Below are 281978 nucleotides of genomic sequence, written 5' to 3' on the forward strand. Positions count from 1 at the left end.
CCCCTACCTCGTTTTTGTGAAATCATTTGGGATCTTGCTTCACTCATATTTGATGGCTGCTCTGGCTTCTTGCATAGCACAAAGTTCCTCCCTCCACATGATCCAATCTCGTCCCATGTGCCTAGGGCTGTAAATTTGATGTACACTTGTCGTTAACTATATCGAAACCTTACTTGACAAATATAGTCGTATCGTCATTTATAAAACCTTGTTAAATATATATTGACGATTAAAGTTATGCATTAACATATATAAAAAAAAAGTATGTACATATTGTAGTGACAATTGAAATTAGGAGATTTGATAAATTATTGTCTCGTGTCTGGTCTACATCATTGCCCTTAAGGTCTGAACATAACCATCTTAGACGTCATAAATACAAAAGCGTTAAGAGAAGGGGATGTAGAGCTTACCATCAGAACCGGCATGGGAACAATAGAGGAGAAATTTAGTAGAATCGGAACCCAATATAGGGAGACGACCTTCCTTAGCATACAACTTCAAAGCAGTGGCAATAACACCGTCAACAACATCCTCTTCATTTACTAGAAACCTCAAAGGCCCTGCACTTCCTAGCACATTGATAATCACCAACAAACGTTTGTTGTCGCGGTCATTGATACTGCCCTTGCTACACTCAAAGCAGTTGCCCTTCTTCTGTTTGTCGCCAGAGTACAGGCTAGTCATCATATTCTCCGATAAATTTTTCCTCATTTTTTGTTTCTAACGTTGTAACCCTTATATATATTGATCAATGGTATATACTATAGCACCTAACTTGTAAATTAACCCTTATAATAACAAGGCAAAAGGAAGGACAATAAAATTATGGACTTTTTTTATTCAAAAAAATTGTCTAAGGGTCAAGGCCGAGGCAGCGATAATACCAAGCTTGCTTACAAGAGCTGAAAGAAGAAGAGAGGAGCAATAATATGAAGGAAACGCGGTCGGCCTGCGTATGTTTCATAGGACGTGCAGAGGATGGGATGTTGAAATGAAGAGAAGGCATGAAAGAGGCTAAGTTGCTAACTGTGTGTACCATTCAAATTATTTTTGATTTTTTTTTTTTTTTTTTTTTTTGTTTGATGACTTTGATTTGATTGAAGGAGAAGAATTTTGATTGAAATGAATTTGAAGGAAGTGGTGTGAAAAATGGGATAATTAGGAAAGCTTATAAATAAGATATAATGGCAAAAGAAAAGGTTTATTTAGACAAAGGGAATAGGTGGTTTTTGTGCTGGTATATGCTCTTAGTTAAACATTTGTTCTATCATTTTTTTTAATGCTAAATGCTAATCATATTATGGCGTGGAAAGAATGACGCTAATTATTCATTATTCTTTTATTTTAATGTATGTTCAAATGAGCAATAATTGTGTTCTTATGGTCTTTATTTCTTAAAAATCAATGACTATATAATTATACCTCAGATAATTTCTTAATTTTCATCTTGTCTATTATATCTTCGAGTGTGCCTCATGCTAATGTACGTGTTTAAAATACATATGTGGCACGCAATAAGTATAAATGCACGAAATGCATATACTCTTTATTAGTGTATTACTAAGCTTGGGAAATTAAACCCCTTAATAGACTTCCATCTTTTTTTTTTTTTCTTTTGGTTAGGAAGACTTTCATCATTTATTCCTTAGTTACATACTAAAGCTAACAATGACAAATTTATCATTTGTTTAACAATCAAATAATCAATGTGGATGAAGAAAAAATAATTTACTAAAACTAATTAGATGTGTTGTATGTGCGTAAGGTCATTAATCAAGATTATAGCAATCCTAATGAAAACAACCTAATCTTTAATTAAACATGAGTCACTTTCTCTTACTGTAGGTATGCTGGCCGCCTAAATAGTCTCCATTTTATAAAGAGACAATATTCACATATAATCAAGTATTAATATACACGAAGTATATCATTTTTCTTCACTAAAGTGTCAAAACTCAATACTAAGATCATACATAACATAGAATGTGTTTTATGATGAAGATCTTTGATGAGATGTTGAGTTAGAGTCGTAAGGAGGGGAGATCACTTTCGTGACTGAGAGATAAAGCAAGTTACGGAGTTCTGTAAAAGAGAAAGTGTTTTTAACTTTGATCCATTCTATCTTTAACCATAGTAAATTAATCCATTCATCTCCAATATAACGACAATACTTATGATTTTTAAACTTTTTTTTTTTTCAACATACTAATGTTATGTTTTATGAATGATTAGTGGTTATGGATAGAGGTGTCAATTCGGATAACCGGATAAAGTTTGGGTTGGGTCTATTCGGGTCGAATATATTCAGTTCAAAATTACGCTTTTAACCCGCTCCGGATCATATCGGTTCACTTTCGGGTCGGATCAAATTCGGGTCAAGATCTGTCGAGTCCAAATCGGGTTTGGGTCGGGTCAATTTTAGATCGGTTCATATTCGGTTCGGATTCAATCGGATCGGGTTCAAAACGGATTTGACTGGGTTAATATCAGGTCGGATGACTTTGGATCGAGTTGGTTTCGATTCGGTTGATTTTGATTCTGTTAAGTTTGTTTTGATTCCTAAAGTTGATTCAGTATTCGGTCAATTTTAATTTGGTTTAGATATTTTCGTGTTTGGCTGAATTTTGCTGGTTGGGTTGACCAAATTAAATATTCAAATAAGTATATTTTTAAAATTAGAGTAATTATTGAGTTTTTATATCTTGTTAATGGATTATTCATGTGTCATTTTCCATATCGTGTCATTAATATATGTTTAAGTAAAAAAAATAAGGTAAACAATAAATTAGGTTTAAAATTATGGTTAGTTTGAAATCACGTCAAGTCAAAATTAGGTCTGCTTAAAATCGAGGTCGGGTTAATATCAGTTCGGATAAAAATGGATCGGAATGAATCAGGTGTTTGTCAGGTCAATTTCGGTTCAAATTGAGTTCTGGTCAAGTCAATTCAGATCGATTTGAGTTTAAATCGGGTCAAATCGGTTTCGGGTTGAGTTCAAGTCGGGTCAAATCGGTACCGAGTTTATTTCAAATTGTATCAAATTCGGGTTGAGTTCAGTTTGGTAACAGATCAGGTTTGGGTGTTGAGTTTCTCGGATCAAATTGGATCGATTACACTTCGAAACGGATGGTTTTTTCGGTTCGGTTCGATTTTGACACCTCTAGTTATTGTTATAATAAGCTCCAAAATTGAGGTTCAACATTGAAACTAAAATAAGTAGATTAAAGGTTATAATTTCCCACAAACACAATGATCATTTTACCCATGTTAAACTCAAATCTAAATTACTTGAATCAAACATCCTTTGTAAGTTGTCCAAAATTGTGAGAGGTTTATGTTTACTTGAAGTGTCATTTGGATAAATGTGTACATAAGATGATAAATTATTTTTGGATATCCAAAAGTAGGTGTTGGAGATAGGTTGCATCGAGTTATAATTGATTTTGAATTCTAGACAAGTTAGGTGCCAATTGAGGTTCAGATTGTTATCGGTTGAATTAAATTAATTGTTAGTTGACAATAGGTTGTATCTAGGTCCGGTTATAGAATATCAGGTCAAATCAATTGTCGAATAATTTCGGGTCAGTTTGGGTCGGATTACAAGTTACTAGTCAGTAGTCACTCTATTGTCCAAGAAGTTGTGTTTAGATCGTTGTTGTACATGTTTGTTTCTCGGGTCAGGTCACTTTATAAGAACTACTACCTCCGTTAATTGTTATCTGCAAATTTGGAATATATATATATATATATATATATATATATAATAAAAAAAAAATAAAAATTAATGAAGGTAGTATAATAAGCAACAACTTATCAATATAAAATAAAAAATAAATAAAATAAAAAATAAAAAATAAAATAAAAATTAATGAAGGTAGTATAATAAGCAACAACTTATCAACACGTCATAAATTGCTACACTTGGGAAACCCACAAATGGACCTATTTTTTTTTTTGTTGAAGACCTTCATCTTTCCATTCTTTAGCTGCGTATCTTAGCCAATAAATTTTATTGCAACAAGCTCACAACTTTTAAAAATCGAACAAAGGATGAAGAAAAATAAATTAATTTGACTAATAAATGAGCTGAGTGTAAGGCCGTTAATGAAGATTATACAATAGTCCTAATGATGAGAGCCTACTCTTAAATAAAACTCGAATCACTTTCGCCTATTGTTGGCACATTTGACTGTCTCCATTTTATAAAGAGAAGGCTAAGAAAATTCAAATATGCTCACGCAAGTAAGCTAATTAACTACTAGCATGTCAATTGTCTTTGACGACGAAATTCCGGAAAGTCATAACTCATAACTAACTAAGATCATACATATGAAAAATTATTATGTTCATTATGCTAAAAGAAATCAATGAATTATCTTATATCCTTAGGCAATAAGGTACAATAATTGTATAGAATGAATAATATTTACTTTTTTCTTGTATGCATTTCTTGGTTTCTTTTCGTATTCTTTGCAACAGCAACAAGGCCAACAACCAATTATACTCGCATCAGTAACATCACAACTACTCAGTTTCTTAGAGACCCAGAATCATTAGCTTCTAGTAATGCCAATTTTATGGTTGGTTTTTTTAGTCCAACTAATTCGACAAATCGATATGTTGGGATCTGGTATAGTAACAAGCAGGATTCAGAGTCTGGTATATCAGAAGTTGTATGGATAGCTAACAGAGATAATCCTCTGATTAACTCTTCTGATGGGGTGTTCAGAATTTCCGAGGATGGAAATCTTCAAGTATTGGATGGACAAAATAAGAGCATTTGGTCTACAAATATATCTCAAGATCATCAGCCAAATAATTCAGTAGCTCAGCTTTTAGATACAGGAAATCTTGTTCTGATTTCGAATGTTAGTGGTGAGACCATCTGGGAGAGCTTTGAAAATTTAACAGACTCGTTGTTGCCTCCAGTGACGGTCACCATTGATATGGAAACAAATGATAGCTCATTGCTTCGATCATGGAAGAGTGCTTCGGATCCATCAAGTGGACGCTTCAGTTTTGTAAGTCTTCCTCGAAACCTTCCTGAATTTTTCATTATGGATGGTGATAGACCTTATTGGAGATCCGGCCCTTGGAATGGTAATCTCTTTCTTGGAATCCCTTATATGCAGTCAGTAGTTTCCAATGGATTTCAAATTAATAATAAAATTCAAGGCAAACTTGAGGTGTCATATTCAGTGGCGAATCTATCATTGTTAGAACGATTGGTGTTAAATCATGATGGCCGGTTGTTTCAAGAGGATTGGAATGATAGTAGTGGGAAGTGGGAGGTTTATTGGAATTCTTTAGAGTCTGAGTGTGATGTTTACGGAAAGTGTGGTGTGTATGGAAGTTGTGACCCCAAGAAGTCACCAATTTGTAGTTGCTTGAAAGGTTTCGAGCCAAATAACAAGGATGAATGGAACAAAGGAAATTGGACTAGTGGGTGTTTTCGAAGGACACCACTGCAATGTGGCACAACAGATGGAAAATCAGACAAGTTTTTAAAGCTGAAGAACATGAAAGTGCCAGATTATGCTTACTGGTCTTCGGGTGGTCAAGATGGTTGTAAAAGGAAGTGCTTACAGAATTGTTCATGTTTCGCTTTTGCATATTATACAGGAATTGGATGCATGATGTGGAATACAAGCCTTGTTGATATACAACAATATTCTGCTGATGGTGCTGATCTTTTCATTCGCTTGTCTCATTCAGAATTAGGTAAACATCTAAGCTTAATAGAATTTCTTGTAAATTGTAATTACTTTTGCCTTAGACTGTTAGTCTGCTGAAGGTGCTTTTCTTCTCATTATATAGGTGAGCCTAAACAGAAATTCATAATTACTACAATTTTGGCAATTTTGGGTGCATTTATAATTATTGGCTTCATATACTACGGATGGAAATTGTTGAGGCGACGATATGGTGAGTGGTAACACCTTTTTCTTCTAAGCTCTCTGATATAACATGTGCATTTTTTATATTGAAAGTTGTATAATCAAAAGCTAGTTATTGATTGCTATCGCAGGGCCAAAAATTACAACCAGAGAATTTCCATTACATAACATGTTGGATGATAGAATGGATCAAGTTCATATTCAAGATTTACCACTCTTTAAATTTGATAAGTTAGTAGCTGCAACAAATTCTTTTTCTGTAAAGAACAAGATTGGAAGAGGTGGTTTTGGTATTGTGTACAAGGTAACAATTTTTTTTTATCTGAAACAGAATCAGTCAATAAATATACAAAAGCAACAGTATGAGTTGAATGATACGATAATATTATTCAGGGAACGTTGGAAGATGGGCAAGAAATAGCGATCAAAAGACTTTCAAGAGGATCTGGACAAGGCCTACGAGAATTTATGAATGAAGTAGGAGTGATTTCAAAACTTCAACACAAAAATCTTGTCAGACTGTTGGGCTGCTGTTTAGAAAAAGAAGAGAAACTATTAGTGTATGAATACATGCCGAATAAGAGCTTAGATGCAATTCTCTTTGGTACGTTTAATAATCTCTTATTATTTTAGATCTTATGCTGTAAATTAGTAAGGCTCTTTGACAATGCCACAATCTTCTTTATGATGGTAGATCCACATCTTCGGAAAGATTTGGACTGGAAGAAGCGCTTCATCATTGTTGAAGGGATATGTCGAGGCCTACTTTATTTGCATAGAGATTCTAGGTTGAAGATTATTCATCGAGACCTCAAGGCAAGCAACATTTTGCTCGATGAAGAGCTTAATCCAAAGATATCAGACTTTGGAATGGCTAGAATATTTGGGAGCAAACAAGATCAAGCCAATACTTTAAGGGTTGTTGGTACCTAGTAAGTTTCCTAACAGTTAAGCATAATACTTGTACCAAAAGGCAATGTAATAATGAATCTTTCGTTGATATGCAGTGGGTACATGTCTCCGGAGTATGCCATGGAAGGTCGATTTTCTGAAAAATCGGATGTATTTGGTCTAGGAGTGCTACTGTTAGAGATTGTCAGTGGCAGAAAGAACAATAGCTTTTCAAATTATGAATCCTTGAGCCTATTATCTTACGTATGTTATTTAATTTCCCTTGTCTTTTTGTTAAAGATTACATGAAAATTTAAGTAACTAACACATTTATTTTGATGTTTTCAGGCATGGAAATTATGGAATGAAAATGATATCGTTACATTAATTGATCCAGCATTAGACTTTGATCAAAGTTTTCGAGTTCAGATATTGAAATGCATACAACTGGGGCTATTATGTGTGCAAGAATATCCTGAAGATAGGCCAACCATTTCGGCTTTAATTTCCATGCTTGATGTTGAAGATGTTGCTGACCTTCCACGACCAAAGAAACCTGGTTTTACTCGAAAGAAAATTTATAGCACTGATGATGATGTAGTCCCTCAATATGGTGAAGAACACGTTTCTATAAACCTTGTTTCTGATCTGACTACATTAAGTGGCCGGTAGTTTTTGCATATACTGAGGAGATATCTATATCTTGTTTTGGTGAATAATATGGATTAGAGATCCATAATATATAGAAAAACTACAAATAAGAGTTTGTGATGAATAGAAGTTCGTAAGCCAAAATGTCATAACAAATTCTTAGTATTATATAGTTACAATTTTCGTACAAAATATACAAATTTTCCTAAGTACTATCTATAATTTTCTTACAAAATAGTTCAAACACTATCGACCAGTTAATACAGTCACAGAGACGTGGTTTATAGAGTCATATTGTTGGCCAATTTGGTTGGCCTCATCAGTAGAAAAATCTCTCCAATGTGTAAAGCCAGGTTGCTTTGGCTGTGGAAGTTCCATGATATCGTTAGCATCAAGCATGGAGACCAATGTCAAAATTGTTGGCCTATCTTCTGGAAATTCTTGCACACATATTAACCCCAATTGTATGCATTTCAGCATCTCACTTTGATAGCACGGATCAAAAACAGTTGGATCAATCAACGAAAGCATATCGTTCCTGTTCCACATCTTCCATGCCTAAGCAATAAAGTGAATTATTAGCTGCCTTGATTGAAATAATAGCAAGGGTATAGATCAGACTACTTTATTTGAACAGAAATTTAAAATCTTTGTATGACATACATATGTTAAAAGGCTTAAACACTCGAATTCAAGAAATTTGTTGTTTTTTCTACCACTGACAATCTCTAAGAGTATCACTCCAAGACTAAATATATCCGATTTTTCAGAAAAGCGGCCTTCCATAGCATACTCTGGAGACATGTAACCACTGCAAACAAGTGAAAAAACCGCTGATTTAATCAATTTAAGATAAATGATGGCCTGAATTTAGCTGAGTATATATGAGGCTAAGTAGCTTACTAAGTGCCGACAACCCTCAAGGTGTTGGCTTGATTTTGTTTTGTCCCGAAGATCCTTGCCATTCCAAAATCTGATATCTTTGGATTGAGCTCTTCATCAAGCAAAATGTTACTTGCTTTAAGATCTCTATGAATAATTCTTACTCTTGAATCTCTATGAAGATAAAGAAGGCCTCGACATATCCCATTGATGATGTTGAATCGCTTCTTCCAGTCTAATTGTTTCTGGTAATGTGGATCTATGTAGCAGTACATACCAATAATAGTTTATTAGATGTTGAATAGTATTGTAACCTAGGAGAATAGAAAAACTACATGAAACAAGGAGAATAACATGATCCAACAATTTTATTTTGCACAATCCAACAATTTTAATAGTAGCAGTACTAATAAAATTGTTGGATCATGCAATAAAATGAAACAAGAAGAACAGAAAAACTAACTTTTGAACGGACCAAAGAGAAGCGCGTCTAAACTCTTATTTGGCATGTATTCGTAGACTAGTAATTTCTCTTCTCGTTGTACACAACAACCCAACAGTCGGACCAGATTATTGTGTTGAAGTTTCGAAATCACAAGCACTTCGTTCATAAATTCCTGTAGGCCTTGTCCGGATGCTTTTGATAGTCTTTTCACTGCTATCTCTTGCCCATCTTCCAGGGGAAATTGGTGAGAAACAAATTTGTTTCTCATAATAGCATTTTCGTGAATAAATCAACAACTTTTTCATTATTGTGGGCTTCACAATTGAATAAAGTTGTTGGTTTATTTACGAAAATGCCATGTGAGAAACAAAATTTGTTTCTCACCATGAGAAACTGGGGCATCCTCATCTTCCAGTTTTCCCTAAAAATGAAACAATGCCACTTTCAGCTTTATACTCCTTTTGTGTTCTGGCAAACACAAAATAATACGAAGTACTATGTTGACGTTCTAATAAAAGCCGTTACCTTGTACACTGGACCAAAGCCACCTTGTCCTAGCTTGTTAGTAATTGAAAAATTACTGGTTGCAACAACCATGTTTTTAAATTTAAACAATACCAAATCTTTAAATTCGTCATGATTTATGAGTGATGATCTCTTCCCTGCAATAACCATATCTATTTGTCAAAATTTCAGGGTAAAACTTAACATATCGATAAAGCAACATGATCAATGGTTAGAGCGAAGAGAAGAAGTGTCACCATATCGATAAATCCACCTCCTTAGATAGTACACAAACGTCACACATGTGGCTGTTGCTGTTATTGCTATGAGTGTAGACATTAATGTCAAATTTCTAGTTTCTTCTGGTGATAAAGAAAAAAACCAATACATTGCATCAGCATCTCTTAGATCAGAGAAATTGAGGAAAATGATCAGATGAATTTATATGATGGGATAGATGTAAAGAATGATCAAATGAAGTTATAGATAAATTTTAATATGGGATGGAGGTAAAGAATGATCAAATGAATTTATATGCTTATATAAAAGAAAAGGATACAAGTTGAAGAAATGATCACCTAGTTCGGAATGAGCCAAACGAATGAAGAGATCAGCACCTTCAACAGAGAATTGCTGCAAATCGATCAAACTTGTATTCCATATCATGCACCCAATAAACTTAGAAAATGCACAAGCTAAACACAAACAATTTCCTAAACACTTCATCTTACAGTCATCTTGATCGTCTGCAAGTACCAAATCGGGAAAATCTGGCACTTTTATATTCTTTAGCTTCGAAAATCCATCTAATTTGTCCCCTGTATTACTACTACATTGCAATGGTGACCTTCGAACACACCCACTAGTCCAATTACCTTTGGTCCATTCGTCGTTGTTCTTTGGCTCAAACCCTCTTAAGCATTGACATATTGGTGTCTTGTTCGGGTTACAAATTCCAAATGAACCACACCTCCCATAAATATCACACTCTGACTGATGGGATTGCCATTGAAATGTCCATTTCCGGCTACCAGTATCCCAATATCTCAGGATTAAATTTCCATCATAATTTAGAACACAGTATACAAAATAAGAGTCATTTGCTACATCATATAATATGTCAAGTGTGCCTTCTTTGACATTATTTATGATAGATATTATAATACGAAAACCATTGGAAGCCTCCGTAAACAATTGAGGCACACCAAGGAAGTAGCTGCCACTCCATGGGCCACTTCGCCAATACCGTTTATCACCATCCCAAGTAATAAACTCAGGATAGTCAGGAAGTGAATTAGGAATCATTCCAAGCCTGAACCGTCCATTTGATGGATCTGAAGCGCTTTTCCAAGATCGTAAAACCATTGATGACCCCTCATTAACATCATCCTTGTCTATAGAGATCGTCGTCTGGGGCAAGACTGAATCCGTGAGATGCTCGAAACTCTGCCAAATGATCATCCCAGTAGCACTCGAGAGCAAAACAAGGTTCCCGGTGTCTAGAAGCTGAGCAACTAACGTACTGTTAGCCTGCTTAGATACATTGGTTGACCAAAATATCTCATTTTTTTCTGTTTGACAGTTGAAGATTGCCATCCTCTGATATCTTCATTACACCAGAAGAGTCATTAATTGGATTATTCCTGTTGGCTACCCACACAACTTTCGTCGAATCAGATTCATCAATATTATACCAGATTCCAGCATAACGTTTTGTTGAATTAATGGGGCTGAAAAACCCGAGCTTGAAGATGGCTTTATCAGACACTAAGACTTCAGGGTCTCTTATTAAGGTGGTAATATTGCTATTTCCTGACACAAATTTCAAGCAAAACCAACAAACAAATTGAAGAGTGGTGAAAGAAATTCCCATTCTTAGAATTTCTTTTTAATTATTAATTTATTTGAGCCAAATGCTGTTACATACTTTAATAATTACATGAACGAGGAATTATGTCCATAAATCTATGATCTACGAGTATTGAAGTAATACATGGTCCATGGTAGCATTCTTAGAACTTTTCTTGTTTTATTTGGGTCATTTACTCAAATTCCCCATGGGCCCGTTGCATGAACAATGAATTATGTCCATGAATCTATGATCTTTAATTCTTTATACATAGTACAAGTAATACTTTTCAATTGTAGCTTATAAGCACACTTCCTCCCTATCTTATTAGATAACACACTTTGTTTGATACACAAACAAACATACACACTTTTTTTTTTACACACGTACCAAGGAGAAGTGAAAAAGAAAAAAAAAATGACAAACATACCCTTGTTAGTGTCGTGTGAAGTGCACCTATGTGGGCTTGTTATGAATATGTGTGGCTATTATATATTGTTGTATGTCGGATCGAGAGGGAGGAAGTAAAGAGTCTGGCCACATGCAAGTTTTTAAGGAACTTGTAACCGTTCAACCATTCATGAACACAGGAAGGTTACACTCCGTTTAGAATTCATAAGATTGATAACTCCTTATTGATCACGAACCATGATTGGATATTCGAAGTTGAAGGTATATACCAGTAAGGAAGACAATAATTATAAAAAAATATTCGTGTTATTAAGATTTGATTAAATTTATTTTGACTTAATTTATATACTAATTTATAAGATAAAAATAATCAAATGAGATATCATTAAATTTGTATTAAATACTATGTATTTTCAAACTTTGAAATTTTCACATTATTTCAAATTACAAAAATGTAGTACATTTAATGAAAGTGATCTAATGTAATACAAAGGAATTAAAGAATCTTATCTAATTATTTCTAAAATAAATTGATATGAACGGAATATCAATTAGGCAAATATGTATTTTTTTTTTAATAATTATTTTATTTACTAAGGTTGTGTTTGGGGAAAAGCTGAAAGCTAAAAGTTGAAGTTGATTTGTGTTAGCTGGTTTTAAATAGACGACAGTATTAACTGATTTGACTAACTTATTTTATTAGCTTATTGTAGAAAAATGTTTAGTAAATAGCTGATTGTTTAAAGCTGATTGATTATGGCCCTGTTTGGTAGTAAGCTTATTGGGGGCATATCAGCTTATTTGACTAACTTTAGCTGATTGACTAGTCAAACAAGTTAATACAAGTGTTTGGTAGTAAGCTTATTGAAAGAGCTTATTGCACTAAATAAGCTCTTTTTTGAAAAAGCTCATTTTAGGAGCTTATTCATTAATTATTGTGAAATGACACTTATAACCTTCATTTAATTTAAAATCCTATCTAAACTACCTACCCTACAATTAGCTTATTGGTCATTTCACATACTCAATTACCTTTAAGCTATTAGCTATTTACCAAACACTTTTATATAATCAGTTAATACAATAAGTTAGTCAAATCAGTTAATAAAATCAGCTAGTCAAAATCAGCTAACTCATTCAGCTTCAGCTTTCAGCTTTCTCCCAAACAGGGCCTATATGAAATGACCAATAAGCTAATTGTGGAATAAATAGTTCATATATGATTTTTAATTAAATGGGGGTATAAGTGTCATTTCACCATTAAAATTGAATGGTTGTGTTTGGTAACTAGCTTATTTGACCAATATTAGCTTATTGACTATTAAATAAGCTAACATAAAGTGTTTGGTAGAATGCTTATATAAAGAGCTTATTCTGCTAAATAAGCTCTTGTTTTTCAAATAGCTTATTCAATTATTATGATGAAATGACACTTGTACCCTCATTTACTTTATAATTCTTTATGAACTACCTACCCACAATTAGCTTATTGTTCATTTTACATAATCAATCAGCTTTAAATTATTAGCTATTTACCAAAGACTTTTATATAATCAGCTAATAAAATAAGTTGGTCAAATCAGTTAATACAATCAGCTAGTCAAAATCAGCTAACACAATAAGTTTAAGCTTTTCACCAAATAGGGTCAATAAATTAATAGAAAAAGCTTCTAAAAAGAGCTTATTGAAATAGAGCTTATTTAGTAGAGTAAGTTCTTTAAATAAGTTTCCCACAAACACATTAAATTAGCTAATTTTGCTCAAATGCCAATTACCAAAGACAGCCTAAGTATTTGTGAATTCAAAGGAATTAAGGAAGTGATAATTCTAAATCTTCTACTTAAAAAAAAAAAAAATCTGATTCTTCTGAAACAAAGGAAGTAAATTTATTCTCCAAATTACACCAACCACTGTGAGTCTCTGATGGGCGGCGAAATCAGTGAGCATTGGCTCTTTGCCTCTTCCTCACCAACGGTGCAATTTCGAATTTCCGACCAAATTGAGTTCAAATTCCCAATTTTTCTTACTCTTTTGCCTATTCATGCATTTGGCCTTTTCTGATCGGATTCTTAAACAAGAAATTTCAGGTTTGTCCATTTTTTGAAATTATAATTCTAATTTCTCTTTTTCAATAACCCAATTGTTGTATTTAGTAGGTTTTGTCGCTGATTTGAAGCTATGTTTTTGGTTTAATTTGTAGTTGAATTTGGCTGGTTTGTGATTATTTCGGAACAAGTGCAAAGTTGAAATTGTATTATTTACGTAAACAAGAGGTAACTGGTATTATTAGGATCATTTTGAGAAGGTACCCCGTAGTTTAAATTTTCGTGATAGCCCATGTAGAGAGTATTTTGAAAAGATGTTCTTGATTTAGGTAAGTGGTTGGCTAGTAGCTCATGTAATACTCATACTATGTAAAATGTAAACCTGTGTTTTGCCCACACAACTGCACGAGTCAATATGGTCAATGCTTGTAAAGCTGTCATGAGAATCTATGAGATGGTTTGATAGATGTGTTAGATAAATTGCTACTTGCTAATGGAAAGAACATCAGTAGTAATTAATTAAACAGATGTCACTTCACTGTTGGTATGATTTCAGATCAAAAGATGGAACTGGATATTAATACTCTATTGTGTGCCAATTTGTATACCAAAGTGCTGGAATTGTGATCATTAATGTAATCAATAAAAGGAACCAATAGATAGGTAGAAACATGGTGCAAGTGGAAGGCACAATGTTTACTAGGAACAACTAGGCATAAAGAAAACTTTGATACAATTTTGTCAATTTATTTATTTATTTATTTATTTTTATTTATTTATTTTTTTTTAAGAAAAAAAATGCCAAATTCCACGGTAATAGAATTTCAATATAAATGGTGTTCTCACCTTAATTAGTAGTAACAATTTGTTATGGAAATTATGAAAAAAAGGAGAATTAGGATGGACAAAGATTGTATTATCATCTACCAAATGGGTCGTTAGTACAATGTTTAGTAGAATAGTGGAGTAAAATATGACTTAGTGGGTTTGCCCATTTGTTTTATAATGATTAGAAGAATTAGGGTGACTTGTGTATGTGGTAGGTTCATTGTTAATTGGGATATAAATTATCTTAGCAAGTGACATTTTTTTTGTTGGAAATGGGAAGATTAGGAAAAGGAAATTTTTGTCTTGGAGTTGGAAGACGTGAGGATATGGGCATATGGCAATATATTTGACCTTTGTCCTTAGACAGTTGCTGCAAAGTAAGATATAAAATGTGAGAGAGAACAAACTGCATATTGCCCCTTGCTATAGCCTAACTATCATTATACATGTTGGTATAATTGACGTTGGATTAAGTATTCTAGATCGTAGACATATATAATCTCTTAATAGCCTCAATTCTCATGTAGGTCTGCATTTTGGAAAACTGCCATAAGCAATGCAAAATACTGTAATGTCATTAGATATTGCTTCTTCTCTATTGTTAATGCAATTGTTGATTTGGTTTTTTTGCTTGAATTTTGTCACAGCAAATACTAATATTACCACCACTGAATTTCTAAGAGACCCAGAAACCTTAGTGTCTAGTAATGCCATTTTCAAGATTGGCTTTTTCAGCCCCACTAACTCAACAAATCGCTATGTTGGAATCTGGTACAATACCGAGGTTTCTGATACGTTGGAAGTCATATGGGTAGCCAACAGGAACAATCCTATTAATGACTCTTCCGGGGTGCTGAAAATATCTGATGATGGAAATCTTCAACTCTCAGATGGACAAAGCATGATCTTTTGGTCATCAAATGTATCTCTTCAGGCAAACAGCTCAGTTGCCCAGCTCCAAGACACCGGGAATCTTGTTTTGCTCTCAAGTTTAACCGAGAAGGCCATCTGGCAGAGTTTTGAGCATCTTACAAATTCGTTTGTGCCACAGACTGTGATATCAATTGACAAGGAAACTATGTATGAAAAGTCGCTACTGCAATCTTGGAAAAACGCATCAGATCCATCAAATGGACGGTTTAGGATTGGAATATTACCTCGAACCCTTCCTGAATTTGTCATTTGGGATGGTAATAAACCTTATTGGCGATCCGGCCCATGGAATGGTAACCTCTTTCTTGGAGTCCCTGAGTTGTCTTCAAGGGCTTCTATGGGATTTCGTATTACAAATAATAACCTTGAGGGAACAATTGAAATATTGTACTATGTAGAGAATGAATCATTGCTTAGATACTTTTTTTTTTAATTATGATGGAAATTTGATTGGAAAAAAATGGGATGATGGTAGCCGGAAATGGAGAATTATGTGGCAGTCCTCTGATTCTGACTGTGCTTCTTATGGAAAATGTGGTCCTTTTGGAATTTGTAACCCAAAGGACTCACCAATCTGCAGTTGCTCAAAGGGTTTCGTACCAAAGAATGTTGATGAATGGAGCAAAAAAAACTGGACCAGTGGATGTGTACGAAAAACATCGTTGCACTGCTTAATTAAAGGAGGCAAAGCAGATGGGTTTCTTAAGCTAGAGCATATGAAAGTGCCAGATTATGCTGATTTTTTGTTAGCATTTGATCAAGATGAATGCAGGAGGAATTGCTTGGGAAATTGTTCGTGTTTAGCTTATGCATATGCTAAGGGTATTGGGTGCATGTTGTGGAATGGAAGCCTAATGGACTTGCAAAAATTTTCTACTGATGGTGCTGATCTTTTCATCCGTTTGGCTCATTCAGAACTAGGTAAATTTTTAATGGGCTTTCCTCCTCTTCAGTTAACAATGCCATTTAAATGCTTTTCACTTTATTCATTTACTTAGGCATTCCAGCAATTCATTACATTTTACTAACAAAGTTATATCCAGCCGACTTTTTGTGAATTGACTCCTCTCACCTGCAATTCTGTCACTTTTTTATAAAATAATTTCAAAGAATTATTTATTATGAGTCTTTTCCTCAATCAATTCTGTAATTAACTGTGTCAGGTATAACTTTTTTCAACCATCATAACTAGAGTCTACATTGGCTACAATGTATTGTATGGTACTCCATAAGTGATTGAGCAAATTTTGTATTATTATGTGATTACTGGTAGAATATCACCTCAGATCTCAAGAGTCAAGATAGAACTTAAGTGAAAAAAAATAAAAAATATGAACTGCTAGGGAAGACATTCAATTTTTATTTTTATTATTATTATTTTTTCTAAAAGAGTGTATACATTGACTGTAATTGGTATTTGACAGTGGATGGATGTAATGATTTTGTCTTTACAGGTCAAATGAGTAATTTGAAATTAGTGATTGCAGTCATAGCAGTTATGGCTGTAGTCACATTTGCTGCGTTTGTGTACTATCTACGGAGGTGGATGTTTCGACGATATGGTGACCTTCCATTTCATTGCTCTTGCAGACCTTATGTCATATGTTTTGTCTAATAAATATTTATCTTGCAACCTTGATACATATTCATTGCTGTTACAGGTAAGAAATTATCAAACAAGGAAACACATTTTGCTGGTTCTGGAGTTGATCAAGCTGAATTCAAAGATCTATCTTTGTTTGAATTTAAACAATTGGATGTTGCAACCAGTAACTTTTCAGTTATCAACAAGCTTGGACAGGGTGGTTTTGGTCCAGTGTACAAGGTAATGCATGTTTTTTTTTTTTTTTTGTTGCTAGAATTGTCCTTTCTCATAGTCCATAGTTGTCTAATAGCTAGGCTTTGTGCCTTTGTAGCGCATACTAGTTAACCTAGTAGAAGGTGGGCTAAAAAGTGATTAAATGTGAATAATTTATTTAATTGGATAAAGAAAATTAATAAGGATCCAAAAATACGATGAGTGGGTATTTGATTATACTCCATCTGTCTCCTTTCAGTACATTTGCCTCCAATTTTGTCACTTATCAAGCTCACCCAAGCAAATTTTAAAGTAGCCAAATTTCAATGGGGCAAGTATTATATTGGGATTTTTCTTTTGTTATTATCAAGATTGGTAAGTTAAAGACAAATTTGGGACATTTCAAGTACTGTAATCACGTTGGAAAAAAAGAGGGGGAGGGGGGGGGGGGGGGGGTGGGGTTAGGGGAAGCAGAGGGTTTATATGTTTTTTTAGTTCACAGGGATATGTAGTTGAATGTGATTTCTTTTAAAGGGAAAGCTGGAAGATGGGCAAGAGATAGCAGTGAAAAGACTTTCAAGAGCATCCGGACAAGGCCTACAAGAATTTATGAACGAAGTGCTTGTAATTTCAAAACTTCAGCACAACAATCTTGTTAGACTGCTGGGTTGCTGTGTACAAGGAGAAGAGAAATTATTAGTTTATGAATACATGCCAAACAGGAGTTTAGATGCACTTCTCTTTGGTATGTTCTAAAATTCATGTATAGTATTTATTTTTATTGTATTATAATCTCCTATTGTATGGTATCCAATGTTTTCGTTGGGTATTGTCACCCCATGTAACTTTTAAGAAACTGATGGTGATATGTTCTCTTCTACATTCTGATATTCAGATCCAGATAGTCAGAAACAGTTAGACTGGGAGAAGCGCTTCAGTATTATCAATGGGATATGTCGAGGTGTCCTTTATCTTCATAGAGATTCTAGATTGAAGATCATTCATAGAGATCTCAAACCTAGCAACATTTTGCTTGATGAGGAACTCAATCCAAAGATATCAGACTTTGGAATGGCAAGGATATTTGAGACCAAACAGGATCAAGGCAACACAATGAGAGTTGTTGGCACCTAGTAAGCAACTGATCAAACAATATGCTTAATTTAGTTGCATTATTTATCTTAATCAAATTAATGGATTTTTTTCTTGCTTGCAGTGGCTACATGTCTCCAGAGTATGCTATGGAAGGCCGCTTTTCTGAAAAGTCTGATGTATTTAGTCTTGGTGTGATACTAATAGAGATTGTCATTGGAAGAAAAAACAGTATTATTCTGGATTATGGATCTTTAAGCCTCTTATCATATGTATGTTGGGTTAAGTGATTCAAAATTAATTGATTTATATGTTTGTTTGCTCTTGCTTTAATTTCTGCAACTGCATATATGAGTAGCTAATAAAGTTGCTACTATAATTCTTTCAGGCATGGAAGATGTGGAATGAGAATGGTATGCTTTCATTGATAGATCCAACTGTATTGAATCCACGCTATCAAGGAGAGATTTTGAAATGCATGCAGTTGGGGTTAATATGTGTGCAAGAATTTCCAGAAGATAGGCCTACCATTTCAGAATTGGTTTCCATGCTTGATGTTAATGATCTCATGGATCTCCCGCAGCCAAAGCAGCCCGGCTTCACTCAAAGGAGAGTTTATACAACTGACGAAGGCAGCCAAAGTGGCCAGGAGAATGGCTCTATAAACCACGTCTCCCTGACTGTATTAAGTGGTCGATAGTGTGTTGGTTTTTCTTAGCAAGGGATTTAACTCAATCACAATAACAAGTGTTTAACCTTGTAAATTCTCTGAATTATGTAAAGGATCTACTTCTATTCCTAACTTTTCACTACAACTCTTCAAAATTCCATGCTTATAATTCTACAGCCTCTAAAGTTAAAATTTGAAAGAAAAAAATAATGTAAAAGAGGAACTTCCATATATTGACATTCATATTTACACCAATATCTGTATATATATATAAAAAAAAATAAATAAATAAATAAAAAAAAAAAAAAAAAAAAAAAAAAAAAAAAAAAAAAAAACAAGTCCCAATGTCTGTCACTCATAGACTTCTCTTTAGATAAGCTTATTTAAAAAAAATGCTGTCATATTTTTGATACAATACAAAGTAAATTCTTTTTTATGCAAATTTGATTTGTTAGTTAAAATCAACTGTCAATATATAGTTAATAATCTTTATACGAGCAACTAATTTTGTTTGATATAAGGGGAACAGTTAGTTTGTTTTCTTATCATTGGCATTTGTATTAGGTTTGGAAGTTCATTGACAACCAAAATATAAAAGTATAAAAAGCCATCATTGAAACGAATCATACTCCATAATAAAATAGGTTTTGAGTTAAATGTTCAATTTTAACCCAACCTATAGGGCACTTGGGCACGTTCTTTAGAGCTGCTTCAATCTGTTCTGCTCTGCTCTGATTAAAAATAATACTACTACTAATAATAATAAAATCTGCTCGGTTGAGCTCTGCTCGGCTCGACTTAAATCTTCTCTGTTCTGCCCAGAATCTCAAAAGAACATGGCCTTGTTCAAAATCGGTTTTGTATTGAGTTAACTGGAATTGTCGCATTTCCAGATACATATTTAAAATTTTAACTCCCGCAGTAGATTAGCCCACTTGCCAAAGAGGTGGAGAAAAATAAAAAAAAAAGGTTGAGTTGTTGCTTGTTGGGCCGTGTTAGTTTTTGTCTCCTCTTTCCTCCGCGCAACCATTGTCACACCACCGAGCACTTGCAGTCTTTCATGGCCGACTAATCCGGTTGCTGACGCGTTACCGGTGGTCGGCCATTATCCACACTAAATCGAATATCCGACGGATTTTTGATGCATTTGGCTTTGTCTTCTCCACATCAATTTCCCTGATACTAGGAAATTTCAGGTTTGTACCGTATTTTTCTACTTTAGTGTAGTTTGTAATTGGTGTTTTTAGTCAATGCTTTAAAGCTTTCTAATTTATGTTTTAGTTTAATTTGGGTTGTTTGTCATAAATTTCAGAACAAATGCAAAGTTGAAATTGAATTAATTCGGAAATTGTATGCTTTATTTTTATGCCATATAATTAATCAATGTCAATTTTGATATCCCAAAGATGTTGGTGTTGGTGATGAATTTGAAATCTATTCTGCAATTGAATTTGATTCTGAATGGTAGTGATTGTGAATTTGAGAATTGAGATACTGTGCTTATTGCTGATAAATTAGAAAATCAGATATCTTTTCTTGTCAAAATGAGGGTTGGTGTTAGACACAAGTTTAGAAAGGAAGGAGAAGAGGGAGAGTGTGGAGAAGATTGGGGCCGGGCTGGCATCGTTGCTAACCGAGTCTCAGTGTCCGACCTTGTGGGTTGCAGACACCGGCCGCTCTGCTGTTTGGCAATCAGTGTGTGGGTAGGGTGTTTTAGGTTTAAGGGAAAAACTAATGAATCTTTTTTGCACCTGTATTCCCTGTCGCGCCTTGCTGCACATTATCCACTGGATTAGTTGGGTATAGTAAGATTTGTGACATTTAATTTTGAAGGACAGATAGTATATGTACTGGTAATTCATTCAGATCCAAGTAGTCAGATACAGTTAGACGAGAAGAAGCACTTCGATATTATCAATGGGATTTGTCGAGGGGTCCTATCTTCATAGAGATTCTAGATTGTAGATTATTCATTAGAGAGCTTATAGCAAGCAACTTTTTGCCGGATGATGAGTTCAATCCAAATGGCAAGGATATGTGAGACCAAACAAGATCAAGGCAACACTGTGAGAGTTGTTGCCTTGTTAGCACCTAGTAAAAAACTAACCATCTAACAATTAAGCCTGATAATATGCTGAATTTTGACTTGCTTGCAGTGGCTATATGTCTCCAAAGTATGCCATTGAAGGCCACTTTTCAGAAAAGTCTGGTGTAGTAGTCTTGGAGTTCTACTATAAGTCTATAAGAGGTTGTCAATGGAAGAAAAAACAATTTCTTTCTTGGTTATGGATCTTTGGACATATGTATGTTAGTTTAATTAACTTATACTCTGTTTAGCTTTAGCTCTATATATACATCAAAGACCACGCAGATGAATATGTGAGTAGCTAACAAATTTGCTTTAATGCTTTCAGGAATGGAAAATGTGGAATGAGAATGATATGCTTTCATTGTTTGATCCAACTGTTAATGATACATGCTATCAAGGAGAGTTTTTGAAATACATACAGTTGGGGTTACTATACGTGCAAGAATATCCAGAACATAGGCCAGCCATCTCAAAGTAATGTGGTCTGTGGCCTTGTGGATGTGCTCTTCTTTGCAAAGGATGGAGCACCCATTGAATGTACCGAAATCTTTCTTCAGGCAATCCTTCCCATCTTTATATTCAATTCAATTTTGTGATGTTAATTTCATGTGATGTTTGATGATAGACAGGTCAAGGTGATGAATTACATTTGATTAAAGTCAATTAAGCTTATGTTTGCAGTGATCTTTCTTGTTAAGTTACCTGACTTTATTGGAATTAATAATGAAAGTCAAGTCTGGTTTCCAATGATTGAGTATACATTTTTTTTACAAAGAGAAGTAAGAATGTTTCTTGAACGAGTTGATCTGAGCTGGGTTATAGTCTTCTACTCTATAAAATGGAACTTTTTGGCAAATTGGGAAGAGGGGAGGGGGCACTCTTGGTGGTTACCAGGGAGGCAGGAGAGGAGAGAGAAAAGAGAGAGTTTGGTTTGGACTATTTTGTGAGGATCGGTTTAAAAACTAGAAGAATAGTAGTAGTCCTTTCACTTGGAAGATGTAAACAAGCTATGCCTGCACCACCATTCACAATGATTGTTAGTTGCAGCCAAGAGAATTAATATAACTTACATTCACAGCTGATTAAATATAACTCACATTCACAGCTTTACTGTTGGTATACTTTAGATGAAAAAGGTTGGAGTCAAGAAAAATTCATACTTAAACCATTTATAGCCTTATAGGACACTTATGTTAAGAAGCATATTGTATATCTGTAATCTGTATGATGAATTACTGGAACTAAGACTATTGGCATTTTAAATTAAATTAACCAAGAAAAAAAGAAAGATTTACATGAAAGGCATAATATTAACTGGGAATAGTTATAACTTATATGTTACAATTTGTCTAAAGATTAATAGATAATAGTGACATGTTGAATATTTGATAAGAACTGAATCTTTATTTATTTTATTTTCTGAGAAATTCTAAGAGTTTAGTCAACAAAAATAAATGGACATGTTCAATGAAGATAGATTATGATAATTTTTAAGGTAACTGAATCTTTAATTAATATACAAGTCCTTTTCACAAATGAAAGTATAAGAGAGCTTTGGAAAATTCAGTCCAATTAGATGCTTACCTCAACAAGAATATTACTTTCTTAATATAAAATGATTACTATCTCAAGATCATGGACCTGAGCAAATGGTTCATGTTAGAAACATATTCCAATGTATATTGTGGTATCTCTTGTGTTCATCTCTTGCTGTAGCTTTCATTTTGGTTCAGCCACAACCAATTATATTACTCATACTAAATTTCTAAGAGACTCAGAAGCATTAGTCTTGAGTAATGGTGATTTCGAGATGGGTTTTTTCAACCCACCCACTTCAAAAAATCGTTACATTGGTATCTGGTATACTAATAGGAAGTTTGATTCTGATGCATCAGAGGTTATATGGATAGCTAACAGAGACAACCCTCTTACTGACCATTCGGGTGTGCTCGGAATATCTGATGATGGAAATCTTCAACTCTTAGATGGACAAAACATCATTATTTGGTCAACAATTGTATCTAATCTTCAGGTAAATGATACGGTAGCTCAGCTAGATGATACAGGCAACCTTGTTTTGGTTTCGAATGCTAGTAGAGGGGCAATCATCTGGCAGAGTTTTGATTTTCCTGTGGATTCCTTGGCACCATCATTAAGTTTAAATGTTAATTTTACCTACAAGAAGCCAATTCTAAGATCATGGAAGAGTGTATCGAATCCATCGAGGGGACGCTTCAGCCTTGATATAGTTCCTTACGGTGTTCCTGAAATATATACTTGGGATGGTGATAAGCCTCATTGGAGATCTGGCCCATGGAACGGTAATCTCTTCTTTGGAGTTCCCTATTTGTACTCAGATGTTGTCACTGGATTTAGTATCATCAATGACCATGAAAGTATAATTTCGATTTCATACACTATAGCAAATACATCATTATTGGAACATTTAGTATTGACACATGAAGGAAATTTGCTCCAAAAATTCTGGAATAGTAGTGGGAGGACATGGGAAATTTCATGGCAGTCCTTAGAGTCTGAGTGTGATGTTTATGGCAAATGTGGTCCGTTTGGAAGTTGTAACCCGAAAAAAGCTCCAATATGTAGTTGTTTGAAAGGGTTTAAGCCAAGTAACCCTGATGAATGGAGTAAAGAAAACTGGGATAGTGGATGTGTTCGGAAAAAACCCCTGCATTGTGGTACTACAGGAGGCAAAGCAGATGGGTTTCTTAAGCTAAAGCATATGAAATCGCCTGATGATCCTCGCTGGCTATTAGAGCGAAATGCAGATGATTGTAAGAGGAAATGCTTAGTAAACTGTTCATGTTTAGCTTATGCATATTATTCCGGTAAAGGGTGTATGCAATGGAGTAAAAGCTTGGTTGACATGCAACAATCCTCTTCTTTTGACATTGATCTGTTTGTTCGCTTGGCTGATTCAGAACTAGGTGAGCTATTTATCAAAATCTCATTTTTTTAGTCAATATATTTTCTGTGATTGACTTGTATATCTGTAAATGAATATATGGGAACTTTGGGCTTCAAAACACTGAATTTACATTCTTATACTAGGTGAAACGAGCAGATGGAAATTAATTACTGCAGTAATGGTGATCGCAGGTGCAGCTACTTTTGTCGCCTTATGTTCTATTGGATGGAGGTGGAAAAGTCGACGATATGGTAAAACCATTCTAGGGATTTTTTGTTTATGTTTCAATTCATCTTTGATATAGCCTGCAAACATTTCTATTGTAGCATCGAGAGATAGTTAATGCTGTTGTAGGGAAAATAATTACAGGCAAGAAAAAGCGGCTGAATAAGTGCAGCTTAGATGATGGAATGGATCTAGTTCAATTCCAAGATTTGCCATTGTTCAAATTTAAAAATTTGGAAGTTGCCACAAACAATTTTGCAATAGATAACAAGCTTGGGCGAGGTGGTTTTGGTTCAGTATACAAGGTTTGGCTTTTGTTGATCATTATAGGCTTATTTCACTTATACACAGAGGTGATCATAAGATAACAAGTATGGAATTTGCCTGATGAAAGCTTAAAGTTGTGATGTCCTTTCTAGGGAAAATTGGAAGATGGACAACATATAGCAGTTAAAAGACTTTCAAAAGATTCAGGACAAGGCATACGTGAATTTATGAATGAGGTGGTTGTAATTTCAAAACTACAGCACAAAAATCTGGTGAGGCTGTTGGGATGCTGTGTGGAAGGGGAAGACGAAAAGCTGTTGGTATATGAATACATGCCAAATAAGAGCTTGGATGCACTTCTTTTTGGTATGGATAAACAGTAACAAACTACAATCTTCAATCAGAATATTGTTCTAGAGTATGATACAGGAACATTGAAATGTTTTTTTTTTTCCTTCTAAATTGTTATGCAGACCCAATCCAACGTAAACTTTTGGATTGGAAAAAGCGCTTCAACATCATCCAGGGGATATGTCGTGGGCTTCTTTATCTTCACAGAGATTCTAGATTGAAGATTATTCATAGAGATCTTAAACCTAGCAACATTTTGCTTGATGAAGAACTACATCCAAAGATTTCAGACTTTGGGATGGCAAGGATATTTGGGATAAAACAAGATGAAGCAAACACTTCAAGAGTTGTTGGCACCTAGTGAGTACTGAAATATTTGTTCTTGTATACTTCTCTATTTCTCAATTCATTCTAATATTGATGTTTTGATTTGCACTGTTCATATATTATGTTTGACTACGTTTTTATTACAAATATGAAATATGAATATCACCAATTTAATTGTAGTTGGTTTAACCTCAATGTATATTAAAAATACAAGTATATTACTGGCCAAAAGAGTGTGTTAACATTCTAACAAATATGAAAGTTCAATGATAAAAGTGTTACTGTTGAATAGAGGTAGTAAATTAATACTCTCTTGTATGTTTTCCCATTCGTGCAGTGGGTACATGTCACCAGAATATGCAATGGAAGGCTGTTTTTCAGAAAAATCAGATGTGTTTAGCTTCGGAGTGCTCTTACTTGAGATTGTTAGTGGAAGAAGAAACAAAAGCTTTATGGAATATGAGTCTTTGAGCCTCTTAGCATATGTAAGAATACTACTATAGCTTCACACTTACCTTCAGTAACTTCTACTTATGCTTTTTAAAAATAAAACCACCTATTATAATGCTAAAATGTTGCCAGGCATGGAAATTGTGGAATCAGAATGATATGCTTTCGTTAATTGATCAAGCAATATTTGAGCCACAATTCGAAGTGGAGATCTCAAGGTGCATACAATTGGGGCTATTGTGTGTACAAGAACTTCCTGAAGACAGGCCAAGCATTCCAGTATTGCTAATGATGATTGATGCTAATGATGCTACTATGGACCTTCCGTATCCCAAGCAACCTGGGTTTACCCTAAGGAAAGTTGTTTCAACTGATGAAGTCCCTCAAAGTTGCCAGCTACTTGGATCGATAAACAACACCTCTATTACTATATTAAGTGGCCGATAATCTAGGGAGTATGTATATTACATAATCTTTCTAAGCTATGCCAAAATTGTAGTTTGGACTCATAAAGAGTGCTATATATGTGTCAATGTGCGTAATGATCTTTAAGAGTACATACTATATATGTGTGCATGATGATTTTGTGTTCCTTGCTTTTGGTTTGCTCAAATTCAGACCCAAAACACAAGTAATGATCACAGACTCACAGTTATAGACTTTTAGCAAGATAAGCTACCACACAACTCAGGAAGATTTTTATGAGAAAAACCTCTTCAAATTGCAGAGTAAAACCATGTGATGATGTGAGTCCACCCAATTGTTCTTAGTATGAGGATAGGAAGGTAATGGACTTATGGTTATGCACTTATGCAATTTATTTGGTAACAATCATAAAGAGCTACTCTAGGATGGATTTCCACCATATTATATAAAATTTCCCCTTAGATCTCCACCTTGTATATTTTTTAACTTTGTTGTTTGGTTCACCTGATTTTCATAGGTAATTAAATTCCCCATGAATTTTGTTTTAACCATGTTGTTTGGTAACTTGGTTGACATTATAAAGTAAAAATAGAGGAAATCACCATTTATGGGAACATTCCCTACAAATGTAGGAATTGATTACCCACCCCTAGCCCTTAGTCGTTCATAATTCTCATGATTTATGAATTCTCACATGACAACCGAATATATTTATCTAATTCCTTTTCATGTTTTCCATATATTAGAATTTCTCACGGGAATTTATTTTCTACTATGTCAATCAAACAAGACCAAAACATAGAAAGAGGTTTGAAACCCGTAACCTTATGGAATGTATACCCAACCCAATTCTCACAAATTATTTTAAGAATACTCCTGTGTAACAAGGGCATTAGTACTCGCAGTGAAAGTTCTGAAACAGAGTTTGTTCATTTCTAATGGCCGGCGAAACCAGTGGCAGTGGCTTTTCGCCTCTTCCTGATCAACGGTGCATGCTACCCAATATAGAATTTCCGACCAAATTGAGTTCAAATTCTCATACCACTAATTCCCAATTTTGCTTAATGTTTTGCCAATTGATGCATTTGCCCTTTTCTGATCGGCTTAACAGGAGATTTCAGGTTTTTCCATTACTTGAAATTCTAATTCCAATATCTCTTTTTTAATAATCCAATTGTTGAATTTACTATGTTTATTCGCTGATTTGAAGCTGTTTAATTTATGTTTTTTGGTTTAATTTGGAGTTGAATTTGGGTTGTTTGTGATGATTTTTCGGAACAAATGCAAAGTTGGATTTGTATGCTTTATTTTTATGAAGCTACTGAATTAATGTCAATTTTGATATACTAAAGGTGTTGGTGGTGGTGAATTGGTGATGAACTAGAAATTAATTCTGCAATTGAATTTTGGTTCTGAATGGTAGTGATTGTGATAGTGTACTTATTGCTGTCAAAATGAACTCAGATGTTAGATAGAAATGAAGATAGGATGGAGAAGAGGGAGAGTATGGATGACATCAGGGAGGGCCGGGTTGGTGTCGTAGCTGACTGAGTCTTAGTGTCTCACCTAATTACTACATTCAACATCTGAGTTAATATTGTCATGTTCTTGTGCTTGTTGATCCAGGTCTAGATCATCAAAAATCGTACGCCTGGATGTAGTGCTTCAAGATTATCGATGGGATATTTCGACTCTCGAGGCCTCCTTTATCTTCATAAGGACCTAGGTTGAGGATTATTCATAGAGATCTACAAGCAGGCAACATATTGCTTGTGAACAGCTCAATCCAAAGATTTCAGCTTTTGGAATTGCAAGGGTATTCAGGACCAAACAGATCAATTCACGGTAGTTGGCATCTTGTAAGCATTTGACTTATTGGCGTAATAATAACCTTCATATGTATCAATCATTGATCTTAAACACAGTGAAATTTTTTGATATTTGAATTATTTGCAGTGGCTAGTGGCTACCTGTCTCCTGAGTATGTTTGGAATACCTTTTTTTTTTTCCTCCCCTGGGAAATCTGATGTAAGTAGTTTTGGAGTGCTACTTTTTGAGATTATTAGTGGAAGAAATTCCAGTAGCTTTCTAGAAAATTAATATATGCGCCTCTTAACTCTATGTATGTTATTCAAAGTGAAATGTCCTTGTAGGAAGTAATGAGTGCCTTCATGACTAATACATCTGCTTTAATGGTTTTAGGCATGGAAATTATGGAACGAGAATAATATGCTTTTCATGATCGAGCCAAGTCATCAAACATCCCTCCTTTCAAGGTGAGATTCTAAATATAGGCAGTTGGGGTTGTTGTGTACTTGTGTGTGTAAGAATTTCCCTAAGATAGACCATCCATTTTGGCATTAAGTTTTATATTTAAGTTCATGCCATTACTAATCTTCCATACCCAAAGCAACCTATCTTCAATCAAGGGATTGTTAGTTTTACTGATGAGGGCCTCCCCCTTCCCCACAAATAGGCCGAGAACCATGGTGAACACATTTTTTTTTTCCTTACTGTTGTTGATATTATGTGCATCCTGAAGAGATTTTTTATATAGTTTGTGTGTATGAAAAAGTCGTATTTTGTGAAGCATGTAGGGCACCTTAATTCCCCTATTTGGGTTGGCTCTGTGTCTGAAAACTGATAAGGGTTAAAATCTTACTAAAAGGAAGAAGGATTGTGCATAGTTTTTTAGTACTAGTATATTTTCATTGTACCAATTCGTGTAAACTTTTGTATGCCTGCAGAAGACAACTTAAGCAATATTTAATCTGTAAGTTGTGGTCTAGAGAATCTTTGAATCTAAGTTGTGACTTTCTAGTGAAAGCAACACCAATATTTGATTCAACATGAGTTTCTTTCTTTTGCGGGTTTGACTCTGCTGAAAAGAATAATACTTGGACTGAGTTGGATGCTAATAATATTAAGAACAGTATAGTAGTGGAACTTTAAAAAAAGAATCCTAGATGTAATTAATTAAAGGAACAAAGAGATAAGTGGAATAGATAAAAGGTTTGTGTTAGGCATGTAAAATCCCAATGAGAATAGTTTAGGTGTAATATTAAACTATTTATTTTTGTGTATTGAAATGGTGGTCTGAAAAATATGGCTTGGTAATAGGTAAGTGATGTTGACTTGTTTATATTGTTTGAAAATGGTTTGTGAGCTATCATTTTAGAGCATAGTATGTACTTGATAATGTTTGTACACCTATCCAACTGTCCAGACTAATAACTCTTACTAAAGAGGTAAAAATGAGGTGTCAAAAGAATTTTTTCTGACATTTTATATGATAATTATAAAAAGAAAACTGGTTAAGACACTCATTTGATCATATCGACATATCAGCCAAAATTTGATGATCCTTCAATAACCACTTAGACCACAATTTAAAATCTGAAGTTTTAGCGATAAAAAGTTGCAATATTAATTCCCTTAAAAAAAAAAGAAAAAGAAAAAGGTTGCAATATTAGTGTATTATGCTTTATCTTATCCCATTATAGGTACATTATATCAACATTTACTTCTCCTGTTTTATTGTAACTGGTATGTTTTTATTTTTGGAAGGCTGCAATATGATACAACATTAAATTATTTGGCTAATAGTTGTATCTATTTCTGTTCTCATTATACGGATTTTTTTTCCCTTTCAATCTTTCTTACCCCCTTATAATTTGTGCATCTCTCATGTTGTAACATGCTTACCACCCTTGCACGGTGACATTTGTCACTTAAATAGCGTTAGAAATTTCTAGGGAAATTAGAGAAAAATTAAACGGAAAATTGCAGAGTGTTCTTCTAGACATAGCTGCTGCTCCTTTTCCTGCTACTTTTATATATTTTGTTCAGTTGTTTAACAAATATGGACATGGTATTATGGAAGACCTACAATACTACAACAAAAAGATGAAATATATCATGAGGAATGTTTGATTTATGTACTTCTACGGTTCTACCACTGTTTTTAAATACTTCTAACATTGTTTACTAGTTCAAAGTTGCAAGTTGCTTAATAATTTATATAGTTTGACAATGTGTATTTTATGCAAATAAGTATTTTGTCAGCTGTCCTTTTATATGTAAATTGAAATTCACTGACTATGTTATGTTGCCATGTGAGTGGGCATTTGGCAAATTGCCGATAACAAAAAAAACTCTAATGGCAAGTTCCTCAATAATTACTCTATTATTTATTTGTTTTCTATATCTGAGATTTTTTTCAACAGCTACCAATATTACCTCCACCAAATTCCTTAGAGACTCAGAAACCTTAGTATCTAATGATTCTGTTTTCAAGATTGGGTTTTTCAGTCCTGTTAACTCAACAAACCGATATGTGGGTATCTGGTATAATCTTGGGGTATTTGATGTGAATAATGTAGTATGGATAGCCAACAGGAATAACCCAATCAACGACTCTTCTGGGGTGCTGAAAATATCTGAAGATGGTAATCTTCAACTGTCAAATAGACAAAACATGACCTTTTGGTCGTCAAGTGTATCTCATCATGCAAACAGTACTTCTATTGCTCGGCTTCTAGACACCGGGAACCTTGTTTTATTTTCAAGTGCTAGTGGGAATATCATCTGGCAGAGTTTTGAGCATCTCACAGATTCGTTATTGCAACAGACAAACATCACAATTGACCCATCATTGGGTAGAGGTATGGATGGGAACCCAGTACTACAATCTTGGAAGAGTGCTTCAGATCCGTCAAATGGACCCTTTAGTATTTATTTGATCCCTCAAAAAAATGTTGAATTTTTCACTCTCAATGGTGACAATATCCATTGGCGTTCTGGTCCATGGAATGGTAGCCATTTTCTTGGTGTGCCTTATTCATCTACAGGTGTATTCCATATCTTTTATAATGACCATGTAGACACACTGAACGTATTATTCTCTGTTGCAGACGTATCATTTCTGTTTTATTATAAATTGAATCATGATGGAAATGTTATTGAAAAGCATTGGGATGATGTTACGCAGAAGTGGGAAAGTAATTGGGTGTCCATCATGACAGAGTGTGATTTATTCGGCAAGTGTGGTCCTTTTGGGCGCTGTAACCCAAATGATTCACCAATTTGTAATTGCTTGAATGGCTTTAAGCCAAAGAATACAGATGAATGGAGCAAAGGCAATTGGACTAGCGGGTGTGTCCGAATGACACCATTGCAATGTGGCATTACAGGAGGCATTGAGGATGGATTTTCAAGGCTTAAGCATATGAAGGTGCCACATAATCCCAGCTTTGAATTGCCACAAGATAAAAAAAAATGTAGAAGTAAGTGCTTGGAAAGTTGTTCATGTTTAGCTTATGCGTATGAAGACGGATTTGGTTGCATGCTATGGAAATATGGAAACATTGTAGACGTACAAGTATACTCCGCTGATGGTGTTGATCTGTACATTCGCTTGGCTAGTTCAGAACTGGATCCTTTTAATGCTCCTCGCAAAACTCAAGGTGATCCCTCTATATGAGTAAATGACTTTTCTCTAATAACATTATTTGTGTTGTTCATTATTGAAGATTTTCAGCAATTCAATTTTCATATTTGATATCTATATATTAATTGTTGAAGGTAATTATTTTTTGATGAATTGTTCATCGGGAGGGCCTAACTCTGAGGGTGAGGGATTCTAACTCACAGAAATACGTAGCCAAATTGCTGGTAAAAAGTTGCACCATATGGTTAAGAGGTGAGAGTTAACTATTGTTTGTTGGGACACTTGGGATGTAGGAGTATATATCCGTGAGCTCCCACTTGATTATCATATGTTAAGGGTAGTATAGTATTGCAAAGGAATAATATAGCTGGCATTTTTCAAATGTAAATGTAAAATGATGAAGTACTACCAAATGCATTAGTTAATTGAGATTGATAGTGGATGCTGATGTGATTTTTTTTGTTGTTGTAGGTGATACTAGCAATATAAAAAAAATTATTGTAATCACAGCAGTCGTTGGGACAACTACCTTTGCTGTCTTTGGGTACTGTCTGTGGAGATGGATGCATCGACGATATGGTGACCTTTTTTTCCCCTTCTTTTTTCATATGCCTTGTCTGCAAATTCTGTCTTGTAACTTTGAGGCCTTTGACAAGTAGCTATTCTTTTTGCCGTGCATAGCAGGTAAAAAGGCTACAAATGTGGAAACGCAAATTGTTGATTCCGAAGTGGATCAAGCTGAATTCAAAGATTTGTCATTGTTTACCTTTAAGGATTTGGAAGTTGCAACTAAATGCTTTTCAGAAATCAACAAGCTTGGGCAAGGTGGGTTTGGTCCGGTGTACAAGGTAAGTAAATTGATTATACTATGTATACAATGATTGGAGCAAATTAATATTCAGTATATAGAATAGGATATAAGCTAAGGCTGAATGTTGTGTGATTATTTTTCCTTAGGGAAAATTGGAAAATGGGCAAGATATAGCTGTTAAAAGACTTTCAAGGGCCTCAGGACAAGGTCTACTAGAATTTATGAATGAGGTTCTTGTTATATCAAAACTTCAACATAAAAATCTTGTCAAACTACTGGGTTGCTGTGTAGAACAAGAAGAGAAATTACTGGTTTATGAATACATGCCAAATAACAGCTTAGACGCACTTCTCTTTGGTATGCTTCTTGAATAATATGTATTTTATAAAATTTGAATTCCCTTGCAGCATCAGTTACTTTTGAGCATTTTTTGACTTTTTTGACATCTAACACATCTGTTGATCAGATACGCATCATAAAATACATTTAGACTGGAAGAAGCGTTTCAATATTATAAGTGGGATTTGTCGAGGCCTCGTCTATCTCCATAGAGATTCTAGATTGAAAATTATTCATAGAGATCTTAAAGCTAGCAACATTTTGCTTGATGAAGATTTCAATCCAAAGATATCTGACTTTGGAATGGCAAGGATATTTGAGAACAAACAAGATCAAGCCAATACCTTAAGGGTTGTTGGCACCTAGTAAGCATATCTACAACTTATCCTTATTATCAGTCTGTTATTTATGTTAATTGTATATAGTAAATGAAAATTTGACTCAACTCCTATGTTAATGACTGAAAATATGATGTATTGCATTGTTTTTCCTTTCCTAACACAGATTATGGCTTTTTTTTTTTTTAACAAATCCCTTTCACATAAAGATGCATTAAAGAAATTTTCTGTCATAGATTGATGAAATTGACTGAGTTTTGACTTGTTTTCAGCGGTTATATGTCTCCAGAATATGCTATGGAAGGCCGCTTTTCAGAGAAATCTGATCTTTTTAGCTTGGGGGTGCTACTACTTGAGATTGTCAGTGGCAGAAAAAATAGTAGCTTTCTGAATAATGAGTCTTTAAGCCTTTTAACTTATGTATGTTACATTACTAGGGATAACATTTTTCTCATTGAAACTTCTAACCCTTTTCTAATTTCTGTTTGCAAAGACCAGGTTAATATCTTAATTGCTAATACATTTGCTTTGATGACTTTAGGCATGGAGATTGTGGACTGAGAATGATATGCTTTCATTGATTGATCCGACCATTTTCGATCCTTCTTTTAATGGTGAGATTTTGAAGTGTATACAGTTGGGGCTATTGTGTGTGCAAGAATTTCCAGAAGATAGGCCTACCATTTCAGTGCTGATATCTATGCTTGATTTTTATGATATTATGGATCTACCGCATCCAACGCAACCTGGCTTTATTCACAGGAAAGTTTATTCTACTGATGAAATCCTTCAAAGTAGCCAAGAACAGGGATCTGTAAACTGTGTCTCTCTTACTGCATTCAGTGGTCGGTAGTATGTGCGCTCTTAAGTGGATATGCTTGCATACTTTCTGGTGCTCATCTCTGTGTGTGTGTTTGTGTGTTTTTTTTTGTTACAGATGTGAAAGTATGTTGTGATTGACGAACTGGTAGTCTGGTAATGCATTTGCATACGATTGATAAGACTCATGTTCCATGATAGTTAAACGTTTCTTATCATATACTTCATTTGTTCTTTTTTACTTGACCGGTTTCTTTTATCACGCTTACCAATGCACAAGTTTAACCATCAATAATTTTAATACTCTATGAGTAAAAATTATAAAAGTTATATATTGTGATAGTACTTATTTAGACGATTCTAACAAGATTCTACATGAATATGTTTTTCTTTACCTATAATTCACAAAACACGGTCAAGGTGGGTTGGTGAATAGTTTAAAAGTTAAAGTGGGTCAAGTAAAAAAGAACAGAGAAAGTATATTTTCTTCATAAATTATCTTTATTACTCAACACCACATCGAAAGTGGTAATGGACATTAATGCAGAATTAAGCATTTGAGCCCGTTCAAAAAAAAGTATTTGAGGATAGACTAGCCTTATGATGGATATTTCAGCAGAAATTACTGTAAAACTCTAACAAAGGGGTAGTATATGTATGTATCATCATAGTGATTAAATCTGCAGACTCACCAATGGAACTAGTTGGCTCCTGTCTGAAATTGCTGGATATGAAACTATGAACGCTTACGGAGAAGCTGGCTCCTCTTTCTACTATTTCAATAAGAGTTGCAATTCAAGTCACTCGTTTTTTTGGGGACAAAGAGCAAAGATAATTTATTAAGTTAAGCTTAAAATGTCAAGAACAACAACATCGCGAGCACCATCAGGCACCTCCTCCATCCAAATCCTTACTAGTCTTAGCTAAATTATGAGCCATGACATTACTCCTTCTACCCACATGAGTTTGTGAGAGTACTCTCAATAGAAGTGCACAAATTGGCCAAGTGGAGAATGTTCTTCACAATAAGACCGAATCTTGTATCTTCTTGCTTTTTACCCTTCAAATAGTATAATAATTTCAGATTGCAATGGATGCGTCTAAACAAGGAGTTCATATGTCATTGTTCCATTTACCTTAGTTCTGCTTATGTAAACAAATACAAGTTAAATTAAGAATTAACTAGTAGTAGTTTTGTTAGCTCTATAAGTAGAACATGAAGTGAATTGATTGCAGCTGTTGGTATTTAGATAATTGTATTAAGTCTTAAAGTAACTCAACTTAAGACTCCATACATACTACTTGGCAAGCAAAATAAACTCTAATTTGTATTAGTGATTTTTTTTTTGGTGTTTAGAGAGCCACAATCTCAAGATCTCCTGGAACTAAAAAGGAACCACTCGAACTATTCATCACGTATAAAAAAGTTGGTAACCTTTGTTTTACAAAAAATAAAAAAAAAAAAAAAAAAAAAAAAAAAACCTCCGTGCCTCCATTACATAAATGACCTATATTTTTTATTTTTATTTTATCCTTTTTATATAGTCTAAGAATTAAAATGTAAAACTGTGCATGTTCCAATTTACTAAGATTGGGGCTAAAGTGAAACAAATTGTGTATGAGAGAAGGAAATTAAGAATTGAAGTAAACTAATTGAAGCTGAACAAAACTGAAATTAAGCGGAATAGAACAGGCCCTACATGTAGCCTTTGACTCCATCCAAGACTTACAATTGTTACAAAGTAGTGATCAAACTCATTCTTCCCTCCTCTACACAACACCACTATGGTTTATTGCCTTATTGGTAGTCACACGACTCACCATTAACAAGTTACCAATTGCAAGTCTGATTACCGATGGCCATTGACGACTCGAATGAGACCCCCAAAATCAAAATTCTTAAGAACCCACTTTGATTTTAATACTAGTATTTTACCCTAATTTGTATCAATGTCTTGCCAAATTGGTGCATTTGGTTTTGTCTTCCCCAAATGTGCTTCTCAGATTATAAGTTTCAGGTTTGTTCATCAATTTATGCATTTGATTATTGAATTTTATGGTTCGTATAAATCGTACTTTCTTTAGTCCGTAATTTGTAATTGGTAAGTTTATTCACTTATTTGAGTTTAATTGATGATTGCATGTTTGCTATTGCAAGGGATTCGAAAAACTGTCAATTTTGATGTATTACAGTTAAGTGTAATTAAATTTTGATTTTGGATGTGAAAGAATAGAGATAGACGAGATAGTGTACTTTATGTAGTTCAATTACGAAAAACAGAATTGTATTCATTGACATGAACTATAATTCAACTATAACTATTGACACGAATTTGTCGATATAGTTAAATTAACATGAACTTGGTCACTAATGTTTGTATGAACGAAGTGCTTGTGAATTTGTGATAATTAAACATCTATTCATGTATGTTATAGAAATTGAAACAAATTTCCATTGAATGAGCGTCTTTGTGAGTAACACATTTGGTGTAATGTTTTTAGGCATAAAAATCATTGATTGAGAACAATATGCTTTCCTCGATCGATCCAGCAATTTTTGATTCATCCTTTCAAGGTGAAATTTTGATGTGCATACAGTTGGGTTTATTGTGTGTGCAAGAATTCCCAGAAAGATTGATCAGAGCATCCATTTTGACGAAGATGTCCATGCTTCATGTCAATAACATTACTGATCTTCCACATCCAATGCAACCTGGCTTCACTCAAAGTAAGGCAAGTTAATTCTCTGATGACTCCTCTCCAATAGCTGATGTAGAACTATGATTTATATCGAGTTTTCCCTAGGGAAGACAAAGATTAATTATGTACTTATCAAATACTTATAGTCAAATTTTTTTATGAATTCAATAATGTTGATTGCACCATTCTTGTAAACTTGTTTATGCCTTAAGAAGACAACTTGCTAATTTTATCATGAGAGTCTTTGTTGGTCTACTTTTAGTTGCTACTTGCTAATTGCTAATTATAGGAGTACTCATAGTTAAAAAAAAAAAAAAAAAAACATGTAGTATGTTGAAGAACTGGATCTAAGATCTTAGATGTGATTAATAAAAGGACTTGGAGATGAATAGAATAGTTGAAAGGTGCAGTATAATATCTAGTGGGAGTAGTTTAGGTATAATAAATAAAGTTATGTCACAATTTGTCAGAAGGGCCAAATTTACTTTGTCTTACTTTTGGAAAGGAAAGAAGGGTATGAAAAAATTAGGAAGTGATGATATGGTAATTTGTTCATCTTAATTAAGAATTAGATTTGTTCAATATGATATGATGTCATGGGTTGAATGGGGAGGTATCGTGTCTAGTTGTGATTAACATCGTATGTATATATATTCTAGTTTACTTTGTTTACGTCCAACAAAAATCCTGACATGTTACTTAACTTTCCAAAAAATTTCTAATTGACGATTTCCAACTCCTACCTCACTCGCCTATAAACACTCTAACACATTGGGTTAAGGGTTTTTCATCTCTAATTACATCAAAATACTTATTAATATATGAATCTCTTATGACTTAATTGGCTTATGGAGTTCAGTTAACAGAAACCGTTAGGGATATATATACACTATTATTAGTATTATGAGCATTTAAATGACTTTTTTGGGTGTTTTTGTGATTTCCTTTCACTAAGGGGTAGGTGTGATCATATGGCATTGTACTTGGAGGTAACTATAAGAAATTTCTTAAACAAGGATTGTTAATTACATGACATGGCAAGATGGCAGTAGCCATGTAGTGGATTTCTAATGATGACTCTAAGATAACAGTAGGTCTTGTATTGATTGGCTGTTTTGTAAATTGCTTTTTAGTTACATGGCAGCTTTTGTTACTTAAATAGTGCTATAAATAACTGGGGGAACTACATGAGAAAACTGCAATTCTGCAAATTTAATATCCTGATATAGCTGACAGTCATGCTACTATTTTCTAATTGTGTCTACTTGTTCAACAGAAATAGACACAGTAGACATTCCTAATATAGTATACTATACAATTCGTTTAGGATGACAAGGAGATCAAAAGTAATGATGAGGAATGTTCAAAATTCCGTACTTATGTTATACACTTATACCATTGTTTATTTGTCCAAGTTGCAACATGCCTCAGATTAAGTATAGCATATATGTACAACTGTCATATGGTTGACAAAGAGAATTTTATGCATAAAGTCGTGTTTTCTAGTGTTCAAAATTTATGCTTATTAAATGTCATTGACATATTTGAGTACTTAAGTAATCGTGCCGTTGTCAAACTGGCCATAACCAGGTAAAAAAAATAAAATTGTAATGGCAAATGTTTCAATGTTAACTCTGCTATTCATTTGTTGTCTTTGTTTGAAATTTATCTCAGCATCTGCCAATATTACCACCACTGAATTTCTTAGAGACTCAGAAACCTTATTGTCCAGTAATGCCACTTTCAGGCTTGGATTTTTCAGCACCGATGATTCAACAAATCGCTATGTTGGAATTTGGTATAATATCGTGAATGAGACAGTAGTTGTATGGGTGGCCAATAGGAACAACCCTATAACTGACACTTCTGGGGTGCTGAAAATATCTGAAGATGGAAATCTTCAACTCTTAGATGGACAAAACACGATCTTTTGGTCGTCAAATGTATCTCTTCCGGCAAACACTTCTTCAGTTGCTCAGCTTCTAGATACCGGAAACCTTGTTTTGCTTTCAACTGCTAGTGGGAAGATCTTGTGGCAGAGTTTTGAGCATCTCACAGATGTGTTGCTACCACAGACAAGCATCATAACTGATCTCTCAATTGGCAGTGGTACGGATGAGACACCAATATTGCAATCATGGAAGAGTTCTACAGATCCATCAGTTGGACAATTTAGGATTGGATTGACTCGACACCCAAATACTGAACTTATCACTCGTGATGGTGACAGAATATTTTGGCGGTCTGGCCCATGGAATGGTAGCCAGTTTCTTGGAATGCCTAATGGGTACCGGGAGACATTCCATATCGTGTATAACGATCAGGAACATACTCTTAACACATTATACACCGTCACTAGTGAACCATTGCTGGAACACTATTTGTTAGGTTTAAATGGAATTATTGCTCTGGATATCTGGGATGATGGTAGCCGAAGGTGGGAAATTGGGTGGCAATCCATTTTGTCAGATTGTGATTATTATGGCAAGTGTGGCCCCTTTGGAAGTTGTCACCCGGGTGATTCACCAATCTGTAGTTGCTTTGATGGGTTTAAGCCAAAGAACAACGATGAATGGAGCAAAGGCAATTGGACTAGTGGTTGTGTCCGGAAGACACCATTGCAATGTGGTCATACTGGAGGCAAAGAAGATGAGTTTTTGAGGCTAGAGCATATGAAACTGCCACATTATATTAATTTTGAAAAGTTAGCAGCTGATCAAGATAATTGTAGGAAGACATGTTTGGAAACCTGTTTATGTTTAGCTTATGTGTACCATGAAGGAATCGGGTGTATGACATGGACGGAAAACCTAATGGATTTACAAGTACTCCATGCTGATGGTGTTGATCTATTCGTTCGTTTGGCTCGTTCAGAAGCATCAGAAGATCCTAAACTAGGTGAAGGTGATCCTTTTAACAATTTCTCTCTATTGATAATTTTTGCCTTATTTAAACCATTTACAAATGACATTTTTCTAACAACATTATTTGTTAATTCATTCTATGGAAATTTTTAAGCAAAGTAACACGGAAAGGCCTATTATTATTAAGTAAATTAAAGTATTTGTGTTTGTGTGTGTGTGTACTATGCATGACCATGTCTTAATGTACTCATTGAGCACAACCCCGAGTTAGTGGTTATCATTGTTTAATCGCTACATGCAGTAGAGCTTTATCTTTCACACTTGCGTATAATGTGTGAGTAAGCAGGAGAATGAAAACAAAGATACTAATCATCTTTAACTGTTTAGTCTTTTTTCGCCCGTGAAATAAATCAATCAGCTATAAACTAGCCAACATAGAATGGTCAAGATGGTTAAAATTTTAATTACCTACTATCTTTAGACAAAAACCAACCCTTTGAAGCAAATCATTGTCGATTTTTGGATCAATGCCAACCATTCTTATAGTAAAAACACTGACTATTATGGTGTCATGAGAGGATCCCACTCCGCCAAAGGTGGTTGGGAGTGGTGAGCATCAAATCTACAACCTGATAGTCAGATAGTGATTTTGATTGTGTTCTGTTTTGTAGGCAAAACTAGCAATATGAAGATAATTATTGCAGTCATAGCACCTGTTGCCACAATTACAGTCATTGTCTTCATGTACTGTATGTGGAGTTGGGTTTATCGATCACGATATGGTAATTTTTTTATTAGTTACTCTATATCTTTTTCATTTGATTATTCTGCAAAATTTGACAAATAGCTACTGAATTTTTGCCACTGCAGGTAGGAAAAATACAAACACTGAAGCAGTTGATTCTGATGTGGATTATGCAGAATTTAAAGATTTAACATTGTTTAAATTTAAAGACTTGGAAGTTTCAACCAACAATTTTTCAGAAATGAACAAGCTTGGGCGAGGTGGTTTTGGTCCAGTGTACAAGGTAAGAGTGTACTTCGTTGTTACTGGACCAAAATAATTCTTATCATACAGAAAAGGATATGAAATTGAATGTTATGTGATTATATCTTTTTAGGGAAATTCAAATGGGCAAGAGATAGCTGTTAAAAGGCTTTCAAGGTCATCTGGACAAGGCTTACAAGAGTTTATGAATGAGGTTCTTGTGATCTCAAAACTTCAACATAAAAATCTTGTCAAACTATTGGGTTGCTGTGTAGAACGAGAAGAAAAACTGCTGGTATATGAATACATGCCAAATAAAAGTTTAGATGCACTTCTCTTTGGTAATTTTCTTGAACAATATACTGTGAATTATATGAATTTTCTTGCACCATATAAATATTGTACAGTATTCTTAGGTTTTTAGGAGCATTATAAGGAGTATGTATAGCATCTGACATATGCCATTTTCTCTTCTGTAAATTGTTGATCAGATTCTCATCATGGAATACAGTTGGACTGGAAGAAGCGCTTCAATATTATCAATGGAATTTGTAGAGGCCTCCTTTATCTTCATAGAGACTCTAGATTAAAGATTATCCATAGAGACCTTAAAGCAGGCAACATTTTGCTTGATGAAGATCTCAATCCCAAGATATCTGACTTTGGTTTGGCAAAGATATTTGAGAACAAACAAGATCAAGCCAACACCTTAAGGGTTGTTGGCACATAGTAAGTATCTCAATAATTTATCTTTATTATAATGTCTGCTATATTTGTATTGTTTGTTTTGAATGGTGCTATATTTGTGTCAATTATAATCATATGAAGTATTTCATAAAGGAAATTGTTTACTTTGGTGCTGTGAATGAGGTCCTTCCTCATAAGTCATAACATTGACAGAATTTTGACAGAAACTAAAATTTTAATGATGTGTAACAATCTTTCTATGTATAGGTTTATATACTATATACAATATAGTTTTAATTAACATAGAACATTATATTCAAAAAGCCTTTGTTAGGGAACTTTTTATTGGGCATTTTCTCAGCTTCGTTTGTGATTTATAAAATAGGTGAATGAATTACCTCTAATTGTACTGGCAAAATCTCAAATTACAGCTATGAAATGATTTCTATTATGAACTGAGGATGGAATTAATGAAGATATATTTCTTTTCAGTGGTTATATGTCTCCGGAATATGCCATGGAAGGCCGCTTCTCAGAGAAATCAGATGTTTTTAGTTTGGGAGTGCTACTGCTTGAGATTGTCAGTGGCCGGAAAAATAGTAGCTATATGAATATCGAGTCTATGAGCCTCTTAACCTATGTATGCTTCATAATATATACAGAATTAATTTCGCATTGGAATTTACTATTCCTTTTCTTGTCTCATTGTATGTTGTTCAAATAAAAAGCTTAGTTACTAATACATTCAATTTGCTTTACTTTGATTTAGGCATGGAAATTGTGGACCGAAAATGATATGCTTTCCTTGATTGATCCAACCATTCTTGATCCTTGCTTCAAAGGTGAGATTTTGAAGTGCATACAGTTGGGTTTATTGTGCGTGCAAGAATTTCCTGAAGATAGGCCAACCGTTTCAACATTGATTTCTATGCTCGACATTAATGATATTGAGGATCTCCCACATCCAACGCAACCTGGATTTACTCACAGGAAAGTTTATTCTATTGATGAAATCCTTCAAAGTAGCCAAGAACACGGTGGATCTGAAAACAATATCACTCTGACTGCAGTCAGTGGTCGATAGTAAGTATGTTCATTCATGCATACTTTGTGGTTATTTAATTTTAATTTTTTGGGGTGAATCGGGGGTTAAGCGCGTTGTGATGAACTGGTATTATGTTATCAGTATGCATTGTAATTGGTCATAAATTGAGGGTTTTTGTATACTTTATATATGAAAAGCTTTTGTTTATATTGTGGTAATGAATCCCCCAAACATTAGTTTTTTCTTCATAATATGAAGAAAACAAGATATTTTGGGGTATTACTAGCAATACCATATTGGCCATATGGGCATAAAATATTTTGTATAAATTTACATGTAAAATCATTATCATTGCCCTGTCTAGCGATTGCTTGGATGTTAACATGTCACTAAGGTTGAAGATGAATATTGCAGTAACCACTGGCCAGAAAGTGATCAAATCTGCAGTTTAATTGATTGTACGTACTAGAATTTGATATGGCGATATGAAATATTTTCTAATTAAATACGGAGTATGTATCTTCTCTTTTTGTACTAGAAAAACAATAACTTTATTTAGGCCCCCCTTGTTTTGGCATGCAAGTGTCAACCGTTTGTTGGGTGGAAAACAATTTTTCATTGGTTGAACATTACTTTTTGGAATATAAATTACTACATACTAAGTTAGATCCCGTGCCATGCACGATTTTTCAATTTTTGTCACAGAGGTGGTTTTTTTTTTTTTTTTTTTCTTGAAGGGGGGAGATTAAAGTTCATTAATAATAAGCCATACGGCACTTACATAAGAAATCGTAATCGAACAATACAAAGACAAAAGAACCAATTACAAGTTCGAAATAAAGGAAACTACAATTGCACGCGTAAAATGACTTTCTGAAATACCCTTGGCTCATATAACGCTGTCCTACGCAACCTCTTGCAAGGGGGTCTGGCAATATGTTGTAGTTTCTGACGAGAACCTTCATTGGCTCAGAATCCTGTACTCCTCGACCTGAAATCAAAACTGGTGTCGTACACTTCACCATTGACAAGACAATCTCCGATTTAAACACGGATATCGGCATGGAAGCATAACCCTTTAGCCCAAACCAACAGAAGATCAAACCAAAGCCCCATATCCAACAAACCTGGCTCAAATCCTGCACCAGAAATCTGCACACCCTATAGCACACCAACACACCACACAAAAAGAAAAATAACAAACCCAAATAACACACAAAGACGGAAACAGGAAACCCAAACACTACACACACCACTATTAGAAAAAACAGGAAGAAACTTAAAAACAAGAACTACGAACGGAACCCTAACAACCCACCCCGCCGCCACTCCGAGCACAACCACCAAAGCTCCGAGGTTCACCAACCCAACCCACATGCCGCCTGATAGTAAAACCCGGACCGCCAATACCCGCCCGAGAAACCCAAACCCCACACACCCCTGAACCGCGGCAACGACGGCAGGAGACACCAGACTAAGAACAGCCCTACGCGAGGGACTCAGAGGGAGATAACTCACCCACCCCGTTCTCGAACACAACGTCGCGATGACGGACAAAACGGAGGGGCCTAGACACGGTGGGGAAGCGGAGACGAAAACCGGCGGCAAGCCGGCAGCAAGGCCGGTGAGGAACTAACGCGGCCGAAGAGGGGAGGCGGTGCACGTTGCAAGGCCGAAAATACAAAAAAACCAAAACAAAAACAAAAACAAAAACGAGAAAGGAAAAAAATAACCTAAGGGAGCAGATCGGAGGCTCGCTGACGCCGTGGCATGGGCGGTGAGCCGCACGCCCGCCGGCGAGCCTCATGGCCGGAGCAATTTTTGGGAAAGCGGTAGGGTTTGGGAGAGAGAGAGAGCGGATAACCATGTTAACATCCAAGCAATCGCTAGACAGGGAAATGATAATGATTTATTTTTATCATCCAAGCAATCTCTAGACAGGGCAATGATAAAAATAAATAAATAAAACAGAGGTTTTTTTTTTTGTTTTATGTTTTTTTTTAAAAAAAAAAATCTCAAATCAAGCTACTTAATTTATTTATTTTTATCTTTTTTGAATACATATTATATTACTTCCTTCTATTTTGAACCTTGATGACAATTTATTTATATTTCAAATATGATAATTTTTCATTCACCAAGTTGAAAAATATATATTCATGATTTTTTTTACTATAAATAATCATTATACATTAAAAAGTAATTACTAATATAGGAATTTATTTATACAAAGATATTGTTAGATATTTATGTTTATAAATATATTATTCTATGATTTTTTTTGTCCTTAAATTTTGAAAGTAAATATTTTGAGTATATAATCTATCAATTTTTAAAAGTTTTACTTTTTAATTTTTAAATTTAAAAAATATACTACGAACACACCAGAAGATGACACGTGTCATTGCTGATCTGTCTTTTAGTATATTGTTATTGATGATTTTCTTTTTAAAAAAGGTATGTCACATTTTCCTCTTTATTCTTTATTTCTCTATTTTTCCCTCCACCTACATCCTTCCCTTCCCTTTTACTTTTAATAGGAAAAAAGGTATGAATAAATAAACTCTCTCAATATCTCATTGTTTTAAACCTTGGCTTTGGTTTAAAGTCTTGGAGTTGACATTGACTTTGTGATTTTAAGGTTACAATATGTATGCAGTCATCCTGATTGCACTTTAAAGATTTGGGGGGGGGGGGGGGGGGGTTCGTTTTCTTCTTTACTGCTGGCGCCTAAAACTCAAGGGTGCCAACGGAGAAGAAGAAGAAGTCGATAAGTCCTAATCCGATCTGGCTGACATGGCAGCGCAATTTTTTAACCTCTAATTTTAATAATCATTAAATTAATTCAACTAGATCGTTGTATTTATGTACATGATGACTTTGTTGATCTCATCGAATTGAATTTCTACAATTATATATTTTTCTTTTTAAATGTTCCTACAACATGCATTGTGCAAGTTGATCAGTCAACTTGGTTCATACAATACCATAGACATAACTACAAAAGTGACTTCATTATTATTAGGAATTAGGATTACACTATAACTGAAGTGTAACCAACATTTTCTGTATTGAAGTATAACCTTGTAGTTAATGTATGTACTAAAATATTCTAGCCTTCTCTCAAATAGATTGTGGTGGTCATAACACTTTCCTTTAGATTTTGAAAATACTTGCAGTCTTGCACTGTATATTGATTACTTTCTTTGTTCTTGTATTAACTTTGACAGTCCGACCCTGTCTTTATATAATTATACTAGGCAATGAAGCTCTTAGTTGCATTTTAAAAAGTACTCCAATGCTCAAAGTATGTACCACAAGTTGGAAAAAAAAAAAACCTTATGATACTAATCATAGACATCATGATAACCATGACTAGTTACTAAAATTGGCATCTCTCTTTTTTTATATACTATAGAACTTTCCCCTTACATGGCTTTGAACCTTATATGCCAAACCAAAAACCTTCTATTCTAGGTACCCAAAAAAAAAATCTAATCTGAATCAATGTATCGAAAAAACTTACTACGAGTTTTTTCTATCTTCTTCGTTGTCTTCCTAATTTCATTTGCTATCGCCGATGACCAATACGATAATTGTCCTCCTGTCAATTCAACATGAGATTTCCAGCTGAAATATCCTTTTTGGGACAGCAAACTTCCAGATTATTGCGGTCGTCCGACTTTCAAGCTCGACTGTTACGAAAATTCACTAACAATCAACATTGATGATCAGACGTACAAAATCCTCGACATCAACTATGTTGACAAGGTGTTCACCCTAGCAAAACCACAGCTCTTAACCGGCCCTTGTCTTGACAACAAAAATCTGTTGACCAACACTACCTTAAACTCAAAACTCTTTGACCTTACTCAAAATTCTCAGAATGCAACCCTCTTCTATGGTTGCCTTCCTCCTAAGGCTTACCCAGACCCACCATATGGCTTTAGTTGCTCAATGAATAGTCACTTTGTTTCAGAGTCAGTACTCGAAAGCGATATTGGTTATCTTGCAGTGAGCGACTCAAAATTGAAGAAAGAGCTCAGACTAAACTGTACTTTTGAGACATATCTTCCGATTCTAAGGACTGAAGCAGTAAAGATTGCAAATGGTGCGTCGAATATTGATCAGCTTTTGAGCAAAGGTTTCGAGGTGAAATGGTTGATCAATGATGTCCAGTGCGACAAGTGCAAGAAGTCAAAGGGAAGATGTGGATTCGATCAAAAGTTGAAAGAGCCAACTTGTTTCCACGAGGGTAGTGCTCATGCTCCCTTAGATGATCTAGCAGTAGATGCTCTAATAGGTAAGCATCCATAAAATTCACTATACAATTGATTATTAATGCTATTGTTATTGTTATTATAAGCAAAATTATATTAAGGACTTTTTGTGATCACCTTATATAAGTCGATTTTTGTGAAAAAGTACCTGTTTTATTTTAAGAAATGTGAAAAACTACTGTATTAAAAAAAAATACAACTACCTTTTAAATAATAAATATTGTAAAAAAGTACCTTATAAAATAATTAACATTGTAAAAAGCTACCTTTTGCTGAATTATTGCATTGAATAAGAGACGTTTAATGATCTATTTTCAATCAATTTTTCTCCTTTTTCCACCCAATTTCTCCCTAGCCCCCTTATGACCCCTAATTCTCCTTTTTCTTTCATTGCTAAATTAAGCACGTGGTAGCTACAACATTTTGTTTTTATAAGTTAGTTTCCTACAACAATTTTTTTATAGGTTAATTTTTTACAAAATTTGATGTATATAAGGTAGTTTTTCATAAAAAGTCCTTATGTTAAATATTTGATAATGATTAGGAAAGCATGAAACTAATATAAATATTCCACTTGTAAACTTTCAATTATTATGATAGATGAAGATTAGACGACAATGTGAGCTATGTTATAGATTAGAGAGTACAAATTATGCATCTATGATTTCAAATAAGGGGAGCCCCACTTTCTCAACCTAAACATGGGATATTTCTCAAAATTGTATTTTTGTAAAGTTGTAGATAACAAGAATTGTATGAATTTTGTAATATTTTTGTGTACTTTTTTTTTTTTTTAATCCTTTTCTTCTTCATGCTACACCTTCTTCATGTTTTCCTCCATCTCCATTGTAATAACTTGTGAACCACTTTTCACAGTCATATTTTCAACGGCTTTGCCACCAAATTATATTAAAATCTTAAAAGAAAAGGGATGAAAGAAGGATATATATGGTGTGTTAATTGTTTCTATTCACCTAATTTTCAGTTAATTATTAACTAAACTGATTGAACTTAATTTTGTTGTAAAATAGATTGAACTTATTTTAGGTGAATAAAATTGAACACATCATACTCATAATATGTAGGAAAATTTGTTCAAAAGCACCACTGAAGTGACCTCTTTTGTTTAAAAGGACCTACTAAGGAAAAAGTTGTTTAAAAGGACCACAAAAGACAGTTTGGGTTGTTGAGGAGGACCAAATCCGATTTTCAGGCAAGTCAACGCCGGACTCCGGCGTTGACCATCACATTCCAAACACGTGACTCATTAATTTCACCAAAATTTAATTTTTTTTTCCTTTTTCCATAATTTTCCTCTAATTTTCTAATTAACCCCAATTTAACCCTTTTCAATTTCATTCTCTCTCCTCCTTTCTTTCTCTATACTCATCTTGTTTGCCATTGTTAGTGAGGTCAAAGCATCAAGTTAAATGGTTAATGAAATTAACTTCACCACAAGCAGCAAATAAGCACAACATCAACCCACAACACACTAACCCTCCTCCCACTTCACCACCGGCAACAACCAGGCCACCACTCCAACACACCTCCGCACCTCCACTAAACAACCCAAACAAACACCTAACGAACCCACAACCACCTAAACCCACAATGCTTACCTTGTGCGAATTATCCTCAATTGTAGTGTGGATGAACGAACTCGTTTGGAAATAAATGCGAATTACAGATTGAAAAAATAATCAAAGGTTACGGAAATGAGGACAGAGAATGAAAGGAAAAAAGGGATAATTGGGGTTAAAGGGAAAAAAGGGGGGAAATTGTGGAAAAAGTAAAAAACAAATTTGGTTCATGTTTAGATTCATGGTTTATGCTTTAAGGAGTAAGAAAGAAGAAGAAGAAAGGGAAAACTTGGGGATAAAGGGGAAATTTTGGGGGAATTGGTGGAAAGAGGGAAAAAGGGAAAATAAAAATTTGGCCTCAAAATAATGAAGCACGTGCTTGGCATGTGATGGTCAACGCCGGATTCCGGCGTTAACTTGCCTGAAAATCGGCTTTGGTCCTCCTCAACAACTCAAACTGTCTTTTGTGGTCCTTTTAAACAACTTTTTCCTTAATAGGTCCTTTTGAACAAAATAGTCCACTTCAGTGGTCCTTTTCAACAAATTTTCCTAATATGTATGATACAAATATTCCCTAACTACCATATATTTTTACCGTTTCTTTATAGTTGTAACACTTCCCTAAAACGAAAATGTCATAATAGTTGCAACACACCATGAAAGGAAGGTTTTTATGATGAAAATTGTACTATTACCTTTATTAAAAGTACATGACCCACTTGGTTACACTCTTAACAACCTATTAACCCCTGGTCGTACCGTTCGGCCAGTCGCAATATAATTTTTTTTTTCTCTCTCTTCTCTCTTTCTTATTTTCTTTCATATTTTCTTCTTCCCCCCTAAACACACCCCTTTTCCAAACTCTCTTCTATCTCTCCCCTCTTTTTCTCTCCTCTTTCTCTCTCCTATTTTCATCTTTACTAGTTAGCCCACTCAAATTAAACAAGTTAAATGGAGCAGCGGTGGTAGGGGGTAAGGAAGCTCCTCATACTTTGTCGCCGAAAAATAAGCTAGAGGTTTTAAGGCCAAATTCAGCCACGAAAACTTTAGATCTAGAGTTTTTATGGCTGAATTTGGCCTTTTTAGCCATATTTCAAGTGAAATTTGAAGCAAATATGAAATTTGAGGTATTTGTTCGATTTAATTTTATTTTAACAATTTTAATGGTTGTTAGTGGTACGGGAGTTGGTGGTGGTGTGGTGGAGTTTAAGATTTTGAGGCTGCGGTTGAGAAAGGTCGGTGGTGGTTACGGTGGGTTTGGATGTGGGTTAATGGTTACTAGGAGGGGGCTACTAGGGGTTATTCGGTCGAGGTTACTAGGTCGGTCAGGGGTTACTAGGTAGGGGATTATTGAGGGTTACTAGGTCGGTTAGGGATTACTTGGAGTTACTAGGGGTTACTAGGTCTGTTAGGGGTTACTTGGGGTTACTAGGTTGGTCAGGGGTTACTAGGTCGGGGGTTACTAGGTCAGTTAAGAGTTATTTGATTAGGGGTTACTAAGTCAGTCAGGGGTTACTTTATCTGGGAGGTTATTATAGGGGTTACTTAAGTGGGGTTATTTGAGGGGTTACTGATATGGCACCTTGCCGCACTGTGCGGCCAGCTGTACGTACCAGAAACGCGCTGTTTTAATTGTGTTATATCATGTGAGGTCCACTTTTCTTAAATAGCGTGATAACGTGTGTGTTGCAACTTAAAAAAAATGGAGGAAGTACAAGTTATTTGTCAACCGAACGGCTTATGGTAATAAGCAAATTCAATGTAAGTGGACATATACTAAGATTTTATAGAAATTATAGCAAAAGTTCTGCAATCCTTAGCATTCTAATGTATGTTTGACAATTTCTTTTCTATAGATGAAGTGTGGTGCATGCATGATTATTTTATTTTATTTTTTATTTTTTTTATAAGCAGGTAAAACTCAAACCGGCCGGAAGATAGTTTTAGTTGTAGCGGGAGTTATTGGTACAGCTGCACTCATAGGCATCATGTACTTTCTATGGAGGTGCATTCGTCGTCCAAGATATGGTAATGCTTTTGAACTTTCTCTCCATTAACTTATACTGTAGGAGTAGTACCTACACACATATGATGAATTTCAATCAGCTTCTTGTATAAGTTGCAATGACGTCATTTGTGTTCGTCATTTGTCATTTGTTAAATAGGCAATAAAGTTACAAGCAAGGAGATCAAGACTGTTAGTTTAGATGAAATACTACGAGAGGGGGGTGAATGGTAGTAGGTTCCAATCGTGAAACTTATGCGGAAATTAAAAACAAAACATAAAAAGAACTTAAAGAACACAGCAAGTTTTACGAGGAAACCATCCAGTGCCTAGCTGGAAGTAAAACCTCGGTCCTATTGGGACTTATAAACAAATTCCACTATAATAGGAAACTCTCCTAGTACAACCTATTACACAGACCTTTGTTTCGCAAGTTCCTCCTCGGACACTTGCTAATTGATAAGAACCTATCCTATCAGACCCAAGACACACTCAGGCACCTTTTTCGACCCAAGACACACTCAGGTTCCTTTCTCGACCTAAGACACACTCAGGTTCCTTTTTCTCACTGTGCAACCCAAGACACACTCGGGGTGACTAACTACCACTCGAATTTTAGAGAATTCAAACTCGTACACTCAAACGTGAATTTAAGAGAATTCACAATCTCACCCCAAAACTTAAAACACTCAAAACCCTTTTTCCCATTACAAGATCTCATTGAATATCCCTAAATACATATCTATGAATAAAGAGATAAAACTAATATGTTGAACACTCAAGATCTGTCTGGAACTCACTCGACGTAATGTAACCAAAACCTGATAGGAACTTTGACCAGGAGAACTGACTTAGCTTCGTGGTGAAGGATAAAACCATTAAGCACGTCCACTACACTTCGTCAGCCTCAACTTTGAATGAATACATATGAGCATATTTATAGTACACTCGAATTATTCATTTCATCTTGAAAAAGATAAGTTTCTAAAAAGATAAGTTTAAAAGATATTTTCTAAAAACAAGTTTTCCGAAAATATACCTTTTTGTTAAGAATAAAAACTGTCAATAATAATAAGATAAACTTAGCATAAAATCATATTTTATTCAAAACTTATCTTTTTGTTTAAAATACTTTTTAAACAATCTTATCTTTTTCCAAAAGGGATTTATTAGAAGATAAATATCTTTATTCAGTAAAACCAAATCCCTAAAAGATATGCACGTATAAGGTAAATATATATCATTAAAATCGACTTTTAACGACGTGCATACTTAAGTTCCTATTAGGTACCTGAACTCTGACAGTCTCTGAGTTCCTGACAAGTCAGTCACTCTAATTTCATTGACTGTTTGGAGTTCACCTTGGTTCTATATAGACTTGTTCCAGACCGACTTTTATGTCCAACATACTTACATGAATCCAAGAGCAATATACTTCTATTTCTCTGTCTTCATGTTGCTTCTCTGAAACTCTTGTTTTGGAATCCTGTAGTCTTGATATATCCTGGATCTTAGGGTTTGCCCCAGCATTACACCGGGACCAGGTCGTTACAACCCGTTTCGAAGTTCCTGTTAAGAAACTTCTTGAAGTTCCATTTCTGGAATTCTTCTTCTAACTTTACTTGTATCCTCATGGATCTTCTAAAGTCCCTCTGTTTCAGTTCCTTCTTCAACTCTCATAGTTTACTAAACCTGCAAACATCAAAACACTAGAAAATCCTTATTAAATGAAAGTTCGCTCAATCATAACTATCATCATCAAAACCTCATAAGGGTGAACAAGTTGCCCTTTTTTTATGATGACAAACTGAGAAAACTTCTGAGAATAACAAAGTAAAGTAGAAGGTTAGTTTTTTCATTTATAAAAACAATAAAGAAAACTAAACTAAATTAAAAGACTCCTACACATACATGACCTATATATGCATAGGATACTTACCTTATGAAGCTAACATATGCAAACACATATTTACATAGTTACCTTCATGGTTCCTTATCCATCATCATGCTTATCAACCATAACACTTATCATTGTTCTTGTTCCTCTATTGCTTATTATATATTACTCAAGTTCCTTACATATTTACTTGTCATTACTCAGGTTCCTTGTACCCTGTTCCAAGCATAACTTGTTCTTTATATGCACAACTAAACAAACACGTTATATAGATAATCATCATTACACTAGTGGAAAAAGGCCATCCGTAACGAGCAAAAAGGGCCCATCCGTAACGGGCAGCGTCCGTTACGTATGCGGCCGTTACGGATGGCCATTGTTATTCGTAACGGGCAATGTCCGTTACGAATAATGGGTTATTCGTAACGGACATTTCAAATATCCGTTACGAATAACACATTAAAATGTCCGTTACGAATAACCCATTATTCGTAGCTGACATTTCAAATGTCCGTTACGAATAACCCCTTATTCGTAACTGACATTTCAAATTTTCGTTATGAATAATGGGTTATTCGTAACTGACATTTGAAATGTTAGTTACGAATAAGGGGTTATTCGTAACGGACTTTTGAAATGTCAGTTACGAATAAATCCTTTTTTGTATTATAATAAGTCCTTATTCGTAACGGGCACATAAAACGCCCGTTACGAATAAGTGATTATTTGTAACGGACATTTTAAATGTTCGTTACGAATAAAGTTTTATAATATATAATTTAACACTTATTTGTAACGGGCAACAAAAATGCTCGTTACGAATAAGTGGTTATTTGTAACTGATAACTCTACTGCCAGTTACAAATAATCATTAAATTGAATTTTTATTTATTAAATTTCGACAGGATGTATTTATATATAATTAATATATATTAATTAAATCCTGTTATAATAAACCTATTCCTGTAAATAAGCAATTATACCGAACAATCTTTCGAATTAATACGACGTAATATAAAAATTGAAGTAGTAACACATTACAAATAAAAACTTGTATAACTTTATCCAACATATACAACAACACTAAAAATATAACTTTGTTCTACCTAAGCTAATAGTTATGCATTCAATAAATATTTACTTCTAAAGTATTGCGCCCACTGTTCTCGAACCACATTCAACTTGTCAACATCATACGGGGCTGTCCTTGGACAAAAATCCTATTGGAAAAAAAAACATATGAAAGAGGTTACAAAATAAAAACAATCCATAATAAAACAATCATTAGAATAAATGTGATGGACCAAATTATAGAAATAAAAATCATAATATAGAAATAAAACACATAACATCCTTAATAAACTTATATTTTGATTTTTATGAGTTGAAATCAATGAAAAGTGAACATTTAAACTTTTGGGAGCGTATAGAGCCAAAAAGGCTTCAAAATTGCGCTAAGGGACTTCTATCTTTCCCATGTTTCAAGTATTGGTTCAAATTAACACAATATAACAACATAACATCCTTAATTACCTTATATTTTGGTTTCTATGAATTGAAATCAATGAAAAGTGACCAATTACTCACTTTTGGGAGCGTTTAGAGCCAAAAAGGCTTCAAGATTGTCTAAGGGACTTCTACCTTTCCCATCTTTCAAGTATTTGTTCAATTGACACAATATAACACATAACATCCTTAATTACCTTATATTTTGGTTTTTATGAATTGAAATCAATGATTATTAACCATTATCTCACTTTTGGGAGCGTATAGAGCCAAAAAGGCTTCAAAATTGCCTAAGGGACTTCTACCTTTCCCATCTTTCAAGTATTTGTTCAAATTAACACATAAAATCCTTAAGTACTTTATATTTTGGTTTTTATGAATTGAAATCAATGATTATTGACCAATATCTCACTTTTGGGAGCGTATATAGCTAAAAAGGCTTCAAAATTGCCTAAGGGACTTCTACCTTTCCCATTTTTCAAGTATTTATTCAAATTGACACAATATAACACATAACATCCTTAATTACCTTATATTTTGGTTTTTATGAATTGAAATCAATGATTATTAACCATTATCTCACTTTTGGGAGCGTGTAGAGCCAAAAAGGCTTCAAAATTGCCTAAGGGACTTCTACCTTTCCCATCTTTCATGTATTTGTTCAAATTAACACAATATAACACATAACATCCTTAATTACCTTATATTTTGGTTTTTATGAATTGAAGTCAATGAAAAGTGACTATTTACTCACTTTTGGGAGCATATAGAGCCAAAAGGCTTTAAAATTGCCTAGAGGACTTCTACCTTTCCCATCTTTCAAGTATTTGCTCAAATTAACACAATATAACACATAACATCCTTAATTACCTTATATTTTGGTTTTTATGAATTGAAATCAATGAAAATTTACCATTATCTACCTTTTGGGAGCGTATATAGCTAAAAAGGCTTCAAAATTGCCTAAGGGACTTCTACCTTTCCCATCTTTCACGTATTTGTTCAAATGAAAAGTGACTATTTACTCACTTTTGGGAGCGTATAGAGCCAAAAAGAATTCAAAATTGCCTAAGGGACTTCTATCTTTCCCACCTTTCATGTATTTGTTCAAATTAACACACTATAACACATAACATCCTTAATTAATTTATATTTTGGTTTTTATGAATTGAAATCAATGAATATTGACCATTGATCAGCATATAAAGCAATATGCATAGAACTAATCAGAACTGATCAACATATACAACATTGAACAATGATGGAAGTGAACATGATAACTGGCGAGGACTCGAGCAACAAACAGAAAAGACCTGAAATGAACTGATCAGAACTGATCGGAACTGAAATTTCAGAACTGATTGGAACTAAAATTTCAGAACTAATATGAACTGATCAGAACTGAAATTTCAGAACTGATCAGAACTGAAATTTCAGAACTAATCAGAACTGATCAGAACTGAAATTTCAGAAATGATCGGAATTGAAATTTCAGACCTGATCAGAACTGAAATTTCAGAACTGACCGAAAATGAAATTTAGAAATGATCGGAATTGATCAGAACTGATCGGAACTAATCAGAACTGAAATTTCAGAACTGATCGGAACTGATCAGAACTGATCGGAACAAATCGGAACTATACTTTCATTCTTCAATTTATCTAGATGGCTATAGTATTAATCAAAAACTCGAATTCAATGAGGCATTGATTGCTAAGCACATAAATTACACAAGCATATAAAGCATTTTATAAAAATCAAAACACAAGAACACCATATATTGACCATGATCACACACACACAAAAGAACTTCTTTCCGTATCAGAACATTCTTGTAAACAAGGCAATACAAACACCTTCACAGCTTCAGTCATACAGAAGTAACAAGACACATAATCAAATCAAAATTCAATTGAACACACCAACAATCAACTATAACATGACATTATACCGACCTTCAAGCTACCACAACAAGCACATGGTGCTTCCATGTTCGATGATTCATCTTCATCATGGCAAATCCTACACTCAGCTAATTTTCTAGGGAGTAACCCATCATTTGCATCCATCCTATTAAATGAAAAACTTGTCTCCATACCTTCAATTCTTGTCTTGTTAAGACTTTTTATTTTGATAGGAAATACGAGCTAGTTCATTAATGAACAGACAAAATGTCCATATATACATCCAGGGAAATCTCCAAGGAAAATGTTTTTCCCAAACTTGTTCAACACCAAGGTACTTTCACAACTTAATCTCAATCCACAATAATCACACCACCATTACCATTACACTATGATCTCCTCAATCAAGTTGGGTATTTTTGACACCCAAAATGTCTTCTCCATTTTGACCATGATCAGAACTGATCAGAACTGATCGGAACTGATTAGAACTGAAATTTCAGAACTGATCGGAACTATTCAGAACTGATTAGAACTGATCGGAACTGATCAGAACTGAAATTTCAGAACTGATCGGAACTGATCAAAACTGATCAGAATTGAAATTTCAGAACTGATCGGAACTGTTCGGAACTGATCAGAACTGAAATTTCAGAACTGATTGGAACTGATCAGAATTGAAATTTCAGAACTAATCGGAATTGTTCAGAACTGATCAGAACTGAAATTTTAGAACTGATCAGAACTGATCGGAACTGATCAGAACTGAAATTTCAGAAATGATCGGAACTGATCAGAACTGATCGGAACTGATCAGAACTGAAATTTCAGAACGGATCAGAACTGATCGGAACTGATCAGAACTGAAATTTTAGAACGGATCAGAACTGATCGAAACTGATCAGAACTGAAATTTCAGAACGGATCAGAACGGATCGGAACGGATCAGAACTGATCGTAACTGATCATAACTTATCGGAAAAGGCCTCAAATTTAGCAAAGCCCATTAAACAATGCAGGAAGCAGGAAATGAGCAATAAACAGAAAAGACCTGATCAGACTGATCAGAAAAGGCCTCCCATTGAACAACGCAGGAAATGAGCAATAAACAGAAAAGGCCTGATCAGAACTGATCAGCTCAAAAGTATAAACAAGTAACTGAAAAAAAAAATATACTTGGTTACTTAGAACAACACTTACAATAGCATTGGCTATTTGCTGGGTTTCGACATTCTTCGGGTCTATAGCCCACGATCCATCTGCATTACGAGTTTGACGGGCCGAAATCCAATAAAGAGACCGATTTTTAAGCTTTTCACTCAAGATTGCCTAAGCGACCACCTGAGCTTGCAAGGAGAAAGGGAGAACTTATTTCTTCTTGATTAAACATTTAATTGAAACTGAACTGATTTTCTTCGGATAAAGGTTTTAAAATGATCAGGAGACAATAATCTAATAATCTAACAGCTAATTCAACTACTCACTTGAAAAAACTAAACTAATTCAACCAGATATTAACTATATAATTTATTAGTCTAACAAACTAGATAATAAAAATTAAAAAATTGAAGAAATTAAAAAATGAATGAAACATTGAATACTTGAAAAGTAAAAAAAAAATCAATGTTTCAAAAGCAAATCCAGTAGTTCTCTCTAATCAATTAATCATACAAGCATGTAACTTAGTGTACCCCCTTTGATCCGCCATTGCGAATTCAAATGCAGTAGTTTTCTCTAACCAATTAATCATCCAAGCATATACTAAATGAAATAGGCTAGTTCATTTTTACATTCAAATTAATTTCCAGCAACATCACAATAATAATATAGATCAGAAAAATCCCTAAAATAATATTGGAAAACGCACAATAAGAAATTAGAAGGCAAATACATACCGTGATACACTAATTCGCCGCAAACACCACCGTTTCTAGTCTTTCTACACAAAATTGAATGATATTATTAGAAAATTTCAGCATATAATTGAACAATATAACCCAATTCTACAACTAACCTAGGAATAAACGAAAGTAGAAATGTGTTTGGAAATTGAGAACTCGACAAAGCATATGGTAATTTAGACTACTGTAATATTGTTGGTAAACAATTGAGCTAATTAGAAACCCTAACATAAAAACAACATCACAAATAGGCGAAAATGATCGAAAAGAAGAAATTGAGATGAAGTGCTGAATTCAAGCGATTGATAATTTATTTCACGAAATTTCTCCGTAAAATTGAAATAGTTAGAAGAAAGCTAACCTTGAAAATTTTCGGAAATCCCTAAAAAATTGCTGTGTATATTGCAAATTCTCAAGACATTGAGAACCCAATTGAGTGTTGATTATCAAACTAAAAACCCAATAATTTTTTCAACAAGTGGAAAATTCCCAGAAATGAAGCTCAAATTAAGAACATCAATTTAACAACTAAGAATTTGGGAATATTTATCGAGGAGAGAGAGAATGTTGGAGGGAATGACTATTTTGAAAAGGCTGGGCGTGAGGCCCGAAGACGAAGAAACAGAGGACCGGCGACGGAGAAGATGAGATTGTGCTTCAATGGGGAACAGATCGAGCTAGTATAGCAAGTACAGTATGAGTGAGGGAAAATGAAAAAAGGGGATTGAAAAATTTTTAGGGTTAATTTTGAACATTTAATCGTAACGGACGCTTTAAGTCAGTTACAAATAAGTTGGTCAATCTCGTGTTGACTTTACTTTTTGTAATGGACAGAAAATGTTCTTTACGAATAACTTAGTATTTGTAACTATCAGTAATTGCCCGTTACAAATAAAAATTTATTCGTAACAGACAGAAAGGTGTCCGTTACGAATAAGTATTTATTTGTAACGGACACCTTACCGCCCGTTACAAATACTCATTTTCTACGCGGATTGAATTTTTTTTGTAACGGACCTTAATATCGCCCGTTACGAATGATGTTATTGTAACGGGCAACAACATGCCCGTTACGATTAAACCGTTACAAATAGACTTTTTTTTCCACTAGTGTTAGTTTAATTACAATCATCAAAACCTAATTACTCAACAAAGACTTCTTGCATCACACTATTGAAGATAGTGGGAGTGAATCTGAATTCCAAGATTTACCATTGCTTAAATTTGATATGTTGGTACTTGCGACTAATAACTTTCAAGTGACGAACAAGCTTGGTCAAGGTGGTTTTAGTCCAGTTTACAAGGTATAATTTTTGCTTAAGCTATGCAATTTATAAATATAACGTGGGCATAATTATAACCATTAATTGTGCGATATATAATATGATAAATGTGCGATGCCTTTATTTAGGGAACATTAGAAAATGGGAAAGAAATAGTTGTGAAAAGGCTTGCAAGAGCATCTGGACAAGGCCAAAGAGAATTTATGAATGAAGTTATCGTAATATCAAAGCTTCAACACAAAAATCTTGTTAGGCTACTAGGTTGTTGTGTAGAAGGAGACGAAAAGTTGTTAGTCTATGAATTCATGCCAAACAAGAGCTTGGATGCATTTTTATTTGGTATGTTTAAGAGTGATTTAATGATATTAAGAGCGATTTAAATAGTACTATTAGTGGTTTGCTTGGTTTATAACTTATCTTTACATCGGTGTCCATTGTTCAGATCCTGTCCAGAACTTCTAGACTGGAAAACACGTAATAATATCATCAAAGGAATATGTAGAGGTGTGCTTTACCTTCATAGAGATTCCCGGTTGAAGATTATTCATCGCGATCTAAAAGCAAGTAACATTTTGTTGTATGAAGAACTCAATCCAAAGATTTCCGACTTTGGGATGGCAGGGATATTTGGAGGCAAACAAGATTAGGCCGACACTCTAAGGATTGTCGGTACATAGTAAGCATTCACCTCCTCAAATTATTTTGATAATAAGATGAATGGGAACATATATTTATAATTCAGGCTAAGACTTTGTTAGCCCTTTTGCTAATTAATTTCGCACATATTGTACAGTGGTTATATGTCTCCTGAATATGCAATGGATGGATGATTTTCAGAAAAATCGGATGTGTTTAGTCTTGGTGTGCTATTATTGAAGATCGTAAGTGGACGAAGGAATGGAAGCATTCGTGATGATTCCATGAGCCTCATAAGCTATGTAAGTTGCCAAAAATGGCTAAATCACACCTATAAATACTTTTTCCTAACAATTTTAAGTCTCTTCCTAAGTGCATAATTTATCTTCTTCCTGTAATGCTTTTTATTAGGCATGGAAACTTTGGAATGAGGATGAGATACATTCACTAATTGATCCTACAATTTCCGGTCCATGCTACGAAGTTGAGATTGTGAAGTCGATACATGTAGGGCTATTGTGCGTGCAGGAATCTCCTGAAAATAGACTGAGCATTTCAAGTGTAATTTCGATGTTGGATTGTGAGGTAATAGATCTTCCATGCCCATTACAACCTGGATTTACACAATGGAGAACTTGTCAAGCAACTGATGATGCGCAACAACAACATTGTTCTGATAATCTCGTGTCAATTTCTTCTGTACAAGGTCGATAAACATTTATGACAACATATAATGATCATATATGACAACATATAATGATCATATATGGTTCCCTAACTCAAGCCTACCACAAACATTTATGACAACATATAATGATCATATATGGTTCCAAACGTCAAAATATGATCTCGAGATAGATTCCCTAAAATCTCAAGGCTTTTTGACACCATGACTTGAAACCTCCAAAATTTCTCAAAAAACGTGGATATAAACCTTAAATTTTTGAATTTTTTTAACTTTTTTCGCGCACAAATAAAACTTGCTGAAATTTTTACCATGGTTCCTAATATCCTCCGGAAGTTCAATTGGGTGGGTTGAACTTTCCAATTTGCCTTTAAACGACCAATTTACCAGTTCACAACTTGCACCGATTACATTAAATCAAGCCTACCACGAACATTTATAACAACATATAATGATCATAAATGGTTCCAAATGGAATTATATGACCCCTAGATATATCCCCTAAACTTTTAAGATTTTTCAACATCGGGCCCCAAAACCTCTAAAATTTCTCAAAAGGTGTGGATATTAGCTTTCAATTTTAAAATTTTTTGAGATTTTTTCGTTCGAAAATTAAAATTGCCTAATTGTTTACCATGGTCTCTAATACCCTCTAAGAGTCCAATTGGGTGGATGGAACCATCCAATTTGCCTTTAAACGGCCAATTTACCGGTATACAACTTGCTCTGATTTCATTAACTCAAGCCTACCACGAACATTTATGACAACATATAATGACTAAATATGATTCTAAACGGCATTATATGACCCCGAGATGTATCCCTTAAATTTTCGAGACATTTTGACACCAGGCCTCGAAATCTCCAAAAATTTCTCAAAAAGCGTGGATATTAGCCTTAAATTTTTTATTTATTTTCACTTTTTCGCCCAAAATTAAAAATTGCCAAAATGTTTACCATGGTAAAAAATATCCTTCTTGATTCCAATTGGGTGGATGGAACCATCCAATTTTCCTTTAAACGGCCAATATTAATTTACCGATTTACAACTTGCACCGATTTCATTAACTCAAGCCTACCACGAACATTTATGAAAACATATAATGATCATACATGGTTCCACACAAAAAAAAATATGACCCCGAGATATATTCCTTAATATCTCAAGGATTTTCGGCACCATGACTTGAAACCTCCAAAATTTCTCAAAAAGTGTGGACATAAGCCTTCAATTTTTGAATTTTTTTTGACTTTTTTCCCCCGCAAATAAAAATTGTTGAAATTTTTACCATGGTTCCTAATACCCTCCGCAAGTCCAATTGGGTAGGCTGAACTATCCAATTTGCCTTTAAACGGCCAATTTAGTGGTTTACAACTTGCACCGATTTCATTAAATCAAGCCTACCACGAACATTTATAACAACATATAATGATCATAAATGGTTCCAAATGGAATTATATGACCCCGATATGTAAAACCTAAAATTTAAAGGCTTTTTGACACCGGGTCTAGAAACCTGCAAAATTCTCAAAAACGTGGATCTTAGCCTTCAATTTTGGAATTTTTTTTACTTTTTTCACCCGAAAATAAAAATTTCCGAAATGATTACCATGGTCCCTAATACCCTCCGAGAGTCCAATTGGATGGGTGGAAGTGTGGAACCATCCAATTTGCCTTTAAACGACCAATTTACCGGTTTACAACTCGTACCGATTTCATTAAATCAAGCCTACCACGAACATGTATGACAATATATAATGATCTATATAGTTCCAAACGGCATTATATGACCCCCATATGTATTCTCCAAAATCTCAAGACTTTTCAACACCGTGCCTCAAAACCTCCAAAAATTTTCAAAAAGCGTGGACAGTAGCCTTCAAATTTTGGAATTTTTTGACTTTTTTTCACTCGAAAATAAAAATTTCCGAAATTTTTACTATGGTCCCTAATACCCTCCGGTATTCCAATTGGGTGGGTGGAACTATCCAATTTGCCTTTAAACGAGCAATTTACCTGTTTACAACTTGCACCGATTTCATTAAATCAACCCTACCATGAACATTTATGACAACATATAATGATCATAAATGGCTCCAAACGGCATTATATAACCCCGAGATGTATCCAAAATTTTCGATACCGAGCCCCGAAAACTCAAAAATTCATGACAACATTCATTCAAAATTTTCGATACCGCGCCCCAAAAACTCCAAAATTTATGACAACATTCAAGACTTTTCGATACCAGGCCCTGAAAACTCCAAAATTTCTCAAAAAACGTGGATATTAGCCTTCAATTTTGTAATTTTTGACTTTTATCGTCCGGAAATAATATTGCCAAAATGTTTACCATGATCCCTAATACCATCCGGGAGTCCCATTGGGTGGGTGAAACCATCCAATTTGCCTTTAAACAACTAATTTACCGGTTTACAACTTGCACCGATTTCATAAACTCGAGCCTACCACGAACATTTATGACAACAAATAATGATCATATATGGTTCTAAACGGAATTATATGACCCCGAGATGTATCGCCTAAAATTTCAAGACTGTTCAACACCGGGCCCCGATATGTATCTCCCTAAAACCAAACCCGGTGATGAGTACCTTTCACGTCGAATCATAATCGAATGAAACGAAAGTGTGGAAAAGTCTAGTGTTGCGGAAAGTTTTATTTCTTTTCTTTTCTCTGTTTTTGAAAACTTTATTTTAAGAAAACAGCCAATCCAGTTTGGTTGGTCCATGATATGGGACCAATAGTGGTGTAGTTGGATGGGGTTTGCAAAGACCTTTCCAACGATATATTATAAGCCCAATTCCGATGAATATTGAGGAAGTTATGGCCAATTTACTAAACTGGGCCCGGTTTGAGCTTTATGTACGGCCCAATGATCTAGGGGAGGGCCTAATATGATTTATCATTCCTAATGTAATTAGGAATGGTTTTGGTCTTCTAGAACATTCTAGAAGGTCTTATCATTCTTAATTCAATTAGGATTCTTCAGAGTTTTAATCAAGATCAAATAGCATTTTCGACTGAAATTATATTATTTTATCTTCCAGTATGGAAAATTTATCAGATTTTCGAAAACGCGTTGAAATCCAATTTGGCTTCCAACCCCAGGCCTTGGCGCCTGAAATCAGGATTGGCGCCAGACGCCAGCCATTGGCGCCTGGCGCTAGCCACTGGTCCTGGCGCCAATGAGCCAGGGCTGGCGCCAAGGTTGTTTTGTGGTCTTCAGACTCTGTTTTGATAAATTATCTTTTTTGGATGATTTTCTCTATAAATATCGTATCAAAAACTCCGTTTTCATCATCAATTACCATTCATCAATCCTTTTCATTCATCAACTATCTTCATCATTCATCAACAATTAGTTTTAATTAGCATTCATCTACAGTCAAATAATCTTTTCATTCATCTCTTTTCATCAATTTTCATTAACATTCATTCTTTCTTTTCTAAACTTTGCTTTTTAATACAAAATTCCGCATTCGCAAGATCTTGATACACCTAGCCATATTCGAAGTTGCCTTCGCCCTAGACGTGAAAGGTTTTAATTTCTGAGGGTTTGGTCCCAAATCTCTATTTCAATTATTTAATTTAATTTCTTTGTTTATTAATTTTTCCTTGAAGTTACTAACGTGTGTATTTTGTTATTAGAAAGAGGTACGAGGCATCCAAGTAAGTGCTTTAATTGATTAATTGATATTATGATGTAGATATCATGCTTAGATTGTTATTTTGATTCCTAGTATCATGTCTAGGGTATCTTTAATATTAAGTATGATTAAAAGTACGATGCTTCCTATGTTCTTCCTAATATTTATGATTGTTAGTATCATGTTAGGGTTAAAGATTTGATTTTTATTGCTTAGTAACATGCTAGGGTTTGTTATTAATCTTGTTAGTATCATGCCTAGGATCTTGCTATTTTTATTATGCTTTAATATTAACATGAACATGATTATGATAATAATTGTTATAATTTATGATGATTGTGAATATTATTGTTATTATTATTTTGATGATGATTATTTTATTTATAATTATTATTCATGATGTTGATTATTTATTATGTTGCTTGATACATATTATTTTATATTGTTATTGCTTGATCACCTTTTATTGCATGCTTAAAGGGAACTTGGTACTTGTAATCACGCTTAATAAGATATTAATAATCTTGTTTAGGGTTAATTGTGATTATAATTTCAAGTGATCGCCAATAATAGTTTATTTGTGCATAATTATTCAACCAACATAGATTAAACAGGTTTAGGATTAATCCTATTGATTGTATGTTAGTCAGAAAGCGCACATGAATACGATCAGAATAAAGTAGAGGCCTATTATTAGGGCAGGTTCAATCTCTTTTAGGTTGGATTTGTACCATCATCCCCGAACCCTTATTTGGTTCATGACCTTATGGAGTTGACGATCTCTTGGATCGTTAAGGGGTGTAACCTTCATCCTATGAACGGTTTACAAGTTCCTTAAAAACTTGTTGGCGACTCTTTTGCTCTATCTTCTTCCCTTTTGGACGCCACCGTACTTTAGTGTATGATCACAGTGGGGTTCAAGCTAGTGGGATTTTTAAAGGCTTGAAAATATTCCCTACAGTTTTTGGCGACTCCACTGGGGAGGATTTCTATTTTAATTCCTGAATTTGTTTCGGCAATGATTTAGAATGAGTGGATGAGACTCGAAAAGTTCTAAGTATTTCATGTGCGTAATTTTGATTAACATTATTTTCATATGCATAAAAAGGTTCTCATTGGAAAGACCATCCGTAATGAGTCAAAAACATAGGATTTTACACGTAGGAAATTTGAGAAATGTCTTTCACAACTAGGACTGAAATAACACCGCGCGAAACTAGATGATTTTATTGAGCACAGAAAGCTGCTGAGGCATGTGGGAAGTAGCGTCAGGGGCCAGAGCTTGGCGCCAAACGTTTAGCCGTAGCGCCAGACACCAGTATTGGCGCCAGGCGCTACAGTTAAAAGTTGGCGCCAGTCTCTGTTTGCTGGCGCCAATTTTCCCCAATACCGAGCCAGAAATATGCGTTCTAATTTCAACCGGTTTTTCGTATTGTTTGCTCGATCCTACTTCCTGATTGAATTTTTTCTCACTTTTCTGAAACCCATATGTGTTCTACATATGGACATAACCCTCTGGGAATTCATGCTCTATCTACCCGATTGAACGCTCCTGGCAACAAAGGGTACATCTGAGAGGTTGAATTCACCAAACCATGGAAGTGAGTTTTTCTAAAAAAGCTCGCGGTGTTCTATCCACATGCATTAACCCTTCACGGTTAGGCTTCTACGCGGTGCATCTGGACAATTAACCATGGACCCTATTGTTGGGGTTTGGTGAGTCCGACTCACCGCGGAAACAAACCCCGACCCAAGGAACCACTCGCAATAATTAAAATCATAAAGCATAAATAAATAATCACTAAGAAAAGATAACGAATCTTACCCTCGAAGCGAGCTTCGCCCAAAAACCGGGGCTCTTACTTGAAAGCTACGAGCACGTCAAGCGCCGCGCCTCCAACGGTATCCACCCACAAAAAGGCGAACACAACTTTAAGGTCTACTACCTAGGGGTTAGCGAGGTCCGACCAAAACCCGAGTGTTATATGAGTTTAAGAGTTTTTCCAATATTATGGAATGCTCTTTTTAACTCCCACTCAAGCATCATTTCCAATGCCCAAAGTTGGGTATTTATAGGGAATGATGGAGTATGAAAATCTCTCCCATCAATGTGGGACAATGAGATTTTCTCATTTTATTTTAAAGCTAAAATAAAATTATTTAGCAAACTAGTAATAAATCAACAAGTGTCAAGCATACATGAGAGAGTAGGTGAGGACCACTTGGAGTTGGAGACCAAACTTGCTCCCCACTCTCTCCCTCACCTTGTGCCACATGGCAACCCACTTGCTCCCAACCTTCCCCTTATACACGGCCCTATGGCCCGAGCCAAGCCACGAGCCAAGCCCGAGCCCGGCCCGAGCCCGGCCCGCAGCCAGCCCGCATCTGGCCCGCACCCAGCCCGTACCTGGCCCGAGCCCAGCCCGCACCAGCTGCTGCTGTGGCATGGTGCGGCTGCGGCTGCTGCCGTGGTGCGGCGCGGCTGGCCGTGGCTGCAGCACGGTGCGCCGGCTCGTCTTGCCCCTAGCATTCGGATGCTCGGGGCACTCCGATGCTAGGGGTATTTTCGGGAATATTGTTGATTTATTATTATTTTGCGCGTCTCGTCTTTTATTATTTAGACTCGACTTCCGACGATCGGTTTCGACGCTCTAAGCTCGAATTACCGACGTCTAATTATTTAACACTCGGGCGACGAATTAATTTCTTCCGAATTAATTCGTCGAGTTGGTTCGCATATATTTGCTTGGGTGTGACCCGAAGGGTTCAGTCAAGATTAAGCTGTAATATTAATTATATTAATATTACTGATCGAAAGCGGCCTCCACCCAGGCATTCCGATCACTTGACCTTACTGAATATATTAGCTTTCTAATAATTCTGAACCCGCTATCAGAATAATACACTTGTTCGAAGGACACTATTCCTTTCAATCTCCCACTTGTCCTTCCGGACAAGTGTGCATTTAGTGTATAGCCCTTATCCTATGTCTCTTCATGTCTCTTCATGAACTACAGAGTAAGATTACTAGTCATCTTTGTTACGTCCAGAAGTGTTTCTCGAAATCCGAGTTTGACTGTCAATAAGCAGATGATTTCTAAAATCCATCTGAGCACGACCATGCATTTTTCACAGTCTCGCTCTTCGAGAGGCCTTGTAAACAACAAGACATGTTCCCTATTGTTAGTAGGGGGACATTTCCAGTCTTGTAATGTAGATTCTCTTACTAAGAGGACTCACCCGCCCAATATCTGTCTTTATAATCCCCAGTTACGGCGAATGTTTGGCGGATACCAAAGCGGACCAGTACTCAAACAAGAGATCTCCCACTACTCATGGTCAAAGGAAAAGAGTTACGATAGTAATAATGAGAAAATACTTATGACGATTTTTAAATCTCTTAAAGTATCCTCATAGGTCGATCCAGTATGGTTCTAAACCAATACCTGTGCAAATGATTTATATCCTCATAGCACAAGAAACGGTGCTATAAATCATACTACACACTAATCTCTGATGGTCATCAATCGTCCACAAAATATGACCTTGATTAGGGATAATTTTCGATTAAAATATTCAATGTTCACTTTAATAGGTGTTTCTTTATCCAAGCCATTGACTTGATACCCTATTTTGAATATTTATTAAAATCGAATGGACTCATTATTTAATTCTAAACCACAATTAAATAGAGACGGAGTGATTTAAATTGCATGAAAAATTTTAATTACTCCAAAACTGAATGGTTCATCATAGTGCTTTACATCAACATTGTCCATAATTTGATTAAAACACTATAAAATGGAATTCAAAGCCAGTTCATGACATGCTTGATTCCCATTGCCTCAATGTGTTTGTTGTGCTTCACTTGAGGCAAAGGTTTAGTAAGTGGATCGGCTACATTGTCATCCGTTCTAACTTTGCAAATTCTGATTTCACCTTCTGACTTCCATTCTCGAATCATGTGAAATCGCCTCTGGACATGTTTGACCTTCTGATGTTCTCGTGGCTCTCTAGCCTGAGCAATAGCTCCATTGTTGTCACAATAGAGGTCTATTGGACCCTTGATGGAGGGTACAACACCAAGTTCATCAATGAACTTGCGAGTCCAAACTGCCTCCTTGGCTGCCTCAGATGCTGCCAAGTACTCGGCTTCAGTTGAAGAATCAGCGGTTGTGCTTTGCTTTGCACTCTTCCAACTAAACGCTCCTCCATTGAGACAGAATATGTACCCTGATTGTGACTTAAAGTCGTCTCTGTCTGTCTGGAAGCTTGCGTCGGTATATCCCTCAACAACCAATTCATCTTTACCACCATAAACCAGGAATTTATCTTTGTTCCTTTTCAGTTACTTTAGAATATTCTTGGCCGCAGTCCAATGCGCCTCTCCTGGATCTGATTGGTATCGGCTCGTAGCACTTAAGGCATACGATACATCAGGCCTAGTACATATCATAGCATACATGATCGATCCAATAAGCGAAGCATATGGAATTCGACTCATCCTTTCTCGCTCATCAGGTGTCTTTGGACACTGCTTCTTGCTTAAGGTTATGCCATGTGACATGGGTAGGTGCCCTCTCTTGGCTCCTTCCATTTGGAATCGAGCCAGTACCTTATCGATGTAAGTACTCTGACTCATTCCAATCATCCTTTTTGATCTATCCCTATAGATCTTGATGCCTAATATGTACTGAGCCTCTCCCAAGTCTTTCATTGAAAAACATTTCCCGAGCCAAGTCTTTACAGACTCTAGCAATGGAATGCTATTTCCAATGAGAAAAATGTCATCGACATATAAGACTAGGAAGGCGATGTCACTCCCACTGACCTTCTTGTAAACACAAGACTCATCTGGATTCTTGATAAAACCAAACTCACTGATGGCTTCATCAAATCGCAGATTCCAACTTCTGCTTGCTTGCTTTAATCCATAAATGGACTTCTTAAGCTTGCATACCTTCTTAGGATTATTCTGGTCAACAAAACCTTCAGGCTGTGTCATATACACAGTTTCTTCCAAAATCCCATTGAGGAAGGCGGTTTTGACGTCCATCTGCCATACTTCATAATTGTAATATGCAGCAATCGCTAGAAGAATTCGAACGGACTTAAGCATGGCAACTGGAGAAAAGGTTTCATCATAATCAACGCCGTGAATTTGCCTGTAACCTTTTGCTACCAGCCTTGCTTTATAAATAAATACATTTCCATCTTTGTCGGTTTTCATCTTGAAAATCCATTTACATCCGATAGGTGTATAACCTGCGGGTAAATCTACCAAGTCCCATACTTGATTTTCAAACATGGAGTCCATTTCGTATTTCATGGCCTCTTGCCATTTTGCAGAGTCGGGGCTCGTCATAGCTTGCTTGTAGGTTGCCGGCTCATCTCCATCCACTACTAGGATGTCCAGATCTCCGGTTAATACAACACCGAGATATCTGTCAGGTTGAGATCTTGGCCGAGTCGACCTACGTAAGGTAATGGACTGAGCATTTGCATTGTCGGATTGACTTTGCATATTTTGACTTTGACCAATGTCAACAGCTGCTTGGTAAGCACTTTGATTGTCAACTTGTCCTTGTTGCTCGTCCTCTCGAACTTCGTCGAGTTCGATTTTCCTCCCACTTGTCATTTTGGAGAGATGCTCCTTCTCCAAGAAGACACCATCACGAGCAACAAACACTTTGTTCTCGTATTTGTTGTAGAAGTAATACCTTTGGTTTCTTTTGGATAACCCACAAAGTAAACCTTGTCAGATTTCGGATGAAGTTTGTCAAAAATGAGTTTCTTGACATATGCTTCACATCCCCAATTCTTGAGAAAAGACAACCTTGGCGGTTTGCTTGTCCATAATTCATATGGAGTCTTTTCCACTGCTTTTGACGGAGCACGGTTTAGAGTGAGTGCCGCAGTTAAAAGTGCATGTCCCCAGAAAGAGATTTGAAGTTCACTAAGACCCATAGTAGATCGGACCATGTCTAACAAGGTTCGATTCCTCCTTTTAGATACTCCATTCCATTGAGGAGTTCCCGGAGGCGTCAATTCTGAAAGTATTCCATGTTCTTTCAGATGGTCATCAAACTCTTGGCTCAAGTATTCGCCACCTCGATCCGATCGAAGCGCTTTGATTTTCTTGCCGAGTTGGTTTTCAACTTCTTTCTGAAATTCTTTGAATTTATCAAACGATTCAGATTTGTGCGACATTAGATAGACATAACCATATCTACTAAAGTCGTCCGTGAAGGTTATGAAATACCGATAACCACTCCTTGCGGGTGTACTCATTGGTCCACATACATCGGTGTGTATTAGTCCTAATAAGTCACTGGCCCTTTCTCCTAACTTGGAGAATGGTTGCTTTATCATCTTGCCTAATAAACATCCTTCGCAATTCTCAAAGGATTCTAAATCAAATGAGTCAAGAATGCCTTCTTGTAGAAGTTTCTTGATGCGTTTGATGTTAATGTGGCCAAGGCGACAATGCCACAAGTAAGTTTGACTAGACTGTGTAGTCTTAGCTTTCTTTGCAGGATTATTAACGTTATAAATTTCCTTGTCTAGTGATAACACATAAAGACCATTTTCTGAATGTGTCGTACCATATAAAACATTATCGAGATAAAATGAACATGATCGGTCTTTAACTCGAAATTCAAAACCTTTGGCGTCCAACGCCGAAATTGAAATGATGTTTTTGGTAATGTTGGGAACACAATAAACATTGTCAAGTTCCAAGACTAGCCCCGTAGGCAAAGACAAACTAAGAGATCCTATGGAAATAGCACCAATCCTTGCTCCATTTCCTACCCGGAGCTCGATCTCTCCCTTCGCTAGCTTCCTAGTGTTCCTTAGTCCCTGTTAATTGGAAAAAAGGTGTGAGCCACACCCGGTATCTAATATCCATGAAGCCGAGCTAGTGAAGTTAAAGTCTATAACGTAAATACCTGATGTAGAAGCAACAGTTCCGTTCTTCATATCTTCCTTGAATTTGAGGCAGTCTCTTTTCCAATGTCCCTTCTTCTTGCAATAGAAGCATTCGGAATCAGACTTAGAAGATGCTACCTTTTTCTCCTTGTTGTCTTTGGTAGCTTTCGGCTTAGGTGGAAAGTTCTTCTTCCCTTTCCCCTTGAAGCCCTTCTTCCTTTTTCCTGCCCCTTTGAACGGCTTACCCTTCTTGATCATGAGAATATCATGCTTTCCCTCATCCTTGAGCGTCTGCTCAGCTTGCTTCAACATCCCATGAAGCTCGGTGAGGGTTTTCTCCATGCTATGCATGTTATAGTTCATCTTGAACTGGTCATAGCCTTTGTGAAGGGAATGGAGAATGATGTCAATAGCCATTTCAGTTGAATACCCCGCATCAAGCCTTCCCATGTTCTCAAATCATCCAATCATTTTGAGCACATGTGGGCTGACTGGCTCTCCTTTCTTGAGCTTAGTCTCAAGGATCTGCCTGTGGGTTTCAAACCTTTCAGTTCGAGCCTGCTCTTGAAACATATTCTGTAACTCAGAAATGATCTCATAGGCCGATTCCTTCTCGAAGAAGGTTTTCTGAAGTTCAGGAGACATAGTGGCTAGCATTACGCACTTGACATCCCGATCGGCTACTTGCCATCGGTTAAGGGCCGCTTGAGTTACCTCCTCATTTGGAGCGTCAGGCATTTCCTCATCAAGGACATACTCTTTCTGTTCTTGCATAAGAACGATGCGCAAATTCCTTTGCCAATCAAGGAAATTGGTACCACTCAACTTCTCTTTGTCGAGAATTGAGCGTAATGAAAACTGATTGTTTGGGGTTGAAGACATGATTCTACAATTGAAAGAATTTTAATGAAAAACCATTCAAAATACTTAAATAAGATTGAATTTTATTCATGCAAATTTTCAATACTTATTTAACGTCTTATTCACACGTAAAAATTGTCCCTATTTAGTGAAAATAAGGCGATTCCAAGATCCGAAGAAACAAAGACTGGTTAAGCATGCTTTGGCTTGTCTTAAACACTCAATCTTCTTGGGTAAGCATTGCCTTGCTAATGGCTCTAAGCCACTCTTGGTTAGATAATCGTCGCATCTAATGCATCTTTGATGATGTATCTCTTTTGCCACAGTATGTGAGGACTCCTCACCCATACCGATGAGTTAAACCAAAACCAACGTGCACACCCGGTGTGCCTTATGCCCCTTGGAGAAGTGATGGCACCTCGCTTTGGCGTAGCCTACCATCACTCTCGTTCGGTTAAGTGTTGTTTGGAAAGGCAAGTTTGACTCAATATTATTAGGGACCTAGGATTTCTATGTTGGTTGATTTAAGTGAACTTAACTAATCATCGCAACATCAAGAAAACCTAAACATGCATCTAACGAATAATTCACACATATATATATAAGCATAAAATATAAAGCGAAATTATAGATGCATATTGGCAACTAGCATGACCCCTTGAGATCTTCATATCTTCAAAAGGTCTTCATTTGCAATTCTAGGCTTTGTCTTCCAAGATACGCCGTCTTCAAGACTTCACCAAACTATGCAAAAACTAGTGTCTACAACTAGGAATAATCTAAAAATTAAAGTACAAAAATACTTAACGGTGCGTAGACCGTATTTAGATTTACAAAAATACATAACGGCACGTAGTCCGTATTTTCTATCCTAGTCGGGTCCCACTAGTTGCCATTTCATAAAACCTGTGAGAGAGAATATATACATATATTCCATTCATCCATTCACTATTTGTGAATGGCCCATGCAATTTACAAACAAAGTAAAATGCATTTAAACAACGCGCGCACTAGTAACTAATCTAGGTGGTTAATCCGATTAACACGCCTAATTAAAACTAGTCAAAGTTGTTTAACCGATTATATAATTTACGTCATTAATAATTGAAGCTCCCACTAAATTTCTCATTTCCTTAATTAATCTAATTAATTAAATCGGTAGCACCCAAACTTGTCAAAATGAAATTTTGCCAATGCCGCTCAAAACCGAGGCCTAGCCTCCCAAAATTTTAATTAAAATAAACAAAGTTAATTAAAATAAGTAAAACGGCAAAATAAGCAACATCAAACCTACTATGGCTAGCCACCTCACCGCACCAAGTATACACTCACGCCAAGACCACGAACACACGACCCACGGCACACGGCCGCGAGCTGCTGCCACGGCACAGCCGCGCGTGGCTGCTGCAGCCCGCACCTGCTGCCGCGCGTGTGCTGCTGCCTTGCGTGGCTGCTGCCGCGCGTGTGGCCGCAAGTAAGGTGGTGCTGCCACCTGGGCAGCCACATATGGGCTGCTATGCAGCCCGGCTCGCCAAGGTGATGCATTGCCTCGTTTTGCGTGCCATGACCTCGGGATTTGATCCCTTTTCGCGAGACAACAATAATTAATTCTAAATTAATTTTAGAACTAATTTAGAGAGCAAAATAAAATTTTAAACAAGTCTAACTTAATAAAATTTTCAAAGTGCAAATAACCAAAATAATTCCAAGAACCATTCTTAATTAAATTGGTTTAGCTTGGTGCAACATAAAATTGAGGCAATTTCTCACTTTCAATTTAAATTAAACTTGAGAATTTGACAAAGTAAAGGGAAGTTGGAAAAATATGAACTTTAATGTTCAAATGAAAATTCCAACATCTAAATTTTGTGAATCCTTGAAAATTATATCTTCCAACATGAAGATAACCAAATTTCTATCACAAAAATCGAAACTTTATGTTTCCAATCAACTCAAAATGATTAAAACATCAAAGTTCAACACAAAATAACATGGAATTTAGTGGTTTTTAAAGTTTCAATCACTTATCACAAATAAAGATTGAATTTTTAACACTTATGGAAGCCTCAAAATTAAAACTTTCACACTAAAAAGCAATTAGTTTGCAATTATGTGAAAATAAATCAACCTTTAAGCATCAAATACTACCAAGTAAGTGTGCTTTAAGGGGACATAAAAATTGCAGAAAATAATGCAAATAATCAACCATATAATCAACAATTTATGCCATTAATTTCAAGGTTAGAAAAGACTTAAAATTTTTCGTCAAAAACGAAAAACCCCTCGAAAAAGGCATTTCTGGTCAGAATTTGGCTAAAATCACAGTCTCCTTTGGGGGTAAAAACCTTTCCAGAACACGTTTTCCACCCAAAATTCACTAGTCTTGGGCGGAAATCTGGGTTCTGGGCCAAAATCGACATTAAAAACGGGATTAAAATAAATAAAACCGAGCTACTAATCTAATTAGCAACTTAAACCAGAAAATTAAGCCAAAATAAACCTTGAAAAACATGATTATAAAAATAAACGAGCGGGGCTCCGATACCGCTGTTGGGGTTTGGTGAGTCCGACTCATCGCGGAAACAAACCCCGACCCAAGGAACCACTCGCAATAATTAAAATCATAAAGCATAAATAAATAATCACTAAGAAAAGATAACGAATCTTACCCTCGAAGCGAGCTTCGCCCAAAAACCGGGGCTCTTACTTGAAAGCTACGAGCACGTCAAGCGTCGCGCCTCCAACGGTATCCACCCACAAAAAGGCGAACACAACTTTAAGGTCTACTACCTGGGGGTTAGCGAGGTCCGACCAAAACCCGAGTGTTATATGAGTTTAAGAGTTTTTCCAATATTATGGAATGCTCTTTTTAACTCCCACTCAAGCATCATTTCCAATGCCCAAAGTTGGGTATTTATAGGGAATGATGGAGTATGAAAATCTCTCCCATCAATGTGGGACAATGAGATTTTCTCATTTTATTTTAAAGCTAAAATAAAATTATTTAGCAAACTAGTAATAAATCAACAAGTGTCAAGCATACATGAGAGAGTAGGTGAGGACCACTTGGAGTTGGAGACCAAACTTGCTCCCCACTCTCTCCCTCACCTTGTGCCACATGGCAACCCACTTGCTCCCAACCTTCCCCTTATACACGGCCCTATGGCCCGAGCCAAGCCACGAGCCAAGCCCGAGCCCGGCCCGCAGCCAGCCCGCACCCAGCCCGTACCTGGCCCGAGCCCAGCCCGCACCAGTTGCTGCTGTGGCATGGTGCGGCTGCGGCTGCTGCCGTGGTGCGGCGCGGCTGGCCATGGCTGCAGCACGGTGCGCCGGCTCGTCTTGCCCCTAGCATTCGGATGCTCGGGGCACTCCGATGCTAGGGGTATTTTCGGGAATATTGTTGATTTATTATTATTTTGCGCGTCTCGTCTTTTATTATTTAGACTCGACTTCCGACGATTGGTTTCGACGCTCTAAGCTCGAATTACCGACGTCTAATTATTTAACACTCGGGCGACGAATTAATTTCTTCCGAATTAATTCGTCGAGTTGGTTCGCATATATTTGCTTGGGTGTGACCCGAAGGGTTCAGTCAAGATTAAGCTGTAATATTAATTATATTAATATTACTGATCGAAAGCGGCCTCCACCCAGGCATTCCGATCACTTGACCTTACTGAATATATTAGCTTTCTAATAATTCTGAACCCGCTATCAGAATAATACACTTGTTCGAAGGACACTATTCCTTTCACCTATTTGACTAAACCATATCCCGAACTTTAGAGAACTAGAGCCATGGTTAGGTTGCGAACTCATTGCATCATATTGTGCCTACTTGCCTAATTGTGCATTATTTGTTGTGCATATATATCCCATGCTCTTCATAACCGTTTGTTGATCTGTGTTGAGATTATAATTAATGACTTAAAGAACTTCGCCTAATTAATTAATTAATTAATTAATTCGAGTCAATAAAGTTTTTTCTTCTTTTAAACGGAATTGACCTAGTACGACTTTAGGCATACCCCAGTTGACTAATAATATCGAAAACAGTCCCAGACCGAGGCTCCAATATTGGTGCCAAAATCTGGGGTGTAGCGCCACTGTATGGTGTGTAGCGCCAAACATTTACTAAAAAGTCTGGCGCCAACCACCATATTGTGACGCCAGTCCTGTCGCTTGGCCGACAGTTTGGATTATTTGTCGAGTCATCACCTAATGTCTAATTAATCAGTTTCCTGTTTAATTCGGTTAATTTTGCTGGCAATAATGCTTAATTGAATTAATATTCGAGTTTAGGCACTAAGTCCCATGGTCTTACACAAGAGTCCAAGCATGTCACTTACACTCAATACACACACCAAAACACATGTCTTGACCATGATTAAGGGAGTCTTGTGTGCGCGCGTCATTTTTCGTCATTTTTTTTAGGGGGGTAAGTCGGATATTAATCCTCCAATAAATAATAGTACTTAAGTTCCCTAAACACATGTACATTATTGCTCCCTAAAAATATACATTATTGCTCCCTAAAAATATGCATACTTTTTACATACCCTCTTTTTTCTTTTTTAAAATAAAAACCATAAAGTCAAATTGATTCGAGTCAAGTAATTAAAACGCAAACTGGCTTAATTTACAGCGCGTGGTCAAGAAAGGAAGGACGATTAATCAAAGATAACCTCTTCGTACAAGTCCAACTTTTCGACAAACCTATAGCTCGCAAGAGGAAAGCAAGAGTTATAATGGCAACTCAGGAAGAAGTTAACGATCTCAAGAACCAACTGGCTACTGTAACTGAGACACTAAAGCTTCTCGCACTTAAGATCGAGGATCCCGCGAAGCAACAACAAATGGACCTCATGCAAGAAAGCCTAAGCAAGTTGTCCAGCGACTACAAGTTTCAAGAACTCACATTCCAAGGGGTCTCGGTGGATAAGGATCTTCTTCCGCAGAAGTTCAGTGCCAACGACATCCCAAAGTTTAGGGCAATCGACAACCCCTACTTCCATCTAAGGGCATTTGAAACAATAATGAGTATCAAGGGTATCGATAAGAAGGTCTTCCCTTCTCTGTTCTCGCTATCTCTCAAGACCGTTTGCCAACAATGCTTCTTTTCTCTTGAAAAAGAAAAGACCTCTACCTGGGAATCCATAGCAAACGCTTTCGTCGATAGGTACAAGTGTAACGTTCAAGTCGAAACTGACCATAGAGAACTTGAAATCCTCAAACAGAAGGAGAATGAGGGCTTCACATCTTTCTTTAACAAGTGGAGAGAAACCTCGGCTAAAATGATTGAGGTACCAAGTGAAAAAGAGTCCGTGAGACTGTTCATTAAAAATCTCCAAGAAAAATATTCAAAACATCTTAAATATCAAAATAACCTTCATACCTTTAAGGCTGTTTATGATATTGGGATTAATATTGAAGATGACTTAGCTAAATCTAAAGTTGCCAACAATAACTCCAACAGTGGCTGGAAAGGAAAGAAGAACGACAATCCTTCTTCTTCCAAAACCGCCCACTCGAATAATGTTAGCGCCTTTAATCTAGGAGAAGTCCTCGCCATGAACAATCAAGGACAAAAGAAACCCTTTAGGAGAAACTTCACTCCTATTGGCATGAGTTATGACACCGCGTTTGATCGACTAAATGCAAAAGGTCTTATAACTCCCATTGGACCATTTGGAGATCCACCAGTCGAGAAGAGGTCGCCTAATTGGAACCCCAATGTACATTGCAAATATCATCAAGGTAGGGGCCATTCTACTGAAAGTTGTTGGAAGCTTAAGGAAGCTATACAAGACCTAATTGACAGTAACAAGCTGCCGTTGCCCCCTGCCAGTAAGAAACCGAGTATTGACAATGCACCTCTAGCTCACACATTGGCTATCTCCGATGAAGAAAGCGAAGTTGACCCCTCATCTCTCATTAAGCCTGTCAAAGAAACCAACGTCGAAGAGGAAGAAGAAGAGACCTTTTTCGATGTCAAAGATAATCTTCCAGAACCAGCAAATGAGGTAGAGATACGAATACTCACACTGTATCTGAGGGAGACATCGCAACTGTTACATGAAACTCTCAAAATTTTGAATGAACTTCGCAAGGAATATGATGAAGAACCTAAGAGAGAATTCACACCAGTAAAAACGACTTATGAGGCAAAACACTTTCCCTTACAAGTCACCGAAAGACCCAAGAAGAGCAATAAAGTTTACACTCCAATTGGGATCCCGTATACACAAATGTTTGAAATGATCTCCGAGAATGGCAAGGTCAAACCTCTCGAACCGAGACCATTTGAATCATTAAAAAGGACAGATAGATATTACTGTTAATACCATCAGTCAGGAGGACACACCCTAGAAAACTGCTTCAAATTCAAGGATTTGGTGCAGAAAATGATTGATAGAAAAGAATTAGTCCAAGTTCAACAAAAAGAGGACATAAATGTTAATGGAGTATGGGACAGTGATGAAGAAGATGTCTATCTAAAAGACATAGTAGGACCTTCACCTTCCGTATCATACACCACGGACGACATTTGGGCTGAAGAAGATTCATCAATAGACGCCCTCACAAGATCCGGAAGAATACAACCTCCCATTTCAACACAACCTATGCCTACTATACAACAAGTTTCCATACCTGTCATCGAAGACAATGACATTGTTAAACAATTCAAGAAGACAAAAGTTGAGATGAATGTATGGAAGCTTTTAGCAACATCTCGAGAGCATAGGTTGGCTATGATGAATGCTTTGGATAAAATCGGGACAGATTCTGACACCACTCCTGAGGGACTAGCTAACTTCCTCACGAGTGATCTCCCTAGTCCAATTAATCTAATCACCTTCTCTGATAAAGACTTACCCCCGGAAGGTGACAAACACTACAAGGCGTTAAACCTCACGGTAGTCTGCAAAAGAATGAATGTTCCCATGACTCTTGTAGACAATGGATCGGCTATTAATGTCTGTCCACTTAGGACTGCAAGGATGCTTGGCATAAAGGACGAGGATTTAACTCCGTCCACACAAGGAATAAGAGCTTACGATAATACTCGACGTCAAGCTCTCGGCAAAATAACCCTAAATGTGACGGCAGGAGCAATAGAACATGCTACTACTTTTTAAGTGGTAGATATCAAAGCCTCATTCAATCTGTTGTTAGGACGCCCTTGGCTCCATGATCTAAAGGCCGTCCCTTTATCTCTCCACCAACAAGTGAAAGCCATAGTTGGAGGAATCCCCATCACCATTGATGCTTCGCCAATGAGGATCAAATCAATAGAGAATCCAATCATCAACGTGGAGCACGACGAAGATGATGAAGACCTATGGGGCTTTAACGAAGAAGTCTCCTTAATCCAAGAGGATGAAAGGACATCTCTTTGCCACGACCCCCATTCCAACGTGATTATCAACACTATGCTAAAGAAACAAGGACACTTCCCTGGGATGACCTTAGGAAAGAAGAAGGGGATAGCAAAATCGATAGAGTCACCTGGCCTCCCTAAACTAGATATTTTCGGACTTGGTTTCGAACCGACTCGGAAAGAACTCAAGCGAGCCCAGGACAAATTGAAAGCACGTAGGGACGCTCGCATTCAAAAGAAAGCAATTCCAATGGATCAGTACCCCCTTACGCTTAATGGTCAGTTTATAAAAGAAGGAGAGGACTATCCATGCCATGAATTTCCCGAACCATTTGTTGTAAATGGCATACGACAACCAGGATTCGAGATTTTCTTGGATTGCTACTTCATTGACGAAATCCCAACTCCCGTCCATAAGGAGAAAGCACCTCCATGCTTTGACTTTAATGTCATGGGATTACTGTTTGGGCGAGAAAAGAATGAGTCAGTTTATGAGGAAGATAACTCTCACTCATTCAAACGGTCCTACAAAGTGAAAACTTCGACCCCTCAAAGCTAATTACTCCAACCGAAGGATTATTGCAAGGGTGGCGCAAGACTATCAAGGTGATTACTCCGAGTGGAAGGAAGATATCAATCACGACAGGACAAGGGCCGATGTTTGAAGAATCGTCAGAGTCAGAGTCTGAGTCAGAGTCTTCCCCTTTAGAACCTTCTAAGGCTTTAACTATAACGCCTTCCCTTCCTATTTCTTCTCCTAGGATAGTTAGTAATCCAGTCTCTGAGGACATATCACTCTTTGATGTAATGATCTCAGAGTATAATAATATCGCTCATTCTTCTTACTTCTCTTGTTCTTCCCTAACCCAAGATGACGAACATTGCTTAGCTAACGATGAAAAAGATAAAGAAATTATTAAAGCAATGGAAATACTGGAAAAGAAAACACCAGTAATTGAAGAGACCGAAACAGTTGACATCTCAAATGATTCAACTCATAAAAGAGAAGTTAAAATCGGACTAACATTGAATAAACAAGAAAGAACCGATTTAATTAACTTGCTTAAAGAATTTATCGATGTATTTGCTTGGTCATATGAAGATATGCCAGGCATTAACAGAGAAATAGCTCAACACACTATACCATTAATCCCAGGAATGAAACCTGTAAAACAAAAGTTACGTCGAATGAAACCCGACGTAGCACTTAAGATAAAAGAAGAAGTTCAAAAACAAATAACTGCAGGTTTCATCAAGGTATCCAAATACCCCGAATGGGTCGCCAACGTCGTCCCAGTTCCAAATAAAGACGGAAGGGTAAGGATGTGTGTCGACTATCAAGATCTAAATAAGGCAAGTCCAAAGAACGACTTCCCTTTGCCACACATCGATATTCTGGTAGACAACACATCAAATCACGCGCTTCTCTCATTCATGAACGGATACGCAGGGTACAATCAGATTCTCATGGCGGAAGAAGACATGGAGAAGACAACTTTTATCACACCATGGGGCACTTACTGTTACACGGTAATGCCATTTGGGTTGAAAAACGCAGGTGCTACTTACCAACGTGCAGCAACTGCCTTGCTCCATGACATGATGCACAAAGAAGTTGAAGTATATGTTGACGACATGATTGTGAAATCAAAGGACCGTCCAGGCCATCAAGTAGCCTTAAGGAAATTTTTCGAAAGGCTAAGAAAATACAATATGAGGTTAAATCCATCAAAATGTGCTTTTGGAGTCACCTCAGGCAAGCTCTTGGGGTACTTCATAAGCTCTAGAGGAATAGAGATAGATCCAACCAAGATTAAAGCAATCATGTCGATGCCACCGCCCAAGACCGAGAAACAGATTCGAGGATTCATTGGCTGGTTGCAATACATAAGCAGGTTCATATCAAAACTAACAACGATATGTGAACCAATCTTCAAAAAGCTCAAGAAGAATGTACCAGTAATATGGGATGACGAATGTCAAGAAGCCTTTGACCGGATCAAAGCCTATCTCGCAAATCCTCCCGTATTAGCGCCAGCACTTCCCGGAATACCTCTTAGGTTATATTTGACGGTTACCAAGGAGACAATGGGAGCCATGCTAGCACAAGAGGTAGAAAACAAAGAGAATGCAATCTATTACTTAAGTAAGAAGATGCTCGAATACGAAACACGCTATACACCACTCGAGAAATTGTGCCTCGCTTTGGTGTGGGCCACAACTAAGTTGAGACATTACATGTTGGTGCATACCGTTTTCGTGGTATCTCGATTAGATCCACTCAAATACTTGTTCGAGAAATCAACGCTCAATGGACGTATTTTAAGATGGATAGTCAACTTAGCCCAGTTCGATGTGCGGTTTATGCCACAAAAAGCCATTAAAGGATCTGTGGTGTCAGACTTTCTGGCAGATTTTCCAATAGAAGACTCGACACCAATACAGGACAATGAATTTCCAGATGAAAATTTGATGGTCACCGAAGATGATACTTGGACCTTGTATTTCGACGGAGCCTCAAACCAAAAGGGATGTGGTGTCGGAGTGCTACTAGTATCACCTAAGGAAGAACATGTCCCAATCTCAATAAAGCTTGATTTCGACGTTACCAACAATGCTGCTGAATATGAAGCATGCGTGGTTGGCCTTGAAACAGCCCTAGCATTGGGAGTAAAGAAGTTAAGGATATTTGGAGATTCCTCTCTAATCATCAATCAAATATCTAAAAGGTGGAAAGTAAGGAGCGAAAGCCTAGCCCCTTACCAAACTTATCTGGAAACTCTTACCGATCAGTTAGAGAAGGTAGAATACACATATCTACCTAGAGAAGAAAACCAATTTGCTGATGCCTTGGCAAGATTAGCCTCAATGGTTAGGATTCCCACGGATATCGAGCAAATGCCTCTAACTATCGAAAAAAGGCACAAACCGGCATATATACAGGCTATAGAAGACGACGACCCAATCCAAGATGAAGATGAAGAACAAGAAGAAGAACCATGGTACACAGACATTCTCAACTATGTCACCAAGGGAGAATACCCTCCTCATGCTGACAAAAGAGCAAAACGAGCCTTGAGACTTTGGGCTTCTCAATATGTACTCATAGACAACGAGCTACATAAAAGGGTAACTAAAGGTCGAGCTCTCCTATGTGTAGGGAAGGTGGATGCACAAAGAATAATGAGAATGGTCCACGAAGGAATCTGTGGAACTCATATAAATGGCAAAATGTTAGTCCAGAAAATAATGCGAGAAGGGTATTATTGGACCACCATGAATAGGGACTGCCATCAATATGTGAAAAGATGCCCTAAGTGTCAAATTTATGCCAATTTACAACACGTTCCTCCATCTTTGCTCTACACCTACACGTCACCTTGGCCATTTTCTACATGAGGAATTGACATAATTGGCAAGGTCACTCCTCCAGGGACGGGAGGCCATGAATTTATTCTAGTAGCAATTGATTACTTTACGAAATGGGTTGAAGCGCAATCATACGCTAAACTCACTGCAAAACATATAGCACTTTTTATCGAGAGGAATATCATTTGTCGATATGGAGTCCCACATGAAATGATAAGTGATAATGGAACTCACTTTCAAGCCGAATGTGAAAATTGCTACATAAATATGGTATCCAACATCATCATTCGTCCCCTTATAGACCTCAAGCAAACGGATCAGTTGAGGCAGCTAATAAGAATTTAAAGACTATCATCGAGAAAATGGCAGAAAATTATAAGGATTAGCCTGACAAGCTTCACTTTGCATTGTGGGGTTATCGCACGTCAATCCGTACGTCAACAGGAAATACACCATTTTCTTTGGTATATGGAATGGATGCCGTACAACCTATCGAACTAGAAATACCATCTCTACGTATTGCGCTAGAGAGTAAACTCGATGAAGTTGAATGGACTAGGGGACGATATGAAGAATTGATTCTACTCGACGAAAAACGACTAGAAGCTCTACATCACACTCAGTGCTATCAAACTCGTATGGCTAGACATTTTAATAAGAAGGTCAAGAAAAGAAATATCAAAGTAGGAGATTTGGTATTAAAAGCACTAAGGAAAAATGTTTTAGATCCAAGGGGAAAGTTTAGACCTAATTGGTCTGGCCCCTACATTGTCAAAACAATCCTGTCAGGTGGTGCAGCAAAATTAACTGACATGGATGGCAATGAATTCTCAAACATGACCAATCTTGACCAACTTAAAAAATACTACCCATAATTACTTGAGTAGGACACTCAAGAGAGCTACGTTCGGCCTGATTCCTTAGGAAAGGATACGTAGGCAACCCATTACGGGTGCGGCCACTTTATTTTTCGACATCTCCGCGTTCTAGAATCAACAAAAAGTCAACAAAAGTCGGAAAAGCAACTGGCCTCACAGAACAAAGTCTGGCGCCAGCCAAAAGCCATTAGCGCCAGACGATGGAATTGGCGCCTGGCGCCAGACCTCAATAGCTGGCGCCAATCTGCAATTACTGACGCCAATTCAGTCATAAAATCTGGGCGAATTTCGGTGTTTTTTCGGAAAATTTTCGACTTCCGTGCTCGAAAGATTTCTGGAAAATTAATTTGTTTTCGGTTTTTCATTGCTTTAATAAAGTAAATTTAAAGTGACAATTTAATTGAAAGCTGAAATTTCATTAATAAAATAAAATTTACATTGTTAATGGAATTTAAATAAGGCTGAAATAAATTAACTTTAAATAAAAATTAACAATCTAATAAATCTAAAGCTAAGCAATGTTCTAGTCTTTTTTCTCCTTCTTTACTCTTTTCCAATTCTTTTCTGTTTCCTCCTCTTCATCCATTACTTTAGCCGGTAGGCATCCTTTAGAGGACCTACAATCAATTTTAGAATAGATTGTTTCTCCTTCAGCTAGCACCCCATGCTTCTTTTCCACCCAAGCCTTCTTGTCTGTAGCTTTCCTTTTCCCCTTGTCTTTAGTAGTATTCTTCTTCTTAGGCATTGTAGGTGTCTTGAACTCAATTCTTGCACCTAAGCATTCCTTGGCCGGTGTCACCCTGTCACCTAGACGATTCTTCACATCGGTTCTACCCTGATCAATTGAAGACTTCTTCAGCAACCACTTCTTTACATCATTAGGTAAAGAAGGGGGAACCTTTTGGATAATCACTTCCCATAAAGGTCTAGCGCTCCAGTAAGTGTCAAATTTATCCACTTCTTGAGATACGGGATACTCATAGGGAGGACGAAGATCCCCGGAAGGAATATTTTGAAGCAAGCCATATTGTCTCTTTACTCTGCAGGGGTAATAATATGTCATGCGAGACAAGCTTGGAAGACGGCAGAAAGGTTGCTTGTTAACACCAACCATCCTTTTTATTTTCCACCATGGGATGACCCACTTGATAGCGAAATCACGTGATTCAAAGACTTTCTTCCACCCATGGCGCCCAATTTTAGGGATGCGCTTCTTTCTTCTCACAAAGCAAGTGGGCGTATAATTTTCAATGTCGTCTGGAGGGCTAATTAATCCTAGCCTCTCCATTAACCACATCTGTAAAAAAAAATTCCAATGCAAATAAATTAATATTACAATACAAAAATATATTTTTTGATTTCTGTAATTAAAAATATTATTTTTCTACCTGTAATAAAATTGGAGAACCGCGAAGAGGTGCTTTTGGGTCCCTTTTCAATTCATCTAGACTAATCATAGTCTCTCCAACTATCAACGGCATTGGATTTCTCCCTGATTCAATTTGTTCTAGCACAGTGGTTATAATTGATTGACCATCGTTAATTTTACCACTACTAAGACAATATTGATTAAGCATGCAGAATAAAAACGCCCTACTACCCCTGTCAGGGGAGAATGTCCCTGACAACAACATCAACACAAAGATGCGCACCCGCTGCTCTCGGGTGGTTGCATTGTCCTCAAGAGCCGCTGCCAGCGTCGAGCGGCGAATCCCCCTAGCACTGAACTGAGTCGTCTCGACCTCAGCTCGGGCCCGAACAGCAATCTGCCCCAACAGCTCCTCGACCTCTAGAGAAAAGACGTCGATACCGCCGTCGAATGGCAGCGGCACAGAAGAGAACTCCAGTCCTGTGATGAGACTGAAGTCTGTAGGAGTGACCATCATCTCACCCCAAGGAAAATGAAAGGTGTTGGTGGTGTCCCAGAAGAACTCCACCAGAGCGCGTACTACGTGGTGACCCCCGCTAGAGGCGACCATAGCCTCGGAGGTCTCAAACAGGGCAACTAGTCCGCAAGACTCCCATAGGAGTCTCGTCTCTCGATCTCTGGCGATATGCATCCTGTACAAATCGCCTAGACCATCACAGCCAGAGCCGTGATGTCGTGTCCTCCCAGGCTCGGTTCCCCGTCTCACCCTCTCGGAAATGTGGTGGACAGGGGCAAAGAACAAGGTCTGCTCATCCCACTCTGGGAACCGACCAAGCGAATTGGACGGTGTAGTGTCGTCCTCTACGGGCTCATGCTCCCGTCTAGTGTTTCGGGACCGTGAACCTGAGCCTCTTTGTCTAGCCATGCTACATTGTGCAGAATCATCATAAATTAAGGTTCTATAGTATCTAAAGGTTTGCCTAGCCGCATGATACTATGTTCGCAAAAACAGAGTACGTAGTACTAAAACAGAGCACAAATTCAAATTGAGCATGACAGCATTTTTTCAAGCAATCAAACAATTTCTTGCAACACTATAGTGATTATTGTGACAAATTGAACAAGAATTGCTAGCAAAAACATCAAGAACGAGCCACATTGTTTTTCACGACCTTAGGAGGTCCAACAATGGTGGATTGCTCATTTCTTCACCAAATTGAGTCAAACAAGTCTCAAATTACTCCCAAGGCAATATAAAAACATAAACAAGCAATTTCATGGCATAAAACTTGATAAACAAAGCAAATTGAGCATTATAAGTTTCAAATTTTCATGAAATTCGTGAATGAACATGCCAAGAATTCATAAAAACCGGTGTGAGTTGGAGGAAAACTTACATAGATCGGGAATATGGATGAGAAGAGATTTGATTTGCAACAAATTTGAGCGAATTCGGTTGAGAAATGAGTGAGCAACGATCAATTGAAGTTTTCGGACTTCTCTCGGGCTGTTTCGCGACGAACAGAGCAAGAAATAAAACGGAAAACTGAATTTAAAGAAGAATCCGTGCTGGCGCCAGTCCCTAGACATTGGCGTCACGTTCTGTGCTTGGCGCCAGACGCCAATGCCAGGGCATGGCGCTAATTCCGTAAGGCTGGCGCTGATTGATTTTCAGCGACGCCAAAGCAGCCAGCCACCTGTTGAGGTTGTGCTAGCCTTCTGCGATATATTTTGGGTTCCTTGGTACGCCAGTTAGCCCCTCTAAGCAATTTGACATGATTAGGTAATCGGCTTGATTATGTAAAGTGATCGACCTGATGAAAAGATCGTCTCACTTAGCTTAAAGCGCCTAAGCATTGGCTCAAGAGCAAAAAACACCGACATATAGGTTCAAGAGCATAGGGCACCGACATACAGGTTCAAGAGCAAAGAGCGCCGACGTACAGGCATAGCAAAAGCAAAGTTCAGGCGAACTTTTAAGGATCGACAGGCGTGGATCTTCGGTATTTTCCTTTGGAAAATTATCGCATCAAATGAGGATGACTTCAAGAGAAGATGTCTTCGACATCATTCCCTAGTTTGCGGAAAGTTGTCACAAACAACTGAAGGTAATTTCAGGGCGAAATTGTCTTCGATCATAGTTCCTGAGGCATGGAAGATGATCATAATGCGGATGAGAATTATTTCAAGAGAAATAATTTTCGATGATATTCCCTTGGACGTGGAATATTATCACAGCGGAGAATGTAGTTTCAGGCGAAGCAATCTTCTAATTTGGAAGCAGTTACAAGGCGTAGCGGTTTTCAGGCGGGATGACATTCTCTAGCTTGCAGGAGTCGTCAAAACAGCAACAATCGGTTACTTTCAGAGACGTGTGCTCGACGGTGCAAGATACGCGTTTCTTAACTCTTTTATCTGTTTAACTAATGCTAGTTTTGCAGGTATCGGCGTTACAAGATTGATTTAGGATCGCAGAACGTTCTGAATCATTCTCCGTCCCTATCGATACTTTGGCTTTCGTTTTCGAAACTTGCATTTCTCCAAACTCAGTCAAAGTGGGGGCTTCTGTAGACACCCATTTGTGTCTCCCCAAAACCAAACCCGGTGATGAGTACCTTTCACGTTGAATCATAATCGAATGAAACGAAAGTGTGGAAAGGTATAGTGTTGCGGAAAGTTTTATTTCTTTTCTTTTCTCTGTTTTTGAAAACTTTATTTTAAGAAAACAGCCAATCCAGTTTGATTGGTCCATGATATGGGTCCAATAGTGGTGTAGTTGGATGGGGTTTGCAAAGACCTTTCCAACGATATATTATAAGCCCAATTCCGATGAATATTGAGGAAGTTATGGCCAATTTACTAAACTGGGCCCGGTTTGAGCTTTATGTACGGCCCAATGATCTAGGGGAGGGCCTAATATGATTTATCATTCCTAATGTAATTAGGAATGGTTTTGGTCTTCTAGAACATTCTAGAAGGTCTTATCATTCTTAATTCAATTAGGATTCTTCAGAGTTTTAATAAAGATCAAATAGCATTTTCGACTGAAATTATATTATTTTATCTTCCAGTATGGAAAATTTATCAGATTTTTGAAAACGCGTTGAAATCCAATTTGGCGTCCAACCCCAGGCCTTGGCGCCTAGAATCAGGATTGGCGCCAGACGCCAGCAATTGGCGCCTGGCGCTAGCCACTGGTCCTGGCGCTAGCCACTGGTCCTGGCGCCAATGAGCCAGGGCTGGCGCCAAGGTTGTTTTGTGGTCTTCAGACTCTGTTTTGATAAATTATCTTTTTTGGATGATTTTCTCTATAAATATCGTATCAAAAACTCCGTTTTCATCATCAATTACCATTCATCAATCCTTTTCATTCATCAACTATCTTCATCATTCATCAACAATTAGTTTTAATTAGCATTCATCTACAGTCAAATAATCTTTTCATTCATCTCTTTTCATCAATTTTCATTAACATTCATTCTTTCTTTTCTAAACTTTGCTTTTTAATACAAAATTCCGCATTCGCAAGATCTTGATACACCTAGCCATATTCGAAGTTGCCTTCGCCCTAGATGTGAAAGGTTTTAATTTCTGAGGGTTTGGTCCCAAATCTCTATTTCAATTATTTAATTTAATTGCTTTGTTTATTAATTTTTCCTTGAAGTTACTAACGTGTGTATTTTGTTATTAGAAAGAGGTACGAGGCATCCAAGTAAGTGCTTTAATTGATTAATTGATATTATGATGTAGATATCATGCTTAGATTGTTATTTTGATTCCTAGTATCATGTCTAGGGTATCTTTAATATTAAGTATGATTAAAAGTACGATGCTTCCTATGTTCTTCCTAATATTTATGATTGTTAGTATCATGTTAGGGTTAAAGATTTGATTTTTATTGCTTAGTAACATGCTAGGGTTTGTTATTAATCTTGTTAGTATCATGCCTAGGATCTTGCTATTTTTATTATGCTTTAATATTAACATGAACATGATTATGATTATAATTGTTATAATTTATGATGATTGTGAATATTATTGTTATTATTATTTTGATGATGATTATTTTATTTATAATTATTATTCATGATGTTGATTATTTATTATGTTGCTTGATACATATTATTTTATATTGTTATTGCTTGATCACCTTTTATTGCATGCTTAAAGGGAACTTGGTACTTGTAATCACGCTTAATAAGATATTAATAATCTTGTTTAGGGTTAATTGTGATTATAATTTTAAGTGATCACCAATAATAGTTTATTTGTGCATAATTATTCAACCAACATAGATTAAACAGGTTTAGGGTTAATCCTATTGATTGTATGTTAGTCAGAAAGCGCACATGAATACGATCAGAATAAAGTAGAGGCCTATTATTAGGGCAGGTTCAATCTCTTTTAGGTTGGATTTGTACCATTATCCCCGAACCCTTATTTGATTCATGACCTTATGGAGTTGACGATCTCTTAGATCGTTAAGGGGTGTAACCTTCATCCTATGAACGGTTTACAAGTTCCTTAAAAACTTGTTGGCGACTCTTTTGCTCTATCTTCTTCCCTTTTGGACGCCACCGTACTTTAGTGTATGATCACAGTGGGGTTCAAGCTAGTGGGATTTTTAAAGTCTTGAAAATATTCCCTACAACTAGCAAGGTATCTAAGCAAACGTTTAGCAGCTTGCATATGAACACAAGTAGGTTTCTGCAAGAATTGAGTAAGAATCTGAACAGTAAAGGCAATATCAGGCCTTATAATGGTCAAATAAATCAGTCTACCAAGGAGTCTTTGGTAAGGAGTAGGATCAGGTAAAGGATCACCTTTGGTGGATGTTAGCTTGACATGACTATCCATGGGAAGCAGTAAAGGCTTAGTATTTAACATACCAAATTCCTTAAGAATATCAGTGACATATTTCTTTTGAGATAGAAAGAAACCATCATCACTTCTATTAATCTCAATTCCAAGGAAGTATCTGACCTCACCAAGATCTTTCATGTGAAAAGTTTTGGATAGAAGAGATTTAAGGCCCTCAATATCATGTAGACTATTACCACATATAAGTAAATCATCCACATAGATCAGAATTAAATTCACTGAAGTATTAGAGGTTTTAATGAACAGAATGTAATCAGATTTGGATTGAATGAAGTTCATTTGAATCAGAGTGTAAGACAATTTGGGAAACCATTGTCTTGGGGCCTGCTTCAACCCATACAGAGATTTATTGAGCTTGCAAATAAGAGAGGTGGGTGTTTTAAAGATCTGAGTGTGATCTGCACACAGCTGAATACTGCTTCCCAAACCAGTGTAACCTAGTGGCATCTTCATGGATACATTCTCTAATAAATCACCATGAAGGAAGGCATTTATGACATCCATCTGAATGGCATGCCATTGATCAATTGCAGCCACAACAAGTAATGTTCTTACAGTTGACATTTTTGCAACAGGAGCAAATGTCTCAGAATAATCAATGCCAAATTTCTGTTTGCAACCTAGTATAACCAGTCTAGATTTGTGCCTTTCAATGGTTCCATATGGATTATACTTAGTCTTATACAACCATTTACAACCAATGGCCTGTTTTCCTGGTGGCAGAAAAGTAATATCCCAGGTGTGATTGGATTCAAGAGCATCAAGCTCTTTGTTCATAGCTTGCACCCAATATTCATGCTTTACTACATCATCTTTGAAGAAAAGAGGATCATTATTAGTGATAAGAGAAGATAGAAAACAATTGAAGTTGGGATGAACTTCAGTAAAGGCTAGATTTGAGATGTGAGGTGGTTTGGTGGGAATAATGCAGTCTTTGTGCCAAATGGGAACTTGATGTTTCTAGTTGTTTTTCTTACAGGTGGTGGTGAAGGAGAGGTGTTTGGAGAAGAAGGTGAGGTTATGACAGGTGTTGATGGTGAGGAATGAGGGATACGAGAATGAGAATGAGTAGGTATGGGTGAGGGTGGAGGAGAAGGATCATTAGCATGATCTTCTTGAATATCAAAATCAAATTCTGCACACAAGTTAAGATCATCATGAGTGACAGTCTCAGGAAGGGGTTGCATGAAGAACTTAGTTAAGGAAGGGTGAAAAGGAAAGATGTGTTCATGGAACACTACATCTCTTGAGACAAAATTCTGCTTAGTCTGTAAGTTCTACAATCTATATCCCTTCTGAGTTACAGGATATCCCAAGAATATACAGGGCACTCCTCTAGCTTCAAACCTGTTAGTTGAGAGATCAGGGTTGTAAGCAAAGGCTAGGCATCCAAAAACTTTTTGATGACTGTATTCTGGAGTTTTGTTGAATAGACATTCAAAAGGAGTTTTGTTGCTAAGGATAGGTGTAGGAAGTCTATTTATGATATGAACTGCAGTCAAGACACAGTCTCTCGAATGAATATGATAGTGGCAGAGAGGCTTGAAACCTTAGAGCTCTAGCCACTTCCAGAACATACCTATTCTTTTTCTCCACCCTTGCATTTTGTTGAGGTCTTTTTACACATGATGTCTGATAAATAATTCCATATTTTGCAAAGAAAGAATTTCATGGGCCATCATCAAATTCTAAGGCATTATTTGACCTTATATTTGATGCTTTTATCAAAATGAGTTTGAGCATAATTATAGAATGTTTCCAAAGTAGACAGAGAATCAGATTTGAACTGCAGCAAGTACACCCAAGTATTTCTTGTATGATCATCAACTATAGTCAGAAAATTCTTGTATTTCCCTTTGGTGGTGACTCTATATGGTCCCCATATGTCTATGTGAATCAATTCAAATGGCTTAGCAGCATGAGAGTCACTCAGATTGTATGGAATCTAGGTGAATTTTGACATAGGACATGTCACAGATACTTTGGAGTTGTATGAGGCAAAAGGCTTCACACATGGAATGAATTTTAATTTGATGAGAGAAGCATGGCCTAGTCTGTGGTTCCAGAGAGTAAGAGAATCAGTATTGCTTGCTGTTATAGCTGCATTAGAGTTTAGAGGAGTCACTTTTGCACAACTGAAATTGTTGTCCTGTTCCTGTGTCTCAGAGAAGTGATTGTCAAGATAATACAGTCCATCTCTCATATTTCCTTTACCTCTTATCTTCTGAGTTTTAGTGTCTATAATGACACAGTGTGTAGGAAAGAACTGCACCTGACATTGATTCTCCTCGACCATTTTCTGAACAGATAGAAGACTATGCTTAAAGGTTGGCACACATAGAACATTCTCTAATTTCAGCCCATTTGCAAGTGTAACACTTCCTATATGTGAGATATTTTACTTCTCACCAGTAGGAAGGTTAATATTTGCAGCATTGATAGCCTTAGTATACTCATCAAGATGCTGCAAGTGTGGGGTCATATGGTTTGAGGCACCAGAATCTATGATCCATTCACTCAAGCTTACAACATTGCAAGATATCATTCCTGAAAAATGCTCCAACTCATCATCAGTATCAAATCCCTTAGCTTGAGACAAAAATTTTGGCATCATTTTAGCAATCTGATCAAGTTTCTGTGGGGTAAATAACAACCCAAAATTATTAGTTCCAGAGCTGGATTGTGCTGTTGCAGCCTTCTTAATTAGTACCACCTTGTTTATTTCCGCCAGATCTCCAGCGTTGCTGAGTATTGGCTACACCAGATTTTGGTTTTTTCAAGGGAGCAGCAGGGTTGTGTTTTGAGTGCCAGGGTGGATACCCAATAATTTTCCAGCATCTGTCACTCTTGTGACCTTTGAGAATACAAGAAGTGTATAGTATGGTCCTATCAGGACCCATAGACTTGCTGTATAGAGACATAGTCTCATGTCCAGACTTGTTGAGGTTTAGAACCTCTCTCTGAGCTTCCTCCTGCTGTATAGCAGCAACAGCTAATTCTGCAGAGGGCAGTGCAGTCATGAGAAGGAGCCGACTTCTTTGAGGATTATAAACCTCATCCAACCCATTCAAAAATTGGAAGAGCTTTGCCTTTTCCCTCTGAGTTTGAATAGCATTCAAGAGATTTTGCACCTCAGCAGTTGGATTAGAGATAGTAGGAAGCATGTTCATATAGTCTAATTCCTCCCACACAACATTCAACAGAGTAAAAAATTCATTCACAGGCATGGAATTTTGTTTAATCTCAAACAAATCTTTATTCAACTTATATTTTCGAGATCCATTATTAGTTAAGGCAAAGCATTTTTCCAGATTTAACCATATATCTCTAGCAGAAGTCGTAAACATAATGGATTTCTTAACAGTAGAATAAACATTGTTAGTGATCCAAGCTATTACCATGTCATTGCAGGTATCCCAGAGCTCTGCTTTCAATTCATCATCAGCTGGTTTGATCACTGTGCCCAGAACAAATCCCAGCTTGCGTTTGGAGGAGAGATTAATTTCCATGGTCCTGCGCCAAGATCTGTAATCAGCAGATCCTTGAAGTTTGTCTACTTGTACAGAAGTAGCACTGTCTGAAGGGTGAAGAAAAAGAGGATTAAGCATATCCTGGAAGGAGATTCGTCCATTTCCAGCAGCCATTGAAGAAGAAAGTACATGAGATAGAAGAGAAGAGAGGAAGAAGAGAGAAGATTAGAAAAGAGGAAGAATAAGAAAGAAGAATGAGAAGAGATGAGCAATCAGTTAGTAATGATTTCCAGCACTGCAATGAGTGGCTCTGATACCATGAAGACTACAATAAATTGATTTCTAATGCTCAAAGCAGAGGAAATCCATAATAAAGTCAGAAGGAATTTAGAGAGAATTTAGAGAAGAAAAGAGGGAAGAATATTTTCTGATTACTTGAGCCTTAAGCTGAATTACACCTACACCTTTATTACATGACCGCAGAGAATCTCTAACAACCTGACGTATGGGTCATCCCATACACTAAATGTAGAGCCCCAAAAAGAAAGGAAAACGACAAAAGAAAGTAACAGAATTACAGCTCAGCAAATAACATAACAAAAAGATAACAATTAACATAATAATTAGCAGCACTCTAATATATAGCAGTAGCCTTAATAGAAGAAGTTGATAATTCATATTCCGATCTGGCTGACATGCAACACAATTTATTTTGACCTCGAGTTTGATAAATCATTAAAGTAATTCAACTAGATCACTGTATTTGTATGCATGACTTTGTTCTCATCAAGTTTCTACAAGTATAATTTATTTATTTATTTTTCTTTTTTTTTTTTAATTTTTATTGTTCCTTCAAAATGCATTGTAGAAGTTGATTATTTAACTTGGTGAATACAATATTATAGACAGAACTACAAATTCATCATTAGGGATATTATTAATAAGGAAATTTTGACAATTACCACCTTCTGTTATGTCCATATTAGCAATTACCACCTTCTATTTTTTTTTTTGAAAATTACTACCTTCTATTTTCAAAAACATCAAAAGTTACCACCTTCTTGCCCCCAACTAGCACGTGACGTCATTTTGGGCCAATTCTTTCCCTTCCCTTCCCTCCCTATTTTCCTCACATTTCTCATTCCTATTTGGATTCTCATCTCCCCTTTCACTTTTTTCCCCTAAACCACCAATAATTTTCCGTCAATTTTGATTTGGAGGAGTGAATTGAAGAGTTTCTGAATTTTTGGGGGAAAATAAGTGAATGAGAAGGTAAGAATCGAGTTATGGAAGAGAAATGGGAGAGAAATAGGGAGGAAAGGGAAAGAATGAGCCCAAAATGATGTCACGTGGTAGTTGAGAGGCAAGAAGGTGGTAACTTTTGATGTTTTTGAAAATAGAAGGTCGTAATTTTCAAAAAGAAACATAGAAGGTGGTAATTGCTAAAATGGATAACAGAAGGTGGTAATTGTCAAAATTTCCTATTAATAACTGAAGTTCTTTAATAACTGATCATCATCTTCAATAAATTAGGCTTCTTGTTATCATCTGCAATGGGCAGTTATGTTTCGACGCTAGCGCTGCAGTCAAATCCTCGTACATTCTTTCTAGCCTTCTTGGACTGCAGTCTTTCAGATTGTCGTGACTCGTGTTCATAATACTTTCGATTAGATGTTAGAAATATTTGCACTATATTGATTACTTTCTTTAATATTGTCTCAACAATTTGACTTTGTCATTTTAAAATTAGACCAGGCAATGAAATCATGATAGCCATGACTAGTTACTAGAATTGGCATCTCTTTTTTATTTATTTTTTAAGGGATCGTCATATCTTGTCTTCTGTAGAACTTTCCCCTTTTAACCTTATAAGCCATACCAAAAAATTAAACCTTCTATTCTTAGTACCAAAAAAAAAAAAAAAAAAAAAAAAAAACTATTCTGAATCAATGTATGGAAACAGCTAGCTTAGCCAGAGTATCTTCTATCCTCTTCTTCTTCGTCGTCTTTCTGATTTCATCAGCTATCGCCGATGAACAATATGATAGCTGTCCACCTAGCAATTCAACATGTGGTTTCCAGCTGAAATATCCTTTTTGGGACAGCACACTTCCAGACTATTGCGGTCATCCGAGCTTCAAGCTCAACTGTTACAGAAATTCACAATTAATAATCAGCATTGAAAATCAGACGTACAAAATCCTCGACATCAACTATGTTGACAAGGTATTCATCCTTGCAAAACCACATCTTTTAACCGGTCCTTGTCCTGAAAACAAAACCCTGTTGACCAACACTACCTTAGATCCGAACCTCTTCGGTTTCACTTCAAATTCTCAAAATGCAACCCTCTTCTATGGTTGTCTTCGTCGTCTTAGATCCGACCCAGATGCACCCTATGGCTTTCGTTGCACAACAAACGATACTTTTGATTCAAGATCATCATTGAACAGCGATATTGGCTATCTTGCAGTAAGCGGGAGTAAACGGGAGCAAGATCTTATAAACAACTGTAAATTTGAGGTTCAGGTTCCAATTCTAAGGACCGAAGCAGTAAAGATTGCCAATGGTGGCACGTCAAATGTTGAACAGATTTTTAACAAAGGTTTCGAGGTAAAATGGATGATCGATGATTATGGTCAATGTGATAATTGCAACAAGTCCGAGGGAAGATGTGGATTCAATCAAACATCAGAACGACCAACTTGTTTTTGCAAGGATGGTGCTCATGGTCTGAGTTGCCACGGACTTTATAAACATACACTTCCTCCAACAGGTAAGCAATCTAAGCATTCATATTACCATGTACTACCTCCGATTTTTATTAATTGCAACTTTAGTGTATTATTTGTGAGTAGAGCTGTCAGTTTCTGACCCGAACCGTTAAATCCGACTGTTTCGAACCGATCCGAAAGGAAACTGAACTGTTAAAAATCCGTTTTTTGAAAATCGAAAACCGGTCCGATCCGATTGTTTCAAACCCATAACCGAACTGAACCGAATATTTGCAAACCGTTAATAACCAAACCTGTTATCAGATCGAACCGTTATAACTCGAAACCGAGAGCAACCGGAACCGATTACGTCCGAACCCGATAGTAACCCAACCAAATTTAAACCGAAACTGGCTAAACCCGGCTAAAATCCGTTATGACCGAACCGCTTATAACTCGTTACCCGTTGTGACCGAACTGTTTACAACCCGAAAACCCGTTGTGACTGAACTGTTTACAACCCGAAACCCGTTGTGACCGAACTGTTTACAACCCGTAACCCGTAATAACCGAACCGTTATAATCTACAACCCGTTATGACCGAATCGTTTACAACCTGTTATGACCGAATCGTTTACAACCCGTAACTCATTATGACTGAAGTGTTTACAACATGTAAATCGTTTTGTCCAAACCTTTTACAACCCGCAACTTGAATTACCAAACAACTTCATCGTCCAATAGCCCATTATATCGAAATTCTTAACCACTCACAATGTCACAAGGCCATATCATATCTAATCTAAACCCAACTCGAAACTAAACCGTTTACACAAACTTGATACCCCTTACTAATGTCTAATTATATATAGACATGCTTAATGTATTGAATGTAATAATGTTACTCTTCCCACACCTTATATTTTATGTCTTTATTAAAAAAATAAAAAAAATCAAAGATAGTGTACTTGGATTATTATCTATTAATGCACTATATAAAGTATCAACTAAAACATTTTTGGTCTCTCAAAAAAAAAAACAAAAAAAAAAAAACTAAAACATTTTTGGGGTTAGATGGCAATTAAAGTTACTATATGTGAAACAATCTATGTAATGGCCATTAAGAGGGTTTTACTATATATATTTAAGTATATTAACAATAACAAGTTTAATAAAATAGAAACAAACTAAGTATTTACAGACTACAACAATTTTTCAAAATTAAAATCGCACAGGATAAAGCAATAATGATATGGATAATACATTAATACCTAAAAAATACTTATATCATAACTAGGAGAAAATCAGATTATTTCATACAAGTACATATACAACCAAAAGCATCTTTTATGATGCATAAATTAAGTTTAAATTGCAACTATAGAGGAAATAGCTCAATATTAATTACAAAAGCCACCAGTAGGGGTAAATAGAAACCAAAGATCAATTAGTTTTTTAGTTATTTACTATTTAGTAATTAGTTAGTCACCATTCAAAATGCTCTATAGTACTTTTGAGCTCAACAAGAAAAGGTGAACATAGCCTAAGCCTAAAATATACGGCTTTTTAATAGATACAAAATGTGACCATAATGCCATGTTGAAGTAGCAGCAGCGAACATTTGATTGTGCCCCCTGTAATTGTAAATAAAGTCTTATAAATATGAAAAAACAGCAGTTAAATATTAATAAGAACTAAAAGCAAGGACATAATAACAAAAAGAAATGAAAAAACAGCAAGTAAATATGAATAAAAACTCTGGAAAAAAAAGAGAGAAAAATTGTCTAAAAGACTACCTCAAGTAGATGATGTACAACTTTCAGTTACTTCTTCCTTACCGATTAAAAGAACATCTTCATCAATTTCGGTATCATAACCGAGACACCAATTCTGGGTGGTAACTAACATCTCAACGTTTTTAGGAAGAAGAGCACCCCTATACTTAGTCAAAATACGACCACCCATGCTAAATGATGATTCAGAGGCAACAGATGTTATAGGAATAGCCAAAACATCCCTAGCAACTCGAGCTAATGTGGGATACCTCTCAACTTCAGATTTCCAATACTGGAGAACATCAAACTTTTCTCCCACAACCAATTTTTTCCGAGGTGTAGCCAAATAAGCATCAAGATCATCCGTTGGATTTAAAACCGAACCATCATCATCATCAATAGCACCACATAACTAACATAATGATTAAAAAGAAGCAAAAAATAACAAGTTTAATAACTTTATAAATATATCAAACACGCAAAATTAATGATAAATAATAGTAAAAGTATTCACTTAACAAATAATCAAACTTGAAAAATCATTAAATTGTAAACTAAAACACAAATATTCACCTGATATATAGTTGATAGTTTAAAAGACCGACCATCATCAGCTTTACCATCATCAAATTCATTATAGGGTCTGCTAGACTTTTGCTTTGAGCTAGAAAGAGGTGTTTGAGCAGAATAGAAAGAACACAATTCACCTAGAGCATCTTGAACCCTCTTTACCTCTCTGTCACATTCCTCTCCAACATATAGCAGGTTGAACATTTACCTCACACGTTGAATCTTGAAACGAGGATCAAGAACAGCAGCAATTGAAAGTATCAAAGAATAATCCTCCCAATAATTCTCAAATTTGTCCAGCATCATTGATGCCATGTCGGCAAGCTTAGGTTGTTTATGCGCTTGAGTGATAGAATACTCAATGACAAGAACATTCTCAAAATACAAGTTTGTTGTGGGATATTGAGAACCAGAAAATAAAGTGGTAATATTATAAAATGGTTGCAAAAAGTCGCACACATCTTGAAGAGTATCCCACTCATCATCAGAAAGTTTATAATCAACACCCAAAAATCTATTGATATAAGATTTCAGTGCAGGTTTAGCTTGTAAAGCTTTTTGGAGCATCGTATAGGTGGCATTCCATCGAGTAACAACATCAAGACTTAATTTTCCATTAAACACACATTCAGCATCAACAACGACTTGCTCAAACTGAGACAACCTAGAATCAGATCCATCTATATACTTGACCACTTCACGCAACTTAACAACACTTTCATCAACAAATTCTAAACCTTTCCTAACAATCAAATTCAAGACATGAGCACTACAACGTACATGAAAAAATTTGCCGTCACAAGGAAGTGGGGAACAATTCATGACATCTTTTCTAAGATAATCCACCATCAAATCCATAGAACGAGCATTATCAACAGTCATAGAGAAAGCTTTATCTTGCAAGTTCCATTCTTTAATCAGATTAAAAACAAACTTTTCTACTTCAATACCAGAATGCGGAGGATGGCAATATCTAAAATTTAAAACTTTAGACTTCAGATTCCAATCATTGTCAACATAATGAGCCGTCAAAGTAAGGTAACCGCGATTAGTGCAAGCAGTCCACAAATCACAAGTAAAACTGACCTTGCCACCAATTTTACTCAAAGTATCAAACAACATAGCTTTGTATTTATCATGCTCACGAATACAATATCTAAGAATAGTGTTCCTACTCACATGTTTCACATTCCTATTCAAGTAGGTAATCGCTTCTTTAAAAAATTCATGCTCGACAATTCGTAAAGGATATGCATGACAAATAATAGCTTTAGCCAACTTACTTAACCAAATTTTTTGATCAAAAGAAGAGATAGAATTATCAGAAACAGAACCATCTTTAGGTTTAAGCTTACATATATCATAATGATGTCTACATGTTGAAGTACCCATGACTGAGTTAGCTTTGATAACCACTCCACAATAATTACAAGTAGCATAGGTGGTGGGTTTTTTTTTAGTAGTACTGTCAACTGGTGTATTATCATCATGTACCTCAGAAAGAGTAAAATGTCTCCGGACATCTGATCTTCGTCCACCTTTAGAAATGCATCCACTACCTTGTGCAACTCGTAAGATTGGGGGCGTCACAGTAGCTGGTTGGTTCTGAACTGTTTGATTTCGAGATTCCATTGTTTCAAGATATGTGTCACTCTCATCATTAGACTCCTCAAATCCACCATCCATTACTATAAAACAATTAGACAGAATAATAATTAGTAACATTAAATAAGGATTAAACAACTAGGATAGACATAAGTCATGTAAATCGAGGATTAAACAACCCAAAACAACTAGATCTGGACATATACTTCATATTTAATTCCAATGACATCGATTTTCACACTAATATTACTTAAACGTTTAGATAGGGCAAAAAAATTGAATTTTTTTATTATACTTTAAAGCCTTAAAAAAAGATCGAAATATACCTTGATTATGTGGAGGAGAAGAGACGTGAATCATGATATGGGCAAAATTAGTTGAGAGCTGATGAAATATACCTTAATTTTTTTTTACAGAGAAATGAGCTGATGAAATGAGTGGAGAAGAAGGTCAATTTTTTTCTTTTACAGAGAGAGAGGGGTGGAATACTAGGAGTGATGGAGGCAGTTTGAGGGGATGGATCGATTAGGTTAACAAGACCTTATATATGGTGGGCCTTATTGGATCATCCTATACTAAAGTAGGATCATTTTAGGAGGGAATTTTCCCTCCATCCAAAACTTTACTACGTACTCCATCCTATACTCACTTTTTTTCTTTTCATTAAAATTACTAATTTATCAACAAATTTATTTATTGATTTATTTGTGTTATATATCTAATTATTAATCTATTTAATACTCCGTATTTCTATAAAAACTAATTTAAAGTCATATTTTAATTTATTTAATAAGGAAACTATAAAAGTAACTAATAAGGAGTTCGTAAATAATAAAAAATAATTAAAAAAAAGTAACTAATAAGGATATTTTTCTAAAAAAAAAAATAGAATATAAGGAGATTATGACTAAATAACTACTAGAGCGTATTTATGATTCAACCAATTATAACCTTACTGATTCAAATTCATTAATTGATCAACTTAACATGTATAGTCATTTCTCGATTTTGACCCGATGTGATACATATTGTATGGCAGTGTGACACAACTCGATTATGACTTGAGTTAGTTCAAATGTACTAGCTTATTATATTTTCTTAAGAAACTAACTTACTATAATTAGTAAATCGCTAATTAAAACAACATATAAATACAACTGGCCTATTATCTATTACTATAAGCCTTTAACTTTACAGCGTATTTATGATCCGACCAATTATAACCTTACTGATTCAAATTCATTAACTGAACAACTTAACATGTATAGTCATTTCTTGATTTTGACTCGATATGATACATATTGTATGACAGCGTGTGACACAACTCGATTATGAATTGAGTTGGTTCAAATGACTCACTTTTGCTCATTATTATATCAATCCATTTTATTAATGACTCATATAGTCATAATAGTTAACCCAATGTGTTTATGACTCGACTTGTTCTAATTTGATATCTATATATCCATTCAAACTTGTTTAAGTCTCTATTTGATTTCGATCCGATTTGAATTCATGAATGACTTAATAAACCCAATACTTTATAACTTGACTCGATTATAGCATTAGTGAACTTATTTGTTTAATTTACTATGGCACTATTCAATCAACCCAATTTGCTTTGTGACCCCTATTAATTGTGAGTTTATGACTAAACCCCTTCTAACTTGCTGCCCAATCACCCTAACGTGTTTATGATTAGACCAATTACAACCTAACCCGTTCTTGCAAATTATCTAATTAACCAAACTCGATAATGATAAGAACAGATTTTAAGCCGATATTATTTATGACCCAATTTCAATTTAACCCAAAATCGATTATGACTAGAACCAATAATGACCCTGCCCGGTTTTAGCCCAGCTATTTTGAACTGAAACCCGCTATAAACCCGAACCGATCATGACCTAAACCGATATTGACACGGCTTGATTTACCTAATTAGTTTTGAACCAAAACCTGTTTCCAAACCGACATATTTCAACCCAGACCGATTATGAATTGAACCGATAATGACCCAAACAAATTTCACCCGATCTGTTTTCAAACTGAAACCCGTTTTCAAACCAATTTCAATTCGTGAGGTATAAAATATTCCAAAGTTGCAAATAATAAAAATCAGAGGTAGTATATTACTATTATTACTCCGTACATACTATAGGTTTACTTAAACTTAAATTAAATAATGAGGAGAGAATGAAAGTGAAGACGTGAATTGAAGTACTCCTATTGAAAATGGTCTCATTGTAGAGTTGAGCTACTCAATTACATTCAATTCAATAATATGACAGTCAAGGTCTCAAGGATGAGACAATGTGAGCTATACTTGGGATTAGAGAGTACATTAATAAGCACATTGTTCTTTTGGTCCTTTTAGAATAGTTGTTGTTGTCTTACAAAAAAAGAAAGGAAAATTGTTGATGGGAGTAAGAAGTTGAATTTTGAATTGTATTCATAGAGCCTAAGAGAGAGAGAGAGAGAGAGGAAAAAAAAAAAAAGAAAAAGGGGGTGGGATTCATAATCAGTGAAGGAAAAAAATAATAGGGAAATTGTTTCAATAAGAAAACTTATTTTGCTCTTCCACTATCTAGGAACATAGATAAATAGGATAGTTCTCGTCAACGGCGTATGACAATAAACATAGTGAATGTAAGTGGATATACATCTTATTAGGAATTTATAGAAGTTTTAACAAAAGAAATGGTTAGCATTTTAATTTATGTTTGACACTTTATTTTCTATAGATGAAGTATGGTGCAGTGCACTTTCTTTTTTTTTTTTTTTAATTCTATGCAGATAAAACTCAAATCCTTGTAGTGGGGATCATCGGTACAGCTGCACTAATAGGCATCATGTATTTTCTATGGAGGTGCATCTGTCGTCCAATATATGGTGACGCCTTTGAACGTTCCCTCAAAATTTATCTGTCTAAATATGCTGAATTTTGAGCTACTTCTTGCGTAAGTTGCAATGACGACTAAGACATATGTAAAACGTCCTTGTTATTTGTCAAGCAGCCAACAAGGTTACGAGCAAAAAGATCAAGACTTCATTGCATCATATTATTGAAGATAGTAGGAGTGAATCTGAATTCCAAGATTTACCATTGCTTAAATTTGAAATGTTGCTACTTGCAACAAATAACTTTCAAGCAACGAACAAGCTTGGCCAAGGCGGTTTTGGTCCAGTCTACAAGGTATAATTTTGCTTAAGATATACCAATATATATATTTGTACGTGTGAGCGTACTTTGGTACAAACAGTCACTAATCATGCTAAATGTGTGATGCCTTGCTTGGTTTAGGGAACATTAGAAAATGGAAAAGAAATAGCCGTGAAAAGACTTGCAAGAGCATCTGGACAAGGCCAACGAGAATTTATGAATGAAGTTATCGTAATATCGAAGCTTCAACACAAAAATCTTGTTAGGCTACTAGGTTGTTGTGTAGAAGGAGATGAAAAGTTGTTAGTCTATGAATTCATGCCAAACAAGAGCTTGGATGCATTTCTATTTGGTATGTTTAATTTTTTAAGCGTTAAGATATTTAGAGGGATTAATATACTAATAATATAGTTTACATATATATATTTGTTTGGATTCTTAACCTTAAAACGGTATTATTCATTGTTTAGATTCAGTTCAAAGGGAGCTTCTAGACTGGACAACACGTTTTGGTATCATCAAAGGAATATGTAGAGGTGTGCTTTACCTTCATAGAGATTCCCGGTTGAAGATTATTCATCGTGATCTAAAAGCAAGTAACATTTTGTTGGATGGAGAGCTCAATCCAAAGATTTCCGACTTTGGGATGGCAAGGATATTTAGAGGCAAACAAGATCAAGCCAACACTCAAAGGGTTGTCGGTACATAGTAAGCATTCATCCCCACAACTTATTTAATAATACAAGCTAAGCCTTTGTTAACCCTTGCTAATTAAATTTATGCACATGATGTACAGTGGTTACATGTCTCCGGAATATGCAATGGATGGTCGATTTTCAGAAAAATCGGATGTGTTTAGTCTTGGAGTGCTATTGTTGGAGATTGTAAGTGGGCGAAGTAATGGCAGCATTCGCAATGATTCCATGAGCCTAATTAGCTATGTAAGTTGCCCATACGTATATACTTTTGCTAACTAATCTCTAAGTCTCTCTGCCTATATAATAATGGAATAAGTGCATGCATCCCGTCAAAAATCAAAATTATATATATAATGTAATAAGTGCACAATTTATTTTCTTGTTGTAATTCTTTTAGGCATGGAAACTTTGGAATGAGGATGAGATACAATCACTAATTGATCCTACAATTTCCGGTCCGTGCTTTGAAGTTGAGATTGTGAAGTCGATACACGTAGGGCTATTGTGCGTGCAGGAATCTCCTGAAAACAGACCGAGCATTTCTAGTGTGATTTCGATGTTGGATTGTGAGGTAATTGATCTTCCACGCCCATTACAACCAGGATTTACACAATGGAGAACTTTTCCTACAACTGATGATTCTCAATATCAATATTGTTCTCATAATCTCGTCTCAATTTCTTCTGTACACGGTCGATAAATCATGCTACATACACTGAAATCACTATTGGACGGACTATGATTACAATTTCTTTAATTTTTTTTTTATAGGTGACAAAGTTATTGCATAATATCTTCAATTCTTCACCGTACCATACATTAAAAAATACAAACTGTAATTAATTTAGTAGGAAATAATTTTGAAATTTTGCATAAGAAACTGACCGCTCAGATTTATCACAAATAGTTGATATAATTTGACTATACGTAAATCTCGCAAAATTTTAGCTACTCCAGTCCAAATCTACTCCGTTTTAGTGTTTTACTGCTATCTTTCCAAATTGAACTCTACAACTTCAAACCTCAACCGTCCTCGGTCCTGGTCCTCAAGACCTCAAGGAAAATGATTACCAATATTTACCACCATCGCCACAATTTCAACCGATTATTTAACAGAAAAGATGGCGAAGTCCACTAGAACAAATGGCGGCGATGACCTCCGACGGTTTACTTGTTGTATTACTATCGCTCAAAATTTTTGTAGGAGAGTAGCATGTATGGTATAAATTATGTCTCAATATTATTGTTATATAAACATTAATAATGCAATGCATGATGCATGAATTGGAGGACTAGTTTTAAACCTTGACATTGGTTAAGTCTTGGAGTTGACATTCAAGTTATGGAATTATTTCCGGTCAATGGGCCTTTAGCTGTGACGGATCCAAAAAATTGGAGAATTGTGTATTCATATTTAATTAGAAATTAGTTAGGAAAAATGAGGAAGTTATTTTCTTTCAATACGTGTTAAAAGTCTATAATACAATTTTTATTTTAAAACCGTAGATCATCACACGGGGTTAATATAGTTGTTTATAAATAAAATAAATGGATAGTTGTTCTACTGCTCATCTTTGGGATAGTTTCTAACAAAATTGCCTATTCTATATTATCTTATCAAATTTGACCCGTTTCTATCAAAATATTAAATCAATGAATAACTAAGTGCTCTAGGTATGTACTACTAGTAGGAAATTAAAAAATCCTAACAATAATAAACATAAACATCATGAATACCATTACTAATTTCTAGATTTGAACATATATATTTTTTTAATTAAAGACTTAAAGGAGCAGTTATATCATCTCATTTACTACTACAGAACTTTTCCATTTCAACCTGATAATATAAGCCAAAACAAAATTTTCATTTCTTTTCTGTAGACTGTAGAATCAATGTATCGAAACAACTTACATCGAGTATTTTCTATCTTCTTCTTCATCGTCTTCTTGATTTCATCCGCTATTGCCGACGAACAATATAATAGTTGTCCACCGAGCAATTCATCTTGTGGTTTCCAGCTGAAATATCCATTTTGGGACGGCAAACTGCCAGATTATTGCGGTCAACCGACCTTCAGGTTAGACTGTGACAACAATTCACTAACAATCAACATTGATGATCAGACGTACTTAATTCTCGACATCAACTATGTTAACAAGGTGTTCATCCTTGTAAAACCACAGTTCTCAATGGGTCCTTGTCCTGAAAACAAAAATCTTTTGACCAACACTACCTTAGACCCGAAACTCTTTGGCCTTACTCAAAATTCTATGAATGCAACCCTCTTCTATGGTTGCCTTCCTCCTAAGTCGAACCCAGATCCACCCTATGGCTTTCTTTGCTCAATGAGCAATTCGTTTGTTTCGGAGTCAAGTGGTATTGGCTATCTTGCAGTCAGCGACTCAGAAAGGAATGAGCTGAGACGAAACTGTAGTTTTGAGGTATATATTCCGGTTCTAAAGACCGAAGCAGTAAAGATTGCCAATGGTGCGTCAAATATTGAACAGCTTTTGAACAAAGGTTTTGAGGTTAAATGGTTGGTCGATGATGTCCAATGTGACGAGTGCAAGAATTCTAAGGGAAGATGTGGATTTAATCAAACATCGAATCAGCCAACTTGTTTCTGCAAGGATGGTACAAATTGTAACAGACTTTTTAATCATACACCTGCGTCCATATAATGTACATTATTACTAATTTACTATCAATGTTATTGTCATTATTCTTCTTGAATTTTATGGTCAATATTATTATATACTTACATGACAAGTTGATTAAGTACTCGGTATTATAAAAAGAGAATAAACAATATTTTGGTAATCGGCCATAAACAATAACTTGGTAAACTAAAGGAAATAGTTATGGCTTGTTGAATTGAATGCATGTTTTCTATTTACTTGATTTTTACTTAATAAAAACTTCTTTTGTTGTTTAAAAAATAAAAACTTCTTTTGTTGTAAATTGAACCTATTTTAGATGTAAATATTAAATACATTATAATCACAATGTTAATGAAATTAAAGTAAATAAGTAATCTATATATACTATACAGTATATATATGTCTTTCAAAAAAAAAAAAAAAAAAAAAAAAAATCCATGTAGTATATATTAAAGGAAATTTTGACGATTACCACCTACCTTCTGTTATGTCCATATTAGCAATTACCACCTTCTATTTTTTTTTTAAAATTACCACCTTCTATTTTCAAAAACATCAAAAGTTACCACCTTCTTGCCTCCCAACTACCACATGACGTCATATTGAGCCCATTCTTCACCTTACCTCCCTATTTCCCTCCCATTTCTCATTCCTATTTATTTCTATGATAAACATTATAACGTATGTTTTTTATTTCTATGAAGTATGGTACATGCATGCATAATATTTTTGTTTTTATTATTAACCAGGTGATAAAATGCATCAAAACCGGAAGATAGTTATAGTTGTTGTAGTGGGGATTATCGGTACAGCTGCGCTAATAAGCATCATGTACTTTCTATGGAGGTGCATCCGTCGTCGTCCAAGACATGGTGAAGCTTTCAAACGTTTTATCTAACTTATATTGCATATATAGTAGGCTCTGTATGTATAAATACGCTGAATTTTGATAAAACGTACATATGTAGCTAGCTTCTTGTATAACCTGCAATCAGTAAGATAAAAACGTCATCGTTGTTTGTCAAGCAGGCAATAAAGTTACAAGCAAGGAGATCAAGACTTCATTGCATCACATTATTGAAGATAGTGGGAGTAAATCTGAATTCCAAGATTTACCAATGCTTAAATTTGATATGTTGGTACTTGCAACAAATAACTTTCTAGTAACGAACAAGCTTGGTCAAGGCGGTTTTGGTCCAGTGTACAAGGTTTAATTTTTTGTTAAGTTGCAAGTGTGAGTTGTTGTCCCACAAGGAAAATTGAACAAAGAACAACTAGTTTATAACCAAAGCTAAGTGATCTACTCTTTCTATATTGCCATATAGTTTTGGAATGGAATCTCACTTGGGCTTAAGTGTGGGCTATTCGTTCTCTCCTCCTTGTCTCTCCCCCTATTCCTAACAATTTTTGTTTAACATATGCAATTTGTAATTTTTCTAATGTAGGCATGCTAACAACCATTAATCGTGCTAAATAAATTATGCAAAATGTGTGATGCCTTTGTTTAGGGAACATTAGAAAATGGAAAAGAAATAGCCGTGAAAAGACTTGCAAGAGCATCTGGACAAGGCCAACGAGAATTTATGAATGAAGTTATCGTAATATCGAAGCTTCAACACAAAAATCTTGTTAGGCTACTAGGTTGTTGTGTAGAAGGAGATGAAAAGTTGTTAGTCTATGAATTCATGCCAAACAAGAGCTTGGATGCATTTCTATTTGGTATGTTTAATTTTTTAAGCGTTATGATATTCAGAAGGATTTTGACAAATTCAACTGAACTTCTTGACCTTCTCATTCACAATTCAAGAGTATATATAGTTACACAAGATAAGATATTCCTAACCCTAACATAATTAGGAATAAGATAGAATATTAACATAACTAGGAAATCTAAAGATATTATACAATATTTCCTAATATTATCTTAACATCCCCCCTCAAGATGGAGCGTGTAGATCTCGAATGCCCATCTTGCCAAGTAAGAATTCAAATTGCGCCTTTCCTAACGCTTTTGTAAAAATATCTGCCAATTGAATCTTCGTGGAAACATACGATGGCTTGATCTCACCCTCTTTAATTGCATCCCTAATAAAATGACAATCCACCTCAATATGTTTTGTCCTCTCATGGAACACCGGATTATTAGCAATATGGAGAGCCGATTGACTATCACAATACATGTTCATACCTTGTTTATGTTCGACACCCAAAGACCGAAGTATTTGTTTCAAGTGTTTGAACTCACATTGCAACCCTGTCAATGCCCGATACTCGGCCTCTGTGGAACTTGTAGAAACCGTTGGTTGCTTCTTTGTCTTCCAGGACACAGGTGACAAACCAAGCAATACAAACCAACCGGTCAACGACCTACGAGTCAAAGGACAACTCGCCCAATCTGAATCACACCATCCTTCCAATTGTAATGCACTATCTGTTCTCAAAAGAATGCCTTGACCTGGACATTTCTTCAAGTATCTAACTACCCTCAATGCCGCTTCCCAATGTTCCTCTTTCGGACATTGCATAAATTGTGACAAAATATGCACCGAATAAGCCAAATTCGGCCTTGTGACTACCAAGTATATGAGACGGTCAATCAATCGCCTATATCGTTCACCATCTGCGAACTCCTTTCCCTTAGCTAAAGCAAATTTGTGATTTTGCACCATCGGAAAGTCTGTTGGCTTTGCCCCTAGTAACCCTGTCTCAGAAATAATATCTAAAGCATACTTACGTTGGCACACATAGAAACCATGTTTACTACGTGCCACTTCTAGCCCCAAGAAATATTTCACGGCGCCAAGATCTTTCATTTTAAAACATTTACACAAGTATGCTTTAAAACTCTCCAACGCAAAAGTATCATTTCCTGCAATTATCATATCATCTACATAAACCAAGACACTCAACTGTATTCCACCTTTCGAAAGAGTGAATAAAGAATAGTCGGAATACGACTGTTTAAATCCATATTTCTTCAAAGCTGTATACAATTTTTCAAACCAACATCTAGGAGCTTGCTTTAATTCGTATAAGGACTTATTCATCTTGCATACTTTATCTGAATTGCCTTTTTGAAATCCCGGTGGTACTTTCATATAAATCTCCTCCTCTAAATCACCGTGCAAGAAAGCATTATATACATCCATTTGATGTACATCCCAATTTTTAATTGCTGCTACTGCTAAGAAAGTACGTACCGTAGACATTTTAGCCACTGGCGCAAATGTTTCATTATAATTGATCCCTTCTTCCTGATGATTACCAAACACCACAAGTCTTGCTTTTAATCGTAACAAGTTACCCTCTTCATCTCTCTTCTCAGTGTAAACCCACTTGCTTCCAAGTGCTTTCTTTCCCGGTGGAAGATTCTCCAAGGTCCAAGTGCCTTGATCTTCAAGAGCCTTTATTTCTAAGGCCATAGCTTCTCTCCAACCTTCATGTTGCATTGCTTCCTTGAAAGATCTCGGTATGCGAGCTTCTGTTACTGCAACAATATAATTTCTATGTTTTTCGGAAAACCTATCATAATTCACAAAATATGTTATAGGATAGGGAGTACCTGACGAGGATGAGGCCGCGGATGAAGATGCGACTTTATTTTTAATTTTCCGAATGGTGTGTGTAACGCAATCCTGCAACTTCGTCGAAGGGAATTTCACTCTTTTCCCCCGTCCTAGTTCATCTTGACCCATATTTTTTATCTCCACACTATCCCCCCTGTCTTCAAGAGTCGGCATGGCTTGTGACTCATGCTCGGAGCTGCTGTGTTGCGGCAGACTGCTGCCTGGGTTCACCACTGTGCGGCTGCCAGCACTTCCAGCAGCACTCGCAGCCTGCTGGGCAGACCTCTCCGCGGCCTGGCTGCGGGTGGGAGTGCTTCCCCACGGCTGGGCTGCGGAGTCCTCTGCTAGGTGGGTCTTCGTAGCCTGCTGGGCAGACCGCTCCGCGGCCTGGCTGCGGCTGGTAGTGCTTCCCCACGGCTGGGCCGTGGAGTCCTCTGTTTGGGGTCTTTCCGAAGCCTGCTGGTCAGTTTGGCTGTTAGAACCTGCTGTCCCGATAGGAGCACCCCTCTCTTGTACTTTATCCTCATAAATACCCACTAAATTTCCACCTTGCCACGCATCAATTTCATCATCATCCCCGAAAAAATCAGTCATGGGCACACCTACCAAAACTACCCCCAATGTCATGCTCATCATCTCTAAACGGATACATCCGTTCATGAAACCTCACATCACGAGACACAAAGTACTCCCTTGTCTCTAAATCAAATAATTGCTACCCTTTTTTTCCAAATGGATAGCCAAGAAACACACATTTTCTACTCCGAGACTCAAATTTATCTCCTTTACTTCATTGATTATGTGCATAACACAAACAACCAAACACCCTAATCGGTTCATAAGACGGAATTTTACCAAACAACATTTCATATGGAGTTTTATTATGAAGAACCAGACTTGGAGTCCGATTTATCAAATAACAAGCAGTCAAAGCACATTCACCCCAAAATGTAATAGGCAATCCCCCTTGAAACCGCAAAGCTCGAACCACATTAAGAATATGTTGGTGTTTTCTCTCAACTCTCCAATTTTGTTGAGGGGTACCCACACAAGAAGACTAAAAAATAATCCCATTTTGAACAAAATAGTCTTGAAGATGATTAAACTCAGTACCATTATCACTTCTAACAACCTTGATAAGTCTATCAAATTGGCGTTTAATTAAAGCAATAAAATTGAGAAAAGTAGATTCAACCTCAGTTTTATTACGAATTAAATAAATCCAAACACCTCTAGAGTAATCATCAACAATTGTCAAAAAATACTTCGCCCCACACGACGAAGGCACTTTATATGGACCCCACAAATCAATATGAACTAATTCAAACAAATTGCTAGCATTATTCTCACTAATTGGAAAGCTATCCCTAGTTTGTTTTGCACGTGGGCATACATCACAAACATTATTATTTTTCCTAACTAAGTTACTCACAGGAGGAAGTAACTTCAAAACTCTTTCTGACGGATGACCCATGCGTTGATGCCAAAGATCCACCCCACAATCCACTGCTAGCACCTTCACTTGCGGCACACCTCGGAAAAAATAAAGTCCATCTTGTCTTTCACCCACGCCAATCACCATCCTCGTCAACTGGTCCTGAATAACACAAATTTTGTTAGTGAATTGAATTATACATCGTTTTTCATCACTAAGTTGAGTGACTGAAATTAAATTGCAATTTAAGTATGGAACAAATAAAACATTGTCGAGCACCAAACCACCCTCTAAGGTGACCGAACCCAATTGATTCGCATTCACCGTTTGACCATCCGGCAAGCCAACCGAACAATCTTGTATAGTCTTGATATTTGTCATAATTGACAAATCATTAGTAACATGATTAGAAGCCCCTGTATCCACAATCCATAATACGCTTGTATTACCTTCCAATCGTGACTTGGTTTTGCTCAAAATATCAATAATCTGTTGTGCTTGTTCCGACGATACTCCCGCAAGACCTTGTATAGAATCTGTCAAGGAAGACGAAGCACCTCCTGTATTATGAGAAGTTCCACCTTGTACGGCATTGGCCCTTGCAGATGCAGGGGCAGCATTAGATGAATTTCCTTGCTCCCCCACATAACCTCGTCCTCCTCTACCTCCACGATTACTAGAGCCACCACGTCTACGTCCTCTTCCTCCTTTTCTATTTTCATCCCAACCAGGCGGAAAGCCAATAATTTGATAACACCCCTTCTTTTCGTGACCCATACGATTGCAATGAGTACAAAAAGGTCGTTCTCCATCTCTCGAGTCACTCCTAGCACGGGAATCAACCTTGAAGGCCATCACATTCTCCTTCGGCTTGGTGTCTCGGGTTCGCAATCGCTCGGCATCTCAAGTGTCACCACATGTAAGTATCCCACATTGGTTGAAGAAGAGAGAGTTAAACACTTTATAAGGCTAAGGGGCTACTCCTCCTATTGCCATATGGTTTTGGGATGGAACCTCCTTGGACTTGTGAAGTGGACTCTCTCTCTTAGTTTGCGGGTGTGGCCCAGACCCGCGTTTGACAGATTTACATACTAATAATATAGTTTTACATGTATAATTGTTTGGATTCTTAACCTTAAATGGTGTTATTCATTGTTTAGATCCAGTTCAAAGGGAGCTTCTAGACTGGACAACACGTTTTGGTATCATCAAAGGAATATGTAGAGGTGTGCTTTACCTTAATAGAGATTCCCGGTTGAAGATTATTCATCGCGATCTTAAAGCAAGTAACATTTTGCTGGATGAAGAACTCAATCCAAAGATTTCCGACTTTGGGATGGCAAGGATATTTGAAGGCAAACAAGATCAAGCCGACACTCTAAGAGTTGTCGGTACATAGTAAGCAATTAAGCATTCATCCCCTCAACTTATCCTGATATTATGAGTAGTATCGATATACATATATACATAATACAAGCTAATAAATAAACCTTTGTGTAACCGTTGCTAATTAAAATTCCGCACATAATGCTCAGTGGTTACATGTCTCCGGAATATGCAATGGATGGTCGATTTTCAGAAAGATCGGATGTTTTTAGTCTTGGAGTGCTATTGTTGGAGATTGCAAGTGGGCGAAGGAATAGCAGCGTTCGTGATGATTCCATGAGCCTCATTAGCTATGTAAGTTGCCCCTAAATCATACATATACTCCGTATATACTTTTGCTAACTAATATGTAAAGTTTCTATGTCGTATCTAATAATGTTGTAATATATAATTAATTTATATTCTTGTTGTAATGCTTTTAGGCATGGAAACTTTGGAATGAGGATGAGATACATTCACTTATCGATCCTACAATTTCCGGCTCACGCTACGAAGCTGAGGTTGTGAAGTCGATACACGTAGGGCTATTGTGCGTGCAGGAATCCCCTGAAAACAGACCGAGCATTTCAAGTGTGATTTCGATGTTGGATTGTGAGATAATAGATCTTCCACACCCATTACAACCCGGATATACACAATGGAGAACATGTCATGCAATTGATGATGCTCAAGAACAATTTTGTTCTGAAAATCTCGTCTCAATTTCTTCTATACCGGTCGATAAACCCTGTTACACTAGCATCCGTGTAGTGGACTCTAAATTTCTCTAAATTTTTGTAAGGGTGTCCAAATTATTGTATGAGATATTAACACTACATTACAGGAATCTTATTGTGCTGATGAAATCCTTCAAAGTAGCCAAGAACTAACATGATTTATAAGTTGGGGTGATTTGGGGTGGGGTTAAGTGTGTTGTGATGAACTGGTATTACGTTATTACTTATTAGTCTGTATCGTAATTGGTCATAAATTGAGGGAATAATGATAATGCTTTTGTATACAATTAAATTCATGTATAAAGCTTTTGTTTATGTCATGGTAATGACTAATGAATTCCCCAAACATTTATGTTTTTCTTCATAATTACTTTTAAAAGTAAGATATTTAGGAGATTTTCCATGAATACGGGCATAAGCTATTAATCCATAAGATTTTCTGTGCAAAATTACGTATAAAATCATTATTATTAACATCTCCAATCCCTTATCGGAGATGACCGGCCCCTGTCTGAGAATCGCTGGGATGTTAACCAGTCAATACAAATGAAGACTGGCCAGAAAATGTTCAAACCTAGCTTGTACTATGTAAAAATATTACTCCGTATTATCTGTAGTTTAATGTATTGTACATTATTTGTGCTAGAATTTGATACGGCCAACTTTTTTCGAGGCATCTTCCACAATAAGCCTGTTCCTATGCCAATTGCGGGCAGTTGTCAGCTAACTTTAGAGTTTAGAGGTTAAATTCTATTTGGAACCAAAATTTGAGCTGGATACAAAAATATGCTTAATTAATTACTCGGTAATGTGATAGTCATCTTGAAAGAACTAGGATCCCCATTTTCTTTTGCAACACTCTCTAGAGCACCTAACACTCAAGACTTCAAGAGTGCCAACTAACAAGAAGAAGTCAACAAGTCATAATGTGTATAATCTATCATCATTTGATCTGGCTCACATGCAAGCATAGTTTACCTTGACTTCTGATTTTAATAAATCACTAATTCAGCTGGATCATGACTTCGTTCCCATTAAGTTACTTCCTTTTCTTTTATAATTAATTGTTCTTACAACATGCAATGGGCACGTTGATGTTTCAACTTGGTGCATACAATATAGATAGAACTGCTGTATTTAATGACATCAGTTTTAACTTAATTACAACAAACTAAACTAAAGTTTTATGTATCAAAACAATCTACTTCTACTTTCTTTGATTTCTGATCATCATGTTATCATCTCCTACCGCCGATTAATGCTTCCACGCTTATGCCCCAGTCAATTTACCGAACATCCTTTCTAGCCTTATAGGACAGCGCATTCTCTCAGATTGTCGTGGTCATACTACTATCATTTTGAAATGCATGAATATAATCTATGATGTATAAAAACGACTTACTATTTTCTATCTTCTTCGTTGTCTTCCTAATTTCATTTGCTATCGCCGATGACCAATACGATAATTGTCCTCCTGTCAATTCAACATGAGATTTCCAGCTGAAATATCCTTTTTGGGACAGCAAACTTCCAGATTATTGCGGTCGTCCGACTTTCAAGCTCGACTGTTACGAAAATTCACTAACAATCAACATTGATGATCAGACGTACAAAATCCTCGACATCAACTATGTTGACAAGGTGTTCACCCTAGCAAAACCACAGCTCTTAACCGGCCCTTGTCTTGACAACAAAAATCTGTTGACCAACACTACCTTAAACTCAAAACTCTTTGACCTTACTCAAAATTCTCAGAATGCAACCCTCTTCTATGGTTGCCTTCCTCCTAAGGCTTACCCAGACCCACCATATGGCTTTAGTTGCTCAATGAATAGTCACTTTGTTTCAGAGTCAGTACTCGAAAGCGATATTGGTTATCTTGCAGTGAGCGACTCAAAATTGAAGAAAGAGCTCAGACTAAACTGTACTTTTGAGACATATCTTCCGATTCTAAGGACTGAAGCAGTAAAGATTGCAAATGGTGCGTCGAATATTGATCAGCTTTTGAGCAAAGGTTTCGAGGTGAAATGGTTGATCAATGATGTCCAGTGCGACAAGTGCAAGAAGTCAAAGGGAAGATGTGGATTCGATCAAAAGTTGAAAGAGCCAACTCGATCAAAAATATATATTAGCAAATAATAAATTTTTCATCTTCAACCTTAAATAAATCTTCCTATGAATCTCAAATACATCTTATGTCATGTTCAACATCTAAGATCGTCATCTCAATTCAACAAAAAACCTTCACCCGTCATATAAATCTCGTCCATAATTTACTTAATTGTATATGCAATCAATAAAATTAATGTTAGATTATCAAAAGTATGCTTCAATTTTAAGTCAATTTAACTCTAAGATTTAAATAATTATCAGTATAAAAAATTCATATAAAAAAACACTATCATATCTTATACTGAGTAATTTTGTGTTTAATTTTGAAAAAATCATACTATAACTTTGGGAGTAATTTGTCATTGTTGAATGTTGAAGCTGCAATGAAATTGTTGAAGGTGGACATAATATTTTTAAATCATTATCATAACAATAAATATCTATGTATTACGTCTAATGTAGTGATTTTATAAATTATATTATCATCAGTCAAGTTTTGGTATTTATCTGCCATTACTGAACGTTTGAAGCTCTAAAAAAAAGCCATTCAATATTTTTTTAAACCTATAAATTAGTAAGTGGGGTGAATTTCCCCAAAGATAAAAAATTAAAAATTAAAAAAATTAAAAAAAAAAAGAAAAAAAAAAGAAAAAAAAAGTGGCGTGAGTTTAGGAAGACAAAATGTGAAAGAGGATACATTCATTGAATAAATATTAGTGTACAATCATCCTTATCCTTATAATATACAATAGTGGATGCATATTTGTAGGCTAGAATATTTATTTTAATTTAAATTAAAAAGATATCAATTACTATAAATTTGGAATTTTTTTTTTTTTTTTTTTTGAAAAAAAAATAAGTAAATTTGGAACTTTTTGCCAAAAAAAAATGGAACTTTCTTTTTTTTGAACGAAAGTGTATAATCAAATCAGAGGATAATAATAGTGATTAAATTTATCTAAATTAAATTATTATAATTATTATGCATTTATGATTTATGTTAATGATATGATTGTTTACAATAAAAATATAACCATGGTTAATAGTTAATATGCAATCATATAATCAAAATCATAGGTATATTGGTACATACTTTCATGACTTACAAAGTTTCAATATTAAATTAACAACAATAACCTGATTTTCGGTTGTCTTACAAAGTTCATATTAAATTTAACTTTCATTACGAGTAATTTATACGATTTTTAGTGAGAATTTAATGCTAATATGTAGCTCTAAGAGCTATGTATAACATTTTTCTTTAAAAATAAGCCAACTTTCATGACTTATTGTATAAATGTATAGGTTAATAACCAGTTAATGTGCTACATGTCAAAGCATTATTGGTGAGATTTGTTTAAAATATTAATTTTAAAATTTTTGGTCCTTAAATTTCACTAGTATAAACGTATCATATTTCAAAGCTCTTTAGATGGTTAACTCTTTAATTTCATCTTTCGTTCTGTACCACTAACAATCTAGCATTATATGTATACTTGTACATTGTGTAATGTTATGCAATCCGACTAATGTTAGTCCAAATAAGTACTCGTATTAATGTAGTCTCACTCACAAATATTTGAATGTTATCATTAGTCTTATTACAATCAATTAGGCAGTCCCAACTAAGTATTATAGAGTCTCAATAATAAAGTTAAAGGTTGTTATAATTAATTAGGCAGTCCCAATTATGTATTATAGATTCTCAATAAAAAAAAAAAGTTGAAGGTTGTTACAATCAATTAGGTAGTTCCAATTATGTATTATAGAGTCTCAATAAAATAAATGGAAAAAAAGTTAAAGTTTATTACAATCAAATTATGCAGTCCGAATTAAATATTACAGAGTTCCAATAAGGAGAAGTTGAAGGTTATTACAATTAAATTAGGTAGTAACAATTAAGTATTATAAAGTCTCAATAAAAAGGTCGAAGGTTATTACAATCAAATTAGGCAGTCTCAATTAAAGGTCTGTTCTGATTGACTAAACCGAGCTTAACTGAACGCATTAAACTTATTGGAGCTGAACTGAATTGAACTAAATATTTTATGAGGGAAGGAAATTAAGATAAGAATTGAAGGTAATTACAATCAAATTAAGTAATCCCAATTTAGTATTATAGAGTCTCAATATAGAATAGTACAGTTGAAGGGTATTACAATCAAATTAGGCATACCCAATTAAGTATTATGTAGTCCCAAAATCACAATAAACAATATTTGAAGGCTATTACAATCAAATTAGGCAGTCCCAATTAAGTATTATATAGTCTCAAATCCCAATAAAGAATATTTGGAGGTTATTACATTTAAATTAGGCAGTCTCAATTAAGTATTATATAGTCCCAAATCCCAATAAATAATATTTGAAAGCTATTACAATCAAATTAGACAGTTCCACTTATGTATTATACAGTCCTAAATCCCAATATTTGAAGGTTATTACAATAAAAAACATAAATACTACATTTTATTCATTAAAAAAAAAAAAATAAAAAAAAAAAAATAAAAAAATCAATCTCTAACACTTTGTTTGGATTGAGAGAATTGGGGAAAAAGAAAGAGAAAAGAAAAGAAGAGATCTATCATCTCTTTTTTGGATACCATATAGAAGGGAAGGAAAAAAGAAATAGAAGGATTTTTTTTCTCCCTCCCTCCTTTAATAAACCAAATCCTTTCAATGTTGGAATTGTATGATAGAGGGAAAAATGTAACCTTATTGTCTATACCCCTTTCTTTATAAAACTTATCTGAACTCATTGAACCTTATATAGTAAAACTTAATTATTTTAGCCTTAATTTGTCTAATCTTTATCATAACTTATTTTTCCTGAACTAAATTTATCTGAACTAAACTGAATATATTTGAACTTATTACAACTAAAATAGGTGAAAATAAGGTGAACAAAACTTATCTGAACTTATTACAAAATGCTGCTAGTTAGAAAGTTTTTAACAATTCATTTTCTAATGAAATTTCCTTTTATTTATTTATTTATTTATTTATCAAATGACCCCATTAAAATTTATGAAATGCATTTTGACTTCGTTAAATATTTTTCCTGGATCCACGACTAACTAACTTCAATCATAACTAACTTAAATTTTAGGACCTAAAGAATGTTGTCATAACTAAAGTTCAATTAAATATAAGTTCGAATTATAACTAAAGTAATGTCAATCATAATTATAGTTTAACACAAGTTTGTATGTACCCTAATGCAATGGGCATACCCAAACATGATATTTTACCATTTAAACTTAGAAATTTTTACATGCTATAAATATGTGTATGACTGCAGAAAAGTTTTTGAACTTACATGCATAATCTCATTTGGATAAAAAAAAAAAAAAAAAAAAAAAAAAAAAAAAAAGGTGTCATTTTCCATAAAATGATAAAAATGCAATTTATTAAGATCAACTTTCTCTTTCATCATACCCTAACAAGGTAGGGATACCCACCCAAGGTCTGGAAACACCCAACTATCTTAACTTCAAAAGCTAATAATCTTAACTTTTCATAAAAGCTACCTCCACCACTAAAAGCTACTTGAATCACTACTTTGCCAAACACTCACATTTTTTGTTAAATAGTGGTTTGATTTGGTCAAACTACTAAAAGCTACCTAAAAGCTAGCGCCGAACACGCCCTAAAAATACTTTTTGGTGATTTAAAAAGAAGTAGGTGAATAATTAATGAATTTAAAAATATATGTATACACATAAATAGATTGATCAGATTAGCTTACATAGTGGGTTAGTGGGTGTCAATGCAATTAATCAATGGTTGATATTTTTTTTTTAACATTAGCCTATTATATACGAGGTTTACAATTGAAGTACTCCAAGTGTATTTGTAATGATTTTTAGATTTTTTATTTTTTAATAAAAAGCCTCGAAGACAACTAATTCTCATTCATATAAATGTCAGCCTCCACAAGAGGTACAATGCTATTCGGAAAGTTCGACAAACAGACAATAGTTTTTTTGATATACCTACAAATAATTATAGAACATAAAAGATATATATATACTACTTCATAATATTTACATAATATATTCTAACAATTAAAAATTATATTGTTATATTTTAACTAATTCTTTTGGAAAAAGGATAGAATTAGTTAAAAAAAAAAAAAAAAAAAAAAAACCATAATTTAAGGAAAACTAAACGCACGTTTCAATTATCATATCATTTGGCCGACTGATTTTTGTAACTTGCGTTAAATTTTTTTTACAATTACTTGAGATAATTCAGGATAGATATTATTTAAAATATCACCATAGTTAAAGGAAACCGCTGGGTAAGTTTTTTTCGTAAAATAAATAAATAAATAAAAATTGGTATGTTTCAATCAATTTATATCTTTTTATTAACAAAAGCCGCACTTTCTTTTTTTTTTTTTTAAATATGATACCTACCATCAGGGTATGAGGTGGGTGTGTGTGTATGTGTGTCTAAGGGTGCGGTGCACTATTGCGCAATAGGCCACTACTAGCCCAAGTGTACCGCCACCTAGCAAAGTTATTAAAGCACTATAGAACAAACAATTCACGAGTTGGTTAACCAAACTCTCCCATTTTCCATTCATTCTTACACTGCCTTAGTACTACCCTCCTAATCCCAATTGCAATTTGCAAAGTGTTCTCGGTTTCTCTATCTCCCAAATTCCGAGTAACAATTTTTTTTTTTTTATAAAAAAACAGATTCTTAATTAAATAATCGTCAAACAATAAATGAAAGATTTACTCTTGTAATTTTAATCATAATTAAAATAATCAAATATCCCGTAAAAAAAATCAAATATTGAAAAAGATATATCCCGTAAAAAAAATCAAATATTGAAAAAGATTTTGTCATATATTTTCTCCCCAAATAATGCTCTCTAAATCAAACAAAAAGACTAAATTTACGTAAGTCTTTCAATAAACTAACTCTCAAGTTCATCAATCGTGTCTATTCAAAAAAAAAAAAAAAAAAAAAAAAAAAAAAAAAAAACAGAGTTTATCAATGGTGTTATCTTCAACATTCAACAATGGCGTATTACTCAAAAATCATATGACTAATAAAAATTAAACACGAAATCATACGACTAATAAAAATTAATGAAATCATAAGATAATACATGTTTTTTTAACCAAATTATCTATACATATAATTAAATTGATTTCAATCTCATTAACTAATTTTAATTGACGCATAAATATGATCATTAACCATTAATATATTGATTTCATATATACTTTGGTAATTTAAGGATGCGTTTTGGACAAAAAATAAAGGTTGAAGGTTGAAGATGGAGTGCACCATTAAAAAGGTTGAAACTATCAATATAAGTATGAAGCTTTTGAAATAGGAATGAAACGGTACAAATGCTATTTTAAAAAAATATATTTTGAACGACTATTATCAAATTTATAATTAAATTATTTGGATGATTGTTTTTCATATTATAATGTGGAAAAAATTTCACCCTCTAAAAGTTAGAAAACAAACAATACTTTGCTGACTGGTTGTTGACTGGGCATGTGTTAAATGATGTGTAAATTAGAATTTTAATTTTTTTTAAAATGTAATATTCAAAGGCTTAGATTAAGCAACAAACAATATCAACGGTTCAGATTTAATATCTTGTTGTAGTCGTCCGTAGTCGCCAGTAGTCATCCGTAGCCGACGACTACGCTAGAAGCTTCAATATAGTTGCTGTATGATTAAGAAAAAAAAAAAAGAAAGAAAGAAAATATATAGTATGGCTAGTAAATTTAATTATCTTAGGTGATGAAAAGAATTGAACACATCATAATCATATAGTATTAAAGACAGTAAATATGCATTTTGTTTATCCCTATTTAGTTGGCAAAGGTTGACCGACATAGAGTTTTAGGCATTTTTTGTTGACTCGTATTTTATTAAGTAAAAATAAATAGTGAGGTTATTTTTTATCGTAGTTAGTGGGGTGTGGGTACCATTACTTTTGTCAATGGGAGTAGGAAGTTGAATTTTTAATTGTTTCCACAAAGGTTAAGAAAAAGTAATGGAGTAACCTATAAACATTAAACAAGTGAGAGAATGTATAAAAAGAAAACATCAACGACATAATCCCTTAAGTGCTCCATTGGGAATTTTGGCACTATTCATCGTTAAATATACTTATACCAATGTTTGTGAATATATAAGAATAAATATAGTCTTGTGGGTGCTTATTGGATTTGTCTCAATGAGTAGATCATTAATATTCAATTGTTATAATTTATAGTTGATGATAATTAAAGATATTATTGATTAAAGTTTTGCATCAGCATGCGTAAAATGTCACAATGGGAGACTAAAAAAAACCCCGGAGGGAGTACCATTTCTTTTAGGAAATTAAAATACACTTTAATAATCCCAACTTTTAATTATACTGTAATAATCCCAAATTTAAATTATACTGTAATAATCCCAACTTTCACCTGCTTTTTCTTTCTTCAGTCCCAAATCAATCAACAAAGTCAATGCACAAATATTCTAGGTCACTTGACACGTGTCAAGTCGTAAGAGGCCCTATAAATAAAAGAAAAAATTAAAGAAAAAATTAATAAAAAAAAGAAAAAAAAAATCAAAAACAACCACCACCAGCCCACAACCACTGGCGGTGGCCACTTCCATCCACAGCCAACCCCTGCTGCCGCGTCCCTTGCCCCAACCACCAAAAACTCCCTAGAAACCGCCCTTACCCCGCGAAACCGGGCCCCCCTACCTCTCCCCACCCCCTTAAACCAGCCATAGCCAAAACTCTTGCGTTCGAAACCGCCGCCCATAAAACCCAAAACCATCATATAACCAAAGCCCACATCCCTGAAACTGTCCTTATCCCCTCCCCCAACCCCCGAAACCACATGTAACACCAACCCTGACCCTCGAAATCACCTCCCCACCCTCAAAACACAAAAATGTAACCCTTTCTCTCTCCTTTAATGGCCAGAAATCGTAATCAAAAGGAGTAACGAGAGGGTTTTCAGTGCAGGATGGTTTTTGGGGATCAAGGATGGTGGTTTGGCTGTTGGTCTTGCCGGTTGGGCAAGTGCGATGTGGCCACCAGCGTTGGGTGGCTGGTGGTCTTTGATTTTTTTTAAAACAATTTTTAAACCAATTAAAAAGCGACACGTGTCATATATAGATTAGTTTATATATTTTTTTTGAACCAATTAAAAAGCAACACGTGTCATATAATTTGTTTTTTTTTTAAATTAACCCTTTCTTCAGGTAAACGGTAATCCGGATTTAAGAAAGAAAACGTAGGTAAAAGTTGGGGTTATTACAGAATAATCGAAAGTTGGGATTATTTAAAGTAAATTGAGAAAAATTGGGATTATTAAAGTGTATTTTTCCTAATAAGGAAAAAAGTAGATCTGTGTCAGTTAGATAAGGATGACCCTATAAGGAAAGCTTGTAAGCTAAATAAGGATGGAGGGAAAATGATTCGGTGGAGTACAGTATATATATGGTAGAGTATATAAATCAATTCTATGCTTACTTTCATCATATTAACCTTTTTGTTGAGTTAAACCTTTGATATGTCACGACTTCAAATCCCATCCAATCCCAACTTTAATTTTAAGTGAAGTATTTTGCAGTGGGTATAAGAGAACTCATGCTACATCCACATTTTAAGCAATTTATGACGATAAATATAGTGAATAATGTAAGTGGATTTACATTTAAAATATTTTACAGAAGTTCTAATAACAAAAGGAATGGTTATTAGCATTTTAATTTATTTTTGACAATTTATTTTCTATAGATGAAGTATGGTACAGTGCATGCATATTTTTTTATTTTTTTTTTAAAGCAGGTAAAACTCAAAACCGGAAGAGAGTCATAGTTGTAGTGGGGATTATTGGTACAGCTGCACTCATAGGCATCATGTATTTTCTATGGAGGTGCATCTATCGTCCAAGATATGGTGACGCCTTTGAACATTCCCTCTTAATTAAATTGTATATAGTACTTACTACATATGCTGAATTTTGATAAACTTCTTGCATAAGTTGCATGCAATGATGTCTAAGATATGTATAAAATGTCCTCATTGTTTGTCAAGCAGCTAATAAGGTTACGAGCAAGGAGATCATCAAGACTTCATTGCATCATATTATTGAAGATAGTGGGAGTGAATCTGAATTCCAAGATTTACCATTGCTTAAATTTGAAATGTTGGTACTTGCAACAAATAACTTCAAAATAACGAACAAGCTTGGTCAAGGCGGTTTTGGTCCAGTTTACAAGGTTTAATTTTGCTTAAGATATGCAACTTATTTTTGTGTTAACGTACTTACGACCATTAATCAAGTTTAATGCACGATGCCTGGCCTTCTAATTTGTTTAGGGAACATTAGAAAATGGAAAAGAAATAGCCGTGAAAAGACTTGCAAGAGCATCTGGACAAGGCCAACGAGAATTTATGAATGAAGTTATCGTAATATCGAAGCTTCAACACAAAAATCTTGTTAGGCTACTAGGTTGTTGTGTAGAAGGAGATGAAAAGTTGTTAGTCTATGAATTCATGCCAAACAAGAGCTTGGATGCATTTCTATTTGGTATGTTTCAAGGTGTTAATGATATTCAAAGCGGTTAATATTTATGCATCACTAATATAGTTTATGTAGGGTTTGCTTGGTCTTTTAACCTTATGTTGAAATCGGTGTCTGTCCATTGTTTAGATCCAGTTCAAAGGGAGCTTCTAGACTGGAAAACACGGTATGGTATTATCAAAGGAATATGTAGAGGTGTGCTCTACCTTCATAGAGATTCCCGATTGAAGATTATTCATCGCGATCTTAAAGCAAGTAACATTTTGTTGGACGAAGAGCTCAATCCAAAGATTTCTGACTTTGGGATGGCAAGGATATTTGGAGGCAAACAAGATCAGGCTGACACTCTAAGGGTTGTCGGTACTTAGTAAGCATTCATCTCCTCAAATTATTTTGATAATAGGATGAATGGGAACAGATATTTATAATTCAGGCTAAGACTTTGTTAGCCCTTTTGCTAATTAATTTCCGCACATAATGTACAGTGGTTATATGTCTCCTGAATATGCAATGGATGGACGATTTTCAGAAAAATCGGATGTGTTTAGTCTTGGTGTGCTATTATTGGAGATCGTAAGTGGACGAAGGAATGGAAGCATTCGTGATGATTCCATGAGCCTCATAAGCTATGTAAGTCGCCAAAAATGGCTAAATCACACATATAAATACTTTTTCCTAACAATTTTAAGTCTCTTCCAGTGCATAATTTATCCTCTTCCTGTAATGCTTTTTATTAGGCATGGAAGCTTTGGAATGAGGATGAGATACATTCCCTAATTGATCCTACAATTTCCGGTCCATGCTACGAAGTTGAGATTGTGAAGTCGATACACGTAGGGCTATTGTGTGCGCAAGAATATCCTGAAAACAGACCGAGCATTTCAAGTGTGATTTCGATGTTGGATTGTGAGGTAATAGATCTTCCACGCCCATTACAACCTGGATTTACACAATGGAGAACTTGTCTAGCAACTGAAGATGCGAAACAACAACATTGTTCTGATAATCTCGTGTCAATTTCTTCTGTACAAGGTCGATAAATCCTGCTATACCAACAACCCTGTAGTGGACTCTGATTACATACAATTCCTCAAATGTTTGTGGCGGTGTCAAAGTCATTACTTGAAAGAAAGATACACGGAATACGTCCGTCTCCTCTCAAAACTATAACCTCATCTAGTAATTAGTGTTATGAAAATTCATCCTATGACCCGGAATATGGGGCCAGAAATTGAAGAGGGGCAGGATTATGTGTTACACTTTTTAAATGCAATTTTTTTTTTACAATTTATTACACTTTCATTTTGGGCAAACTATTATTACATTTTAAAATTATATCTCAGTCCCTTCTAATGATCTTCACTCAAACTCAAATATTACATTCATTATATATTATGCGCAATTTATGTAAACAGAAGTACTTTTTATTATTATTATAATAATTAAGGAATTTTGTTAAGAACTACCAATTAAAACACGTGTTTTGAAAATAATTTCCAATTAATTTATTTTTTTTTTCTGAAAACTACATCACAAAATTGTAAAAAGTTTAACTAACACTACAACTCTAACATCTGGCTAGAATCTTCAGTATGTGGGTCCCATTTTTTACCTTTCTTTCCTTTCTTTCCTTCTTCTTCTTCCTTTTTTTTTTTTGACAGAACCTTTCTTTCCTAAAATCACCATCTGAATTGATTAAATTACCCTTCCTAAAAGTAAAAGTGAGACCTATAATTATTTCCTTTCTTTTCACATCTCTTATAGTTTTACCTTCAATAAAATACTGATTTCACTATTTTATTGTTAGTTTTTTTGAAAGACATATATGAAGTAAATAATAATGTGAGAGTAATCTGATCATAATATATGTTAATGAATACTCCCTCCGTTTTTAAATACTTGCTTCAATTCTCCATGCGCGGAGTTTTAGGAGAAATTGAAAAAAGTAATAAAATATGGAGATAGTGGGGTAGTTGAGAGAATAAAAAATTGTAAAAATCAAAAGTAGTGAAAGAATAGGAGGAGAGAGAGTATGATATTAGGTCCACTAAATGTAAAAAATGAATTCAATATTGTAAAAGCTTTCCAAAAAAAGGAAATGGAGCAAGTATTTAAAAACGGCCGGAAAAGAAAAGTGGAGCAAGTATTTAAAAACGGAGGGAGTAATGATTAAAAAGAAAAATATGGAAAACACTTTACTCTTGAAGCCCTATAATTATTGCATGTTCACTTTAAACACATTACACTTCTATAGTAGTCTTTATCAATTTAATAAGTGAAGGAATCGACAAGATTTAGGGTTTTATAAGCTCATGCTACGAAGTTGAGATGAGCCAAAAAAAAAATATGAAGCCTAATCGAATAACCTCCATCTTAAAGATAAGATCCATTTATTGAAAGGAATTTAAAAAAAAATTTGGGGCTTACCACCGGTGGAAGCCCCTACAAAGGTTCACAATTGAGACCAAAAGATCGAAAAGATATGAAAGTGAGAGAGAAAAAGAGAAAAGTGAAATAAAACTTTCAATAAAACAAAAAAAAAACTAGTAATGGAGACTAGAAAAATCCTCTCTAGAGAGAAAACCTATAGGAAACAAGAAAAACCCCCCAAGGAAAAATCATAGAGTGAACTATAATTTTTTTTCTCATGTAATTCATTTTTTTTTTATGTAATTTAATTGACTTTAATATAATATTTTGTAACGGCTAAGTACTAGGGGATCGGAGTTGAAATATTAATGATAGAGTATAAAACATATTCCTGCGACTCAACCATCAGCTTAAGCTTTTGGTTGAGTTGGTTCTCTGATCTAACATGGTATCGGAGCCAGCGTGACACAAAGGTCACGGGTTCGAATCTCATCCGTCTCTCCTTCAAAGTGGAATTAATTTGCACCAGGTATGGGTGACACTTATACGTACCCCTTCTCGAACATAACTACCTATAGTGCACGATTTATAGCTTTTATAAGGTAGTTTTTATCAACCAATGAATGATATAAATGTATAATCAAGGCTATTTTATATTTGGAAAATTTGGTATTATTAATCCCAATTTTGAGCCATTTACTTTTATTAATCCCAACTATAGCTTATTTCTGAATAATCTCAATTTTTAGGACCGTTTTCTATTAACATGTGGTGATTTTTTAAAAAAAATTTCCACATGTCACACGTTTAATGGTCCAACAAATAAAAACTAAAATTAAAAAATAAAAACTAAATAATTATAAAAAAAAAATTGAAACCACTCCCTTTCCCAGACAGCATAGTCGCACCAGCCCCCACCACCATCAGACAACCCAGCCGCCGCCGACCCCACCCAATCTTTTCCCCTTCCCATTATCCCAACATAAATCCGGCATCAACACTTGAGCATTCAGCCCCCTCAACCCACCACCAGCGACACCTCTCAAGTCTCAACCCACCAACACCAGCACCGACCCGCCCTCATCAAAGCACCAGCACAACCCACAACCAGCCGGCCAGCCCATAACCCACCCCTCCGCTGCCCTTGCCTCTTCCCCAGCACCCAAGCTCAAACTCCGCCCAACCTTTTCATGCATAATTATTGCATGTTCACGTTAAACACTCTACACTTCTATAGTAGTCTTTATCAATCTAATAAGTGAAGGAATTGACAAGATTTTATCCAAAATCCAATAATTAATTGCACACTCATTTTATACACCCTGTAGCTATCCTGTTCAACCCAATAATGCTAAAGACAATTGAGTGACTTTAGTTACACGTACACCTACAATCATCGATCAATAATCAAGAATAATGATACACATACATACTAATTTTGCTGTTAAAAGTTTGACTGACTTTATATTCACATAGTCAAAATAAATTAAATTTGATCATAATTTATAATTTATACAAAATAAATAAGTTTGCATATATATGAGATCTTATCAATTCGCCTCAATGTAACTAATTTGTATACATTTCTCAACTTTCTCTAATTTTCATTACTTATACATTGTCAAAAGTATAAATGGTAAAATAAATAAATAAATAAAATAAAATATAATAAAAAGGATTGAAAACCGCACAAAGGCAAAGTGAATGGTATTTTAAGAAACAAAGGCAGTTTACTATTCCGTATTAATAAAACTCATGAACAAATTGATAATTGAATTATACATATATTAAACAATAACATTTGAATTAAATACTATCTTCATTTATGAAAATTATGCTCACTCACAAACTATGTTTTTATTGAGATATATCATATATTATATTTCGGGAAGATATTGATTAGTAAAGATTATCTTTTGTATTATAGTTAACTAGGCGTTCTCTCTCAGGTTGGCTCGTGTTTCTTGGCAAGTCTCCTATTTCATGGGAAACGAAAAAGCTACCTACAGTTTCTCTCTGAACGGCTGAGGCCGAATATAGGTCCACGACAGGAGTAACTTGTGTCTAGAGCTGTCAATTCGGGTAAACGTGTCGGATTTGGGTCGGGTAAAAGTAGGCCGGGTCAACTCGAGTTGGGTCAATTCGGATTAATTCCATAACCTATGCGGGTCGGGTTTGGGTTGGGTACTGTCATGCTTGAGTCGGGTCACGTCGGGTCATACTTCTTATCGGGTTTGGGTCGGGTTTAGTTTGGGTTACATTAGGATCGGGTGAACAATAAGTCGGGTTTAATTCGGGTTAAAACGGGTAAGGGAAATTCGCAGGTTTGAATCGGGTTCAATTCAAATCAATAATTTGCAGGTTAGAATCAGGTCGGGTCATTTTTGGGTTTGAGTCGGGTTCGGTTTAAGTCAATAATTTGCGGAGTATAATCAGGACGGGTCATTCTCGGGTTCGATTCAAGTTAATAATTTGCGGGTTATAATCAGATTGGGTCATTTCCAAGTTGGGTCATTCTCGAATTCAAGTCGGGTTATGTTCAAATCAATAATTTGCAGGTTACAATCAGGTCAGGTCATTTCCAAGTCAGGTCATACTCGGGTTCAACTAACTATATATAAATGGATAATTATCATTTTTATCAAGCTAATTATTTCCTTTGACTATAATATATATGGAAATATACTAGGGAACTATAGTCTATAATTTAGGAAGATAATTATGTCCTTTGACCATTTAACAAATATATTACTTGGGCTTTGGTGGATTTATTTTTGGGCCAACCCATGTAAAACTAACCCATATATGTTAATAAAATTGTGCAGAGAAGTCAACAATGAATTTTAAGAATAGTAGGAGACAAACTCTTCAAATATGTCTCACTAAGCTCAGGACTTGAAGAACATGACATAAAGGAGGGTTTAGGAGGTGATGAGATAGAGTACTTGTTGAAGATCAATTACTATCCTCCTTGCCCTCGTCCAGATTTAGTCTTTGGTGTTCCGGCTCACATTGACATGAGCGCCAAACTTACATCGTCATGGTAAATATGTCAATATCTCATGAAAAAAATTTCCTCTAAAATTGCTTATGACATCATTTTTTCCATATATTTTTCCTTCCAAATTCAATATAGTAGGGGAAAAATTCTTAATAAATAAATATAAATAAAAACATCAATTATCCACAACTTTTTTTTTTTCTGAAGCAATTAACCAAAAACTTATTAGTGATATTTCTCTTTCTTAAAACCCTCATTTTGTGAATTAATTATTTTACATTATTTAAAAAAAAAATTATTTTACATTCTTTATTAAATTTTTTTTAATTCTAAATCATGCATCGCACGAGTAATAATCTAGTTCTCTACTAAGACAAGTCTTGATAAATACCATAGAATTCAATACATGTTACTAGTACTCCACAACAAAATTACAAATTACAATTTTTCAAAAAAGAATTGTTCAACGGTCATTATGAATTTATAATAAAACTTGTAAAATGCTCAAAGAGTATGGAATTTATTTTGTTTTAAATTTTAAAAACTTTTTATTATGAGTATTTTTTTTTTTGGACAAAGGAGGTTGGAATTTTGACGGCAATTAATAATAATAATAATAATTGGCCACAAAGACTTATTCTTTGACGTATTAATTATACTATACATAGCGTGCTACACAATTCCTCAAATAGTCTAATAAAGTGGATTAATAGCTTGAAAAATATATAGGACATGCCAAATAATGTCAATATTTTTATCTAATTTTATACTCCCTCCGTTCCAAAAAGAACGACCCATTTGGCCAAAACTTTGTCCCAAAAAGAATGACCCATTTGCATTAAAACACCACCAATTTGCAACAATATTTGTGCAAAATTAGCTTCCCCATATAAAAATTTCATTTTCCATGTTATTTTATTACTTTCTCTCTCTATTTTTTTACAAACCCCATGTAAATTTTTCTTTCCAATATATTTTTACTTCTTTTTACTTAACTTTCTTAATACCCGCGTAATCAACCCAAATGGGTCGTTCTTTTTGGGACGGAGGGAGTAGTACATAAATATTTTCTTGGTAGTTGCCACTAAGATAGCGAAGACTTCCATGGCCTAGAGTTGGTGAGTCTTTCACATTTAATACGGGTATAGAATTAAAAGAAAACCAATTGACTTGACTCTTTGCTGCAAAAATTACAAGGTCAACGCAATGGTGATCAGTCAACTTGTCGTGCCATCAATGTGTTTTCGTTATCTTGGAATTGAAGGAGAGGGCATTTGACAAGGCGTGTTAAATACCGCCATCTAAAATATTCAAAACTGCCAAATTTTAGTGTGAATGGACAACCATGCCCTCATTACTTTACCACTATCTTCCCTCTTGCCATTAATCACTAACATCTTGACACCACCACCCTAATTACGACTAACACCACCGGCAACGACCACCACCACCCTGGTGATGACCCACCACATCCCCATTAAAGACGACCCATCACCTGGTTGTCTTTGACGGGAAGGTGGTGGTTTTTTTTTCCTGATAGCCGTATCAACCGGAGCCCAAAATCGGTTATCGGGCACGTAACCGGTTTTGGCTCCGTTTACCATGGAATCGGTTAAGGTGCACGGTAACCGGATCCGAAAACCAAACCGGAGCCAAAAACCGGTTACCGTGCGTGGTAACCGGTTTTGGGCTCCGGTTATCGCGATTGCCTGAACAAAAAAAAAAAAACCACTACCTTCCCGGCTACGAGGGAAGGTGGTGGTGGTCAACGCCGGTCGGAAGGGGTTGTGGGTCGCCGAGATGATAAAGGGGTGGTGAAGTAGTAAGGGTACAATTGTCTATTCACGTCAAATATTGGCTGTGATGATCATTTTTGTTAGCGGTGTACGTTTAGCTATTCACTTTGAGAATATATTTGTACAAAGGAAAGTATAGTACTTTGTTTTTTTAATTTCTTATGCCAATTTACCTCATTACTCGTCATTCAAACAATGCAAAAAAAAAAAAAAAAAAAAAAAAAAAAAAAAAAAAAAAAAAAAAAAAGGGGGGGGGGGGGGGGGGGGTTTACTTATTAACCGTTGTTAATAAAAGGGATGGAACGGTATGAGTGGCTTTTAGGCCATTTAATACTTTATATTGACTATTAATGACAAGCTTTTATTCTTACCTTCGATTTTCATATAGTTATTATATCATTCTGGATGCATAGTACGAAGTATATATGTGTTTTGAAAATAAACAAGAGAATAATAGGATAACTCATGCTATAGAAAATACTTTTTGTAGGATTATCATAGTAATTTATTTTGTGCAGTGTGTGATTTCTATAGGCGTGGGTACCTTATATTGTACACATGTTTTCGTGGAAAAATCCTATTATACAAATGTAAAAAACATACAGATGTAGTGAAAATGACATACTCTTAAAATATAATGAGCATAAACCTAAAGTAAAAAGAACATATTTGCACTAAAAAAGAGTGAAAAGAATATATCTCCATGTTCTTTTTGATTGTCAGTGTAATATACTTTTAGGAAAAATTGCCGGGAATAATCCGACCTTTGGCTCATCCGCCCAAAATAATCCCACCTTTCGATTATTTTTAAATAATCCGACCTTTATACCTAATCCGTTCTCAATAGTCCCAACCGGTTAACTAACTTGTTATAACAAGTTACCTACTACGTGTCGGCTTGCGATTGGTCGATAAATTTAAAAAAAAAATTAAAAAAAAGTTTAATTTTTTTAAGAAAAAAATTTCAAAAAATTAATTAATTATTTTGAAAAAGCCCCCACCAACCCTAGCCACCCCTCACCACTGCCGCTTGTTCCCGCCGGCCAGATGCCGGACTCCCCTTCCCCGCAGCGTCGACAACCCAGACTCCCTCCCCTAGTGCTGACGCCTCCTCATCCCTTCCCCTGAACCACCAACCTCCATCCCACCGCCATGAAAACCCAATAGAACCAGCCCCAACCTCGAAAACCCCTTCTCCGTCCAATTCCCGGCCCCTTCCCATTCCCCAAAACCCCAGTTCCCGGCCTCGAAAATCCCTGTTCCGATATCGGGAAATATCCCCTTCCCCCGGCTCGAGTTCGACCTCCCTTGCATTCCCCCGCCACGATTTCGGCAGCCCCTCACTTTCCCTTCCTCAATTTCGGTCGCCCAAACCACCCACCATAGCGACGGCAACGACGCAAGCTTCGATCTGTTGGTTGCTGCAATTCGACAAGTATTTGTGGTGGCTGGGGCTGGTGGAGGTGGTGGTTGGCTGGCTGGCGTTGTTGTTTTTTTTTTTTTTTCATTTTTTGTTTAATTTAAAATTTTAGACAAATTATATGTTGACACGTGTACTTTTAACCCAAAAAAATAATAATTACCTTTTTAACCGGTCACTGGTCACTTAGGACCATTGGGAGCGGATTAGGTATAAAGGTCGGATTATTTAAAAATAATCGAAAGGTGGGATTATTTTAGGCGGATGAGCCAAAGGTCGGATTATTCCCGGCAATTTTTCCATACTTTTATTTGTGACATAATGTTCATTGCTTATTGTAAAATGTTTTTTGAATTTTGTCTTAAAATTATAGTGGATATATATATCAATAATGTTCATTACGTAAGTATTTATCCTGTTCTTTATTAATATACATATGTTCTTTAGATATACAAAAAAAATGTAGCTATGTGTTCTTTAAAAAATAGCTATATGCTCCTTACAAAACAGTTACATATTCTTTTCACATTATTTGTCTATACTAAGCAAGGTAAAAACTGCCATGTACCTTAAATTTTTCATATTTTGTGTATAGTGGTGTTGTATATGGTAAAATAAGAAATTTTCTATTATCCACTTCATACTTCTTTGACTAGACACAATATTTTAATCTACTATTAGTTTAAATTATAATAGAGTTCAAGTACACTCTACTAGTACAAGTAGTTTGTTTATAAGTGGCAACAACATTCAATAAATTTGCCATAACTCCTTCCCCATTTCATTGAAACAAAAACATTGACTTTCCAATAGTATACTCTAATTGAAAGTCATGGCTGAGGTAGGAAGAGTGCAATCCATGGCATCAAACACAATATCCGAAGACACCATCCCATCAAATTTCATATGGCCAGAAACAGATCAACCTGCTATCACAACCATCCAAGATAATAATTTCGAAATCCCGGTGATCGAGCTCAACGATACAGATGAAGATAGGCTAGTCAAGTTGATTGCAAAAGCAAGTAGCGAAACCGGTTTATTTCAAATCATAAACCATGGCATACCAAGTGAAGTTATTGAGAAATTGCAGAAAGTTGGGAAGGAGTTTTTTGAGCTGCCACAACAAGAGAAGGAGAAGTATGGGAAACTTCCTGGGTCAATTGAAGGATATGGAACTAGTCTTCAGAAAGAAGATGAAGGAAAAACAGGGGTGAAAAAACAGGGTTGGGTTGATCATATTTTTCATAGGATTTGGCCTCAATCTGCTATTAACCTCAGATTTTGGCCCAAGATTCCTGCATCTTATCAGTAAGTTTTTATTTTTAATTTTATTATTTCAATTTTGTTGTTATTATTTGTTTTATTTCTAATTTTAATTACTCTTCTTATTCTGTAATAATTGACATGTTTGGACTTTATATTAACTTTATTTACAGAGTATCAATACCATAAATCATCATTGTTAAAATTTTGAAACTTTGATAAATTCAACACTATTTTACTTCTTAATATTTTACTTTATGTAATGTCTAAAATAGATGGTCAAAGTTCTAAAAAAAATGGCAATTATTTTATAATATTGTTTTGTTCCTTGACCATCCTGACCATAGACCATGCTCAAGTTGATATATTTTTTATTTATTTGGTAACCATTTTAAATAAATGCAATTGACTATAATGTACAAAATAAATTAAAATTGAATTGGGTCAAATAAAAAATCTGAATTGGATCAAAAAACAAACCAAATGTCTAAAAGATATGCATATGACCAAAACAAAGTCAACAAATATCAAGGTAAGGTTGAAATTCTTGTAAATAACCTCAAGCTTTAGGACCTGTTTTATAATATAATATTATTGGACATCTTACATATCTTGTTAATTATAACGTTTTTAATCTTGATTAACATAAAAATCACCCTATTCATTGAGTTTTATATTATCCTACAAAAAGGATTAGACAACAATTTCTTGCATAACAGTCCAAATTGCTACCAACTAGACCATAAAACTATTTAAATGTGCAGGGAAGCCAATGAAGAGTATGCTAAGTACTTGAGAGTTGTAGGAGACAAGCTCTTCAAATGTCTCTCACTAGGACTTGGACTTGAAGGCAATGAACTAAAAGAAGGTTTAGGAGGTGATAAGTTAGAGTACTTGATGAAGATCAATTACTACCCTCCTTGTCCTCGTCCTGATCTAGCCCTTGGTGTTCCGGCTCACACGGACATGAGCGCCATCACATTGCTCATCCCTAACAGTGTTCCGGGCCTTCAAGTTCGTAGGGATGGTGGTTGGTGTGACGTGAAATATATTCCTAATGCTATAATTATCCATATTGGTGATCAAATCGAGGTTTGTCTTGATGACTTTCTTGTATACTTCCTCTGTTTTTCACATTTTTTAAATAGAATCTATTGTTACAATTTGACTTTTAATACGTGTCAGGTTGATCTTACTTTACTTCGTTTATTTTAGTCCATACCTTTTTTTTTATAATAATGCAAGGTTGTGCTACATAAATACTTTGGTTGGCAGATCATGAGCAATGGAAAATACAAGGCTGTTTTGCATAGAACAACCGTGACCAAAGACAGAACTAGAATGTCATGGCCAGTGTTCTTGGAGCCGCCGTTGGAGCACACCGTCGGACCGATTTCTAAGCTTGTCAATGACGAAAATCCGGCCAAATATAAGACTAAGAAGTATCGTGACTACACTTATTGCAAGTTCAATAATAAACCGCAGTAGTAAATTAAACCAATTCAGGCAATGTTAATTAGTCCAAGAATAATTGTGCACTTTGTAGCACAAGGGATGTAGCTATGCAACTTTGTATTCTAGTTTAATCTATTGAAGGTTTATGTGTGCTGTATTTTCTGTTTTAGAATAAGTGTTACTGCTGAATAATTTACAAGTTACAGAATAATTTTCTTCTTATAAAAGTGATTTGCGTACTAGAGTGTACAATCTAATAATCAATCAATAATAATGTAGTTTTTTTGTAAGAACTTGAGATGGTTTTTATAAATTGGGGGGGGGGGGGGGGGTGGTGTTTAGAATTGCCATAAAGAGGGGAAAAGCAACGGTGGAAAAGTAGCGGTGTATATGGAGATGTCAATTTGGATGTTTGAATCGGGTCTGATGAGGTCAGGTTGGGTCGAGTCAATTTTTAAAGTTGAGTCCTATCGATCAAATTATAGCGTCTATGTGAGTTGATATCAAATCGGATATTTTTTGGGTCGGTTTTGAATTAGGTCGAGTCGGGTGTGGTTTTGACGACTCTAGATGTATGTATGTAGGATAATTAAGTCGGGTGTATATAAATAAAAGTGATTTTGGTTTGGAGAACCTTTACCCAAAAAAAAGGGACTTTGGAATGAGTTTTATTGATAAAATTATTGATAAATAGGTGACAGTTTACATTTCACAATAGTACATGCAAGATGACTATCTCATATTCTCATTATAAAAATTGTCTATTAAAGAAGAAGCTTAGCTTGGTGGATTAAAATGTCTATTGTGAAATTTCTTTGATATAAAACATAATCAACATCAAATGAATCTCATTAATCTCAATCAAATTATGATATAAACATTTATGAAATACAAAACAAATTAAAGAGAAATAAAGTTAAATATATATAAACCACAATCACATAACAATTACGAATCTGTCAAAATCCAAAGAAACAAATTAAAGACATTGATCAAAGATGATTAAGTTATCGAAAACACACTTTTTTAGTGAAATTTTTTGTAAGAGAATGCAACTCTTTAAGCGGCTTATTGGCTAAAGATATTTGTAATCTTTAGTTGAATGATGCAAGTGATCAGGTGCAGGTGCATCCATCTCCACAACACACGTCTCCACATCTGATTGTAGGCTTCCATATAAACGAGCAGCACCGACAACCTTGAAGAAAAAATAAACGAATTGAACATATTAATATCATATTTAGGCTAATTCGGATTCGGGATCAGTTTTGGGTGGTTAGGTTTCAGTCCCCTCTCGATTGTAGTTGTCGGGGATCGAACACGAGTTTTCCCTACCAAGTATAGCCCCAATCACCACTACACCAACATTCAATTGGTTGTACATACTACTATGTAGGTGTATGGATCAATCAATGAAATAAACATATAATTAAGGCTATTTTTATTTATTTATATTTAATTACCATCTCAGCTCTATATTAATTTATATGAGTAAGATTAGTTTACATGAACAAGATGGAGTAACTCGTTGTACCATAGACATGCTCTAATATAGTTCTAAGAAGTTGCACGATTTTGTCTCCGCTAAAAGTAGAAAAAATAAACATAACATACAAGTTTATCAAGGTGATAAAATTGAAATACAAAATAGGCAACACAGATTAATTATCTAACATGGAATTTACAAATAACAATCAATTAATCCTTTAATCAACAAAATTAATAAAGTTACTTTCACTAGAAGAAATTCAAGTTTATCACCGTGATAAACATGAAAGTTGCAATGCAAATCATGTGGCAAACTTATAAGTATATATCGATTATGTTAGTGGTTTTATGATTTATCCAAGATATTATAAGTTTGTGCATTGATTTTGTATATATGGTTTATTAAGGAGATAAATTGGGGTTTAGTCCTTTTATTATTGTATTGAATCATAAAAAATTAAGAAAAATTATGATGGGAAAATCACCTTGAGGATAATAGACCATCTCCTTGGTATGAGATTGACGATTAAAATCGGCGATTGGGGTCTTTGGATCCCTTCTTGCTGCAGCAGCGAAGACGGACATCAGTAAAAGACAACTTAGTACCATAACAACAGCTACAACTACGACATTTCCTCTCTTAGCCATTTCTTTCTTTTGATTTTGAAGTTTTTAGCTTTGTAGTGCTTTAAAAGTATATTAAGTATGATGTTCGTATTGCATCTCATTCATTATATAGGGGACAGAGGGTAGTACAAGCCGTGGTGTCTATTTTTATATATTACCTCGCTCTGTTTCATAAACAATTGCAATATTTTGAATAGACACGTTTGCTAATGTACTATACTGCTTTGAGATTGATATTTGAAAAATATACATTAAGATAAACTCAACATTATGTTACCTACTAACAGTTGTTTTCATATATTAAGCTAAAAAAAAGGGATCAAAGTGAGAAATGAGAATAATGTTAAAAATCAAAATGTTGCAAGTAATTTAAGACGGAAATAATAATACAATGAATTAATATATGAATAAATAGCCAAATAAGGAAAATAACAGTTGCATAAGCGTCAACTTGCTAGGTGCCATACATACTATCCTATATACTCGTAATAATGGAGTAGTCATTTTTTGACTTTCCATCACAATGCCACGAAATCTAATCCTATTAATTCTCAACGGTTACTCATTCTATAAAATAACGTAGAGAGTGAGGGATAGCTCAAGTGGTTAGAGCTTCCCCCCCCCCCCCCCGATTCTAGGAGGTCCTGGGATCGATTCTCACTCCCGCCCTCGTGGCTCTTTAAACACCAAAAAAAAAAAAAAATGTTTGCTCGTGTGAATTATACACAACAGTTATAGTCTGATTTTGTGCGGAAATGCTACTCGTTCCTTGCACGGGCGGGCAAATTAATGTGCCTCAACCGTAATTTTGCCATTTCCATGGCTCATTTGCACGGACAAGCACGGTCGCGCTCCCATCTTCTCCAAGAAAATATCATGTATCAATAATTTTGCCTTTGTTTTCGGTTCCAAGTTGGCTAGTTGCGAACACACTATTACTCCACTTGTGTAGAGTTCATGATCGAGAGAATAATTACGAATTGAAACTACTACAATCCAAACCAAGTTCGTTGTTTATATATTGATCTCACGTGAGAGTAATTCCAAAACGACTAAGATCTAAAATGTATTTGAGTCAATAGGTTCCCACTTAAACAAAATATCATTTAATCATTGTCACACAATAAATATCATCTAATTTAAGCTATACATGATTTAAGTTTTAGTACATAAGTGAATTTTTGTTATTGCAAAATTCTATACGGAGTATTAAAAGTTATTGCATCTTCTTAATCCTTCTATGATTAATTAGTTGTTGTTTTATTTTGTTACATTCTACTCTGTATTTCTTTTTCATGAATTGTTACTTTTAAATGCCATCTTTAATCAATAAAATTAGTGTTCTTTCAGCTTTCTTTCAAAATAAAGAAGTAAATTCCACCATATATATATGGATTTATAATGTGTTCGTATTCCTTAATTCTATCAAATATCACTACTTTTCAAACAATAATAAGATGTTAATTTAACAAAATGACTACTTGTTCCCCTAGTAAATATATATATAACCTTTATTCAAATATATATAAAACCACGGTACAACACATAATTACACAAGAATCATTGTAAAGAATAATTGTATAATGTATCCTACATAATCCTACCAATTGGTAATAAGTGGAGAGTAAGGCTAAAAAGTAATGCTCCATTACACATGAGTAACATACTAATAACACTCCCAAATATACTATAAAGAGCACAATATCAGCACATACGATAAATTGCACTAAGAACCCATACCACTTAAAATTGTCATCATGACATGAGGTAATTAGCATAAAATGATAAGATCAACCACAATTTTAGCGAGAACAGATTTTAGAAGCTAAACACTTAAATATATTAAAGAGCTTATAATTTGCATGTCCATAAACTTTGGATAACTATTTTTATTTATTTATATTTCTTTTTACTCTTTTCATTCATTAACACTTTCTTTCCTTAAACATAAAATAAAAATAAATTAATAAATAAATAAATAAAAACTTTCTAGAAGTACTAATAATATCTCTACTTAAAAAAAAAAAGATTCGATTTTGAGATTAGGCCATACATTTGCAAATTTTCAAAAGTTTGTAAAGTTGCATCGTTGACTTTGAAACACCACCACTGTCTATTAGTACTGCCAATGGCAAGATTAACAACGCATAAGTCAAAGACTTGTATCAATTGTTGGAGTTGGGACCAATACAAAAATGCATAAATCTTGTACTCGTAGTGATTTTAATTAGTAAACTATAGTTTACTTTTATTCCAATTAAATTCCTTAGTAATTTTCCCAGCAATTTCCATGGTCTACACTTTCTAATTAAGTCATACACTCATACTCCATAATTCATATTACAAAACTTGTATCATGTGTACTTTCTAGTTTCCATTGTAAGGCCATCTTTTAATCTAGCTAAATAGCTTAATATGAAATGATTAATATTTGTTTATTTAAACCAAGGAGAACACCCTATTAAGTTAGAAACTCATGAGATCTAGTCAACAGAGTTAATAGGCAAGGTCACTTAAAAGTGGTGAGAAAATCTGGAAATGTAAGAAAAACATCACCCCCTAAAAGGTTCATTCAGAAGACCAACTCAACCAAAAGCTTAATCTGATTTCAAAGGGAGTCACACACCTTACTGAATTGGACTTTGTATTGTGTAATGCAACGGCAGTTATGGCACCGGGATCTCAATTTTATAGTCTTCAATGGCAGCGTGTGAGGATTGAAGGCAATGAAGTAGCTCATAATTTAACTTGGATTTTTTTTTTTTTGGTAAGAAGAATGAGACTCATTTGATTAGGAGACTAGGAAAATCCCTCAAATGAGTCTCATGAGACTTGATCCCTAAATCTTAGGAATACGAGGTGCGAGCAATATCACCTCAACCTCAGTTTATATCTTAAAGATACATATCAAGATTTTACTATAAACACATCATCTAACAATACGGCCAGTCAAACTTGGGAAATATTTTAATCTACTTGTCATAGCCGTCAACCAATACAAACCTTAACAACAGCACCAAGACACTAGAAGTCTAGAACATCCATTAGTTTAAAGCACTCACAAAGTCACAAGTTCACGTGTTTCACTCAAAGAGCTAAACCAAAGACCTCTGAATTTCTAGATTTCGAGAAAAACAAACAACCACCCACCCACCCACCCAACTTACCTTCAAAGCCCTTTCTATTATCTCCAAATTGCCAAATGTAAATACATGATATAATCAATTGATCAAAGAATGATACCTATTTTTGCATTAATTCTATACATTCTTCTTTTCAGTTCTAAAATCTGCTCTGCAATTGACAGTATTACACCTACACAATTCCTAAAAGACTCAGAATCAATTCTTTCTAAAAATAGCATTTTCAAGCTAGGATTTTTCAGCCCTCAAAACTCTTCCAATCGTTATGTTGGAATCTGGTATAATCACCCTTCTGAAATGGAAGTTGTATGGGTAGCTAACAGGAACAATCCCCTCACTGATACTTCTGGTGTACTTAAGATATCACTCGACGGAAATCTGCAAGTCTCTGATGCAAAAAATCAGACTGTTTGGTCATCCAATGTCACTCATCCTACAGCCGGTTTTGTAGCAGCCCAACTTCAAGATTCTGGGAACCTTGTTATCCAAGGATTCCCGAACAACACGAGTCGTGGCAATGGGACGATCATATGGCAGAGTTTTCAGCATCCTGCAGACTCAGTCTTACCAAATATGAGGTTCATTCTTAACAATAATTCTGAATTCAGGAAAGTCCTGCAGGCTTGGAAAAGTCCTTCAGATCCATCAGTTGGAAGGTACTCAGTTGGTACTAACTCTTTAGGTGTTTTTCAGATTATCATCTGGGATGGGGATCGCCCTTATTGGCGAAGTGGACCTTGGAATGGAAACATTTTCATGGGAACAAGATATCATAATACTGGTTATGGCAATATACTCATTAACACCGGGTCATTTGCACAGGAGGAAGTAGGAGGGATGCTTTCTCTGGTTTTTACAGGTGCGAATGAGACTTTGTTGCCTCGTTATGTAATAACTGATCAAGGGATATTAGCTGAAAGGTGGTGGGATGATAGCAAGAAGAACTGGGGAACTGCGTGGCATGCCCCGGAAAATATATGCGACACTTATGGTATGTGTGGAGAATTTGGAAACTGCAACCCTCAGACTAAACCTATCTGCAGCTGCCTGAAAGGGTTTGTGCCAAAAAACGCGGAGGAATGGAGGAGAGGAAATTGGAAAAATGGGTGTGTGAGAAGAAAAAAGTTGCAATGTGGGATTCAAGGGGGAAAAGAAGATGGGTTTCAGAGGTTAAAGATGATGAAAGTGCCAGATAATGCTGAATGGATTGTAGGTCTGAATCCAGATCAGTGCAGAACCACCTGCCTGGCAAACTGCTCTTGTTTGGCTTATACACATGATACCGGTACTGGATGTATGCGATGGAGCGAGAACTTGATTGACATAGAGGACCTTTCGCCTGGAGGAGTGGACCTATTCATTCGGCTTGAACAATCAGAGCTAAGTAAGTTAATCATACCTCTTTGAAATTTTGAATGCTGGACTCTTTGGGATATAATATGCTTCTCAATTCTCATCTTCCCACCTAGTAAAAAAGATCATGTTAGTATGCATATGTAAAATAATTTCCTCTGCTTTGTAGGTACTAGTAAGAGAAGGATAGCAATCATAGTTGTGTGTGTGACTTTAGGAACAGCAGTGATTGCCACTATCATGTACTTCCTGTTCAAATGGAGAGCTCGGGAAAAGGGTAAACACACATCGGATAGATATAGAAAATCTAAATCAATACCAGAGAAGAAATCTGGGAAGAAAGCAGCAACAAATTCATATGTATTCAGAGACAAAACCCAAGTTATGATTGAAGACTTACAAGTGTCAAAACTTGAAGATCTGATCATAGCAACAGACGGCTTTAGTGAGAGTAACTTGCTCGGGAAGGGTGGTTTTGGCCAAGTATTCAAGGTAAGAATGGGTTCAATTCGAACATATTCTATGTAGTCTAAAATGCAACAAAACTTAGCAGGAGATAATCTGATGTTATTTACAGGGTAAACTAGAAAATGGTCAAGAAATAGCAGTAAAAAGGCTTTCAAGAGCATCTGGGCAAGGTGTAGAAGAATTCATGAATGAAGTTGAATTGATCTCAAAACTTCAGCACCGGAATCTAGTCAAACTGCTGGGATGTTGTGTTGAAGGGGAAGAGAAAATGCTGATATATGAGTACATGCCAAATAAAAGTTTGGATGCTTTTCTATTTGGTTAGTATCACAGCAAAATATTTCCAGTCTAACATAGTCTTCAACACCTGAAACTCACAAACTGATTTTTTAACAGTGATATCTATAATATAGCATACTGTCAGAAATTTAAAAATCACAACATAATTTTAATTTTACTTCCTCCTTTTCTTTATTGTGTGGCTTGTTCTGGTACCATTTGAGCAGATCCACAGAAGCAGGAGCTTTCACAGTGGCATAAACGCTTCAACATTATACAAGGGATTTGTCGCGGTCTACTTTACCTTCATAGAGATTCCAGATTAAAAATTATCCATAGAGATCTAAAACCAAGTAACATTTTACTTGATCAAGAACTGAACCCAAAAATTTCAGACTTTGGCATGGCTAGGATTTTTGGTGGTAACCAGGACCAAGCTAGTACTCAGAGGGTAGTCGGAACATAGTAAGTACTCTGCATTTTGCTCAACTATATACCAATCCAAACACATAGTCATGCTATTTATCAACATATTATCTGATACAATTTTCAATCTACATGACAGCGGATACATGTCTCCAGAGTATGCAATGGAAGGACACTTTTCCGAAAAATCTGATGTATTCAGCTTTGGGGTGTTATTACTGGAGATAGTAAGTGGAAAAAAGAACAGCAGTTTTTGGTATCAAGAAGATTTTTTAAGTCTCTTGGGATATGTAAGTTATCCTAGACAGCAAGTTCTAACTTCATAGTAACTTTACTGCAATTTCGTACTTAATCTAAATTCTAATGACTATGCACACAATGATTTCAGACTTGGAAACTGTGGAATGACAACACTATCGAAACACTGATAGATCCAACGATTTCAAGTCCAGACTTCCAAGAGGAGATTCTAAGGTGCATACATGTAGGGCTATTGTGTGTGCAAGAGATTGCTAGAGATAGACCAAACACTTCAGTGGTTATGTCCATGCTTGTCAGAGACATTATGGATCTTCCCAGTCCAAAAGCACCCGGATATACACAACGCCAGATATCAGCTGACACCGGTTCATCTCAAATCACAGATGAAACTTCTTCTACGAATCATGTTACAATTACTACTTTGACTGCCCGATAGCACAATTATGTATGAAGAATGAAATGAACCCTCCACACTCTTTTTTTAGGGTGAGGAGTTGAAAACATGGATCACTTACTATGAGTTCAGTATGGTCAGCAAAATGGTGAACAATATGTCTCTTAAACTTACGAGTCATATACTCATGTTTGTAAAATGGTGAACAATATGTCTCTTAAACTTACGAGTCATATACTCATGTTTGTAAAATGGTGAACAATATGTCTCTTAAACTTACGAGTCATATACTCATGTTTGTAAAATGGTGAACAATATGTCTCTTAAACTTACGAGTCATATACTCATGTTTGTAACTCTGTCCGTCACTCTGTGACGCCATATTCTACTACAGAGCATAACTTTGATCTGTTTGGACAAAGTAACATGTAAAAATATTGATTTGTGATAGCATTATAAACTGCAGAAAAGAATTTATTTATAAGAATATGGTTCAAAGAATAAAAATATAATACAGCTAATATTAACTCTAAAGATCTAGGACACGATCAAAGATCAATTACTACCAACTAATTGGTTCTTATTAGAACATAGTTCTCCCGGAATTTTTTTTTTTTTTTTTTTTTTTTTTTTTCTCGTGAATGTTAAAGTAAAGTAGTGATCCTAGGTATAATTACTTGAATTATAAGACAAACTCAAAGGGACAACCCCAGTATAAAGTGAAGTGGACAAACTATAAGAAACGTACATAGTACTCCGTATCAAAATTCTGAGGCTGCTCCACTAAAATAATTGATTTCATGGAATTTTTATTCCCACAAATCTGGGGTTGTAATCAAGCCAACCAATTTAAATAAATTCCATTGTTGACTCTGTGGGATCATCATTGTTGCTGACAAAATAATCCTTGTGACTTATTATATGGTCAAATGATAGGCCCAAATAATTGAGCATAATGGTGATTTTTATTACTTAGGTCCTAATCAAATACTAATTTTACTAATTTGACTATTTGAGTCATATATACCAGCTACCAAGTTTTAGGATGTAGACTCATTCAAGAAAAAAATAGTAATGCTACTAATGAGTAAAGTTTATATTCACAAATCACTGTAATTAGAGATAATTACAAGAGAGTAATAGCTACTTAGCTTGCACATGTAAAGGATATCGAGAAAGTACTCAAGAGTAGCTAATAAGGCGGCAGATTAATTAGACTATCTACAGACTAAAGTTGGCTAACCAAACTGACTACTCGGTGAAACCTTAAAACAGTTCTTAAGCACTTCTTATTATTAATCATTTTTATTCTAAAGCAACTTAAGCTCATTGGCTTCCTGCCAAACCTTAATCCATCCAACTCACATGTCAAAGTTGACAACCAGGTCAAAACTCCCGAATATAAACATATGAACCAAACTATACAACCATGTCGGCAAGTCCATATGTTTTCAATGGCAAGCTCTAGACCTCACAAAGTCACAATACGAAGTCAAGCATACCTGTGGTGCTAAACAAAGAGAAGACTTGTGCTTCAAACATTAAAGATATTTAAACAATTAGCCAAAATCAAATCATATGATTCCATGTAACTTCGATTTTAATTATATCAAAAAAAAAAAAAAAAATGATTCAAATTTATGCATTTTTTCTTTACATATTACCACTTGGTTTAGAATTATGCTCAGCGGCCACAGCCATAAGCAGCATAACACCAACACAGATCCTAAAAGACCCAGAAACTATAGTCTCCAAAAATAGTTTATTTAGGCTTGGGTTTTTCAGCCCTGCTAATTCGACAAATCGCTATGTTGGTATCTGGTATAATCTCCCTTCTGTAAAGGAAGTCATATGGGTAGCTAACAGGAATAGTCCTCTCACTGATTCTAATGGAGTGATTAGATTATCAGTTGATGGGAATCTGCAAGTTGAGAATTCAAGAAATGTGACACTTTGGTCTTCAAATGTCACTCATCCTGCCACAAAATTCTCAGTTGCTCAACTTTCGGATTTTGGGAGCCTTGTTGTCCAAGGATTTCCATCCAATGCAACCCCTGAAAATGGGACGATCATATGGCAGAGTTTTGAGCACCCTGCAGATTCAGTTTTACCAAATATGAGGTTCATCCTTACCTCAAATTCTGATTTGAGGCGGGTCTTGCAAGCTTGGAAAAGCTCTTCAGACCCATCAAATGGAAGATTCTCAATTGGCACTAATTCCTTAGGCCTATTCCAGATCATCATCTGGGATGGAGATCGTCCACATTGGCGAAGTGGTCCTTGGAATGGCAACATTTTCATAGGGACAAGATACCATAACACTGGCTATGGTAATATCTTGGTCAATACCGGGTCATTCACACAAGAAACAGTTGGTGGAATGCTTTCCCTGGTGTTTGCTGGTGCAAATGAGACTTTGATGTCACATTATGCAATAACTTATCAGGGAATAATAGCTCAAAGATGGTGGGATGATAGCATTAAGAATTGGGGGATCTCATGGAAGGCCCCAGATAACGTGTGTGATATTTATGGGAAATGTGGGGAATTTGGCAGCTGCAGACCTTATAGTTCCCCAATCTGCAGTTGTTTGAAAGGTTTTGAACCTAAAAACAAAGAAGAATGGAAGAGAGGAAATTGGTCGAGTGGGTGTGCAAGAAGAAAGCAACTGCAATGTGGTCTACCAGGGAGTAAACAAGATGGGTTTCTGAGATTAAGCATGATGAAAGTGCCAGAAAATGCTGAATTGATTACAGGATTGAACATAGATCAGTGCAGAAGTGCATGCCTTACAAATTGCTCTTGTTTGGCTTATGCATATGATACCCAGATCACATGTTTGACATGGAGTGGAAACTTAATCGATGTTGCAGACCTTTCCCCTGGCGGGGTTGATCTCTACCTTCGGCTTGCACAATCTGAGCTAAGTAAGCTGGAACCTCCAGACACATTTACTTTCTTCAATTTCTTGCTTCACTACTCTTATTCATGAAAAAAAAAAAAAAAATTAAGATGCATTTTTGGGTCACTCTAAAACTGTTTTTGCTACTAGTTTAGCTTGATTAGGAGATGGGATCCACACCTGATAGTGAGCTGATAGCTAGTTGTTATTGCATAGGATTTGCATCACCTTTAGCCTAAAAGTCAAAAAGAACAAAGACGGTTAGTATAATAATAAAAAAAAATAAAATTCTTCTGATTTACAGGTAATAATATAAACATCAAAGCAATAGTTGCAGCCAGTGTAATTTCAGGAACAGCGGCAGTTGCTGCCATCATATGGTTCCTTTGGAGGAGATCAAAATCGAAAGGTAAAGTGCCATGCTTACCAATCAAGAGAGTTGAGAGAAGCCAAGCAACACCTAACGCACATGTGTTTAGAGACAAGAGCCAAGTTATGATTGAAGATTTGCAAATATTGGAATTTGACAAGTTGGCTGAGGCAACAGACAGCTTCCATGAGTATAATTTGCTCGGAGCTGGTGGATTTGGGCAAGTATACAAAGTAAGAAGTTTTCCAGAGTATTACTAGTAGTCCTTAATTAATGAAGCTAAAAACCTTAAAATTTAGGTGCTCTATTTGTTACAGGGAAAACTGGAAGACGGACAGGAAATAGCAGTAAAGCGACTGTCAAGAGCATCTGGACAAGGTGCAGAAGAGTTTATGAATGAGGTTGCATTAATTTCAAAACTTCAACACCGCAATCTAGTGAAACTGCTGGGATGCTGTGCTGAAGGCGAGGAAAAAATGCTGATATATGAGTTCATGCCAAATAAAAGCTTGGATGCATTTCTATTTGGTTGGTCTCTATCATTATAAGTTTATAACAGAAACTCAAAGCATAAATTCAAAGGGGTTAAATAGATAAGTGCAGACTTAGTTTCATATAAAGTACATAAATAAATAACCTTGGTAATATTACACTACATATTTATTACTGTATTTTCATTTCTAATTCCCTTGAGCAGATCCAGAAAAGCGCAAATCTTTAGACTGGCAAAAATGCTTCAACATCATAGAAGGGGTATGCCGAGGCCTACTTTACCTTCACAGAGATTCCAGATTAAAAATTATCCACAGAGACCTCAAAGCAAGTAATATTCTGCTGGATAAAGACCTCAATCCAAAAATTTCAGACTTTGGCATGGCTAGAATTTTCGGGGGTAACCAGGATCAAGCTAGTACTCAAAGAGTTGTTGGAACATAGTAAGTACCCTGCTATTTGCTATTATATTCAGCCAAACAAAAGCTAGGTTTGCTAATCTAACAGCACTGTTTATATTCGATACAGTGGTTACATGTCTCCAGAGTATGCAATGGAAGGACACTTCTCTGAAAAATCAGATGTATTCAGCCTCGGAGTGGTACTGATTGAGATAGTAAGCGGAAAAAAGAATAACAACTTCTGGTATCAGGAAGACTCCCTGAGTCTCTTAGGATATGTAAGTTGTTTTTCACTTTGAAAAAAATAAGTCACAGTAAGGGCCAACAAATTCAGAATCCAAGATACATTCAAACTTTTCATTTAACTTAAAGCATAATTAGCTAAGATTGCTGAAATAACAATTGCAGGCCTGGAAATTGTGGAGAGAAGACAATATCATTTTATTGATCGACCCGTCCATTAATAGTGCACCCTTCCAAGCTGAGACAGTAAGATGTATACATGTAGGGCTATTGTGTGTTCAAGAACTCGCCAAAGACAGGCCAAACATGTCAACCGTCATCTCCATGCTTTTAAGTGATATAACAGAGCTTCCAAATCCAAAACCACCCGGGTTTGTTCAACGCCAGCTGTCGTCTGATACAGGGTCATATCAGATCACTGAACAAACTTCTTCCACAAATTATGTTACTGTAACATCTTTGGCTGCTCGATAGTATATCTATTTTTCTCTTTATAAAATTGAATTAACTATGCTTTTCTGGGATGCATAACTTGAAATGTGAATAACCCTTTTTTACTTTGACTGTCCTACTTATCATACTAAGCATCAAATTTTTATTCTGAATATCATCCTTTTTGTTTTATTCAGCACCATATAAAAGCGCATAATTAGTCCCATAACAAGGTTATCAGTATAAACTAGTGATCAATATTTTCATCTCTAAAGTGCCAATATCTTTCCTAATTACTTGATTTAATTAACACTTATGACTAACACTGGAACAGACAATAATAATGACTTCAATTTCACATTTTGGTCAACACTTCGTGTTTTTTTTTTTTTTTTTTTTTTTTTGTCTAGACTTTGCAAAGGATGTGACCTGGATATCTCTCATGAATCACATCTATTACTAGACTTTGGAGTTGATTCCAAATTCATTGAACTAAGAGTGAAAGGTAAGAATCAAAACATCATATGATTCAAATACTGATATGAGTCATATGACTATTATGATGGTTCCATCTCTGAAGGCTCCCGTCTTTCCCCCTACTAATTGAAGATGCCAAAAATGCTAGGAACCAAGCTAACATAGCAACGTTTCATCAATTTCAAGTAAAAAAACAAATGATTCACATATATCAACACGACAACAACTAAAATAAAAAAAGAAAAGAGACATCCAAAAGGTACATGTACGCAAATAAAGAAATTAATAACAAATCCCTTTAATTGGAATTTATCGACTTGTATACTATTTTAGAATGTTTGAAAAAAGTTCTCACCTTTCTTAAAAATAAAAATAATTCACGCCAGATTTCAAAATATGCAACACCTAAATTACTCCTAGGATAGATAGAAATGAAACTCAAGACGCAACTAAAACTCCTTTTTTATTTTTTATTCGTTTTTTGGTTCTACCCGCTGTAGACCTGTAAACCAAGGAAAGTTCCAAAAAAAAAAAAAAAAAAAAAAAAAAAAAAAAAAAAAAAAAAAAAAAAAAGAGAGAGATAGAGAGAGTAAAAAATGGATGTGGGTAAGAAAAATGGTGGAATTATTTGCCTCTAAGGTAAAGTGGGTAAGTCAAACCTAGAAAAACTGTGTATGATAATCAGAATAGTTAAAATAGAAATAGATAAATCAATGACAAATGAACAAAAGGGGCAGCTTAAAAGTTCTTTTTATAAAATCAAGTCACAGTCTTAATTATGAGAGGCTACGAGGCTTATGACATGGTAACTAATATTTCTACACGGAGATAGAATTTCTCAACCTAAAAAAGATGCAAAACTTGGCAAAGTCCATATAGAATTTGTCAGTCAACAAACACTCATAGATATAGAAAACTAAACCTTACATTTAATATTAGTTATTCACATTGTCTCAACTCCACATAATTAAGGATAATTAAGGATATGACATGATTTCACATAAAGACTCTTAAACATATTTGATTTACCATTCAATTCTCCCATCCTAATTTGAGAAGAACAATCCAATCATAAATCTTTAGTATGATATATGTGTGTATTATTTCTAGATGAGGGCATATGATTTACAACAAATAATGCACAAAACTAATTGTATCCACATACCTTTTTTGATTTGTTTGTCCTTTTTTAAAAAAAAATTCTTGCAGGCTGCATCAGTTTTCACTTCATTTGCATCATCTTGAGGAATTCTCGCTTGATAATTCTTCATACCTTTATTAAAACAATAAAGTGGCCCACCACTTAATGTCACAAGAAAAGTCAAGATCTTTGACCATTTGTGTGTAAAATTTCTGCATTGGTTATTAGCTCTTGGTTAATTTAAATCTGCAACACGAGCAAGAGATACCATCAGCTCTTCTTTCCTTAGCACCAACTAGGATTTCAGAGTAAACCATCCTACACATATATAAAAACAATGTCATCTATTTATGTACTACTACTCTTTTCTTACTTCAACATACAAATTTCCACAGCTAATGACAGCATTACAATGAAAAAGTTCATTCATGATGGAGAAACCATAATATCCGGTGATGGTACTTTCAAGCTGGCCTTTTTCAGCCCACCACACTCTACAGACCGCTATGTCGGCATCTGGTACAACAAAGTTTCAGAGATGAATGTTGTTTGGGTTGCAAACAGAAACAACCCTCTAAATGACTCTTCAGGTTTATTCAAGATCACAGAGGACGGCGATCTAAAAGTGTTGAATGGTCAGAAAGAGATCCTATGGCAGTCAAATGTCACATATAGGGCCACTAATTTGTCAAAAGCTCAGCTTTTAGATTCTGGAAACTTGGTATTACTCAGTTCTAATAGTACAATATTATGGCAAAGTTTTGATCACCCCACCAACACAATGTTTCCAAAAATGAGTACGACTTTCAACAAAGAAACCTATAAAAATCCTCTTTTACAATCTTGGAGAAGCCCATCGAATCCCTCGGAAGGAAGGTTCTCTCTTCGCCTTGATTCTGTTATTCTCCCAGAGTTTATTATAGGGAACAATGATCGCCCATATTGGAGAAGCGGGCCTTGGAATGGTAACATGTTTATTGGAATTCAGGTTAATTACCCTGACTTCCATAGTCATGGATTGAGTGTTCAAAATGATGACCAGGGAACCATTACAGTGGTGTATTCAAACCCCGAAAATTCTTTGTCAAACATAGAATTAGACTACCAAGGAAATTTAATCCAACAGTACTGGGATGATACTAATGGCAAGTGGAAAGTTTGGTGGCAGGCCCCCGAAAATGAGTGTGGCTTTTACGGAAAGTGTGGAGAATTTGGAAGCTGCAATTCTCTCCAATTTCCAGTTTGTAAATGTTTGAAGGGCTTTCACCCAAAGAACAAAGAAGAGTGGGACAAAGGAAACTGGAGCAGTGGGTGTACACGAAGGACGCAGCTTCAATGTGGAGTAAAAGGTGCAAAAGATGATGTGTTCTTTAGGCTAAAGATGATGAAAGTGCCAGCAAATACTGAGTGGTCACCAGGGTTAGATGAAAGCAGGTGCAGAAGCCACTGCTTGAGAGATTGTTCATGCTTAGCTTATGCGTATGACATTGGTGTGGGGTGTATGTCTTGGGGCAGAAACTTGATAGACACACAAGAGTTTTCCACAAGTGGGGCAGATCTTTTCCTTCGTCTGGCACCCTCAGAGCTAGGTAGGAAAACCTTTTCTATTAGGCTCAGTTCTTTTCACAAAAACTTACTGATCAAGTTAAAATTTGCTAATTTAAAAAGTTTCTAAACTTTCAGAAATAACCTGCTTTTAAAAAAAAAATTACTGATGAAAAGTTAACAGTTTATCTAGCATTTACTTCTTTCACGCAATAGAAATTGAAGCTAATCTTACTCATGCAGACAAATTCTTTCTTGTATTCAGGTAAGAACAGTAAAATAAAAACAATTATAGCAGTAACAGGAGCTTCAGTGTCTGCCACCCTTGTAGCTATTGTATACTTCTTGTGTAAGAGGAAGTCTAAACAAGGTAACATTCATTATAAAGTTAAATTCTATCGTTGACATAAATCATTATCCCACAAAGAACAGAGTTGAATATGTTCCAGATTGATGTCATACTTAGACAATAACCAACATATGGGATGCAATCAATTATACTTACATGGCTCAGCATTAAGAAAGACAGTATATATGCAGCTGATGGAAAGATGAGAGAAAATAAAGATCACAACATATTTCGTATAGAAAATAAAATATCAATAAGCAAGGATTTGCCAAAAAAAAAAAAAAAAAAAAAAAAAAAAAGGAAGGATTTCAAATTTCTCATTAATAAATTGTATAGAATATGGAGTATCTATACCATACAGATTTATCCATATTTATATGACTTGGAAGACTTAAGGCAGATGACACCTCTTTTCTTCTGTTATTTCTGTTCTGAACTATAAGTTCTAATTTTTAACATGCATCAGGAAAGAAAACTGAAAATTATAAAGCATTGTTGAATATGCTTGGCAACAATAAAGCTCTAGTAAACCTCGAAGAGCTATCATTCTTTGAGTTTAAAAAACTGGCCACAGCAACAGACAACTTTCAGGAAAGCAACAAGCTAGGAGAAGGTGGTTTTGGCCAAGTGTTTAGGGTAATATATGCTAGGTTGATTAATTCTTTTGTTCTATACTACTTATACAGAGATATGAAAGAGGAATTTAAAAGTCAAAATCCATTACAGGGAAAATTGGCAGATGGTCAAGAAATAGCAGTAAAAAGACTATCACAAAGTTCTCGCCAGGGTCTGGAAGAGTTTCTGAATGAAGCAGCAGTTATTTCTAAGCTCCAGCATCGAAATCTCATCAAACTTCTAGGTTGCTGTGTTGAAGAAGAAGAAAAAATATTGACATATGAATACATGCCAAACAAAAGCTTGGACTCTTTTCTGTTTGGTCAGTTACAAACAAAGTATTACAGTAGCTGTTAAATTCCCCAAAAAGATTTTATTTACTTATTTTTTTTATTTTTTACTCCAAGAAAGCAATCAGTTATTTTCTTACAAAAAAAATATTTTAAGAACAACAGTATCACATATTAATCTAAAACATGTAATTTTTGTTTGGGTAAAACTATGCAGATCCACGAAAACAAGAAATTCTAGACTGGAAGACGCGCTTCAAAATCATTGGAGGAGTATGCCGAGGGATCCTTTACCTTCACCGGGACTCCACACTAAAGATTATTCATCGAGATATAAAAGTCAGCAATATATTGCTTGATGAAGATTTAAATCCAAAAATTGCAGACTTTGGTATGGCAAGGATCTTTGGAACCAACCAAGATCAAGCCAACACTAGAAGAATAGTTGGAACATAGTAAGTACTGTAATTTTAAATTTTATTTTACTAAAAAAGCATTTATATTAGCAAAACAAATAACTGACTACTTATATGGATTTTATTTTTGTAAATCATTCAGTGGTTATATGTCTCCTGAATACGCAATGGAAGGTCGTTTTTCTGAAAAGTCAGATGTTTTTAGCCTCGGAGTATTGCTATTGGAGATTGTGAGTGGAAAAAGGAATAGCAGCTTTTGGGATGAGGAGAAATCCTTGAGCTTCTTAGGCTATGTAAGTTACAGTAAACTAACTGCAAGTGTAAAGTGTTCTCTTTTTTTTTCCCCAGTTGTATCTACTGTTTTTTTAAATGTCATTGTCCTGATTGCTTCAATGTCATTAGGTGTGGAAACTATGGAACCAGGTACAAATCATATTGCTGATTGACTCGGCAATAAGTAGCGACCCATTCTTTCATGAAGAAATCTTAAGGTGCATACATGTAGGCCTTTTGTGTGTACAAGAACTCCCTAAAGACAGGCAGATATCACCGCAGTTATCTCCATGATTCATAGTGAAATACCAAACCTACCAAGTCCAAAGCAGCCTGGCTTCACTCTCAGCCAATTCCATACAGATCAAGGGTCCTCTCAACAAGGGAAGAGAAATGGCTCTAATAATGTTTCCATCACGACTGTTAGTGCTCGATAATCCACATATACCAACATAAACACCAATTTTGCTGGCGGGTATAACAGTTACAGTGTGTTGTCATGATTGGTTAAGGGTTAGACTCTTCAGCATACACATCTTGATGTGTAGCTTGGCTGATGATGATTCAATCATCAATCATGAACTGACAAAGAGGTTCTCTTTAAAATTGTAAGGGCAAGCCAGGATATACTCAAACTCCCCCTACAACAAACTAAAACCCATGAGATATGTTAGGTTTGTGGAATCACCATCAAATAGAATGTGTCGCGTGTATTTGACACCACCTCCCTTATTTATTGACATATTTCAAAGGTAAGTCTTGTTCACATACTAGTGATAGCTAGGGTTCTCAATAAAACTACCACCAAAGCTTTATCATCTTAATCTCTCTTTTGGTAGCTTTTCCATCTTATAGAACATTTTTTAGGCACTTCGTCTTTTTCCTATATTAGCAACATTTATTTCATTTCTAACTATGTCATAATCCCCCTACTAAACAACTCCCATCACAGATACCCCAATCCAACCTTATTGGGCCAACCCTTTGGGAGGAGGAGGGGAAAGGGACAAGGGAATCCCCACCCCTAAAGTGGACAAATTCCTTACAGACAAACCTAATACTACTTGGATTTCAATTTTCGCTTGCATCATTAATAAAAAAATTATTAAGTACTTCCTAAGCTATTGTATACAATAATACAATACATCATTGTATCCAAAATTTTTATTGAATACAATGTATCATCATATTCAAGTCTCATTCTCAAGATATCATCACTTCATAAAAACCAATCTAAAGTAAATCTCCTCAACTAACATCCAAAAACAATCTAAATTTTGTGATTCAACTGTAAAATAAAAGAGTGCACCAATATGTAATTGTAGACTAAAATCAATTTTATTATATATTACGCAGTATTTTTTCAATATTTGTCACAAAAATGCCACTTGATTGACTAACTTCGTCAATCACTGATATCAACCAGCATTTTCTTCAATTGGTGTACAATTATATGAAAGGAGCTCAATTAAGAGAAATTTTAAACGAACGACTAAAATTCTTCACCAATATGATATTAAATTATAGCAGTCGTTAAAGAAGAAGCATAAAATTAGTTGCAAAAGCAATCAAACAAAGTACTAATTGTAGAAAAACTGAACAAAAACAGCATAAAATCAAAGGTAATTGGACTAAATTATTCAGAATTTCACATTAAACATACGATTAAACAATCAATTGAAATTAAAAAGGCAAAATTTTACAGAAAATGAGATCAAAAGTAAGAGAAATTAGAGAAGAACCTGATACGAAGAGGCATTTTTCTCAAAGTAAAGTGGATTTGCTGGAAAGAATGAAATTAGGTTTCCGGTGAGTAATACGGCGGCGTTTTTTGGTTTTCCGATTTCTGAATTAATCGCAGAGAATGAGAAAGATGGGTGTTTGAGTAACTGGTTGAGTGAAAAGAAAGTAGGAATATTAACGAACTTAAAACGGCTCATTACAATTTGCGGGAAAATTGATTGCAATTTTGTTGGACAACATTATTGCAAATGGAAAGGGTGCTAAAACTAGTCTTTTTGCCACTAGTAATGGGAGCAAACTCTGTTTAGTTGCCAAAAGCCCCGTTTATCTTTTTTTATGATTGAAATACTCTCTTTTTTTTTTTTTTTTTTTTTTGAAGACAACGAAATACTCTCTTTTTTTTTTTTGACAAGACGAAATACTCTCTTTGTTTCTCATTAATTGCAACTTTTTTTTTCATCCGTTTATAATCCTTATTTTGGTCAACTTTTTTTTTTTTAGGAAAATCTTGTTTATTTCATTAATTATATGTCAATCCTTGTATTGCAAGTAATCTGAAATAAAGGGGACATGTAAATCATATGAAAAAATTGTGATATTTTGGATAAAATCGTTACCAACATTAGCAATTTTCAAACGATGTCGAGTGCAACTAGACACATAGCTATTATTTTGTGATTTATTATTGTTACAATGGTATTTTTAACATACTACTATACTTACAGGGGTATTTTTGATGTATTTTTATACATATATTTTTTAATACTAGAGTATAAGTTGTTTTAGTAGTACTATTTATAGTTATTGTAGGTAACAGTGGTATAATATTTGTACCACTAGAAGAAACAAAATTCACCACTATTTTGTCTTATAGTTGCTATTACTTGCTAGTTGCTACGTAAATAGCACCTATGCATCAATACTTAACCAACAATGTCACGTTACACGATTTGATTAAATGTTGACCACTTGATTTACTTATTACATTCCAAGTTTATTAAGAAGATAGATAAAATTGCATATTTCTCCTATTAATAGGATTGAAAGCATAATTTTTTTATTTTTTTTTGGACAGAATATTGTACATAGTTGTAGACTTGTAGTTGTCAAGTAGTGAAAGATTCCACAGTGCTACTTGCTCGACCAAAAAGTAGCTGATTTGAGATCCAATTTTAAATACAAAACTTAAAATGTAACAAGCTGAAACAAACATTGACCTGAAAAGAAGTTGGCCTGATCACCTAAGTGACTCAAACCGGTTGCAACCAAAGTGATAGTAACTTAACAAAATCAGTTTTAATTCAACCCGAATTAGTTGTAGTAGCAATAGTCTCAACTTCTTTGTAGTAGCTTATACTAAGGCATACCTACCCTCATCCATTTGCTGATAGAGATCATAAGTGGTTACAGGAATACTCCGTAGCATACTTTGTGATGATGAGCAGTCCTTGAGCCTCTTAGCTACGTGACAGCAAACTAGTGCATATTTGAGTTCCTACATTGTCAATCGAAAACCATAGATTCTTAAATCTTGGATCATACACATTACACAACCATGACTCTGGTCTTGCCATGATTGTTGTTAAAATGCTTGTAGGACTGGGCAAACATTACTTTGGTAGCTGACCTAGTGATTTATGATCCATGCTTCCACAATGAGATCTTATGGTGCATACTAGTAGGCTAGTAGCCCTATTGTATGTACAAGAAATCCGAAAGACAAGCCAGATGTTACCATGATTCAATGTTATCGAGTCCAAAGCAGCCTGGCTTCACTCTAACTGAATTTTACACAAATCAAAGGTTCTCTCAGCAAGGCCAAGAAGGTGGTTCTTCAAATATTATATCTATCACAACTATAAGTGCTTGATAATTCATATATGTATCAGCATATATAACACTATGATAGGAGCCAATAAAGCTGATGTGTAGATCAAGTTTAGTGTACAACAATTTTCCAACTTCCTCAAAAACATGCCTTTGTTGTCTTAACAAGTTTAGGGTTGCCTATACATCTTGATTCCTCTGAAATTCACCGACAATGTTTCAATCAACATTCACAAATTTACACAAAGCAACATCTTTAAAAACGTGCTCCCTACTATTTCAAATAAAATTTAAAAAAAAAAAAATACTCCCTACACTGTCCGATAGTTGTTCAACTTTGACTTTTACATTATTAGATTAAAATTTTGTTGGATTTAAGTTAATATATTTTCTCCATTTCACAATACTTCCTACATACAATGGTGGATTGACACAAATATTATTAAAAAAAAAGTAACAGAGAAAAGTAAGATAATGTCTTCTTGTCCCCGCTTATAATGAGGACAATAGGCACATAAAAAAATTTCCAACAGTAATAATTATTGCGGCATGCGTTACCCAACACACACACAAAAAAAAATGGTTAGCTTTTTTTAAAGGTGATTCCCATCCTCAGATTATATCATTTATAAGTATCATAACTAGTACATTTCTTCAACTCTTTCCTAGGTATATTCCAACCCAAACTCCACCACCTACAATAGAATATACAATCAGCAAAATTTTCCTTTAATTTTAGTAACACAATATTAACCCCATTTGTATTTCCTACTCAGTTAACCAGCAAAATTGAACTCCATTTGTCATTTGTATTCAAATTTTTCTGTTAAATACCATGTCTTATCTGTATTCAATTATTTTCTTCTCTTTTTTTCTATTGCAACAAACTTCAGCTTTAGACAAAATTATAGCTAGCAAGTTCCTTACAGACCCTGAAACTATAGTCTCTAGTAATGGTGCATTTAAACTGGGGTTCTTTAGCCCCCCTAACTCGACACACCGTTATGTAGGAATCTGGTATAGTAAACTCACCACGAGTAACGTTGTGTGGGTGGCTAACCGGAACAAACCTCTGAAAGATTCAACTGGTGGAGCAATCAGAATATCTGATGATGGCAATCTTCGAGTCCTGAATGCTCAAAACCATACACTTTGGTCCTCGAATATTAATGTTTCTGTCTCCAGCAACACTAACAGAAGTATAGTATCAGAAGCGCAGCTCTTAGACTCTGGCAACCTAGTTTTGGCGGATCAAGAGGGCATGATCTTGTGGCAGAGCTTTAAGCACCCAACTGATACAGCTTTGCCAAATATGAAACTTACTGTCAACAAGAATTCTGACATGAGGAAAATGTTACAGGCCTGGAATGGCCCTTCAGACCCGTCTTCTGGAATGTTCTCGGTTGGCATTGATTCTTTTGCCTTCCCACAGCTTGTCATTTACAATAATGATCAGCCTTACTGGAGGAGTGGTCCATGGAATGGCCACATCTTTACTGCAATACAAAATAACGAGACTGATGAGTTCAATGATGCCGGTTTCATTCTTGAGAATGACAGGCAAGGTACCATTTCTATAACATATTCTTACACTAATCAGTCAGTGTTATCTAACTATGGGTTGAGCTATAAAGGAACTTTGACTCAGCGATGGTGGGATGAGAGCGAAAGAAAATGGAAGGTGGCCTGGGAAGCACCACACACAAAGTGTGACATCTATGGCAAGTGTGGAGTATTTGGAAGCTGTAATTTGATGAATTCTCCTATTTGCAGGTGCTTGAAAGGATTCAAACCAAAATATAAGTTAGAATGGAGTAAAGGACATTGGGAAAACGGGTGCATGAGAAAAACATCATTGCAATGTCAGAGAGGAAGTGAAAAAGAAGACGGGTTTTTCAGGGTGAAGGCAGTAAAGGTTCCAGACAACCCTGCATGGTTAATTGGATTGGATGAAAATGAATGCAGAAACCAGTGCTTACAGAATTGTTCTTGTATAGCTTATGTATTTGATACAAGTATTGGATGTATGTCATGGGATAGAGACTTGATTGACACAGAAAAGTTGGCTGCAGGTGGTGTGGATCTTCACCTAAAACTGGCACATTCCGAACTAGGTACAGTATCTTTTCTTGTCCGACATATCTTGATGTATGCTTAGAGGTAGCAATACAGTTTTTAAAACCATTTGATTCAGGTCATATTTGGATGGTAAGTCATTCGGTGCTTTTTGGGTTAGGTCATATTTGGATGGTAAGTCATTCGGTGTTTTTTGGAAATATTGTGGAGCTAATTCATTATGGTTTGCAGGGAACAGCAGTAGAGCAGTAGCAATTATTGCAGCAACAGGGAGCTTACTAGGAGCAGCTACAGTTGTTACTCTTATACTTGTTCTGTGGAGAAGCAAAGCCCATAAGAAGCAAGGTAAGACATTCATAGTTGCAATCAAAATAGCTTCAATTCATTAGAACATTAGAAGAGCATAACCTAATGTTTCTGCGGTTTTTGAATTTAACATCTCAAGGAAAGAAACTTCAGAGGAGAAAAACAGTTACAGATATTCTTGGAATAGACGAAAACCAAGATCAAGTTGAGGAGGTTCCACTGTTTGAATTCGAAGAGGTGGTAACAGCAACAAACAACTTCCAGGACACTAACAAGCTTGGAAAAGGTGGATTCGGTCCAGTTTACAAGGTAACTAATTTTCTGATGAAAAAAGTCACAAACATAAAGGTGTAAAACTCACTTTAGAATTTGGATTGTAGGGAATATTAGAAGATGGACAAGAAATTGCAATCAAGAAACTTTCAAAAGCCTCAGGACAAGGAGTACAAGAGTTTATGAATGAGGTGCTGGTGATATCTAAACTTCAGCACCGAAATCTTGTCAGACTACTGGGCTGCTGTGTGGGAGGAGATGAGAAGATGTTGATATATGAATACATGCCAAACAAAAGCTTGGACTCACTTCTCTTTGGTTTGTATCACAATATCTGACATAATCTTGCATTCATTATTAGTAGTCAAAAATACAAATTTAATCCACTAATTATGACTTCTCTATTAATCACAGATCCGGTGAAGAAGGAGCTACTACCCTGGAAGATACGCTACGACATCACTCATGGAATATGTCAGGGACTCCTTTACCTTCACAGAGATTCTAGAGTAAAGATTATTCATAGAGATCTTAAAGCAAGCAACATTTTGTTGGATAAAAACCTGAATCCGAGAATTTCAGACTTTGGCATGGCCAGGATTTTTGGGGAGAAACAAGACCAAGATGACACCAGAAGGATTGTTGGTACATAGTAAGTACAAAAAACATGCATGTTCATTCTAGTTTTCATTTATCTTTGAACTCAGAAAGTCATGTTTCGATTGATAATGCAGTGGATATATGTCCCCTGAGTATGCAATGGAAGGGCGATTCTCAGAAAAGTCAGACGTATTCAGCTTTGGAGTCTTGTTATTGGAGATTGTAAGCGGACAAAGGAATAGTATTTTCTGGTACGAGGAGGATTCCCTAAGCCTGCTAGGATATGTAAGTCTTTTATAACATTAGAATTATTCAATTAGGAAATGCTTCGTACATTGACTGGCTGACTCGTGACTAAATCACCTGTTTTTCTCTCAGGCATATAAATTGTGGAAGGAGAACAATGTTATTTCTCTCATTGATCCAGCCATTGCTGATACATACTTCTCCGGACAGTCCGAAGAGATTCAGAAGTGCATACAAGTCGGCCTATTATGTGTAGAAGAATCTGCTCAAGATAGACCAAATATCTCTACTGTTATCTCAATGCTTCGAAGTGAGTTAGCAAATGTTCCACATCCAAAACCACCTGGCTTCAGTCACAGTCAGAAAACTAAGGATGTCGGTTCATCTTTCGGACAGAGCCAACAGAGTTCATCTACGAATCATGCCGCTGTTACACTTGTAAGCGCCCGATAACACAGGGAATGTAACTAGCTAACATGGTTTCCTAGGCCAATGTGTTGTAATCTAGTACTATTGCTTATAAATTACATTATTAGCTCGAGTGATGCCTTGAGTTCTTGAAGTTAGAGAAGGGATTATATTATGTGGTAAATGAACAATGCCTTAAAATTTAACAAGTATATCTTGCAGAATAAACATCCATCTAATCTAACATATTAATTAGGAAAGCAAAAATCTGTTTTCTAAATTGTATCAAGTTAAACGTGCTGTATCTTGCCACTTCAGTACAATAGATATCAGACAAATCAAACCTGACCTCTGTTAACATTTTTGTCTTGCAGCAGGACAGCGACGACCACTTTGTAACTTGCCACTTTTACCTAGCTAGTTTAGTACAGAGTAGCAATAATTCAATGGCCTCACTTCTCCAATAGTGAATTAGACTAAAAATAACCAGTACAGCATTGATACACACACTAAAGTCTACTCCCTAGATATTCGACCTCCTAGCTGCACATTGTAACCTTCCAGCACCAAAGTTTGACATCAATTTTTATCCTTGAATCGCCACTACCAGCCTTGCGAAATTATAAGCCACATTTCTAGTTTAGGTCGTCCCAAACTAATGGACTCGACTTGTTGCAGCTGGTAGGGATGGAAATAGTATGCTGCTTAGTCAAAGATTAGCAATTTTTGGGTAACATATTCCCATTAATGTTTTTGGATGACTTATCATGCTTTAGGGATACATTTTTGCTTCCTTTTTGCCAAAATGTACTTCAAACAATGTCATGTAATGATTTTCCTCTTTAATTTAAAACCACAAATAGATGTCCCAAGATAAAAGTAGTACTACTTTGTTTCTAATCATCCTCAGATTTTTTACAGCTTTCATGGTGGGTGAAGTCCTCCCTTTGATGATAGTTACTGTACTACATAAAGTGGGATTCACCCATGAATATCACAGAGTTAGTGCATCCTACAAGGGCCCCCCTTGTCTAGGGAATGATAGATGCATATCGAGTAAAAGACTACTCATCCAATATCGAGGACTTGGTCATTTTAGGATGATAGCTATCAAACTTAGAATACAATTTTGGAAATATCGTTACAAAAATGAAAAGTTAAATACATCAGTACATTATTCTTTATAGAGCAAAATTGATAAAATGAGCAAATAGACTACCTTACTAGATTCGCCCGACACCCACCCTAGTTCCTACTAAACTTCATATAAGTCCCTAATCAAGAGGTGGATTAAGATACTACAAATGAAAAGCTCCGGTCTCACACAAACGAGTAAAACCAATAGATACCTAATTCTATCATAAATTAAAAACTAAATCAAAGCTTAGTAATAGCAATATTGAATTGATCAAATATACACTATTACTTCATTCCCCTGTTAACCAAAGTGTTCATCTCATCCAGATAAGGCAAACATTATGAGGATCTTGACCTCCCATTAAAAATCAAATCAACAGTGAGTAGTGGTAGTGCAACATGATGAATCATACTAGTGCAACATGATGAATCATACTCTCAGCAACAAAAGGTAAGTTTGTATTGTCGTCATCTTCATCACTTACTAAGATTAGAGAGTTATGGTCATAAATCAGCCACAAATTAAATAGAAAATTAATCAGCTAACACATATCTTCTTTCTGGAAATTATAAAGATAGTAAAATGAGGTTTTTTTTTGTGTTTTTCATTTCAGTTGTGTAAGTCAAAATCATGATCATTGATGAACATTATTAGATGGACTAAGTCTTCCACTAAGATCAGTACCTCTTCCAGTAAAATCGCAGACAACGACTATTCTGTGTAATGCACTACAAATGAGACATCCTATAACCCTCACAATTTGTCTATACATCGTAAATTTGGGGTTACTGTACCCACCTAAAAACATGAACTTGGAAAAAAAACTGTATTATAGATTCAGAAATTCATAAAAAGGACCCTGAAACTATAGTCTCTGAAAACTCAAGCAATGACTGCTCTTCATACAATATTTCTTCTTTTTTGCTGTATTCAAAGATCTGTCTCCGCGACAAACACCCTAAATGGAACAAAATTCCTGAAGGACCCTGAAACTATAGTCTCCAAAAACAAGATTTTCACTCTAGGATTCTTCAGCCCTCCTACTTCTTCCAAACGATACGTGGGCATATGGTACAGTAAGCCCTCTGTAAGAGATGTTATATGGGTAGCAAACAGGAATAACCCACTCAATGATTCTTCTGGGGTTCTGAAGATATCAAAGGATGGCAATCTCCAAGTGCAGAATAGTAGAAATGAAATCCTTTGGTCCTCAAATGTCTCGAGTTTTTCAGCTGAATTCTTAGCTGCTCAGCTTCTGGATTCAGGCAACCTAGTTCTGCAAAGCAGCGAGGAGATCGTATGGCAGAGTTTTGATCACCCTACAGACTCTTTCTTACCAAACATGAAACTTACTGTCACCAAAAATGGGACCGGAAAAAAACCTTTACAGTCCTGGAAAAGCCCATCAGACCCATCTGATGGGCGATTCACTGCAGGAATTGATACTTTTACCCTTCCCCAACTTGTAGTCTGGGATGGGAATCGCACACGCTGGCGAAGTGGTCCATGGAACGGAAATATCCTTATTGGGGTACATTTTGATTTTAAGGACTTCATTAATGCTCAGCTTGTGATTTCTAGTGATAAAGAGGGGACAGTCACTGCAGTATATTTTTATCCGAATGAGTCTCTACTATCAACCTATATGTTAAGCATAGATGGAAATTTGTCACAAATATGGTGGAATGAAATAAAAAGGAAATGGGAGATTGAGTGGCAAGTTCCTACAACAGAGTGTGATGTTTTTGGAAAATGTGGAGAATTCGGAACCTGCAACCCACGAAGACCAACAATGTGCCAGTGTTTGAAGGGTTTTCAGCCGAGAAATAAAACAGAATGGAGCAAAGGGAACTGGAGTGATGGATGCTTGAGGACAACAAGGTTGCAGTGTGATATGGGAAAAGGTGAAGACGATAGATTCTTAAGGATGAAGATGATGAAAGTACCGGAAAATGCTGAGTGGAGGTTAGGGTTGAATCAAGATGCATGCAGAAAACAATGCTTCAAGAACTGTTCTTGTTTAGCTTATGCATATGATGCAGGAGTTGGTTGCATGACATGGAGTACAAGTTTGATTGACATACAAGAATTTTCAGTAGGCGGAGTGGATCTCTACCTTCGTCTAGCACATTCAGAGCTCGGTAAATTCAGTGCTTCTATTACATAAACTCCCATTAGCTACTGAACTAGAGTATATGATTGTGACAGTCAAGTTCCAATTTAAACTGCAGGTACTAATAACAAGAAGAAAGTAATTGCAGCAGTGATAGGAAGCTTTATAGGAATGGCAGTAAGTGCTGTCCTATTCTACTTTCTGTGGAGGCAAAAGGCGCATCAACAAGGTATGATGCATTACCTCATAACACATACCCTGCCGTTTAGAAATAAGAAATCAACAAGGCACTACAGAGTAGATTTTTTGATAATCATAGTCACTAAACTGAACTATACTCAATCATGCGAAAACTGATTCAGTGTAAGCATTTGATTTGCATGTAAACCCAATTATTACAGACATTAACAGAACTGATAAAGCTACTACATTGGTGGGGAGAATTGGAAGAACAAAAAATTTAAAGTTAAATAAAGATTATTTTTGGGGGTGAACATGGTTCATTAGGTGGAATTATGATTTACAGGGCAATAGTTCTTCTTCCATCCTTTGATTATCATCTACAAAAGCTAAATTTAGTCCAAAATAAGTTATTTTATTTTTCAAAATAAATCTTTTTCTCCTTGATAGTCCACAAACAATTTAATTTACTCCATTTTTTTTTTTTTTTTTTTTTGGTTAAAATGAGTGATTGTTGGGAGTAAATTTTGTATTTTAGTTTGATGGGGTATGGTTAGCTCTATTTGCTAATGTATATATAGTTCTTACAACCCATATAAGAAGGTTAAAGAATTGAAAACAAATTTCTAGCGTCGAAATTGTACTTATCTCAGTCCCTAAATTCTTGGTTACTATTGAAGAATTAGCATCTATTATGGTATACAGATGCTAAGAAGAAAATGAAGGTAGACAATTACAAGAAGAACAATTTGAACTTCGAAGAGATTCCCCTGTTCAAATTTGAAACGCTTGCAGCAGCTACAAACAATTTCAATGAAAGCAACAAGCTAGGACAAGGTGGTTTTGGTTCAGTCTACAAGGTCATATATTCTACAAAACTAAGATAAGTAATTATTTAGTTAGAGAATAATGCAAAACTCATAACGTGAACAATTTTACTTACCAGGGAAAGCTACAAGATGGACAAGAAATCGCCGTGAAACGTCTTTCAGGGTTCTCTACACAAGGCCTAGAAGAGTTCATGAATGAGGTCAAGCTTATTTCTAAACTGCAGCATCGTAACCTGGTCAAACTTCTTGGCTGTTCTGTTGAAGGAAAAGAGAAAATGTTGGTTTATGAATACATGCCAAACAAAAGCTTGGATGCGCTTCTATTTGGTAAGTTCTGTTAACTCACAAATCACCATTTAGTTCTCATTTCCATATAGCATTGTTTTGCATAAGTACCATCAGTCACCAAATGCAGGAAATCAAAAGGATTTAGACTGGGACACTAGATTCAACATTATTGAAGGGATATGCAGAGGCCTCCAGTACCTCCACAAAGATTCTAGATTAAGGATCATTCATAGAGATCTGAAGGCGAGTAATATTTTGTTGGACGAAGGACTCAATCCAAAAATTTCAGACTTTGGAATGGCAAGAATTTTTGGGGGTGACCAAGATGAAGCTGACACTCGACGAGTTGTTGGGACATAGTAAGTTTTCCATACTTTAGACTTCAGTCATCTAAACTCAGAATGAATTATGTAATCAGTTCATTCATTACTGAAATACAAGTTCTGAAACTACAGCGGCTACATGTCTCCAGAATATGCAATGGAAGGGCTATTCTCAGAAAAATCTGATGTATTTAGCTTTGGAGTATTATTGCTGGAGATTCTGAGTGGAAAAAGAAACAGTGGCTTCTCGGATGATGAGGATTCCCTCAGCCTTATAGAAAACGTAAGTTCTCATACAACTACAAGTTTACTGCTTCATATAATCTATCTCCAACATAAAGTTTGATTCTGTTGTTACATCTCAGGCATGGAAGTTATGGGAAGAAAAGAACATCATGTCATTGACTGATCCAACGATTTCGGAACCTCCACATGAACAGGTTATTATTAGGTGCGTACAAATTGGACTATTGTGCGTGCAAGAATTTGCAAAGGACAGACCAGATGTACCTACTGTCATCTCTATGCTAGACGGGGAGATTTTAGATCTTCCAAATCCAAAGAGACCAGGATACGTCCATATCAATCGGAACATCTCCTACTCTCAACAGAAATCTTCCATAAATCATATATCTATTACAGAGATTAGAGGACGGTAAGTGAGAATTGTGTAAGACAATGAAGGCAGTGCCAGAAAGTGAACTGTCAAGCTTGCGGTCGCTGAGTTTCACATCTTAGCTCAATAAAAGAACATGTATTATAGTTTTAAAGAAAATAAGAAAATTCAAATAAAAATTAATAATAATAACAGTATTTTATTGATCTCAAGTTTTTATGATAGATCAGGTTTGTAAGATTCAGACAACTCAGACTCGGCTTTGAATGAATAATATCTCTGTACTTGTATTTAAGACAGAAAGAAGTGTCAAATGTCCACACCTATGTAGGAATGGTGAGTTGATATTAAGAGTCTATGTAACAAGTATAGAGAAAAATGAAAATATAGAACGAACATTACTTCTATCTATAGTTCGAAGATGATACTGTGGTTGATGAATGTCGCACTCTAAAGAGCAATATAATCATTAAACAACACAGTTTCCAATCTACATAATCCTTAATGGTTGTACTCTAAGATACTATAACTAACTTAATCTTGCAAAAAAAATACCAAATTCGACATAATGCTTAGCTTAATTACGTCGTAAAAACACACACAAAATTTGACATAATAATCCTTAGTACAATCTACATCTATATTATTCAGTATAATAGAACATAACAACATATTGAATGTCACTTGATACTTTGTCCTTTTGTAATGTTTTTGTTTCCTACTGTCGACACTTTCAATTTTAAAACCTTCTCTTTTCTACTGTATTACATAAACGAAAGAGTGAAAGACCAAACATTAAAATTAAGACATAGTAACAGAGTATCAGATTTTTTTACTAGTACTGTCTAGAAGCTAATACATCAAACTTAAAGTTCCAAGAAAAATTATTTCAACTTAATTTTTGAATTATACCCATAAACAGCTGACTTGGTCACTTCAGGTAAACATCAAAGCATACAGCCAAGTTTTTTTATGCAAAAATTTTCAGCCCACATTCTTTGTTCTGGGCCCATGTGTAATCTTTTCTTCCAAAGTTTCCATGGAATTTAAAGCAAAAAATCTACAACAGCTGAAGTCACAAAAAAAACTACTGCTATTAAGTTCAATAAAATGGCTACCTAAATACGAAGATTGTAATTAGTTCCACTCACCAATATCAAATGAAACCGAATCCCATGTACTGTATCTATTCAACACTGTTGTTTTCTTTCCTTCTACTGCAACAAAGCACAGCCCTTGATAAAATCACAGAGACCGAGTTTCTTAATTATCCAGAAACTATTGTTTCCAGTAATGGGGCTTTTAAACTGGGGTTCTTTAGCACCCCTAACTCAACACACCGTTATGTAGGGATCTGGTACAACAAACTCCCTATGAATAACGTTGTGTGGGTGGCCAATCGGAACAACCCTCTGAAAGATTCTTCTGGTGGAACAATCAGAATTTCCGAGGATGGTAATCTTCAAGTCCTAAATGCTCAAAATCAGACACTTTGGTCCTCAAATGTCACCATTTCCAGCCAAACTAATAGAAATATAGTCGCCGAAGCACATCTCTTAGACACCGGCAACCTAGTTCTGGTGGGACTTGAGGGCAAGAACTTATGGCAGAGTTTTAACCACCCGACTGATACAGCTTTGCCAAATATGAAAATTACTGTCACCAAGAGTTCTGACGGAAGGAAGATGTTACAGGCATGGAATGGCCCTTCAGACCCCTCTTATGGGAGGTTCTCTGTTGGCATTGATTCTTTTGCCTTCCCTCAACTTGTCATATTTGATGGTGATCAACCCTATTGGAGAAGTGGTCCGTGGAATGGACACATCTTTACTGGTATAACAAATAACGAGACTGACGATTTCAATGATGCTGGATTCAACCTAGAGAATGACAGGCAAGGTACCATTTCTTTGACATATTCTTATACTAATCAGTCAGTGCTATCTAACTATGGGTTGAGCTACCAAGGGACTTTGACTCAACGATGGTGGGATGAAAATGAGAAAAGATGGAAGGTTGCGTGGGAAGCTCCACAAACAGAGTGTGATCTTTATGGCAAGTGTGGAGCATTTGGAAGTTGTAATTTGCAGAATTCACCAATTTGCCGGTGTTTGAAAGGATTCAAACCAAAGAATAAGTTTGAATGGAATAAAGGTAAGTGGTCAAGTGGGTGCACAAGAAGAAAACCATTGCAATGTGTGAGAGGAAGTGGAAAAGAGGATGGTTTTTTCAGGGTTAAGGCAGTTAAGGTGCCAGACAACTCTGACTGGTTAATTGGATTAGATGAAGATGAATGCAGAAACCAGTGCTTGAAGAATTGTTCATGTCTAGCTTATGTATATGATTCAGGTGCTGGGTGTATGTCATGGAACAGAGATTTGATTGACACGGAAGAGTTGTCTGCAGGTGGGGTGGATCTTTACCTAAGGCTGGCGCATTCTGAGCTAGGTACTAGGCTTTTGATTGACATGTTGTCAGTGTTTTCTATACTTATCTTTTAGCAGGAACCATACTGAAGCTCCGATGCATTATGGTTTGCAGGGAACAACAGGAAAACGGTAGCAGCTATTGCAGCAACAGGGAGCTTAGCAACAATTGTAGTTGTTTCCCTTATTTTAATTCTGAGGAAGCGCCAGACCCTAAAACAAGGTAATTTTTTCGTTGTAAATAGTAATAATGCTTCAAAGATTCAATGATTCAGCAGAAGAGCATAACCTAATTTTTTGTATTTACTGAAAATTTAACATCTCAAGGAAAGAAACTTCAGAAAAAACAAAGAGTGTCAGATGCTCTCAGAATAGACAATATTCACAATAACCATGATCAGATCGAAGAGGTTCCGCTATTTGATTTTAAAAGGGTGGTAATGGCTACAAACAACTTCCAGGACACTAACAAGCTAGGAAAAGGTGGATTTGGTCCAGTTTACAAGGTAATCAATGTTCAAATGGCTGTCCTCTTAGCCGAGAAAAGTAGGAACGTAAAAGTGTAAAGAAATCACTTTAAGATTTGGTTTTGTAGGGAAAATTAGAAGATGGACAAGAAATTGCTGTCAAGAAACTTTCAAAAGCCTCAGGACAAGGAGTAGAAGAGTTTATGAATGAAGTGTTGGTAATCTCTAAACTTCAGCATCGAAATCTTGTCAGACTTCTTGGTTGCTGTGTGGAAGGAAAAGAGAAGATGTTAATATACGAGTATATGCCAAACAAAAGCTTGGATTACCTGCTTTTTGGTAAGTATTATATTTTATGTGACGTCACTTTGCATTCATTAACTAATCATATACTACTATACAAGTTTTATTGATCCACAATAAATCCTTAAATACCAAATGATTTATCTCCAGATCCGATGAAGCAAGACCTACTACCCTGGAAGAAACGCTACAACATCATTCAAGGAATATGTCAAGGACTCTTATACCTACACAGAGACTCTAGATTAAAGATCATTCATAGAGACCTCAAAGCAAGCAACATTTTGTTGGACAAAAACCTAAATCCAAAAATTTCAGACTTTGGCATGGCCAGGATTTTTGGAGGAAAACAAGAACAAGATGACACAAGAAGGATTGTTGGAACATAGTAAGTACTTACCTCCCACCCCCACCCACTACCACCTCCAAATAGGAAGCAGAAAAATGCATGCTCATCTAGTTCTGAACACTAAAAGCCATGTCTTGACTGATGTAGCGGATATATGTCTCCCGAGTATGCAATGGAAGGGCGATTCTCTGAAAAGTCAGATGTATTCAGCTTTGGAGTCTTATTATTGGAAATTGTGAGTGGCAAAAGGAACAGTCTCTTCTGGTACGAGGAGTCGTCCCTGAGCCTGCTAGGATATGTAAGTTTTTATGACATTGTATGGTCTATATCCACTTCCATCATATATACAATCTATTGAATGACCTCATGTCTAACTCCTCAATTTTTGTTCTCGTCTATCAGGCATATAAATTATGGAAGGAGAACCATGTTTTATCATTCATTGATCCAAAGATTGCAGAAACATGCTTCTTGGGAGAAGTTCAAAAGTGCATACAGGTGGGCTTATTGTGTGTGCAAGAATCTGCTAAAGATAGGCCGAACATGTCTACCGTAATCTCATTGCTACACAAGGAAGATGCAAATCTACCCCAACCTAATCAACCTGGCTTCACTCACAGTCAAAAATCTAAAAATGTTGGTTCCTCCTCCGAACAGAGCCAACAGACTTCATCTACAAACTATGTCTCTGTAACAGCTTTGAGTGCTCGATAACAAATGCATTCTGTAGACCACATTCAATGGATAGACATGTAATTAGTTAACATACTCTTATTCATTAGGGTTTTGTTTTACAAGAAGACTGCCCTAATCTGTGTATTTTTCCATACCAAAATAAGAAAAAGGTAGGCCTGTATCTGGTAGCAAAATGTGCTTTTACAGTTTTACTTTGCAATGAGCCAGAACTAGATTTACATAGATAATCCTTTCCTTGTAAGCTGCAACATAAAATTACCCATCAAGGGTTTGCTCCCATAGCTTAATTATTAATTATATAAGCCGTCTAATTATAAAACCAGATAAGACAATGATAATGAACTCTGAATCCTAGAAGTTCAGAAAGAACTCCCAAAAAATTTACCCCTTAACTAGTTGATCTCCAATAATTCAATATAGACTAATTGGGTTCTGCCGACCAGAAATTCACATTCACAATTGTGCAGTCACCATCCACTCGTCCAGTATCAATTTTTTCTCCATCAACGTATCATTTACAGTATAGGACTATAAGGCAAGCTCAAAGAGAAAACCACACATTCCATAAACCAACATTATCTCCACACCTCTTCCTGACCCACAAGTCGACATTGTTTCAGGGACAAATTTCTGTTCACATTAGAAAGTCTTTTATCACTTGAGCCTCATTTCTAAAGGAAAATTTCTCGAGCAATCATCACAAAAAACAAAAATAAAAATATTTCACAAAAACTTCATGTCAAAGTAATCTGTGTAGTGCACCACAAAAGAAGCATCTGGAAATACTTAACATGTTTTCTACCCATCGTAAACTTGGGGTTATGTAAATACCTTAACTTTATAAAGTTGATATAAATGTGTTATGAACGATTCAAAATTCATTGAAAGAAATTAAAACCCCAATTCCACTTTTTTACCAAGAATTAAAATATACCTAAACTAAAAAAGAGCAAATGACTGCTCTCTGTGCACTAATACTCCTTTCTTGCTTTATACTAAAATCTTCTTGCACAACAGATACCATCAATACCACAATATTTCTCAAAGATCCTGAAACTATAATCTCAAAAAACAACAATTTTGCACTTGGATTTTTCAGTCCCGAAAATTCCACTAAGCGTTATCTGGGAATCTGGTACCATAAGCCCTCTGTAAGAGATGTCATCTGGGTAGCAAACAAGAACAAACCACTCAATGATTCTCCTGGAATTTTGAGGATATCTAAGGATGGAAATCTCGAAGTGCAGGATAATAGAAACAAAATCCTTTGGTCCTCAAATGTCTCAGGTTTAGAAGGTTTTGACTCCCCAACTGCCCAGATTCAAGATTCTGGCAACCTTGTTCTGCAAAGTGGAGGAGAGATCCTATGGCAGAGTTTTGATCACCCAACAGACTCTTTCTTACCAAACATGAAACTCTCCGTCACCAAAAGCAAGAATCAAAAGAAAGCATTACAGTCCTGGAAAAGCCCATCAGATCCATCAGATGGAAGATTCACGGCTGGCATTGACACTTTTAGCCTACCCCAGCTCGTGATCTGGGATGGGGATTATCCACGCTGGCGAAGTGGTCCATGGAATGGAAACATCCTTATTGGAGTACAATTTAATTTCGCGGACTTCATCAATGCTCAACTTGTGGTTTCTAATGATAAAGAGGGAACAATCACTGCAACATACTTTTATCCAAACAAATCTCTACTATCAACTTATATGTTGAATGCAGAAGGGATATTTACACAAATATGGTGGGATGACAAAACGCAGAAATGGGAGGTAGAGTGGCAGGTTCCTGCAACAGAGTGTGATATATACGGGAAGTGTGGAGCATTCGGGACCTGCAACTCACAACAGCCAACAATTTGCCAGTGTTTGAAGGGGTTTCAGCCAAAGAATATATCAGAATGGAGCAATGGAAATTGGAGCAATGGATGCTTAAGGACAACTAATTTGCAGTGTGAGAAAGGAAAAGGTACAGACGATGGATTTTTAAGGCTGAAGATGATGAAAGTGCCAGATAATGCTGAGTGGAGGTTAGGGTTGAATCAAGATGCATGCAGAAGCCAGTGCTTGAACAACTGTTCCTGTTTAGCATATGCATATGATAATGGTGTTGGTTGTATGACATGGAGTACAAGCTTGATTGATGTACAAGAGTTTTCAGTGGGTGGAGTGGATCTCTACCTTCGTCTAGCACATTCAGAGCTAGGTACATTTTATTTATGTGGATTCTCGTTAGTGAATGATCTAGTATTTATGATTGTGGCAATGGTTTTAAATTACAGGTATTAATAATAAGAAGAAGAAAGTACTTGCAGCAGTGATGGGAAGCATTATAGGAACAATGTTAATTGCTGTTTTATTATTCTTTCTGTGGAGACAAAGGGCGCATCAACAAGGTAAAATGTCTTGCTTTTAATACCAATCATTTTTAGTAGGGTGTATGCCTCCTACCAGGTTACCACCCTTCTGTTTAATGATAAAACTTGATCAAAGTAGTTCATTAATGATGTCTTTTATAAAAAGATTTTCTCCTTCAGAGCACATATAAAAACATTGGTGAATTTATTATTTTTAAATAAATAAAATTAAGATATTGGCCAATTATTCCAAAGCTAATGTGTACTATGAACCATCTTTCAAAAAAAAATGTTTACTATGAACCACAGATGACAAGAAAAGGAAGGAAGTCAATTTCATGACTAGTGATGATAAGAAAAGCAATGTGAAATTTGAAGAGATTCCACTGTTTAAGTTCGAAACACTCGCAGCTGCTACAAACAATTTCCATGAAAGCAACAAGCTGGGACGAGGTGGTTTTGGTTCAGTATACAAGGTAATATTTGCATGCAAATAACAAAGATACTTTTTTTTTTTTTGGTGAACAATAACATAGATACTATATAGTCAATAGCTTATGATGAAGAAGCATAAAGCTCGATGTTAATGTTATAAAACTAGGGAAAGCTGGAAGATGGGCAAGAAATAGCTGTGAAACGACTTTCAAGGGCCTCTACACAAGGTCAAGAAGAGTTTATGAATGAGGTGAAGGTTATTTCTAAGCTGCAGCATCGTAATCTGGTCAGACTTCTGGGATGTTTTGTTGATGAGCAAGAGAAAATGTTGGTTTATGAATACATGCCAAACAAAAGTTTGGATGCTATTCTATTTGGTAAGTATCATCACTAACTCATCGCTGTTTTGTTCAGTTTCCCAAGTAATAGATAAGCAATTGTAGCATTTCACGTAACTATGATCAATCATCAGTGGCAAAAAAGCAAAAGAATTTGGACTGGAAAACAAGATTCAACATTATAGAAGGGATATGCAGAGGCCTCCAATATCTCCATAGAGATTCTAGATTAAGAATCATCCATCGAGATCTGAAGGCAAGTAACATTCTGCTGGATGAAGAGCTTAGTCCAAAAATATCAGACTTTGGAATGGCAAGAATTTTTGGAGGTGACCAAGACGAAGCCAACACTCGACGAGTAGTTGGGACATAGTAAGCTTCCCAAATTTCAGATTTTGGTCATCCTTTAATCAGATTGGTTTTTTGTTCATTGAAATAGAAGTTTTGAAACTGCAGTGGTTACATGTCCCCCGAGTATGCAATGGAAGGGCTATTTTCAGAGAAATCTGATGTATTTAGCTTTGGAGTTTTATTGCTGGAGATTCTAAGTGGAAAAAGAAACAGTATCTTCTCAGATGAAGAGCATTCCTGGAGCCTTATAGGATATGTGAGTTCCTGAATATCTTTTAAAAATGTACATCTTTCCTCTACCTCAAGCAATCTCCTCATTAAACCTCGACATTGTTTTAATGCTTCATCTCAGGCATGGAAGTTATGGAACGAGAAGAACATCATGTCATTGATTGATCCAGAGCTTTCTGAAGAATCTGAACCTGGCCAGGAAGAGAATATTATGAGGTGTGCACATGTTGGACTGTTGTGCGTGCAAGAATTTGCAACAGACAGACCAAACGTACCTACTGTCATATCTATGCTGAATGGAGAAATTTCAGATCTTCCATACCCAAAGAAACCAGGATTTGCTCATATCACTCAGGACATCACCTCCTCTCAACATAATTTTTCCACAAATTATGTATCTATTACAGATATAAGTGGCCGATAAGTGAGAAATGAGTAAGATGATTAAGACATTCCAAAAGAAGGGTAGCACATTTGCTCTGGCTAAGTTAATATACATTTTCACAAAAAAAATATATATATATATAAAATAAAAACTATACTCCGTATCATAATTTATAAATGCTGGTTTGCATCTTAAACTTGTGAATCTTTAAATAACATGGCTTTCCAGACCGAGTTTCAAGACTTACAACCTAGTTCCATAATATCTCTATATCACAAGTAAAGTTCCAACCGAATTCTACACTATTTGTGCTTTCTAGGCCTCATTTCACATTAAACCTCATTCTTGAAAATCATACGACAAAGAAAATAAAAATAAAAAAGTTTGTGTTGGTTATCGCCCAAATTTTGTAAGCCCATTATTCTGGTGGAGTATTGTGCATATTTTAGGGCTTCCGAAATAATCAAGCAAGGTCATTACTTGCTCTTGATTTCTGTAGAATAATGAGCATTATTGACATTGGAAGCTATTAGAATATTATAGCTGATTCGTGAATTTTCTAGAACATTATGGATACAAGAATAATGGAGAAATTTCTAGAATATTCCAGCCCTAGATCATGGGCATTCAATCATTGAATACAACACAACACAAGAAGCCATACCCACAAAGCCTTCCCACATACTACACCTTGTACTATTTACTTTCTTTACGAATCCACTATTCCTACTTTGTAATACTCCATTGTGAGTTTCTTATAGTGAGAGTTCTCTTGTAATACTCACCCTTTTAAGGGTTCCTATACTCTCCTATTTTGAAATAATGGAATAAAAGTGCATGTCATTACATAAAATCATATGTTCATTTATATTAATTTATCTTGCCAATTATCAATTCAATTTATACTTCTCAATCAAACACATCACCCACCAACCCTAACACTTTGCTAATGAAAACTTGTAATTCAATCATGTGGAGATTTTTTTTTTTTGAAGACATATAGAGAATTAAGATTACTTCATTTAATTGTCTCTTTAAAGAGGAAAAAAAAAAGCAGTAAATATTTTATTTGTGTTCTTTCACCCACTAGCAAGAGTAGCAAGCTCAAAGCAAAACAAAACATATGGCTCAATAATGTCTACTCCAAAACAAAACAAAAATAGACCACTCAATTTGAACTTACCTTGATTTACCATATGCAATAATGTCTACTCCAAAACAAAACAAAAAAATAGACCACTCAATTTGGCTCTTTCAATTGAAAAAGAAAAGTTGTATCACTAAATACTAGATTTGGAGCAAATCCATATCTTAAAGCAAGTCTATTGTACAAGATAAGTATTTCTAAAAGACAATGATCTGCTCTACCTATAATAAGATTAATCACGGATGCATGCTCACTTTAAGCAATATAAATGAACACAGTCCAGACCTCAATCACCTCATTGAACCAATGCGAGCAATATAAATTAACACAGTTCAGACCTCAATCACCTCATTTAACCAACACGTATCGTCTAGCTACTGCAAAGCATATCTTAAACTCATCACTTAATTCTTGTTTATCTATTGGCTACTATAAAGCATAATCATTTCTTTAAATATAACACATAGACCTCTTTCACATTTTCCATGTCCACAAAAAATCCATAAGGTTGCAGATGACTCATGACTGCTCTATTATGATCTAGGTATCCTCCTCCGTAACATGAGTTTTCCCCAATACCATCACAACTCACAATCATCATGACTCTGCCACCATAATCTCCAGTAAACAGCTAACACTTCTACACTTCTCTGCCAATATAATCCAATATTGACTAGTAGCATTCTGCACTTACACACTAAATTATTCAGTCACTGGATCCACCCACCAAAATTTTACCAATCACTTCATCAGGACCTGGTATAGTAAATTAGTAAGCCTTCATGACCAATGGGAGAGACTCGGAAGGGACTGAAAAGATATCCGAAAATCTTATACACTACAATGGTTCTGAACAAATAGGGTAGCAAATAAATGTCAAAAACAATCATAATTCCTCACTAAACCAAACTTGATTCTGGGAACTCTTTAAGTCGGATAATAGGGATATCTTATGAGTTAGGCTATTGGTGTAACAGTTAGCCTTTCTAACAAACGGTGAAATGAGAATACCAACCTTAGTTACTATTTGGCTATATAAGAATATCCAAGTGATTGCCCATACCTGAGTTATGTCCGTATATGAAAAGGCAATGGTAAAGTGAATATTTCACCGACCTTTAAATGGCCAACTGTTGATCTAAGAGTTTTTCATATCATGTAGCAGTTTGGTCACCCTACTAATTCTGGATTTCTGCAGATTCTTTACAGCGAAATCCAAAACCTATAGTCTAAGACACTAAGCAAAGCGGCAGTGGCCAGAAAATTGTTTCAGATGGAAGCAAGAGTGATTTCTAGCTAGCCTGGACGCTTTCATACAACCCAGTATGTTACTCCGTATATGAAATGGCGATGCCAACACCAGCATACACACCATAAAATGTTAAACATCTACAATACAGGACAAATAAACCAGACAAGTCCCTACTACTCCATTAGACTGCACGACAATGAGCTCAGAAGGGAAGAAATACCTACAAGTGTGACTTAGACGGACTACAGCAGAAAGTAAGGGCCATTTGGAAATAGGAGCTAATATTCAGAGAGACATAATCTAGATTAAAGCGCAAGTCAAAAGCCACAAATTAAAAATGCCACTGTATGCTAAGTTAAGATTTGAATAAAATAAAGATGGCACTAGTTAACTGTTCATATTAAAAATATGCAAATGATATTGCTATTGGCTGTAAATGGAGTCCAAGCTTGATTGACATACATTCTCAATTAGCAGGAGGATCTCTGTCTTCATCAAGCAGCTTCAAAGCTAAGTAAGTATTTCTACACCAAGAAAAATTAGAACATTTAAAAGAAATTATAAAGGGGAGAAAATTGTCAAAATGTTATCAAATTTGAATTGTATGGTTGCATACCCGAGTACAAAGACTTTAAGATAAGGTCAACATAATGTTCAAATCACATTTAGTTTCAAGTTTCAACAATCGAATTGTGTGGTAGCAAACCCAAGTACTAAGAATTTAAGATGAAGTTGAACATAATGTTCAGATCACATTTAGTTTCAAGTTTCAACAATCTCAGAATGTCATTTCTCTTTTTAATATTCACAACTCAAGTCATTTGGTAATGCATTAGAAAAAATGGTAAGACTAAAATATAAGTAATGCAATAAACAGCTGGAGAATATACATTAGGGACATAACAAACCACAGCTACAATTGAAGCATTAATACAAAAGCTGGGTTAAACTACATGAGCCAAGAATAATCAAAAATATAAATAAAGGAATAGTACACAGGTAGGAGACAGATCAGAGATCTGAAAATCATGGAGCATTCCACCATTTTAACTTAAGAGGAAACAATAGTCATTGACTACATCTAAAGCATCCAGCAGTCATTTCAACACTGTTCAGGCAAGAGAAAGGAAGTATAATTCATGCATTTCTATGGTCATGACAAATGAGGGATTTGTTCTATGTCTAAACCTAAGTTTGCTTCTGTGTCTGAGATAACCAGCGCCACATCAGCATTTTTCAACAAATAAATGTCTTAGTCAAAGAGGTAAGTGTCAGATAACAGAACAGCCAATATAAGTATGTATGATGAAGTGTATTTGATGTCGAGCAAGCAAGTGACCAACTTGTCAGCTTTTCAGCCATGTGGAAAAAAAAAATACTTAGTGAATGTAGATAGCATAGGCTATCAAAGACAAGCCAATATACTTATGTGAATTATAGTGAAGTCAAGCTTTCTGTTACTATGAAGAATAAAAGAAAGTACTGAGATAGAGCTAATTGCTAAATTCACCAAGTATAAATGTAAAATACCTATGAAAATTAAAATCCAAAACATGTATATACAAGATTTTACTTGGTATCACCCCTAAAAAAAAAGAGGTCAGAAAAAAAAGGGCAATTTATAATACCCTCTGTGATGACACGTATCGAACCCTCACAGATATTAGGTTTGGAATCCTATTATATAGCTATCAGAAATCCCCTGGTAGGTTTTGACAAGCAAACTACAAATACAGAAATCCCCAATATGGATATACATGATGTAAGTAAGTAATAGAGGTGGCTCAAGAATACTGCAAAGAAACCGATAGAGGACACTGAAAGAAGCCCAAAACACAAAGAGAGGCTACACTCAATATAAAATGAGCACCACCTCAGAAATAAGCCCGAAGCAAGATGCAACATCCAGAATTTACTGAGCAGGTGACTGGCACAAGAAGTAATTTCATCCCTCTCCCACAATCAGCTGTATATTACAAAGTTGAGGAACCCCTAGATTTGTTAGTCTTGTCATCCTGAGAAGAATGTGATGAAGATAACATCGCAGCATGATATGATGAAGACGCAAGCTGAGCCAAGGCTGGAACTGCACCACCTGTAACGTAAAAAAATGATCATGCAAAAAGTTGACTTGTAAACAGAAAGTAAGCTAGGTAACCCTGTCCCCCATCACCACACACCTAAAATGTATTACTAATTGATAATAATCTAAGAAAAACTTCCGACAAGATTTCTTATTTACTACGTAGGTGGTATTATGTGCCTCAATTTTGAAATGGATTGATAGCTAAAAGTGGAAGGCTTCCTAGAAAGAGGAAAAGAGCATACCTGCCAGCCCAGCACAGGCCGAAGAAAAAACTATCACTGGTGGTGCCTGATAAAGTCAGAGTATTAATACTAACGTGATGACAACGTGAGGATAAATACATAAACAGAAAACAACAAATACCATAGTTACAAAGCAAGAAATAACCTAAAAACACCAGAAACAATAACACTATCAATGGGCAATTGGGCTGGACAAATTATATTGTCAACATTTAATAAAATTCAGAATAATGCAATCACAAGCATAACATGACCAACTTCTAATGGATAATGTTTTCTCAGCTTAAAAAAGAACTAGTTGATCGACTAGTAAAGGTTGGAACTAAAGGAATAACAGTTAAATAATGTTCAACATAACCTCAAACATCTAGGAAGTTTGGGTTTAAAAGGGGGGGTTGGGGGGGGGGGGGGGGGGGGGCAGGAGATGCACTGGGACCAATTATCATATACTTTACATACGGTGGCCTCATTGTGTAACCAATTTCTAGAGTGGAGTACTAATCTCCAGAAGAATCAAAAGATGAAAAAATGGAACTGACGGAGACCATTAACAAATATTTTTTTAAAAAAAAAATTAAAAGATAAATTTGATTAACAAAAGGTAGCATGGGAGTCTTGGGAAACCATTGGCTTGAATTCAAGTAGAAAATCAAATGATGGACAATTATACACATATATTAAATCATTTGACACATTCTAGTCACAATAATGTTTTTGTTTGTACACACAAGTTACCAAGCATATATTAGACATTTATTGCACATGTTTCCCTTTAGATCAAAATTGGCAACTCTTTGGTACAAAAAGAGGTAGGGGCATTACAATTCAGATGCTAAAGCTTATATACCAAAAGCTCTAAGTCTATACCAAAAAACACATTTTTAAGTCCATATACATGCAAGGGTTCCCAGCAGAAATTGGCACATTTGGCTTCTCCAGGCCACGAAAAGTAAAGACCAATAGTCTCACTCTAATTAGGGAGTACTATCTCATAATGAATAAGTTTATTGTTCATATAACTTACATTCTAAATTTTCTAGCCTAAAAATTGGCCGTGCAAGATACCTAGAAATAGAAAGATATTGTCAAACATGATACACAGAATTAAAAAACAGCAGATAGAGTGGGCCAAGAAGCAAGAAGGTAGTGAATTGGGTCCTTATTACACTATATCCCACTCTGTTCTTATCCATGGAGTGTCTACTCAGCATTGGCTAGCTAAGAAAGGTTTATGCATGGGGATCAAGTTATTACACTATATCCCACTCTCTTCTTATCCATGTAGTATAGAATCAATTGACAGAAATCTAAATAGCAATGCAAAAAGACTCTAAACTACACAATGCCACATCTGCATGGTAAAGACACAATACAGACTTTAATAATATATATATATATATATACATATATATATATATATATATATATATATATATATATATATATATATAGGGTTGAAATCCAATGAGAAGGATCTTAAAATGAGAAGGAACAGATGTGCATAAATTTTATACTAAATGTGCATTTTTTTTTATATTGAATGTGCATAATTTTGTTTCAAACTGATAAAATTTTTTAATTTTCTGGAAAAACGAAAATTATGCACATTTGTTCAAAAAATATGCACATCAAATTTGAGTCAAATTTTTTTTTTGCACATTTAGTTCAAAAAATATGCACATTTAGTACAAATTATGCACAAAAAAATCCTTCTCATTCTTTTTATTTTAAGGAACTTCTCATTTGACCCTAAATCTAAATCTAATATATATATATATATATTGAAAAAGAAAAAGAAATAAGTTCTGCATAAAAAAAAAAAAAAAAAAAAAAAAAAAGTTAAGCAATCATGTCTGCTATGTACAGAGGCAGCATATCTGGGACATAGAGGTTCCTGGTCAAACCTATTAGTTGCTTAAAATGTGGATGCAGTGAGTAAAGTTGATGGTAGGTCCAAGCTTAATATGCAGGGCACTTTCTAGTTTCTTCATTCTAAAGCTATTTATCAGATGTTGAGAAGACCAATCACAAATCTTTTTTGCATGCCAAATGTGCAACTGACAAACATTTCTAGATGCAAATTTACCTTGTGCCTTAGTACCTTAACCAACAAATTATATTTAATCGACTACAAATAGGCTCAAGAACGTTAGTTCTGTTTGCAGCTTTGTGCCATCTATTCTTCAATGCAAGACACAATTTGCACCTCTTCTAAAAATGTGATTTCTCGCAGGAATCTAGGGTGTGATGTTGTACTGATTAGGGTTTTCAAGCAAAGATTATAGGAACAGCGAATGAAAATAGCAGTCAGAATAAAGCAAAAACACTACTTTGTCTTCCAGCTTGAATTTTATCTATTCCATATGGAGCGAATCATAAAGCTTAACACTAGAAGATTTCAGACCACTGGTAAGCATCTAAATTAGCGGTACTGCTCTACTGTGTTTACAATTGCAATTAGATGTGAGGCAAAGAGCTTATGAGAGAGTTTTTTGCTTAAAACCCTTCCATTTGGTTAAGCTTGAGGAGGCTAAAAAATTATTATACCACTATTGGTGCCAGTACTTAAATACTATTGAGTATTTGGCGATAAAAAATCATTTAATCTCCATTCTTTATTTATCAGCATCTCTAAAACACTAACTCTCACACTAACAATTTTAAGATCAAAATTCTAGTGTATGATGTCTGCCTTCTCTTGGTCCAGCATATCACCATGTCAAATTTGACGGACAAAAAATTACACAATCTCCATGACAAACAAATGAAATAAATATGAAGCATCTAGTGATCATTCTTGAATTCTTGTACATTCAAGTAAATACATTGTCTTTGTATAAACTTGAAAAGCATCCAGACACAACATTAAGCAGCATCTAGTAATTAAACTTGAATTCTTTTAAATTCAAGAAAAGACATTGTCTTGGTAAAACTTGAAAAGCATCCAGATAAAACATAATGCAGCATCTAGTGATTATTCTTTTATTCTTATAAAAATAAAAATAAAAAATAAAAATAAAAAATAAAAAAAAAAAAAAAGTAAGGTAAACTTACTCCAATAAGGAAATGAAACCACATTGGCCCTTTGACCCACTTACGAACAGTCGGCATAACTGCACGAAACAACACTCGTAAACTAAAGATCTTGCAACAAACATTCTCCTTATAAAATCAAAAAAGTTTAAGGAACATTTCATGACATTTTGAATTCACCTCACTAAGTGAAATGCAGATAGTAAAATTAGGTATTTACCAAAATTGAATGCATAAAATGCACTAGTAGTACCACCAACAGCAGAACCAATCTGCAATTATTCAAATATTTTATGCACAATTTTGAAATTTTCAATGAAATACAAAAATCAAGCTGAATGTTAATCCTATTCATTCAAAATGAAACTCAAAATAGAAATATATACCATAGAAAAGCTGTCTCTAACAAGCGGCGCAACTGTCCAACGACTAGTTTCCTGCAGTAACAACAAAATTGAAATAATAAGAAATCAAATAATTCAATCGTAGTTTGAAAGAATCGAATTTTGATTTTGAATATTGGGGAAATTTACCATTTGTTTAGAGAGAGGACCAGCGCAGTGAGGACATGTAATTGGAGTCACAACTTTGGAATTTGAAGAATTCTTAGCCATCTTCAAGCTTTAATGGACTGATTATCTGGTGGACGTGGTGGTTATGTTTGATGGGGGTGGTAGAACACGGCGGCGATATGAGAGAGAAAGTTAACCTATAATATGATCCAATGATGAGTTGATGGAAGAAATTATGTCTCCAGATCCACACAGTACGTGAGACACAGACTACAATCATACAGAACCATAACTGAATTAGAAAACGATCAAATTAATACACACAATGTTCAAAATTTAGGAGCATAATAAGCAAATTAATTCAAATATCAGGAGAATTAAAATAAATATATCACTAATTAAGAAAATAATCTCATAAGTTATGAGCATCATTCTAATAAAATCGCAAAAATTGATGGAAAATTCGCATGAACGCAAAAAAAATCGTCAAATTCAAACAACTAATGATACATCAATACGATAGGAAATTTAAGACTCAAACAATACAAGTAATATTATTGGTTTTCATCAAGCGAAATAATGTTTATTACTTCTTTCTCAGCTTATTAAGACCATAAATAAAGCAAATTAATCAATTAATTCACAATGTAGAAGAATTCGTCCCAAAAATCAGTTTAGAAGCATAATAACCACATTGATTAAAAACTTAGGACCATTAATCCAAATAAATAAGATGAGAAAATATACAAATAAATTCACTTGTTTGGAGCATTATTAGTCTAAATAAATCGCAGAGTAGGAGCATAATTAAGCAAATTACTACGGAAATCAGAAGCATAATTCTAAATTCGTAAGCTAAAGTCATAATTAAGCAATTTAATTTGCAGATTACAAGTGTTATTCCAAAACTATCGCAGCAAATCAACTCAAGAAAAATCGCATGATATGCAACAAAATTCGTCAAATCCAGACTCCGATTGATATTTCAATACAGAGAACAATCCAATACCAGGAATTCGTCAGCCCGTGAAATCATTAGATATAGTTGAATGATTTGAACTAAAATGCACCAAAATTGTGCTACCATAATAATTCAGAATAAAAGAAATAAAACAAAATTGAGGATACCACTCATACCTGTGAATTGCGGATTGACCAAATTTCTAGAGAATTCAAGCAAATTGCCAACAAAAAAGCTTCAAATTAACGAACTGAGCACAAATTACTGAAATTAGATTCGACTATTCAACATTGAGGTAATTTAGGGTTTATCAAATAGTCTTTGAGGGAGATTTAGGAAAGTGGGAAAATTGGAGCAAATACGAGTAGGGGAGAAATTGTGAGACTACGGCGGTTTAAAACCGAACCAAAATACCAAATCACAAACCGAACCGAATTACAAATGTAGTACTTGTATTGAAGTGTAGTTTTTTTTTTTTTTTTTCTAATACTAGATTTGTGCATTTGCGATGCACGGTAATAATAATCATTTTTCCATAATTATTGTGATATAATAAAGAAAAAAATGAAGAACTCATGTGGAATAAAAAATGCAATGCATATTGAAAAATAATAGTAATAATAATAATACCGTTACTCCATATTAAAACTACAATTGAAATAAAATATATATTATTGTTGATTAGTTGTGTTGAAAATATTTAAAAATAGCATACATTATATTACATTAATAATGCATATTATTCCCAAATTGTTGTTGCGGGATCAAACACGATATTAGAAGAATTAGTAAGGGTCTGTTCTGATTGACTGAATTAAATTGAACTAAATTTAAATGAACTTATTAGAGCTTAACTAAACTAAATATTTTATGAGAAAAAGAAATTAAGATAATAACTGAACTTATTAGAGCTGAACTGGACGGGAAATACGCTAAAGAGAATAGACCCTAAGTGTGTGTAAATAATATATAATTCTAAATGTTAAAAAGAACGAAGAAAGTATACAAATTAAAATTTTAAATCATACATCGTGTGCATATAGATCTAATATCATATGAGTTATAAATGTACACACTTGATTTGACAACTTAACTTTAACAAAATGATGTCACTTTAAAAAATGAAATTAAAGAAAAATTAACTTATTTTGTTGAACTGAATTGAACTGAACTGAACTTATTCGAGCTGAATTGAACTGAATTGAATATTTTATGAGAAAAGGAAATTAAGAATTGAACTGAACTGAAGTGAAAATAAGCTAAAGAGAACAGGTCCTAAGAGTGTGTAATGCTTACTAAAGAATTGTAGACCATTAAAGTAAGAGATATCTTGTGTAGTCGTGTGATTATTGCCTTCCTTCCAATTGTAGCAGATTTTGGAATTGATTCTAATCACCCGCCCTTTAGGGTTCTCTAACAAAAAAATAAATAAATCCACAAAAGATTCAGATTCCTCTGGTTTTGATTCAAATAATTGCATACCATACTTTGATGGCATACTACGAAGTAATTAACTTTTTTAGTATAGAGAACAAAGCCTAAAATTTTAAGGAAAATGCTATACATAGCCCTTAGGACTATATATAAGTATTAAATTTACACTTGAAAATCGTAAAAAGTTCAAAATTCATAAAAATATAAATACTAATTACACCACACAGATTTACTTGTGTTTTTGTCATGAATTTCTAATTTTATACAATTTTCAAGAATATTTTTAATGCTTATATATTAGCCCTTAAGGCTACATATAGCATTACCCAATATTTAAAAAGGTATGTGTATTATCCTATTGCATAGAAAAATTTATAAATATAAGTCCACCTCTTATTAGACGTATCACGTATGCTTTCATTATGTCAAAAAAACAGGTTAATTATAACTCCTCCGACTATTACATGAAGATAATAAAAACTATTCTATTTTTTTTAATATTAGACGTATGCACTACAAGAAAAATCACTTTTCGTAGCGATTGTACATTCGCTACAATATGCAAGTATGTTTGTGAAATAACTAAGGATGTCGTATCATTTTTACAATCGCCATAGTTTTCCCATATAAAATCGATACGGAAAACATAATAATACATATCCACACTATTTTTACACATTTATATAATTTTGAGAAATCGTATCATTTACAATCGCCACTAAATCCTAAAAATCGATACGAAAACCTTTTCAACACTAGATATATAAATATTGTTTGACAAAGAGTACATAAAATATGTCATAGCTTATTGGTGAAACATTTAATATAAGAGTTTGAGGTTGCATGTTCGAATATTGTAAAGATCATACACATTTTTTTTTTTGAAGAAAATGAGTTAAACATTTATAGCGATTGTAATCGCTACAATAATCACCACAATTGGATGTAGTTTTTCGTATCAATTATTGAGGCCAACCCCAACGATATTGAGGATATTGTATCGAATGACCATTCGTTGGGAAAGTTTTTTGTTGCAATTACAATCGATACTAAATGTTAAAATAATCGTTACGAAAAGGTTATTTTCTTGTAGTGATGCTTTTATTACGTCAAAACCAGGTTATTTATTACTCCACCACTATTAAATGAAGATTATAAAAAGCTAATCTTTTTTTTTTTTTAATATTTTATCCTCGTTACTATATAACCTTTTTCTATCCTACTTTATTCTTCTTCCCCATTTTCCTCTTTATTTTTCTTTACTTCATCTTCCCCACTCTTCCTCTTCATTCCTTATATTTTATATATCAGTTTAAGTTTAAGATAAAATGAAGTCCTTCCATCCCTTTATTAGATGTCTATTTTTATCATATATTACTCGCATAATAAAGAGAAGTAGACATCTAGGACGGAGGGAGTATTTAGTATTCTACCCTCCCTTGAAAAAAAAAACAAATTTGATATCAAGCAAAGCTCGTATGGATCATGATTGCACAACCACATCCAATTCAATTCTTCAAGCTAAGGCTTCATCAATTAATGTTGTCAGCAAAAAATTTGCAAGAACAATATTTAGTCAAACTAGTTTGAAGGTAGAGAATTACTTTGATCTGATCACAAAACCTCTTTGTATAAACAGTATATAGTATATGCATTTGATGTTAATCCCCTTGTATCAATATGACTAGACAATCCACATACTTCAAATTGCTCCAAAATGAATGCTATTGAAAACCTCTAATTCTATTGAAAAATATTAGGATGATTCAAAGAGCATGATGGGAAAAGAGGTGGATTGGTTGTGGTGGTTTGGTCGTGGGGTGGAAGAATGCATGATCTGTGCACCATGATGCACCCGGTTAATTTAAAAAATGGCGTAAAAAACATTTTGTTGTTTAAAAAAAAATTAAGATGTGTTTGAAAAAGAACATGTTTATATTTGACAAAGAGCATACATTATTAAAGAACATGAAGACGTTACCAAAAGAACGTGATAAAAACTTTATTAAAATTTCATGAAAAATTACACATAAACAAAAAAATCTTAACCAAAGATAATATTTCCCCAAAAATAATTTTTTTCTCTCCAAAAATTCAACTTTCCATAATACTGTAGTTTTAATACTCTCTCTAAAGTTATTTTCCAAAGAACATGAAGACATTATGGAAAGAACATACTTTGTATCATTGAAACCCCAAAAACATGTTTAATCAACATATGTTAAATAGCATAAGAATAAAAGAACATATTATCAAACACACACACACACACACACACACACATATATTCTCTTTGAGAGTGAGGGATAGCTCAAGTGGTTAGAGCTTCCCTCCCGATTCCAGGAGATCTTGGGATCGATTATCACCCCTGCCTTTGTGGCTCTCTATGCACCAAAGAAAAAACATATATATTCTCTTTGTCAAATATTGTATGTTCTTTGTCAAGCAACAGTGTGTGCTTTCTGCCTTTTGGGAGCTGCACCCTAGTGTATCTATCCTGGGGTGGAAGAGGTGGTTTTAAGGAAGCGATAGTGAAGTTGTGAGCGTGTGCGGATATGAGTGAGCAACAATAGATGAGGGTATGTCGAGGGTTTGATAGGAACACTATGAAGGAATAATGGAGTACGTTTAATGGGAGTTGGAGAATGGAGATGAAAGGAAGAGTGGATAACAGGAGTAAAGTTTTAATCAGTTGGCATAATTAAATTCTAACCTTTTTTTTTTTGGTTTAAAATGCTAACTCATTTTTTTACTTCAAAATTTCATAGTATATTATTAAGGGTTTACTCGGTCACCTATAAAAAAAGGTAATAAAATTAATTATATTATAGAGTTGACGTGTTAAAAAATACAAAGTAATTAAAAATTTGACATAATTAAAGCGGATAACCAAAATATTTACTTAATATTTACAAATTTTCCTATTGCATATTATTATTTGGATTATTAATTTCATATAAACAAATTATTAATTTATTTGTTAAATTTTATTATAGAGAGCCATAAGGGCTTGGTGAGAATAGGATGGAAGCTCTAACCACTTGAAGTATCCCTCAATCTCAACAAAACAGGGTTATAATCTAGCCTTTACCTTGAGTATGAAATTCTTTCCAAATTTGCTGTTGAATACAACTATTTCATTCTTTTTTTTAACACAAACATAGAATAATACGGAGTAGTTGATTGTACAACGTAGGACACAATTAACATTTAAATATTCCAATCTAATACAGAATACGATTATACCAGTACAAATAAATTCCAAAATTCAAGAGTTTCTCAGCAATGCGAACCAAACATTTTTTTAATTTTATAATTTACTTTTGTTTTTTTTAACGGCCAAAAGTAAAATTTCATGTAGCTTGAGATCCAGGTTAGCTGGTTAGTACCGTCCAAAGAATAAAGGACAAAACGACACAACCAAACATAGCAATAGGAAACAAGAAAGAGAGTATACAGTTTGTCAGCAAAATTCTTTGTTTTTTTTGTTTTTAAGGAAATTGTCATCAAAATTCTTAGGATATAGTTTAGTCAACTCGGTCCACATTATATAAAAAGTCGTTACCCACCTAAACCGATTGGCGGCTTGAATTGTAACCAAACACGACAACACCGACTCTTCAACCTCAATTCATTACTTCTTTTATGCATGTGATTTGAGCTATAGTGGATTTTCTTAAAATAATTTTTTTGTTTTTTTTTTATCCAAATGAAAGTGTTTTAATATAATCACTTCATATTGTATGTAACTTTTGTGTATGGTGAAAATAATTTGTTATAATTTGAGAAAGTTACCTTATTATAACGTAAAGTCGTAGAGAGTAAGGGATAGTTCAAGTAGCTAGAGTTTTTCTCCCAATCTCTAGAAATCTTGGGATCGATTCTCACCCCCGCCATTTTGGTTCTCTGAACATAAAAAAAAAATAAAAAAATTAACCTTAATACACAAATACTGTATAGAGAATTAAATGCTTTAGATTTTCTTCAACATGCATATAAAAGCAAAATTTAAGCATTACATAGAGAGAGTACTTACAATTATATACTCCGCATGTCACAACTATGATTACTAGGGATTTTTGAATTTTTTCAAAAGATTGTTTAATTGTATCGATTTTATATTACGAGTTGAAAATACAGGAAATTAAATAAATAATGTCTCAAATTTCAAACATAATATACATGGAGTATATAATTAATACCTATACCTTGGGAGTAGTAGTCATACTTAATGTTTCAATGCTTAGAATTGAATTTTGTATTCCGTATACATTATGCACCAATAAAAAAAAAAAAAAAATGCATTGTCAGCTAGATCCCAATCCACTGACGAGTAATTTTATTATTCTAATGGTTCATACAATATTCTAGCCAATTAATTTTGTTAAGTGTATGACATGGAGATATATCAATCACTCAAAAACTTTCTATATAATGTTACTACGTACACGTTTAACTGTTTAAGCAGTCTTAGTTTACTTTTTTAAAAAGTAAAAGTCCAAACTCCAAATAAATGAAAAAAAAAAAAAAAAAAATTCAAAAAAGGGATTAAAATGAATAAAATGTTAAGTACACTGTACACACTCAGGATTTAAGGCTCCACATATAAAAGAGGCGCATATTGTCATACATGTTGAAAAAAGGTAGATAATTTTTTCATAAATTTCAAGGTTACTGAATTGAATGAAGAGATGGAAAATCTTTGTCTCTGCAAAAAAATGGTACCCATTTCATATTTTTTCATAAAGATTATATCTTTAATCTTATTATTTGCATATTGTTCAAATGCTTCAAATACAATTGCGCAAGGTCAAGTCATAAAAGATGGAGAAACCCTTAAATCTGAAAATGGGTCATTTGAATTTGGGTTTTTTAGCCCTTCAAATTCATCATTAAGGTATGTTGGAATTTGGTATTCCAATATTTCAGTTGATTTTGTAGTTTGGGTTGCTAATAGAAACAATCCAATTAGCAATAAAAATGGTTCTGTAACACTTTCAAATGATGGGGTTTTGGCTGCTTTTGATGGGTTTGGGACTGTTGTTTGGTCTACTAATACTACAGCAATATCGAAAAATTATACTGGAATTTTGCATAATGATGGTAATTTTGAGATTAGGGGTAGTAATAATTATCCTGTGCCTAGTTTTTCTTGTTGGGAGAGTTTTGATCATCCTACTGATACATATTTGCCTGGTATGAGAGTACCTGTTAATCCGAATGTAGGCGAAAATCGGATTTTTACATCATGGAGGAGTGTGAATGATCCATCATCTGGGAATTTCTCAATGGGTGTGGATCCTAGAGCAGCACCACAGATTGTGATTTGGGAGGGATCGAATCGTCGTTGGAGAAGTGGTTATTGGAATGGACTGAGTTTTACTGGTGTGCCAAACATGGCTGCCTTTTATTACTATGGTTTTAAGCTTTCTAATGCTGATGCAGATGGGATAATGTATTTTACTTATTTACCTTTGGACCGCTCTAGTAAGTTCAAGTTTAGAGTATCATGGGATGGATATGAGAAGTCTATGACTTGGGCTGATGGTGGCAAAGAGTGGATTTTGATGCAGAAACAGCCTGGGAGTGAATGTGATGTGTTCAATAAGTGTGGGGTTAACGGTTATTGTAGGAACGCGACAGGTGATTTCGTTTGTGGTTGCTTTCAAGGGTTTGCTCCTAAGTTTCCTGATCAATGGACCAATGGGAGTTGGTCTGGTGGGTGTGTTAGGGAGGCTCAATTGAAGTGTGAGATCAAGAATGGCAGTGTGATTGCTGAAGATGTATTTTTAGAGGTTGACAATGTGAAATTGCCTGATTTCGCGAATCTTTTGGAAGCAGATGATGAGGGGAATTGTGGAAAAGAATGCTTACAGAATTGCTCATGCAGGGCATATGCTTATGTAGGTGGAATTGGTTGTATGGTATGGAGTGGTAACTTGTCGGACATTCAGCAATTTAAAGGAGGAGGCAATAAACTGCACATTCGCGTAGCATCTTCTGCCTTGGGTAAGTTAATTTTTTTTTTTTTATGCAAGTCATTGAGAAGTTTTGGGCAAACCAGATTGGTAGTAAACAATATGCCTTCTTTGAGTGCTTGTTGTGCTTTAGTAGTGTATTACATTTTGATATGTACTATAGTTTGCATCATCTTTTGTATATTTGATTGTTTGATTCAATACTTGATTATTGTTGTTGTTAATTTCTTGTGTGTGGGGGAACATCTTGTATGTTAACAAGGACAAGTACCGTAGGAATGCTATCAATAGCCTGCTTCATTAGATACCATATTTCATATAACTACCACCCTCTGATCAATTTTGCATTGCTAATACTTATAACAGTCGCCTTCTGTTCTTTTGCAGTCCTACACTTGATATTATAACTTGCTTTAGCTTTTGGTAATCTTATCTGTCTTCTGAAATACAGGTAGCAAAGGCAAACTCTCTGGTCCTAAGATAGCAGCTATAGTAGTAAGCGGAGTGATATTGTTTGGCTTAGTACTTTTATGTTTGTGCAAATACCGGAAACAATTAAACGGTAAGACTTGTGGCTCTAGTAGTATTCTATTTGAGGTTTACGGTGATTTACAATTCCACATCTTATGATATGTTCTGTCTGCTATATATTGCAGCTAAAAGAGGGAATGATGCACTGACTATTGGATTGAGGAAAGGCCAAGTATCTTCAACAGATATCTCAGGATCACAGGAAATTATTGGAGAGGAAAATCTGGCAAATGCAAAAGATCTTCCACTGATCAATTACAATCTTGTTGCATCTGCTACAAATTTCTTCTGTGCAGAAAACAAGCTTGGAGAAGGTGGATTTGGTCCTGTTTACAAGGTAACTAATGCAAGATCAGACTTGTCATTTGTTTAGACTTAGGATATATCAATTCACATGAAATTAATCCCAGGGAGCCTCAATTTTCCTGTGAAGTGGCTATTGTTTGGTTGAGCACGGTAGAAATTCCTGTGAGAAGATTCACCTACCAGGAGGGAACTTGGTAAAAAACTTAAATGTCAGGAAATTCTACATAAGAGATTTCCGCCTCCCATGAACTTTGACTTTCCGTGTAAAATATGTTAATCAAACAACCACAAAAGAAGCATTTTTAGAACATACAGGGGTTTTTCTGTATTTGCACTCACACAAATATACTTGGATTCAGGGAACGTTACCTGGTGGACAAGAGATAGCAGTCAAGAAACTTTCAAGAAAGTCAGGGCAAGGCATGGCCGAATTTATGAATGAGATTATGCTGATTGCCAAATTACAGCACAGAAATCTTGTCAGAATATTAGGTTGCTGTGTACATGGGGATGAGAAAATGTTGATCTACGAATATATGCCTAATAAGAGCTTGGATGGATTGATTTTTGGTAGGGTGTTCTATCTTCTGTCTATTGTTGAATATATTTTATGTTGCAGTCTTCAGAAGAACATGCATTATTTGTATTCCCATGTTTTCTGAAGTGAAGCTCTATTTTTTCTTTTTTGTTTGTGTTACGACCACAGACCCCATGAATAAACAGCAATTAGACTGGAAGAAGCGTTTTACAATCATTGAAGGGATAGCAAGAGGATTGCTTTATCTTCATAGGGATGCAAGGTGTACAATTATTCACCGGGATTTAAAAGCCAGCAACATCCTTTTAGATCAGGAAATGAATCCAAAAATTTCAGACTTTGGTATGGCTAGAATTTTTGGAGGAAATCAAGATGAAGAAAATACAAATAGAATAGTTGGAACTTATGGCTATATGTCTCCAGAGTATGCAATGGAAGGTTTCTTCTCTGAGAGGTCTGATGTGTACAGTTTTGGGGTGTTGCTATTGGAGGTAGTTACAGGTCATCGCAGCACTAGATTTCGGTTCTCTGAACACACAAACCTCATTGAATATGTAAGTTTTCTTTTTCTAAACAAGTCTTGTATACAATATACACCTATTGAAAACAATATTTTGTAACTTCTAAACAACACCCTTCAATTCAAATTATTTTGGTCTGTATCTGTTGACAATACCATAACAAGATTTTTTCATGTATTAATGCAGGCATGGAAATTATGGAGTGAAGGAAGAACAATGGAGCTCGTCGATTCTTCATTTGCAAGCTCATGTCCAAGTAATGAAGTTATAAGATGTGTACATATAGCGTTGTTATGTGTGCAGGATTCTGCAGTTCACAGGCCAACTATGTCACAGGTGGTTGTATTGTTGGAAACTGACAGTCTTGCACTTTCTAATCCTAGGGAACCTACTCTTGCTTATTCTTCAAATCGCCGTTTTGTTGACATAGACATCCAAAAAGGTTATCAAGATATTGAGTCCTCAAATCATGTAACAGTTACCATGCTAGTTGGACGATAGGGATATTTGCAGCAAAGGTTCTCCCTTAAGCTCTCCCTTTTGCTAAACACAAGTTTTGTGTACATATTTTCACATATTTAGATTTTTTTATTTTATTCTAAATAACAAGTATTCACTCAAATGTTCATTACTCTTTTTTTTAACGAGGAACCTGGAAGTACTCTGTTGGAGAAGAACAAAGTCAGGCTTGTAGCATTCTTGGTTATCTTACTGATCATGATTGCCTTTCAGGAGTACAATTTGTTCTTTCCTGTAGTCTCTTACCGTTCATTAACATGTTTTTAGACGATTCAGTATGAATGAGTGGTAATCAAATATCTGAATGTGGACTGCAATGAACTCTGAAGTCCTTTTTTGTTATAGATGGAGCCAGAGATTTTATATCCTTAGAGATACATCTCTTGTCTCATGTTCTGATTTTGACCATATCTGATTCCACTTGTTGGTTGATGAACTTTGAAAGTTCTCTTTCCATTTTGGTGGTATAGAAATTGTAGAAAGTTAAAATTGACATTTGAGGCTTCTCTTATCTCTTGTGATGAACCTTTTTGACCCGACAATGAAATATTAGTGTATTGTATGAGTTGAAGACTTGATCATATACGTTTTATCCAAGCAACATCCTGTAAATATCAATATATCATGTACCATTCTACCACCTTTCTTCTGTCAAAGTCATATTGTTGATTTATCAGTCCCTTCTGATTTCTCTAATTTTCGATGTTGGAAGTTTCATGTGATTTTAGTTGAACGGTATTAGATAACTCAGAAATCCTAGTCGCAAACTACTTTTAATTAGAAACAAAAATTCATCAGGGTTTTCATAATTCTAGATTTTAGGCTCTTTATTTTCTAAGTTCAACTCTCCTTTTGTTACGTTATCTGTTATGCAATTTTTCAGCTTATTACTTTCTGTTCTTGTATATTTAGCCATGCTGAATGAATAGCAAAGCTTGCACTTTATCTGTCTTCATGATCTTCAGCTATATGACAGATTCTGAGGCTCCGAGCTGTCAAACCAAACAAACTGAGTAGTATTATGATCTTTTGGAGGTTTGCACAAAACCTTATTTGGTCACTTGCCAAGTTTTCTCAATCTGCAGCAACTTTTATGTGTTAAAATGTGGAGAAGTAACAGCGTGTGCGTGTCTATTCTTTTACTAATCATGATCATCGTGGTTTTTACTTACAGCCAATAGTAGAATGTATTAGTTTATTACCAAGATTTAGTCTTCAACTAAATTCTAAATGTTTCAGTAACAAGTTTTCTTAGGCAACAATAAGTTTCAGTCAGGAAGTTATATACTTATATGTCGCCTTATTACAGATGGATGCGAGCTAAGAACAAAAGTAGCTATCTGTCTGATACTTGCGGCTCTTGTTATCAGTATATTCATTATTGTTGCTTTGTGGAAGTGGAAGGCTAAGCAGAGAGGTTAGATGCTTAAGCGCAGTAAATCGAAAAAATTTCTAGCAGACTTCAGACTTAGCTAATTCCCTAGCTTTCTAAGTTGCTGCATAATTAGATACATACATAATATCCCAACAAGCCAACATGTTTTTTCTTTGAGCTCCATAAACCGGGTCACGAATCTCATGTTATCAGTGTGCCAAGGGCGCTAAATAAGCTATCTATTCGTTAAGACAAGAATGTCCAAACTCTCATCTTGATCATATATTCATAGTTTTGCTTACTTCTAGTTTGGCTTCATTGAAGTTACTATGTAAAACACTATTGATCTTGGCCAAAAATGCAAGAAATTTATGTCATAATCTGACTATAGACTAATCTCAAGTGTAAGAATAAACTGATTGTTCATCAAAAAGACCTTGGAGTTTTCCATCAGTGAAAAGTTTTCTATGAATTATTTCAGCAGTGTGAATGCTACAACTACAAGGATGATACCGCGTGCTACTTGTTACATGTCACGCAGATGAAATCATGAAAGCTATTTACGTATTTCTTAATTCGATTTACTATGTAAATCAGTTTAAATGTCCTGTTCTCTGGACCAAACTGGTGCAATCAAAATCAGATGTTAAAGGACTAACACGTCTAACAATTGACTGAATATTGTATTTGGCTTGTGTTTGCTGATACTAAACATAATAGCTATTCAGTGATTTCAGCCTGAATGACTCATGCACATCTATTTGCATACGTAGTACTCATACGTATATCAAATAGAGAAAATGAAAGATAAATAAGAATCGAACCCTTAACCTTTTAATGGGACGATGCTATTGAATATTGATTGTCAAACCAAATAAACAAGAACAAAAACAAAAAAAAAGGGTTGTTTAAGAGAGTTTGACATTGTCAAATTCTTAAACTTTTTTGGCAACTCTGAGAAAGCAGCCCAGAGAACTTAAGTTGTTCATAAAGTGGTTCAAAAGCAAGCCACTTTCTTATTTTAGAAGCTTTAAGATTTCTTTTTTGTTTGTTTATTCTGTTAGCTTCATGGAAATTACCAGTGACCAAACTTCTTTTGTGCTTCTTTACTAGTACCTCAAAAAGTTAGTGTCATAAAGTATGTGTTGTTGGTGCCTAAATTTTTTAGTGGCATACATGACTAATCCTCGTTAAATTTTAATATAAAACGGATGTATTGTATAAACTAGATTAAAGAAACACTTCCGTGATCAAGTTAAAAATCACTTACATAGAATCAAAAGCGATCACCTCTATGACTAAAATATCACCCGTATATTGTATGAAAGACATAACATAGTCTAACTCGTGCATTTACTTAAAATTTCTAATTTTTTGAATTAGTGATCACAAAGTTAGGCCTTTTTGAACTTTAGAAATGCTGTGAGACATATATTTAGAGGATCACGAAGCTAGAAATGATCTAAGTACTAGTCGGTCAAAAGCAAATCCAACTATTCACATTAATTTTCTTATGATTTATGAACACAGGTCACATGCCTAAGTTGACGACCATTGAATTTTCAGTTTTTCTGCCCCCTTCCAATAATATCAGTGGGATTTTATTAACTGTATTTATTTTTTATACACTGAAATTTTGTGGAAAATAGATAAAACTATTGACTTATTCTGTATATGTACAATAAAATGGTCAAACATAGAAAACGAGTCTTTGTAGAACGACGGGAGTAGGACACCAATGGTGTATTCTATTAAACTTAATTTGTTGTAATTTAGTATTTTTTTTCCTTGAGTTCCATGACTTCCATCCAATAATCTAATGCCTAATAACATGTAGTTTTGACCATCAATTGATTACTACTCGTAACTCCGTTAATTTTAGTTACATTGAATTTTTTATGTCTCACAAATATTATCCTTTTGTTGCCACTAAAAATTAACGGAAATAGTATAAAAACATACGAAGTATTTTACAAAGGTATAACAGTATCCTAGTATATAAATCTTTGTACATTGAGAATTTTCAATCAAAATTAATAAATTAATTTTTAAAAATTGACCTTATTCGTGAAAGTAATTATGTACCTCATTTTTTCATTGGAGTAACCCTAAATTTGTCCAAGTTTCCCCATTTCCGTCTCATTCGAGTACCCCTATTACTCAATTTATTACATTATATGTTTAATTAGTGATCACCACACCATATGACTAGCCACATAAAAAAAATTTGTGATTTTCGTATGTAATATTCATTTTTTTTTTGGCATTCTTCATGAACTTATTGTAACTTATTAATTATCTAAACATATTATCTTTGGAATTATATTATGTTAAGAATATAGGAAAAGATATCACACTAATATATTATCTTATTTCCTAACATATTATTAATGAATATATTATAAAAAGAATGAACTTATTTTTTAGCTTGGCTTAGGTCATGTTTATAAACTATACTTAGATAAACAACTATAATCTACACACAGACTTGGCATCAACTCGCTTTTGTGATAAGCTTAATAGTTTAACTGGTAAGTGCTTTTGTGAAATGGAGCTTTAGGCCTAATCTCAATACAGTAGTGATTTACATCATTTGACACTTTGACATGTAACCTAACTTTTATAAATTAAGTTTGTTATAAAAAAAAATGTTCGATATATATGCTTTTTATCCCACTATTTTAAGTTTAATTGTCACCCTAAAACGACTTAGGGCCTGTTCATATTTACTGAACTGAGCTGAACTGAACTGAACTGATTGGAGCTGAACTGAACTGAACTGAACTGGACTGATTGGAACTGAACTGAACTGAACTAAGCTGAAATGAATATTTTATGAGAGAGGGAAATTAAGAGCTGAACTGAACTGAACTGGACTGAACTGATTGGAGCTGAACTGAACTGAACTGAACTAAGCTGAAATGAATATTTTATGAGAGAGGGAAATTAAGAGCTGAACTGAACTGAACTGAAGTGAATTGATTGGAGCTGAACTGAATTGAACTGAAAATAAATAAATATGAACAGGACCTTAGTAAAACATATTATATTAACTTGAGATAGCTCATCCCTTAGCTAATCAACAAATTAATTTCAAATGTATAACACCATATATGAAGTGGGAAAAAAAAAAGAAAAAAGAAAAAAGAAAAAGAGGAAAAAAAAAAAAAAAAAAAAAAAAAAAAAAAAAAAAAAACCTAAGACACAAAATTCTCATCTAAAACCATTAAATATCATCATCAATAGGTCAAGGTAATCACACTTAAAATTCAATTAGTTGCAGCTACTTCTTCAATAAACTACCAAATTATTCAAATCTTGGTTATTATCAAAGGTGTTAGTGGTGGTAGCTTGTTGACCCAAAGAATATAATTTGAAAATGTTTCATTTAAAATTAGTCCACCAAAATACATACATGACCAAGTAATATAGAACTGTCGGACCAAAATACATCCACACCAAATTTCTGTGATACATCATACAAATAATTAATCAATCCTTTTCTTGTAAGATTTTGTTTAATAATTAGTGATTAAGATAGGTAGTGGTATGTTGTGCAACCACGATGTTTGTAAACAAGCTATACATTACCAAAATCACGGCACTTGTACAACAATATAACTATAGATGTATACATTTACAATTCCAAATACTAGTATCAAGTTATTGTTGTTAGTCATCCTATTTTGAAGCTTGTTGTTATATATTTATGTTTGATTTTTGTGAATTATTATGATTAAAACAAGAAAAATTAATAGTTGCTTTATTCAAATTTAGTGAGCTCATTTTTGGACACATAGATTTAGAATGTGGTTACCTTATTAATAATAAAGGATATGTAGCAAAAGATATAAAGATAATTTTTTATTTAAAGTAAAGGAGATGAAAGATGGCCGAGCAAAAGGTAGAGGAGAGGCTAAACTCTTTAATAGACCTGGTTCACACTAAATTATTGTGGACCACTTATAATAGAGATACTATGGTCACTTTATTAATTAAAAAAAAATGTCACTATGTTAAAATAATGGTCATTATGTTAAAATAAAAATGATTGTTTTTATAAAGGTCATAAGCGATAAAAATTTTTAAATGAAAATTTTAAAATACGGGTCAATATGAATAATATAGGTAAGTAGGTTAAAATTAGGATCATAACATCATACTTCAGGTTTTGCAACAATACTAAAAATAACACATATTTTATTTAAGGTTACTATGTTAAAATTAAGGTTACTATATTTAATATTAGGGTCACTATGTTCAATACAAAACCAGTTACGTACATGTGTAACTTCGGGTCCACAATAATATTATTGTGAACCAGGTTCATACAAGTTTTTCTGAGAGGAGAGAGGCAAAATAGTACGGAGTATAGAGTAATGGATTATTACCCAAAAAAAAAAATATTGACCTACTAATTTGGGACATGAAAAATAGAAAAGAAAAGATTGTGCAATGTATATAAAAATTTCAAGATTGAATATAAAATTCCGTAAGTTCATAAAGGTGAAAAAAATTAGTATAAATGAATTTCGATAACATTATCATCCAATTGAAAAGCAATATACAAGTATATATATATATATTTTGTTTTAAAAAATCATAATATCTTTAGGTTATCTTGTATTCAATAAATTGGTAGTAAGTATAAACAAAATACTTGTATTTGCCTTTGGGAAAAAAATTCTTGATTGGAGCTTGTTGCTTAAGTTTGAGCCAGAGTTTGAGTTGAGTCAATTGTTGAATTAAAAGTCTATTTAAGCTTTCTCGGCTTGTCCTGTTATTACATGTGAATATGTCTTGAAAATTACTTTGTTATCATCTTTGATTTATTTCTATCTATATTTTTGCTCCACTCATTATTATGATCCTATAAAATCTATACCCATTATGATATACCATGAATCATCTCAAGATTAAACAAAATAGAAATCGTCCCGATTCATTGATCAAATTTATGACCCCAAATCCTAACTAGTTATGTCCTTGTTAAGGAATCAAAATATCCTCCAATCCCTTTTTATGATTGCTAAATTGATTGAGAATTTTTTTGAAAAAATGGCCCACATTAGGCTAAATCCTTTCTTATTATTATTAGTTACAATCCTCATTAGTAGACATCAGATCCACTAGTAAAATTTTAAACCGACTTTATATCAAAAACTTGAAATCAAATCACGTCTATAGCATTGTCTTTTAATTTTTTTTTAATTTTTGTAAATACGAGTCTATTAAAAAATTTAAACAATCCACGTGAGAACGAATTACTTGTACACATAGAATCATAAATATAAACACAAAAAGTTGACTAAGACAGAAAAAAAGCAGAGCAGCCTCCAAATAATAATACTACCAGTAGAATTATTTGACACTCTGTATTTTCAGACAAAATCCAACTTCTCTTCTTCTTCTTCTTCTTCTTCAAAAAAAAAAAAAAATAAAAAATAAAAAAAATAAAAAAATGTACAACTTTCCAAATCATTAACCAACTCCTCCCAAAATTAATTAAAATACCCAAAACAAAGAAAATTGTGGGTGTTTCTTTGAAGAATGAAATTCACCATTTTAGCAATCTTGCTCCTCTGGTTTTCCCCTGTTTTTTCAGCACCAACTGATACTTTAACTTCAACACAATCTCTCTCCTCAAACCAAACACTAATTTCAGCAACTGGGAAATTTGAATTGGGGTTTTTCACACAACAAAATCCCAAAAAATATTATCTTGGAATTTGGTACAAAGATATTCCTTCAGATAATGTTTATGTTTGGGTTGGAAACAGAGATGCGCCTTCATTGAGTGATTCCTGCACCCTCAAATTTGATGATCAAGGAAATCTTGTGATTTCTGATGATCAATCTCACATTCGATGGCAGATTAATGGATCAACGGCTAAAAATCCGGTGTTACAGTTGTTGGATTCAGGAAATTTGGTGATCCGAGAAGCAGGGGATTCGGGTTCGGGTGGATATCTATGGCAGAGCTTTGATCATCCGACTGATACTCTCATTCCGGGTCAAAAACTCGGGTGGAACCTAAAAACGGGTCTCGACCGGTTTTTAACCTCGTGGGCGGGGCCAGATGACCCGGGTACGGGTAATTATAGCTTTAAAATGGATTATCACGGTGACCCGGAAATTTATATGAGGTATGGGGATAGAATAATTTATCGGAGCGGACCATGGGTGGGGCAACGTTTTAGTGGGGTGCCTGAAATGGCAACGGGTAATAATGGTTTTAACTTTACTTTTTACCGCGGGCCGGATGAAGTTTACTATACGTTTGAGTTACCCCCGGGTGGTGAGGTAAAATCAAGGTTATTAGTAACTTTTGACGGGTACCTTAGAAGATTTACGTGGGTGCCAAATACTAGACAATGGACTAGGTATTGGTACGCTAGGGCGGACGATTGTGACACATATAGGGTGTGTGGTCCGTATACGGTGTGCAACACGAGTGGCTTTTTCGATTGCCAATGTCCACAAGGGTTCGAGCCAAAGAACCCTCAAGATTGGGATTTGAGAGACGGGTCAAGTGGGTGCGTCCGAAAGACCGAGTTGGATTGTGGGAAGGATGGTTTTTTGAAGTTGGTAAATATGAAATTACCCGAGAGTACAACTGCTTTTGTAGATGAAGGGTTAAACCTTAATCAATGTAGAGATATGTGCAAGAGGAATTGTAGTTGTACTGCTTATGCTAATTTGAATGTGGTTCAAGGGGTTGGCAATGGGTGTGTTTATTGGACCGATAATTTAACTGATATGAGAGATTATGTTCAAGGTGGACAAGATTTGTACATTCGGCTAGCCGCTTCGGATCTAGGTACGTATATTAACCATTCTAATTTTGCTTTTTATGTGTTTATTTTGTCGAATTGGCTAATTTAGTTAGTCTTGTTTAACGAGTTACATGGCGGTATTAATTACAGTATACTGTATCATGTAGATAAAATCATATCATATTGGCCATTATAAGTAATGAAATCCTATACACTTTCGGTAACATCTTTTTTTATAAAATATATCTTTGTTTCATATTATTTGTAACAATTAAACATTTTTTACTCACTTTTTTATGTCAAATCGTTGCAAATAACATGAGACGAAGGTATAACAAGATTATGTAATGTTCATAATCTATATATTGTGTAGCACAAACTTTAAGCTACAAGTATTATTTAGCATATTAAGCAAATTTGATGATGAATATCTGGACTCTGGAAGTGCAGAATATAGCTTTGTAGAATGTAGATGGCTAGATTGCGGAGTAGATGCTAAGGAGTAATCAAATTCAGGATTACAATATTATTAAAATAATAAACCTTTGATCATTTTTTTATTTGATGATTTTCCTAAATGAAGGAGAATTAATTTGGTTAACAACTTTAAAATACAATATCAAGACAAAAGTTAAAGAGTCGAGGATGTAGATAAGGTATTTTAGGGGTGGTAATTCGGGTCAGCAAGTCGGGTTTAGGTTAGATTTCGGGTTATCCTTTGAAACTATCAAAAATAGTGTAAAACTTAATATTATTACGAAACACGAAACTTAAGTCCAATCGGGTCAAATTCAGATTGTTTGGGTTCGGATCGGGTCGGATCAAAGATTGCCAGCCCTAGGTTTTTATTATTAATTATTAGAGTATTATTATTCTTCTTTTGGGGCCAAGGTTTTGGAAAGTATTGACGTAAAGGAAATGGGAGGTGAAAAAAACATGTTAAGCATGATATTTGTAGATAGGCGTATTATAAGCTTTAATTACCATTGTTAATATCAATGGTGGAACCCATGTAATGTAATGTAGGTAGAGGATCACCAATTTTGACAGATGGGATTTGTGTGTATTCACATAGCAATCAATGACGTATTAATTAACTTCTTGATTAAATTATTGTGCTCGTAGTAATAAGCTCGTTTGTTTATTAAACGTAAGTGATACATGTAAATTTTAAAAGTAGATGAGATTAAAAAAAAATGATTTAGGGAAAAGTTAGAGGGGCTTGCTAATACATCTCACTATCTCAGTAGGTTGAATAAGGTGAATATATTTATGGTTGAAAAAAAAGGGTAAAAATTGCAATTGTATAAGAAAAGAGTTACGGAGTAGATTATATCACAAGTAATTTTTCAAGAAAAAGTGTTTTTTAAGACTCAACCTTAGCTACATGGCGAATTTAAGTGGCCAAATTCAATATCATATATTGACAAAGGTGATTAGTAATAATGCTAAAATGTGTGTGTCTACAACAATTCATAATCTATTATTTCGCAGCAACCTTTTAAAAAACTTAAGAATTAAGGTATACTTTCTCCGTTCCATCACTAATCTGTCGTCCTTATGGCTTGTCAGTCTTAGACATGACCTATTGTGGTCCATAATGATAATATTAATTGAAATATAAAATTTTATGTTAAAGATATTATTAATTCATATGAATAAGGTGAAGGTAATACGAGGGGACCAATGTCTTAAACGAAAATCCAAAAAACTCAGTTGCAGCATATACTTTTGAACTTACTTGAACCAATGATCCAACATAAGCCGACCAAAATTTAACCCTACTTACGAAAAAGAAATAAATAGAAAATTGAAGATAAAAAGGGTGGCTTTTAATGCCCTTAATCAGTGGCAAAAAATTGACACAAATTTTTCTAGAGACTTGATGATAAAAGTGTCCTAAAAATTCAAAAGACCTTGGTCCCAAGTCCTACTTTGTTTGGACCGTTTTCTTTGGGGTCACTATATTTTCAAATTGTTAATTGAGTTGTCTGACCAATTAGCCGTTCTTTTATGACCTGTTTAGGTTTAGTTGGGCCAACTGTTCTCTTCCCCTTTTATATTAACTTTAGAATCTTCATTCTCAAGTTACCATCATTTTACTTTACACTAAAAAGATTACCTTTTTCTAAGTTAAAAGTAGTCTCACGTTATTAGCACAACAAAGATATGTTCAGACTCGATTGTTTGAATGAGATCGTACATCAGAATTTGATTTGTAGAGTGATATGAGCTTGAAATTAGGAATAAGTTAATGGTGGCATGAAATTAAATTTATTACTGTACTTAATAATACCATGTGTTTGATTTTGTTCAAAAAAGAATAATTTTCTTTTATTTGATACTTAAGGGTATAGTATGAGCTATTGAGTCATACTCACGGACTCACCTCCATTTTGAGATTCTGAACCCCATATCTACCTGGTTTAACGTTTGGATTTGGAAATTAATATTTTGTTAAATAGACACAAGATATAGGTTTTACCTATTTGAAGCCTGTAGGTTAACCAAACATCTCCTTACACTAAAATTACAAAAAAGTTATCATGAAAAAAGTGAATTAATTTAAAGGTAGAACTATGTAGTTCTTATTCATACTTTGTTTGGAGAGTAAAATTTGGTTTCGAATAAGCTTTTTAAAACCGGAAGATTAGGCTTTAAAGGTGGATTAATTCATTAATCTATATCATATGGACGTCAGCACTAGTATTACTCCCCCTTTATGGTGTCTATTAGGGGCATCCTATGTCCAAGTGTTTGATTAGTGGATTAACACATTAAAAGTTAGATTAGATCCAAAATAATATTGTCAAAAAGCTTCCTAGAACCTCCTTTAGATGATACCAAGTATATATCTTGTTAAGGAAAACTCCACATATATGAGTTGAGACTAATTATCCGAAATTCAGCTGTACAAAGACATAGAATGATCAAAATATTCAATCAATCAGTTTTTATATATCTAATCGTTCAATGTACATTAAAATAAAGTTACGCGTCCTCTCACAAATGAAATATACTAGCGGTAACTTTTATGATAACCTATTATTATGAAATTGTCTCATGCAAGCAGAATCTTAATCCGATGTGCTGTTAACTTCAGAAGTATAAACAAATACTCCATAGTAGTGTTACTAACTTTCTACCGGAATAATCTCATTAAAAATATAATTGATCCACTCCATGCTATATATAGTTGGGAATATTTTAATTTTGTTGGGTATATTTTATCCATGTTCTTATCATATCCTGAAACATTGTACGGAAAAGAGGAAGCATATTTGTGTAATTAAATCTAACATTAATGTCATATTGTCAGCTAAACTAGGTTTAGCTTAGCTAGTTAATTAGATTAAATAATGGTCTAGTTGCTCTATTATATAGCATCTTCTCATACTAATGTGAATTTCAATTCTTTATTTGCTATAAGATTTTTAAAGTAAGATTAGTGGTTGGGTAGGTTTTATAATGGGAAGATTAGACTATTACTAAACCATGTTTTTAATATAACTAATTAGATTAAAATGTTGAAACAACTAGCAAAGTGGAATGTAGGAAGAAGACCACTAAGTATAAGTTGTTGAACTGTCATTTTCCTATGAAATTGGGCATGGCTCTTGCAAGCCGTGGAAAGTTTGGCCACCTTATTAAAGTAAATTACTCATACTAGTCTTCTAGTTTCGTCGGGATCCTAAGCAGATGTTATATAGTTTAGTTGGTTATAATTTAGGGGTATGATGTATTTAAAAATCAGAAGATTAGTTCGGTATATATTATTTGTCATCGATCCATACCTTTTTCTATATAAAAATAGTAGTAAAATAATTTAAAACTAATGTTATGCTTTCATTGCTTTGAAACTATAGTCCATCATAATTTAAAAACGTGTAGTAAATATAAAAACTTGTATAACAAGTCATTTTTGTCAAATGAAAGCCGTTGAAACTTGAAAGTGTTTAATTTGAACTCAAAAATTACATTAGAAATTTGTTAAGGATAAAAAGTTGTGTTTATCACATGGATTCATACAATGGTGGTCAAACCAATATCGTCTTAATGTAAATCACCATTCATTGTCAAATGAATTTTGTACAATAGAAAATAAAATGCAAGAAAGTTGTAAATTTTAAGTTAGCTATTATTTTTCTTGTTATATGTATAATCTATAAAGAGGCTTACAAAATAAATAAATATAAATAAATAAAGCCTAAAAAAAAGTTACTTAAGACAAATTTTAAATTCAGAGCGATATCTTTGTCAACTAAACTAGTTTACACGTGTTAATATAAACTAGCTAATTGATTAATGTTAGTTAAGAAAACACGTTATAGAAAAGATGTTTTAATTTGAAAGTCTTAAATTTAAATTATGTGCATAACATTTTTGCTTCTCTGTAGAGAATTAACGATTCTTGATATGTCTTTGGCAATGTACCCACATAAAATTATTTAATACACCTTTTAATTATGCGTGATCTTTATTTTAATTTATTTTTAGACACCAAGGCCAAAGATTTAGATAGGAACTGATTTATTTGTCCAGCTAATCATCTTTGAGTTATAATTAAAAAATAAATAAAAAAATAAATAAAAAATGAAGTGATGTGTACTGTTCAACAAATTGGTGACCAAACTGTTAAACAAATTGTGCATACATTGATACAGTATATGTTTGAATTGGACAGCTATTATTACTAGTATAATTTCTTATAACATCGATCATATCTTTCCTTTTCATATCACATAATTTAAATAGTAGGATATTGAGAAATCTAATCGTAAACCATTATGTCCTAAGCAGAGTATGTAAGAGTGGGTGACGATTTTTCTTGAACAGCATATAGAGTATGCGAAAATATATTTTGGATTTATGGATTGATGAGGCTAGGAAAGACTATGCAATACCTTTTTTTATACTTGGTATATATTGTTATTGTGAGATTGAGATCATGCTCCTTTCTATGTTGATTAAATTGATATTTAGTTGATCAGATCATAAGATTCAATACTTATAATAGTTTTATCTAATTATGTACTGTTTATACTGAATAGGGTCTCAAGGCTCTGGAATTGGTTCGGATAGTGCAAAGAAAATTGTAATGGGTATTGGCATTGCTATTGCCTCAATCGTACTTTTGGCTGGCATAATTGCATTGATCATATTGAGACGGAAAAAAGCACAAACTTTGTTTAGAAGAAGACTTGGGGAGACAAGAGGTAAACTCACAAATCATGTCGATAACTTACTCTGTATATACCATCGTCCAAATTTAGTTGTCACGTAGTTAGCTTAGCCAATTGAATTACTAACGTGGTAACTAACCTTTGTTATGTTTTTCAGCCTCTAGGGCAGGTACAACTGAAAGGAGCCAAGAAATTCTCATAAGTGGGCAAATCATCTCTAGCAAAAGAGACTACTCAGGGGAAACTAATAATTTAGAAGATGTTGAATTGCCCATATTTGACCTATATACCATGGCCGTTGCCACCAACAACTTCGACGATGCTACCAAACTTGGACAAGGTGGTTTTGGACGCGTATATAAGGTACACGTACATTTTTTTTTAGCCTTGCATCTATTTGATGGATGTAACCTTGAAAATGGTATCACAAAGATTTAAGCAGCAAATAGTTAAAGCCATGTTGAGACTGGGATCGATTCTCACCCCTGCCCTTTGTGGTTCTCTAAACAACAACAACAACAACAACAACAACAACAAAAAAAAAAAAAAAAAAAAAAAAAAAAAAAAAAAAATAAAAATAAAAAAAGGTAGTTAAAGCCATGTTTTCTTGAACTGATTTTTACTAAATTGAATTTGAGTCTCTTATGAAAGTGTATTTCTATGTATCAAAATTGGTATTTCCTGATTACAAATTTCCATGATTAAGTTGATGAAGAAGTGCTTAAATTGAGCTCAATAATCTGTACATTTATATATGCTTAAATGTGTATTTTGTCTGCCAAAAAAATAGTACCTAAAAGTCTAAAATAACCTGCATTGTAAAAATCAGGGTGTGCTACCAGATGGACAAGAAGTTGCAGTTAAGAGACTGTCTAAGGAATCAGGACAAGGGGTAGAAGAGTTCAAGAACGAGGTTAGATTGATCGCTAAGCTTCAGCATCGAAACCTTGTTCGATTACTTGGTTGTTGTGTAGAGATGGATGAGAAGATGCTCATTTACGAGTACCTCAAAAATAGAAGTCTAGATGCATTTTTGTTCCGTAAGTCCCTCAATCTTAAGTCACTAATAATGTGACATCCCTTTTCATTTAGCTCGGTTTCTTATTTTTATTGCTTAATGATATGTAGATGATGAAAGAAAATCATTGCTTAATTGGCAAACGCGATTCAACATAATATGTGGGATTGCGAGGGGGCTATTGTATCTTCATCAAGATTCGAGGTATAGAATTGTCCATAGAGATATGAAAGCAAGCAACATTTTGCTCGATGGAGAAATGAACCCGAAAATATCAGATTTTGGCATGGCAAGGATTTTTGGAGGTGATCAAACTGAAGGAAACACTAGGAGAGTAGTTGGAACATAGTAAGTTACCCAAAACAATAAACTTATTAGTACCATATTCTTCAATACTTTTGCATAATTTCCTTCATCTTGCAAGCTTATTTCAACTATATATTTCATTATGCAGTGGTTATATGGCTCCTGAATACGCGATGGATGGGCTTTTCTCAGTAAAATCAGACGTGTTTAGCTTTGGTGTACTAGTCCTAGAGATAATTAGTGGGACTAAAAACAGAGGATTTTATAATTCTGATCATGAACTACACCTTCTTGGATATGTAAGTAAAAGCACTTTATATTTTTCCCTTACTATGTCACATTAATGGCTTTATTTATATTACTAACCTTGAGAAAACAAATGCTTAAAATTGACAGTCATGGAAGCTGTGGAAAGAAGGAAAAGGGACCGAGATTCTAGACAAGGTCATGGGAGATTCATACTCGGTACATGAAGTGTTAAGATGCCTACAAGTTGGTCTACTATGTGTGCAAGAGAGGGCAGAAGATAGGCCAACGATGGCATCCGTGGTGCTAATGTTGGGTAGTGAATCTGCATCTTTGCCTCAGCCTAGGCTACCGGGTTTTTGTATGGGATGGAACCCTACTGAGACAGATTCTTCTTCTAGTAAACAAGATGAATCATTCACTGTGAATCAAGTTACTGTCACTATGCTAAATGCGCGATAGTAAAGTTGATAATCGTAGCAAGATTTAGCCCATTGTAGATGTTGAGATGCTTAAGCTACCACAATTTTTTGGTTCATTGGTATTTTAGTCACTTGCTCTGTGTTCTATTTGGGGTAGGGTCAAATTGTTGGAAGGTATGAAAAGAGGGAAACAATTTTGAGGGAGTACTATGTTAATTCCTACAATTAGTTGTATATAATTGCTAAGGTATATATGGTTTAGTTGGAGATTTATTATGTCAAAGCATAAGAATGGTAAATGGTTGTTTACATATTCAGCTCAATTTATAATAAAGTTGAACACAAACCAAACTTAACAACTCATGAGAACCAAGTTTATAAAGAGCTGAATAATTTTTTTTTATTCAACCAAGAGCTCTATGTACCAAGTTAGGTGAGTTTGGGAATCTGGCTTGGCCCAACACAGCACCATGCATGTTTACCAAAAGTCCAATATTGTGCTCAAGGATCCTATTATCATTTCATATAGACTTGACTTTATTTAAAGAATTTAGGAAGATTTTATATAGTCTACATCCTTTGTTGAGTTTGTTCTTTTTTATTTAATCCGCTTTGACTTTTACACTATTCACCACCTTTTCTTTGATTATTTTTGTGAATTATATATAAGTAAAAACATATTCACGTGGGATGTTATTAGATTCGTGTTAACAAATACTATCATAATACAAGTATATAATTTCTATAATTTTTGTTATTGGTCGTTAAAGTTTTGTATTGGAAAGCGTCACATGTCAAGTAAAAATTAACCGAGAAAGTATTAAACACATTATTCTATACTTATTGTCTCATTATCGTATTACAAATTGTACTACTCCCTCCGTCCTCTTTTGCTTGCAATATTGAGGTTTTTTTTTTTTGGTTGAATAGAATAGCTAAGAGAGAAAGATGGTGGGGCTAAAATAAAAAAGAACAAACTATTATATTACAAGTATATAATCTCTATACTTATTGTCTCATTAGCCGCTAAATGGAATGGTTGTATGAGTAAAGTTGTGATCTCTTACAACCTAACATATACGTGATAAACTTAAAGAGACGACTAAATAGGTGATCATTAAATGTAGGAGTATCTATGTTATTTGAATAACTATTTAAGTATGACATAATTCTATTGCTAAAACATTGTTTATATACCTATTCATAACTCATACATGATGTTGAGATAATCCTTAAAAATATAAACACGATTTTTCTCAGCTTGGTTCGGCTCGGCTCGGTTCAGATCGTAGCTGGTGAACTCGACTTGACTCGCCATGAATTAAAGCACGGACAACGGGACAAGAAGGAAGATACTAATCATACACCTAGGACAGTTAGGAATGCGTGCAATTATCGCCTTCCCCCTGGTAGTTCGTGCATTTATCCCTTCTTTTTTGGGGCAGTTAATGCTTACAACCACCGCTTTCCCCCTAATTTTAGCGCTCTTCCTTTCTCACGGTAATATCTTGCATTGCACTTCATTGAGGCATTTCGTCGAACACGAAGATGGCAGACTCTGATCAGCAGCTAAAGTCCGACGCTTTCTTGGAACAGATGAAAACCCACCTCACCACTGATGCTGGGAAAGAGATCACCAAGAAAATTGGCCTCGTTTATCAGCTCCACATCGCCCCCAAGGTAAATTAATTATTTTCATTTTTTTTGTTGTTCATTTTTGTGATTTTATGATAATTTCTTGTGATTTGCCTAAGTTTATTGAATTTGCAGTAATTTGATTAGTTTTATTGATGTGGGGTTTCCTTAATTGGCAGAAATTGGGTTTTAATGAGGTGATTTATACTGTTGATCTTAAGAAAGGAGAGGTTAAGAAAGGTTAGGGTTTCCTGATCAAACTTTGTTATTTATTTGGTTACTAAAATCTTTGAATTTTGATTGTTAATTTTATCAAATTATGTAAAAATTTGTTGGGCTTTTTGAAATTCAGGTGCTTTTGAAGGAGGAAAGCCAGATGCAACATTTTCATTCAAGGATGAAGATTTCATTAAGATTGCAACAGGGAAAATGAACCCTCAAATTGCTTTTATGAGGGGTGCAATGAAGATTAAGGGTAGTATTAGTGCTGCCCAGAAATTCACTCCTGATATATTCCCTAAGCCTTCTAAGATGTGATCCATTCCGTCTTTTCGAATGCAAGAGTATGGTTCTGGATTGCCATTGAAAAAACAAAAAAAAAAAAACAAAAAAATGAACAGCATAAGAAAAGTGCCAATACTTATATAGTTTAGGGAATATCTCTGTTAAGAATCAGGGAATTCATTGTTGTTTATTAGATTCCTGATTCTTTTTAAAATTTGTGGTATTTTCTGTACTTGCTACTTTGCTAGCGAATAAAAATTGTCTTAATTATCACATCTGTGATTTAGCTTCAATTCCTTTTAGTAATTGTGTACATTGTTCATTTTGTGACGTTTGTTAGTTGAGCTTCTATGGGCATTTTATTGCAGCAGTTGTGTGTAAACTTATGGATTGTGTTCCTATAACTGAGTGGTAGATGAAATGCAAACTGAGTGCACTACTGCACTGGCACTTCCATCTGGTTCTTGTGTATGTCATGGACCTATGAATCTATGAGACTATGATATGATATATGCCATTCAAGTTCCGTTTCCCAGTAGTCATTTATGGAGTAGTACATAGACATTGTTTATACCAGATTGTGATCAGGCTGATGTTGCTGGTGGGGACTCAAGCAGTCTAGCTGGCCTGAGTCTGAAAAATTGGTGCAATTCTTGAGCATTGTTGAATGAAATAACAGGATCGGAGATAGGAGAGAGGTTTTGTCAAATGCTGTGGTGTAGGCCTTGGATTTGCAGGAGACAAGAATCTGCTGCGACAGTGGTTGAGATTTAGGCATTTAGCACGACACTTGTTCAGTAAATTGCCAGGCAGAAACAGGTAACATTTTTCATTAGTGATTCATAATTACTTTTGTTTGCAGTTCTTCCTATCGTCTGCCTTGGTAAGAATTAAGTTTGCTCAATTGTCTTCAGAATTTTCCCTTACAATAAGCTGTTTGTCAGTGCTATTAGTTTAGGCTAGTCCTGCTTTTAGAATTAGATCCATCCATCTATCTTTAATGTGTTTGGATTTTAATTTTAGGGAGAATGGGAAGAAGACAGAAACATGGGAGAGAAGGGAAGGGAAGGAAAGATAAGATTTTTCCTTGAATTCTGCAACTTTGGAAAGAAATATAGTTCATTTTAGAGAGAAGGAAAATCAACTCCTCACACTTTCCCTTGGCTTCCCCATCATCTTATTGATGGAAAATAAACCCTTACTTCCCTCTTCACCTCTTCTTTCTAACCCACATCTGAACAAATTGTTAGTTTGTGAGTTTATGTACTTTTCCCATATAGCTCATAGTGTCGCATTTGTATTTCTTCCTTTTGCAATTATATGTAATTTGTCAGTTGCAGTATTTTTGTTATAGAACAACTGGGTATACTGACATCACAGGAAGGAATCTGAACCCTGAATCTTTCCGGCGTGAAGGAAATAAGGAATAGACTCTGTTTTATTATTGGATGTCATAAGAAATGCTTTAAAGTGTGCCAAGGGTGACCCTTGCAGTCTACTACAGCGTATGTGATACTGATTTTGGGCTCGTTGGTTGGTGGATCCTCTAAATAATCAGGGTGAAAAAAAGATGTCAAATACTGGATGTTTTCTTTCAGATGAAACTGACAAAACTGATCTAGTCATTTCATATCTTCCTGTAATAGCCACACTTGAATTGTCATATAATCATGGAAGAGGTTTCTGGAAATTATCAGACCTCCCTAAAGATCTGGAATCTTTTCTGAAGATCTTAGTGTGATTAACTTCGTATTGGAATTTGAAGTGTGTTTGATATCTATTCTTGGTTGGTTATCTTGGACAAAAAGAGTTCCAGAGCCCACTAGCAAAACTCTGGGGCATCGGAAGGCATAGAAACATGAATTCAACTAGACAAAAGTCATGTGTACATCAAGCCTACTTGCTAGCTTAGCTTGCAGCTAGTAGTAGAAGTTTCAGTCCAGTCAGAATGCTGATTTATGACAGGTAATCGTAATTTTGTATATTTTTCTAAATGCTATTCAGCGATGTTTATAAGGATTTTCCCCCCCTCTCCTTTCACTATATTGATTCTTGCTTGTGGGTTGCAAAATATGTATTCTTTGGTTAGATTTGGAAGTATGGATGGCTAATTGATACCCCTAGGTTAGGGGAATTAATTGATACCCCTTAAATTAGGGGTACAATTTAAACTGAGAGAGCAATAAAACCAAATTATAAGAGGATGAATATAAGTGCATCATCTTTTTTCAAACATGACCTGACACCTAGGAATGATCCTAGTCATTGCCTTTGTTCTGAATACGTAGTATATATATATACAAATTACATAGATACATAATACTAGAAGCTTAAAGGTAACTTAGTTTAAAGCAACCTTACAGTAGTAGGGTTTGCCAGGGATCAACTCTTATCTGGGGCAGGGAGGTGAGAAGCTTTTGTGGGATCAAATCGGTGGTGTGTGTGTATTTGGGATAGGAAGGGCTCAGCTCAAACCTCAGCGTACCTGATAAAAACTGAAACCTATGGGCTATTGAAGGTATCATCAATCCGTCCCTGCGGTAATTCATCATAGTCCTTCGAGTTTCTGAAGGCAAAAGTAGAAAACGAGGAGTTAAAGAGCGATTCTACTGTGCTGTTAATCTTCTTCATTCTTTTATGGTGACGGATTCGCCTTAAAATCACCTCCCTGTCCATCTTCTCTGAAGGATGCATCGCCTTTAGACGTATTTGACTAGTGATGTGAGATGGATATGCTAAAGCATCTTCTTCCAAGTATCCAACTTCTTCATCTTCATCTTCTTCAATCTCAACTTGGAGATTTACAATCTCAAGTTTGGATTTCTCTACCCTAGACATCATTTCAGAAGATTTCCAATTCATAACAGCTAAAATTTTATTGGGGATAGAAATAGAAAGTGTTGGGAGCTTAGTTTGTGAGTCAAGGTTCGGAGGCATAAAATATTGCAACATGAATAGGCCGGTGGAATTGGATTCTGCTTGTTTCACTTTTATGGGACCAATTGGCGATTTGGCTCTATTATTAACACTTACAGAATCAGTCACTAAGTGCTTTTACTATTGCCAAGTTTCATCCTAAGCTGCTTTCTTGTATCTCAGATTCTCGGTGATAGGAGGTCTCGGGTTCGAGCCTTCTTAGGAAGTGTGGTATTCATTTGATGAGTTGCTAGAGTTACAACTTAAGACTTGATCACCGAAGCTGTTACAAACTGGCACTTCACGGATCTTTCATCTATATTTTCATGTTTTACCGTGATTGGTTAGTTAGCCTTATTGGGTTCTAAAAGTCAATCATTCATGAATCCCATCAAAATTAAATCTTCTACATCACTCAACTCTAGAGTGGGGTCAAGTGTAATAATGAATGCAAAGGTCATCAAAAACTAGTGTATCCACCAATTCTATCGGTCTGTGATTTTTAATGACATACCCGTTCTGTTTTTCTGAAAGTTTGACTCGTTTGACCTTCAATGCGGATATTTGACCGTTTATAATTACAACTAATTGTTGTTTATATTTCAGGTTTTCTTCTGATCTTAATATATGGATTATTTATAACTTCTAATCTTAAGCATGCAATTGCTTTCATTCTGCCGTTCACTCCAGCATGCAAGTGACCTGAATGCTTTGTTATATATTTTCAAAACTTCAGTCATTATTGGATTGGGTCATTTGGTGTTGGATAAATATTGAGAAGTGAAATATCGGACTAGGCGGTTCTAACAGGGATATACAATTGGTAGGTGTATAAGTGTATTGTTTTGTTAGGTTCAAGTCAAGGTAGAATGGAGATCGAAGAAGTGCTACCTTGGTCCCACATATGAGGCAATCTTAGTGGAATGGAGCTGAGGAAAATACTTGGTAAGATATGGAGTAACATCTTTAAGATCCGAAGGACTTGAATATTATTGGATTATATCTAGTTAGCATCATGTTCTATTCTACATGCTTGTGTAGCCGTTTCGCGTCACAGTTTTATTGCTTTGCTTTGACTTAGTCTATTTGAAATTAATTTAGTCCTAAGCTTGTAGATTACCTAGTAGATGTCTATTCAAATGCAGTTGAGCTTGCCTAAAAAGAAATTTAATGCTAGAAGCCAGTATATAAATGCCAACACATACTGTACCAATAGATCTTCATCACAGGCATCAAGTTGACATACCAACTAAAAATCATTGAGCATATAAATGCTGCAACCAGAAGAATTATTGGTTTTTATCTGAAACACATTCGCATCTGCTCAACAAGGTTGACAGTGCACCTTCTTTGTTACAATTCAACATGCTTTTGAGAGTGCTTCTTGTGGCTCTTTCGCTGCAGTTATGTGCTTCTACTGACACTATAACTCCTATCAGTCCCCTCAGAGCAGGTGATGTACTGACATCTAAAGCCGGGAAGTTTACCTTGGGTTTTTTCAGCCCCGGAAATACCACTCGAAGGTACGTCGGAATCTGGTTCACAAAGGTTTCTGTGCTTACTGCTGTTTGGGTTGCAAATAGAGATAGACCCATCTATGGTTCCAATGGAACCCTTTCGATCATCGAAGGCGGGCATCTTACACTTACCTCCGGGAAAACTGTTGCATGGTCCACAAATATTTCGGTTCCCGTCTCCCTAAACAAAACTAACAGCACCTCATGTCAACTTCTAGATTCTGGAAATTTAGTCTTGACTGCTGATAATGGCAAAACTCTGCTGTGGCAAAGTTTTGATCACTTAACAGACACTTTTCTGCCAGGAATGACGCTTGGGTTAGATAAAAGAACTGGGTTAAACCGTTATTTAACCTCTTGGAGATCAAAAGATGATCCAAGGTCTGGAAAATACACCTTTCAAGTTGACCCAAAAGGATCTCCTCAATTCTTCTTGTACCATGGCTCGGACTTAATATGGCGAACAGGTCCATGGGTAGGACAGAAATGGAGTGGAGTACCAGATATGACTCATGCTTATATCTTTAACTATAGTTTTGTCAGCAATGCAAATGAGGTTTCCGTAACCTACAACCTTCTTAGCGATTCCATCATCACAATCTTCTCGGTGGATGGTCTTACAGGAACAGTCCAGAGACAGACATGGCATGAAAATACGAAACATTGGACTAAGTTCTGGTCTGCACCAAAGGAGCTTTGTGATCAGTATGGGGAGTGTGGTCCTTTTGGTAACTGCAACCCCAATGGTGGCAATCAATTTCAGTGCACCTGTTATCCTGGGTACTTCTTTCCTTTCTTGCTAATGAATTCATATATTATTTATGTTTATCTACCGAGTATTTCATTACACACACTATTATTTGTTCTTTTGAATGTTACTAGCACCTCTGAAAAACTTGTGGATAACCTTAATTCTTTGACGTTATGTGCTGATTCTTTAGCTGATCACAAGCATCCATAAATACTTGTCTACCAACAGGTATAAGCCTAAATCACCGCGAGATTGGTATCTGAGAGACGGTTCAGCAGGTTGTGTAAGAGAAGAAAACAGGTCAATGTGCAGAAATGGAGAAGGATTCTTGAAGTTAGCAAGCGTTAAGTTGCCAGATACATCGAAAGCTGTAGTGAACAAGAGCTCGACATTGAAACAGTGTGAACAAGAGTGCTTGAAGAACTGCTCTTGCGTTGGATATACCAGTGCAGACGACAGTGGTGGAGGCAGTGGCTGCATTTCATTGTACGGCCAGTTGATGGATACCAGAATGTATCCTAGTGGGGGCCAAGATGTGTACTTCCGGGCCGATGCAGTTGAGCTAGGTATGACTTCATTTAATTTGTGTGTATCTATAATTTGATATTCATGTCAATGATTTCTGGTTGTACTAGGACCAAGTTTCTAGTACTATGACCAAGGAATAATTTGCTTGAAAACACATCCGTGTGACCTTTGTAACTTTAATTAAATACACCTACTTGGCTAAATAATTATGGAGTACTTTATTTCACTCCAAAGGCAAAGAATTAGTTTGCATATTAACTCAACTTTTGCTGATAACTCAACCATAGACCTTGTAAAACTAACTCATACTTGATTATCCTATTTGAATCATTTGGCCAAGATTAGAATTGATCCAGTCGAATATTATTAGCTGATTATAGTCTATAGGACTGAATATCATGAACTGCCCTGAAATCAAACCCAATATTATATCATCAAAAATCTGGAAAATAACTCAAACTATACTGATCCTGAAAAAAAAAAAGGCAATCCAAATGACCTGTTTGGCACCTCTGCTCAAACTCCCACTTTCCTTGCCCCAGTTGGCCAGATGCTAGTCAGTTCCAATCTCTTTGCCAAATAATAAGATAAATTTCTGTACTTTGCTATTGAATACCATTTAGAAAACAGAAAGTTTATGATTTACTTTCGTAGTAAAGTTTTAGTCATGAATACCACTACAAATTTGTTCTTCTTAAAGTTCTTAGTGCCGACGGTAAGAAAGGTATTATCTTCCTAGTTGCAATGCTTAAGCAGTATTTCTAAACAACATGTTTGTGCTTTGCAGAAAGATATCGGAGGTCAAAAGGCCTTTTTGCAAATAAGAAACTGGAAGCACTTCTCATAGGGCTTGTGGTGCTAATATTTTTATTATTGATCCTTTTCGTGGGCTATTGGGTACATCAGAAGATTAAAAAAGGTACTCCTGATTATCTCATTTTGTGCTTTACTTTGCAGTAATAGATTTAACATGGACTTTTTGTAACTATAAAATCTATGATAGTAATCTTAAGATATACGGAGTACTTTGTAATGAAGACAATGATATGACATTCAATTGGTAAAATCATCTATATGTGATGTACTGAAATTAGAAGGGTACAGAGTCAGAGTTTCACAAAGCTTAGTAGCTTACATGTATACTTCTATTTCCATCCAAACCAGCAGTACCTACATTTTCAATTTAGGATCAACAATTTGAAACAAACTCGATAAAAATAGAGAAAGGGTTCAGTGTTTATAATCGATTGCTAACATGCCCTTATAACTGATAAGGAAGAAAAGTGATTTATTACATAACAATTACATAGGTTATATACTTGCATTGCAAAATCATGTCATACCTTTAAATACTCCGTATGAGATGGGGGCAATGTGACAAAATGACAAAAAATTTCAAACAGAAGGATTAAATTATCTATATGCTTTAGATACATGTTCCTCTTTAAATAGGTTCTGCCAAAATTTTTGAATACCTTTCAATAACAAACTATCAAAGAGGTCATTGCTTGAAAATATATCTAATTGATGATATATAGAACGGCAAGAGGAAGCTGAAAGGTCCCTTTGGACGAAAGATGCTGAAGAAAGTGATGCCAGTTCAGAATTACCCTTCTTTACTCGTAGCGAAATAGCTGCAGCTACAGACAATTTCAGTATGGCTAATAAGCTTGGAGAAGGTGGTTTCGGATCAGTGTACAAGGTGTTATTTTTTCCTGTTACAGGATTGCTCCAAAGTTGATTTTTTTTTTTTTTTTTTACACAGCTTACATTAGGATTCGTCTATATGATTGCTGAGATATCTGTACTCTGCTAATAGGGTCGAATGGAAAATGGGCAAGAAATTGCTGTAAAAAAACTGGCTCCAAATTCAGGGCAAGGTATACAAGAATTTAAGAATGAAGTTAGGCTAATTGCTAAACTTCAGCACAGGAACCTTGTGAAGATGTTAGGGTGTTGCATTAGAGGAGACGAGAAGATGTTGATCTACGAATTCATGCCAAACAAAAGCTTGGACTATTTCATTTTCAGTAAGTCGGTTCCTAAAAACTACTTCCACCCTGTATTAGTTTTACCTGTCCCATATAATATTCAGTACAAAAGATTTAAGTTCATGTTAATGTTCCTAAAGATTTTAAATTCTTAACACAATCTGTTTATAAATCAATTTCATTGAAGATGAGGAGAATAAGTTGTCTTTGGATTGGAATAAACGCTTTGACATCATAATGGGGATCGCTAGAGGGATGTTATATCTTCACCAAGACTCGCGACTAAGGATCATCCACAGGGACATGAAAGCAAGCAATGTCTTGCTGGATAAAGATATGGTTCCCAAAATCTCAGATTTTGGAATGGCTAGAATTTTCGGAAATGAGCAAGTGCAAGTAAACACTACCAGGGTGGTCGGAACCTAGTAAGTACATTACATGAATGCAAACATAATATTGCTCATAAATCTTAAAGACATAATATTGTAAAGCAGGGCATCTGACTAGTCTTGGTTATGGCTTTTCTACTTTCGCAGTGGATATATGGCACCAGAGTATGCACTGGAAGGACTGATGTCTGTAAAGTCTGATGTCTTTAGCTTTGGAGTCTTGTTACTGGAAATTATTACTGGTAGAAAAAACTCGGGTTTTTATCATGACAATCCTTCTATAAACTTAGTTGGTCATGTAAGTAACTTTAATCATTTTCTAAAGACAAATTTTAGATGCTAAAGTGCATATGATGCTCTATTTCAAAGATTGGATTAATGCAAATTTGTACAGGTTTGGGAGCTTTGGAAAGAAGGAAAATCTTCGGAAATTGTTGATCCATCATTGAAAGATGCAGATATTGAGGAACTTTTAATATGCATACAAACTGGACTATTATGTGTGCAAGAATGTGCAGATGATAGACCAACAATGTCAGCAGTAGTTTTTATGTTGAGCAACAAAGTCGAACTTCCTTCTCCGAATCAACCTGCATTTATCCACAAAGGGCGTCAACAAGATGCAGATCCATCATCATCTAGTGCTGGTGCATATTCAGTAAATGAACTCTCAATCACTTCCATGATTGACGGTCGCTGAGGCTGAGGCCGAGGCCGAGGCCAGGGTCGGGTTAATGTTAATCTGAGCTTATATGTGATTTCTGTTTGAACATTTCATTCTAGGATCATAGGATGTCTATTAAGAAAAATTGCTCTAATATTTATAGTTTTTGCTGTAAGAATAAATAAATAGTTATAAAGTTATTCACATGTAAAAAAGGGTTGGGAAATGCTAAGTTGTTTACGGAATTTCAAATAATAGTTAATAATTTATTTGACTAGCTCACAACTTTTGACGTTATTTTTAGATAGTTGACTTTAATATAATGCATTGACTTTTTTGTACCAGCTTATTTATGACTGAGGAAATACCAGAGGGGCATTAAAGTCAAAATATTCTTATCCCACCAACGTCTTCAATTTATCCACATATTCACGCGCTAAACAGAGGGTATACTTCAGCATAATTAATACTCCGTACTCTTTTGTTCCGCTAAAGTGTTGAAAAATTTGTTAATTGTAGTCAATTAAAGTTTATATTTTGTAAATTATAGTCATTTTAAAAAAATTACAATTTGCAGTCAAAAAGTACTACGGAGTAATAACTTATTAATTGCCATCCAAATCAATTTTTAAGCCTCAATTTGTGTGTTGAAAAAATGTCCTGCAAAGGTTTTAGGGGTCATTTAAGCTTTTAAAAATCTGAACTGAGCTCGAAATTGGGAAAAAATAACGTAAGTGTCTTGTTTTGCGTATCAAAAAATGTATTGATTTGTATGCAATTATTTTGCCGTGAATACGAGGCACTTACATTAATTTTTGTCAATTCCAAGCTTAATTTAAACCTTTAAGAGATAAAATGGACCCTAAGACGTACTCCCTCCGTCCCTTAATACAATGCCTCTTTCTCTTTATTATGTGAGAAAAAAAATGTTCAAATGAGGTATTGTATTAAGGGACGGAGGGAATAACATTTTTCGGCACGTAAGTCGATGAAAAAAATGAATGGGGTGGCAATTTACAATTTATTAGTACTTTTTGGCTGTAATTTGCAAAATATAAACTTTAAATACTACGTAATTGCAATTGACAAATTTTTCCTAAAGTATTATTGGTAGAAAGTTAATGGAAGGTTAAGGCATAAATTGACAAACTCTAGGGCTCCCTATTTATTAGTTCAATTTATTTCCAATTATTGTAGGATAAATAATTGGGTAATGTTACATGAAGCCCTTAGGGATAAGAAAAAACATTAAATAATTTTCCTTATTTGCTGGCTTGTGCTATGCACGGATTATTTATATAAAATTGTATTGAGAGAGAAGTTTGGAAATATCAGTAAGTCATTATAGGGTATAATATGTAATCGAAAAAATTGTATTGAGAGATGAGTGAAGAAATATCAGTAAGTCATTATAGGGTATAATATGTAATCGGAAACATGATTAAAGAAATTAAAATTTTGGAACTTTAATCGAAAAAAAGGCTTAAATAGAAGGTGGAAGGGCTAAAATTATAGAGAGAATAGGAAAAGGTTGAATTAAAGGGGGGAGATGAAGTGTGTATGAAAGATGAAGTATAAGTTTAATGAAAGAATTAAAAAAAACGGTGTAATAAAAAATTAATAGTGTAAGATGACATGTGGCACTATGGTTAGAGAAGTGTAATAGAATGGATGGGGACATGTGTCTTTCTTTGTGTAATAGAATAGATTTAGCAATGCATGAGACCAAATCACACACAATGACACGAATAAGTGTAATTAATGTTATATATTTATTTGCTTTTATTTTTTCAATTTTAGCTCCTTATATGTAATTTTAAGGGTTATGTAAAGTATTTTCCTTCAAAATAACTTAGGAAAATACTTTATGTAGGAAAATAATTTATTTCCTTATATGTAATCATAAGGGTTATGCAAATCTTAATGTTATGTGAGGGTTGATAAATTAAATTCAAATTTGTAAGAATCATAAATTCTAATAACTAATAAGGACTACTTGAGTCCAATATACAACTAACTATATGTTAATAAGATCTAATAAGCTTAGGGCCTGTTCCGATTGACTGAACTCAGCTGAACTGAACTGAACTGAACTGAACTGAACTGACTTATTAATTAGTAATTTTTAACTACGGATTAGTGATCTTTGATTATTTATTGATTATTTATTACTATACATATGTGTATATACAAATGTACATAATAATAATAATAATAATAATAATAATAATAATAATAATAATAATAATATTATTATTATTATTATTATTATTATTATTATTGATGATTATTATTATTATTATTATTTATTGATTATTATTATTATTATTATTATTATTATTATTATTATTATTATTATTATTATTATTATTATTGTTATTATTATTATTATTATTATTATTATTATTTATTGATGATTATTATTATTATTTATTGATTATTATTATTATTATTATTTATTGATTATTATTATTATTATTATTGTTATTGTTATTTTTATTATTATTATTATTATTTATTGATGATTATTATTATTATTATTTATTGATTATTATTATAAGTATTATTATTTCAATTATTATTGTTATTATTATTATTTATTGATGATTATTATGATTATTATTTATTACTTATTGATTATTATTATTATTATTATTATTATTATTATTATTATTATTATTATTATTATTATTATTATTATTATTATTATTATTATTATTATTATTATTATTATTGTTAATATTATTATTATTATTGTTGTTGTTGTTGTTGTTGTTGTTGTTGTTGTTGTTGTTGTAATAAGAGCTTAAAAGAATGAAATTTGGCTTTATATCATTAGCAATATCATTAGACGTAAATTAAGAGCTGAACTGAACTGAACTAAACTGAACTGAGCTGAACTGAACTGAACTGAATTGAACTGAACTGAACTGAATTTCAACGGAAGAGAACAGACCCTTAGATTGGTTTTTAAAACTTAGACAAAAAATTCATGCATACTTCGTTTACGATTAAAGTATGTGTAAAACGGGTAAATAATAAAATGAATCCTAAGTCCATATGATACTTACTATTCGAGCCTTCAAATGACTTTATGCACGCAACATAGGTATGTAATAGTAATTTGAAGTATTTAGGGTTATAAAAAACTCCATGTTAGCAATCTACTTTCGATTCTTTTGTAAATATTAAAATTTGCATCGATCTGTTTATATGGTATTATATTCTTTTTATCGTAAACATGCATTATGTGGACATATATAGTTCTATAAATATATATACATCTAGGTTAAGAGATTTTATGTGTGAATTTGGAATTTAGTTTCACAAAATCATAAAAGTTAGTCAGTTCTCCTAAGCCATTAACAATATTCTGCACTGAAGGATAGTATTATGGGTGTTATGGTGAGTTTTTCTTTCGCTTTGAAGTCCTCTTATTAATATAACCAGTTTACCATGGTATTAGAGCAATTTACATTCATTTGTGTTATTATTTTCTTAATATGAGACTATGAATTCCACATTTTCTTTAATCGTTTAAACCATGAAATGCTTTGCAGTTGTTGGTTGGTACATCAATTTCAAGTTCATTATATTGTGAATTTTGTTATCCATATTAGCTGATAAACTCATTCGTTTAATATGTTTTGCTTCATAAATTCGTAAAAAATCTTAAATCAATCTTCTTTTATTTACATCTTTAAAAGTAACATAACCCGACGTACTCCATATCATAGTTTATTTTGTTTCTTCCTCTTACACTAAATCCTACATGTGTTTATTTTAACCACTTTTTTAGTTAGAGGCTTTACCAAGTATACATGCATGCATGATACATCCTTTAGAAAATCCTAACATATACAAAATCCCTTATGTTTTCAATGGAACTACTTTAGGTGATTGAGAAAAAATATGTATAGAATTCATTATTTGCAAAGAACAAGCTTGAATTTCTTCTAAAACCTCAATAACATGGCAGAATGATCTACTTCGCAATAAAAGTAGTTTATCTTCTTAACACGAGTATTATTTAATTAACTCATAACATACATTAGGAAATAAATCTGCAATAACTAAGTCTTATCCAATAAAATCAATTTTTTTTTCAATCATTCAAATTTTTTTCTTTTTTTTACTAAATTAAATTACAGTCAAATCCAATAATTTACTAACCCTAATTAATCCTCCCATAAACAACCAACTAATAAACTTTTTTCACAAACAATACCACCACCGTCACCAAAACCCCAAAGTACCCCCTCACACCAAAACACAACAATCAAAACTCTCACCAAATTACAAGGGCATTTTAGTCATTTCACTTAAAAAATCCCAACAACTAGATCACGTGTCACCTTTCCATTTCATACAATTAAATTTATTTTCCACTGTATAAAAATGTAGTGGACTGTAATCTTCTTTCTTTCTTTCTTCCTTTCATTTTCTCTCTCTTTTATCAATTTCTCTCTCCTCCCAAAAAAAAAAAAAACAAATGTCAGAATCCAAAACCAAAACCCCAAAAAACCCCTTCACTTCATCATCATCTTCTTCTTCTTCATCTCTTCTCATTACCAAAGAGAAAATGGCAAATGAACTTCCAGAATATTTCAAATGCCCCATTTCTCTTGATATAATGTCCGACCCGGTTATCCTCTCTTCGGGTCATACCTTTGATCGGAGCTCCATTCAAAGATGGATTGACTCAGGCCACCGTACTTGTCCAATTACCAAACTACCCCTCCCTGACCCACCTTCCCTCATCCCTAACCACGCCCTTCGCAGCCTCATTTCCAACTACACGCCCACCCAACTCACCCCAACTCGGTCTGACTCGGATGGGTCTGGGTCTGACTCACCGAGTCAACTCGGGTGTCTAATCTCGAAGCTTAACTCGAGGGGTTCGACGGTTGAGGAGAAGGTTGAGTCGTTGGTGAGGTTGACGGGGTTGTCGAAGGCTAACCCGGGGTTCCGAGCGCGGCTCACTGAGTCGGGCGCAGTGTCTGCTGTGTTGCGGTGTGTTGACTCGGATAATGACCCGGGTTTGCAGGAGAAGGCGTTGTTGCTGTTGTTGAATTTGAGTTTGGAGTCGGATGATAATAAGGTGGGGTTGGTGGCGGAGGGGGCGGTGGCGAGGGTGGTTAGTGCTTTGGGGAGCACCGCTGCTGCGGTGGCAGCAACGGTGCTCACCAGCCTCGCTGTGGTGGAGGTGAACAAGGCGACCATCGGGGCTCACCCCGGTGCGGTAAGGTGCCTTGTTCACCTCCTCCACACGGGGAGAGGAAGAGAGAGGAAAGAAGCTGCGACCGCTCTCTTTACTCTCTCTTCCTTCCCCGAGAACCGTCGTAGGACGGTTGACTGCGGGGCAGTCCCGATTTTGATCAGAATGGCAAAATCGGGACTCGAGCGAGCAATCGAAGTGCTGGGATTGCTCGCTAAGTGTAAAGAAGGGAGGGAGGAGATAGTGAAATGTGATGGGGTTGTAGAGATTTTGGTACATTATGTGAAAAATGGGAGTTTAAGGGGAATTCAATATGGATTGATGACATTGAATTTGATTTGTTGTAGTAGTGATAGAGTGAAGAGACAAGTAAAAAATCAAGGAGTTTTGGAGATTTGTTTTGGGTTAATTCAAGATGATAATGAGAAGATTCATAGGGTTGCATCCAATTTGGCTAAAGTTTTGCAAGAGAATTAACAAGAACAAAGATAATTTGAGGTGAGATGATTTGGGATTTATTATTGGGTCAACAAGTTTTACCCTTTTGAGAATTGAGATACTTCAAATGTTGGTTTAATTTTTATACTAGTTCTTTTTGTTGTACAAAAGAGAAAAAGGAATAGAAGTTTTTTTTTTTTTTATTTTGTTGCTGTATCAATTCTCAATGTACATTATTTTAATAAACAAAATATGGATAAAGAACTCTTCTTTGAATTTTTGCATTTTATTACATTATTAAAGTACAACCTTGTTGCAATCACTTCCTACAAAGCCGCAATTTTTATTACACTACAGTGGAGCCAACGAGCTAGGTACAACCGGATATATAATAAAGTCTATTGAGTTATACGCTGGGTGGTTTTAGGTTAAGTAGTTATAAATGGAAATCAATTTCGTCATCATTATAGGCTTACAGCACTACGGAGTAATATAATTGAGGTTAAACTTATAAGTGGAATTGTATCCAATTTCTTGCTTAAATGATCATAACATGGTGGGTGGAGCAATTAACTAAATTTGTTAAACTTAATGATAAAATTAGCTAACTTAAGCAAAGTGTATTCCAATGTTATCTTTCATGAGTATTTTTAAGGCATTTGGATTGTAGTTAAAAGGATAGATATTATTGTTTAATTTTGAGAGTTTCTTTGTTGGTTCTAGTGCGGTTTTTTCATTTGTTTTGGGTAATAAAGAAAAAAAAAAAAAAAAAAAAAAAGGGGGTAAGAATATGCTTTGGATAAGAAAATTGATGATTCACAAAAAGTGGGTTCATGACAATTGACAACTTATTGGGCTTATTCCTACTCGGCTACTCGTATTCACTATCAAAGTGGCTTGCCTATAATCTAGAAGACATAATCTAGAAGACATAGGGTTCAAATCTTGCCTTGTTGCTTCTATGTTTGGGTACGGGAACGATTTAGTATGAAATTTGGTATATACGGAGTAATTTAATAAGATCATCCGCTGCCTATGGTCTAGAAGACATAAGATTCAAATCTTGCCTTGTTGCTTCTAGGTTTGGATACGGATACAATTTAGTATGAAATTGAGTATATACAGAGAAACTTAATAAGATCATCTGATATTGAATGTCTAGATTTAAACTAGTTTGAAGAAATTTATGAGAATTGATTTTTCTACAAATTGAACGTTGATTTCACATAATTAGATGTGTAAGACAATTTTCTTTTTCTCTTCTAATTTGCATGAGAGTTTTACATTTGCTTTTGTCGAAACATAACTAGAGCATGTTTACTTTAATGCTACGTAATTGGTTATAAACACTATGAACCACAAAAAAATATAGATTAATTGATTCGAATTTCACTTGATCAACCTATTTGACTTGACAATGGAGAAAAAACTAAAAAAAAGACACCACTCAAGTAGCTAGTAGTTTTCATGTATTTGGATTATTATGAACCCAATAAATGCCATGATCAGCTAGGTCCAATAAATTTGGACAATTAATAGGATATTTTGGATCATACAAAATTGTTATGGATTACAATCTTAACCAACCAATTAATGGTCTCAAAAAGAATCAGTTAAATATCGATTTTTTAAATACTATTACAAACATTATCCCCTTCGTTTCTACTTGATAGTCATATTTGAAAAATACTCCTTATAAATTTGAAATAAAACCATAAATTAAATAAGAAAAACAAACACTTGAAATTTTTGTTTAACTCGTCGTTATGTAATTATGTATAGTTTACAATACACGGTTTTAACTTTTGATACATAGTAATTAAAAAATACTCATAATTAAATACCAAGGATTACATAAAAATTGTACATCAAGTAAAATACGAGTATATTTTGTAATGGATGGAGAATTTAAGATCATTTAATTTGATCCTAAAGAAATATTTGAAGGGTGAGTGATTCTTTTGTAGTCATGCTAATGTACATCACAAGTGGCAAAATCCAAGCCAAGTAAGCTACCCCATTTCACCTCAAAAAATAGTTTGAGATGTGACATCACAATCCAAAAATTTTAAAAAAAATAAAAATAAAAATAGAAAAAATAAAAAAAAATAGAAAAAATTTCGTGTACAAATTTGTCATTTGGTTTGACTCCATTTTGTGGGGTCACATAAAAATTGCTAAGTTAGGCCAGCTTGATGAAACTGCTAAGAAAGAGGCATCAATTTTAGGGTCCTACAAAATGAATTAAATTATTTATACACGTGATTTTCAACTAATTTTAGTACTAACCTATTCTTTCTTTTTTGGTATTATTCTCTTAAACACCATTACTCTATATTTTGCAAGCTTTTGACTTGTATAATCCACTTGATTAATTAGGTTGGTGGTTCATCTATTTTATCCTTACCTATGCTAAATAGTGTATATATATCTCTTAATTATTTAAAATTATTAGCTTCATTATTTTCTTGATCCAACACAATTATTTTTCTATTATTAGTTATCTATGAACATTTTTGAATAAGGTCAATTAGGTACTTAGGTGTGCTTTATGATATGTCATACTGGTACTCGTAGTAGAGTTATACAAAGTACTTATATACGGAATAGGAAAGTTCTTTTTGCTACTTTTTCGTAATACCACAAATTCATGACAATTATAATACAAAACAAGTGCTATCTATGTAAGGACTTATATTTGAAGATGTTAGGTTTTGTAAAACTTCTTGATTTGAGTGAATTACGATATTTTTGTACAAAATAATCTAAGCAAATGAGGAGATAAATATTTTATAAATATATATTCTCTATAAGATGAAATTACCCTTTGGATCAATCTGTAGGTAAAGGATGACTAAAATTTGTACTGTAGTAAATGGAAATATGTCTACGAAACATAGTAGAATTGGAATTAAAAATACAACAAAAATACGACTACGAAAATATAGTTATAAAATCAGATTTAGTAAAACATGGTCTAATAAAACTAAAACTTTGAAATCAAGTCAATAAAAACTAACATAAAAAATGTTAATGTTACTAAATTGGATCTCTTTAATAAGCTTATAATTATCTAACCCAAATCAAATCCAATTTGTAGAACTTGTCTGCCATCTAGGGGTTTATTCTCCTTTTAGGCTCGTAAGAGGAGAGTAAACCCGAAATGCTTCCCTTTTAAAGTGCGTGCCACCTCACTTGCCACATATTACCATAGCAACCAAATTTATTGCGTTGCACATATTGTAATTTATCTATTAAGCAAGAAATATTTTTAGAAAATTTCAATTGAGAAAACAAAGATAATTTGAATATTGTTATCCTTTGCAAATTCATACATGCCGCACCTGGGTTCTAGTACTTAATTACGTAAGAATAGTGCTCCATAAGTTACATTGTATAAAAAAATTAAAAATATATTTTGATTTTTGAGGGACTTAATAATAGTTAATAATATGTCCTTTAAATTTGTACCACCGTAGCTTCATTAATGGACAACATAATTATTAAGTCAAAAAAAAAATAAAAAATAAATGGACAACATAATTATAAGCAACATAAACTGTGCGATGCTGACTTCCAAATATATTTGGGCCTGAAGACAACTGGTTGCCTAAGTACCACTAATTTAGTCGGGCTAATTAGCCCCTTGTAAACTGATTGGGCTAATTACAAGAATTGTTATCGTTGTTGAAACACATTACAATCATACTCTTAACTCTCCAAAGGGTCTATTTGGTCGAATTAAGACTTTACTTAATAAGGTTCTTATCTCAAATTCTAAAAGTTAGAGTTCCGAATCATGTAAAATAGGTGTTTGAAGATGCAGGTTCACTATTTTATTTTTTTCCCGTACCTTCAAGTGTCTTGCCCCTAATCACAAGACCAATAAGTCATGATAGAGAGTTGATTAGAAGTCATTATAATAGGGTCTCTCATTACCATTAAAAAGCTAAGATTCTCCAAATAAAATAGGTAATGGCATAAAGAAGGGTTGCCCTACCTCAAAAGTATAGAGCTATATTCATATAAAAAGGCACATAATATTAAGCATATAAATGTACATAAATCACAATCTATAAAACTGGTCCAACGATATATTATACATATTCAATGTCTCATTTTTTGTAACCATGCATGCATAGAGAGTGACAATAGGATAGAAGGGGACCAAAGTTTACATTTATAAAGTATAAGCGAATGAAGAAAGTGTAACCGATAATAACAAAAAGAACTTATTCCTCATAGACCCCCCCCCCCTTTTTGTTGCTGTTGATGCTTAATTATTAGTTAATTACGAGATAAGTAAGGTTTACAATCTTCGTTTTTAAAAGTTTTTCCTGGTTACTACGTTCTAGAGTTGTACGACGTAGTTACGAATTAACTCATCAAAATTTAGGGCCTGTTCTCATTGACTGAACTTAGCTGAACTGAACTGAACTGAACTGAATTGAGCTGAACTGAACTGAACTGAACTGAACTGAATTGAGCTGAACTGAACTGAACTGAACTAAGCTGAGCTAAACTGAACTGAAATGAATATTTTATAAAAGAAGGAAATTAGGAGCTGAGCTGAACTGAACTGAACTGAACTGAGCTGAGCTGAACTGAATTGAACTGAAATGAATATTTTATAAAAGAAGGAAATTAGGAGCTGAGCTGAACTGAACTGAGCTGAACTGAACTGAACTGAACTGAACTGAACTGAATTGAACTGAACTGAATTTCAACGTAAGAGAACAGACCCTTAGTTTGATTAAGGAGGTTACCATGAAGCTATGATAGCGGAGGAAAATGAGGAATGGGGGAAGATGTGAAATACCATATCTTTAACACGAGGATCATTATATTAATATCTAACAAAAGTTGCTGACTTGTTTACACTTTTGTCAATTAAAAAATAAATTTTGTACATCAAGAAGTTAAACTTGTTTTCTCGAAGCAAGAGCGGAGTTTTTATTAGTTTATAACCTTACTAGGCTTCTACCACCATTCGTGGCCTGTTCTAATTTACTGAACAGTTGAACTGAACTGAATTGATTAAAACTGAACTGAATTGAATTGAACTGAATTATACTGAACTGAAATGAACTGAAGTGAATTGTTTATGAGAGTAGGAAATTAGGAACTAAACTAAATTAAAATTAAGCTGAACAGAACAAACCCTCAATGTTATGATAAGCTTCTTTGTTTCCCTCCTTTCTTCTATTAACTAACGGGTATTTGAATCAATAATTGGGTTGTTCACTTCATCTACATGGATGTCATGTTTATTTGATTGAATTGGCCTTGTATTGATCTAACAGCTAATTAAGGCTTGTGCTAACTTTCTTCTTTGATTAAGCAAAGCCAAAAAATGTGCAACTGAAGATGAAACAACTAAAAGAAAGGGGAAAATACAAGTTAATCTGATGTCATTTTTGTAAATATATTGAAAAAGCAGGGTCATTTTTTCCAGTACTTTTGGTGAGTTGTTCAAAACTGTTTGCAACTTGCTTTTACTGTTTGGTGAGGAAATTACACATGTACCCCTCAACTAGTATATGAAAAGACGCATATACCCCTCCACTGATACTTGAAAAGACAATTATACTCCCAGATAAACAAATTTTGTTAATCTGTGGAAATAACTGGGTAACCCTGAAAGAAAGGGAATGTTAATTATACTAATTAGTTGGCACTAGACCTAATATGCCAAATTTCCTATAACTTTTTTTTTCATGGTGATTATTATAGATAAAGTTCCTCCCAAACTATATAATAAAGTACGTAGTTCATGGTTTAATTTACATTTTATTTTTCTACAATCCATTGCATTATTAATTTTATTACTCAAGCAAATCAGGCCATATTTTTGAATAAAGAGACCATAAGCAATTGTGTACCTTTATTTTTTTAACAAAAACTCAAACACTATCATTATTTTTTTTTTTTTTTTGAAATAAAACACTATCATTATTATAATGTTTTCTATTTAATTAATACTCATACAATCACCAATTATTCTTAAATGTTTGTTAATTAAAATCAATTATACTCTTTATTATGAGATAATGAGAGTTAATTTTAAAGATTTAACAAATAATTTTTTATTATTTAATTGCAATTCATTACCAAGATACTAGAAAAATCATACTGATACGTACTCATTATATGCTTCTTGATTGTGACAATGCATGATTCATTCGTTATTGTATGACATGTACTTCTTCTTTTCAATTTAGTTGACAATTTTTTAATGACGTTTGTCAATATATTAATTCAACTTTGAATATCTCTAATTATTTAAAAATAAAAATAATAAACAATCAACATTTGAAAACACGCATTCTTCATCGGAGAAATATAACACATGCAAGTAATCCTACATACATAACTAAGGGTTTTTTTTTTTTTTTTTTTTTTTTTCACATATCTATAAATCACAAAAGATAATCAAACCAGAATTCGTGTCAACTAATTTAGAATTGAGCAATTATAAGATACCACATCTTGTTGTCCCAAGTTCGATTCCTATTTATTTTTAAGTTTTTTTTTTTCAATGAAAAAAAATATCACTTGAATGTATTTATTTTTCATATCTGAGCAAAGAAAGAAAACAATTTGACTAAATATTTTCCAAATCAAATTGATTAACTACATCATAATCATATATTACATGTGTTTCAATTTGAAATCTACACAACATTATTATCCTTGGCTAGAGACAATGGCTTTAAAAAATTTATACATAATCAATGCTAACAAATCAACAAATTAATTATATAAAAGGATCTCTTTCCTTTTTCTTATGATATCAAAATAATTTCCTAATTATAACTATTAAACTTATCCTAGTAGCAAACCATGCAGTTAACCAAAAAAATTATCTTTGATGATACATTTGAATATCTTCATCCAGCTATCATAATGCATTTTCTACTTTAATGACAAAAATAATGTGGTAAATAATTGTAATTATAATCATAATCTTGTCATAAATTAGATTCCCTTGTAAAAAATGTGTATATAATCCCCTTACTTCTTTAGGAGAAATCACACCCAAAAAAAAACATTTCTTCTTGTTTTTCCTCCTCTCTTATACAATGACAAGGAAGAAGGTCAAGCTAGCCTTCATCGCCAATGACTCGGCTCGAAAGGCAACCTACAAGAAGAGAAAGCGAGGCCTATTGAAGAAGATGGACGAGTTGACCACCCTATGTGATGTCAAGGCTTGTGCCATTCTCTATAGCCCGTATGAGACCCGACCAGTGGTGTGGCCCGCACCATCCGGTGCCAAAGACGTGATCGCGAGCTTCAAGAGGCTGCCGGAGATGGAGAAGGTGAAGAAGATGGTTAGCCAAGAGGAGTTCCTTAGGCAAAGGGTGGCTAAGGCACATGAACAACTTAAGAAGCAACAAAAGGATAATAGAGAAAAAGACATGACTCATGTTATGTACCAATGTTTGGCTGGTAAGAGCATACAAAATATGAGTTTATTAGACCTAAGTGATCTTACTTGGGTGATTAATCAACATTTAGGTGATATTAACAAGAGGATTGATGTTTTAAAAAAAGAAAATATCCGCCCTAATAAAAACAATAATAACAACATTATTATTCACAATAAGAGTAATGCTAATAATAATACTCACTTGGGGGTAGGCTTACCCCCATATCAGCATACAATGTACCCTAAAACAAAAACAAAATTGGAAGGCGAGTATTTGCAAGGACAAGGAGATGACCTTGATATGCAACAATGGTCATCATTCATGGATATGATGGGTCCGCCGATCACATTTGATCATCAACCTCCTCCTCCTCCGCCTCTGCCTCTGCCTCCTCAACCACATCAACATAATCATCATGGTATGGCAATGGGTAATGGGTCAATTGGTGTTACAAATGGTGGTGCTAGTACTAGTAGTAATACTAGTAATAACAACATTAATAATGCAAATATGATGACAATGATGATGGGTCAATTTGGTGAATACAATGGTCATGCTATTAATAATCCATCTTTGTGGTCCAATAATAATGCTTTCCTCCCTTGATGGTGATGATGTTGATGATGGTCATAATGATGAAATGGCTATGATAGTATGGAAGTATGGACATGATATGTTGAAGGGGTTGAATGTTTATTTTTATGTTAATTATCTTATTTTAGTATTGCAAATTTTATGTTTTATTAGATGAACACAGATTTTTCAGCTTTTAGTTTTGGTTAAGAAATGGAAGATTGTTTAAAGTGATATGTTATTGGAATAATTAATCTTAATTCGAGTATCCTTTTTACTACTAGTATGTATTCAAATTAAAGTATGCAATTTCTTGGTTCAAATTTATTGTGATGAAGTATTATTAGCCTTTGCCAACAATTGAACAAGGCCATTCCCTTAGCATGTACATTATAAACATGATGCTCCTAATTATATTTTTCATTCCAATACTTACTAAAATAAACCTCCTTGTCTAATGACTCCATCTTAGCTTTAATAGGTCAAGATTAATTAATAAATTTATTGGTTGCTCGTGATTTTCATTTAATTATTGATCGTTTGAGACTTTTTGTACTTTCAAATTTCGTGACAAACAATTTAACAAACCATCATTTCTTTTCAATATCATTTCCACTTTAATGTATGTAAAGTGTTTAACATATTATTATATATACCACAAGTACTATGGTACATGAACAAAGCCTTTTTAAAATTAGGTACTTGTATTCCATCTAAAATTTGAAACCATACAAGAAAATAGGTATCTAGTGCTTTTCATTGAAACCAAAAAATATGTTTAAGCAAGTATTGTAGTGCAATTGTGTGAGAAAGAAAAGCCAAAGCAATTGCTTTAATTTGTTCAACCTAACGCCTATAAAACTTTAATTTTTTGCACCAAGTATCCATGTATGCTCGATCTCATAATACATAACCTCAGCCCAAATCTATTCCAGTTTCACTTTGATGTGCATCTAAATTTCGCCCACAACTCTTTCTGTCGCAAGTATTTGTATCTATCAATTTAATTTTCGAGACATCTCAAAGTATTTGTAGTAAAGCCTTTCTCTCTTTATATTCTTTCCTAAAAAGCTAGAGGAGATAGATCTTTTTTTATACTATGTGTACGTATATAATATTCAGTGGGTGGTGGAGGTAAATTGGAAAATCTAATCTAATTTTAAAAATTAGAATCAAATAATATGTGATCCTTGCTTATTAATTGTGGAAGGTAAGGATAAATATTTGTTCAAACATAAAGTTCAATTATATAAACACCATCATAAAGCAAGATAGACTAGGTTACCTTAAAAACTTACATACAAAAGCCTAACAACTTTTAAGCATGCTTTAGTTAAGAGGGTTACCCTTAAATTAAAGAAAAGAAGCTAAGAGTACGTATTCAAGGTTGGAAGAAATAAATCACAGCGAACTTTAATTTTGTATTTGTGTCATCATCTGATCTAGAACCCAAAAGAAGGGTCTCAAACTCTCAAGTTAAATCATCTAGAATTCCTCCAATATAAGAGAAATTATATACTTCCTCCGTTTTTTTTTATTGCACCATGAGGCATTTCACGCTTGCCAATGCATTACTTTAGCTGTTAATATCTTCTATTATACTTTTGTAAAAATTATAAAAATTTGATATTTGAAAAGAAGATTTCGAGACGAATCTAAGTAGATCTCTCATGACTATATTTTTCCTAATGGATAAATCACAAATGATGGTCAAAGAACATTAAATGAATAGTGTCAAAGTCCAAATGGTGCAATAAAATAAAAACGGAGGAAGTATATATATACGTTAGTTATATGAGTGACATAATTAAAGATGAATCAAGAAGCTAGATGACTTTAATTTATAATACGGAGTAATATATACTACGTATACTAAGGATTATTTTGATGATTTTTTATGAAAGCTAAAAATGGACACCCTTGTACTGTTGGAAAAAAAATACCTGTTGAAATTAAGAACAAAAACAAGCAATATGTTACAATCAATCAATCAAGATCCGACCTCCTTCTGTTGTGCCGTGGTTTGGAACCCACTGCCTTAGAAGCGAAATACGCCACCACCGGTACAGATTTCCTAGTGACGCACGCCCCCCAAGTTTTACACAACGACCTCCGCAATTCGTGTACCCAAATTCGAAGGTTGGAATTGCTCAAGAACTGTTCAAATCTCAAAGGGTAGGTTTGTGTTTTGTGTTTAGGGTTTCAAGGAGTGAATAATCAATAATAATTTCTGGTTAGTATATATATATATATATATATACGTGAGGAGAAAAAATATATATATATATATATATATATATACGTGAGGAGATTAAAAGAAAAAGGAAACAAAGCACTCAAAACCGCCTTTCTTCACTCGACAAAACCCGCGCCCGCAGCCCCGAACCCGCGCCCGCAGGAAAAACCCGCGGGTCTATCTCGCGGCCTCTTATGGCAGCTCAAACAAAATGCCCACCCGTGGGAAAACCCGCGCCCAAACCCCGCGGCCGCAGCCTGCGCCCAAGCAACCACGAGACAGAGCTCTATAACTCACATATAACCAAGATCGGGTTTTGACGCTTAACGATGAGGTAATGGAGGAAGGCATTAACAAGATTAAACATGGATAAAGAACAAAGGATCACAAACCAAAGTATTCGGATGCATTACTAGATTTCAACATGTACTGCATACCAACCAAGTAATTAACATAATAAGAACCTAATTGATGCGTGCAACTAGATCATCAATTTCCTACAAAACAACGAAGAAGATCCAATAATGAATCGTAGAGCAAACCTGTTAGTTTAGATGAACTACTACAAGAGGGGGGGTGAATGGTAGTAGGTTCCAATCGCGGAACTTAAGCGGAAATAAACAATTAAAGCGTAAAGGAACTTAAAGCACACAGCAAGTTTTACGAGGAAACCATCCAGTGCCTAACTGGAAGTAAAACCTCGGCCCATTGGGACTTATAAACAAATTCCACTATAATAGGCAACTCTCCTAGTACAACCTATTACACAGACCTTTGCTTTGCAAGTTCCACCACGGACACTTGACTCTATGATAGGACACTTCCTACCAGACCTAAGACACTTCTCAGGACCCTTTTTCTCCCCTTACCCAGGACACTTCCTAGGTGACCCAAGACACTTCTCAGGTTCCTTTCACTCACTGTGCACTCACAGCTACCACTCGAATTTTACGAGGTTTCAAACTCATCACTTGTGTGAATTTAAGAGAATTCACAATCTCACCCCAAAATACAAAACACTCAAAAACCCTTTTTCCCATTACAAGATCTCATTGAATATCCCTAAATACATATCTATGAATAAAGAGATAAAACTAATATGTTGAACACTCGAGACCTGTCTGGAACTCACTGGACATACTGTAACCAAAACCTGATAGGAACTTTGACCAGGAGAACTGACTTAGCTTCGTGGTGAAGGCTAAAACCATTAAGCACGACCACTACACTTCGTCAGCCTCAACTTTGAATGAATACATATGAGCATATTTATAGTACACTCGAATTATTCATTTCATCTTGAAAAAGATAGATTTTCTGAAAAGATAAGTTTAAAAGATATTTTCTAAAAACAAGTTTTCCGAAAATATATCTTTTTGTTAAGAATAAAATCTGTCAATAATAATAAGATAAACTTAGCATAAAATCAGCTTTTATTCCAATCTTATCTTTTAGTTTAAAAATACTTTTTAAACAAAATTTATCTTTTTCCAAAAGGGATTTATTAGAAGATAAATATCTTTATTCAGTAAAACCAAATCCCTAAAAGATATGCACGTATAAGGTAAATATATATATCATTAAAACCGACTTTTAACAACGTGCACACTTAAGTTCCTATTAGGTTCCTGAACTCTGACAGTCTCCGAGTTCCTGACAAGTCAGTTACTCTAATTTCATTGACTGTTTGGAGTTCACCTAGGTTCTATATAGACTTGTTCCAGACCGACTTTTATGTCCAACATACTTACATGAATCCTAGAGCAATATACTTCTATTTCTCTGTCTTCATGTTGCTTCTCTGAAACTCTTGTTCTGGAATCCTGTAGTCTTGATATATTCTGGATCTTAGGGTTTGCCCCAGCATTACACCAGAACCAGGTCGTTACAACCCGTTTTGAAGTTCCTGTTAAGAAACTTCTGGAAGTTCCATTTCTGGAACTCTTCTTCTAACTTTACTTGTATCCTCATGGATCTTCTAAAGTTCCTCTGTTTCAGTTCCTACTTCAGCCCTCAACGCTTACTGAACCTGCAAACATCACAACACTAGAAAATCCTTATTAAATGGAAGTTTGCTCAATTCTTAACATCATCATCAAAACCTCATAAGGGTCAACAAGTTGCCCCTTTTTAATGATGACAAACTGAGCAAACTTCTGAGGATAACAAAGTAACTCAGAAGGTTAGTTTTTTTCATTTATAAAAACAGTAAAGAAAACTAAACTAAATTAAAAGACTCCTACACATACATGACATATATATGTATAGGATACTTACCTCGTGAAGCTAACATATGTAAACACCTATTTACATAGTTACCTTCATGGTTCCTTAGCCATCATCATGCTTATCAACCGTAACACTTATCATTGTTCTTGTTCCTCTATTGCTTATCCTATATTGCTCAAGTTCCTTATATATATACTTGTCATTGCTCAGGTTCCTTGTATCCTGTTCCAAACATAACTTGCTCTTTCTATGCACAACTTAACATACACGTTAGATAGATAATCATCATTAGTTTATAATCATCAAAACCTAATTGCTCAACAATTTCCCCCTTTTTGATGATGACAAACTAATGATGCTTATCACATATTAAAGGATAATCGTTGTACATTTATTCCCCCTTAGTTTTTCAAGGAAATAACTTATGAACAAGTTAAGAACATACACAGGAACTTAACATAGTTAGGAACTTAGCAATACACATCATTTTCAATATATATATACTTTCAACGATCATGATGTAAGAACTTTAGACTTAATTACTACATACCATAAGCATCATACATATTCTTCCCCCTTTTGTCATTATCAAAAAGGGTATTGTTCCACATGTTTGTTTTTTTTTTTTTTTTTGTAAATTATACACACTTAAAGTCATATGTCACACCTACCACCATATAATAAGTAAATATATAATGGTTAAACACTTGTTGTTCCTAAAAGCCTCAAGTTACTCACTTTTCAAACACGGATGCCATTTTCACACTAATTTCCAACTCACAATCCAAAGGCCCAACTTCAAAACCCTTAATTGAACTTGACAAATAAGAGGTTAAGAATCAAGTAAATATCAGAGCTAAAAAAGTTAGGAATGGACTGCATGAATAGACAAATGAAAGCGCAAGCTCAAACGATATATAAAGAAGCATATGGAACAAAATAAGTAGAGGGAACATGAAATGGAATTTGTGCTCTTCGTTTAGACCTTTTGAGATGATAAGGTTCTCCACATTTGTTCTTCATTTCATACTCTTGAACCTCCTGCTAAACACAACACATATTCATCTTACCAATTGATAACCAAATTCCCTTACTTCTACCACCAACTTCTTTGAGGAACATTCTGCATACTGGAACTTAAATAGATTTCAGTTTCATCATAGCCAAGTTCCTTCAACGTTTGTCGTTGTTCCTTCACTAGCTCACCAAGTATACGAGTACTCCACATCAAAGTCAATATTCTTCATCTTTAGATATCCAGGAAATTAAATATTTGATCACCCTTTTCTTTTTCTTTTCTTTTCTTTATTTTTTTTTTTTTTAAAGAGTGTCATTATACAAATTTTGCATACTTTCCTGGAATAACACATTTTTAAATCAATGAAGATATTACTTACTCATACACTTGAGTTCCACAACCAGATCTGAACCATTTTGATTTCTTGGTTCCTGCCTTATTCCCCCTGAGTCCCTTACCATTCTTCTTCCTTTTCAAGTACTTACTTCTTTATTTATCTTCAACTTCCCCCTCAAAATATAATCACCATTTTTCATGTTTCATCAAATCATAAAAAGATGATCAACAAACTTAGAGCACATGGGAATCAAGAATAAGAAGTAAAAGTGTGTGAACGGAAAGAGGAAATTGAATTGGGTGAATAAGAATCTTCGATTTTCTGAATATGGGACAATTAAAGTATATGCAACACGGACACACAACTTAGAGTTGTAGAATAATGTTGCGATCGAAGATATATGACGTGGATGCTTGAAAGTTGGCTAAAATATAGGTTAGTTCCCTCTGAAATTTAAACAAGTGAGGTGTAAACGGTCTGGGAACTTACCTGTCTTGTTCCATCAAAGTTTCTTTCATTGTTCCTTTGGCAACTTAGGAACTTCGTGTTTGACAGCACCCATAGTTCTATTATGAGACCTCTAATACTCTTAGGCAAGTAAGTATGTCTTTTACAACACAAGAATTAAGTGTGACACATAAACAATAAGCACATATTCTTTACTTTAAGTATTACATGCATAGGAACCCCAGCTTGACATAACTTATGGGAAAAATACTTTATACTCATGTTATGTTTCATCAAGTCTTGTTCTATTAAGCAATAAACAAGAATATGACAAGTCAAGACAAAACCATAAGAGAATCAATTCACAAATTCACATATTGCATTCATACCACAAATATATCAATTCAATTCATCTAATGCCGACATGTGAAAAGGAACTTGTATCTTATGTAGTCTCTTACCAGTAAAAATATAACTTTAAAGCATTGGTTGAATATGATGGCTTACCTTGGAGTTCTTGAAGTGGCTGTTATGTTCCTTGATGATCTCGAATCTAATATGAACTTCCACTTCTAACTCAAGTTCCATTGTCAGTGGTTAATGCTTACAAATATATTTTCTTATCATAAATTAGCAAAAATCAATGCACAATGGCTCGTTAGTAGTACCAGAGATATATCAATGTAAACAAGTACTACTAATAACTCAGTTCATCTTGAAAACAAAAATTGATACTTTTTAAAACTCAAATTTCAAGAAGGAACTTGGATAGCATTCTATCCTAGAGTATGTTCCACATAGACGTCTACAAAAATTCATATCAAGACATACAGGACATCTATGTGGTACAACTCTAATCCCATATAAACAGCAAGAACAAATATTATTCAATTTGCTTCAAGTCTAGCTACACACGCAACAAGTTCCTTAAAGACAATACATACCTTTGTATTGGTTGTTTCTTTTAAGAACCAACCTGGCCTTGTTCCATCCACGTGCCTTACTCAATAAGCATTTTCCAGAACACCCTTTTTAATCTCCGACCCTTTTTAGGTGTTCTAGAATAGGTTCAGGATGTGACATGCATCCTCTTCCTTTTAAGCTTATTAAGTTCCTGCTGCACATCTAACCTGATAACAACCAATTATATGTTTACATCAACCTTAAAAACAAACTTATCTTTTATACAACTATGAGTTATGAAGTCCATCTTTTTCAGTTGATATCTCGAGCTCTTCTCTGATCCTTGGTTGTTGAGGTTTTCCCTTTGGTTACATATGCATGAAAGACACTTTAGTTCCATAGTTTGTTGAGATATTGCTGGTCGGAACAAATATTATCTCAGCTCTGGAACTTCGTTGGAACTTGCTTTCTTGTATTGAGTTCTTTGAACTTTGCTGCATGAGTTGGAACTTAACATCTCGAAGTTCCTCAACATATGTAGCTATCCCTTGCTGTTATTCTTAGTGACATATTTCTTTACTAGGAACTCAGATAGTTCTTCAAGAACTTGCGAGTTCACCTTTTATCACCTGTCTGATGGGAACAAACATGTTAGTCTCAAAATATGTTCACTTATTGCACATTAAATAAGATAGGGTAAACTCTTTATGTTTTGCTGTTCTCGGCGTTTATGGATAAATCGCCTTGGCACTTCTATCATCAAACATCCCTAAGTGGAACATAGGGTGTCTTGTTAATCAAAGATCTATTGCTTCAGTGTTGATGATGTAGCAAGAGGCATTGAAAACTATTCCAAAGAACCTGCAAAGACCATTAGTATATAACTTTGTTCTCTTCTTGTCTTTCATGATTCAAAATTGAAAACTTGTTATCAATCTGTGTTCCTGCAACAAACACTAAACATGACTGGAACTAGGTTCCGTTGTTAGATCTATAACCTCATAGATGATGAACACTTAGCCACTTACCCTGTGATAGAAAAGACTTTCAAACAATTCATCGTCTCTTCTATTAAGAAAAGTAACCAAGTGCACATTTGCTTTCATTACTTATAAACAAGACATCTCTTTCAATTAGTCTCTACATATCACATGGTAAACATATCCATATCACTAAGATCCAATGGATTAGTGTTGCTTACCATCTACCTGATGTTGAAAGAGAATGTAACATGTGTTTGATTCTCATGCTTTTCGATCTTAACCTGTTTGGAACTTACATATACATATACCTATTATCGAGTTCCTACTAGGTTTATCAAGCATGAAAAGATTTACATGTTCACAGTTTGAAGCATAGAAGTATCTCATCTTCAATAAAACCTAGAAATGTCAGGTTGTTGTTAGGAATCACCTTGAGATCCACAAATGATGTGTTCCCTTTTTGATTCCCTTCATATGTGACATTTCCACTCTTTATTGATGATGTCATCTTGAAGCCATGAAACAAATAGAGTTACAAGCAATTGAAAACCAGAATGTGCATTAAAAACTCGACGAGAAAAATATTCACAATGGGATAGGAACTTGACTTACTAACTTCCTGTTATGTAGAAATTTTACCTTTCGTGTTAGTATTATAAGTCAAAGTTCTTCCATTGTAGGTTTATAGTAAGAGATACCTTGATTTGGCTATCATCATCTCTTTTGGAACCTCGCTGTCGAGATAATGCGAGTTCCCTCCTATTATAAACCTTCAACTCTTCCATGTTCCTTTTGACATAAAGTTGGAACATGTCTTCTGGTCCTTTAGACCATTGTATCTTGGGTAGAGGAACGTGTTGATTTAATCTCTAATTCTTCAACACCTTGTCAAAGTCCCTCATATTATCATTCAAAAGATATAACCTGAAAGTTCACAACCCAAGAGATTCCTTTGTGCCTTTAAAATGTCAGTAGGTTAGTCAAAAGAGATAGAAAAAACCTAAAGCATAAAAGTGTTGAAACATAAAGTTCCTGTAAGAGTACTCCCTTTTAGATGTCGTTCCATCAACGAAATGATGAATCTCCAACACGCAGTCAAAGATAATCATCTTAACTCATCATCCTTCATAAGAGTCTGCTACAGGAATTAATGCTTTGTTCCAAGGAACTTTGAATACTAAGAACTTAACTGGAACTTGAACCAGAATCTTTACAGGAACGTATACGCTAACTCCTATAGCACCTTGATATAGAAGCTTTGTTATTCCTGTATCCCTAATTCGTTCTATCATTTCAAGTTCACCAAGTTCCAACCAATTTAAGCACTGAGCTCCTAATGGAACAAACTTTTATGCACCAATTTGTCTCAATGGACAAACCTACAAAACAATCATTAATAACTTGCACAAAACTAGAAGAGAAGTTAGTTTGTCATGATATACATTATAAACATCAAAACAACTTCTCTTTTTATCCATTCACAAATAACCTTCATAAGAATAGGGAATTGAATTTCAATAGGAATTTGTGAAGGATTAATACATACCAAAAGCACATGACCAATATTTACAGAGAGATGTATAGGTGACTTACACACTTATCCATATTGTCGCTTCACCTACTATAACCCTCTTATAAAGGCTTTCTAGTGAGCGGAACTTGCACATAATTTCTTATATACAAACAACCAAAGATCATCGTTATTAATAAGTTGTCTTCACTCATATAGCCTGCAAAATCAGTCATCTTTTGGCTTTGGTTACCCAATATATATTGGGTACCTTCATGTTAGTAATTGACGTTAATAATCCATAATTAAACAACTACGGTTAAACCAACTATCTTTACTAACAATAAACATCATGTGTCTACATAATAAATATTCAGAATAACACATACACATGATAAGGTCATTCTTTGGCAAATATTCAAAATATACGTTCATTACCTTGCCCAAAGAATTAAGTTTCCATACAGCAGTAATCCAGGTTCCAAGAGACCAAATATGCATAATTCTACACAATACGTTCCTTGAACTATTTCTAGTAAACCGATTCTTTAAAAATAAATCAATTTGTAAATCTGACAAATACTTTTCACACTACAAATCAGATTTAAGGTTACACAGAATTGATTTGCAAACCTTCAAAACAAAATCCAAAATTTAACTAGAAATACTGCAAGGAACTTGTACACATAATATCATGCATATAATCAAGACTTCAAAGACGAGACACTTACCTCAAAGATGTTCATCTTTAAATCTCTTCTGCTTCACAAGCGGACTTTGGTCTTCACGTGGTATTGGGTACGTTCTAGGGTTGAGTTCCATTCGTTGCATTCTTTGTAGATATCCATCATAGCCTGGAACTTGCTCCTCGGGGTTGCCCGGTTTACCAAGAGCACCTGCTCTGATACCAATTGTTAGTTTAGATGAACTACTACAAGAGGGGGGGTGAATGGTAGTAGGTTCCAATCGCGGAACTTAAGCGGAAATAAACAATTAAAGCGTAAAGGAACTTAAAGCACACAGCAAGTTTTACGAGGAAACCATCCAGTGCCTAACTGGAAGTAAAACCTCGGCCCATTGGGACTTATAAACAAATTCCACTATAATAGGCAACTCTCCTAGTACAACCTATTACACAGACCTTTGCTTTGCAAGTTCCACCACGGACACTTGACTCTATGATAGGACACTTCCTACCAGACCTAAGACACTTCTCAGGACCCTTTTTCTCCCCTTACCCAGGACACTTCCTAGGTGACCCAAGACACTTCTCAGGTTCCTTTCACTCACTGTGCACTCACAGCTACCACTCGAATTTTACGAGGTTTCAAACTCATCACTTGTGTGAATTTAAGAGAATTCACAATCTCACCCCAAAATACAAAACACTCAAAAACCCTTTTTCCCATTACAAGATCTCATTGAATATCCCTAAATACATATCTATGAATAAAGAGATAAAACTAATATGTTGAACACTCGAGACCTGTCTGGAACTCACTGGACATACTGTAACCAAAACCTGATAGGAACTTTGACCAGGAGAACTGACTTAGCTTCGTGGTGAAGGCTAAAACCATTAAGCACGACCACTACACTTCGTCAGCCTCAACTTTGAATGAATACATATGAGCATATTTATAGTACACTCGAATTATTCATTTCATCTTGAAAAAGATAGATTTTCTGAAAAGATAAGTTTAAAAGATATTTTCTAAAAACAAGTTTTCCGAAAATATATCTTTTTGTTAAGAATAAAATCTGTCAATAATAATAAGATAAACTTAGCATAAAATCAGCTTTTATTCCAATCTTATCTTTTAGTTTAAAAATACTTTTTAAACAAAATTTATCTTTTTCCAAAAGGGATTTATTAGAAGATAAATATCTTTATTCAGTAAAACCAAATCCCTAAAAGATATGCACGTATAAGGTAAATATATATATCATTAAAACCGACTTTTAACAACGTGCACACTTAAGTTCCTATTAGGTTCCTGAACTCTGACAGTCTCCGAGTTCCTGACAAGTCAGTTACTCTAATTTCATTGACTGTTTGGAGTTCACCTAGGTTCTATATAGACTTGTTCCAGACCGACTTTTATGTCCAACATACTTACATGAATCCTAGAGCAATATACTTCTATTTCTCTGTCTTCATGTTGCTTCTCTGAAACTCTTGTTCTGGAATCCTGTAGTCTTGATATATTCTGGATCTTAGGGTTTGCCCCAGCATTACACCAGAACCAGGTCGTTACAACCCGTTTTGAAGTTCCTGTTAAGAAACTTCTGGAAGTTCCATTTCTGGAACTCTTCTTCTAACTTTACTTGTATCCTCATGGATCTTCTAAAGTTCCTCTGTTTCAGTTCCTACTTCAGCCCTCAACGCTTACTGAACCTGCAAACATCACAACACTAGAAAATCCTTATTAAATGGAAGTTTGCTCAATTCTTAACATCATCATCAAAACCTCATAAGGGTCAACAAGTTGCCCCTTTTTAATGATGACAAACTGAGCAAACTTCTGAGGATAACAAAGTAACTCAGAAGGTTAGTTTTTTTCATTTATAAAAACAGTAAAGAAAACTAAACTAAATTAAAAGACTCCTACACATACATGACATATATATGTATAGGATACTTACCTCGTGAAGCTAACATATGTAAACACCTATTTACATAGTTACCTTCATGGTTCCTTAGCCATCATCATGCTTATCAACCGTAACACTTATCATTGTTCTTGTTCCTCTATTGCTTATCCTATATTGCTCAAGTTCCTTATATATATACTTGTCATTGCTCAGGTTCCTTGTATCCTGTTCCAAACATAACTTGCTCTTTCTATGCACAACTTAACATACACGTTAGATAGATAATCATCATTAGTTTATAATCATCAAAACCTAATTGCTCAACAAAACCCGAAATATAATGCAGAAAAAAGTCAAATTGATTAAAGTATAGGATGTTGAAATGATAATTAAACGAGTAAAAACACCACTAAAATGTCAATTTTTTTTATCATCTTTTTAATGCTAATTTATTCATAGCCACAAAAAAAAAAAAAAAAAAAAAAAAAAAAAAAAAAAAAAACTTCAAACATGCAAAAAATGTACTTGCTGCATTTTTTTTGTTTGTTTGAAAAAACCCATAAAAGGGGATACTTGCTGCATGTTGATTGTTGAGTAGTATGTTTCCTCTTTCTTTCTTGATTTTTTTGGTGGTTTTTTTATTTTCTTTTCTTTCACCAATCATGTTTGGTTACATTGTATACCCATTATCGTAGGGCCATATACAGGGTATGTGGAACACTTGAACATTAAAGATGTAAACTCCAGATTTAATTTTCATATAATTATTACTCCGTATTAGGGTTTGTTCACATTTACTTAATTTCGTACAGTTCAGTTAAGTTCCAATCAGTTCAGTTTAGTTTAGTTCAGTTCAGTTCAGCTCCAATCAGTTCAGTTCAGTTCAGCTCCAATCAGTTCAGCTCTTAATTTTCATCTCTCATAAAATATTCATTTCAACTCAGTTCAGTTTAGTTGTTCAGCTCCAATCAGTTCAGTTCAGTTCAGTTCAATTCAACTCAGCTTAATAAATGTGAACATACCCTTAATTCAAAATTTTATTTTATCTCATTTTTTTTGTTTTCCCATTTGTGGTTGGCTTGGGCCTTGGGGCTGCTACTACAAAAGCTTCATGGTGCTCGGTGCTCCCCACTATTATTATTATTAACTTTTATTTTTAAAACAAGCCAAGGAATGAAAACATAAAGTAATATGAGAGCAATATAAAACCCTTTGACATAATGGGTGGAATTATACCACAAAAACAACAGAAAGAAACATGAAAATGAAGGTTAACTCATACTCCATACGTGTGAGCCTTCTTTGGGAGTTAGGACTTATTCAGTTCATCTTAACTTCAGTTCAGTTCAGCTCCAATCAGTTCAGTTCAGTTCATTTCAGCTCTAATCAGTTTAGTTCAGTTCATCAACTCCTAATTTCCTTCTCTCATAAAATATTCATTTCAGTTCTATTCAATTCAATTCAGTTCAGCTCCAATCAGTTCAGTTCAGTCCAGCCCAATTGAGTAAACGTGAACAAGCCCTTAGGGCATGTTATCTTCAACTTATTTTCAGTTCAGTTTCTAATTTCCTTCTCTCATAAAATACTCAGTTTAGTTCAGTTCAGTTCAACTCCAATCAATTCAGTAAAGTAACTCCGAACAGGCCCTTACTCAGCTCTCTATTTTTAAAAAAAATTATGACATACATGGTGGAATTATACTTTTGCCTTAGCAAAATTTGCACCCTAAATTATGATTTGAATTTAACTTTTCAATACAAACAACCCAATAGTCAATTAGGGTCGATCGTATAGGGCCGGGGCAATACACCCTTGATCAAGGTCGATCGTCTAGGGGCAGGGCAGCACACTCTAATTTTGTAGATCGACCTGGAACAATGCCTTTGAAACTGACAATATCTACCATATTGGGCGGCTACGATTTTCTTATTTAAACTTAGGGCTGAGTTGGGCTTATTCCGTTCTATTTATAGAGTAGGGGTACTATATACAAATAACTTCCGCACACCAAAAAAAAAATACAAGTAATTTCCACAAATTTCAACTAGTTTTAGGGTGTGTTCACATTTACTTAATTTTAGTTCAGTTCAATTCAATTCAGCTCCTAATTTCCCTCTTTCATAAAATATTCATTTCACTCAATTCAGTTCAGCTCTAATCAGCTCAGTTCAGTTCAATCCAATTCAGTTGAGCTCCAATCAGTTCAGTTCAGTTCAGTAAATGTGAACAAGCCCTTATTCTATAATTTGTACCCCGTAAGATCTATCAATTAAATTTCTTATCATATGCTTTGTATATGAGTCTGTTATTTTTCTATTTTTGATTAATCTAAATTTATTTTTATTGTTTATATTAACAAGATATATATTTTGTTAATTGAAGTGAATTAGTGGGATGACCCATGATCAACATACCTAAAAGCGCTTTCATAATTTCAGCTTCTAGAAATGCAAAAAATTGCAACAACCACTATATATATAATTCAAATTAAATGAATACCATGATTGAGAACGAGAAGATTGACTCTACCAACTTTATTATTTAAGCCAAAGCTGTATTAAACCATACATGTGTAGTTTTATTTATTAATTTATTATTTATTTATTTTTTTTGGAGTAGACAACAAAAAAAAATAAAAAAAAAAGGGTGTGTATAAGAAATGGGACATAATATAATGTGTGATTGTATATATATTAATATAATAAGTCACATGTTGTGAGCTAAGGGTTTGTATTAAACATTTTTTTTAAACCTTGTATTAAGCCTTATAAATCCTCTACAATTTTACAATTTCTTATTGCAAATAAAACCCTAAAATTACCAGGCATTGCCTTATTAATTCCCAAAATATCATCATTACATTATAAGTTGGTTTTACTTATTACAAATACCTAAAACTACTAAGCATTGCCTTATGACTTTAGGAGTAGAACTATTTTTCGGATCGGACATAGAGTTTTGATCAATTGATAGAGTCACGCTTGGATTTGTATGATGTGTTATACTACCATCAAGTCATATTATAAACTACTTATAGTGAGCTTAATGTAAGGTTTATCATTGTATCATTCTATATAATAAGCAACAAACTACCACCAAAAAATTAAGTTATTAGGACATTTAATCAACAACCACCAAGAGATGGATTCTTTATTGATAGTAAATTTTCTTATTTTTCTTCAATTTAATGAATTAGGTTAGTAGAATATAGAAGACGAACCTAATCTTTACCTGTAAACCTTTATATGAAAAAAAAAATATAAAAAAAAAACTACGCAGTTGTTAACAACAACCTAGATGCACCATCATAGTTACAACCACCTAGATTCGTGTGGTGAAAAAATCAAGTACAAATTCAATGAGTCAAATTCATGTCTAAGAAACATAGAGAATAATTGATGGAAAAGATTAGCTATTATGACATTCTATAAATGATGAAAAATAAATGGAAGAAAAAGGAATTGTAAGTTAGGAATTTGATTAGAAAAGAAGCACGTTAAGAGACAAATAGAATGATGAGATTCTCCTAAAAACTTTTTTAAAAAGTCGTTAAAGAAAGTCATATTATCGTCTTCGTGACACTCGATTTTAGTGTCCTTACTCCTTATCTCACTTTGTAGCTCAAGAACTCCACGCTATGCACATTTTGAAGGATGTGTATGATTCATTTCTTAGTTTCATTATTACTAGTTGATCTCATGTTTGTTGCAACAATTTGACTTAATTTACATTACTTATTCATTTATAAAGTATTACTTATATTTTGACTACTCAGCTCAAATTGTTCTTTAAAGTCAAATTAACATTGCGTGTTGTTAAATACTTTTGTCTTTGTGAGCTCGAGTTGTAGTATGTGAACTATTGGATGTTAATTATTTGCTCTTCTGTTTCTTCCCAAGCCCAACGCGAATGGGGATCAAAACCATCCATGGTAAATACAGGTATCTCCAACAACATGTTCGAAGGCAAAAAATTGAGTTTTCAAGCTGGTAATTTATTAAAGGATAGTGTATTTTTTTTTTTTTTTATTAGTTATGGCATACCAAAGTAGGTTAATTGAACTCTTATCAATTTCAATATAAAATTATGGAGTACATACTTTTTTTGCTAAATACCTAAATTTAGCACAACTAATTAAACATATAATACAAATTAAACTCAATTTTTGCTGAATATGCATTCAGCTAAATTCTCTCCAACTCTTATTTTTGTATTATTTCTATCAAAATAATATATTTTAAAAATGTGTCATTAATTTTGAAATGCAGTAGAAAATTCGGGCAAATTAAATAGAATTCCCCATTAATTAGAAAAGAAAGGTGAGTATTGACTCAATGGCCAAGAATCTTTTCAGATGAAATAGACAGCCAACAAAAAATTAAAATAAAAATAAAATCCAACAACTACAAAATTAGTGACAAAGTGACATATTGAGCAGGTGTAGTATCCCATCCTTCTAGAAACACGATATTGGCTTCTTCACGAGAGAAAATCATGCAATAAAACACTAATATGCAATTATAGAAGATAACGAAAATAAAATAACCACCAAATATTATAAGAATGGAAAATTTAGAGGTTTTTTATTTTTTTTTATTTTTTTATTTTTTTTTTTAAATCCCTAGATAGTATTTTCATTTTTCTGTATTACAACAATGGGATTATTAATTATGCTTGGATCATGCATGCCTGCAAATTAATTCATAGCAAGGATAATGACATGTTAGTAATAAACCAAAAAAAAAAAAAAATTACTAATACAAGTAAGTGATTTCCCTTTTAGAAAAAAGATCTTGAAGATGTCAATAAGTTGTATGCAAGCATTCCAAAACTAATTGTAACATCAGAAAAGAAACCTGATATTTCAATAAAATATTTAGTCGCATTCTATAGTATTAGGTGATTATGGGTTAAATTGCGTTTTGATCGAAAGTAGATTGTAGTTTGAACCAAAATTAAAGTTCTTGCACAAATTAAACTGGTTAATAATTTAGATCGTGATCTGCCTATAAATCTATAAATTACGAGCAAAGCTTAAAAAATTGAGCTTAAAATTGTTGTTTATACATTCCCATTCATAATTGAGTTGGGTCAAGCCAAGATGACCTAATCTAACATGTTTTAGGACAATAATTACTCTCTTTTATTAGATTTTACCTTACAATCAAGCATATAACTAATGCATAAACCGACTAGATTAAATGAAATAAAATGAATTTGGTATTTGAGTTGAAGATTTGCACTTTCCGAGTTTTGGTCTACTCCAATCAAAACTAAGGACTTGTTCTCTTCAGCTTAAATTCTGTTCAGTTCAGTTCCTAATTTGCTTCTCTCATAAACAATTCATTTCAGCTCAATTCACTTCTTAATTTCCTTTTCTCATAAACAATTCAGTTAAGCTCAGTTCAATTCAGTTCATTTCTTAATTTCCTTCTCTCATAAATAATTCGGTTCAGCTCAGTTCAATTCAATTCAGTTTAGATCAGTAAATCAGAACAAGCCCTAATACATAGTATAATCACAATGCACAAGTCAATGCTTAATAAAACATAAATACTCAACTTTGATGTTTTCACTAAGGGTCTATTCTGTTCACCTATTTCTCACTTTTTTCATGTCTTATAAGTTTAGATGAGTTCAGTTAAGTTAAGATAAATTCACTAAAGAAGAAAATAAGTTTTATAAAGGTTACCTAAGTTTAAATTACAACAACTTTTTAATAAAATCTCTAATAAATTTATATAATTTTAGTTTAATTTATGTAAGTTGTTCTATTTTACATTTATACTCACTTTGTCGGGCAAAAACGATACACTATCCTCAAATTCATAACCAATCCAAATTAAGTGTACAACACAATTTACTTAAGTACCCTTTATAAAAAGTCCATCATTTTGATATTCTTACGATTATTCAGTCTTAGGACATGTTTGCATTTACTTAGTTCAGCTCAGCTCTAATCAGTTTAGTTTAGTTCAGCTCCAACACAGTTCAGGTCGGGTCAGTTCAGCTCCGATCCTAATTTTCCCCTCTCATTAAATATTCATTTCAATTTAGTTCAGCTCCAATCAGTTCAGTTCAATTCAGCCCAGTTCAATAAATGTGAATAGGCCCTTAGAGATGGTGATTTCTATTTTTTTTTTTTAGGTGGTTATCAAATAAACAAAAAAAAAATGATAAAAATCAATTTTAGTTATGGTAGTTATTTACAATTTTTTCTTTATTTTTCAAAACCTTCTTTGTGTATTCAGATACATTTAGAATTTCAACTTCCACATGAAATAAAAACTTTGGGTATACATAACGCTTTAGCCTTAAAGGCCTGTTCTTTTAAGTTGTTGTAGTCAGCTATACTCAACTTAGTATAAATAAGTTGTTTTGCTCTATTCAGAAGCTCAAAAAAAGATGACCTAAAGTGCATCCGGAATTACGGGTACGTACATTGTACTCTCCCCCTAAAGGCCGTGGCCAAAAGCAGGACGCGTCAAGAAATACGTCTGAAAAAGAAAGACTGCTGAAGAATCGAATAGAAGAAGTAGGTAAGGTCTAAGGTAAAATCATCCTGTTTCCTGTATGTCAGGTTTTCAGCAGTACTGTACCTAAACACCATTTAATCATTTATAAATACACCATTTATCCTCAACATTCCAATTTATACCTTATTAATCACTTTTTCTATTAATTAACACATTCTCTTTTCTCCCAATTATTCTACTAATTTCTTATTCCATTATTCTTCTTCGACAACAGTTGCAGAAATACCCTGAATTTGCTTCTCTCTAATGGCGGCCAAAATCTACATCGTGTAATTTCTCATTCTTTGTCTCTTTAACCCTTTTCTTTTGATTAATTAATTGATTAATTTGTTGCATAATGTCATTGATATTTATTGCATTTTAATAATGTTTTGTTTTGTTTTCTGGGGTTATTTTTTTATGTGATTGGATTGTGATTTTTAATATGGGTGCTATTGATTTGAATGGGATTCGATCTCGGGTCTTGGATATCACCTGGAAAATTTAAATTTATGGGTTAACTTGTGATGAGTAGTTAATTCATCAATGCTAGAAATTTATTTATTTCCTAATTCATTTTCATGATTTTTAATTTTTCTGTTCTTTTAACTATAATTATTATTGAAATTAGTAGGTTTTTTTTTATGGTTAATATCTGTTTAATTTCATGGTTAACTAGTTCCCATTTGTATTCTGGTTGGTATTTTCCCTTTAATTCAGTCGATCTATTCATTTTTCTTTGATGGGTGGAGCTTGCAAAAATGAATGCCTTATTTCATCTAGCAACATATACTTCCATAATAATGTAAATGATTAAATTGATTTGGGGTTGTTGAAATATCCTTGATTTGTTGAGTCATGTTTGCTGATTTGATAGAACTTTGTAGTTTTATTGCTGAATGAATCTTAGTTATATAGCTGATTTTATTTAATTCAATTGTATGTTTATTTTGTATAAAATCCTCCAAATTGTGTCACTCAAACTTGGATTATGTGTCTTCAATATAAGCTTAATGAGAGCTATATAAGTGTCCATGTTACTCAAACTCGGATCATGTGTTCCCTTTGTTGGCTTGGTACTAACTTGTTGAATGTATATGTGTTCTTCATATTGTTAATTGGAAGAACATGAATAAATTTCTCTTCCTAGGCTCGAGGAATCAGCATTGCTTTGTGATGTATTTGTTTGATTTACATATGGTCTGATAATATGAAGCAAGTGTGTGTGTGTGTGTGTGTGAGCGTGCACGCGCTATGTTAAATCCGTATCTCTACCTTTGAATCTTTGATTGCTGGTAGCCTGAGTGGAAAACTGGAAATAAAGAGTTGAATGGCTTACTGAAAGTTAAAAGTTAATCTCTTTTACAATATCATTCTTTTGGGTACTTAGGTACTAGTTGTCTATTTTACGCCTCTACTTGTTCGGAAGTAACTGATAATATGCATCAATAATGTGATTTGGTTAGAGAAAGTAGCTTTTTGGAGGCATGGTGGCAAAGCTGCATTGTTAGTTACAAAGTGGGCTGTTGCTATCTTCCTTTTGTTATCTTTTGACTTTACTCCCTTTGTGGACCAGTGTTTCTAGAATTTGTTATTCGTTTATCGTTCTTTAGTTTTCCATGCTCTTATCTTGGGAAATTTAGTTTTATATTCTTCCACTGAATGATTACCTAACTAAACCTTAGGAAGATTGATGTACTTTCTCATAATGTAAAGAGGAACTGTAGCAGTATTATGATTTAGACTGGAAAAATGAAGAACACTTGTAGTCTCTGCATTAGCTATATGTGTTCTAATGAGAGTGAAATTTTGTTGGAGAGATATGACTATCGATTGTCAAATGTTTTGACTTTATGTCAAATATTTTGAAATTTTACGATGAGAAAGCTCTGGTTAACTACTTCTATAGTTGCCATCTTAAAGCATTAGTTTGTCAGAGTATGATATCACCTTTTGAAATTCAATACATTCAGCTGGATGAGGCCTTAATTTTCCTTTTTTAGTTTGTGGCTAAAATATTTTGCTACAAGTTTATCGCTTCTGTTTCCAGTTTTATGGACTGTACACACCTGCATGTCTCTAGTATAATGGCTAGAGCCCTATTCCACAATCCATCAAATTTTGTTACGAAATTATTGGATTATATTGTTATGCCATTCTTGGATTATTTATGACTTTTGCTTTAAGCAATCTAGTTGTTCTGGTCCCTTAAACTTATAGGTGCTTTTGTAATCGTCTTTCATGGAAGTATACTGTGGAATTTCTAGTTTGTAGTTTGTAGGTGATAACCCTGCCCCTGTCTGTGTTTGTTATGATTATATAGGCATGATAGAATCAACTTCTTATGTGTGGGAATTGATGTAAATAAGTCTGGTGCAGCTACTACTCAATGTATGGACATGTTGAGAAGTTAGCAGAGGAGATACTGAAAGGAGCTGCATCTATTGAAGGAGTTGAAGCGAAACTCTGGCAGGTGTGCGTTATACAAATTGCCTGATATGCAACTACTTATAGTTTTTATCCTTGACTTGAGGGAATAAATAGAATAATTAAAGGTTCTGGGTTATTTGTGAAGGTTCCTGAAACACTGTCTGAAGATGTGCTAGCAAAAATGAGTGCACCCCCAAAAACTGATGTCCCAATCATCACACCTAACGAACTTGCTGAGGCGGACGGGTTTCTTTTTGGTTTCCCAACTAGATTTGGTATGATGGCTGCTCAATTTAAAGCATTCATGGATGCCACTGGAGGACTCTGGAGAACACAACAACTTGCTGGGAAACCTGCAGGCATCTTTTACAGTACAGGATCTCAAGGTGGCGGACAAGAAACTACCCCGTGAGTTTCTCTTTGCTTGAGGTTTTCTGCCTTCTTGTTTCCAATTATTACTTGATACATTCCTCTTTTGAAAAGGTTTAGGAATTAGGATACTGATCTGTTGATGCATATATAATAAAATGGATTATTTTTTTTGAAAGAAAATATTATCTGAAATCTGCATTTTGCAATTTAATGCATGTAGTTTTGCTAACAGAAGGGCTATCTTTTAAAAGAAAATTTTTTGTTTTACTATTGTGACTAGTTTGTTTCCCACGCTTTTATAATTTTTTTTTCTTGGTGGGATGCAAATTGTTATGCATAATGTAGCATAATGGACTAGTGGAGAGAGTGAACTTCTGCTAATTTGTGGATTTATGCAGCTTGACAGCCATCACTCAACTCACCCACCATGGCATGATCTTTGTGCCCATCGGCTACACATTTGGAGCTGGTATGTTTGAGATGGAGAAGGTGAAAGGAGGAACACCTTATGGGGCAGGAACTTTTGCAGGTGATGGATCGAGACAGCCTTCTGAGCTTGAACTCGAGCAAGCTTTCCACCAGGGCAAATACTTCGCCACCATTGCAAAGAAGCTCAAGGGTTCTGCTTGAAATACTTCACTCTGTCTAGAACACAACTTTTTACTAGTAGATACCTGCATATTGTTTTTTGTCATATAAAGTATGCTCTTCAATTTCGTCAATTGCTTGCTTTGTCAAATATGTTTGTATTTGGATCCTTGATTTGTTTGAATGTGTTGTAAGAAATTTGCTCAGCCAAAGGTATATAAATGTATTGAAATTTGAACTCAATAATTGGTGTGATTTCCTTAATTGGTACTCAGTAATTTCTTTGACAGGTTTACATTCTTATCTAATTTCCCCCCTTTCTATCTTTATAATATTGGATTTGTTTTTTTACTTCCACACCCAAAAAACAAATTAAAATAAAGGGTGCAGAGATTTACAAACAGAAGTATACAGAGTGTTGTCGAAGAACAATCGATATCAGGAGTTCTGTTAGTTGGGTGCCCATTTAGATCGATTACATTCGTTTGATGCTTAATTCCACGTTAGGTCTGATGTATAACGACCTTGTAGGTCTGATGAAAAACCAATCTTAGTTTCCATGATTTTGAAGTGATTTTGGACAACATGATGCTTAAAGATCTGCAACTAAATGCCATTGTATAATTGTCTACTCCGTAGTTGAAGTCAGTAATCAGCAAGAGCCTTGAGTCCCCATTTAACAAGAACACAAACCATACACGGGTTTGAGGAGATCGATGATTGTCTCACTGCTTCTCCTAACCGTCGCTCTCATGGTTGTGCTTATGACTCATGCCTGTAGATTGGAGCATATTATATTACCTCTCATTAGTTTGGGACATTTACAGATTGTACTGAAAACTAGTTACTTGTATTTGACTTTCATCTAGTTTTGCCACATTAAGGTTGATCTTCATCCCATGTACTGAACCCACTTTAAAGATGTATGCATGGCTTCCTATCTCTCCTTTAAACAAATCTGGTTAATCGATTAACCGTGCTTTTAAATCTGAAGGACAATACATTTGATCATCTGAATATGAATGCAAGAGGAAACGAGTCAAAAGTCATATATAAATTCCCTAGTTTCTGATTTTTGACTTCAAGAACTAAAGATAGTAAGCTGTAACACCTATCTTAATCAGTAGCCAAGTCTCGAGGAGCAGCAGCATCAGAAAGGGGGAGGAGGGGGGGGGGTGGAAACGGGAAAGTTGTTTAAGAGATTTATATTAGTCGGAATGATGAAAATAATAGTACTCTCTTCGTCTCAAATTTACTTGCTAGATCGAGTTATGATCAAGCTACGCTCTGAAAATGGCAAATAATATAAAAGTACTCTATTTGTCTCAAACTTGTACTATGTGTGAGAAATGAGAATCTACGAGTACTTAGTAAATTAAAAAACAGTAAAGCTCAAACTCATCATAGAAGTTATCAAGTAGCAACAATACACAATACACATAACACATAAAGGTCTATGTATGGATCATGGGCCATACAGAAGATCCACACTATAGATTCTTGTATATTGGCACTCATTTGACTTGGATTTGGTTTTTGGATCAAGTTCAAGGCCCATATTTGAAAGGGGCTTTTCTTAACTACCTATGTTTCTTTTTGAGTAACCGAATAAAGGAATATTTTATACGTAGTATAAAACATAAAAAATTAATTTATTGCAAATAAAAATAAACAGAGATAGCATAATGTTTTACTAAATAAAAAAAGTATAATGAAGCTTTGAAAAGAATAAGGGCTAATTTCCTGTTGAATCAATCTTTCAAGGAATTGGCCAATACACCTTATTAAAAAAAAGTGTCTATCAAGATTTGAACCCAAAACTACTAAAAATTAAACTACTATTTACTTAAGTGTATAATTTCCAAACCATTAATATCATGTGCAAATATATAGCTGTATAAGAGAAATTTTCTTTCCCTAATAACCAAAATCAACCAAATGAACACAAACAATGTGTAATGTAATGTACTAATACTTTTTTTATTTTTGAGGGAATATGTATTAATAATCTGTCAAACAAAAATATTTAATTTTAAGTCAAGTACACAATCTTAATCACATATTATTGCAACTCAGGACATTGTTACGGCTTATAAATATAATTAACAAGTAGGTGAATAGGGAATTATGGATAGAAATATCATTCTAGACCTAGTCTTTTAATAATAGGAGTGTAATTTGGGTAATCATCATTTCAAGGATGAAGAACAAGAAACCGAGACTAGACATGGTATGATTTTTCCATTCGAGAAATTTACAAGCCTAAAGAAAATTTGTCACAATGTTGATGATTTTCTCCTTATCGTTTTCCATTAAGAAAAATTGATTAAAAAATACATAGATATAGGTTTGAAAAATCACTTGACTGGGGGTCTATTATTTTTATCTAAATTACAGTTTAATTCAACTTTAATCAGTTCAGTTCTTAATTTTTTTCTCTCATAAATAATTCATTTCAGCTCAGCTCAATTCAACTAAGTTCAGTAAATCAGAACATGTCCTATATCCTTAGTTGGACTACATTTTCTCCTTAACAAGTTGGACTATAATCACTACATAACCAAAGAAGTTTCTTTCCAATTTCCACAATTCTAAATGAACTTGTAGAGGGGATTTTAAAGGGTCCACCAAGCTAACTTCTACTGTAATCAAGTTTCATGTTTAATTACACGAAGTATTCTTATCAACTTTATTTATTTTATGTTCTTAAGTGCAACCTTTTTTTTATATATAAATGAACGTTTTTAAAGTGATACGACTTTATAAAAGAAATACTCTACACATTTTTTTTTTTAACATCTTTCAACACATATGATCCTCACTCCTACCCTGTTGTTATTATTTCCTTCCAATCCTCTCACATTACTTACTTTAAATATATTATTTTTTTCACTTTCTTTTATCAGTAATATATTTTTTTTGACAACAAATTCCACTAATTCATCAAAGCTAAAACGCCTAAAGTTTCTTGAAACTTATTGTACGTAAAAACAGTTGTAAGTAACAATGAGAGATTTTGACCCAATGATAATATTTGAGAGTTAGTGTACGATAATCACAGGTTCAAAATATAACCATCTTCTCTATTTATATTTTATAATACCCTTAGAACTCAAAAATAAATAAATAAAATTGCACCGGACCACATGCAATTTTTAGCGTGTCGTAAATGTGGTGGATTTAGGCTCAATTGCCTTGTAATGTGAGATGATTGTGTGTGGACTTGCAGGTATTGCATCTTTTTGTAATTTGTTGTTGTACAAGATAGTTACATGTTAATAGTTACATGTTTTTGTAGCTTGCTATTGTACCAAATCAATAAGCATTCTATTCTACCTTCTAGTAGTGCGTTGTTGTATATGACGCAATACATACATTAGTATTGCATCATCCCAAATGTAAATAATGGCAAAGCATTAGAGACAAAAGAAAAGAAAGCTTTTTTAAAATAACATTTTCTTTTTTCAATTTGTATTATACGTAATGTATTATTTTACTATCTCCGTTTCTTTTTAGTTGCTGCAAAGAAATATTTTATGCTTCACAAATAACACTCCTTTGTTGCCACTAAAAAGTAATAGAGTTAGTACACAATTTTTCTTAATCCGAGACTAGAATCATTTTGTTGGAGAACTTTATCTTATAATCCCTGGGTTCGTATTTTTTCTCATTAATTGCTAATATGTGGGTCAAACTTCTAAACTTTGACCACATATCCCGTTAATCTATAAGAAATAACATAGTTACGTGGGATTCGTCTCATTGCATATTTTGTTAATAATTTTTAACTTGTATTGAAGATCGTGAAAACTCGAATTGGGTAAAAAAAAAAGGATAAAGATATATCGAAGACTAGTAGCCTGATAGTTGAGAGAACACGATACTTCCTTTAGATACACGTATCTTACTCATAGGCGTTACTTTATTAAATTTGTTTGAAACGCCTACATAAAACCTCAAATTAAATTCACACGGAAGTTCCAAAAAGAAAATACCCTTTTAGATACGAAAACTTCTAATTGAAGAGAAACAAAGATTTGCCTTTGATAAGCCATAAAAAGAAAAGGTGGTCCAAAAAAAATATTTTTTAATAAAGGAATTCAAAGGTTTACTCTTTCATTATTAAAGTTTATACAATCTTTAGTAACATCACAATGATGCCTTAGAAGCTTTAAATCTTGTAAACCCTAGTAATAATTTTTTTAAAAATAAATTAAATTAAAAATAGGAATTGAATTGACTTTGATTTGGGGGCACTCAAGGGCTATATAAGAGGTACCTATCCTTATTCTTTATTAACGAATTTGGTAAAGATATGTCGTCTTTTTATGTCTAGCAATGCATCAATTTGAAAGGATGGAAGCTTTGATTGATTATAGAGATATGAAAAAACATAAAGTATACATGAGCTAGCCAAAGAGAATATACTAGTCAATAATATGATTGCTTTTCAACTGTTAAAGAACTACTTTTATTCATGTCATTTTAGTTGTTTTCTTCTAAATCAAGCCTTCTTTAATTAGTAATATAATGTTTATTACTTTGTTTGCCAAATTACTCATTGAAATTGTTCATTAACTAGCTGAGAGGAAAGTGGCTTTAATTGCATGCACATAATTAAGGAAAAAAGCAACAAAAGCAATGTTGTGTACCATTGCAAATTAATTAAATTATATTATTGTCCTCCCATTGGAGTGTTTAACTCATCCGCACCCTTCAATGTCATCACTTGATGGCGAGATGACCTAAGGGGTCTTGTGCTTAAGCACATCTTGAACACACCTTAAAAAAAATTATAAAAATAAATAAATAAATAAAAAGAGTGTAAAAACGATACTTCATAATAATTATGTGCCTATGACAAATAAGGTTTTTTTTTAATCTCTTTGAAATTATCTTGCCTAGACTAATAAAGGCACTTAATCAGTTAACCCTTATCGCATGATACTTTAAAATTAAATCTAATTAAGTGTGTGTGTGTGTTTTTTTTTTATTTTTATTTTTATTTTTATTTTTTATACACTAAGCTAATTAATGTGATATCTCTGGGCTTTAAACTGTAACGTTTGAATTATACATATTATTTAATACATGAGCTTATTGTTTCTCATGTGTTTAAGCAAAAAGTAACATGTTACAAGTTAATATATGGTACGTTGCCATATCTTGCAATGATCCAATCATTGTTCGTTCTATAATGATTCTGTTTAATTAAAGTAATAACACCAGAATAATTTGTGTGATTAAATATAGCATGAAGTGTCCCGCTAAATACCCTTTTCTAAACAGATTATTTATTTAATTTAAGGTAACAAAGCTAGTAATAAGAAGTGTATTACTTCAATCCATGCCTTGTTACTACATGACAAATTAAAAGCTTTTTGTTGGGTTGTTATGTGGTTCAAGATGATGCTAATTATTAAATGGTTACCATTAATATTTTTTGTGATGATAAGTCTTGAGTACTCATTATTTTCATGCTTAATTTTATAGGTGGAGCATGCATGTTTAGATATATATGAAGAACAAGTGGTTTAAGATAGATATTATCTAGCCAAGTTTTAACGAAGCCTAATTGGAGTAGCTCGCAAATAGGGTAGGCTTATTATCGTTCCTAAACACAACTACTACTTATAAATTTAAAGCATTCATGCATATTATATATTTAGTAAAATCGTATCGATCTTATTCATTTATTCTATATTAAATGCGAGTTATCTAATTTTTGACCGGAGGAAGTATACAAAGTAAATATATAATAACAAATCAAAGAATGGTAATTTACATGTAACTGTGGGCCTGTTCACATTTATTGAACTGAGCTGAACTGAACTGATTGGAGCTAAACTGAACTGAACTGAACTGATTGGAGCTGAACTAAGCTGAAATAAATATTTTATGAGAGAGGAAAATTAAGAGCTGAACTGAATTGAACTGAACTGAACTGATTGGAGCTGAACTGAACTAAACTGATTGGAGCTGAACTGAACTGAATTGAACTGAAATTAAGTAAATGTGAACTGACCCTATGTAAGCACTATTTCTTAGTAATCAAGCATGCATTATTTTATTTGAGTATAGTTGTTGACACTTGTAATTCTAAGTAGTACTAATTTAAAATTAACTCGATCTTAGTAGCTTATCTCATTTTATCAATAAAAATTCCCTAATATCAGTAACGAACATGGAATCCATATAAGTATGACTTCACCATAACATTCTAAATTTAACAAATATGCATAAAATTGAATCCAATGAATTTTAATTTAGGATCATTTATATAAGTGAATATATTTCACAAGTTTGTTATAGCAGATGTTTTGTATATGAATAGATTAATCTCTTGTATGGATGTACTTAAAGATTATCATCTTTTTTACAATGGTATATTAAACAAACGCGCTAGGCTAGCTATTAATTAATTAGTTGTCTTTTTGGAATGATAGTCAAGTTGATATTGTATGTGTAAACTGATCTGGTTATATGACAACTAAATTAATAATTTATGCGAGAATCTAGTTGTGGAAGTGTCGAAGTGATCGATCCAACAAACAATCATTAAACATTAACTAGTTTTACAAAACAATCCAAACAAAATAACTTTTTTTTTCCCTTCCCAATTTGCAATAAAAAAAAAATAGGGGTTTGGGGTTGCAGTGGTTGATGCAAGTACTGAAAAATATTCCTTTTACATACATGAATATAGCAAGAAGCAGGAACATATTATGCTAAATTTAGCCTAATCTCTAATTAACAATAACGTACAATAATCTTTTCACCCTAAAAACTCTAATTAATCTGAAAAAGTTCCAGCTAAATTTAGCACTTGTTCCTGCTCCTAACCCTTCTATTATTACAACAAATACTTAATTAATCAACGTTAAAAATAAAAAAAATAATAAAAATGAAAAACCACAATTGTCCCTAACTATTTTGTTGTGCCCTACTACATCATTATTCCTGTAAATCTGTAATAGTGGACCAAACATTTGTCTGTCATATCTTTTGAAAGGGTCCCTTCCTTTTTTCTTTTTTCCCCCTCTTTTTATCTTTTTTTTCCCCCTCTTTTTATCTTTTTTTTTCCCCCCTTTTTTCCTCCACTTTACCACATACTTTGATCCAAGAATTGTTCAACCTAAAGCAATATGTGGCAACTGCCATACCATACCATAAAAATATATGATGGTGCTTTTTTTTTTTTTTTTGGGATCGAGTACGGGTTTATATTTTACTCTCTCCGTCTAAAATTGATTGTGACGCTGTTAGTATGATTTAAACAATTTATGTAACGACTGATTCTAGACGGAGGTAGTAAAATAGGATATCTCGATATTGTAAATAATATTTGGCTTTGGACAATTGTGGTTGAAAAGGGTATCGAGTTCATCATCACCTATGTACCATAAGCTACATGAATGTCGTTGTTCCTCCGAATGTAGGTGTCCAAAAATCGACTGGGGTCTCTTGGGCAACTGGGTAGGTGCTTGAAATAGGTACAAGACATAAGCCTCTACTTCTTAAATCTTGATTTGAATCTTCATTATCCTTCGATTTGTCACCCTCCTGCAAGATTAACAGAACAATCAATTCATAATTCAAATGAACAACTATTTGATTCTTCATACAAAATCATGATATAATGTAACGAAAAGTTAATTAATATTGGTCCAAGGTTTGGATTTCAAGTCACTATAATTAACATTCTTCAACTTTATTTATGAGTGAAGTTTCATGGGTCCAATTTGATGATAATTTGTACCCTTTATTCACTTCAAGTTTACCTTACAAATAAAAAAAGAAAAAGAAAAAAGGGGTACAATTTTCTCATGTTATCAATTAGAATTTGAAAAGTTTTGCTAGTATTTTGAAATAAATTAAAGTAGAAAATTTACTCATTTTATCTTTCAATAGCCAACACAAGCGAACAAGTTATGCACACAAATTAACTAAGTTTAGTTTTTGCATTGGCTTGTTTTAATGATTAATACCTTGAATTTTACTTTTCAATAGATAAGTAATGGTATAGTATGTTGATACATTAAGTGATTGTCGATATGAATTAAGAAAATTAGTGGGGTGAATAGATGACGTGATTTGGATTTTAGACCTTAACATCTTATTCTCAATTCAAATTTTAACCTTCATGATAACTTTAAAAACATGATCATTAGTTTACATAATAGAGCCTTATTGACTAATCAAAACTAAAGCTTTTTTTTTTTTTTTTAATCTTAATGCATGAACAATCTCTTCTTTTTTTTTCCCCTCTTTTGAGGCTATGATGAAGATTTACAAAAGTGCAGTAGATAATTAATTAAGTGGATATCAAAACCAATCTTAATTATTATTAATTTAAGGGAACAATATTATTATTTTCAGGATCATGCCATGCTAAAAGACATATGATAAATACATAATACTCCGTATATTTGCAACCTTGAGTATATAATTTTCAACTAAACTAGTTGAACCCTACTTTGATCTATTCTAATTGGATTATATATAATTAGTCTATAACTATGACAATACCATATTTAATGATGAACAATTTATTAGGTTAAATTAATTTATAATCTATATTACTAGCCTATAAATATAATAATACCATATTTAATAATGAACAATACCATATTTTTTTGCTTAAACATCTATATACCGCCCTCCTACTCTATCTTGATCTAGACTTTTTTCTTCTATAATCAATTTATAATCTATATATACTTGTAGATCTTTATGTAATTAACTTAAAATATTATTACGTTAAATTAAACACAAAAAAACAACTAGGTTTTGTTTGTTACCTTTTGTTGCATTGCAGTTCCATTTTTCAAATATGGAGTGCTTAAAACCTGAAAATCATAGAAAAATCACACATTAATCACTACATCAATAAACTACATATATTATATACATAATTAGTCCATTTATTAAGAAATTAATACATAAAAAACTTACGTTAACTTGATCATGGAGAAACTTGATGTATTCGATTGCTTCGTGTAGAACCGATGCAGTATCAGTCTACAAAACAAGGATCATAATTTCATATAATTAGAATTAATGACACTTTTTTAAAAAATAACTTATTGTGGAATATAATCATACATAAGAATTAAGAATAAAGAATTTTTTTTTTTTTTTTTTTGTACCAAAAAAAAAAAATGATAATAATGTTATAAAGCTAGTATACCTTCCCAAAAGGCGAAACTAGTTGTTGGAGAGCAGTTATACGATCCCCTAGCTTCTCCTTACGAACCTGCCGATCAAACAATAACAAATTAAGTACCTTAAACTGATAAATATTATATTTAGGATAATATTTGTCGCAGATTAGGAAAAATCGAAAAATAAACAAGCAATTCAATGGAAAATTGTATTAATTAATATACGAAGTACATGTATGTACCTTAAATGTTGGCAAGGGAGATGGAGTCTCAATTCGCGGCCTCTTAGCTTGTGGTTGATCATTGTTACTAGTATTGTTCTTAGACTCACGACGATGTTCCTCACTATTACCCTAAACAAATTTATACCAAAATAAATGTTTAGCTCAAGAACATACATGTATAAACCCTAGTATCACATATATAGCACAATAACACATACACAACAAAATATTATTATTACTTTTTTCTATTTTTTGAAAGATGTAAAGGGACGCCTTTTCTCAAGACTGTATAGTAAATATGTATGTGTATGTAAGTGTGTGTATCAACTATGATAGACGTGTAAATTACCTTGGTATTAGACGAGTGTGATTTGTAGTTGAAAGAAGAAGGGCCTCGAGCTCGTGATTGTAAGGAGTTCAACAAGCTAGCTCGAATGCTACTAAGAGTTGTAGGAGAGTATTGACCACTAAAAACTTGTCCTTGATCATTGATCAACGACGCGTTCATCCCTCCATCGATCTTGTTACTTTGTAGTAAAGGTATTTGAGGAGAAGGAAGAGTAGAAGTAGTGTTATTAGGACTAGTTTTAACCCAAGAATTAGATGACATAATTTCATTACTTGAATCCAAAGAAGCATAATTATTATTTGATGAGTTGATAAATTGATGATGAGGCATGGATTGTGGTTGAGGTACTTGATGAGATTCATCAGAATCATCAAACAAAGATTGGATCAAGTAAGAAGCTGAAGAGTTCATCGGAAAGCTCGTAGCGAGGCTGCCGTCGCAGGTGATTGTACTCGAGTCGCCGGAGCTATTGCTAGAGGCTGTCAAAGCCAAGGGTGGTGATGCATCTTGGGTGTTGTTACAAAAGTTGGTTGTATTCATAATATTTGGTGAATTTACTCCCATTTCATAGGAATTACATAAACTTGTACTATTCATATTATCTTGTAACATTGAATCAAAGTTTGCCTCGTTGCTTCCATTATTGTTACAACTGCATAACAAATTAACAAATAATACTTGTTAGCAAATTTAATTATATCGCGATTTTTTCCCAAAAAAATAAAATAAAATAAAATTATATCGCGATTTTTTGTACATAAAATAATTCATGTATAAAAATACTTACAGCAAGTTTTGATGATTATTCCAGTCAGTAGTTGAAGAAGTGGGTGAAAGGCCAAAGCCTAAAATATCAAGGGAAGAATCAAGTTGATCAGAAAATATTAAGTTGTCAAAAACTGAATTATTATTGTTACTAGACTTGTTATTATTGCTGCCCTTTACAACTAATTCATTTGGCCAACCAAAGCTGCCCACGTCAAAGCCGGCGCCACCAAGCTGAGCAACCGAGCACGGTGATGATAATCCACTAGAGAATAAATTATGTGGTGGATTCCACCACGTGCCGCCACAAACACCGCCTTGGAACTCTTCTCCCATGTTGCACAACTTCTAGTCTTTTGATTAATATTTCACTTTGGTTTGATGTACAAGTTTTTTCAATGTGAGTTTTTAGACACTTAAAAATAGAGAAGTGTAGAAAATATTGGACCATTTTGGTACACTAGGGAATATGGTACTTATATACCGGAATATGGTTGACATTTGGGAAAGGGGTGATTAGACAAAGCAAAGGGAATTTCATCTAATACAAAAATAATCTAATCTAATCTATCTTTACTTTTTGAGTGGAAATTAATTTTTTAATTTTGGTTCTTTAATTATTTAATATTATCTCATTCATGGGTACCTTGTATTCAAAGGGAGGGGGCATATTATAATGTGATATGATTCACTATCATTATAATAATACCCTTCAAAAAATTATTCCTGAATATTGTTTGATGTGTTGTATAAATTGCCACCTCACTATTCTGACTTATATTGACCACAACTTTTCTCCTTATATCATAATCTTATTATTTTTTTATATACATATTTCGCCTACATATATTTTAGAAGGTGTTACACCATCAACTAGGCTTAGAATTTAAAAGTGTCCTATCAGATTGAAATCTTATATATGGTGTCAAATTAATATGCATTAGCATATATTAGTGAGCAAGACCTCTTAGCTTAAATGTCGGGTAATTAATTTAAAAGATTAACCATACACCACACAAATGTCATGTATTAAAAGTCACTTCCTAATCTATTATAGTCATTGTTGTTTCATGGTGTTTATCCACATTATTTTTATAATCGCATATACATAATGTAATGTTGTTTAATGTATTATGTTTTGATGATTAGGATCAGATAAACCTGCTTTTCAGGGGTTTAATGCAAAGAATTAAGGTTAGGTTTACCATCAGGGGCCTGAACATACAGCTAGCTTGGATTATCGAGACACTTTAATTTGATCTTTAAACATAAAGGCAATTTGGGCTGGCTTAACCTCCAAAATTAGGTGAGATGGGACCTTTTATTTCCCCGTTTTAGGAGTATAGTTTTATACTAGTTACTCCTTTTGACATTTTTCAAAAATTATATATAAAATAAATTAAAAAAAAAAAAAGTCATTTTAGGGAGGCAAAGGGAAACGATAGGTTCATTATAAGAATCTAGCTACATCACCCTGTTCACCTTACATGTCACTTTAATTATATACTCCGTATGTGTAACTCTCTACAAATTATCGTGTTATGTCGTGTTGTACGTGTTAGCATCATGTTTTATCGTGTTGTGCCTTAATGTTCTTTATTTAATATGTGACGTCATGCCTAACTTGTGCATAAGATTTGGGTATGGGATTCTACATAGGCTTAATTTATATATGAATTATATATTAACATATGTTTTATGTCATGACACAATATTTTCTTGGTCTATTTTGACACAGCTCGCTTGAGCACGACTCACACTTGCACAAATACATGGGTGTCCATGGCCAGTCCCATGCCCCCATTTGTGTTGTGCTTCTTTCGTGCCCAATTGTGCGGTCTTGGCCCAATACCACCATCTTTAATTCTTTATGTCCAAGCTGAAATCTAAATTAATTAAGTGTTTAGATCAATTAGGTGTTTGGAATTATGGTGCTAAGAAAAACTCACATGTAGATTAGAACTATTTGTCAAATGTAGACTAAATATCAATACTATCATATTAAACTCTACTAGAGCCAACCTCGTTGACAACTCTGTTAGGGTAAGGTGATAATGAGCCGAGTCGAGTCTTGTACATGAGCTAGGGTGAATCAAGACACCCTAACAAAATCGTTTGTGTGATATTGAGAATTGAAAAGTCATATGACCAACAACTTGCAAATATTCCACCCAATTGCAGTTAATTATATATTACTGTTTGTTAACTAACTAATTAAGTCCATTTGGTAGTATATAAGTCTAAGTAGATTATGATATTCCGGGACAAAAATTAGGCCAAGACACGGGCTATTGTAGCCAATAAAAGACAACATTTCAATTTTACAACCCAATTTTCTACGGAGTTCATCTTTTTAATTAGCCTAAACTTTGGATTATAAACAGTACTTACTATCACTAATCCTTTAGAAATGGTGCAGTTGACCATATAATTAATATATTTCATTAAATCCAATATTCATCAGAAAATGACCAAATTAGTCAATCTAAACGGCGTCATCATAATCGTCAACTTGTCTTTGTATTATTTTGTTAGATTTTGAAAATTTAGACATTTTTTTTTATTTTTTTGGGTCCACAAAGCCATTTACAAATGCAATGATTAATTTAGGACTATGTAACAATTTTTTTTTCTTTTTTTTTTTTGGCAATGCATGTATGATGATTAATAGTTGAAATATAATAATGTATTCTATTTGATATAAGCTTCATGTGATTTATCTTAAGAATATGTAGTTTTGATGCTAAATTAAAGATATACTAGTATTATTTATTGATTGACTTTTGGGACGTTGAATAAAATCCAATAATATTCGAAAACAATATAGAGTTAGGCTCTTCCCATGATTTGATCCTCCCTCTCAGAATTTTGACAAAATGATAGAGTGTAATAGTCTTACGCGTTAAATTTAGGCTAGTTAGTATGGTTAGTCACTGTGTTATTATACGTAGCATAATCAACTTTTTTACAAATAATTGTATTACATACATCTTCAAAAGAAATATAAATTTAACAAATATATGACAATTCGAATTAACGGTCTGTTCACTTCAACTTAATTTCAGTTCAGTTTAGTTCAACTCCTAATTTTCTTCTCTTATAAAATATTCATTTCAATTCGATCAGTTCAGTTCAGCTCCAATCAGTTCATTCAGCTTAGTTCAGTTCAGCTCATTAGTTCAGTAAATGTGAACAAACCCTAATAATTACTCAAAAGGAGTTGTATATTTATTAGATACTCCCTCTATCTTATCTTAAATTAGTTTGAGCAATTTTTATTTGTTTGTCATAGATTATTAATCCCTAAGAATTTATTGTTGAACTTTAGATTAGTAATATATGTGCAATTTGATGATCTAAGATTAGTGATGAGCCCCATCTTAAAAAAGTGATTTGAGGGTGTTGATATGTATAAACAAATCGTTTTATTTTTGAGAAATAGGAAGTCATAGACTTTAATAATTAGGTTTTGAGAGAAGTCAACATCTAAAGTCCAAAACCAACTCCAATAATCATACTTTACATTGACCAAATTAGAGGAGTTGGTTTTTAGTTAAATTTATGTTTTAGTTCGCTATCAAAAGTTCGGAATTCGTAAGCTAAGCGACCAAAGCTAATTTTGCATACTTCCTAAAAAAAATTTTAAAAATTTGAAATGTAAAGAAGCTAATTTGTATATTGAATTATGGATTTATGGATGTGTATTGTATTTTGTATATAAGTTTATATAAAATATTACGTTGCATCAATAACTACATTCACTCATTTGGTACATAATTTATGTTGTCATTTTTCAAATCAATGCAAACATACTATCACTAATGATCATGCCTTTAACAATTGGTTGTTGGTGTAGTGGTGATTGGGACTACACTTGGTAGGGAGGACCCGTGTTCGATCCCCCGCATCAACAATCGGGAGGGGACTGGAACCTAACCACCCAGAACTGATCCCCGAATCCGAATTAGCCCAAAGGGTGAACCGGATGGAACACAAAAAAAAAAAAAAAAAAAAAAAAAAAAAAAAAAAAAAATAATGATCATGCCTTTTAAAATTTTATGTATGCATCACGTTCATATGAAATTGATGTGATTTATTTAGTCGTCTTTATGGAGTTTTGAAGAAAATTTAGTTGATACATGATTTGTATTGAGGAAATAAAGAAATGCAAAGACCAATCTTGATTTGTTTCTTCTTCTCATAAAAATAAATATTGACTCTTTCCCTTTCAATTGATTTTTTTCCAAGTCTAGAGATTGCAAATCTCAACCCATTATTGGGGTTGGAAAATTTATCAAGGCCCCTTTAATTAAGCAATCAATTATATAATTCGATATTAGAAATAATGAAATACTAGTCACATAAGATAGGCTGCAAAAACTTATACTCCGTATCAAAGAAGAGTTCCATCACATAAATAGTTAAGGTTACATCATAATATCAATTCACATTTAGATTTTCTTTCTTTATTTAGAATTAATTTTTCTCTCGGGTTTTTTTTTTTTTTTTCTGATACAAAATTTTCTCTCTAATTAGAATTAATAGCCAAAGTTAATCTTATATTGTCAAAGTTAATGATTCTATAGTACATACAAGTATATAATAGTGAAAAAAAAAATTATATGTACAAAGAAATAAGAAAAGTAAGAAAAATGCATGCAAATTACTCTTACATATCACCCCTGACGACATACACAAAATATACAACGCGCGTTTTCTACGTGACTGGCACACCATGTGGCCACTTGTAACAAATAAAATAAAATATAGTAACGCCTATGACACCGACAAGTTAACCCTATCTTCCTAACAAATAGAGTAGCCCCTTATTATACATATTGAGTAACTCTTAAATAATTAACAAATAAAGTAACCCCTCCAACACTCAGAGTAACCATTATAACACTTACTAATAAGTAAGCCCCATATTTTCCTCAAAAAAAGAAATGCTCTATATCACTAATTGAGTGACGCTTATAACACTAATTGAGTAACTCTATAGTGGCTGCCCACATTGATGAATAACTAACACAATCAAACTTTGCATACATGTCGATGTAATAGTTTGACTTGGTTTTTTTGCATGTACTTAAATATCAATAAAAATTATAATCTTTTTAATCATAAAACCTTACATCAATATATATATTAACAACTTAAAATGATAAAATATGAATTTATTACATTTATAAAATAAAGTAAAATAAATAAATAAATTACAATCAATGTTAATATTATAGATAGTGGAAAAAAGTCTAACGTGCCAGTTTTAATAGGAAGAATGGAGTAAAAATCAATGTCGAACTCCATATTTAATTTTAAAATGAGAATTATAGTTTACAGAGAATTATATATCAATCAACTTTTGTACATTTTGTATATTTGAGTGATACTCTACATTTAAAATATAATCAAATACGAAATATATCTTTTACTAATCCGTAATATAAACTTGACTTAATTATATTAGATATGGATGGAGAAGGCCAGGGCGAGGTCCATGAAGAAACTTGAAAAGGCCATATCCCATAAGTATAGTCTCAAGTTGAATTTTTTAGGATAAATAATTAGTTGATTTAGTTTGATAATATTAGTGACAACAGAACACAATTAGCTTCAACATCATTAGGAATGGTGTTAGTAGCCAAGAAATGGTGTGGGAAGGAAAAAAAATTAGGTTGAAGGAATAACCTGCTCTAGTGTGCTAATAAGGGAACCTAAAAAATAATGTATGGAGTACAAAATAACAAAATATACTTTCCTTGAATTAAGCAATCTAGATTCAAATGATCTGGACTAAATATATGCTGAAAATCCATGAATAATATTAAGTGAGAAACAATGTTAAGAAAGTCACCATACGGAGTATCTTTAATAATAGGGTCTTTGACAATTATACATTTTACCAAAAAAATAAATAATAATAATAATAAAACCTAAAACAGGAAACGTGGTAGCCATGGAGCTAGTGTACCCTGTTTTAGTATAGTATATTTTGTTTGGTGTTTAGAGAGCCACAAGGGCGGGGGTGAGAATCGATCCCAAGATTTCTTGGAATCGGGAGGGAAGCTCTAACCACTTGAGCTATCCCTCACTCTCTGTTTTAGTATAGTATATAGATATAGATAGATTGTAAAAGTTTTTGGTTTAGTAAATGGATCACTAATACAGGTGATAATAGGTTCATTTGGATCGGGTCATGTTTGGGTTCTATTGAGGCCATGGTGATACAATAATCAATATTATTGACACAAAATGACAAAATCTTGATTAAGGTGGATTGTCATTAAGTTATTGTAAGACGGATTAAAGTTACCCTAAAAATATTTTAAGCTACCCTTTTATACTACAAGAGTTACCATTTTTATAACAAAAAATTTATCCTTAAAAAAAGTTTATAATGTATTAGATTAATCATATATATTAGCCTTCAAAGCATGTATGATGTATCTATTAGAAATTACACATTAATATACAAAACTAGAAGTTACCCTTAATGGAATAAAGTTATCTTAAAAATTGTTAAAGTTATTCTTATATTGACCGTTTTACAATAAAATTAACGTAAACCCACTTTACATAAGATTTTTTGTATTATTAGACATAATGAGTGTCAAGCTAGATCAATTTAAAACGACTTCATGATTTCATTCGAATATTTCCAGTTAAGTAGTCGGATATGAGTCAATTTTGTCAAGTTTAATTGCGGCATAAGCTCATAGCTCAACAAACACGGTGTGGTGCGGCGGTGGAGATTAGTTACGTGAAGAAATGCTTGTGGCCGGAATAAGAGTCAAAAAATGGGACCCATGTGTCATGCACGCGTGCAAGGACATATGGGCCCTTTGTTTAGTTTTTTTTTTTTTGTTTCCATGAAATTCGTATTTTCCTAACCACAAGTCCACAACTAAAAAAAAATTAAAAAAAATAAAAACTTGTAAATGATTGCGATGTGTTCTTTCTCATGACTTTGCACCCAACTTATCTCTTCCTTCGTATTGTTTGGTTTATTTTGGTTATACTACACTATACTACTAGAAATTATTTAGAAATTTATTTCATCTTTGCTTTTACTTTGGTCCCATTTTGCCGATTACAATTCATAGTTGACTTGATCACCTTTGACAAGTTTTGACTAGTTTATAAAACTTTTTTTTAACAAATTTGCGACGAGTTAATCTGACCAAGTTTAGAAAACAAAACTAATTTATATTTAGGGTGTGTTTGTTCTGTTCAGCTTTAATCAGTTCAGTCTAGTTCAATTCAGTTCCAATCAGTTCAGTTCAGCTCAGTTCCTAATTTCTTTCTCTCATAAACAATTCATTTCAGCTATATTCAGTTCACTCCAATCAGTTTAGTTTAGTTCATTTCAGCCCCAATAAGCTCAGTTCAGTTCAGTTATTTTTAATAAATCGGAATAAACCCTTAAAATTGTCTAGCCTAAACTAACTAGTCCAACATAATATTTTTGAGTTTAGAAATAAAATTAGGATTTTAACACGCCTCATGTTTTCCTCTCGTGTTTTGGCCAATTATTAATTATGTCTATTTTACCTCACTTCCCCCCCCCCTTTTTTTTGTCATTTTTATCACCTCATTTAAAATAGATAATAGTGTGCGAAGGTGTAGGTAATCCTCTTTGGCATGATTTCCTTTCCTACATACCTTTAGTCCAAAGATTAAATTTTATTATGTATTGATTTTGAAACATGAGTGTTTCATCACCACAAAAACAAAAAAAGAAAAAAAAAAGGAAGAAAAAGTATGGTGAAGAATTAAGTGTTTTATTTCAAACTTTATTTTTTAATTTTGCATAATCGATCTATATTCTAGTCTACAATATATGTGGTCTGGTTCCATCGATAAAAAGAGCACTCTAATTAATAAAAGCAATCTTTTTAAATAAAAATAAATAATTAATAAAAGCATAAGGAGATTTTATTTTTACAAAAATCATTTGACTTTTTGTTAAATTGCCATGAAATTATGTATTATAACAAGGGGTTGTCTTAAATCAATTAAATTAATTATTTTTTATTTATAGTAAAAAAGACAAGGGTCATTTTCCATAGAGATAAAAAAGTGATTAGGTCATGTAACCATCAACTCATTGTATCTTCTATTCGTCCACATACACATCTAAAGAATGTTCCCTCTTCTAAAATTGACTCTTTAATTTATTAATTTTTGACGCTATTTTAAAACATTGATGATCATGTCATGCCTTCTGACTCTTCTACCATACAACATTATAACATAGGAGTAGTTCATTTTATTAATTAATTAGAGTGTTGAATTTTATAAACTAAGATTTTCATATATATAATTATATTAATATAGAGGTTGAACTAAAACAAAGTCAACGGATTAATGAAAGTCAAATTACCTAAACTTAACTTGCTGAATCTTTGTTGAAGGGACAGTTACTTGACAAGCTAACAACCTCAAATCCAAAATTTTAATAAAAAATATGATCCTTTACTTAATTTTTGGCATACGAACAGTTATTTTGTTACACCTTATCCACAAACTATCTTGAGTAGTATAGATGTTAATGAGATAATACAAATTTGATGGTTACCAAATGTTTCAAAATCCCTGCTTCTGTCAATTATTTGTATTAATTAATAGGTAGAGCCGTAGATAATAGTAGGCGTATAAAAGGTCTATGCAATTATCTTGTATTTAGATACGGTCACCCTTAACTCGACTTATTATAATATAATTAAATCTTTTTATAATTATACTCGTATTATGTATAAATTCCATACCCTATAATGAATTTATTATTTATTCAATGTATCTCATGAGTTTGATTTGCTTATTTTTAAATAGACAATTTTATAATTCATGCAATCATGTCAATAATAGAAGCATAGTACGTGCTACTTATTTGTGTAGGAATGGGATATTAAAGTAAGAGGAGGAAGTAAGGGATTACTAGGAACTTATGAATGAAGGAGAAGAAAACAAAATTGATAATTTATTATACATTTTTTTGAGGTATCTAACAACTCCATTCCTTAATTATTACCAAAACAAATCGTAATTTTGTGATTTTTTATATTGTGTTGTTGTGAAAAAAGCAAAAGGTGCAACTATTTTGAAACGAAAAAAAGTTGATTTTAGAACAAACCATAATCCTTCTATATTTTAAATTCTACAATTGAATGTCCTGGTATCGGTCCTAATTAATCATGATTGATATTAAAAAAAGAGTTGTATTTTAATAAAGGGATAAGTAAAAAGTATTGAGAATCAACAAAACATATGCAAGCCTTTGGGTTAAATTAATTTATTATATTACTCTACCTTCAAGATCATGATTGGGGAAGATATAAACCTTCCAATATTAATAGAAATTGATGATAGAAGCAAATAGTACTAACAAAAAGGTCATGCATACTATTATAGGAGAAATTTTAATTAGTTTGTTTGTGGGGAAAGGATTAATATAATGATATTGAATATATATGCAATTTTAATTAATTATAAATATTCATTCTCTTAATGTACCTAGATAGTACATCTAAAGTAAATTTTATGTTTAAATTTACTGATTTTATATTCCTAAAGGTACATCCCAATAACTAAACATTATGCTTGATGAGTTGATGTAACTAGCTAATTAGTAACCTCTATGGTTAGCAAAGTACATATTATTGGGTGATGCTAGGTAGCAAAGTACATTTCATTGGATGTTGCTATGTATAACGTCACTAATTTGTTGGATATGAGAAATTGATTGCAACCTAGAAGTAGGTTGCAATGTTGCATTATTGTATGCATGCACTTAAACATTGTATGTGATTTAGAGGCATAAGTTTTGCTAGAGTGTGAAGGACCTAGAAAAACCAATGAATATGCTTCATCTATGCTTTTCATGTGCCTATATATTCAAATAGGATCCCAAGGTTGGTCCTTATTGGGTCATCAAAAGTTGGTTGGACATCTAGTTTAGGTATAATAGTTTTTTTCATATATAATACTCCCTCCGTTTCAATATGATAGTCCCATATGGAATCAATCACATAAAATAAGAAAAGGATAATATTTGGAATCTAACATTAAATTAAAAAACAATTCATAAATAGTTTTGCCTTATTTAAGTTTTTTGATTTTTTTTAAGAAAGCTTTAGTCATATTTGCATAAATCAAGGGAGTAATTTCTTTATTTAGAGTCATGTCATTAATTCACAATCAATTAATCTAACCAATCAGAATTTAATATGAATAAAATAGGAAATAAAAACTAAGTTAAAAGTGGAATACATTCAATATGGGTATATCTTTTTGAAACGCCCAAAATAGTATATGGGACTAACAAATTGAAACGGAGGGAATAACATATATGAATACTTCAAGAATTAGAAATTATATTACTCACTCTATAGAATTATAATGTTCTCAAACAACACATATCTTACAACCTAATTCTCACTCTATTTGTCTCACAATCATGATGTGTGAGCTTCTAAGTTTTAGGCTAAACTAAGGGTCTGTTCTCATTGACTGAACTGAATTAAACTTATTAGAGCTGAACTGAACTAAACTGAATATTTTATAAGAGAAGGAAATTAGGAGCTGAACTGAACTAAACCGAACTTATAAAAATTGAATTAAACTGAAAAGAACAAGGCCTAAATCCAACATATTCATTCTTTAGAAGTGTGTGGTTGTAAATTTTGTTACCGGGCTTCCATCTTAGTCAAATAATTGAAATGGAAATTGTTGCACTTGTTATATAATAAGGTTGTGTTTTACTATATCTAATTGTTATTTTCTTTCTCTAGACCTCCATGTTATATTTTTCAATAATTCGTCTTCATTACTCTATAATATTGTATTTTTTTTTCAGTATTTTTTTTTACTAATGTACAACTAATAATATTTAAAGTCAAAAATTTTAAGTACTCATTAGAAAGTATATTGGAAAATAGAGAGAGTAGAACATATGGAGTAATAAATTGCCCTAACCAATTGACGTCATATTGATGCAATGATGAGGTGTATTAAGAAAACATTTAAGAAAAGAAAAACAAAAAAAAGAAGAAAAAACAAGAAATTTGTTTGAAATAGTACAAAGATAATGATGGAGAGGTGGATCAGATCAGAGTTCAGAAAGAACAATCAAAAGACAGAAACTAGTGATCATTACATTTTGACAGACCCTGAAATTTAAAGAGCTATCCTTGCTCACGTGACACAATGTCTAATTGACACGTTGCCACGTACCAATGGACCCCACATTTATCACAGATTGATTACGTGGCAATGTTCCTAAATATTTTATTATTTTCGCAGTAATTTCATTTTGCTAATTGGTCCCAAAGTGTAAAAAGATGGACAATAATCCATGACCATGTGTTTTGTTCTTCCAAAATTTATAATGCGCTGAGTTTTGGAACTATGTAAATGTATACTAACACGGACAACCCATAGGTAGGCGCCGCCCACCAACACTCGGACGATTGACCACATTGGTATAAAATTTTACGTTTTATTTCCATATTGGTATACCGAGTATAGGTTATCAACTTATAACATAAAGGTTGAGGAGATGAAGAGATGGTTAGTCCCTTCATCTCGACATCTTCCCCCAAGTGATAGCGGTTCAATTTCTCACAGCTCCCATTCTTGTGATAGGGTGGGGCCCCTCTCCCGTAGTTTTTTTTTATTTTTTATTTATTTTAGGAAACCCCTCTTCAGTTGTTTACCGTTTGAAAAGACTTACAACATAATACTCATTTTATTTATATATTCTAATGCAATTCTTTTATTGCATATTAGCAAACTGCAAACATTACAAAAATTTGATATTTTAATAAAGTAGAGGTAGAAACGAATCTAACAAAGATTGTAGAACCGAATCTAACAAAGACCCCACATGACTATGTGAACAGTGCACAAAGTCAATTATGTTATTTAATTTGAAAATGAAGTACATAGTTTAAAACCATTTTTTTGTTTTTTTTACAACTTAGTTATATATAGAATTGACTAATACTATGCATTTGTTAACACTGCGCCAAGTGTCCAACTAATTGTTTATTCTACCCTAAAGTTTTAAAATTACACCATTTTACATTCTCTATCTTCCAATGTGCTCTATGCATGAGCATATATAGGGTTGACAACGAATGTGGGATTGTGTAAGCTTACATCTGGATATAAGATTAAGGCATAAAGCTTGTAGCATCAACTATTTTGCACAAAATCATGTCCAGTTACACGTTACAATTGAGTTACATTAACTCACGTTCAATAATCCAATTAATTTAAGTCAAATCATGATTTACTTCATTTTCATACTAAACTACTCGGTAGCCATAACTCGTGAAGGTATAATTGAATGATATATATGGCTGAATCCATGATTAAATCTCCCCCCTTTGATTATGATTTACGAAATATATGTTTACCTAGTCTAATCCTCCATCATACTCATACAGACGTTAATTCCCAAATAATTTATGTCCTCTTATCAATTGTATATAGGTCTATAATTTTCTCAATTACGGAGTATTAATTAATTTATTATTATTTTTTATTACGCATAAATTAAAAACGAAACAATGCATACAGTTTTGGTGAGGTAAAAAAAAGGAAAGGAACTAACAAATGGTTAATTATGATAATGTTTTAAATTTTCATTAAATCATGTTGTACAATAGTATGAACATATGTAAGATTTAGATAATGGATGTTGCATGCTTGCATCTCAATGAGATAATGATTAAACGAAGAAAATAATTTAAATAAGCTTGCAAATCCAACCCATGAATTGTCAATAGTTTATACGTGTATATATCATGAACAAGCTTTAGTTTTGCAGAATTTCACCTACTCTATCTTGTGCTATTACAAATTTAAAATAAATCATAATTAGAAAGTTGATCTGAGTTAGGCAAGGGTGTTATGTTGGACTAATTAATATTGTATCATATCTAAACATGCATAGATACATCAATGTTTTTTGTGACTTAAAAAAAAAAAAAAAAAAAAAAAAAACACACTTGTAAATTTCAATTTACATATTACGTACAATCAATTTATTTATATCTTGAGTTAAAAATTAAATCTTCCTAGGAAACCTATCTCAAAAGGTCTCGGATCTATGACCTAGTCTTCCCATAAGTAGAGGAAGTGCACAATTGCACCACTTCTAATTTCTATACCAACTAGTCAATATAAATGTTTGCATAATAATATGCTACTTTGCTTTGTGAAAATTATAAAGTCTTTATGACATACTCCTTTCGTCTCTTAATTCTTACATAGATTTACTTTTTGTGAGAGCTTTTTAGGTTAAATGATGAAAAAAAAAGTGATAGAGAGAATATAAGATATATCATTAAATCCCTTGCCCACAACATTGCTCTCCAATTTCCTCAAAAAAAATAAAAAAAACATTGCTCTCCAATCCCTAGGAAAAATGATGTTAATGGTATTTTCATCACCAAATAACCTCATTTTTTAAATTAATATACTCCGTACTATATACTAATTAGGGCATTAATAACGCGTGCAAAAATCTCCTTAAAGTTGACTCATAGTATTGTTTAAAGTCAAAATGCTTTTCCTCATCATATAGCAAATTGGAGAAGTGTTGTAAATTAAACAATTGGCTAATCATCATTAAGTTGGACTTAAGTTAGGTGGGTTTTGCTATGGACGATTGTTGACCCGCATCAAATTAATAATAATAAAAATAATAATATCAATTAATTAAAAAGAACATTCTCTTATGGACTACTATTACTCAACCGTGCTTGACCCACGAACATCTTCTATTCCCCTTGTGGACCTTTATGGGTCGCCCCTTTTGACATTTTCGTTTGTTCACACCAACTATTTATTTTTTATTTTTTTTATTTTTAATTTTTAATTTATATAAAAAAAATTATAAAATATTAATACAAGTAATATTAATAAAAATGCAATCATTTGGCATTTACATTATCCAATGCATATTCGATTATGAATACTTTAAATAACATGATTTTTTTTTGTTCAAATTTACTCGCAACCGTTTAAGATTTGACATTATTCACATGTATGTTTACGTTTGTCATTCTTTAATGATTAATTTGTGAGACAAAATACAGTTAATTAGAAAATTGTTAAATTAATTTCAATGTATTGTCATAATATCTACTTTGTATTCTTTAGTTAATTATAATTAAGTATATTATTGCTTAAATTTATACTTTAACAAATGTGAAATTCAAAATGTTGTAAGTAAAATAAAACGGGGAAAGTATTTAGAAGGCAATTCATGTTAATTACTATTTAAAATTAGAGTTTGAAAATACTCATTAAAATAAATCCAACAAAATCATACACTTATCACGTATGCATGATAATATAATAATATATTTTCCCCGTCTTCTTTTAAATGCAACACTTTGACTTTTATACTATTCATATAATTTATTTTGATTAGCTTTCATTAGATGATGATTTATATGTATAGTCATGTGGGATTTTATTAGCTCGTCTTGGTTTATATATTATTAATATATACAAATTGTTTATAATTTTTACATATTAGTTTCGTTAAAAAATAAATAAATTACATATTAGTAATAAAAGTTAATACTGATAATTTTTGTAAAAAAAAAAACGTATTGATAAGCATGGAATTCGAAGTTTTGCATTTAAAAATAAACAGATGAAGTATAAATATATGTTTAAAAGCATGTTAATATTTATAAAAATTTGATTGCAAAAGTCAGTTTTGTTGCAATTTTAATAAACAAAGGATTCCTTAAAAAAAAAAAAAAAAAAAAAAAAAAGAAAAAAAAGGTAATAATAAACAAAGGAAGTAGGTTTCAACAAATCTCACCTTAAGGGTTAATGAATGAAATTCATCACCTGCCTTGGTTGCTCTCTAAACACCCCAAAAAAAAATGAATATTGGGTTGAAATTCATATTACAAAGTCATACACAACATACTTTGGTATTAGTTTATTACCATCATCGCAGATTTATCACCTATCAAACAGGCCGTAAAGCTAATACTATAATGTTTTTACGACTAGAATTACAATAAATAGATAAGTATTGAACAATGGGTAGGGTATTGCTCCTAGAGTCTTCTACCTGCAATGACATATCCTTGGCACATCCCTAAATATATGAAAAATCATGTTTAATTGCTAATTTGGAAACGAGGCCAAAAAAACATAGAGATAAGGACAATTGAGATTTGTTTGCTTACTTTGTAATCCAAAGATAATAATTATGCCTTTAGCCTGCATTTTTCTGTGTAAAATTGTAGATGTAAGATTGATCCATTATCATATTCTATATTTTCATATATATAAAATATACTTGTATAATTTTGTAGGCCTTTAATTAATTAGCTAGAAATTAATTAATAAATTCCATCATTTCATGGCCATTGAATTATTTATCTACACAAATGTAAAGTTTTCTCAACATAACTTGAGATATTTATACTACCTAACCTTGTAGTTCCATTGTAGCATGATCTCATACCTTCATAAAATGACAAATTAAATTTCTTAATTTTTAGAGTTGATATGTTGAATCAAGCCAAGAAAGATAGAATTATTTAATGTTTCAAGAAGTCAACCAATAAAGAAGAAAAACAAAACTTGTGTATTTGGTGAAAGAATAGCAATAAAGACATTAGATTAAGGTATAAAAACCTACTCGTATACTATTTTGATGTAACATATTTATGAGTTGTTACCTATAGAATGAAAAATAAAAATAAAATAAAAATAAAAATTGTTACATTGTAGGATCTAACACAATTTTACTAGATAAAAAACATGATTTACTTCATAATGCATTGGCATTAAGGATATCATAGGAGCGACCATGCCACAATTAGTTGTTTCATTATTATTTGTACCTTTTGCATCAAATAATAAA

The 281978-nt window shown here is 34.2% G+C and overlaps 20 protein-coding genes, 2 long non-coding RNA genes and 5 pseudogenes across 37 annotated transcripts; 21 read left to right on the forward strand and 6 right to left on the reverse strand.

The window, feature by feature from the left end:
• The first annotated feature begins 4418 nt into the window (after window positions 1–4418).
• LOC145637258 (uncharacterized) lies at window positions 4419–19111 on the forward strand (annotated as a pseudogene). Its single transcript, XR_014114158.1, has 15 exons — window positions 4419–5724; window positions 5821–5861; window positions 5971–6204; window positions 6294–6504; window positions 6595–6832; window positions 6908–7055; window positions 7140–7459; window positions 13457–13620; window positions 15054–16260; window positions 16794–16901; window positions 17001–17164; window positions 17672–17882; window positions 18033–18270; window positions 18354–18501; window positions 18618–19111. The product of XR_014114158.1 is annotated as an uncharacterized LOC145637258 (transcript).
• Window positions 7563–11222, reverse strand: LOC145636336 (G-type lectin S-receptor-like serine/threonine-protein kinase At1g11300; annotated as a pseudogene). Its single transcript, XR_014114106.1, has 7 exons — window positions 9852–11222; window positions 9531–9635; window positions 9291–9431; window positions 8788–9006; window positions 8346–8583; window positions 8106–8253; window positions 7563–8000 (listed from the first exon to the last, which is right to left on the reverse strand). The product of XR_014114106.1 is annotated as a G-type lectin S-receptor-like serine/threonine-protein kinase At1g11300 (transcript).
• A 708-nt stretch (window positions 19112–19819) lies between the features above and the next one.
• Window positions 19820–26095, forward strand: LOC145636338 (G-type lectin S-receptor-like serine/threonine-protein kinase At1g11330). Of its 3 annotated transcripts, none has more exons than XM_081687872.1 (9): window positions 19820–20095; window positions 21314–21545; window positions 22884–23933; window positions 24058–24165; window positions 24284–24444; window positions 24559–24772; window positions 24880–25117; window positions 25422–25569; window positions 25667–26095. In XM_081687872.1, exons 2-9 carry the CDS (start codon window positions 21524–21526, stop codon window positions 25979–25981), a joined length of 2256 nt encoding a protein of 751 aa, XP_081543998.1. In that variant the 5' UTR covers window positions 19820–20095; window positions 21314–21523; the 3' UTR covers window positions 25982–26095. The 3 variants fall into 3 exon arrangements, with proteins under 3 accessions (XP_081543998.1, XP_081544000.1, XP_081543999.1); XM_081687874.1 differs by having other exon boundaries at window positions 24106–24165; XM_081687873.1 differs by lacking the exon at window positions 19820–20095 and adding an exon at window positions 21041–21202.
• Window positions 26096–26730: 635 nt separating this feature from the next.
• On the forward strand, window positions 26731–33938 carry LOC145636337 (G-type lectin S-receptor-like serine/threonine-protein kinase At1g11300). Of its 5 annotated transcripts, XM_081687870.1 has the most exons (11): window positions 26731–27081; window positions 27587–27819; window positions 27917–27988; window positions 28163–28236; window positions 30352–31425; window positions 31881–31988; window positions 32091–32257; window positions 32367–32577; window positions 32687–32924; window positions 33170–33317; window positions 33439–33938. In XM_081687870.1, the coding sequence occupies exons 5-11, from the start codon at window positions 30438–30440 to the stop codon at window positions 33748–33750; spliced, it is 2172 nt and encodes a 723-aa protein (XP_081543996.1). In that variant the 5' UTR covers window positions 26731–27081; window positions 27587–27819; window positions 27917–27988; window positions 28163–28236; window positions 30352–30437; the 3' UTR covers window positions 33751–33938. The 5 variants fall into 5 exon arrangements, with proteins under 5 accessions (XP_081543996.1, XP_081543992.1, XP_081543995.1 ...); XM_081687866.1 differs by having other exon boundaries at window positions 28163–31425; XM_081687869.1 differs by having other exon boundaries at window positions 28163–31425; window positions 33170–33257.
• Window positions 33939–38026: 4088 nt separating this feature from the next.
• Window positions 38027–42105, forward strand: LOC145637259 (G-type lectin S-receptor-like serine/threonine-protein kinase At1g11300). The gene is made up of 7 exons (XM_081688729.1): window positions 38027–39314; window positions 39952–40062; window positions 40151–40308; window positions 40402–40609; window positions 40760–40997; window positions 41448–41595; window positions 41725–42105. Exons 1-7 carry the CDS (start codon window positions 38027–38029, stop codon window positions 42037–42039), a joined length of 2466 nt encoding a protein of 821 aa, XP_081544855.1. The 3' UTR covers window positions 42040–42105.
• A 10649-nt stretch (window positions 42106–52754) lies between these two features.
• LOC145636347 (uncharacterized) lies at window positions 52755–56508 on the reverse strand. The gene is made up of 2 exons (XR_014114110.1): window positions 56374–56508; window positions 52755–52982 (listed from the first exon to the last, which is right to left on the reverse strand). It is a non-coding gene; the product is annotated as an uncharacterized LOC145636347 (long non-coding RNA).
• A 1795-nt stretch (window positions 56509–58303) lies between these two features.
• On the forward strand, window positions 58304–59707 carry LOC145637260 (G-type lectin S-receptor-like serine/threonine-protein kinase At1g11300). The gene is made up of 5 exons (XM_081688730.1): window positions 58304–58378; window positions 58486–58696; window positions 58811–58990; window positions 59195–59295; window positions 59405–59707. The coding sequence occupies exons 1-5, from the start codon at window positions 58304–58306 to the stop codon at window positions 59705–59707; spliced, it is 870 nt and encodes a 289-aa protein (XP_081544856.1).
• A 32011-nt stretch (window positions 59708–91718) lies between these two features.
• LOC145637262 (uncharacterized) lies at window positions 91719–92663 on the reverse strand. The gene has a single exon (XM_081688731.1). It carries the CDS (start codon window positions 92661–92663, stop codon window positions 91719–91721), a length of 945 nt encoding a protein of 314 aa, XP_081544857.1.
• Window positions 92664–94442: 1779 nt separating this feature from the next.
• On the forward strand, window positions 94443–96811 carry LOC145637263 (LEAF RUST 10 DISEASE-RESISTANCE LOCUS RECEPTOR-LIKE PROTEIN KINASE-like 2.1). The gene is made up of 2 exons (XM_081688732.1): window positions 94443–95265; window positions 96777–96811. The coding sequence occupies exons 1-2, from the start codon at window positions 94443–94445 to the stop codon at window positions 96809–96811; spliced, it is 858 nt and encodes a 285-aa protein (XP_081544858.1).
• A 4626-nt stretch (window positions 96812–101437) lies between these two features.
• Window positions 101438–103714, forward strand: LOC145637264 (G-type lectin S-receptor-like serine/threonine-protein kinase At1g11300). Its single transcript, XM_081688734.1, has 6 exons — window positions 101438–101468; window positions 102171–102349; window positions 102458–102668; window positions 102787–103024; window positions 103113–103257; window positions 103412–103714. Exons 1-6 carry the CDS (start codon window positions 101438–101440, stop codon window positions 103712–103714), a joined length of 1107 nt encoding a protein of 368 aa, XP_081544860.1.
• Window positions 103715–104910: 1196 nt separating this feature from the next.
• On the forward strand, window positions 104911–106892 carry LOC145637265 (LEAF RUST 10 DISEASE-RESISTANCE LOCUS RECEPTOR-LIKE PROTEIN KINASE-like 1.2). Its single transcript, XM_081688735.1, has 2 exons — window positions 104911–105652; window positions 106708–106892. Exons 1-2 carry the CDS (start codon window positions 104911–104913, stop codon window positions 106890–106892), a joined length of 927 nt encoding a protein of 308 aa, XP_081544861.1.
• A 4573-nt stretch (window positions 106893–111465) lies between these two features.
• LOC145637266 (uncharacterized) lies at window positions 111466–124506 on the forward strand. The gene is made up of 10 exons (XM_081688736.1): window positions 111466–111598; window positions 111840–112077; window positions 112215–112359; window positions 112488–112594; window positions 114305–114861; window positions 122980–123161; window positions 123262–123472; window positions 123596–123833; window positions 123952–124096; window positions 124204–124506. Exons 1-10 carry the CDS (start codon window positions 111466–111468, stop codon window positions 124504–124506), a joined length of 2259 nt encoding a protein of 752 aa, XP_081544862.1.
• Window positions 124507–132800: 8294 nt separating this feature from the next.
• LOC145636342 (flavonol synthase/flavanone 3-hydroxylase-like) lies at window positions 132801–134985 on the forward strand. The gene is made up of 3 exons (XM_081687876.1): window positions 132801–133364; window positions 134084–134411; window positions 134595–134985. Exons 1-3 carry the CDS (start codon window positions 132886–132888, stop codon window positions 134805–134807), a joined length of 1020 nt encoding a protein of 339 aa, XP_081544002.1. The 5' UTR covers window positions 132801–132885; the 3' UTR covers window positions 134808–134985.
• Window positions 134986–135685: 700 nt separating this feature from the next.
• LOC145636346 (uncharacterized) lies at window positions 135686–137112 on the reverse strand. The gene is made up of 2 exons (XR_014114109.1): window positions 136748–137112; window positions 135686–135972 (listed from the first exon to the last, which is right to left on the reverse strand). It is a non-coding gene; the product is annotated as an uncharacterized LOC145636346 (long non-coding RNA).
• A 2805-nt stretch (window positions 137113–139917) lies between these two features.
• LOC145637267 (uncharacterized) lies at window positions 139918–148095 on the forward strand (annotated as a pseudogene). The gene is made up of 12 exons (XR_014114159.1): window positions 139918–141416; window positions 141555–141877; window positions 141963–142173; window positions 142360–142597; window positions 142698–142848; window positions 142947–143264; window positions 144902–146140; window positions 146420–146718; window positions 146803–147013; window positions 147183–147420; window positions 147506–147656; window positions 147787–148095. The product of XR_014114159.1 is annotated as an uncharacterized LOC145637267 (transcript).
• Window positions 148096–150008: 1913 nt separating this feature from the next.
• On the forward strand, window positions 150009–153596 carry LOC145636340 (G-type lectin S-receptor-like serine/threonine-protein kinase At1g11300; annotated as a pseudogene).
• Window positions 153597–157409: 3813 nt separating this feature from the next.
• LOC145636339 (G-type lectin S-receptor-like serine/threonine-protein kinase At1g11300) lies at window positions 157410–160821 on the forward strand. The gene is made up of 7 exons (XM_081687875.1): window positions 157410–158843; window positions 159037–159150; window positions 159251–159420; window positions 159492–159702; window positions 159799–160036; window positions 160119–160269; window positions 160363–160821. The coding sequence occupies exons 1-7, from the start codon at window positions 157565–157567 to the stop codon at window positions 160681–160683; spliced, it is 2484 nt and encodes an 827-aa protein (XP_081544001.1). The 5' UTR covers window positions 157410–157564; the 3' UTR covers window positions 160684–160821.
• A 1756-nt stretch (window positions 160822–162577) lies between these two features.
• On the forward strand, window positions 162578–170681 carry LOC145637268 (uncharacterized). The gene is made up of 15 exons (XM_081688737.1): window positions 162578–163917; window positions 164008–164118; window positions 164775–164929; window positions 165016–165226; window positions 165315–165546; window positions 165643–165793; window positions 165876–166165; window positions 166423–166462; window positions 167257–168574; window positions 168668–168775; window positions 168880–169058; window positions 169148–169358; window positions 169473–169710; window positions 169819–169969; window positions 170074–170681. The coding sequence occupies exons 1-15, from the start codon at window positions 162666–162668 to the stop codon at window positions 170383–170385; spliced, it is 4959 nt and encodes a 1652-aa protein (XP_081544863.1). The 5' UTR covers window positions 162578–162665; the 3' UTR covers window positions 170386–170681.
• LOC145636343 (uncharacterized) lies at window positions 165066–184045 on the reverse strand. 5 transcript variants are annotated; one of them, XR_014114108.1, is made up of 9 exons: window positions 183876–184045; window positions 182760–183008; window positions 182613–182663; window positions 182447–182498; window positions 182248–182306; window positions 179194–179239; window positions 178739–178960; window positions 177328–177389; window positions 165066–165154 (listed from the first exon to the last, which is right to left on the reverse strand). XR_014114108.1 is itself a non-coding variant. In XM_081687878.1 (7 exons), the coding sequence occupies exons 2-7, from the start codon at window positions 182838–182840 to the stop codon at window positions 178839–178841; spliced, it is 411 nt and encodes a 136-aa protein (XP_081544004.1). In that variant the 5' UTR covers window positions 182841–182935; window positions 183876–184045; the 3' UTR covers window positions 178380–178838. The 5 variants fall into 5 exon arrangements, 3 of the variants coding, with proteins under 3 accessions (XP_081544004.1, XP_081544003.1, XP_081544006.1); XR_014114107.1 differs by lacking the exon at window positions 165066–165154 and having other exon boundaries at window positions 177045–177389; XM_081687878.1 differs by lacking the exons at window positions 165066–165154; window positions 177328–177389 and having other exon boundaries at window positions 178380–178960; window positions 182760–182935.
• On the forward strand, window positions 171260–174606 carry LOC145636345 (G-type lectin S-receptor-like serine/threonine-protein kinase At1g11300). Its single transcript, XM_081687882.1, has 7 exons — window positions 171260–172575; window positions 172652–172765; window positions 173036–173202; window positions 173328–173538; window positions 173634–173871; window positions 173956–174106; window positions 174203–174606. Exons 1-7 carry the CDS (start codon window positions 171321–171323, stop codon window positions 174503–174505), a joined length of 2439 nt encoding a protein of 812 aa, XP_081544008.1. The 5' UTR covers window positions 171260–171320; the 3' UTR covers window positions 174506–174606.
• A 5716-nt stretch (window positions 184046–189761) lies between the features above and the next one.
• On the forward strand, window positions 189762–193879 carry LOC145636344 (G-type lectin S-receptor-like serine/threonine-protein kinase B120). Its single transcript, XM_081687881.1, has 6 exons — window positions 189762–191146; window positions 191567–191694; window positions 191768–191979; window positions 192308–192518; window positions 192655–193040; window positions 193194–193879. Exons 1-6 carry the CDS (start codon window positions 189825–189827, stop codon window positions 193506–193508), a joined length of 2574 nt encoding a protein of 857 aa, XP_081544007.1. The 5' UTR covers window positions 189762–189824; the 3' UTR covers window positions 193509–193879.
• Window positions 193880–200214: 6335 nt separating this feature from the next.
• On the forward strand, window positions 200215–219998 carry LOC145637270 (uncharacterized). Its single transcript, XM_081688738.1, has 18 exons — window positions 200215–201721; window positions 206729–206893; window positions 207018–207223; window positions 207690–207900; window positions 207989–208226; window positions 208333–208483; window positions 208581–208891; window positions 210113–210261; window positions 211407–211459; window positions 211854–211874; window positions 215192–216204; window positions 216404–216741; window positions 217491–217622; window positions 218242–218405; window positions 218523–218733; window positions 218882–219119; window positions 219231–219381; window positions 219478–219998. The coding sequence occupies exons 1-18, from the start codon at window positions 200452–200454 to the stop codon at window positions 219781–219783; spliced, it is 5328 nt and encodes a 1775-aa protein (XP_081544864.1). The 5' UTR covers window positions 200215–200451; the 3' UTR covers window positions 219784–219998.
• On the forward strand, window positions 210252–211264 carry LOC145636348 (sterol carrier protein 2-like). The gene is made up of 3 exons (XM_081687883.1): window positions 210252–210532; window positions 210667–210727; window positions 210840–211264. The coding sequence occupies exons 1-3, from the start codon at window positions 210401–210403 to the stop codon at window positions 211022–211024; spliced, it is 378 nt and encodes a 125-aa protein (XP_081544009.1). The 5' UTR covers window positions 210252–210400; the 3' UTR covers window positions 211025–211264.
• Window positions 219999–224142: 4144 nt separating the features above from the next.
• LOC145635318 (U-box domain-containing protein 8 pseudogene) lies at window positions 224143–225786 on the forward strand (annotated as a pseudogene).
• A 6695-nt stretch (window positions 225787–232481) lies between these two features.
• On the forward strand, window positions 232482–233439 carry LOC145637271 (uncharacterized). The gene has a single exon (XM_081688739.1). It carries the CDS (start codon window positions 232486–232488, stop codon window positions 233437–233439), a length of 954 nt encoding a protein of 317 aa, XP_081544865.1. The 5' UTR covers window positions 232482–232485.
• An 18669-nt stretch (window positions 233440–252108) lies between these two features.
• LOC145636349 (putative NAD(P)H dehydrogenase (quinone) FQR1-like 1) lies at window positions 252109–255870 on the forward strand. Of its 3 annotated transcripts, none has more exons than XM_081687884.1 (5): window positions 252109–252203; window positions 252415–252469; window positions 254559–254652; window positions 254755–255017; window positions 255380–255870. In XM_081687884.1, the coding sequence occupies exons 2-5, from the start codon at window positions 252447–252449 to the stop codon at window positions 255609–255611; spliced, it is 612 nt and encodes a 203-aa protein (XP_081544010.1). In that variant the 5' UTR covers window positions 252109–252203; window positions 252415–252446; the 3' UTR covers window positions 255612–255870. The 3 variants fall into 3 exon arrangements, with proteins under 3 accessions (XP_081544010.1, XP_081544011.1, XP_081544013.1); XM_081687885.1 differs by having other exon boundaries at window positions 252122–252208; XM_081687887.1 differs by having other exon boundaries at window positions 252125–252215.
• Window positions 255871–262235: 6365 nt separating this feature from the next.
• LOC145636351 (transcription factor bHLH112-like) lies at window positions 262236–266705 on the reverse strand. Its single transcript, XM_081687888.1, has 7 exons — window positions 266094–266705; window positions 265307–265958; window positions 264976–265086; window positions 264760–264825; window positions 264525–264590; window positions 264371–264418; window positions 262236–263132 (listed from the first exon to the last, which is right to left on the reverse strand). The coding sequence occupies exons 1-7, from the start codon at window positions 266405–266407 to the stop codon at window positions 262977–262979; spliced, it is 1413 nt and encodes a 470-aa protein (XP_081544014.1). The 5' UTR covers window positions 266408–266705; the 3' UTR covers window positions 262236–262976.
• Window positions 266706–281978: the final 15273 nt, after the last annotated feature.

Source organism: Chenopodium album, chromosome 6 (assembly GCF_948465745.1).
Source record: "Chenopodium album chromosome 6, dcCheAlbu1.1, whole genome shotgun sequence".
In the NCBI taxonomy this organism is placed as follows: Eukaryota; Viridiplantae; Streptophyta; class Magnoliopsida; order Caryophyllales; family Amaranthaceae; genus Chenopodium; species Chenopodium album.

What these genes read in the sequence shown, in the direction of transcription:
- LOC145637260 (XM_081688730.1), top strand. Translation starts at nt 58,304, where the DNA reads ATGTTGGTACTTGCGACTAATAACTTTCAAGTGACGAACAAGCTTGGT. An exon ending in GTTTTAGTCCAGTTTACAAG is followed by an intron (nt 58,379 to 58,485) that starts GTATAATTTTTG and finishes GCCTTTATTTAG; the next exon opens with GGAACATTAGAAAATGGGAA. An exon ending in CCATGAGCCTCATAAGCTAT is followed by an intron (nt 59,296 to 59,404) that starts GTAAGTTGCCAA and finishes GCTTTTTATTAG; the next exon opens with GCATGGAAACTTTGGAATGA.
- LOC145637262 (XM_081688731.1), bottom strand. Translation starts at nt 92,663, where the DNA reads ATGGCTGCTGGAAATGGACGAATCTCCTTCCAGGATATGCTTAATCCT.
- LOC145637266 (XM_081688736.1), top strand. Translation starts at nt 111,466, where the DNA reads ATGAGTACAAAAAGGTCGTTCTCCATCTCTCGAGTCACTCCTAGCACG. An exon ending in CCATGAGCCTCATTAGCTAT is followed by an intron (nt 112,360 to 112,487) that starts GTAAGTTGCCCC and finishes TAATGCTTTTAG; the next exon opens with GCATGGAAACTTTGGAATGA. An exon ending in CTAAGGGTTGTCGGTACTTA is followed by an intron (nt 123,834 to 123,951) that starts GTAAGCATTCAT and finishes CATAATGTACAG; the next exon opens with TGGTTATATGTCTCCTGAAT.
- LOC145636348 (XM_081687883.1), top strand. Translation starts at nt 210,401, where the DNA reads ATGGCAGACTCTGATCAGCAGCTAAAGTCCGACGCTTTCTTGGAACAG. An exon ending in AGCTCCACATCGCCCCCAAG is followed by an intron (nt 210,533 to 210,666) that starts GTAAATTAATTA and finishes CTTAATTGGCAG; the next exon opens with AAATTGGGTTTTAATGAGGT. An exon ending in GAAAGGAGAGGTTAAGAAAG is followed by an intron (nt 210,728 to 210,839) that starts GTTAGGGTTTCC and finishes TTTGAAATTCAG; the next exon opens with GTGCTTTTGAAGGAGGAAAG.
- LOC145636337 (XM_081687866.1), top strand. Translation starts at nt 30,066, where the DNA reads ATGTTGCCATGTGAGTGGGCATTTGGCAAATTGCCGATAACAAAAAAA. An exon ending in CTTAGACGCACTTCTCTTTG is followed by an intron (nt 32,578 to 32,686) that starts GTATGCTTCTTG and finishes TCTGTTGATCAG; the next exon opens with ATACGCATCATAAAATACAT. An exon ending in TTAAGGGTTGTTGGCACCTA is followed by an intron (nt 32,925 to 33,169) that starts GTAAGCATATCT and finishes ACTTGTTTTCAG; the next exon opens with CGGTTATATGTCTCCAGAAT.
- LOC145637270 (XM_081688738.1), top strand. Translation starts at nt 200,452, where the DNA reads ATGAAATTCACCATTTTAGCAATCTTGCTCCTCTGGTTTTCCCCTGTT. An exon ending in GTTTTGGACGCGTATATAAG is followed by an intron (nt 207,224 to 207,689) that starts GTACACGTACAT and finishes TGTAAAAATCAG; the next exon opens with GGTGTGCTACCAGATGGACA. An exon ending in TCTTCCTATCGTCTGCCTTG is followed by an intron (nt 211,875 to 215,191) that starts GTAAGAATTAAG and finishes TGCTGCAACCAG; the next exon opens with AAGAATTATTGGTTTTTATC.
- LOC145637259 (XM_081688729.1), top strand. Translation starts at nt 38,027, where the DNA reads ATGGCAAATGTTTCAATGTTAACTCTGCTATTCATTTGTTGTCTTTGT. An exon ending in GTTTTGGTCCAGTGTACAAG is followed by an intron (nt 40,309 to 40,401) that starts GTAAGAGTGTAC and finishes ATATCTTTTTAG; the next exon opens with GGAAATTCAAATGGGCAAGA. An exon ending in TTTAGATGCACTTCTCTTTG is followed by an intron (nt 40,610 to 40,759) that starts GTAATTTTCTTG and finishes ATTGTTGATCAG; the next exon opens with ATTCTCATCATGGAATACAG.
- LOC145637271 (XM_081688739.1), top strand. Translation starts at nt 232,486, where the DNA reads ATGACAAGGAAGAAGGTCAAGCTAGCCTTCATCGCCAATGACTCGGCT.
- LOC145636342 (XM_081687876.1), top strand. Translation starts at nt 132,886, where the DNA reads ATGGCTGAGGTAGGAAGAGTGCAATCCATGGCATCAAACACAATATCC. An exon ending in AAGATTCCTGCATCTTATCA is followed by an intron (nt 133,365 to 134,083) that starts GTAAGTTTTTAT and finishes TTAAATGTGCAG; the next exon opens with GGAAGCCAATGAAGAGTATG. An exon ending in ATATTGGTGATCAAATCGAG is followed by an intron (nt 134,412 to 134,594) that starts GTTTGTCTTGAT and finishes TTTGGTTGGCAG; the next exon opens with ATCATGAGCAATGGAAAATA.
- LOC145637264 (XM_081688734.1), top strand. Translation starts at nt 101,438, where the DNA reads ATGACAGTCAAGGTCTCAAGGATGAGACAAT. An exon ending in GGTCTCAAGGATGAGACAAT is followed by an intron (nt 101,469 to 102,170) that starts GTGAGCTATACT and finishes TTTGTCAAGCAG; the next exon opens with CCAACAAGGTTACGAGCAAA. An exon ending in CAAAGGGTTGTCGGTACATA is followed by an intron (nt 103,025 to 103,112) that starts GTAAGCATTCAT and finishes CATGATGTACAG; the next exon opens with TGGTTACATGTCTCCGGAAT.
- LOC145636345 (XM_081687882.1), top strand. Translation starts at nt 171,321, where the DNA reads ATGACTGCTCTCTGTGCACTAATACTCCTTTCTTGCTTTATACTAAAA. An exon ending in TCTAGCACATTCAGAGCTAG is followed by an intron (nt 172,576 to 172,651) that starts GTACATTTTATT and finishes TTTAAATTACAG; the next exon opens with GTATTAATAATAAGAAGAAG. An exon ending in TTTGGATGCTATTCTATTTG is followed by an intron (nt 173,539 to 173,633) that starts GTAAGTATCATC and finishes ATCAATCATCAG; the next exon opens with TGGCAAAAAAGCAAAAGAAT.
- LOC145636343 (XM_081687878.1), bottom strand. Translation starts at nt 182,840, where the DNA reads ATGGCTAAGAATTCTTCAAATTCCAAAGTTGTGACTCCAATTACATGT. An exon ending in GTCCTCTCTCTAAACAAATG is followed by an intron (nt 182,664 to 182,759) that starts GTAAATTTCCCC and finishes TTGTTACTGCAG; the next exon opens with GAAACTAGTCGTTGGACAGT. An exon ending in ATTTTATGCATTCAATTTTG is followed by an intron (nt 182,307 to 182,446) that starts GTAAATACCTAA and finishes TGTTTCGTGCAG; the next exon opens with TTATGCCGACTGTTCGTAAG.
- LOC145637263 (XM_081688732.1), top strand. Translation starts at nt 94,443, where the DNA reads ATGGAAACAGCTAGCTTAGCCAGAGTATCTTCTATCCTCTTCTTCTTC. An exon ending in ACATACACTTCCTCCAACAG is followed by an intron (nt 95,266 to 96,776) that starts GTAAGCAATCTA and finishes GCTTTTTAATAG; the next exon opens with ATACAAAATGTGACCATAAT.
- LOC145636339 (XM_081687875.1), top strand. Translation starts at nt 157,565, where the DNA reads ATGTCTTATCTGTATTCAATTATTTTCTTCTCTTTTTTTCTATTGCAA. An exon ending in ACTGGCACATTCCGAACTAG is followed by an intron (nt 158,844 to 159,036) that starts GTACAGTATCTT and finishes TATGGTTTGCAG; the next exon opens with GGAACAGCAGTAGAGCAGTA. An exon ending in CCCTAAGCCTGCTAGGATAT is followed by an intron (nt 160,270 to 160,362) that starts GTAAGTCTTTTA and finishes TTTTTCTCTCAG; the next exon opens with GCATATAAATTGTGGAAGGA.
- LOC145637268 (XM_081688737.1), top strand. Translation starts at nt 162,666, where the DNA reads ATGACTGCTCTTCATACAATATTTCTTCTTTTTTGCTGTATTCAAAGA. An exon ending in TCTAGCACATTCAGAGCTCG is followed by an intron (nt 163,918 to 164,007) that starts GTAAATTCAGTG and finishes TTTAAACTGCAG; the next exon opens with GTACTAATAACAAGAAGAAA. An exon ending in CCCTGAGCCTGCTAGGATAT is followed by an intron (nt 169,970 to 170,073) that starts GTAAGTTTTTAT and finishes CTCGTCTATCAG; the next exon opens with GCATATAAATTATGGAAGGA.
- LOC145636349 (XM_081687884.1), top strand. Translation starts at nt 252,447, where the DNA reads ATGGCGGCCAAAATCTACATCGT. An exon ending in GCGGCCAAAATCTACATCGT is followed by an intron (nt 252,470 to 254,558) that starts GTAATTTCTCAT and finishes AGTCTGGTGCAG; the next exon opens with CTACTACTCAATGTATGGAC. An exon ending in GGCGGACAAGAAACTACCCC is followed by an intron (nt 255,018 to 255,379) that starts GTGAGTTTCTCT and finishes GGATTTATGCAG; the next exon opens with CTTGACAGCCATCACTCAAC.
- LOC145636351 (XM_081687888.1), bottom strand. Translation starts at nt 266,407, where the DNA reads ATGGGAGAAGAGTTCCAAGGCGGTGTTTGTGGCGGCACGTGGTGGAAT. An exon ending in TAGTTTCGCCTTTTGGGAAG is followed by an intron (nt 264,591 to 264,759) that starts GTATACTAGCTT and finishes CTTGTTTTGTAG; the next exon opens with ACTGATACTGCATCGGTTCT. An exon ending in TTCTCCATGATCAAGTTAAC is followed by an intron (nt 264,419 to 264,524) that starts GTAAGTTTTTTA and finishes TATGATTTTCAG; the next exon opens with GTTTTAAGCACTCCATATTT.
- LOC145636344 (XM_081687881.1), top strand. Translation starts at nt 189,825, where the DNA reads ATGGAAAATCTTTGTCTCTGCAAAAAAATGGTACCCATTTCATATTTT. An exon ending in TAAGACTTGTGGCTCTAGTA is followed by an intron (nt 191,695 to 191,767) that starts GTATTCTATTTG and finishes TATATATTGCAG; the next exon opens with CTAAAAGAGGGAATGATGCA. An exon ending in ACACAAACCTCATTGAATAT is followed by an intron (nt 193,041 to 193,193) that starts GTAAGTTTTCTT and finishes GTATTAATGCAG; the next exon opens with GCATGGAAATTATGGAGTGA.
- LOC145636338 (XM_081687872.1), top strand. Translation starts at nt 21,524, where the DNA reads ATGTACCGAAATCTTTCTTCAG. An exon ending in TCAAGAGTTGTTGGCACCTA is followed by an intron (nt 25,118 to 25,421) that starts GTGAGTACTGAA and finishes CCATTCGTGCAG; the next exon opens with TGGGTACATGTCACCAGAAT. An exon ending in CTTTGAGCCTCTTAGCATAT is followed by an intron (nt 25,570 to 25,666) that starts GTAAGAATACTA and finishes AAATGTTGCCAG; the next exon opens with GCATGGAAATTGTGGAATCA.
- LOC145637265 (XM_081688735.1), top strand. Translation starts at nt 104,911, where the DNA reads ATGTATCGAAACAACTTACATCGAGTATTTTCTATCTTCTTCTTCATC. An exon ending in AACTTGTTTCTGCAAGGATG is followed by an intron (nt 105,653 to 106,707) that starts GTACAAATTGTA and finishes TTTGTCAAGCAG; the next exon opens with GCAATAAAGTTACAAGCAAG.